The 243793-nt window shown below is 32.6% G+C and overlaps 4 protein-coding genes across 8 annotated transcripts; 3 read left to right on the forward strand and 1 right to left on the reverse strand.

The window, feature by feature from the left end:
• Nucleotides 1-777: 777 nt before the first annotated feature.
• Nucleotides 778-9247, forward strand: LOC106668667 (integral membrane protein GPR155). The gene is made up of 15 exons (XM_014397625.2): nt 778-889; nt 956-1171; nt 4891-5180; nt 5244-5509; nt 5570-5691; nt 5766-5937; nt 6007-6162; nt 6444-6527; nt 6583-6782; nt 6840-6976; nt 7041-7164; nt 7285-7399; nt 7461-7618; nt 7685-7825; nt 8836-9247. The coding sequence occupies exons 2-15, from the start codon at nt 1086-1088 to the stop codon at nt 9029-9031; spliced, it is 2247 nt and encodes a 748-aa protein (XP_014253111.1). The 5' UTR covers nt 778-889; nt 956-1085; the 3' UTR covers nt 9032-9247.
• Nucleotides 9248-9633: 386 nt separating this feature from the next.
• Nucleotides 9634-85139, reverse strand: LOC106668633 (transcription factor 15-like). Of its 2 annotated transcripts, none has more exons than XM_024226869.1 (4): nt 82946-85139; nt 11556-11686; nt 11393-11496; nt 9634-11316 (listed from the first exon to the last, which is right to left on the reverse strand). In XM_024226869.1, the coding sequence occupies exons 1-4, from the start codon at nt 82972-82974 to the stop codon at nt 11212-11214; spliced, it is 369 nt and encodes a 122-aa protein (XP_024082637.1). In that variant the 5' UTR covers nt 82975-85139; the 3' UTR covers nt 9634-11211. The 2 variants fall into 2 exon arrangements, with proteins under 2 accessions (XP_024082637.1, XP_014253051.1); XM_014397565.2 differs by lacking the exon at nt 82946-85139 and adding an exon at nt 14657-15861.
• On the forward strand, nt 39677-91019 carry LOC106668632 (growth/differentiation factor 8). Of its 2 annotated transcripts, none has more exons than XM_024226868.1 (5): nt 39677-39698; nt 52662-53014; nt 85163-85377; nt 85444-85626; nt 89305-91019. In XM_024226868.1, the coding sequence occupies exons 2-5, from the start codon at nt 52681-52683 to the stop codon at nt 89686-89688; spliced, it is 1116 nt and encodes a 371-aa protein (XP_024082636.1). In that variant the 5' UTR covers nt 39677-39698; nt 52662-52680; the 3' UTR covers nt 89689-91019. The 2 variants fall into 2 exon arrangements, with proteins under 2 accessions (XP_024082636.1, XP_014253049.1); XM_014397563.1 differs by lacking the exon at nt 39677-39698 and adding an exon at nt 50359-50548.
• A 17051-nt stretch (nt 91020-108070) lies between these two features.
• LOC106668571 (inhibin beta chain) lies at nt 108071-243422 on the forward strand. Of its 3 annotated transcripts, XM_014397465.2 has the most exons (5): nt 108071-108336; nt 142013-142090; nt 156906-157214; nt 236324-236514; nt 242142-243422. In XM_014397465.2, exons 1-5 carry the CDS (start codon nt 108237-108239, stop codon nt 242730-242732), a joined length of 1269 nt encoding a protein of 422 aa, XP_014252951.2. In that variant the 5' UTR covers nt 108071-108236; the 3' UTR covers nt 242733-243422. The 3 variants fall into 3 exon arrangements, with proteins under 3 accessions (XP_014252951.2, XP_024082625.1, XP_024082626.1); XM_024226857.1 differs by lacking the exon at nt 142013-142090; XM_024226858.1 differs by lacking the exons at nt 108071-108336; nt 142013-142090 and adding an exon at nt 141740-141799.
• The last annotated feature ends 371 nt before the right edge of the window (nt 243423-243793 follow it).

A 243793-nucleotide genomic window follows, 5' to 3' on the forward strand; every position in this document is an offset into this window, starting at 1 on the left:
TCTCAAGGAATAAACAAAAGAGGAAAAAATTATATTAGTGAAATAAAATAACAACGTATCTATGTATATTTACATACGCTGATGCACATATAAATAACCAGGGTGTCTCGTGTGTGTGTGTATATATAAGTANTCGGACCATGGACAATATGAACTTTTTTGTTCATTTTAGGGTGAAGAATCTACTGGAGAAGTTTGTAGCACGAGTAGCAATTCACCCTGTATATACATACATATACATACATATATAATCTCCTATTAATCCCTATGAACCCTATGAATAACAAATCTTGCAAACTACAGGAAAAATGAATTTTGCAGTTATTTTATTATCTTAGCTAAAAAAATACATATGGAATGAACCTTCAACGAAATCTATGCAAATTACTTAAAATATTTTTGTGTGCATAGGGAGAATATACATATTGATTTTTTGTCGACACAGAATTTTTTAATTTTCTTAAAACATATTAATAAAGTAGTTATTTATAAAGTAGTTTTATGTATTTTACGATTAATGACACATTACATATTTATAAAGAATGCGGACGACTGACTAGTTCATGCCATTACAAGTATAATTTTGTTATTTTGAAAAAAAAATCTAATATTTTGTTTTCTTTTCTAAATATACTTTTATAAATAAAAATAATATTATTTGAAAAGCTTTTCTGTATCTTCCCAAGTTCGAGCGTAAGTTCAAGCGTTTTCACTCCCCCTATCCGAGTTTGGACTTTCACCGCCGGGCGTTCAGCTGATTTTCAGCTGATAATGACGGTTGTCAGTGAAACCTCGCTCGTTGTCTCCCTCTCCGGCTAATCATGACATCCAAAGAAATGTAACTACAACTGACAAGAAGCCGAATAACTGATTATTCCAATAAAAAAAGGTACATTTTTCTGCTTTCACTACAATTTTATTTCTAATATTAATTTACAATGGTTTATGTTTACAGCCTATTATGAAATATGATACAAAGTTAATTAAAACAATCAGAAACCTGGAGATCTTAATGTGAACTGAGATAATTGACATGACATATTGTCTGTTTAATTAAAAATCGTAAAAATTCAATATTGGAAATCATGGTTTATGAGCTGGCAGACAACGGCGTACCCTTTGACAAACTGTACCCGGCCCTCATCGAATGCTTTGGGGTAATCATCTGCGGGTGAGTCCGTTTTCTTCCTACCCATTAATATCTGTAGTTTTTATAGATTTAACATAATACAATATTATTTGGAGATTGTGAGATGCTGACTGGTGTGAAGTAGGTTTAGAAAAACAGTTACTTTATCGTGCCAATGTTTCGATCTTTATTGAGATCTTCAGGGCTAAGTGTTTGTTTTCTATGTAGATGTTTCATTACTGTGTGTCGTATTGAGAGTGCCCCATATCTTTTTACGTAGTTTACTGGCCAAAATTTTTCATCTTCATGCCTAGCTAAAATAGGAAGTATGAATTTGATTATTGCCTGATCTACAAAATATAAATCTTACACTTGGGATACGGAGGGTGATCTAAATATCTGATTTTTTGGTCTATCAGTTTAGTTTTGGCTTCACTCCATCTTTAGAGTTTTTCATACAAACCCTGCCATGAAGGTAGTGAGAATCTGAACACATCTGACAGAGCACAATCATCAGAAAAGACCAAACTAGATAATATAAGACACTTAGGTGTTAAGATTCTTTTCTTTCTGTTCTTTTCTGCTTAGAAGGCATATTGGCCTGGTGTTTTCAAAAATTCAAACTATCCAGTATTAAAGTAGGCAAATTTTAAATGAAACATTGTTCAAACAAGCTAACTAATGTTGTCTGTAATCTGTCAGAAAGAGGAACACAACAATCAACAATAATTTAGAATTGATTTAAAATTATATGAACCTGACATACTTACAAATTTTTTTTTCCAAAAACACTCACCCCGAGGGTTCATAAAACCTCGTAGTTGAAATACCTTAAAAAAAGTTTATTTTGATTTACTTAGGTAATTATTAGAATTTGAATTGGGTTGTAAAATATGTCTGTAGCATTTTTCATTGGTTTGATTTTATCCTATTGCGGTTTGAAACAATGTTCTCTGATTCTCTGAAAATTGATTAATTAAAACTGATTTGCTAATTTAATATAGAGAAAAAATAGTGCATTTGTGTTATTTAGAGGATTTTTCAAAGAGAAAACCACAGCTCAGACTGCTAGGAAAATTTGTGAGGTGCATGGTGATGAGTAATGACACTTTAGGAGAAAGCACATCCATGTTTGTTCAGAACCAGGAATATTGATTTGGTGTATACAAAACACTTTTACCATCCTTCAACCACTGATGATTTATAAAAAAAATCAGGATTTAGGTGCAAATGGGAGTAACTAGGAAGGGAAGCAGCACTTAGTAAATGGTTGGAAAAATCATATTCAAAAGTGCCGTTTAGTCATGTCTTAAACTTAAACAAAATCATCATCAAAGAAAACTGGCAGGAAGAATGGAAAAATGAGCAGAAGGGAGACAAACTAAATCTTCTTTCCAATGATTAACAACAGGTTGTAACCAACTTTGATGAATAATTTTAAACGGACCCAGGTCATGGCTGAAATAGAGAATATTTGCACCGATTTGGCATTATAGACAGTCGAATATGTCTGCTACAACCAGGACAGTCAAACATGGAATTACTCTGTGAAAAACAAGACCAGGGCAGATCATTAATAAAAGACGTTCTACTCTGAGAGAATCGATGTCCCCAAATGAAGCAAAGTTAATAAATGATCACTTTGATACATTCTTTAAATTTATTATGAACATTGATTTGGAGAAATTATAAATATAATAAAATTTGTTTTTCTTAATCATGAGACAATAAAACTTAGTTATTTAATACTTAAACACATACAAAACAAAAAATAAACCAACTTAATATAATATAATTGTGTAGAACGTGTAATCATGTAAAGGAAGCATGTCAAATAAACACCTTATCTGGAGGGTTACTGTGGTAAAGGAAAAAACTGGTTGATGATGACCATATTCAAGTTTTTGTCATATATAACCCACAATCAAATATGATACATTGCAGAGACCCTTAACATATTTTATGTAAGCGTTTTAGCGCATCTTAGTGCAGATAGATTTGTTTTTTGGAGTGTCATATGGGTTGATCATATTATGTTCACGTAATAATTTATCTGTCTGACAAATGGGCACCTGTTTGTGGGTCAAAATCTTATCTAAGATTCAAAATCTGATTGAATAGTGCCTTGCCTTGGCCCCTTACAGGGAACAAGTAAACATGAGCCCTGATATAAAGATGGTACTTGGGCGGGCGTGGTCAGAGATGTTTTTTCACATATAGAAATGTATGCACTGTGTATATATTGGAATTTGTAAATAATTAAATTATGTGTATGTTTAATGAGGTGATGGCAAAATATTGAGTACCCCGTCGATTGTAACAGTGAATGGGAGGCTGAAATGACTTCACTATGCGTAGCCCCTGGTTCAAAAAATAAAATAAATAATTTACAGTATCACAATACCCTCCTAAAACACAACATAAACAGTAATTTTTAAAAAAGATTGATATCAGAATGAAAAGTAGGTTCTTTATAACAACGTTTAGAAAGGAAAATCTTGAAAACGCAGGAACCATTAACAACTCCAAAAAACTGGTCTGCATCCCAAAAAGTAATGTGCATTTGGTGGGATTGGAAGGGGTATTGTGTTATGAGCATCTTATTCTCAATCAAACAATTATGTTTTGTATATGCTGCACGCATTCAGAATTATTAAAATCAGCAATTGTCCAAAAATGATTGGCATTTGCTATCACAATGGGATTGCTTTCTACCAATGCTTTCCCCCGACTGTCTTTGCAAACACACCAAAAATTGTTGGAGGTTGGTTTAGATCCGCTATTCCACCTTTAGTGGCCTTTTTTTTAGGCCTTTAGTCAGAGCTCTAAAAAAATCTATTAATGGGAAAAAACATGGCTTCACCCAAAGAGTGCAGAAAACACATTGAGGAATTCATTACTCAAAAATTTCGGGGAGGATGAAATTACAAAATTCAAAAGATAATGTCAACAGGTTGGAACTAAATTGTTCATATATTGTTGATTAAATTTATTTACAAGTGCTTAAAATTTTCATTGATTTTACCATAAAAAACTGCACTGACTTATTTCACTATCCAATTGTGTCCTTGTGAGTTAGGATAGATTCAAACAAGAATTTCACCAAAGATAATATACCGAAGATAAAATTGAAACGACAGTTGGAATAGACCAAGTTTGACCAAATTTCATTTACACATAATCAGAGACTGGACTTAGCAGTGTTTTATCTGTATGGATGATTATGTATAGCTTTGAACTCCATTGTAATAAATAATTTGAAGTGAAATGCGAGTAGCTGTTAATTTCCTTTTACTTTACTATAAATACTACTGGTATGTGAAAAATATAATTAAGATTTTCAATATCATTTCTTCATTTAAGTTACCTGATTTATAGTCTTATAAAAAATAAATTATATTTTTTCATTCCTTCCCTTTAAATCAGATTTGATTAACACGCATAAAGAAAGATTATGGGAAAATATTTTATAAATAATATACATGTAAACAATCCAATCTTTCACAGTTTGCCCAATACTGATCATTCTTGTTCTATTTATGCTATTTTGTATGACAGGAAACAGTAAAAACGATAAAATGTAAAAATAGTTGCAATGGTCAAAATACTGAAACCATCTGATATAGGTGAGGCAACATTGATAACCAACATACTGATAAACAAATAAAGAAGCTGAAGTTATCTTAATAAGGACCAGAAATTATAGTTAAGAGTCTTTGTACAAAACTTTCTTTGCTAAACGAGTTTATTAATTTTTTCAGGTATGTTGCTGGCCGACTGGGAATTGTTTCTGAACAGCAAACAAGTGGCCTAGCCACTTTTGTAGGCACTTTCTCCCTTCCATCCCTTATTTTTCTCTCCTTGGCTACCCTTGATTTATCCTCAGTCTGTTGGTACTTCCTCTTATCTGTATTCATATCAAAAGCAATTGTTTTTGTTTCTGTCCTTCTAATAACATTGCTGGTCACCAGGCCCGTTGATCCAGGAAGATCAGGGCTTTATGCGATATTTTGCACTCAGAGTAATGACTTTGCAATTGGATATCCCATTGGTTCGACATTTCGTATTTCTTAGTTATTCAGTTGAATTGTTTTTAAAAATTATGCTTTTCCAGTGATGACTGTTTATGGAAAGAACCATCCATTTGTCAGCTACTTGTACCTTATCGCACCCGTGTCACTTGTCATGCTGAACCCTATTGGCTTCATTCTCATGGAGATTGGAAAAAGAAAAGGGATGACAACCTCTAAGCTTCAGCTTCTCCTTAGCACTGTGACAAGTATAATAACCAACCCAGTTGTACTTATGACAGCACTTGGAATTATTGGAAATTTCATCTTTTCGCATAAAGTCCCTGTTGCATTATCAAGCCTTCTTAGTGTAAGAATTATTTTTTTCACTATATTTATAACATTGTTTGATTATCTTTTCATGTTTTAGGCATTTGGATCAGCTTTTACAGCAACAGCTCTTTTTCTTCTTGGGCTCAGGATGGTAGGCAATGTGAGAAATTTCAGAGGAGAGGCTCTTCTTGTTCCTGCTTTTCTCATTGCTGTAAAAGAGTAGGTTGATTTTATAAAATCTTGATTTAAAATTTTAAATATAATCTGTATAACAACTTACATTTTAATTTAAGACTTGTCCTACCACTGGTTCTGAGGGAAATCACTAGCTTAGTCCTTCATACTACAACTATTAACTCTACAGCTATTACAGAAATGAGCACATATGGTTTCTTATATGGAACATTTCCCGCAGCACCAGGTGTGTTTGTTTATGCAACATCATATGCCCTTGATGTTGAGCTGGTAAATAAACCATCCAAAATATTTTAAAAGAATGTTTTGAAACGTCTTACAATTATTATTAAATTTTAGATTGCAAGCGCCATGGTAGCTTGCACTTTCATCTCTGCACCACTCATGTTCATATCTGCTAAAATGGTATCCGTGTCCCATCTGTCTCCAGAGGATTTTATTCCCACATTACATAAATTCGAAGTTGATCTAAGCATTGCTGCTGGGGTTGCTTGTGTAAGTGTTTTTAATGGCCAGAAGTAGAGAAAATTTTGGGTCCAAGTATTTAAGACATCTGACCCGTATTTGCCTACCTTGGTTCGAATCTAGGCAGAGTTCATGGCTTTTTAATTGATGATGGTATGAAAATGTGTTGTAAAGTGGTTTGCCCCCACATTCACGAACTCAATGGGCAGTTGGACATTAAGCCTCTCTCTATGCCAGGAATTACTTTATTTTTAGTTATAGAAAAATCTCTGATTAATTTATGCAATTATTTATTTATTTTTACTTTTTAGATTATTCTCTTGGTTGTGTATATTATCAAAAGAAATATGTGGAGTCTGCCTCAGAAAATAACAATGTGTTTGATTATCTCTCAGGTACAATTTACCAAAAATTTATTTGTTCTAGATTTTTAAAAATGAAAATTTTCAGCTTGTTAGCTGTGTTGGGGTTCTAATTGGGACTATCGGTGCTGGGTATACTGACTACATTCAGTTCTTTTTCGTCAACATGGGTGATTTCAGCTCAAGGATCTGGACAGCCTGCCTTGCAATTTGCCTGGCTTTAATAGAATCTCGCAATTTCGCTACTGTTTACCACCTCTTTTCTATATTTTGTATAGTGGCTTGGTGGTATGTTGAAATAATAATTTAAAAAAAATGTTTTTCATATGTGTATTTTCTTTAAAGCATGCCTCTACTCTTCATCGCTGCGATTTTGCTTACTGGCCAGGTACACCAGAGCTCATTGAATTCAAAATACAGCCTGACTTTTGGAAATGTGGAAGCAGGGATAAATATTTTTATTCTTCTTGCTTGCCTAATCGGTATGTTTTCTTATTAGGTTATCAAATTTTTCTTTCATATTGATTTTTTTTTTTTAATTTTTAGTCAGTGTAATTTATATGGTGCTTCAACAAAGATACAAAAAACGGTATGCAAGGTATTTAGTTTATTCACGAGAAGCTAATGCTAGTAATGAAGTTATGCAAAGCTCTGAAGATATTGCTAACAGGTGAGAATAAGAAAATGTTGTTTTCTTACAACATCAATAACAGTATCTCAGTATCATGTTCATCAACTGTTTTATATATGTTAATATGTTTAAATATATAATATTTATACTTTTGTTCAGAGATGATGAGCCTGTCCTACCTAAAACGGAACCAAGTGTGGGAAATAATAATGAAGACACTCAGCCAGTTCACCACCTAGCACTTGTCCTTCTGCTCGTCTGTTCAATATTTGTCGTAAGTACATATAAACACTCAAATTGATTAATTATTTAATAACAACTAACTCAATTTTCAGGACTTGTCATTGTTTATATGGTGCGTTGTCGAGGATATAACTGGCGTTTATGTTGAATTGGCATTTTTGGACGTCTCTTTGAAACGTGGGCAGAGTCTTATAGTTCTGTTCATATTCGGATTGGATATTATCTCATTGATGCAACCGCTGATTAAAGGGTAAGGCAATCAATCAAAATATCTAAACATGATTCAGGAGTTTAGTATTTATTTAATCATTTATAGAATTATTGAGACATTTTCTCAAGGTGAGCCTATTGTACTTCCAAGAGTAGAGGAGTTACCATCAGAAACACAACATCTATGTTATCAATTCAACACCTATCATATCCAACCATGCCAGGCCCAGATCGTTAGAAGGAGAAGGTAATTTATAAAATTTAATTATGCTATCATTCAAATCATCATTGTGTACAAATATTTCTTCATTTTCCCTTGTTCAATCCTTATGTATGCACCAACCTGTCATTTTCTTTTAATCTTGTTTTTATTGCATTATTAGCAGCGGTTTTCTGCCTTATCTACCTCTTTGTTACCCTCCAGACCTATGTGTTTGTGTACAACCACTATTTTTCTGAGATGCTACAGCTCAAGGTATTCTTCAACAAGAGCACACTATCAAACATTAGTCAATTAGAATAAAGTCACTTAATTTTAATACTTCCTAAAAATAAAATAAATACATTGAAAGTTTGGTTTAGTAATACAAAACCTCTTGCTTATTTACAATTATAGATTGCTCTAGATTCTTTTTCGTTCCTATTATAAACAAAGCATATTGCTTGTGCATTAGTTACATATTGGTTTCCATTCAAACAGTTTTATTTCCTTGATATTTGAGTCTTACAAGGGGACACAACCAGGTTGGTGGGTCAAGGATTTGGGCCGAATTTTTTTTGTTCATTCTACACTCCAAAATATCGGACACATATCTTCAACTTATGAATAGGCCCTGGTTCACAAAAAAAAAAAAAGATTTCCATTTCTTAATATTTTTATTTAACCTTTCTTATTGCTCAAATCAACTATGTGGATATATCATTTTACAGAGTTTTTTATGAAGATTGCAATAAAAATACAGTATGTACAATTTGGGATAATTTAAAAACCAACAAAATACTTTTTTTAACAATTAATTTAATTTTAACAAACATTCTATAAGCAACATAGATCAGAAAACGATCAAAACTTGAATTTGACCTCATTTGGGATTCTACCATTATAAAACCCTTAGATTCCGACTTTTGCAGAAATCGATTGACTATTGATAAACTTTGATACCTTTTACTCAATTTTTATTACAACATAAAAATGCTGTAAAATGATATTCACATAGTTGATTTGAGATTCTCTAATGATTATTATTTTTTTGAAAGGCTAAAACTATGGGAATTTGTTCCTTGTTTTACTGGTGAGGAGCTTGTCAGTTGGCTCCTTTCACAAGGACTCGTCAAAGACCGGGAAGAGGGCATCATATATGGCAGCCACCTCCTCTCCGGACGGACAATTCGGCATGTGAACAACACACAATTCTTCACTGATGACCCAGCATTGTTCACATTTAACAACTAGCACAATGTGTATTACATCAGGGGCCATGTCACGGTAAGCAAAAACATTAACTCTTCCCCCTGGGAACCACTAGCAACTCCTACTCTGTAGTTGGTGAATTGAAAAAAGTTTCTATAGTTTTCAGTTCCAAAGATAAACATAAATGTTTGAATAATTTTGCCTTTTTGCTCAATTTGAGTTTGACTTTTTTACCAATAAATTTTAAGCCTATAATGTTTTTAATTTTTAATGAGGTTAAAGTTTTTCCTATGTTATTTTAATTAAATTGATATTTTTTCTTCAGATTTTATAAAATAAAAAAAAGATAAAAGTATACATTTATCTTAATTGATTGACAAAATGAACTACTCTTGAAAAAATGAGGAATAAATCTTCAAAAATGGAAGTTAAAGTAACTTTTATTTAATTTTATCTATATTTTAAAATAAACAGTATCTTCAATTATTTATTATTATTATAATTATTAACAAAAGCCTATCTTAATTGAAAATGAATCATATTCATGGTAAAAAATTAAAATAAAATTGAAATCCAAGAGAAGAAGATTTTTTTAAACTAATGTTAATAGTTACTATCAATATTGTTATGTTTTTGGGGAATAATTTTGTGTCTTTTCTTCTATAAAATTTTCTGAGAACAGTAAATAGTACAAATTTAGTTAACTAAATGTAATAATTACATACCAAACCAAAGCATATCTTATATTCAGTCAAAATGTATTAGCTTGTTTAATTTAATTTACAAATTGCTACTATCTAGAATTCTTGTATTTAGTGCATAATAATGGCCTGAATTTTCTTTTCCAAAGATATCAAATGGCTTTTAATTGATTGGTACTTATTATATAACTGTACAAATAAGACAAGACGAGAGAGGATAAAGTTTAATGTGGGATACAAAATCAATTTGAACAAGCACAGCATGCATCTAATTGCATTATAATGAAACTGAGTTGTTGAAAATTTCATTATTGCTATAATCTGGTTGTGGAAGCTTATAATCACCATATTTATCCAATAGTAAATATGTTTTCAATTTTTCCTACTCCAGAATTGGAGGTATAATTGTATAATCTCATGCTTATAACGTTATGAGTACAACAAAGCTTATTTATTGTGTTCATCAGTATTTATTTGCCAAAAAAATAATATAATTAAACTGCTTGTTAATATTGAAACCAAAGGAACTTCTGGTATATAAGTAGTTAGGTATTTAATCAGTTACCTATTATACATAAAAGATACAAAATATAATTATAATTGTACATCTCTTGTGTGTATCTTATGAAACATTTTGCGCAAATGAAGTTTTGTTTTGTAACATTAACTCCATTATTTTCATAAAATTTTCCGAATAAATATATTTATATAAATATATACACCTATTAATAATTATATAGTATTTTGTCGTACAAAGAAGAAATGTTTATTGTGATGAATGTATTAATTGTTGAAATGTAATGTTTTGGCATATGTGTATGCACAAAGCCAGGGGAAGAGAGAATTAAAAAAAGAAAGCAAAAATTGTTTTTAGTCAAATTTGTCTTTGTTTTACATATAATTGGATTTTTAGAATAAATTATTTCTAATTAAAAAATAACATTTCTATTTTGGATTTTAACTATTTTTGTAGACAAATATGTTAATATTTTATTCTTGTAATATTTTCAATGGAAGTTATATTTTTTTAAACATGGATTTTTATCTTAAATTCTAAATCTTTTAAATTAATTTCTAAAAAATAAATCTCCATATGTGGAAAAGAATGGATTGCTAAATAGTGTTTAACATGAATAAATAGTTGTTGATGTTTTTCAAGTGTGTTTTAAAATAGTGTACATTAGTTGTGTAGGTTACTAGTAATACATTGATTTTATTTATTGTTAATTTTCAAATTAAATATAATTTTGAAAATGTTTTTTTAATAAGTAGAGTGTTAGTGCATAATAAAGCTGTGATTTTCGGTTTAGCTTTTGAAATTAACTGGTTGTGTATATTTGTCATAATTCCTTTTATCGTAGAGATAATGCGTTACACTTTAAATGTCTATAAATATATAATTCCTCTGCATTTCAATTTGACTTTTTATTGAATATAAAAAAATTGTTTGTTTGATTTCCATTTGATTGAATCATATCTTCATCTGAAATTTTAAAAAAGTTTTAAATTCATAAAAAATGTTTATTGGTGGGAATACATAAGGTAGTTTTGATCAATCAAATCCATAGGCTCTTCTAAAATGGGCTGAGTTTCATGTTGATAATCATTATTTGCAGTTTTAAGTTTCTGAAAATATTTGAATGTAATGGTTTATTTTTATAAGAAAAACAGAAAGATCATATAGAATACATGATAAAATTACCTGCTTTTTAATGTTAGTGAGACAGAAAGTGCACAGACTTGACCTTTTGTCTTTTTTTGTCCATTGCTTGCTCTGGAGTTTTGCACACGGGCTGTCCATTGGTTCTGAAATGTACACATTGATAATACTAGTACATTTGTAAATCTGTATTAAAAAAAAGTACCTGCAATAAGCTGATATGTCAAATGTTGAATGTAACTGCTTGCAAGTCGTAAAGTCTCAATTTTGGACAGCTTCCTATCAGGTGGTTCTGTCGGAATTAATGTACGTAATATTGTGAACGCTGTGTTAACACTGAAAAGTTTTAAATGTAGCACAATAACTTTAATATTTGTGAATTATAATGAAGTCTGTAGGAGATAAACCTAACTTTACTATCTCTGACCATCTTGGTTTGTCTATTTTTACAGATTTGTTTTGGTATTTTTTCATCTCAAACTGGTGAAATTCGCTCACAATGGCACCACAGCAGACCACCTGTGTAAATCCATTGAAGGAAAAGCCCCCAGGAAACAACTGGCCACCAAAGGAGCCAGAAAATCGGCCCCAATGGCCAAAGGAGTCAAGAAATGCTATTGGGTTGTCCGGAAAATAATGCAGGATTTTGGTATTAAACAAAAAAAAAGAAACTAGTTACTTTAAAGCAATGTTCTTTAATCAAAATAATTTNGAGTAATCCTGTAAACGTAAACAGAATATTTTATATAGATTTTTTTTAATGAAAACTTAAAATCCTGCATTATTTTCCGGACAACCCGATATAATGCTTTTTCTAATAATCTTATGAGATTGTTTATTAGCTAGAGTTCATTTCTTTGATTATTTCATCATATTTAGTTGGAAGGAAAAGTTGCGTGAAAAAAAAGGGCCATAGCTGTTTAACTTAAAAATGGCGTTTTCTCCCAAGTGGTTTATCTTTAAAAATAAAAAAGAAACTAAGGGGCATCGGTGGCTCCACGATTAAGGCATTGATACAATGGTCATCACTGTCTGGTAAAGACATTCTAAAAAAAGGGCTTTTTTCAAAAACACCAGCACCCTGAGGGTTCATATAACCTAGTAATTGAAAAACCCTCGTAAAAAAAGATATAAAAAAATACAAAACTTAAACCTTACAAAATAATTAACAAATAAGAATGATCATATAGTAGTTTAACTGGCTGATAAAGAAATTCTGTTGCATCAGAAAATATAAATATCGAGAATATAAAAAGGAATAGAGCAATAATTTTAAATGAACTAATTTAAAAATTATCATTTTAATTATTTATTGAAATTGTCACACCCTTGTGAATGGAGTATTAATATTTTCATTTTTTTATTATATTTCTTAATAGGGTCTGCAGTGTGATGCACAGGTTTGGTTTATCAGAAGCATTCAGACCCAGCGTTGAAGATGGTAAAGCTGACAGTCCGACTGACCAAACCTGTGAGGCTGGGCAGACCATCATGATCATAAATGTCCAAACTGCAGGTACATCACACTGCAGACATGAAGAAATCTGATAAGTATATATAAGTCATACTTGACTGTATTATTTAATTAAATTAATTATACTTTTAATCTAAGGCTTTGGTTGAGTTGAAAAAGCAAGTGTCATGAGCTGGATTCGAACCAACGACCTTTGGCTAATACGCCGTTTCTCTAACCACTTGAACTAACACGAATCTGATCCACCCGGACAGCAATTCCTCATCGCAACCTTTTGAATTTTCCCTCTTTTTGCCTTGTTTTCGATCCCGCTTGTGACACTTGCTTTTTCATCTAAAACAAGACCTTAGATTATAAGTATAATTAATTTAATTAATTACTACAGTCAATTAGGACTTTTATGTACATATAAAGATAAAAATTAATGTCGATAAAGCCCAGGCAATCTTATTTACAAAAAGATGACCAATGCTTCATTCACACCGTCACTCATTCTAAATGTATTCTTAAATATTTACATACCATTCACTCAGGGTGATGGAGTACTTGATATTCCTTCATTAGTATCTATTTATATAACTAATTTAATGGAGAAAACGATGAAGTACTCTATTTTCTGCTATTGGCCCTCTCACATTGCATATTCACGCTAATAAATACATTCATTCTCAACCACACAAAGAAACAAGACAACAAACACGATATGTATGAAGGATTATATACCGTAAAACAGCCCTTTTTCCTCTAAAGATTAGAACAGGGGACCTGCTATGCTCAAGCATACATCGGGTGGCATTCCTTCACGCTCTCTATATGGAGGAAAGGATCCCATCCTTCAATTAAATGGGTCACATCAAGCAATCTTTCTCCATAAGCGGGATGCATACGCTCGCTTCGGCTCGAAAGTAAGTGTTTGTAGGTCAACCTCGCATGACCTATTCTTAAGCAGATGATGACCCTTCTAAGATCCGCCGAGGGTCACCTATCGATTTGTTAAGATCTGAAAGGCGGAAGCCACTCTCCTTCTGAAGTACAGTCGAAAAGAATATTTTGTTCTTACAAGGTACCATTCCAAGAGTATCCAGTATTATGACAAACGCATAGTAAAATAGTTGCGAATTATTTTATTATTAATACTTTCTTTATTTTTTATTTGTTTATTTTAACGGGGATTCGCAACAGCAGAGGTCATATCAACCCCGGGGTTCCGGTTTTTGAAAAAAAACAAAAACTTTTTTAAGTATATCGGGTTCAAGTAAAGGGCCTCTGGATTCGAACCCAGGACTTACATTACAGAGATGAGCGCCGTGTAAACGCCTAAATGGTTGCGGCCACCGACACCCTATAGGCGCATTTGTGTCTTATGCTAATGTTTCAATATTTAGATTCTACTAAGTTCTTAAACGTGAAATGTAAAGATAGTTTTTGTGTTATCTATGAGTTAACAAACATAAATTCACAAACACGCGTGATGGTGTATGTGGTATAATAGTTGATTTATAATAACTTTTGGTTGGAATAATTTTTCATATTCCATATATTCGGATAATTCCATCAGAGACGAAATGGAAAATAACGTTAGCTGCACTTCACATTGTAGAAAGTCTGTAATGAAGAGTGTTGGTCTTTCAAGACCGCGCACTTATTTAATAGCGTTTTTACAACTTTAGTTTTGGTTGGAAGGAAGAATATTTATATCAGCATCATTGGATTCGCATATTTTGGCTTATTTCCGGCCAGATCAGAGGTTTGTTCTTAAGAATGATTGAAGATTCATGAATGATTATGTCGAAAACAAAATTTCTTTTTGTTTTACTCATGCTGTCACCTACCTTAGTGTCCTGTCCCTTTCGCGAGCATTAGCTTGCGACCTGTGCTTGACGGAGCCCAAGAACTCGCCAAAATCGACATTAAAATCCATTAAAAATACTTTCGATAACCCTTTTTTTATTTTACTATTTTAAGCTAGGATTTATGCACACGGTCACTCCCGACCGACTGGCCTTATCCTCTCTTAGCCGAACGAAATGAGCCGTGTCCCATGAGATGAGATGTGCCGCCCATTTCCCTGGACAAAGGCCCCTTCTTCTTCCCGGACATTTTTAACCGAATGTCAAGAGTAACAAAACAGAGCAAACCCAATTTTATGTTTCTTTAAAAGTTAAAATAAAACATAAATGAAGTATCATAAATTGAGTTTACACGAATCCCAGGATTCGTTGAAAGTAGGTCAATATTAAACAAAAAATCTATAATAACGCATTAGATAAGATGCAGTAGACGGTGATAAATCTGCAAATAAAAAGTAAAAGGCAGTAGATAATAAATTCTAACTGAAATAATCAAAGCCTTTACTTCCTGGAACAATACAGTCTCTCATTTTCGTATTAAATTATCATTTTTTAATTTTATAAATCATTTTGCATATCATAGACAAAAATATAACCAAATGAAAACCGACACCGTACAGCGGCTATCGAGGTATTGTTCACAATAAATATTCCGTTAAACGAAGATTTCCTTTCGGTCAAAAATATATAGATGGCACATTAGCAGGAATATGTGATAGAAATTAAAAGAGAGACCAAATATCTAGGCGCCACACTAGATAAAACACTGACATTTAAGGAACGTATCGGCTCCACCATCATAAAGATTATGATGGTGTGAAGAAGAATAGCGGGAAAAACTGGAAATGCAGACCGGAAAACTGGTTTGGATGTACACCATGATGGGAGGGATAGGGATAAAAGTCTTATCTTGCATACGGAGCTAAAGCCTGGGCCGATAATTTAGAAGAAATAATAAAACGAAGAGAATTCGAAAAAATTACATGCATTTGTATATGTGAACAATGAGAACATTCCCACTGTTGGTACGGAGAAGATATTGGGATTAATCCCCCTACACTACATGATAACGAGAACAACACAGAAAATAATTATTAGTATTATTAAAGAGAAACCTCCAACCCGAATAAAACTAAAATAGAGAGATAACAACAACATAATGAAAGAACATACTCATGGCTCCAAGAGACGACAGAAAAGGATGTTTGAATTTAATCAAAACTTTCATACAAACCTAGGTACCAAAAAAGAATGGAAAAAAAGAGAAAAACACCTACTTTAAAAATGGCACCATCTATTGGTACACAGATGGATCTAAAAAAACTTTTTAACAATATAGTACACAATACTTTATTAGAATTGATACAAACAAAAAATAGAAACATTGATACAAAGTATAATAAGCATGGCTAGTAGCCGTCTGCTGTCTAGAACACATGGAAGTATTCGGTAAGAAAGCAGGAGTCCTGGAACAAAATCGGAACCCATTGTAAAATACTCTAGTTTCTTCCAAGCTGAGTTTTACGCTATCGATAGATGTACCCAATTCAAAAGGATACAAAAATAAGAACATCGTCAGATAGCCAATCGAATCAATAAGTTCAAACATTATTAGTTCAAAGAAGGTGCTGAACTACAAAACCAAACTAAACATATTAAATATGCAGGACAAAGTCAACCTCTGCTGGGTCCCAGAACATGTGGGAGTAGAAGGGTATGAAAAATCGGATACTTTTTCAAGAAAAAAAGCTGCTGTATCGCTGATAGGACCCGAACCCTTCTGTGGCATAGGAACACACACTATCAATGAGTCCTCAGACAGAAGGATAAAAAGAAAATGAGAGAACAATAGATCTCTCTCATTGGACATAAACAAAAATCTCCTGACAAATTTTGGAAAGAAAGAAGTAACAGAATGTATTATGGGAAGCAGGAAAAAACTACGAATCCTAACATGATTCTTAACAGGACACTGTAAACTAATGGACATTTCAAGAATATTGGTATAACCCAACACGGCGAGTGTAGATTCCGCAAAACAGAGGAAACACCAACACACTTAATAACAAACACACTTGCCCGTCAAGAGAAAGTGCTTTGGGACGTATAATGTAACCGTAGAAGAAATTCATCCAATGAAACGGGCCTAAAAATCAAATTTCTTGATGAACTACGACTCACCGGTATGCTATAAGCACAGAACGGGGGATACAACAGCTCTTAAAGGACGCAGTATAAAATACACCATGTCTAATCATCTACATCTAGCAGGACTAAGTCTACTTGAAATGAAATGTGCCTATAAAATGATAAAAAAATTATCACGAATTATAAGAAACATCTAACACATTTCATTTTTCCAATTATAAACATGCCATTTTCCCTCTTTCAGCAAGCATTTGAAATTATAAATTAGTCGTTCTTGGCTTCTCGTCGTCTTTAGTACTGAGTCTCTGATGATTGGAGATGACAAAACCGCAGGTAAACAAGGAGCTAATATTGAAGATGGCTAGAAGCCGAAACCCTTCTGACAGACCAAAACAACTAGTACAGGAAGACCAAAATGATCCAAAACGCCCAAAGTGCTGGTGCATAAACCTGCAGACCCCATGGGGAACTCTCATAATTAAATTTTTTTTTCGATTTCAAGAGAGGTGTGAAAGAATTTATTGGAGAGGTGATGCACGGTTGAGGCTTGACACGGCGTACCGCGTTCTTATCTTGGCCTAGATTCAAATAAAAATTACTTACAAATGTACTGTTTAGCAAAAACATGGAAACCCCATAAGGGCGCATATGCTCTTGCGAAAACAATCAGGGGTAGAACAAGGGTGAATTTGATCACAAGTCACAAATCGCAGATTCCTTACATTTCTGGTTATTTCCTTCTTATCTCTTGCGTCTAACCGGAACGATGTGTAGAAGATGATGACAATGATAAAAGATCATATAAGGGTCACAGGTTGAACAAATTAAAGTTGTCGTCAAGTTATCATCATCTTCATCATGTTTGAACTGTGGGTCGATCATTCATTCCTCATGGTGTGAATAATGAATTCTGTCTTCTTGCAGAACAGGTCTCATCAGAATTGATCAAAGTAAACCTCCGGACTTAACCACCGCGATCCGGCCTTCATACGCTAAAAGTTCAATAAAAATAAGATCGAAAGAAATTCGCAGCGACAATAGGTCAATCAGCAGAGAAGCTGTATCATCAATCATCTGTTTCGAATCAAGAGCATGGTCAATGGGTGGCCCTAAGAGGGGATCTGAATCGTAGAAGAGGGATCATCCTCACCCAATCAGAACAGGTTATGCGAAGCTAACACTTTTAGGCCAAACTCCGATTATGTATCCAGGGAAGGGGAGTGTGTAGGAATGCCACCCGATATGCGAGTTGCTTGACAGGGAGTATTTGGATCACTTAATCCGCTTTTTGGAGGTAACAGGGCTGTTTTATTGTACATGGTATTGATATATATTTGTATTTGTTTTATATTGTTGTTTGTATTATATTATTGTTATATTAGCATGTAGTGAGAGAGGGCGATGGTGTAATATTGGGTACTCCATTGACCCTCATTTAAATTAGTTATATAACATGTGTATAGGATGTAGGAGTATCTAGTACTGCACCACCCCACTTGCGTGAATAGGATTTAAATACGAAAGAATGTATTTAGGAAAGAGAGTGTGAGCGTGTCAATTTTTAAAAACCACTGATATAACCAAGCTGTTGAAAGCTCTTATCCTATTGGATAGTGTAACTGGCTTAAAAAGAAATATCAAACTATGTATTTGAACATTACTGTGAACAGTGGAACCTCACAGTTAATTTAGAGAAGTCCAAAATTATGGTGTTTAGGAGAGGGGGTAGGATGAGTTCTCTGGATCACTTTTTTTTTTCAAGGGCAATCTCATCGAGATTGTAAATGGATATAAATATTTAGGAGTCATATTTACCCGGAGACTCTCTTGGACAAAGTACTTCTCTTGGAAAGAGTCAGTGGCTAAATTAGGTCTAAATAACACATGGTCAGCCTTCCTACTCAAAGAAACTATCCCTATTAAAGTCAAGTATAATATTTTTAAGGCGATAAGTCGTGCTATTCTGTGCTATGGCTGTCAAATGTGGGGATACCAGAGGTTTGAAGCAATAGAAAAAGTACAACTTTGTTTTGTAAGAAAGTTGTTCACATTGCCATCTGGTACACCAAACTATATATTGGGTTGTCCGGAAAATAATGCAGGATTTTGGTATTAAACAAAAAAAAAGAAACTAGTTACTTTAAAGCAATGTTCTTTAATCAAAATAATTTCCCATACTCTCAATACATTTCTCCCAACGTGTTGGTAACTTATTAATTCCGTCTGAGTAGAATTCAGAATTTTTAGAATTGATAAAGTCAATAAATGCATTTTCCAGTTCCGTTTGATTTTTGAATATTATGTGTTGTAAGTAGTGGTCCAGGTGTCTAAAAAAATGGTAGTCAGTAGGCGAGAGGTCCGGAGAGTAGGGTGGGTGAGGCAAAGTTTCATAGCCAAGCTCCAATAATTTTTGTGACGTAACACGTGACACATGTGGTCGAGCGTTGTCATGCAACAAAATGGGCCCTTTCCGATTGACCAAAGAGGGCTTCATTACTGCCAATTTCTGATGCATGGTATTAATTTGGTTACAGTATGATTCAGCATTGATGGTTTCGCCAGGATTTAAGAAGCTGTAGTGTATTAAACCAAATGAAGCCCACCATACCGTAACCATTACCTTTTTTTGATGAGTTGGGGGCTTTGGAAAATGTATTGGAGCTTCTCCTTTGTCGAGCCACTGTCCAGAACGTCTAGTGTTATCGTAGAGAATCCACTTTTCGTCACATGTAACAATTCTGGCCAGAAATGGGTCATTTTTGTTTCGACAAAGAAGTGATGCACAAACATCAAAGCGCTGATTTTTTTGGCGATCGTTTAATGAGTGTGGAACCCAATTTTCGAGTTTTTTCACTTTTCCAATCGCCTTGAGGTGGTCAGCGACGGTCGTTTTACTGACTTTGAGTTGCTCTGCAAGTTCTCGAACAGTTGTTTTGGGGTTTTCTTCCACCACTGATCGCAGAACATCATCATTAAGAAAGGAAGGCCTTCCACGACCTTCTTCATCTTCAAGGCTGAAATCTCCCTCCCGAAATTTTTTAAACCACCTTTGCACAGTGCACTCATTAACACAACCCTCGCCCCAGACTTGGTTAATGTTTCTAGCCGTTTGGGCTCCGCTTCGGCCGAGTTTAAACTCGTAAAAGAAAATCGTACGAAATTCTCGCTTTGACATTATAAGGATGACTGAATTATTTCCAAGTAGCGGAATGCTACAGAGGTAAACAAACAATATCATTTGGAAGAGGATTAATAAGTGTTGACATTCATACAAATGAGTAATCCTGTAAACGTAAACAGAATATTTTATATAGATTTTTTTTAATGAAAACTTAAAATCCTGCATTATTTTCCGGACAACCCAATATTATATTTAGAGACCACTTGGATTTAATTTTGGTGTATACACTTAAGCTTCACTACTCCTATATTGTGAAAGTTCTGATGTCTCCCGATACTAGATACACAAAAATAACATCGTTGGCGGTAATAAAGACTAATATTTCATGGTTCGCTCACTGGAAATATTTGAAAAGTACAACTTGCCCTTCCTCATATCCTTAGACAGCCTCTGTGACTGGCATAATCATTTTTCAATTCTTATTAATCAGATTAATAAACAACATCACGAAGAATGCCGGTCACGTGTCCAAGCATCTACGCATCTCCCAAAGGACAAAGACAAAAGGAGGTACAAATTTCTCCTGCATTGTTCGATCTACATGATGATAATTTTGGCTGTCTTTGTCTCAATGAGTTGCGATGGCTATTTAAGCTAAGAAGTGAGGTTTTGCACTTAAACTCGGCTGTTTGGATCAGAGGGGAATTGGGAATCTGTTCTTTGTGTAATTCGCGCTCTATTGAAACTGTATCCCACTTCTTGGCGGAGTGCTCATCCCTGGGTGAGATTCGGTTGTTGCATCTCGGATGTTTCACTCTCCCCAGGATTGACATGTTACCGTTTTTGAGTGGCTCAAATTCGCTGCCCTTAATTCGTTATGCTAGGCATGCATGGAACTACAGATATGAATTAATTAATGAGTTTAATTTTGGATTTCTATTATATAACCTGTTTTTCTGTTCTCTTTCGCATTTTGGCAGTTGTTGTTTCCTTTTTTTTTCTTTTTATTGCGTAGGCTATAACTTTTATTTTATTTTATTGTGTATTTTTTCGTTTCTGATTGTTTAATCAACGACCTCTGGCAGACGGATCCAAGATCCATGGCCTTAAATGCTTTGAAATCTAAATTGTCTTTTTTTCCTTTTTTAAGTTTAATAAAATTATTATTATTATGTTGAAAGCTCGTAGAGTCTAACTTCAATGCCAAAACCCGATGAAGGTGATTCTGTGTTTATGTCTATTTGTATTTTAGTAGTATTTGTTTGGGAAGATTTGAATATATACATGGCTTATACGAGAAAATACTGTATCAACTATCATGGATAAATTTGAAATTTCTTCAGCTGCCGCTTTTGCACGTAGTCCTTTAAACCGACAAGGACAGACTGTGAGAAGACAACAAATCTCGATTTTTTCCGGACATTTTATTTACAATCTATAATATGCATTGCAAAGCCGGTAGGTGAACATAATTAAATAAAAGAGTATTCAATGTAATCAATAGCATTAGTGATGCAAACAAAAGAGCCAATTAAGGATTATTAATCGAATATTAATTATTTATTATTATTTAAGCATTACTGTCATACTATGACTAATAAAATATTTTGTTTTTTTATTTTGTTTGATTGATAACTTCAAATGAAGATTATTACTCTTCCAATCCTTCTACAGCCTTTGACATTATTATTGTTAATGTAGTAGTACTGTGTTTTGTGTGTTAGCTAATGAAAACCTGAACCTAGTTCCTGAACCTGAACCTGAAAACCATTTGTTCTAGTACAGGTTTCCTTAACATCGATTTAATCACGATATACGTTTCGTGAGAAAACCAAATGTAGACATTATCTGATGAAATTTGGGTACTTGGTTTAAAAAAAATCCACTCTCAGTTTATGAAAACAAGGCATCAAACCGTTATTTCTGTTCGGCTGGTCTCCGCATTAACCAACTAAAATGGAGCTTTGGCACACTACTGCTAAGAAAAAAACTACTTTACTGTGTTTATTGACCTGTACGATCAGAAGTGGTACTATCTTCTTGTCTGCCTATTACATCCATCGAGGGAGTTGTAGCCCACTCAGGTGGGCTATAATGTGGTTAAGGCTCGGGGCCCTGAAAAGAGACACCTCGTGTCCTCATCCACGTCCCTCTCTCAATCCAGGTTCCTTCACTCTTTCCTGTGACCCCTCCCAACCCTTGGTTACAACGGGGGTGTCCGGGCACAAAATAATGGTGCAGCCCTGAGGCCTTATCAGAGGCACACGAAGGTTGGGGTACCAGATCCTGTCTGCATAGACAGGTACATAACCATCTGTACTACGGGGTAACAGAAATGTTCCAAAAACCAGCCCCTGTTACACTGGGAATGGATTCGTAGTGGTACGTGGTGACGCCCCTGGCGGGAAATTAGAGAAGAGGCTGTCTTCTATCTGGACCTTTGCACGAAACTTGCGTATGACCACCGTTATACACCCGGCCTCACGGGATACGGCGGATAATGGTTGTGCTGAAAGGTCCCTCGAATGCGTGATTAGTGGCGGATGGGAACGGGGGTAATGAATCGGTTGCTCCTACTCGAGTATGCTTTGCCCGTAGTTGTAGGCTGAGCTCGATTGGAGGCTTTTACCGTAGGCGGTACTCCTTCCTCTAGGGGGTGATTAGCAATTCCACTTTAAACAAAACCGCGCCCGGAGTGGATCCGGTAGTTTCTACGCTAGAGAAGCCCCAATACTCTGGGATATAGAGTGGCCTTCTCTATTTGGGAGTGCGCGGGAGACCAGGCTGATGTATTTCAGCTTAGGTAGCCATATGCGCGCGGCATACAGTCTGATGCTTAATGCAGACCCGACCACTCGGAATGGGCAAGCGGGGAGCGAGGTTGTCTTGGGCCTTCGGGGCTGAGCTGCCTCTACACCAATACTGCGAGAGTAACACCATTCTGTCGTATGTGTAGGTGCGTCAGCTCTCATCTTGAGAATCAAAACGTCCGATAAGGCCGAATAGGCTAGGTGCGGATGCTAAAGATCCTCATTGTCCTTTTTAGGACGACCGAATATACGGAAAAGCATGTCGGCCTATTATCGTCCTGGTGCCGGACGATAATAAAAGGCGCTTTTCTAGCCTTCGAGGATCAGGCATACTCAATGTTTTGCCGACAACTAGTTGACAAACTAATTTATTTTAATTTATCATTTGTATTTTGTATTGCTACAGGAATGTAGTCAATCGTTTGATCTTTTTAAAATAAAAATATTGCATTTCAAATTTTGACGTGAAATATCCTGTTGCATTCCAGGTTTTTTTCTGGTATTAAGAAGTTTTATTCTCTCATGAGAAAGTAATTTATACAAGGTTTTATTTACAAATTCACTTGTTTTATTTAGTTGTGAATTGACTTAACCACTGTGAAATGTGAAAAATGTTGTTTTCAATAGAATCTCTGAGAATAATCACTAAGTAACTGCGTTATTTGAATAACAAGCAAATTAAATTACACGGATCTAATTGAAAAAAAAGCATTGAATTTGTTTTAAACTCCTCATAAATTAATAGGGATATTGCCAATTTTATAGTATTTATTTTCCCTACCAGTTTTATTACAAATTGCATTAAAATTTATTAGAAATTATGTTTTTTTAAGGAAAATTTAATTCAGGGATTTTGAAAAATAACAAAATAAAAATAATATTTGGAGATCGTGAGATGCGGTCTTGTGTGATGTAGGTTTAGAAAAACATTTTCTTTATTGTGCCAACGTTTCGAGCTTTATTTAGATCATCTTCAAGGTTCAAAGTGTGTGTGTTCACAACCGTTCATAACGAAAAACACACTTTGAGCCCTGAAGATGGTCTAAATAAAGATCGAAACGTTGGCACAATAATTTCTTTTTAAACCTACATCACACCAGAACGCATCTCACCATCTCTTAATAATCATTAATTAAGTACTACACAAAATAAAAGGTTTTAATTCCATAATTTTGTTTATTGGAAACAATTTTTTTTAAAACAATTAATACCGTGTATAATATCCTCTGTTAGCTAAAACTCTGTTTGCTTGCTAGACATACTGTTAATAAGGTAGTCACTAACCTCAAAAGGAATCTGACCACATAGATGTTGCATCGCGCACTCAGTTGTTGCAGGTCAACGGGCTGCGGATGGTGATCGAAACGCTTTTCTGCAACGCATCCCATATGTGCGCAACGGTATTGACGTCTGATTACAACGGGGGAAGGGGCAGATGAAAAATTTCCAAGTTTTCAAAACATTGGCGAACAACTCTGTCTCTATGTAGTCGGGCATTGTCAACCAGGAATTGAAAATCCCTACCAAAGAGATCCCTGGTATGAGGAATGTTTTCCACGATAATTTCTTGGATATAGCGGGCTGCGGTGAGCCTGCCTTCAACTATATGAAGTGCAGTTCGTCCTCCAGTGTAAATCCCAGCCCAGATCATTATACCGCCTCCTCCAAACTGCACTGAAGGGCGCACGGACCGGGGCATTGTACGCACCCTCTGTTCTCGTTCGACTCTTCGCCTCCTGCTATAACTATACAGACAGAAACGCGACTTATCAGTAAACATAACAGCATTCCAATTAGTGTTCTCTTCTAGGCGCTCTCTGCACCATATTCTCCTGAGTTGTGGTGGCGAGATGTTGCTGCAGGTCGTTTGAAAGGGGCATACGATGTGAGGCCAACTGCCCACAAATGATTATGAATCGTTTGTGTTGATAAAGGCCTTGGCAAAACATCTCGTACTTCATTTAGGCGGGTACTATGGAAAGGATTCCGTCTTACAGCAATGGCAATATTTCTGTCCTTCCTTAGCGTCGTAATGCGCTGAGATCAACTACCACACCTCCTAGTGGCACTTCCAATCTCCCGGAATCGGGCTAAAGCACGGGAGACGACGCTCTGAGGAACGCCAACTGCCTCTGCGATATCCACTTGCGGGTGAACTCGATGACTCACTAACAATATTATTGTGAACTTCTTGTTCAAGATGATGTCTTATCATGGTTAAAGAGAATACAACTGGATTTACATGGAAAAAAGACGAGAAAAGGAAGAAAATTGTTTACAAAATGAATAATCTTCATGTTTACTAATGTTAAGTAAATCCGTTATTAAAAATGAGGATTAACATTTGTTTGTATTTTCTATTTTGTTTTATCCAACTAACAAGAATATATCGATTATTTTAATTAAAATAAATAGAAAATGAATAAAGTACAAATATTCTTATTCATTTTTGAGCAGTTTAGTTTGTAATGGTTGTAACTTTTGAAGCACTGGCTCTTTGTTTACATGAGGAATGAGTATATTCTGTTAATGTTTGTCTTTCTTACGAATACTGTTCACAACTTCCGAACATTCGCGTTGCTTATTTGAAACCCATAACCTTAGAAGGATCTAGAAAGCAGATTACAATCTTAAATCCATCTTAGAGGGAGTGTTCTTCTGCTGGCCTTCGAAGCGGTCGTTTTGTTTAAAAATAAATGAGGACATCAAAGTGAGTTACACACGACCAGGGTCATTTTTTACCCGGCCGCACTGAGGAGATTACCCATTCTGTGACTTTTATCCAATGTCGAATTGTGATTGACAATGAGTTTTTCTTGATTGAGCGGCCGACTTAAAAGAGAAACTGGATCCCCGATATTTTTCCTAATTTCCAAACAAGCCGGTTCTCTGCTATGAGAGGGACTGCATTGGCAATTTTAAATCAGCTCATAAGCGTTTTTTCCTGTTCGAAAATCATTACCGAAAAAAGCCAACAATCTCAAACTGCATACAAAATTCTAATAATGAAGTTTAAAGCAACAACAGTTATACATGTTTGAGTTCTTCAACGTTTGTTTTGAAAGGGAAAAAATCCCTTTTTAAATTCTACTCTTCGTATATCTTTTGCTATATTACAAATTGTTCGGATATGACATCTTTCACTTTTCCTGCTTTTGTGTTGAAAATTTTTCTCATGTTGCTTGTATTTTTGCTTTTGTCCGAAAGATTTTTTTTTGTATATTTACTATAGTACATTATTAGTAGTATAGTATATTAACCGGGTACCACGGCGGCTGAATGATTAGGGTGCCCGATTTGCCTCAGTTGCGGTCCCGATTTCGAATCCCAGCGAGTACCTTAAGCCCTCCTGTACGTCAGGATTTTTTTTTCTTACTTTATGTTTGCAGTATATTAGTACAGTAACGGATATCTGGTGGCGAATGACGAATAGATGAGCACGTTCCAACCGAAGAGCAAACAGAAAATATGAATCCTGCGTTGTCATGGAGGGACACGATTCCATTTTTATAAATTAAGCTCGCTTGTACATGATCGAAACAGGATTCGATGAAATTGACCTATTTGTTCACCTTTAATTTTGGTATTGATCGTTATGTCAGCAATTTCGTAACAGTACTAACATATAATTATTTACAATTTGATCTGCCCGGCCACACTCGGTTGGTCTGTGATACGCGTTTCGGAATTTTGCCATCTTCATTATGGTTGTGTGCTTCTTTTTATTATATTATATATATAATTTAAGTTTATGATATGGTCTTGGAGTGGGGTGGGTCTGTGTGTCAGTACCTTTGATGGATTACGTTTTATTTTTATTGTTCTGGTCGTTATTTGTCATCCATCCTTTGCGTTTTTAGTTGGTACAGTGCTTTAAATGATGTAAAAGAGGTATGTGAATTATAGGTCCCATTGGCAAAACCGCTTGAAAATGTGTCTAATATTTTTCGGCTCAGTATCACCAAAAAAAGGTCCAGTTGAAATATTTGATCCTACGTTTGATCCGTCTGTAGCTTCCCCTTATAAAATTTGAGAAAACTGGGAAATTCTTTACGAACAAATATCAAATGAATGGGGAAGTACAGATAAGCGGATTGGAATCAGTAAATATCTTAAGCATGCCTTTTTTAAATATTAAAGAAAAGTATCCTCACACACGAGAGAGAGAGAGAGAGAGAGAGAGAGAGAGAGAGAGAGAGAGAGAGAGAGAGTGGAACAATAGGAACAATACTCAGGATTATAGGAGAAGGGGAAAAAGTTTTCTCCACCGATGAAACGAGAGTGGGCCTTAATAGGGTAGATGGGCGTTAAAAAGTCTGGAGAAGTCCTGGAGAATGATACAATCACTGCTGCACATCGAAACATTAAATTTGCTTGGTACCAACCCTAGGGGGTCCTTGAATGTTTTAAGATATGTAAAGATCTAAGAAAGGTGTATTTTATGGCTTCGATAAGTTCTGAATCATTGCTTGTGCATGCTGATGCGTGGCCACATAAAGCAGCATGTGTTTTTATCACAGATATCCAAACCCCCGGATCTTAACCCAATCAAACACGTTTGCGGCAATAGACTAAACGTTCCTTCCTACATCCAACAAAAAGTTCCTCTAATGAGTTACGAAGATTATGTTAAATCTAGGAAGTGTTGACGTGAAAGAGGTTATCGCCCGATTTGGAAGTTCTTTCTTATTGCTAAGGCCTTTGATTGGCGGCTGACATTCTTATTCCATCCGTCAGACCAACCAATTTATTAAGGTCCGCTCCACAACTACTAACCTAGTGCAGTATAAGAACTACATTTTGGATACTTTGGAGAATTAATTTCAAGTTGACTCTTTTTATGCCGACATTCTAACACTTTTGACCAAGTCGATCGTGCAATTTCTCTGTGAAAAGTCGATGATTTTGTGGTGGGAAATCCTCTTTTCAGCTGGCTGACTTCTTATCTTAATGGTAGATCGTTCTTTGTATCTTCCAATGGGGCTATCTCAGCAAGAATTGCTTCTGATGTTCCGCAGAACTCCCACCTTGGCCCGATTTTATTTCTAATGTTTTTCTACGATGATGCTCATGCCTTTAGGTTTGCTAAGTTTTTGCTGATGGCTGGTGGCATCAACATTTTCTTCCTGACATCAATTCTTGGCATTGACGACCCACTGGCAGTTCAAGATGACATAGTTTTCTTTGCAGATTGGTGTTACGCTAATCATCTTTCCTTTCTTTTCATTTCAATTTCTTATTTCAATCCATAGTTCGATCGCATTTGGAATGTGCAAGGCACATCATGCGCCCGGAAAGGATTCAGAACCGAGCTATTACATTTATTTCCTCCAGAAGTATTGATCATGAATCAGCTGATGATTATTCTTCCATTCCATGATTATTCTTCAAATTTCAAGTTGGACTCACTCGAGATTCGAAGGAAAATTAGCTATATATCCTTCCGTTGGAAGGTGATCAATAACTCTCAATGCACCGGATATCCTCTCCATATTTCGGATAAGGAACACCCTGAGTAAAGGCTCACTTTTCCATAAGGATTTTCACCGGACCCACATGGTTGACAGCAGGATGCTGAATTACTCGCCTTATGAACGACAGTCCTCATTGACTGTTGTTTTCCATGATGACCTCAGCTCTTTATCAAAAAATGCAAATCGGTGTTATGCTCCTAGATCTACAGCTTACTTTAACTTTTTTATTTATATTTATTCTTTATTATATTTACAATAGTTTATGTTTTTGACTGCTCTGGCCTGGTCACCTAAGTACCATTTGGGCTGTAAGGAATGAAAATAAAATTAAAAAATAAAAGAAGTCTCACCCTACTTGTAATCCTGTCTGAAGGATGGTGTTGCGATCAAATGCTAGACAAGGGGTAAGGGTTTAGGGTATGAAATCTTAAGATAAACAAAGATAACACAACGTGAAAAAGTTCGCTAAGAACTTTTTTTAAGGGTTTATTGGGGGACTGATGCGTAATACAATCTTTTCTTCCATTGAGACCTAAACTCCTATAGCTTATAGTCATATCTTGGAAAGTGCTATTTCTTATTAAACCGAGCACTTTCCTTGGTGGCTCTTTCTTCATGGATCTCCTTGGGTGTTAGAAATATCCTACCGAAGTGGCTGTACCGTAAAACGGGCTAAGGCTTTACATTCACAAAGGATATGTGCCGATGACTGTGGCTCCTCTTGGCAGAGCCGGCAAGTTTCTGTCTCAGCCTTGCTTATCTTCTTAAGGTGATAGTTGGCAGGTGTAGAGGCCTTAATTCTTCTCAAATCCTGCCTGCTGAGAGAGAGAGGAGTTCCTTAGCCTTCCGTTTTGAGATGATTATAAATCTCTTACCTTGCCTCATATCTGGAGTATTTGTCCAGTGTGTGAGTTTTTCTTTCTCAATCCATTTTTCCAGTTCTAACTTAAGCACACACTCTGTAGTGGTTAGTTGTGTTTCTGGTCCCATGGGCGAGTGGGTATTTTGGCTAGTTGGTCAGCCTGTTCATTTCCTACTATGCATACATGTCAGGGAACTCACTGTAAGGTAATCTTGTTTTACTTTCCCATAGTCATTAGGCAGTTTAGGCACTCCCAGACAAGTTTGGAGTTGAAAGCATATGCATTCTTTATGGTCGTCTGGCTGAGAATATGAATATCTGTGCACCTTTCACATTTTTCTGTATTAACTAATGTACATGTAGTAGTATTGCATAGACTTCAGTTCGGGAAAATCTTTGGGGTTTGTCCAATGTTATTCAACTTTGTTTTTGTCCTGATAAAGTATTGATTATGAGTTTTAAAGGGTATTTTAGAAGTGGCGTTGAGTAAGGAACTTGAATCCTAACTAGATTTTTTAAAAATTCTTAGTGGTGTCAGGTTATTCGACAATATACAAGATTGGTTTATAAAAAAAATTGAAAACCGAAGTTGTACAAACGAAAAAAATTCAAATGTGAAATTTGTACGGACAAGGTTTTTAAGCGGAAACGATAAATTGTGCATTTATATCCGGGCAAGTAGTAACTCTTGCTTTGAATGAAATTCTAATGGAAATTCATCTCGGCGAGTGAATTGCACACGCAAAGCGGCTGTGGAAGGTCAGGCTGTAAACGGCCCGGGCGTAAAAGTAATGGTGCCCTCTTAAAGTGAAATACATCAACGGAACCGCTCTCGCAAAGTCAGAGGGCGAATTGCGCCGAACGTATTGAGCGCAATAAAAAGAAAATTGAAAAGGGGAAAATGTGACAGTGTCACACAAATCACTCCCGCTCAAGACAATTTGTCTTACTCCATTGAACATCATTCAAATCGAATTCGAGAATTTTTTAGGGGTCCGGATGGATAAAAACCCCAAGTGCTACGTAACATTTCCCATTTGGATTATATTACGCAAATGATGGAAGGACATGCTTGATCAAAATCTGTCTGAATTCGTTTTCTCTTCCCTTTCAACAACATTTCGACCCTTAGACAACAATGGTAATATTTTGAAAAATAATATTTTTGTGTCGTAATTAATTTTAAGAAAATAGTGGTTTCACTTTATTATTTTAAAAATATACAAAAGTATTTACTTTATTTTTCTAAAGGTCAACAGTTACTTAGTAACAATGTAGAACCTTTCTTTAGAAAAAAATGTTTTAACTATATAAAAAATAGAATACAAATTATTCATTGTGTTTGTTTGATGCCAAACCATCAAAAAGTGTACGTTGTTTCTGAAATAGTATTCAAAGTGAGAATTTTGGAAAGACACGGCACTTGATTTTTGCAACTGCTAGCGTGAATTTTACCAAAATAATTAGTAGGTTTTTAAAACTCGTTGTTCGACCTGCAGATAATCTATGTAGGGATCCAATCTTCGTACAGGTCATTAGACGGGTGAAAATTAGACTAAATGCTGGGTTCACCGAGCTTTATAGTGCCATCATCAGTCCCTATTTTATTACAAATTCAAATAAATAATATTTTATGTAATAAAATAGGCCCAGATGATGGCACTATAAAGTACCGAAAGCTCGGTGAACCTATCATTTAGTCTTTTTTTCACCTGTCTAATGACCTCTTCGAAGATTGGAACCCTACATAAAAGGTGCTATTTTTTTTTTCTTCATTCGAAACATTCCGTTATACATACAATTTATCGGTTTATTCTTAAGAAATGAGAAGGTCGAATTGATAATTTGGCTTGGAGCAAGTCAATATTTCGTAGCGTTCAAACTCATTGAAAATAAAATTATTATATAATAAATGCAAGAGGATAAGTTGGTTTTTATTTTAATTTTAGGTAATATTTGCGACATCTATGTCTAACATATAACAAAAGAAATTGTAGATGCCAATCCCTGTTTTTACGGTAATTAATAATCATAAAATAATAATCAGAATAACTGTAAAATAATATTTATTTTATATTGTAACATTGCTGACGAATCATAATCCAAGAAATAAAGATTTTCTTTGAAATTTATATTTAATAAACATTATTATTGTTAAAGCTTTTTCAAATTAGACAAAATCTTATAAACTGTAAATACTGGCCTTGTTGATATGACTTACGTGAAGAAATTGTGATATAGAAAAAAAAATTAGGGTCATACTACTCTTCGGGGACCGCGGTAGCAATTTGAACACACATATACGAATTTGTCACATGGCTAATATGCATAGTTCATNAAAAAAAAAAAAAAAAAAAAAAAAAAAAAAAAAAAAAAAAAAAAAAAAAAAAAAAAAAAAAACCCTTTAAATAACATAAGTTAAAAATATGTAAAATTCATTTTTCCTACATTAATAAATGCTCTTGCTTTGAAGCAATAAATTAACATTTTATAAAACTGTGGTTCGACTATTATTGTAGAGTATTCATCAGGAGCCAGAAACTTGATTCAGGATTTATGAAAAATTACTAGTGATGCAAAACTAATTCTTACAGATATATCTCACTTCATCATTTTAAAATTGGGGCCATCTCATAAGTGCCTATTTTTATTAGTGAAATTTATTGCATTTTCAACGATTGCACGAATATTGAACGGAAATATTTAATTTGTAGAATTATAATTTTATAAAAAAACCCGCTGATATTAATGTTTTTAATAGTTTTAATTGTATTCGATTGAAGGCGAAATTAGATTGAATGCCATGTTTCTATTAACCAGCTGTCCCCAAAAATTTTACTATTTTATCGGAGATTTCTTTTTTTTTTAATCTTTCTTCGTTTTCTTTCAACGAAGGACGTTCGAAATCGTTGCTTACTTCTTATTTTCCATGGTAAAATATTGCACTAGTCATTAGGAACGTTGTTTTTTCTTAAACTTTATTACTCATAATAGCAAGAAACATTTTGCTACCAAGCACAATGCTATTTTGATAGATATAGTTATGTTGGAGAGAGTATATATATCAGTAGTTATTATATATTCAATAGTTCAGTAGTATTATATATAGTTAGTAGTAGTATTATAAATAGTTGAAATGTAGATGAAGTTCTACTTATCAACTCTATTTTTACTACTTTACTATTTTAAGTTTAGAGACTGCGTAATATGGATTATAATAATTACATGCTCGTTACTAGATCATGAAATGCTGATGTAACTCGAGAAACGGTTAAATGTTTTCAATTAAAACAAAAAACGGATCTTGTAATTAAAAATAATAACGACAAAATAAAACAGTTCTTTTAAATTTTCTGTCGTTTAGAATTGCAGTAATTCTTAAGTTAAAAGCACATAGTTAAATTTTAATGTCTAACAATACAGATCATTACTATTGTATTGTTATAATTATTTTTTATGTGCTATGTAGTAAAATAAAAAATAGAGATTAGATCGTTTCAACTAAAGATTTATAATTTTTTGGGGATTTGGAAAAACAATCGTGCATAAACGATTTGTAATATTTATGTGACGGTAAATACTATAACGCCAAATGACCCAAATGACTGTGTCATTACAATTTCGAACAGATGTTCATGAATATCAGGCAGTCACAAAAATTTGCCCTTTCCTATGCCGAAGTAGAAAATGTAGTCTGTTTCTTGGTGTGATACACATAAACTGCTTTAGCAAATTAATCACGATTATCATGGTTTCAAAATTAATTAATCTGAAATATTGTATGAATATGAAAAGATTAGAAAGTTGTTCAAGGGGAAACCGAGATTTGAAAGATAAGAATAACAGTTAAGGGTGCTTGAATTATTCGAACAAGCGAAAAAAGAATTTAAAAAATTTACATTAGCTTACAACCAAGAAACAAAGCACAGTTGATAAAACACTTTACTATAAATAATACGGAAGCAATTGTCGATTAAAAAATCACGGAACGAGATCTACAATTCTATATCATAATACAATAAAAATCAATTCTGATATGTCATAGAATGGCCGGGTTGTACATTTTGGTCCACTATCAACCCGAAAAATCACTATTTTGGAAACCATAAGTTTCAGTATTATAAGTAGATATTTCAATTTGTTAACATTGTGAATTATTAATGATTGTTGCTAAGCCTTGATGAAGGGTATACTTTGCTCAAAAGCTTGACGAAGGAATTGAGTGATTTTTTTCTTTCAAATTGGCCATCCCTGATTTTTGATTAGAAAATTATAATACTAATGCTTGATATCTATTATATCAATAAAACTGAGATGTTGTTCAATTCAAAATGTTTACTTGAAAACGTCAGGAAATAGAATGGGAGGAATACTAAATTTAAAGAAAATGTTTGTTATTATATTTTATTCTAGTTAACAAGTTTTTGTTATTAAGAAAAAGCTGTTTTAAACACAATTAGAATTTTCTTTGGGCTATTTTAAGTATAATTTCCTACATAATATTATAGGTAGTTAAAAAAGATATATATTTATGAATATTTTCTCTATACAAAGGCTTCAATGAGGAAAATGAAAGAAATGCATTGTGTAGTCATAACCTTTGCAAGATCAATATTATTACCGAATTAATTTTCTATCAATTGTTTCTGGTAATGGAACGTTAAAATGTCGATCGGTTTATTTTATTTATTACACGGATCAATTACAGTCATAAAAAAGATATTACATACATTTTTAAATTATCCTATTCATACACAACGAAAAATATGTTTAAAAATAAGAAAACTAAAAAGCAACCAAACAGAATAATAATAAAAAATAAAAAAAAAACAATCGACAACATAAAGTAATATGATTGGATTGATTGTCTGTGACAATACTTGTTGAACTGATTGACTCGCATTGCTGGGTCCGACAATTCTTGCTGATTTACGTTTTACTTATACGCCTTTCGGCCTAATGAAATCTATATTGAGGAACTGAGTAAAATTTAAGCCAGCGGGATAATATGAGGATACGGGAAAGCAATTTTACTTTCGCAATGTCGATCAGTTCAAGATGTTTTCATATACTTGCCTGCTAACGAAGACCCCCAAATATAACATACACATGAATATTTGACTCTTGATTTTGACATGTAAAGTCCTTCGTTCCAATCCAGATTTTTAATTGTCTTTGAAATAAATACTTTGAAAAAGAGTATTATATAAACACACAAAATCAAACCGATTATCAGAGGAACCATGTAGCAGTCCAATTATCGCAAAAACAAATAAAAGACCAGCACATTCTCAGGGGCTTTTTATCTGGAGTTCTCGCTCACTTGGTCGCTTCTCCAAGTGATAAAGGAATTAGGCATCTCGACTTTACTTTCTCTCCCGCTCCTTTAATATTTTTTTATTGTTCCTGCAACCTATTTTCAAAATTCCATCTATCCAAAGTTGAATTTTCCAATTTTTGTTTCAACTCTCGACATTGTTGTTAGTAAATGTCACTTGTATACAATATAGTAAATGCAACCTTTTTTTTCAAAATTTCCAAAAGATTTCACCATTTTTTATGGTTCATTAAAAAAAATATAAAATAAAACGATTGTACTTAAGTTTTGATTTAGTTTATCTGTAGTGTCGTTACCACGCATAAATTACTAATCGTAATAACTTCAACTCGTAAATGTATTGAGGATCGATATGGTTCAAATGTTACCAAGGTGTGGTGACTTGTGTCTTCTTCTCGCCAAATCGTGCAATAAACAGGCACGTCCCAAATGGGTCCGCTCCGGTTTTCCATTGCCGTTTGCCTCCCGTTACATAAATCCGGGCCGTTAGATGCTGATTATGCTTGCAAATTGCACCCTGGTGTTTCTTTTAGGGTCGAATCAGTTCAATCTTTCAAACCTCGGCCCTCTCCGGTTGATTATTTTGTCTATTTGCATTTGCGTTTAGAACGATAGGCAACCGGTAAGACTCTGATGTAATGCATGATTGTCGGTCTTAGAAACTTCCTAGTTCAAAAAATAAAATACTTCATCTGACTACAGGATCTATAGAGCTAGATATTTTTTTTAGAAAATGTTTGTATCTAAATGATTTTATAAAACAAAACTAAAGGGTTATTGAAATAAGCACTTCCGATTTTTCACATTAAAAAACGTGATATTTGTAGGACGTTCAACTTAAATTCCAAAACATCAGAAAAAACCTTAGTAAAAACTTTCCACCGTGGCACAAAGTATGTGCGGTTTAGCAAGTAGATGTGTAAAGTGCGGGTTTCTATCGCCCAAGAGAGAAAAAAAAGTTGAAGGGTGGAATATTTTGAATGCAACCGAGTCGCTTTGAGTGCATGGGCACGTCCCCCCAAAAGTCCCTCTTTGTCTAGAAGATTGCCGATAAGCAAAAAAAGTCTTTATACCAGAGGGAATGGAATTAAATGTATCTTAATGTATTTCACTGCGTATTTATAGGGATCGTCAATGGTTATAAATTGTATCTGTTTGAGGTTCACTTGTCACATCGGAATCCGGGCATTGTCTATAAGATAGCAGGTGATCTTTTATAAGTGTACTTTAGCAACAGAGTCGCTGTACGTCTCTTATTCTTTTGCAACTATTCTTTCCCGCTGAAGTTCATTTTTTCCTTACACTGCCTTACAAAAATAAACTCGGCTGGGTAGTTTCTCATCTAGAAACAATTCAAATTTAATATCCGATCAGGAATGTTTATTATTACTGAGAAGAATCAATTTCATGTGAACATGTCAATTAAGGAAAACTCAGTACAACAACTATTTAATTTCAATTAAAAACTGATTCACGGTTTAATTAAAAATAAATACAATTCACCACTTAACAAAATATATTTCTAGGGCATTGTATTTGATGTTGGTGTGATAATTAGTTATTTTAAAAGCGATTTGAAAAAAATTGACTGCCCTTGACCTGTTTCGGATTTATGTACCTTCTTAAAAGAATGAGATTTAAAAAATTTCTCTATCTCTTTCTATCTACATTCTCTATCTCTCTTTTTTGTGAACGATTGACATTTTCAAATTGAATTTACTGTGTAATTGACAACGTCGTTATTTTATCTCTCCTCAGTCGCCATGATGAAACTTGAACTTAGTGTGCACTGTTTTACGGTTCCACACATTCAAAAGTTTGCATTTTTTTTTATATTTTAATTTTGAAAAACTCATTAATACATTTGAGTAACGTAAATAGTTCATATAAAAAGGTCTCCGGCACATAGCTAAATAAAATTTTAAATTTTTTTTACGAGGGTTCGCAACAGGAGAGCCTATATCAACCATCAGGGTGCCGGTGTTTTTGAAAAAAAGCACATTTGTAAGTATGTCGGGTTCGATTGCAGGGCCGCTGGATTCGAACCCTGGACCTTTACATTACAGTGATGAGCGCCGTGCCAACGCTTAAACCGTAGCGGCCACCGACGCCCCTTGTTCTATGCTTATTTGCGTAAAATATACATTTTTTTGTCTTATTTCCCATACAGTACTTTATCACATTTTTGTGTCTTAGACTTAGAACACGGAAGATTGTTTCAAGATGTCGTAATAATTTATTTGTAATAAAATAAATTATTTTAAGAAACTTTTGTTATTGCATATACTTCTGGTGTTCGTTTGTTTTAATCTTATGAACATATTTTTCCTCTGTGTAAATGTTGAGTAGTTGAACCAGTTTCTGGCTAGGAAAATGTTAAAAATAATATAATAAGGAATATTTCTTCAAATGTGAAGCTGTATTCTTGTTATAATGAGTCATTTTCTCTTAAACCAAACTCTTAAATAGGATAAATTCGAATAAATCAATCAATTTTAACTTTAGCGATTAGGTGTTATAATTGCGGACCAAACGAATTAATGAAATTCTGAAATCCAATTCGGATCCTGATTTGCATGGAAAGCCATCCGCGTGATCAAGGCCGGGGAGGTGAACGACTAGATGCACTGGCAAAGATCATCGAACCAAAAGCCCGTTTAAAATCTTTATTCAACTATGATAGAAGAAAACGCTGACCGTTACTATGTCATGATGTACTGTTTTTGTTCATTCCAAGGCAATTTCATTATGCCGTCCACTCGTGGAAAGCTTTCGATCTACAAATAACAAAGCGCCTTTTGTTTATTTCATATCGAAAGTTTTAATAGTCAAACTTTTTAATTTCTTTCGATGTGTGGATGGTGCAATAATTTTCAAACTGTCACCGGCGAAATATGAGGCCTTGCGTTATAAAACTAAACAAGCAACAGTTTTTTTACGAGCGAACGTCTGTTTCAAGTGTTTACGAGATAGATCTTGATGACTATTTAAATTTTTGTATTTTACACATAATAGAACGTTTTTCTCAAGAAAATCAAACTTTTGGGTAAAATCAATCTTTAGGTACTAGCAGATTTAGGATTTAATTTTATAGTTTAAATTCTTAAATTTAGCCGATTAACTATTTTGTTCTTCTGTGCTAAGAGTTGTCTGCACTAAGGAAAAGTTGGAATAATCTTTGAATAAAGAAAACATTAATTTTTCACAAAACAGGACAAGAAACGAAAATAACAAATATTTCTTAATAGTAATGGTAAAAATATTTAATCAACGTACCAATCATGTTTATCGAATAACAAATAGAAATACTGCTCTCACCATGAAAGAGACATGGTACAGAACAAACAAAACAAAATTCAAGAAATTTTCTTACCATATTTATTACATTTATGTCGTTGGATTATTTCACACTTGTTACATATATCAAAATTTAAATACGTAAATTACTTAAAAGGAAAGACTCGTAAAATTGGAAATTGCTTTATAAGCCACTCCAGGCTCGTTAAGAATTAATTATGCACCGTAAAAAAACCTTACATAAATTTATTTGAAACTTCGAAAATCTCCCCCAAGCGTTACACATAGACTATTGATATAAAATTATGTTTTGTTGTAACGATATATTATTTCATAACTTATAAAAGTGAATGAAGGTTTTATTGGCATTCCTTGCGCCAATTTTATCCACTAGGGATTAGAAGGGTTGTAAAACAGTCTGGGAATAAATACCAATGGGTTAAGTATCGATAAATCATAATGTTAAACATATTGAAAATTATTAACTCAAGTTAAATAATTTTAAGTTTTCAACAAAAACGAAAATGAACCATCTACGTTTAAAGTGATTATTGCCAACCATAATAACTAAGCGTTTTGCAATGGGGGAAAATGTAGTGAATATCTTATAAATACAAAGAAAATGAAAGGGGAAATAAGATATAGAGATATATAGATAGACTGGACTGATACAGAGAAAGAGTGAGAGAGAGAGAGAGAGAAATAGAGAAAGAGAGAGGAGAGAGAGAGTGAGAGAGAGAGAGAGAGATGAGATTTGAAGCAAGAAAAAGGAAGAGAAGGATATANGGTCTGGTGTGATGTAGGTTTCAGAAAAACATTTTCTTTATCGTGCCAACGTTTCGATCTTTATTGAGATCATCTTCAGGGCTGAAAGTGTTTGTCTTTTGTGTAATTGTGCCATTCTTGCGTGTCGTGTCGAGAGTGAAATGTTGGCACGATGAAGAAAATGTTTTTCTGAAACCTACATCACACCAGACCGCATCTCACGATTTCTAAATAAATATCGATTAACGGTCACCAATCACCACACATTAAATTAATACATAAGAAAAACTCCATGTAGGAAAAAGAAAAAAAAATTTGAATCCTTTTGAAACATTGTTTCCTCAATACAAAATTGTTTCATTGTCCATCATAAAAATTAAAATTGTCTAAATTGCTTCGCCGATATATTTTATTTACCTCGCATATTGAAAGTGGCCAAACAGGTTTATTTTCTCATATCGTTTCTAATTATTTAAAAAATCGCTTTGTCAACGGAGTTTTTCAAATTCTTTGTAATATTTTAATAGACACTTGTAACCATAAGTTCTGAAACCACTAAAAAACAGTTAATTATATCGAGAACTCCAGTTATATGGTCACATTATTGTCCTGAAACCTACATATTTACAATGATACAAACAGGAAACAAATATAAAAATGTTGGAAATTGGATTAAAGCCAAAGTGAATAAAATTTTAGGACAGAGGATCCATTCAGATCGCAACCATTAAAGAAATTTGATCATTTATTTACGTGTTATTTGTAATTGAAAGGAATAGAATATTATATTACTATTAAAAAGGTAGGGAAACTGTAAACTAAAATTGACTAACTATAAAACCACACAATAACTTTATATTAGCTAATAAAGCTTGTTTGATACCTAAAACCTGTGTTTATACTATATTATTCTTTACTTTTATAAATTAATGTTAAAATCCCTCCCGAGGGGTCTAGTAAATTGCTAGTAGGCGCAATTAGTATTCACGTTGGGAGTCGGTCGTCTCTCTTCACACATGGGACACTGCCTTCAAGCGTTCTTGGCTGCCGAATAACGGGTGGATAAAGAAAAAAAACGATATAAAAAACAATAATTAATGTTGACAAATGAAGGAGAGGGGTGAGCAGGTGTGGTAGGGGAAGGTAGTATATATTGCAGGTATATCTGATGGCACCTGCCTAGTCCCACCGTCCGCTACACAACATCAGGTAAATTTTTATCTCATCAGATCCCCCTTTTATATCCTAGGGTTGCGTCTTTTTTACCTTTTAATTTTAACCCGTCAGACATCAAAGGGATGATTCGGCTTTTTGTGTATTCATTGGAAATTTTTTCGGCAAGAACAATAAAAATAACACAACCACAAGTTGGACAAGATTTTTTTTAAATAACTTTTTTAAAATTTGTTTAATTTTATCAATGTCGAGGTTTTTCAGTAAGAAACGTCACAATACTTTATCGTCATTATATTTCAATAGTGGTCGTTAAATGGTTAAAAAATGACATTCCAAAAAATCAGTAAAGTCATAATAAAAAGGATACGTTAATCATAATTCACAAAATGGAAAAATGACCCTGACATTTCATAATACTACATTGCAATTTATGCAGCTGAACTTGCACGTGCTGTTTGAGAATAAAATTGACTTAATTATGGGTAACTGATACACTTTATTAAACAGTATTTTTTTTTTTTAATATTTGAGTTGACAATCCAAATAAAATTTTTGAATCGTTTTAGATTTTGTTGCTTGGCGGCTTTTAGCATTATTTTAAATTAATCATTTCGGTTTTTTAAACTACCCTGTTTCTCAATAAATCATAAATACCCAACTATATAAATTATAAAATAAAAATAATTAAATTCACTAATTTCGTGGTCCGCTTGATCAATTAATATATTACAATTAATTAAGGTTTTTAGTTGAGATAAGACAGTCAATGGCACGAGCGGGATTCGAACCCACGATCTTCGGCTAGATACGCNTGCCATTGACTGTCTTATCTCAACTAAAAACCTTAATTAATTGTAATAAAAATAATGCCAATTCTAACGGGCTTTCGCTTAACGATACCTAATCTTGTATTAAAATGTAGATCCAGTTAGTTAAGTTCATATCCAAGAAAAAGAAATAAAAGTATAATTACACAATTATTAATACTTAATGTAGATTGTATTTTACACTTTTACTAATATACAATATAATCTATACATACAATCTGATATATACATCTTAAAAAAAGGAACGAATTCTTGAAGATCTATAAACTGCACTTTTTTATATACACCAAAACGCAAGGAAATCGTACACTCGTATTTTGTGTTTATTTCAAACTATATGTATGTATTTTTCTCTTTACATTAATTACAACAATACACAACAATTTCCCACTAAACAAATATGACACCACAAGAATAAAACCACATGCCTTGAAGATGACCCGAATAAAGTTTGAAACGTCGTCCAAAAACAAACCACTTCAACAAATTATTAATTACAACATACTTATTTTAATGTTAACCAAATTAAACGAGGTAAGACATGCATGAGATTTAGAAAAATTATTTAATTATGTGGTTTAACGGAAACTTCACCAAAACACCGGAAAATCCGCATAAAATTTAACTAACAATTGATTCTATTTGCTGGTGTTTTGGTGAGTTTACTTCCAAACCATTATAATTACATATTTTCATAAAACCTCATGAATTCCCAATCTCGTTTAATTTAGTTTACATTAAAATAAAGAATGTTATAATTAATGTAACTGAAAAGTACGTATAGTTTGAAATAAACAACAAAATACGAGTGTCCGGTTTCTTGAGTTGATTTTCAATATTTTCAATCTAAATTTTCAAACTTTCTAAAAAATAACATTAAAGATAAGTTTTAACGGTTTTTCTATTGCTGAGTTTTAGTAGTAATGTTGTATTGTACTACAGGAAGATATTTCAAATATTTCTTGCACAACAAGAGTTATTTTTACATACATGTTAAAAATTTAAATAAATCATTATCGACCGTTGAAACAATCTAACCGAATCGGTAAACGTAACATTATTATATTGTAAAGTGAGACGACAAAAATATTTTATCATGTTAGGTTATAATTGCTCAATTTATTATACACGACATGATGATCGTTCATACACTTTAACTAATACTTTTATAATGCACGTATTTGTGCTACAAATAATAAACAAATAACATAGAAATTCTTATCAAACATCATTTTTGTCGTATATTGTATTGATATAAATTTGTCTAATTAAAGTTGTTATTAAATTCAAAGTTGTTTTGTAAAATGTAAAAATATTATGTAAAATATTATACTAGCTAAAATAGAGTTTAAAAACATCGTAAAATGATGACGATGTCGTAAATAAAAGTTGGTTTTATTTAAAAATTATCACAAGGAGGGTGGTGACGTTAATAAATTCAATTTTAAAGCATGAAATACATTGTTCTTTTTTTGATATGGGCGCGGTCTAAATCATTTAGTCACATATGACATTTATTTAATGTTGACGTGCAATTAATAACAGAGTTAACTTTACTGTTGTCAATGCTGTCTCTTACCTAACTGTATCAGTGCTGCTTTAGTTTAACATCACGTCCCACGTACAGTTACCGATACTAGTTTGATACTGGCTCTAGGCCGTCGCCGGCAAGCGCAAGGCACTTTTTCTTTTTCATCTCTTCCTGTTGCGAAAAACAATGGCATTTGCAACCGGGTCAAGATAATCGCTCGGATAAATTTGGGTTACCGGGATAGGGCGAGGGGAAGTCAGTAATTTCGCGAAATTACCCTTGAGAACGATGTAGGGGGGGGGGCAATTGCAGGTAATCCCGGAGAAAAGGATTGATTTATTACGTAGCCTGTTTCGTCTCGGGACGGATGACATATCGCTTCTATCGTGCCCTTGCTGCGCTTGATGCATTCACAAAGAATTTACCGATTAAAATAAACAAAAAGACTCGGAAACAGGATTTCGTCTTCGTACAATACTTAACCGGTTCTGGGTCTTATCACATTGAACAATAAACGAAAAAAATCTTCGTATAAAAAAGTCGCTTGTGTTTAATTCATAAGATACGGTAAAGACTCATGAATTTTTGTTTTCTAAGGCGGCGATTTATTTCAGTCCTATTGACAATCATTACCACAGAAAGGGGGAAGCCGATTAAACAGTCAATATCCGTCATGAAATCCAATTGATTTAAACTGGTGATAACATGTCAAAAAGAGGGAGACGCCGTAACTCACCCTCGAAGAAACACTTTTTAAATAACATATACAAAAAAAGTTAACGGATGAAAAAATCATTAATTAATTAATTAAGTCAACGGTTGTAAGTCAGACCTTATAATTTAAAAATCTGTGGAAAATGGATAAATCGAACAGGTTTTATAATTTTTTCTACAAAATTGGAATAAACCTACATGAATTTATACCACATTATTATAGGTTCAACAACGATCATAATAAAAATAATGATGATAATAATAAGATATTTTTCTTTATCCTTTAATAAAATATTTTATTTTACTCCTTACGTACCATTCTGGTTGATTAACCCAAAAAAAAGGCTTAGACACTAATAATATATATCATACCATTCATTTGAGAAAACGACTAAGCAACGAGAAAAAGAAGATAAAAATAAAGTAGCGAATCGTATCTGATTTTACAAATCGACGATCATTGATTAAAATCTATTAAAATGGGATAAATGTATTTTTTATAAATTTATATTAATTTAAGAAGGTTGGATGTGACTTACGAAAAATTCTTTTGTGTTTCTAAGTCTGCGGATGGATAAATAGATTGAAAACTGAGGGACACTGAGTTATCTCGTTACCCGGTCTATCTGTTCTCGCTAGTTTACGTTTCACTCACACGCTTTACAGCTTCACGACATCTTCAGTAAAATTCTTATTATTATTTTATATTCTTATTTTTTTACAATCAAATTTTTAAGTTAAGTGGTCACTTTCGATGAGTTAAACATAAAAAACTTTCTTTAGAGCGTCTCGCAACAAAACTGTCTTCAATATAAAGATAATTTGTACAGTTTCTGGTGGACAAATTTGAAATATGTAAGTGAGTCAGTTTCGTTTTACCTTCTTGCCAAACAATTTATTCTGTATTTTGAAAAAAGTTATTAATTAGCGTTCGTAGTACTAAAAATGGTTTACTATTCGACAGGTCTGACAATGTTTTATGTCCTATTTAAAATTTCTTTTTAAAATAGTATAATCACGTTATTAAGATATTATGAGAGTTATATAAAGATAAATGATAGAAAGAAATTTATTCTTTCTTGACAAATGTAATCGCCACATTTTCTCTCAGTGGATGAAAAATACCAGGAAACGGGCCGTCAAATTTAAAATAGGCCGAAGAATAGGTTGATATGTAGGAAGAAGGAGTTCGGTTGGAGGCACATCTGACGGAAAAGGGTCGGACATTGATTCAGGAGGAATTACACGTTGGCTCCAACATCTGGCAGAATCACAGCTGGCCCATAAAAGCCTCGCTTAATTAAACCATCGGCTGTTGGAGGAAGCAATCAAAATCAGTACAAATCAATCGGAAGCTCACAGTTTCAAACGTCCTATGATAATCTTATGGCACTTTTACGAGTTGGATTGAGAGGAAAAGAATGTTACTGACAAATGATAATGGGGATTTATATTAAAGTGATAATAAAATATACATAATACAAATTTAAGCGACCAATTTGTTGTGTAACAAGAAATTCATATACATTACATAATGTGAAAGAATTATGTTTATGTCGTAAAAATATTGATAAATTTGTATCCCTTAATGCGTTTAATGTAGCATTAATGAAGTATGATAGTTATTAATACTTAAATTGCTGTTATTAATAAATACTTAGGCAGTTTAGGTTTTGCAATCATAAGTAAAAACGAAGCTCTAATGGCTGTTTTTAATTCTTTCAATCCGGTTTGTTATAATGATGAACCTGTAGGTGATTTGTTGTCTATCAGTGAGGCTCTGCAGACTATAATGATCGGAAACTATGAAAATATTTTTTAATAATGTACTGTTACAGTATAATTATATGTGTAGTACAATTATGTTTGCTAGATCTTACGAGTTAAGTGCAGGATAAATAAATTTGCGCAATTAAAAATTATTCCAGGTTTTAGGACATACTTTGCCGACGCATTATAATGCATTATAACGCATTATAAATTCGTTGTTTCTGGTATTTAGTACTTTTCTTCTTGATATCTATTGGTATTTTCCAATTAGTAATTGTACGACTATTTGTGCTAGAAGACAAAAATTCACTATACCTAGGATACATATAATACTTACTTAACATAATTGTAACTAATAAGTTTTTATGCCTACTAACTTCCTTTACGATCTCAGACTATTTAATTGTATGTAAAAAGTCAGGGAAAGACGATTTGGAATGAAAGAAAAACACTCAGTTCCTTCGTCAAGCTTTCAAGGAATATATCCTTTCAATCGGACTTTGAAACTCTATTGATATAAAAGATTCACAAATTTAAAGATCTACCTGCAATGTTAAAAATTATGGCTATTAACTATAATAAATTGATGAATCTAGCTTAGAGCGCTCAGTGATTTATGAGTGATTAGTTGTGATTAGTGATCCTGAATTTTGGGAACGCCTCTTTTCGCTATGACTTGCCAAAGCATATTTTAAGCATTGTTGTCTCCATAAAAAAGAATCAATTTCTAACATGTTAAATTGTAAGTTAGAATATTTAAATAATAATAATTTTGTTTAAATAAAAATCTACAAAAGAGATTAAACCGGTGCACTAAAAACAAGATTCATTGATTGGTCTTACGGACATATATTATTTTCACAAGTCTTAAAAGCTGTTCTCGAATTTGGAGACGTGCTATGAAATCAAAATACTTTTCTTAGATAGTTTATAAAGAACGGTGGAAGGTGAAACCAATTTTGTCATGTCCCTAATAGCACTAAGCATCCAAAGTATAACCATATTTCACTTTTGATGGCTACTATTACAATATTTTTCGCAGTAAATAATTTCTACGTGGTCGTTAGCGCGGCCTGAATGGTAACGAAAAGGCGGACGAGGCGGCTAAGTCCCAACCTCGGACTTAACCACCGCGATCCGGTGGTTCTCTGACGTTAAAATGCAATAAAAACATGATTAAAGGAGGTAGCTGCATCGGTGGCAGAAAATGTTTCAAGAGCACTGCCGAGAGGTGGCCCTGAAAGATCAGAAAGGTCGAAGAAGGGTTATCCGCACCCGATTAAGGATAGGCCATGCGAGGTTGACACATGGATCCTTACTTTTGGGCCAAAGCTCGCGTATGCGTCTGGTGTTTAGAGAAAGGTTTTTGGTGTGCTCTAATTGAAAGTGCAACTACTTGGCTCTATATAGAGGGCGAGTAGGAGTGCGCTCGATATGAGAATCTTGCTTGAGCACGGCAGCGAGTATCTGAGTCCCCTGTTCCGATTTTTTAAGGAAACAGTGTTTTTTTTTAAATTGAATATAACACTGAGAGTTTTGTGTACCTAGCCTGTGTTGAAAGTGAACGTATTTATTGGCGTGAATGTGTAGTATAAGGGGGCCAATGAGGGACCTCATCGACCCTTAATTAGGTTAGTTATATAAATGTGTGAAGGGTGATGGAGGAATATTTTGTATTCACTAATGAGTGAATGGTATGTAAATAGGAAAGAATGTATTTAATATTGCGTGTGCGTGTAAACTGATTTGAATTTAGGAACTGCATACATTTGGTGTTGAATTGCCCTAGTTGTTGACCCCAAACTCGGTAGCTGGAAGGATAACCGAGGTCTAATCCCGGACTTGCCAAGCAACAGAGGTGGGTGATTCTGGAGGCCTACGGTAATTTATTGTAAATTACAAAAATTGGAAATTCCAACTCCAGGTGGACTGAGAGAAGTGATAAACTCAACTCTGTACATGTGCAGATTTGAGCTTATATAAATCCAACACAATTTCTACGTAGGTGCACTAATCTAAACGTTTATTCAGTATTAAAATACCTACAATTAATTAATAATATAACAATTTTTATATATTTGGCTATTGGGTATTTCAACTAAGAGGTTATATGAACCCTTGGATGCCGTTGTTTCGAAAAAACATTGGGCCGCTGAATACGAACCCTGGACCTTTACCTTACAGCGATGAGCTCCTTGTCAACGCCTTGCGGCGAAGGATGCTTCTGAATCATATTATATTAAACGCTCGATTAGTTAATGAGAATGTTGGAATTGAAATACACATAAAAATAAATAGGCCAGCAAATCTAATTTATATTTTGTGTTCGATATTCTTTTTCATCTCAAAATCATAAATTTTATTATGAAAATCTGTTTTTTTTATTTCATGCAAAAATGAAAAACTATACATTAAAAAAATGGTTCGTACTTCGGTAAAATGTAGAAAAGAAAAGTCATGTAGCCATTTTATGGTTTAGTCTCAATTAAATACATGTACGCGAAGAGTGTCAAACCGAAATTTAGGATAAATGTAATTTATTAATGAATTCTATTGTGTACCAGTTGCTTATGGGAAATTACTAAGGAGGACCGTTACGTGATCTACACTGACTGGAAGGGAATGATTACTGACGAAAAAGAAAAGAAGAGCTGCTTCGAAGTAGTGAGGGCTAACAAAAGCCAAGTATGAAAGATGATGTAGGTCAGGTAGAATGATGTAGGGGAACAATGGCAAGTTGCCCCGATTTAAACTAATTCGTTAATGAGTTTGAAATGGTTCTTCATTCCCCTCCACCGGCAATTGGAGATTTGCAACAAAAGGGTTTTTTGTTATTTGTAACGCTTGTCCCCCCCTGTACATGTTAACATAACCAAAGAGTATAAAGTACATTGTCACATTCTAGTACAAAGTGTTAATGTAGTAATGTAACAAATTATGTAAATAGCATAAATGCTATATCTTCAACTATAAAAGTATTTCTGAAAAAATGGTTTCAGTTCAGATAAACTAGTGCTTTGTTAGAGTTCTCTAAGTGATCTGCGGGTTGACGAACGTGGAATTAATCGTTCCCGATCACCCTGGTGCGCCTATCCTCGCTGTAGTGGCAGTCAGACGAGTTTAGGCAGGGAATATATCACGAAAATTCTATCTCCTCAATTAAGAAAAACCTGTTCATGTGGTTAGCTTAATAAAAAATATTTAGCATTTTCGTTTCGTTATAAATCAAGCAAATATAATAAATTCTCTATTTTACATCCCTAAGTATCTAACATATGAAATTATCTGTTTCCATCTTTTTATAGACTTAGTTTATAAATCTGAACTTCCTATTATATCAAGTATTCTTGGTAATGAATAGTGCTTAATGCGTATTTGCTGATGCGTACCAATTGTTGCTGCATTGTTGTTCTGAGAGAAGTAATGTTTTTCGACGTCAGCTCGTAAGAATTTTGCTCGAATTTCCCATGCTCAAACCGTTCTCCGGTGGCCAATTCGCATCACGTTCCTACTCAAATAGTTTCATAAAATTATCACTACAATCAAGATAATGGCAGAAATACACTTTAACTTACAATATGTTGGGTTGGTTGAATAATCTGGTACTTAGCACTTAAAAGTTAAAAGCAACAAAATTATCGACCTAATTTTGTAAGCACCATTACTTGTATTTGTAAAATTCTTGTTAATAATTAATCCTAACTAAATACTTCAAACTTGATTGTTTTGTAAATACTTACATACTGAATTTACCTCGCAAAATATAACTAATTATTTTAATTAATAATTAATTACTTTTACAATTTTTACCCGAGTATAATTTTCTCTCTCGTTCTTTCTCTCTTTGATCTCATGTATTGTGGATGCAATTTTCGCTATTTCTGCAGAACATACCATGATACTATATTACGTGATGTATATTATTCAGATCTCTTTCTTCAAAGAATAAGTTAATTACAAATCTTTTATTTGCTTCCGTACTTAGTTTTGAAGTGAATATAGTTAACACAAAATGGAAAACAAAAATTGTTACAATTTGATTTATACAGACTTCCAATTAATGTCACACGGTTAAATCATTGCGCTTTTCTGTTTAATATAATTAACACAACGCAAGAGTAATTTCGCGCTCGATAGAAAAATATTGATTTTATTCTTAAGTGTGATTTATTAGGACTTTACTTTTCAACTTTTTTTAAAAGAACCAACTAATTGTTGCCAAATTGTTGCATTTGTTTTGCAATTGTTTGTAACGCCGAACCAACAACAATTTTTCAATTTGAATAGAAATAAATTGTTATACCTACCGTCCCGAGTTTCGTGTGCATTATTTTAAGCTCATAATTTTTGTTGCATGCTTTTAAAAAAACTATGAAGGAAACTATGTTTAAATTAACCGTTCGTTTTATTTAGTTAGTATGGGGCTAAAAATGGATACATAATAACACAGCCCGAATATTTTTTTGCGCACGCTGGCAGCAAACGAATTTAAAATTATAAGCATGCTCATGAATTTTTGATGTTCCTTGGGAAAAAATTTCTTCGGATGGCATAGGGTACCAAATTTTTTATCTCGTTGGTTATGAGCTAAATGTCAGTTTTGTTTGAAATTGGATATGTATAGAATGGAAGTTTTTGGGGGTAATAGAATTTACTATATAGAAAGCAAACTTCTAGCGATGGTTAGGGCAAAACTTGTTCCATTTAAAAAAATGCCTATCTCAACCAATTGCTTTTTACTTAGAGAACAATAATAGTAATAAAACATTTGCTATTTTCCAAATATTCAGATTTAAAAATTTCATTATATATTTTTCTTTTTTCCATATCTTTCTTCTTTAACGAATTATCCATGGTATCTTTAAAAGTTAAATTATATTCATGATGGCCTTTGATAATAATTACATATAATTAATGGAACCAGTAATGTTTCATATTCAAATATGTTATATGTCTTAGAATTTTTCAATTTTAAATGTTCAATTATTGGTAATAATTCTTCAAAAAAATTTTCCTACTTCATTCATAGCGTTTATGTTGTACTTTTATAATTGTACATAATACAGTTTTACTTATTTGGATTTTAAATTTAACTAAATTGAATTTGAGTTGGTCGTAAAATAAACACACCTGCATTTATTATAACTAAGATTTGTTATTTTGAAGCAACCTTAGTTGCTCAACACAGATCGTGTTAGACAGACCTAATTCCGCAATTATTATTTTGATTTATTAGTCTTATTTCCTTTTAAATTTGACTATTGGGAAATGAATACTAATTTCGTGTATTCAATTAACTCATTCAGTTGAATGCAATTGTCACAAAGGAAAATAATTCGAACCAATCGGTGTGTATGTGTCTTATTTTACTGAACATGAATTTATCATCTTGTAACAAACAAATGGAAAGGAACGAGAAGGAGGCAATGGACTTTGGAACCTGTCGGAGGCAAAAGTGCAGGAAGGCTAAAAGGCGGAGTACAGAGGACATTCCACTGGAAGACATCGAAGAATCCACATCGTACGTAGCTGCTTCAACTGGGCTTGTAAAAAAAACATCTGATGAGAAGATTTCAAGAAAACGGCATTCATCTTGTGAGTTCTTTTCCTATTCCTCATTTCCTTAATTTTATTTCCTTGGGGATTGCGCATAGAGTAACAGGAATTCATTTATTTTAGTTTAAATACGTCTCAATTATATTTTAAGTTTTTTTTATATTATTTCAAGGTGAATTGATTTTATTTTTTTGTATTAATTTAAGTTTAAAAGATTTTTAAAAAAGTGTGAATTTAATTTTGAAAAAATAGAAACAATTAAGTTGAATTAAATTGGTTTTCCCTTACNCTGTACTCCGCCTTTTAGCCTTCCTGCACTTTTGCCTCCGACAGGTTCCAAAGTCCATTGCCTCCTTCTCGTTCCTTTCCATTTGTTTGTTACAATCTGCATTACTGAACTTGAAATGATTGGTTTTGATGTATTAATTATAAAATAAACGCGGTCCGTTGAATGTAATTAACGCAGCAACAAAAGGATTCGGATGGTATGATTAATTTGATTTACTGTTCAATGTTTTCGTATTGATTAATATAAATCCCTTTTGTTTACTCAATCATAAAATTGATTCGTTTTTGCTGTAGAATGTAATTGAGTATGAAATGGATTCTTTGTTGAGTGTTTGTATTTAAAATTATCGAATATGGTTCAAACACGGTTTTGACATGTTCGCCTTAATTTCAAATATTATCATTTTGTTATCTTTTGAAAATAATTTCGCTGCATATTTTACGAAACGTTAATATTTCGGTCTGAACGACCGTAATATTTATTTAAAATTATTATATTCTTAACCCAACTGCAAGCTTGAAAGCAAAATTAAAAAGAAAAAGTTGGTTAACATATTCAAGATTGAATTTATGTTATTTTTTAATTGAAAAACTAAAAATGTAGTATATCAGTTGTAAAATCAAACCGTTCAGCCAAATGTCAAAACAGGAAAGCATATTGTATTTGATAATCAATTTGATTTGAGGTTTTTTCTTGACCTTATTCGTTTTTATTAGGCAATTTTTTTTTCTTTAAATGACAGAGACAACTCTCTCTCTCTCTCTCTCTCTCTCTCTCTCTCTATATATATATNATGAGTAATCCTGTAAACGTAAACAGAATATTTTATATAGATTTTTTTTAATGAAAACTTAAAATCCTGCATTATTTTCCGGACAACCCGATATATACAATTTGTTTTTGAATAGTTTTTTCAAATAACTTTGATTACCACTAAAATTCCACACCTAAAATTTGGCTTAAGCTATGCTTTAAAATTTTCATTAATGTCGATCAAAGATGAGGCCAATTTAAAAGAAAATACCTAGTTCCTTCGTCGTGCTTTCAAAGAATTTAACTCTATCATCAGAACTGTGCAATTACAATTTAAAAGTATAGCAAGTATGGTTATCTATTTACAACTTAAAATGTATGGCTTCTATTAAAATAAAACTAAAAACTGATTTGTAGATATACCCATTTTCTCCCTTAAAGTTGTTCGTTTCAGTCGTCTCGTGACTCATATGACCCTTCTTCAACGATAACTTTCGCCAGTCTAGAAGGAAGTGCTAATTTGCTAAAGAACCACTAAAATAAGATCAATACGTTCTATATTGCGTATTTTAAGAATCTTGAAAAAATCAAAATTTCATATTGCTCGTATTGTTAATATTTTAAAGTAGAAATTAAATTTTCATAGTCCTAATAGAAAGGATATATTCTTCGAAAGGTAAACGAAGGAAATGAGCGTTTTTTTCCCTAGGGCTTTATCTTTATGGTCTTTTTTGGTATAATTGTCATTTTAATCTAGTTTATAATTATAATAAATAAACGTGTTTCATTCTTTTCTTGACTCAATTATTAAATTTATTCGTATTTTTTAAATCATATCCTTATTTACATTAAAAAATACATACGCTTTTGCAGTTAAATATACAATACTTTTTTTATAGTACTTATTTGTTTTATCACCAATTCAAAGATTAAGACCAAAGATTTTATTATATATATATATATATATAAAGAAATTAATTCGATCGTGTTTGATTTAAGAACTTGTCTGTTAAATTAAATATCTTAATCGGATTCTTTATTCTTTCGTATGCAGAACCAAATTATGTTTGGTTAGTGTAAATCAGTATAAAGTTTCTATTCTATTTATGTACTTTTCACTTAATATTTCGAATAGGTTACTTTGTTGGCCTTTATATTCAGCGCTAAACTGTGACTTATGTCGTGATTGTATATTAAATTAATTAAATTTTGATGGAAGGAAATTGGGATCATATTAATTAATTATAGTTATCATATGATGGTTATGCATTGGTTTAAAAACTTAGTATTCTCTTTATGCATTTAAATTGATTCGACTGTGATTCAGAACTGGAGTAGAATCTTGTTGAAATTGTGCAAATTATTAAGTTTCACTTATCGTGACACGTTTCTTTGCCATTAGATTGTTTCCGAACTCCCTCTGATGTCTTTTCTTTCTTCATAATTAATATTTAAAAATGTAAAAATGACTCTATTAATGTAGAAGTGGGGTGCGAGAAAGGGTGGGGTAGACAGTGGGAGAGTAGTGGGGCTAACTGTAGGTGTTGTAAGCGCAGGGCTGGCCGGCAGTGAGGAATGACACTACTTGGCTACTCCTTGTTGCTAGTGGGGTGCCTCGTGGGGGCTGTCGAGTCAGCGGGCACATGCTCCGCTTGCCTCCTCCGGACGGAACTCCGTTCCATCAGCCTGGCCAACATCAAGGAGCAGATCCTAGCCAAACTGGGCTTTTCCGCCGCCCCCAATATCACCGGAAGGCAGATTCCGAGGATACCGCCTCTAGAGTACATCATGGATGTGTATTCGATGCAGGGAGACCAGCCGCAGTCTTTTAAGCCGGGGCCAGCTCTTCTTGAAGAGCAGGACGATTATTCTGCCTCCATGGAAAAGGTCATCGCCTTCGCTCAACCACGTGAGTACTTAAACCATATTTTCAACATTAGGTTTAGAAAGAAAATATTGCTGTATCCTGGTTCTACAGATACCACAGTATGCAATATCAAGCCACTGCAATTTAAATAAAGAAGAGATGGATTCCACCTCTTCTTTACCACAGTGTGTTGCTATGTCATTTCTAAAACTCATGCCTTTAGGTAAAATAATATCAAAATCATACACCTTCTATTTCCATAGCATCTTATTCTAAGTCTACTTACTAGAAGTTTCATTTTGTCTACAATCATCTGCGAGTGGACGAGGTACATGCACCTATTATGTACAGGTAAGAAGAGTACTCGGTAACCATTCGGATATCATCCCCCATTGGAGATGACCATGAATTTTACCCTATTGAAATTTCTTTAATCTGATTCATTCTTTGTGAAATAAATTAAAAGATCGTATATACACCTATCTTCTTTGTGCGAATTCTGAATTCGATGACCACTGATACTAATTTGAAAGATTTTAACAGTACGAAAAGACGGATCGTAGTGACATAACAGCTGATATGTTTTTCCACATGCACATAACTCAACCGGTCAAATGATTTCTACGGGATAGTCACCAGTGCAAATTTTTATTAGCACGGTCACCAATGTACGTCAAGGCAAGGTTGAAAGGCTTTCCTCTGTAGTGAAATGACTGTGAGATTCATATGCTTTCACTCGCCCGGTGAATGAATACTTTATTCACTTTTGTATTTTAAAGACAACACAACCACAGTAACAACATTGTAATAGGCACATAACAACCTCTACTAAGATGCAGTTATTATTGTTTGAAAGATAGCGTATAGAATTATTTAAAACTAATCTCGACACACTATATTCACTTTTTCTGTAAGTATGGTTGATAGTTTCAAGACATTTTAAACTAAGAAGATTTAAAAATGTGCTACACATGGCTCTAATAGCAAGTTATTTATTGGTATAGTGTAACATGCAATAAAGAAAATAATTACTATTGGATCAATATAAAAATAATGCATATACACGCAGGGGCATATAGATGTCAATTTTTTAAATTTAAAATAAACTTACTTTCTTTTGCCTTTAATATAACAAAATTTAATAAAATAAAATAATTTTTTTTAGTGAAGTGATTGATAATATAAAACACGGTAATATTGAAAGAGGTAATCAAATTTTACTTAACTACTCGTTATCGTTCTTTAACTAAGATTTTTTTTGTCATAAAAGAAATTACTTTCTAAAATGAGCGTATAATTTAGATGAAAGTTGTAATATACATTGAACTCGATTATTTCAAATTACATTCGTGCGAGAGCATGTCCTGCCCGTTCTATAAAAAGGACGTTTAATATGGAAAACATCAAAGACATTTCTAAATTTGTACTTGGAAAACGGTTTTTCATTAAGTCCCCGCGTCACAGATCTTGTACATTTCTCGCTAATAAAGTTAATAGGAGAAATATGCATGGCGTGACGTACTGTAATCAAAAATAATTGCAATTTGAGATTACCATAAAATTCCACTGACGGAAATACGGTCTAGGAAAATTTATTATTATGCATTGTGTTTGACAATTAATTTTTGTGTGAACGTTTTGTTCTAATCGAAGGGCATTTTTTTAAGTATTACCCAGAATGGTGGAGGTTAAAATTTACTTAGTTTAAAAGGAAATAAAATTTCCTTCACGTTTGTATCGACCTCTTGTAACAAACCTTTAATAATCGTAGATATGCACATACGCATAAAAATAAGGAAAAAATTGTAGATTGAAAATTTTAAATAATACTTCGTGTATTAGTTAGTCCTTCAACCTAATGATGAACAATGCCTTTCTTAAGTTAAATTAAATATGTAATTAGAGTAAAAAATCTCACCGTATCTTTATGAAGCTACTTATCTATTTACCTATCTATCCGTCTTTCCATCCCTCTACTATATTAAGACAAACACTAAGCACACACCGCATTAATTCATGTTGCTTTGGGGCTAATGTTTAAAAAAGTGCATTGTACTCAGTTGATTGTTGTTGTATATCACAATATTGTAAGAGATTCTGTAAAAAATTTGGTTTGTGTGGTTGTTGTCAAAACTAGTGAAAAATGTTAACAAATTGAAAAAACGTGCTCAATTAATATAGATTTTGCTTAGCAAATTTTCTAGGGTAAGTGTATTCAATATTTATTTTAAGTGAACTAACTTCATTACTTCATGCTGATGTCATGAAAAGCTTCACATGTTTCTAAGTATAGACGTGTTACGTGCTTCACATGTTTCGACATAACTTAGGCACCCCTTTCGTGTCTAAATTTGAAAATGTTTATGAACAATAACCATTTCACAAGAGTGTCAATTATAAAAATCTATTTCAAACTTGATGCTAACAAGATTTACGGAAAAAGTTTTTAACCGATGCCGATGTTTGTTTAAGTCCAAATTCGAAAGCCGAATATGATTAACGGACTAGAGCTGAAATGGGTTTAAAGAAAAACAGCGAGATAACTTTTTTGAGAATGTCTTTTTTTCGCAGCTTCGTTTTACAATCAATGGCAGGCAGGAAACCATACAACTAACACTGAAATAGAAATATGCCGAAGAATGTGATTATCTTATTTGTAAAAATTATCTGATAAGGCCTTTATGAAGAAACTTTAGTTTGAACCTAATATCAGACTCATTACTCAGCCACGTAAGAAAGTACGTTACTCGGTTATTAACCCGGCAGTTCACACTTATTTTGGTGGTCATATCGCCCGATTTTATCTTGAGCTTCACCGCCAAATGTATAATTCACCTGTCGCTCTTCTGGCCCCAAATTACAATTCCGCTTTTCATTTCTATACGTTGGAAATCCAAGGAATACGAAAAGTACGAACGGTATTTAAGGTGTTATACTTTGATTAATTTTAGTTAATACTAGGTCCAGCTAGAGATACCTATTGCACTACGATCACCGTTTCTAATGATCGTATGAACAATAAAATTAAACAACTTAGTACAGAATACTTGAGAAGTTAAAAACCCATAAAACCTTTGTTACTGCAAGCAAGCTTGCTGCTACGTCAACAATGTCATTACGACAAATGACTGAAATACTTTTTTACATGAATTATAATATAAGTACTAAAACGATAAAGCGTTGAGTTTATTTTAGAACAATATACATCAATATATGTGTTAGTAGTTCAAAGGCGAGCGATAATTATTATAGTTACATAACGCTATTAGATAATTGATACAAGACAGGTGCATGAGAAGTATTATTACACACTTTTTTTTTTAATTTGAATTGATGCCTTGCTAATTCGTCCAGTTCTAAATATAGCCCGGCGGTCCATTAAAATAGCCTGGAGTGTTCTAAAATTAGAATTCCCAAGCTACAATTAAACGGGTCAAAAAAGGAGGTAATAAAATAAAAAAAGTCGTGCCCGATTTTCCCCATCCCGGCAATAAAATTTTATTTCTATAAAAGGACGACAAATGCATTCAGGTTAATTATCACATCTGAGAGCAACGAGCCCGTTTAACTAGCAATTCATATGCACTATATTCATAATTCATAAAGGCGCCACTGAGTGGACCGTCTTAATTGCAGGGTGGAAGCGCCTCCGAAGTAAGAATCTGTCTTAAGTCAATGTGTCCTTAAAAATACGATGTAGCGTTAAAATGTAAAAATATTTTGATAATTTATCTCACGGGAATCGTCATATAAAACTAAAAGTTGTTAATAAAACCAACATTCCTATTAAAACGTCCCTTCGGGCTGGTCTCCTAAACTAATGAATTCAAATGTGGATCCTGTGGTCGATCAGTGAAAAGACAGTTACTGTGAAATAAGTCTGAAATATTGACTGTTATTCAATTCTATTTGTTTAGTAATTGAGTATTGTCGTTTTAGTACAGAGTTACAAGTTGAATAACTTTCCAAATAAATGCCAGTACTGAAGAAATTACATGTACACATTATCAAAAGAGGTGATAATAAGTACGACCTGGCTGCTCTACCCAGTGATAAAATTGTATGGTATTTGCTACCAGATGATACAAAAGATTTAAGTTACATCAAGGAATTGATAGGCATTCAAACAATTGCCAATACTCTCAAATCCATTAGTAAAGTAGAAAGTGATAGAAAAATCATTATAACATGAAAAATGGCAAAAAGGAAAAAAAAATTCAAAAGGAGAGGTTGAGATGGGAATTTAATATCCGAGTGGATCGAGGTCACGACAGCTCAAGTGGTCGGTGTATCTAGCCGAAGATCGTGGGTTCGAATCCCACTCGTGACACTGATTTTTTTCCCCTCAACTAAAAACCTTAATTTGATAATTTTTGTTTTAAGAATCATTATTTGGAAGAATGGTATAAGGAGATGGTATGAATGAATTATTAGATGATATCGGCACTTCTAACAATAATTTTTTAACAAAACTTATTCAGGAATTGGACAAAAAAATTCTTCTACTAATGTATTAAAAATTGAGTGAAGTAGAAACAAATATTTGTAAATCAATTTAAGAGGCTGCAAACTGGTTGCAACTATATGAGAGAAAATGTGTTAAACATAAAATAGTGGACAGAACAGCAAAAGTAGAACTTTAAAATTATTTATATAAGGTAGTGTAAAAGATGGTACAGTAATTGTAATTTGCTTAAGCTCTCATTATCAGATTGGGACAGTTGGAAAAGATCATTTTTATTAACTTAAGAAAAAAAGCTGATCTCCTATTCGAGATGCACTTAATTATAAATATATATCAAGATCTTTAATTAATTTTGTGCTTAAAAAGAGAGTTTATTGCTTGAAGCAGATACATATATACCAGAAGTATTTAGAATTTACCAAATATTTTATTATCTTCCTCTGAAAGTGCGAGACAAGTTAGAAAGAGATAAAATCAAAATTGTTGAAAATTTAATACAAGAGTTAAAAAAAGCTAACGATTCGTTTGTTATAAAAAATGTAATATTTATTTAGCATCAAAATTATGAGGAAAAGAAGATCGTTAAAACACGTGAGAGAAAATCATGTCCAATATGTGAAAAACGGGGTTATAAAAATCGTTATCATTCACTACAAGTTTGTCGTAATAAAAAATACAGCCGATCTATAAAGTTAATTTAAATGAACAAAAAGAAGATGCTGAAGAGGATACATTAAAAATTTAGATGAAGCAACTTTAATCTAAAATCGTCAAAGATGAACTTAGAGCAATCCAAAAATTCAAACGACAAGAAAAATGGTTCGCCAATGGTTGGTGTCGATTAATTTTACCACAAATTTATTGACCACTGCAGAAAAGGTTAGCACCTTTGCACACTTTATTACCGAAAAACGTAACGTTCAATTAAAAAACGAAATTAAACAATACCTCATCCCCATTTTGGCTATTTATGACAAAGATAAGTTTACAGAAAGCAGTTCTTAAACAGACTCAGGAAGATGGAATTTTACACTCTGAAGGATATTTTTCAAAGAAATTAACTCCAGGTCAAATAAGAAAAGAAATAATATATTTAGAATGTCTTGCAATAAAAGAGGCACTATCCTATTGGCAACATTATTTAATAGTTAAATCCATTATATTTAGTGGTTTGATTGACCAAATTATTTCTTTCAATTAATTAATCTTTTTATGTAAGGTTTTGGTTGAAATGAAATTAATTATTTAACGGTAAAGAGTTTGTAACATCAGATCACAAACGGCTTCTAAACGTAAAATTTAAATCAAGAACTGATGAAACATTAGATGGTTTGATGTCATGTTTGTGTCAATATAATTTTAAAGTGATTTATAAAGAAAGGTAAAGATAATATGGAAGCTGATGCTGCATCTAGAAATGCACTATTAGAAAATTTTGAGAATGATGAAAGTATGAATATGATTGGCTTAAAAGAAATAATGAATGATCAAAATTCTAATAAAAATGAAACTGAAAATGCGAACGACATATTAAAAGATGGTGATATAATTTTTAAAACAATAAATAACCGAAAAAGAATTTATGTTTCTACAAAGTTTGGTTTACTTGGTAGATAAAATACACCAATTTTATGGTCATATTGGTAGTAGTCAGAGAGCTGAGAAAATAGGATCGTTTCAGTATTTCCGGAATATGGATAAACTAGTCAATTAATTCTGTAACAACTGCTTAATATGTATAAAAATAAATCTAGATCAACCCGAAAAATTGGTTTATTGTCAAAATTGTGTACTTCAAACTTTCCATTTGAAATTATATCCATGGACACAATTGGCGGCTTCGGTCTCGTCAGTATATCAGTAAAGAAATATACACATTTACTAGTGGATCATTCTATCGTTATGCATGGATTTTAACGTCGAGGACACAAGTTACAAATGATTTTATCAAATTAATCGATCCTATCGCAAGGGAGCAGGAAATAAAAATATTGTTAGTAGATCAATATATTGATAACTATTAAAATAAAAGCTATTTAAATTATTTTATTTTATTATATTGAAAAAGTTGCGTTTATGAATCAATATTGTTATTATATCAATGTGCTGTTACAAGTGGAAATTTTAAACCTAACCGGCAGTTGCGAACTATCGCAAGAAACTACAATTAATTTTCCTTTTTCTTTAAAATTAATTTTAATTATTTATTTAAATTTAAAAGTGTAAATATTTTTAGTTCCTCTATGAAGCATTTATTTTATATGTGATAAAAATCAGATGCATGTTTTCAATATTACAGGATTTTCGAAATACTTCTCAATTCCTTTTCAAATGCTGAATTTAGATGTTATATGTATTTATATTTCGAGTTTTCTATTTATCACCTCCCTCTCTGTGTCTTTCTTTTTCGTTAATTGCAAGAAAGATAGTTGGCGACCTAATTTGCATGATTTTTTTTTAATAACATGATATTCATTCTCTTTCACTCTCACTCTCTTTCTCTCTCTTTCTTTTTCTTTTTATTTCTTTCTTCCTCGCTTAGTCTGTATTGCACACACATGGCAAATGTTAGAAAGCACCACTCGAACATTTTCGGCATTATTCTGCATTGATGATAAACTATAGGCTTAAAACAAATTAAACAACGTAAATATTATTGGCTACCCCTTTTCAATTTAAACATGTTAAAACATGAAATTATCCCTTAAGCTTTATATCTCTCTTAAATGGAATGTTAGACAATTGTACAGTAGGGGATGTGAGATAATACCATATTGGCGATTTGTAACTGGGAGATCCGATGAGATTACGAGGTCAGTTCATGGGCAGATGTGCTTATTCTAACGGTCTTCTCTTCTTCGTCCCCTCGCTGTTTAAATATTGTCCAATTTATCCAAACAACGCTTGCTGAAACTAAAGCAATTTGGACCGCTAATTTCGAGGCGACCCTTCCAGTCACAAATTCAATCTTAATATTGATGAGTTAGAAATGCATTTACGTTTTTTCGTTTATTGTACGAGCTATTTTTTTTAAATTTTGCATTATTGTTTGTTTTTATTTATAGGGAATATAACACTATTTAAAGTGTAGGAATATTCAGAAACCCTCTAAGCCCACGCTCATAAACACATATTGAAACTGTTACAAAATAAGAAATAAGACAAAATCTCAAAGAGAAAGTAAAACTGTTCGACTGGTTGGCGAGTTAAAGAACTGGTTTTTAGTTTTTAGTTCGTTATAATCGTACCAGGGTTTTTTTAGTGTCTCTGTCTTTAATGAGCCATAGATGCACTTATAGCGGAACCTAAACAGCTAGAAATGGCAGACCAGTTGTTATTAACAGCTCTAATTAATAATTCTTCACTTATAGAGGTGATTTTTGATAGTATACAACATTTATCAATCACTCAATACAGCAAAATGCTGAAACGCATCTAACAAACGAAACCAGCGTGAATAGGCAGACCAATCACGATGAAGCTATTAATCTGGCACCTGGTATCGTTCTAACAAGGATTTTCTTATAACACTCATATCAATTTGTTAGCCAATCATTATAAATATAGTTTAATTACAACTTTCGGATGTTTGATTTCATATACGGAATCGGAAGTTTACCTACCCTTTCGACTCGTGGATCGCACCTGTTGTTGCACCTTTAATCTTGATGTCGATTTACCTGCACGAAAAGCAGCTGAAAACCCAGATAGAATCATGTGCTGCTTAGCCACGTAAAGAAACTTTTGCACCTTGACCCTAGCAGCCGACTCAGCCGGGGGCAGGTGCATCCTAATTGCCTGCCAAACGCTTCCGCAGCTTGACTTGAAAAACGCACGCATGTTGAGCCCTGAAAATGGTTAATATAATCAAATGACGTGCATTTGTTTTCTACGGGACCATGTTTTGACATTGATGTATAAGGATCTATCTGCGATAAGATTTTAAGAAAATTGACTTGTCTTTTTGTCCTATCATGCAAGATCTTATTAAATATCAATGGTTTAAACCAAAATCAAATTTTCTTGCTAAATAAACGATTCTTTAATATCAAGGATTGTATTATTTCATGTTAATGAATGCGACAATTTTTTTGTTCAGTTTCACTGCTTGATGGCAGTTTCTCTGAAGAAAGAGTGCCAGTCTAACATACAGCAAAACATGCAAGTTTAGGTGTAAGGACCGATATATTGAACATATTGCAAGAAAAACGCATTAGGGAGGTGAAGAAACGGATATAGGAATCTACACGCGAGATCAAGTGGATCGGGGTTATCAAGTATTGACAGACGTTACATGTTCCGAACTGAAACTAAATATGTGTGATACAGACCTACAACACAACATGTAAAAATACGACGAGAAAAAACTCATCGGGGTGACCAACGGCACGCTACAAACAGGCAGCAAAACAAGTCTCGTTAAATCTGAAAGTCTGAAAACGCAACGAGAACAAGCCAAGCAGGAATGGATAAACGGTGGATAAAGAATCAGCTCGAGAGAACCAGGGAATCGGGCTGATGTAGGAATATCAAACTGGTGACAAATATTCAACAATTCACTAGACAGATAATTCACTTGCCTATTTCTTTTCGTTAAAACTGTTTTTAAACGTAAATTGCTCAAAACCTGAGCATTGTCAGACCAAAGATCCAATGTCCGAGAGCGGCGAGAAAAGCAGGACAGAATCACCAAAGGCTCTCCAATTATGAAGAAATATTCAATTCACGAGATAGATACATTTTATGTCTATTTTCAGTCATATGCCTTTCCTTTATTTGAAAGAGTAAATTGATTGACAAAGGAAGCAAAACTTGTGCATTTAGATCAGACGTCCAACGTCCATATACTGTCAGAATAAGCAGGTCATAGCGATAAGGAACGGTCAAAATGCGAAATTCAATAATGAGATACATGAAATGCCTATATTTCTATTTGGTGCTGTTGTTTAAAAGGTCGAATTGCTAAAACAGAAACTAAACTTGCGTGTTGTCAGAAATACTTCAGTCAAACGTCAGATGACTTCCATGATTATTTTTTTCATTGTTCGATGCTTTTCTTTATGATTCAATTGCTAAGAAATAGGAAAACAAGCGTTTTATTGGATTCGAGGTATAGTGTAATAGTGCCAGAAAAATCAAGTAAAGGAGATCCAGGAACGTGGAACTGCAAACAAATATTCAAAAACTTACAATAACAATAATTTACACTGTTTGTAGCTATTTATTTTTTTCTGGAAGAGGAAAACTGGATAGTAAAACGTGTGCTATCAGACCAGTGCTCCAAGGATTGTAAACGCAGCAAGAACAAAATGATCAGTTCCAAGATAATAAACCTACGTAACACACACACACACAAAAAAACCTTTTTTTTAATGGTACATTCGTATCATTTTGCTTTTTGATAATTGATAATTGATTTTTAAATTGGCACATTAACCAAAATATATTATGTAGGAAATCAGTGTATGAAGCAACTTCATTATATTCAATCATAACTTATTTGGCATATTATTTATATTACTTAGAACGTCGTAAGAAAGTGCGAAGTTTATTGGCTGACAAGCAGCTTTGGTCTTGCCGGCCCGGTGCGTGTTTTAAACTGCAGTCATTTGAATGTCTCCATCTGGTTACTGATTCTCTGATTTCAAATGTAAAATACGTTGATATCCTAAAATGATAGCCTTCCGTTTGTACCTCAAGTTGTCAAATACAGAAATAGAAACAAAACATACAATAATATATATACATCACCACAAACATAGATGGATGGTCACATTAACTCCCCCAGAGTACACGATATTCCTCGGGGCGGGATTAAACAACCCTTTCCTTTCACACTAAAAAATTACTTTCATTCCAAAAAATTAACATAAACACAACATATGGTAGAGACAAAGAAGTCTGGTTACATTCATTCCCTCAGAGTACTCGATATTACTATTCAATATAAGATTAATGTTTGAATTGTTTAGACTATATAAAAAATTGATTGCATACAAATACGTAAAAATGTAAATTTAGATTATAAATAATAACTATGTTATTTATATATTCATTTTGACACGATCTGTTCAAAATTTTGTGCTTTATGTTGTTCTATGGGACTCAAAGCCTCAGAATAAAATTTATTTTCTTCTTCTTCTGTAATCATAAATCAAACCCGACGGCTGGGTTATTGAAAAACAAACAAATGCTTTTTTTGGTCAATGGTAAATGGATCATTTGTAAGGTAAACTTCCCTGTTGATGAAGAGGGCGCCCTCCAGGTGTGTTGACCCCCGGGGGTAATTAGGGTTACGCAACGTGAGTGCGGGTGCGGAAGGGTGCGAAGCCCTCGTCGAACCTGCCCCAAACACCGATCCTTTGACCCTCCGCCAAACAACGTAAAGTCAATAACGGATTCTATACGATATGAATTAATTTCCCTGTAATTAGCAAACAATCGGCTATGCCTATTAATATTGGGGCTGATAGTTAATTTGCCATTCTGCCACATCAACTATCAAATACTGACCTAGAGAAATTTAACTTAATACATGAACTTACAAGTTCTTCATTCGATAAGAAGTTTAGATAACTTTCTTTCAGCGATATAGCGTACATTGAAAACAGGGAATTAATAGTTCTTTCTTTTATTAAACAATAATTTTGAAAACTTATGTGACAGAGTTTTATTTCTGCAATTGAAACCTAACTTATATTGACTATCCAGAAAAATATTTCCCACAGACAATTATCTAAAAAAAAAAAATCCCAAATATATAAAAAAATTAAAAAGTAAGGATAGAATTAATTGTAATGATAAATCATTCTGCAAGTTTTATCATGAGTGAAACCTAAATTAAATTAAATAATAGTAAGAACACTTCTTAAATAAATATGTTGGCTAGTTGCTTATTCTGTCAAACATTTTCCTTGGGTTTTTAATGAAAAGAAAATTTTCTAAATCATTATTACATAAAATTGGTATTAAGCATTAAATCAGATTAAGTAATTTGAAACTACGTTATTATTCATATCGTGATGGATATTTAAGGACTTTCACTACAATTTGGGAACTCGTTTATTTTATTTGAATAATAATAAAAAAATTGACTGTCGTATGTTTCAACAAGTGATTTAATTTGATAATCAGTAATATTTTGAAAATTATATTAGTTTATTATAATCAATCAAGACAATAGCTATAAATACAATACATATACGAATAATTAAAATTGCGTGTGATATTGTACATCCCTATTTAACATTAATACCACACAACTTTAGTTTTTATAGACTTAAGAGTCAAATTTATTTCGTTAAAATTGCATTACACGTCAGGTTGACGAATTTTCTTAAAATTTGATCTGGAATTCTTCCTTTCGTTTTTTGCAATTTAGCTGCACCATTATTTTTCCGAGTGACGAACACTGGATCAAGGTACGATTTTGAAGGAAAAATCAAATTCAGTTGTTGGCAAGCTTTCGACCTATTTTAAGGTCATCCGGGCAAAACAATCTTAAGCATGTCTACAGATAATATATTTAAGTTTTTACAGAAGGAAGACCGACTCAGTCCTAATATTTCCTTCAAGACCTTGATCCAGAATGTTCGTGACGGAAAAGTGGTCGATACTTTTAACATAGAAAATTTCCAACAAGTCATCAACAAATGCATCCTTTTATGATCATTTTATACTACATTTATTTTTAAATGTTTATCCGTTGTTCATTTATTTTATTTGTTTAAAAATGTCTCAAATTATTTTTTATTCTGAATTTAGGTATCGTGTTACAATTTTCTAAAAAGATCTAAAAATCACCTTGATGTGGTTATTTATACACACAAAGACAAAAAGCCGGACACTCATATTTTTTTGTTTATTTCAAACTATATGTGTTTTTATTGTTACATTTGTTACAACATAGAATGAATTTAACTAACAATTTACTACCTGGTTTTGAACATAATAACGCTTTAAGAGCAAAACTAGATAAAAAGAATTGCTGGTTAAATTTTAATCCATCACTAAATGATTTTCCGGTGTTTTGGTGAATTTTCGTTTAACCCATCTTGACTAAACATTTTTTATTAAAACTCGTGAATTTTTGGTCTCGTTTAATTTGGCTTACATTAGCGAAAGCATGCTGTAATTAATATAACGAAAAAACAAACAATACATCTCGTGTCCGGTTTTTGTCTTTGAATATGTTTAAAAGCTAGAGTTTGGTTGAACGATTTACAAGTTCCTTACGATTGCTTACTTATTTATTTTATTTATTGCTATCTGTACAAAATAAATATATTGAGCAAATAGTATACTATAGATCTGCCATACCAACAGGCAGTTTTTATGAAACCAGCCAATGCTGTACCCACTCGCTTTTATTTAATTTGGAGGATTAAGATAAGAGGTCTCGAGGTGCCGTTTTAAACGGCATGGACGATTAAAGGACTAGGAAGTTAAGGAAAGAGTTTGAGCTAGTGGGTGAGGGTGGAAGTTGGAAGTTTAGAATGGAAATTGAGAGCGTACAAATAATATAATCCATGAATGGGATTTTAAGGTTTTATGGACCGTTTGATTGGTTACGTAGAAGAGGGCATTGAGGATACGGATATGGATAGAAAGGATTGAATTCGTTGGATGTTAGAGAATTTGGCTAAGCCTCACAGTTCGACTTCTTAAGTCTAAATAGGCCTGCCTGATGAGTGTTTTGTAAGCGGTTAGTTTATTGCTTAGTGAATATTTTGGACCTATTAAGTGGGAGTGGTCCATAATTTTTTCAAGTTCTTGTCGTTTTAATCTTGTATGTGGGTTCCATGTAAGTCTGACATTTAAGTAAACCAGCGGACTTGGTTAGATAGTGGTATTACCTGCTGTTTTTGTACTCTGGTGGGCAGGTTTGAGCATAACGTTGACGTCGTTCAGGTTTTTATCTCTCAAAATTCCTTTCTTTAAATTTACATGTGCTGTTACTATTTTTACAGCGATGAGATTATTTATACAAACTACAAAATTTCTAACGATTTACTTCCTTATTATTTTTTATTTAGATGTGCTGTCAGTAATTATTAAAGCACATTAAATCACCCCGACGTATCTAATTAAAAAGGTTGCATGTATTTTTGAAAATTTAGTTCCTTAAACTTATTGAGTATGTTTTAAAAATGTTTTAAGCAAAAGTTCTTTAAATCCTCATAAACAAAAATGTTACGGTTATTTAATTATACAATCTTTCGTTCTTTCTAAAGATTTATTTCCATGCGCTCATTTTGCTTGAGATTTTCTTAGTTCCTTTCATTTACTTATTAACGTAAAATCTCTGTAACAAAAATCGAAACATTTGAAAAAACTTAAAATTATTGTTAATTGTTGTTTTACGTATGCGCTATATATAATTTTTGTCGGTTCATCGTTGGTAATAATTCGATTTTCCGTATTGTTTATCGAATTCAGACGATTTGAAACTTATAATTAAATCATTTTACGGTATAATAATTTGACGGTAATAAACAATATCCTTGAAATATGTTTCAATCAAAATGAATTCAGTAATATTTTGGACTTTGTCATGACTCTCTTTTATATAATAAAATTCAGGATTCAGTTTCTTAAACTTTGAGCTTGTTTTAAAAAGTTTGAAGCAAAAGTTCTTTAAATCCTCAAAAACAAAAATGTATGATTATTTAATTATCCAAGCTTTCGTTCTTTCTAAAGATTTATTTCCATGCGCTCATTTTGCTTGAGATTTTCTTAGTTTGTTTCATTTACTTATTAACGTAAAATTTCTGTCACAATAATCGAAACATTTGAAAACACTTAAAATCATTTTTAATTGTTATTTTACGTATGCGCTATGTAATTTTCGTCAATTCGTCGTTGGAGATCATTAATTCGATTTTCCGTATTGTTTATGGAATTCGGAAGATTTGAAACTTATAATTAAATAATTTTACGGTATAATAATTTGACGGTAATAAACAATTTCCTTGAAATATGTTTCAAGCCAAACGAATTCAGTAATATTTTGGATTTTGTCATGTCTCTCTTTTATATAATAAAATTCAGGATTTGATCTTGTCTTTGAACTTGTAGGTCATGCATCAAGTTTTACTGAGAAAATATCGAACACTATATACTGCCATTCCTAAAACTGATAAACAAAACGTTTGGTAGAAAGGGCTTAGCTTGAGCATTGCTTTTTAAAGATTTGAATTGTTTATCGTTGGAGGTGACGCTGCTGCACGTGCCCAACAGCGTTAAGCATGGCGCCTCTGTCACACCATGACTAAAACATTCGCAATTTGAATTTTGCAACCGTGCACTTATTACATAGGGAACAGGTTTGGAACAGACGTCGTCGGCTGATCCCGCAGGGAAAGATAAAAATGCGAACAGATATGAAAAATAGTTCCTTACACAAGGACCCTTACACTTTAAATTCAGGTTTTTGTCCTTCACCCACCCCCTTCAATGCAGAAAAGCTTTAAATTATTAATAGGATTGCTCTCAAATTGCAAAACGTGTGGTTAACAGAATATCCGCTTATGCAAGCGGTTCATCCATTTATATTCCAAAAGTAGCCAACGTTTATCGTCCATTTATAGAAATGCTTACTGTTTAATATGGTAAATTATTCCATATTGAACTCAGTTGTAACAATATTTTGTTTAATGAAATCCAGCTTGCCCTTTTGTAAAACATTTTTTTACAATAGGAGCTGGGTTAGCGATGGTAGCGGACATGATCAGAGTTTTCAGTTGTAATATTTAACTATGAATAAATAATATATTAAAATGCATGAAGTGGAATAAAAATTTCAACTCGATTGCTCATTTCCTAAAATAAGCCATTATTTAGCTTTTCACATTTAAATAAGTATCGTTGAAAAAAGTATATATTTATAAATGTAATATGTAACGTTGTTTGCCATACATTGGTGAATTATCGCAAAAAGTTAGTAAAATTTTTAAACAAGAAGGTTTTAGAATAGCTTTTAGAAGTACGGGTTCACTTAAAAACATCCTATCAAAACCTAAAGACAAAGTAGACAACTTGGCAAAAAGTGGGGTTTACCAACTCAATTGTACAACAAAGAAAAAGAACTAGATTGGTTTGAGAAATTTGAAATTAAAAAATGTAAAATTGAACATGGTGATAAATGCATTAATAATATAACAGATTTTGATCTACCTCCCATTTTAAATATGTACATAAATAATATCAAACATCCAAATCTAATTATTTTAATTGTTATTATTTTTATAGTAATTTATAATAATATTAAGTATTTATTATTCTAATATTTATTTGTGTTATAATTTCCGCGTTTCGCACGTTCAAATTGAGCGTCATTAAAAAAATCAGCTGATAATTGGAACGTCGCGTTGGCGGAGGTATCAGCGGTTCACTTTGGCAATTCATGTCGAGAGACGTGGTTGTAGAAGTCCTTCAACCTGATGATGAGCTAAAAGGCTCGAAATCCGGATCGTTGCAAAAATACTTACTGTGAGTAGCAACTATCCTTTTAACAAGTATTGAACACCACACTCACTCCATCATTTATCATTTCTATGTAATGTTTGTAATATTATATATATAAATTTCCACACAGAAAAAATTGGTTGCATTTTGTGTACAAATGCATACCGATTTTGAAAAGTCTCAACTATGGTTTAATTTGACAGAAATGGTATAATCTATCACAAATAAATATTGCTTTCTTCAGTGTTAATAGCAATTAGATGTTATTTTCTTATTGACATAACCCCATTTTGACATGATGTTAAACATAAAAATAAGAAAAAATCGTGTTATCTACTTTTTTGAATATGAAGTTGTTCATTTAGTTTATTCATTACTCCTTGGTAGAGCTGGAAATTTTGTCTGGATATGCTTTGTTTTTGCATAATTTACTAGCAAAAGCTGGTTCATTTCTTTTAATCTTTCTGGGTAAAAACCAAATAGAATCATGTCAACCCGTTTATGTTGAAAAAATTATAAAACATTGATTTTACACAGTTGAGTTTAAATATTACTTACAATGCTCTTTATTTATTATAAAATAATCCATAAATGAATTCGTATTCATAACACTCATCAAAAAATTGAATTAAGTTTTTTAAATACTCGTAGTGGTTGGAAACAAATGGCTCTTTCAGTAATATATTTAGGTGATGATTGTTCGGAGAAATGTGCGAGGAAGTTTAATTTAAATTGGCCTCCGGCCAGATAGATGTAATTTATGTTTTTTTTTAAACAGAAATAATTCATAAAATCTTAAACATTAGCGGGATAAGATGTATAAAATGGTCTTCTGGTGCTATAAAGGGACGCTCAACTTTAGCGTAAATTTTAATTGTCCGTGAAGTCCCTGAGGTCCGAAATCGCTAAAACAACTAATTGACCAGAGATCTGCCAAATATCGTATCAGTCAAAATTACTGTTTATATAACTTTCACTTGTCGGATTATAAATTATCATTCTTAATAGATTTTTCTCCTGCTATTTTATTAGAATAGAATACACTTCATTTTTTCCCACGAAAGTAGCAAGCAGTAAGTTACAACATGATAAGACAAACTAAGTGTTCTATCGCATGAATTTTATTCCGTCTGCCGGAGTTGTTTTTACAAAGAAGTAAATAAATAAAATTTAAATAACAAATGAAATAATATTTAATGTGAAATAGGTAACGTTAGGTTGGCTAAAAAAGGTTACTTCGAAATATTCTTTTTTTAATAATTAAATTTCTTGAACAGTTCGTACCTATACTTCTAAGCATGTCGGGCATATCTTACAAGGGGCCTAACTTCCATTCACAGAAACTCAAGTAGTTGTACCCTTACTAACAGAAATGTTTTTTTTTTACATTGTTAATAGTCTTACAAAAACTCTGTCAAATAATGTTACAGTAATCAAAATGAATCATAAGATAAACTATTGGGTTGTCCGGAAAATAATGCAGGATTTTGGTATTAAACAAAAAAAAAGAAACTAGTTACTTTAAAGCAATGTTCTTTAATCAAAATAATTTCCCANAAAATCCTGCATTATTTTCCGGACAACCCAATACTTCCGGCACCTCCTCGCAGGTTAAGGCAATATAGTAAGTTTCTTGCAGCTGTCTTTGATCTAGGGTTATCTAAATTAATACTTTGTTCTATTTCCTAATAAAATGGGTGGACCCTCTTTTTTCTCTCTCTTCGGCTCGCTCGCGTTCTACTCGAAGAATGGAATTACGTGACGGTAATTATATGCCCTTTTCCTTCTTATTAACAATCCCCTTCGTTCCACCTTGTGGTTAAACACAGCAATTGAGATGGTACAACTAATTGGAAATTAATTTGGAGCAAAACCAATTGGTGTTAATATTTAACAAGATTTAATCGCCGAAATATTTTCATTTTTCTGAAAATATTACAATCATTGCTTTCAAATTGTGCCCAGGATAAGAGTTTGATCAAATAAAGTTTATTTTAAACTAATTAATTTTTTTCTCTACTAAACATTTTCCAGAGATTATGCCGCAAAACCTGGGGAATAAACCCCAGGTTGGCAAATTGGTTATACAGTATAACGCTCAGACCCGTGATCACGTATGGAGCTTAGTATGGTGGCCAAATACACTGAACGAGGAGCCACAAAACAAGCTACAAAGTCTATAAAGACTAGCACGTCTTAATGTAATAGGAGCAATGGAAACCAAACTCGACCTTCCATTTTACACATTTAAAGGTAAAGGTAGTTTTTGAGAGTGTCAACAGATTTAAGAAGGAGCCATCACAAAACTGTGGTCTGAATTAAAATGAACATATGGCTATAATGGTACCTGATTAAATGAGAGAAAACCTTAACTTTGACAATCCTTTCAAGTGGTCATAGATAACAGAGGCCTTTGGAAGAAGGGAAGCCCCAAGTTTCAGGAAGAGGCCCTAATATGGTGCACAAGTGGATCGAAGTTGGAACAAGCAGAGTGTAAGGGTAAACGGGTCGAACTATATATTGGCAAAGCCTCCTTAGATTAATCTCAACCATTAAAAAAAAAAATTCACAACCAATGTCAAAAGTCGTTCAAGTTGACCTAAAATGACAATAGCTTTAGAATAAAAATGTTAATCAAATTTTAAGACTAACACATTTATAAAAGTGAATCTCATTTATTAGCGTGAAAGGAAGTATTTGTGGTGATATTTATATTACATGTTTTATCTTGTAGTTGACAACCAGAGGTACAAATGAGAGGCTGTCATTTTAATATGTCGATTTAATTGTCAATTAAAGTATAGATCGATACATCGAGACGCTCAAATGGATGCAGGCTTAAACATACGCGTGAAAAACCAGAAAGAAAAATAAGAACATGCAGAGGGCCGTCGATGACCTTATCTGTTTGTCGGCCCCTAAACTTCCCATAATATATATAAAACAAACAAGACAAGTAGTTAGGTAACATGTATTATTAATATTATTATTATAAAAACAGACCAGTACAACAAGCTTAAACGATTTTACTGCAATAATTAGTGTGTACTACTTAAAACTATGCATAAGTTATAACATAGTTAACGGGTTTCCCCCCCATTTTTATGGATTTGTACAAGATTACTAATCCAGTTGTTTATGCCTACAATATCTACTTTGAAACTGTTATAGGATGCAGCATATTCTATTACATCTAAGTTCTTTTTAGTATTACAGACACCACACAAATGTAGTTTTAATCATTACATAACTATTGGGTTGTCCGGAAAATAATGCAGGATTTTGGTATTAAACAAAAAAAAAGAAACTAGTTACTTTAAAGCAATGTTCTTTAATCAAAATAATTTCCCATACTCTCAATACATTTCTCCCAACGTGTTGGTAACTTATTAATTCCGTCTGAGTAGAATTCAGAATTTTTAGAATTGATAAAGTCAATAAATGCATTTTCCAGTTCCGTTTGATTTTTGAATATTATGTGTTGTAAGTAGTGGTCCAGGTGTCTAAAAAAATGGTAGTCAGTAGGCGAGAGGTCCGGAGAGTAGGGTGGGTGAGGCAAAGTTTCATAGCCAAGCTCCAATAATTTTTGTGACGTTACACGTGACACATGTGGTCGAGCGTTGTCATGCAACAAAATGGGCCCTTTCCGATTGACCAAAGAGGGCTTCATTACTGCCAATTTCTGATGCATGGTATTAATTTGGTTACAGTATGATTCAGCATTGATGGTTTCGCCAGGATTTAAGAAGCTGTAGTGTATTAAACCAAATGAAGCCCACCATACCGTAACCATTACCTTTTTTTGATGAGTTGGGGGCTTTGGAAAATGTATTGGAGCTTCTCCTTTGTCGAGCCACTGTCCAGAACGTCTAGTGTTATCGTAGAGAATCCACTTTTCGTCACATGTAACAATTCTGGCCAGAAATGGGTCATTTTTGTTTCGACAAAGAAGTGATGCACAAACATCAAAGCGCTGATTTTTTTGGCGATCGTTTAATGAGTGTGGAACCCAATTTTCGAGTTTTTTCACTTTTCCAATCGCCTTGAGGTGGTCAGCGACGGTCGTTTTACTGACTTTGAGTTGCTCTGCAAGTTCTCGAACAGTTGTTTTGGGGTTTTCTTCCACCACTGATCGCAGAACATCATCATTAAGAGAGGAAGGCCTTCCACGACCTTCTTCATCTTCAAGGCTGAAATCTCCCTCCCGAAATTTTTTAAACCACCTTTGCACAGTGCACTCATTAACACAACCCTCGCCCCAGACTTGGTTAATGTTTCTAGCCGTTTGGGCTCCGCTTCGGCCGAGTTTAAACTCGTAAAAGAAAATCGTACGAAATTCTCGCTTTGACATTATAAGGATGACTGAATTATTTCCAAGTAGCGGAATGCTACAGAGATAAACAAACAATATCATTTGGAAGAGGATTAATAAGTGTTGACATTCATACAAATGAGTAATCCTGTAAACGTAAACAGAATATTTTATATAGATTTTTTTTAATGAAAACTTAAAATCCTGCATTATTTTCCGGACAACCCGATACCTGCAAACATTTTATAACTTAGAAAGTAATTTATGTTGTAAAATTCAATTAAACCTCATGTTTTAATGTCTCAAAAACAGTACTAGCAATAAATTCTATTTTTAAACTATGTTTACAAAAAGTAAATATTAATAAATTCTAAGCCCGACAGCCGACAATCGCTAACATAAAGGTCATCAAAACAAATCATGCCATACACTAAAGATAGATTGTTGTTTTCATGATTGCTATATTTTGTTTTTAAGAAAAAATGAATGTCTATATAATTTCTTTGTGCACGGATACAGAAAATTTTTCTTTATAGCTATATTTGTATTTTTTTTAAATTTAATTAAATGATTATTTCATTATCATGTCGTTCATGAAAGGACAAGTCCTTCTTACAACAACATTTTATTAATGTATGTACGTATTTTGTTTAAAGAAATTATCCGTATCAACCATTGATTCCTTGAAAACTAATAAAGGCACCAATGCAGGATTTATATATATANATTTATTTTTACATTTATAAATGCATTTCATTTGCAAGAAGAAATACATACAAAATATAAGATCTAAAAGAATCGTAAGTTTTCTTGACAGCTGTATTTTTTTCTTCGAGATCAAATAAAAATAATACCGTTATCAAGTCAGTCAAAAACGAAAACTATTGCAGGTTGCATTGTAAATTTGTGACAAATGTTATCCAGGTTTCTGAAAAATATGATAAACTACACTTGTCTGAGATATAAAAAATTCTTGTAGGATTTGTACTATCTTTGTCAACGAAAAATCCCCTTTAAATTTGCAATCTGTGCACTGATGTCTGACAGCACCATCGCCCAGCTCGCATAATTTAACGACTATTTTTCTTTATACAAAAAGAAAACAGCATTGTGCAACAAAAATAGATTATTTTGTTATATCTTGCCAACAATCAGGATGCAAATAAAACATAACATTGCAGCGAATGAGTTTATAAACGGTGAAAATTAATGAGACAATTTATAATTAACTTTAATTTCATTGGTCTTTGATGACGGTCAAGTTGTAGTAATGTTACAGTATTAAAACACACAAGTAAATGTATTTAAATGAATAAAACGCAATTATCGCTATGTATTTAAAATTTTATGATAAAAAGAAATTATAATTTTTCATTTGAGGCTATAAAATGTTTTGATAGCCGATGATTTTTTGTACATTTTGTCCAATATAATTAGTTATCAACTTTATATATTAATCTCCGATCATTTTCAAAATATAATTAGTTGTCGTTCTTCTAATACTTATGTATTGTTTTAATAGATATTCGATTGGAAATGTATTAATTGAGAATAAAAGTTGGATTGACATAAGAATAATTTGTACGTTTATAATAGATATTTTGACGTCTAGAGAGAATTCTAAGTTTTTAAAATTAAACCCTTGCATTTAATGGAAAAAATTGTTTCCTGGTCTGTTCTAAAATACTTGTTGCAGGGTCGACGGTCGCCTTTTGATCTAGTGTTCTCAGAAGTATTTTAAACATTACATTAAAAAAATAAAGCTGTCCCGAAAGAAAACTACCGTTGGCAGGGCTTTCTCTGAGTTTTGATTGATAGGACAACAATGTAGCTCGTCGCGACACTTACGCCTTGCAACAACTCGTCTTGAAGATATGGGTTCTTAGTGTGCCAAATTTAAAAATAAACCTAATACACAATTAAACCCTTAATGTTAAAAATAAAATTGTAAATTTTCGGTGTAAGGGCTTTTCTCCGCGAAATTATTAACAGAATGCAATTACTATTTGTTCTGGTGAATTAAGTAATTCTTTAGGTTACGATAATTATCTGCATTTGCCTTATTTGCTAACGCTCAGTTTAAACGTTTAAAACTCCCATTAACGTGCGCAGAGTGTAATGTGCCATCAGTCCCGAATATCACGCTACAGTTTCTAAATAGATTCCTGCTCCTTGCCGTTTATAAAACAACGGTAAATCGCAATGATCTTTTAAATCTTTTAAAAATTCGTCCGCCATCATAATTACAATTTGTTTCAGTAAAGTACCATTTCACTCCTCTTCATTTCGAATTAGGCTAAACCCGGAGAACCTAGGTGGAAGGAAGAACTCACAGTCGGAACACATTTGGCCATAAAACAACAATCACTGAACATAAGGAAACGTAAAAAGTAATATCCAGAAATGAATTTAGAAAAGCCTAATGTTTTAAATATCTTACTAAAATTACCTATGCCACTAATTACTATTGAAGTGATTGAAGACTTTGGGGAATGAAATTAGTGAGCTTTGGTTGAGCCCCACACTTCACAACCGTACGCCCAAAGAAGTTGTTCTCCTACTAATTAATAAATTATCAAAAAATGCGTGGTCTTCTATCGCACATTCAATGTGAAGATTGATTTTCAATTTTCAATCTTTTCAATATTTCATCTAACTTCTACGATTTTAAAAACGTGTAAAAACACTATTATTAATAAATAAACTGCGACAACGTTAACTAAAACGGACATAATACAAAAAAAATTCTGAAGTATTTCTAACAAATAATCAATATAAATAGTTAAACATGACTATTAAAGAGAAATTTAAAATATTTAGATATAGAAATAGAATATTTATAATCAATATTTAGAAAAATCTTTATAATTATTTTAATAAATACCAATGTAAAAATGTTTTGATAAATACGGACAATTTTTATTTATTTATCAGGAAGTATTTAAGTCTGACTACTATGAGAATCCTTTCGTGTAAAGCCTGTTGAAACTGAATTTAAAGCTTGGTCGAGCGGTGCATATTTTCAGATGGCTCGAAAGAACGGCATACAATTAATTCTCAAAATATTACAAATCCTACTAATTTTATTATTACATGTATTTGATATTTACAACTACAAATATTGTATAATTGTATGCACTAATTTCGTGGTCCGCTTGACCAATTAATACTTTACAATTAATTAAGGTTTTTAGTTGAGATGAAAAAAAGCTAATGGCACGAGAGGGATTCGAACCCACATCCTTCGGCTAGATACGCCGCTGCTCTACCACCTGAGCTATCGTGACCTCGATCCACTCGGACATCAACTCCCCATCTCAACCCCAGCTTTTTTTCATTTCAACTAAAAACCTTAATTAATTGTAATGTATATTGTATGTTCATATATGTTGAATTTGTCATTTGAATCTTTTGTAGGAAAAGTTTCCCAGTGGCAACACTCTTTCACACTGAAATTTTTTCAATCTTCATTTAATGAGAAGGTCTCGGGGTCACATAGCTTCAATCGTCTTGGAGGATTTTCATGTTGGGTTGGAAGTGATAAATGTCGTATTAATAGATTTTTGTGTGTGTGTTCAGTGATTGATGAAATTTTTTATAGCGGATTTTAATGAGTTCATATACAAACGGGATGTGTTGGTGGTTACGAATAGTGTAATTTGAAACTTAAAAATGAGCATTTGTAATTTGCCGGAGAGTTTTAGATTGGATTGATTGGAGACGTTGGGAATTGGAATCCTTGGGTAAGCCCCACACTGAACCGTACGTCCAGAGAGGTTGTTTTTCTATTAATTAATAAATCATAAGAAAATGCGTGGTATCGTATATTTAATGAGAAGATTGATTTTCGATTTTCAATCTATTTAATATTTAATAATATAAGCTTTAACATAATATATATAAAAAAATATTTTTTACCGTATGCAACAAAATGAAATAAAATTCCGTAACCATTATTTACAAGGCGGATAGACAAAATGTTGCGATTGTTCGGGGGGGGGGGATGTGCATAACATTTAAATTACCCTGGGGGACAGATATTTTTGAAAAGTAAAACAATTCAATTGCATTTTTCTATAATAAATTAAAAAGCGTTTTTTAAACCTCTCCTAATAAATATTTAAGTTTTAAATTTAAGATGTTTTCTATTAAGTCAATAAACATTTTTTTTTCTTATTGCTAATGATTGATATTTTTAATTTTGATACGCTTTATTTTTTGTTTAAATTATTTGAAAAGTGACAAACTGTTCTAAAAAAGTTTTGAATATTAAAACAATAAATAAAATTTGATTTAATTGAAAAAAAAGTATTATGCAAAAATTTGGCGAGAACAGCGGATCGCTACACAGGGCGAATTGCACGAAAAGAGCAAACGGTGTACTCACACGGCCCAGCTCCAAGGACGCGAAGTCAACGGCTCGCTGATGGCCAGACTGCTCGGCGCGAGTACGAAATCAATCCAGCAATTACAGCCCCTCGCACCTGTTCCGGCAGTCTAAAATTAAGGGAAACTAAAAATCCCGTACGGAAAAAGAGAGAAGGGCAATGGTTTTGCATGGTTTTAATGACTATTTGGCCCATCGTACCGCGACGTCCACGCATGTGTGCTGGTCTAAGGTATCGCTGCAAAATCTAAACTCTCTTTACGTCTACATCCTGATGATTTATAAGTGAATAAACTCATTATTACTGGTGGTGAAAAATGAATTTGTAAGACGAAATAAGAATTACATTTTTTTTTCTTCTTCCTAAAAGGAGTTTTAAATTAGGATTTATTCGAAAAATCACGCAGTTTTTGATTTTTTAAAATAGAAGGGTAGTTTATTTCAAAAACATTTTTAGAGTTTCTGATGATGGGGCAGAATATAATAGCCGGAAACGTAAAGAAAAATGAATGTTTTTGAAATTAACCTTTTATAAAATTAAAAAAAAAAACCATATGCTTCTTGGAATAAACCCTAATTTAAAAACTCCTTTTAGGTAGAAGAAAAAAGAAAAAAATATATATAATAATCCACGAGTTCAGTATACAATAATTTAAGAAAATAATAAGGCCAAAATAATTTTATAATACACAGTTCATATTATGCATATGAAACAAGTTGAAACTTTAATCTTTTCGTAAAATGTGAGATATAAGAGTAATGCAACAAAAATATTTTATTTATTTAAAATACATTAAATTACGTCAGTTTTTAAGTATTTAAGAACCTGCCCAAGTTGTAAAACGTTTAAGATCTGATATTGTTTTAGGTTTTATTTGTTGTTTTAAACTAAAACTCTACGTTTTAAGAAACTTTCATACAGACAATTTGTCTCGTTGGTGGTGGTTGAGAACCAGAATAATCTTTGCTGCTTTTTGTTTGGATTGAGGAAACTCGCGAAAATTGATGGACTCTAAAGAAGTGCCGATCAGTTCAAAAATCTATTTAGCAAACATAAAATTATGCCACATTATCTGTTTAAGTACGTTTAAAAGTTTTTTTTAAGATTTATATTTTATTTATTGCTATCTGTACATAATATACATTGAGCAAATAGTTAGTTATAAACTAATCTGACAGACCTGCCAGACCAGGAGGCAGTGGGGAGAGCAATCAACTTTTATTTAATTGGGGGGGGGATTAAAAGTTAAGAAAAAAAGATTTTGTGATTTTAAGCTCCAAATATATTAGCTTTATGTCATTCCTACAAAAGTTTGGGAGAAGGCAAGAAATCAATTATGAATCAACCAAATTTCACATTTTCAATCGGCTTTTGTGCAGTAAATGGTAAAATTTAGAAAATACGTCACAATTTTTGTTCTAACATTCCTTTATGTTTTATTAATAAGTAAAAATGTAGTTATCGACTAGTAGTTTTGAATTATGTGATCTGGCAGGTGGTCCAAATTTTATAGAACCACAACCATGATCTACATTTACACCTTGTGTAATTATTTTCAGAAGTTTTTATTTTAAATATTTTTTATTGTTTTACAATTTTTCCTACTATTTTCATCTATAACAATGTGATAAATTGTTGGTTCAACTAGTTCAACTTATAGAATTAATTTAAATTTAAGTTGAAAATGACCTCCAATTAAAGGCTGAGGGACTTATTTTTCTCACAAACAGAATTTTATGTCATATTCATTTTTTCAGTCGGTTAAATTATAAAACATTTAGTTCGGGCATTTTCGTTTATGAAAAATTAAAAATTCTTTAGCCAATTAAGTTACATAATCAAAACCGGGCGACGTGTGACAATTAAGAGTTCCTTCAACTTCAAAATTTATTCTAAAATTAAAGCTTGTAGTAAAAGGTACATAAGTTAAAGATATAACTTGAGTAGTTAAATTGGAAATTGTCTACCACTGATGATGTCACCATCCCGCCAGTTTTACCTCTGACGATTTCAAAAATTGTTGGTCCGTCTAAGAGACAGAAATGTGTTTTTTATCTTATCATTATCTTCATTTGTTACAAATTAACACTTTCAGCATGAACATGAAGTTTGTCCGTCCAGTAGTTATCCAAAATTTAGCAACTTCTGCTGAGAGAGATATATGTACTTGAAAATTCTCTACTTTCAGATGTAAGTAGGGTAAAGACCCAAAACGATAAATAACTACCATTAAAGCTCGTAATAAAAATGGATTTTTGTTAAAAGAAAAATTGTTATATTTCGGTTTGAAGTGGCAAGAGACTGTCAAGATGTCACTTTCGGAGAGGACACTTTTTAAATTCGTTTGTATGACAAATAATCAAAACCATTAATTATAAATAATTTTTTATTAAATAATATTTAACTATGTCATCTGCACAGTAATTCGAAATATGTATTCTAATAATCACTTTTTTAATAATTGAATTTTGCTTTTCCTTCTATAGAATATTACCATAATTGGTCAAGCGGACCACGAAATTAGTCTATTTACTTCTATAGAATCTTCATGTCAATCAGTTTAACAGATTTAAATATTTATCGTTAACGTTTAACAATAAATATACGTGTATATTTTCGTTGGTAGTTCCGCTCTTTGTTGGACATTCTTCCACAGTCTAATTGTCCATCATCATACTAGTCTTTCATAAACAAAAGGCTAATGCTCGAACAACCTCTGAGAAATAATTGAATTTAATATTAAACGTTACAGAAGGAAATAGTAACCTGATCAATTGCAACCAAAATATATACGAGGTGTTTAACAGGCCGTTTCAATAATTGTTATACCTTTCTATTGAAGTCAAAAAATTATAAATTTTATAATAAAATAAAAACTATGAGTTTTGTTCAGGTTCTTCCTTTGTATATAAAAATGTTTCACATTTAGATTTTAAATTAAAATGAATCGGAAATATTTTTGGATTAGCTAATTTCGTTTGTTGAAAAAGCTAGTGAACATGGAAAAGCTGTCACAGGCTGTCACTGCTCGCCTTGCAGTTTTGTTGGAAGCAGTGAATAATTTGTCCAGCTTGGTAAGCAGAGCTTTGCAAAATGTTATTGACCTTTGTGGTTACCCTGGGAAAAATCTTTTCTCTAATTTTAGACTGTATGAGATTTGTTTAGTAGCATTCTACGTGAAAATGTTAACAATAGTTATTTACGCTGATGATTAAACAATATGATCTTTATAATTTACGTAAGTCAGCAAACCTTGAACGACAATTGTATCTTGATGAAAATGCGGGAAACGCTATTGGGTATGAACGATGTTAGTTAACTCATTGAAAAGAAACCTCAAATAATACTTAAATCAATCAAATTTTATAAAAAATTTATAAAATTAACATTAAACTACTACACGTAATTTTAATATTTTAAGTGGCGATGTCAGAAAAAATTCCTATAAAAAAATATATATATGTTTTAGCAAGAGGAATTTCGATTTAAAAAAAATCCTTTTCGGAAAGTCGACACTTTTTTAATTTCTTTTCATTTGGAATCTGGTATTTTATTCGGATCACGAGCCAGCAAGTGAGGTGCATAACTACATCTCTAAATTCCAACAACCTTGAACCTAATTCGCGAGAGAACTTATTTCGTCTTGTCCATACAAACGAAGTTTTTTTAATTATTTGTAAGTCAATTTATTCTGCATTGAATCATCGATCGACCTTCGCGAAAAGTAACCGGGTGAAATAATTGCAAAAGAATGTTCAGTGGAGGCAAAAGTGTCGGAAACATTCAAAACTGTACCATGATCTTTGTCAATATTTGATCTGACATTGTTGAAGATATTCAATTACTGAAATTGAGATTAATTAGTATAGAAATCGTTGGCGATAAATTATTGTAAAGGTACGCAAGATAAAAAAAAATCTGTTTTTATGGTTAAATTGAAGCTATTATTACTTGATAGGAGAACGTGATGTATTCTATGTAAGTAAAAAATATTCCTTGTTTCGCATAATAAATGATGAACAGTTGGTAGATTTATATTTCCCAATTACAAAAAATTAAGTATTATTAGCTATATAGTAGCTTTAGTATTTGCAAAGTGTATATAAAATATAGAATATATATAGTTATATAAAATATAGAAGTGTATTTTAATAATGAGTGACATTTTCAAAACAGCAACATCATCTTCCTTAATATCAAAAATTCATCTAAAATTCACTGATGAAGTTCTATAGTTGAACAAAAAATGGTTCTACTCACAAACTGTAAACATTTATAACACAACATTGCAACCAGTTTTTGAAATCAGTTAAATGAACTTTTAAAACTATTATGAATTAAGACTTTCATGCTCGAAAATCAACAAATCAATCTGGTTCAATGTCCAATGTGGGAAATTAAATTTATCCAAAATTTGTCTACGCTATATGAAAAGAACTGTTCAATTCTCTTACAACGTAAAAGCCATAACACAATAAAAAATAATGAATTACACAAATTCGCCATCTGCAGTAGTTGGACTGTGTGTTATTTTTCGAATTGTCTTTTTCGGAATGTGGGGTGATCAATTGTGTATGGGTGATACCTAGTCAGTATATAAACCAAAACAGGCCCACCATTGAAGATGGTGAAAAGCCGAATCGCATCTGTCAGACCAAAACAGTGTGAAGAGACAGACCAAAGTGGTCGTAAATGACCAAACGAACAATTTGAATTAATTTTAAATGTTTTAGTCAGTAGAAGTAATCACGCACGAACTTACAGTTAAATTGAAGGATTGAAATCACAAGAGCCAGGCAGGGATTTGTTAGACAAAATTACGATCCTATTTTTTTAAAATATCGCACATTTAATATAATCATGTTTTATCAATAAAGATTCAATAGTTATTGGAATGCTTTACAACAATGTTCATTTGGAATTCATGTTACAATTTACAGATCGTAAATCTAATAGTTTTATGGATGCGGATTGAATAGCGTGGAGAACGAGATTATTCGGTCGTAAACTGTGAAAAAAGTGTTAAACATTTTTTTTCCACCAGTAACATTATCTCGTTTAATATATCGTGCATGCAATTACCATAACTATAAATTTAAAAAACCAATCTGTGAAATTGTCTGTACATTTTTGTATTGGTCATAAATTCATATCTAAGTCCATACATGTCAAGTCGGACAATTTATGCAGTCGTAATTAGGGAAAAGTGTGTTAAACTTTCTTTCTACAACTTAAAAGTTTTTTTTTTCCACGGTTCGTTAAACGCTCTTTCGTTAATACATACGGCACGTCAACGGGATCGGTTTGGAGGACACGCGATGCGATAGTAAAGTGTTGCTGACCTTAGCCAAGACACACTGGCCAACGTCATTCGACCTTGTAAACACCAGTGAGCAATCAAGCGTCATGGACTGCCCCAATCATCCGTACAGAGACACGATGCTGCATCTCACGATCATCACTGACGGCCATCGAGCACGAGCCTGGCACAGATCTTATTCAATTAAACGTCGAGCTACAAAAGATGCGCGCAGAAAAACAAACATGACCCCTATTCATTCCTGACCTATCTCTCACCCTGCCCTCGTATCTACGCCACTTGAATAGTGAGTAATGGTCTTAATAAAACAGCATGACATACACAAAGTGGGAAGTACACTGGTTACCAACAAAGTACAGGACTACGTGAACATGAGAACGACCAACGAACATATTTTATTAAGATTTTCCTTTCAGAATGTACTGTCAATATATAAAAATCTGAAAGATAAGATCGCAAAGAAACTGATAAGAATCATCCCAACTAATAAATAATTGATCATGATTGCACACCAATAAAGCCCATTTGATTTTATAATATTCAATGTTCACCATAAAAAGTCAATATCAAATAGAAACAAAATGTTTAAGATTTGTTATAGATAAAAAATAGTTTTCTGTGGCAGCAGTAAATTATCTCGAATGTTTTAATGTGCATATAAACCAGGGAGAGATTTATTTTTTTTAAAGTCTAGGGAGGAGCGAGGTTTAGCATCGCCAAAAGAAAAAACTAGTAGTTGTCGTAGTAGTTTTTTAGATAAAAAGAAGCAATTTAAAATGTATTTTACACTGAATGGCCCTAGGTTTTTTGGGATTTGTAAAGGACGTTGATAAAAAAGATCTCTTAAATCCGCACGTTGGCCATCGACCAGCAAGACCTCGGGGCATGGAACCTATTTATGGTACAAATACAATTTCAGGGTTATTACTTTGTTTTGAATTGGTTCAGATAGTCACAGTTAAAATGATGTATTTGCAAAAGAAAAGTAAAAACAAAAACACTTACCCCTATGTTCAGATAGGAATCAGCATTAGGGTTTATTTCAAATATCTACTATTTCCAAATAATTAAATTATACAAACTGATATTTCGTAGCAAGGGCTAGAAACAAAAGGCAAACAAACTGTATTTAACATATTTTAGTTTAATATAACAAAATAGAAAACATTAAGTACTTCAGTATTTATATGATGCTATTGTTTGAGAAAATCTTCGTGTACAAATTCCAAATGTTATATTATCCATTTTTATATTATTAAGCTTGTTAGATGTACAAGGTAATTAAAAAATTCTCAAGCTTTTAAATAAAACAAAAAATAAAATCATTTTTAAGTCAACCCTACTTAAAAATAATAGGTGAACATTCTTAGCTTGGAACGCGATGATTTGGTTGGACAATGTCTCAATTGAAATGAAAGAAGGCCTAAACAGCGAAAAGAAAATGGGAACAAGTGTTCAAATAACTTTCAAAATTATTAGGGCGAATGCCAATCTTTTTTGGCAGTTACACTGTCATCTAGGTTCAATTACCGTTGTATAGGTACCGCAGACGATTTTAGGCTTGTGGGTATTGAGACCAGAAAAAAACTTTTGCGAGGCGCTGAAAATTGCATTACATTACTTTAACAGTCAATTTGACAAAAATGGAAGTGATCGTGCGTGAAACATGTTATAGAATAAATATAATATATCATGTTAATAAATTCGTAGTTTTATTGAAACGATTATCGACCCCTATAATTTATAATATTATACTATACTTTCATTATAAACAAATAATGTCAGATTTTATCTTGAGGTGGTTTAGTGGTTTCTGATCGTTCTCGTCTGGCCTATCTTCGCTGTTTCGGTCTGTCAGACATGTTTCGGACACATCATTTATCTTAGTGGTCTTCGTTTAGTCGGGTCCTTTTTAATAATGGAGTGGGTCGCTCTTATCTTCGACTTTGACTGTTTAGAGTGGCTTTTTATAGTTTGTCCTGGTCGGTTCTGAAGTTGGTGAACTGTTTTGCATGGTATGATGTTTGTAATTTTGTGTTTTCTTGAGTTTAATCGTGCTGAATGTGTTGTGTTTATATATTGCTAGGCTTTCAACTAGGTTTTTGATTTTGATTCCCTAAATGTCCTTCTATGTTCCATGTATCTGTTTTTTATTTTCTTGCCCGTTTGCCCGATGCACTTTTTAAAAAATGTATAATTACTATTACACTACAATAATAATATTTCTGTTTTATTTCAGATCCTAAATTAAGGCACTGGAGAGGTCAAGAGATGCTCTTTTTCAAGTTTTCTGATAAGATGTTAGATAATAAAGTAGTTAGGGCAAAACTATGGCTATACTTAAGACCTGGGGAAACTGTCGAAAACTCCTCGGTCACTATAACCGTACTTAGGATGCTACGAACGTCGAGTAACTCGGATATGCCGACTCTGAACACACTGACTTCTACTAGGGTATTACAAAAAAGATAATATTAATTGTAATTTATAAGAAAAAATTAATATATATTTTTTAAACAGGAAGCACGGCCGATTCGTACAGGGAGATGGGTGTCGATTGACGTTAAGAAACTAGTTGTCGAATGGTTTAAAAACCCGAAGGAAAACATGGGGCTCGGAGTGCACGCAGCCATACCACTCAAGGATTCCTTGCATACACAACATCTAATAGCCCTGTCGTCGCAGTACGAAGGATCTTCATATGTAAGAAAATTTCAGATTTTACGATTGATATCTGTATTATATAAAGAATGCTGCTTATCTAAAATAAAGTTTTAACATTTTATAAATAAATCAGAAGAATAAGTTCGCGGTGGACATTAAAATCCCATGTGATAACATTTCAGCCCTGTTAATAATTTTCACTAAACTGATTTTCAACTTTTACTATATGTTCAATTGAACTGATCAATTCTCAATTTTTGCAGCGATCGACTAAATTGGACGCTTAATCCCAGCGTATTAATTTTTTTTTACTTTCGCATTTGATTGCAGTGCCCTAAACAAATGAGCGTTATACCGACATATCTATAATACATAAATAAGTAATAACTATAACAACCAAATAAATAAATAATTTAATTGACAAATTTAAATATTTATATTACATTTAAACTCAAAGTCCAAAATAGTTCTACAAGATTAATAAATAAATATTTATTATCAAGGCTAATAAATATTTATCATTTACTGGTTTATCCACGCAACGTAAAGTTTTTTGTTTTTTTAAACAGTTTATATCTTTCCTTTGGTCATGGTAAGAAGCACATGCCTTTTGAGTTCAAGATCTTTCCTTATACTGCAACAGTTACAAAATCAGAACAACGTTGATATATTTTGAACAGGACTGATCCACACAACCCATAGTTGCTACGGATTATGTTTATTATCGAATAAACCTTCTTTTATATTAAAATGATGAAAAATGGCAAAAAGGAGGGAAAGTTCAAAAGGTGGGGTTGAGATGGGAAGTTAGTGTCCGAGTGGATCGAAGTCACGATAGGTGACTAGCGGCATATCTAGCCGAATGTCGTGGGTTCGAATCCCGCTCGTGACATTGACTTTTTTATCTCAACTAAAAACCTTAATTAATCGAAAGATGTTAATTGGTCAAGCAGACCACGAAAACTAGGGAATTTTTTTATTAAGTCCATTTTAGCGAACCATGGCTTTTTTTTCCTACCATGGTTGATTGACTTAAAGAGCATTCTTTTTGGGGTGGATTGGCATCTTTGATACCATTTACATTCCACATCATTTTAAAACAAATTTCTCTAAGTTATGTCATTTCTTCAACCAATTTTCTGAAAGTTGGACTATGTGTATTCTATAACTTTTTTCCAGAAAGCTTTTTTTTCGGAATTATGGAACGGCAATTTCATTGAAGAATCTGTACGTTAGCCATTAGAATAATTATACTTTTATGTAGAACAAATATAATTAGATTTATTAAAATTTGTGTAAAATGTTTAAATGAATTTATTATGAGGGAAAATTTTGTTTTGATTGCATCAAGATAACGTATTTTATATCCAAAAAATATATTATTTGTATTCAGAGAACAGTTATCTTTAGGATTCGCATGCTTTTGAGGATTGGCGTTTTGGCCAAAGAGTGTTTTGTTCTTTTTCCTAATTGCGTCTTTAAATAAGTTTTCGAGCAGCGGGTTTGTTAATAATTTTGATTTTTGATTACTAACACTTTTAGGTAAGACTCGAAGGGCTGTCAGGTTTCTGCTTATGCATCAACGGGATCCGGTTCCGTGTTTTTAAATTATTATTGGTGTGGGTATCTTACACCTTAGCGAAATCGCTGATTGAGCCTAGAAGAATGAATTTCTTTGACATTACAGTAGAATATGTGCTTTTTTTGTGATAATTCGAATCACCTCTGCGTCCACTCTATCTGAAGCTTTGTGTTCACTACATTTACGTATTTGGGCTCATGTAGCTGTGGTTGAACCAACAGTCAAACAGCGAACTTTACTCTTACGATTGAATGTGATTTATCGATAACAGTTCAAACATTGCCTTACAGAAGAAACATAAGGGTAACAACACCTCATTCCACATCTGGAAATGTATTCAGTGAAAAAACGGACACTCGTGTTTTGTTGTTTATTTCAAATTATATGTATTTTTTATCGTTATGATAATTACAACATACTTATTTTAATGTAAAAAATTTAAAGAAGATCGGAAATTCATCAGTTTCAATAAAAATTATTTAATTAAGATGTTTTGAAAGAAAATTTGCCAAAACTAAATAAATTGTTAGTAAATTATAATGTCACTGAATTTTCTTTTAAACCATCATAAATATTTTTATTAAAACTCATGATCTCGTTTAATTTGGTTTACATTAAAATATGTTTGTTGTAATTAATACAAGGATGAAAATACATATAGTTGAAATGAACAACAAAATAGGAGAGTCCGTTTTTTTTATTTTTTTATTTAAGTGTACCTAACGGGATTTTGTGAATGAAATTTTATAACGCAACTCATTTTCATAAGCGATACCGTCCTCACTCTCGTAATATTTTTAATAGTTACTGGTGTCTTGACAATTTGAATTTCCTCTTCCCAAAGATCCGTATTATATTCCTAATTATACTCATTTTGTACGCAAAATAAGACGGATTATTCGAGACAAAATTAAATTGTGACAAAATTTGGTTCTGAACAAGTGCATTTGCTGAAGTCTCGAAGGTACATTGAATTTTTATTCACCACCTTCCCATATTTAAATCCGGCAGACATATTTACAATTTCGCCGGAATATTAACAATATTATTATAATCAGACGAAAAAATTATTTTGCCGAGTTTCCTTGGATGCATTTCCAACGTTTTTCTCCTGGCTTTCCACGAGTACAACGAATGGAGCAGCGTCTTCAAACTCATAACAATTAAGTAAATACGACAGCTGGACTTATCCAACTTGTGGAGGTCATGCTTCTATCTAGTTGTAGTTAAACAATTGAGCTAAATCAATTTTAAAAGGAGAGAGAAGGAGAGAGGAAAAGACGTTAAAACGTGATTAAGATTTGAAAGGAGTGGCGTGCCTTAAAGCGATTAGTGAGGCCAGTATGTTAACCTACATACAAAATTTGCATGAACCCACATGTTCTGATACATATCGTAACGACACAGGCCCCATACTTCTACTAGGTATTCAAATGAAACAGTTACTGATTTCAATATTACAGCCGTCCGTGATTTGCGATACAATATAGAAATAAGGGATTTATATGAAATTTTCAGTTAAAACTCTGAGCTTTATATTTAATTAAATTTGTTAGTAGCGACTAATGACTAACGTCTGATTTAAAAATGAGTTTAAAAAAGTTAAATTTCTGTTACACAGATTCTCTCTAACTTCATTTTAAAATAGGACACACATCACATTAATTATGAAAAAGAGCTCTGATTAATAATTTTTATGTATTTATTTTAAACACAGAAATCACAATTGGCATTGTCCTGCAAAAAAATATACTTATTGTTATAGTAACATATAATGTGAATAAAAGGTGGAAAATGTATATCTTGAAAAAATAAAAAATCAGCTTTTATGGAATAGCTTTTAAAAAGTACTGATAATTTAAAAATGTATAGATTTTGTGGACGGTTCTTGCATTTTTTTTAAGTTTAGCTAAAATTTGAAAAGAACTTTTTTTATGAAATTTGCTTTACTATAAAACTTTTTATAAAGAAGAATTTGCTCGATGGACCAATAGTTGGTCTTTGGTCACCAATTGTAATATAACTGGTCAATTATTGAAAATATTAACCTCTATCATGTTATAATAAGTCTTTTTATAAGTTAATGTTTCTTATAAAAATTCACATATAGAATGTTAATACAAATTTAATTTTAGGTACCATTCCTTGAAGTGCACATAACAGATACAAGAAAGCATAGAACAAAGAGAACAATAGGATTGAATTGTCCTGAAAATTCTGATGAGAAACGATGCTGTAGATACCCTTTGACTGTCGACTTTGAAGAATTTGGATGGGATTGGATAATAGCACCGAAGAAATACGAAGCCAACTACTGCTCTGGAGAATGTCCACTTGTTTTTCTGCCAAAATACCCTCACACGCATATAATTCACATTGCCAATCCTACAGGAACACCTGGGCCATGTTGTGCACCAAGAAAAATGTCTTCAATTTCAATGTTATACTTTGACCAAGAGTTTAATATAATTTATGGTCTTCTTCCTGGGATGGTTGTAGACCGCTGCGGTTGTGCCTAGTCTGACTAGTTGAACACATAAATACAACCACCTAAGCCAGCAATACCTCAGATGCTACTTAATTCTATGTCGATGTCCAATTTTCAGCGACACAAAACATACTTTTTAAATACCTCAACAGAATTATACTACATGTACCTCTTCACAAAGAAAATTGTTTTCTAAGCTTGAATTTCTTATTTTATTTTCTTATTTTGTTTTATTTATAATCAGTAGTTTCAATTTTTGATCAAACTCAAACATATTGTGACTTCAATAATAAAATAAGATGTCCATGAAAAAATGTGTCGCTCACAAAAGTCGAACAAACACCTTGACAGATGAAGTAGGAAATTTGAGTGCATTCGACCAGGAGGGCCTTTATGTAACAGCCAGTAGAGAAGAAGATTGGTAATATGCTAAATTATGTTGTTTATTGTGCGTTCTTGAGGGTATTATCTTCTGGGAACAAATTCTTAGAAAGCTAGACTATTAAAAGATCAGGTTTAAAGGTTATTTAAAAAATAATAGATTTAAAATTTAACATTTTGAAAGAATGTGATAATCATTTGTTAATATTTCATAGTAAATATAGTAATGAATTGATGAAGTGCAGAAGAAGAAACTGAAAAATAATTTGACCCATTTATTTCTGTTTGAAAAAAAGAATTATTATAGTTCCACAAAAAAAAGTTAAATCTCACTAACACTAAAACATCTTGTGATTTTTATACTAATTGATCAAAATAGTGATAAATATTTGTATTTTATTGAAATAAAAGTGATAATTTTTTTCATAAATTTTAATCTTAGTATTAAATCAATTGATAGTGTGATAAATATTATTATTAAAAAAATTGATTTTTTAATTTTGTTTTATTTTGAATAGTGACTTTTTTTAGATTAGTGATTGATTTATTGAGCAGTGTTTTTGTTGTTATTGTTCTCTTTAAAAAAGAAATTGTGTGAATGCAACAAATTTGCCTTTTAAGCTGCCTTATAACAAAGAAAGTGGTTATAATATTAGAAAAATGTGAAAGAACTGTCAAAATTATTTAATTAATATGTCAATTATAAATTATATGAATAAACCACAAAATTTTTAAAAAGTTTCATTTTTTTTAAATGTTTGGTGCATTACTTTAGGAAAGTCTAATATTTTGTTTTTCAATAACAAACTGTACAATTTAATGTGTGTTTTATGTGTAATTATGTACAAGTCAATAACATCCAGTATCGTTTTCTTCAAAAAGAAACATTATATCTCTTTGTCATTTTGATTAGTCTGGTTCTTTCAGTGCCTTGTGGAACTGCCTTTTCAGAAATTTTAACATGGTATACTGCTCCAAAAATAAAATAAAAACACTTATAATAATGAAAATGAAAATAAATTGGTATGATTTGAATGTGTATCCAAAATAAGAGGATATAAAATTGTTTGATTTAGATATTAGTTATAAAATAACTGAATAATGAAAAGACTGTGTGTAACCAGAAGATCTCTAATGGTGAAGGGAAACAAGGATAAGGAAAGGCTATAATAATAAGATCAAATATATTTGAAAGCAGTGTGGCTTGTGACTTTGGGGATTTGAATTTATTCCTTTAATAATTCGGTATTAAGAGAATCTAAATTAGTTATCTTGATTAATTATTCTATTCACTACAACAATGTGGTGCCAAACAAATAACTACAGCACAAAAGTTAACTTAACTATTGTAGCTTATGGATTATACATATATAACTGCAAGATGAGTTTAATTTTTTCTGATTTCCTTTGTACCATGTATATTGTGAGACAAGTAAACGTTATTTCACACAGTGGTCAATATATAAATATCTAGATTTTAACCAGAAGTACAAATACATATGGAAAATTGTACAATTTCATGTTATTAGCATTTTAATATTGTTCTTTTGTAAATTAGATGTAAAGAAAATGTAAATTGGAGATAAACAAAATATTTTCTAAATTGTAATTAAAATATTTAAAACATTTTTCTGTATGTCAATACTTTTGTATGAACTTGTTTTTAAAATCATCTATTTTTAAAAGTTAACTTACAATTTTTAGTTGAAAAATTTAGGCAGGGATTATTAATTAAAAAAATGTTTTTAAAAATAAATTGTCCTTCTTTTCCCCATAAATTATCATTGGTTTTCAAAGGAAAGGGCAAAGAGGAAAAGAAAACAATAGAAGAAATAAAGTAAGTAAAAATCAATCAAACTTATTGTTGTTGCCTTCAGTTGATGATCTACATAATTATGGAGTATATATGTAGGTATCAATGATAACAAACAAAAAATTTGGGAAGAGTGTCATGGAGTTCCAGTAGTAATGTGACATCATATTGTGATCATGATTTTTAAGAGCAATAACAATTTCTTACTACTTGATACTAATTGGTTCCTTTTGTGGACAAATAAAATTTTATTCTAATGCAATTTGGAGCCAGTTTTGTTGTAAATATTTGATTGCCAGCGTATGACAAAAATTCTTTTAGCAAGTACCTAATTTGGAAAAAAAAGTAACATCATAAGATAAGTAAAATACATACATACTTTCAAAATTATTTTGATTTCTTTACTTAACAGCTTTATAATCACATTCCTCACACTGTACAATCCAAAACCAATCAATTTTTCAAATGACTGTACAAAATTTTTCTACAATAAATAAAAATGAAATTACAGCATGGAACGTAATTTTCTGGAGTTGTTTTACTTTGAAATCATTTGAAATTTGAAATAAGAATATATGCATAATCAATCATTTTTCAAAAGTAAAAATTGATACTATTAAAAATAAAAAATCATGTTTTACATTTTTCTAGTATATATTGTAAGAGGTCTATCATATACTGTTTGTTAAAAAAAATTAGAATTTTGTATACTATTTGGAAATAAATTGGGCAATTTGAAAAAAAATCTTAGCAGCAATAAAAGACTGATTTGCCTGTTCACCTTTGGGTACAAGATATATTCACTTGACAGACTAAAAATCAGAGGTAACGGATTAAGGAACCCCTAAGCATCATGGAATACATTAAAACGAGGAAACAGAGTCAATAATATACATGACACAATAATGCTGTAACTTCTGTCTCAAGTTAACTGTAGTTCTACTAAAAATTGCCAAAAAGTAGTATATTAGAAAATAATAATACAATGACATATAATATGAAAGATTTCCTCCTGTGGTTTGGGGGGCAATAAACCTGTAATTTGATCCTTGCTTATCATTCTGGTCTGCCAGTCCTGATTTGTTCTGCCAGATATGTTTCAGTTACTCAGCAACTTCAGTGTGTCATTCTGCAGCATCCCAGCGAGGATAGGCAGACCAATAGAAAGCAGATTAGGTTAAAGAAGAAACCACAAAAAGGAATACTGTACAGATTTAAAAAGAGGTTGGTAATATGGACAAGTGCTGAATAGCATAAGGAGGGTGTGAGCATAGTAGTAGGCAGTTTAAAAATGATATGAACTTATGGAGTTTGCTAATTTTCAAGTAATTCAAGTTAAAGTATCCCTACCAAATATCAAACTTACAAATTAGGAATCATTTCTGACCTAACAAAAATGTAGATGTTCACTGTACAGAAACATCGTTAGTTGAGAATTTTTATTTTATTTTTAGAAAAGGCTAATCTAATGAGCTAATGCATATAAACAATTACATTTATTCAACCTGAGGATGGGAATTTATTTTTGGTTTAAAAGTTGTTTATGTGCATGATAAATTTAATCAAGTGTGTAAATATTAGTCTGTATTTTTAAAAATGTTGGTAATATGTAAAAATGTGTGACTGGCTGAAACACCTTACGAACCCACCTTAGTATTCACATGCTCATTTACCTGACCACCAACAAAGAGATTGATTATTTAAATAACAATCACCCTCTGAAGGGAAAAATTCTTCCCTTAAAATAGCAATGATGAACCAGATTAACTTTTACATGGTTTGAAACTCACAGAACAACTTTACACTTTAAACATTATTTAAAAAACACTTTAAGGAAACAGGAAGGATTGCCAGAAAATGCTAAAATTAAAAAACAATCATATTCATTCCGACAAATGTGGTTTCAAAGCCTGAAAGAAAACTGATTAATTATGGATTAAACGATAGTGCTTGTTTGTGTGTGTGTGTGGGGGGGGGGGAGGTTGTATAAGTAACAGGGGCAATTAAACGATAATTTAATGTGTTAAAATGTTAGAACTGAATATTTAAACAATCATGCATTAGTGCCTAGCATGCTCACTAACCTGACTGCCAACGGAGAGAGTTGACTTACACTTTGTAAATCCCCCCTGGAAAAAGCCAAAATTAAGTTAAATTTTGAGAATAGTAGGAAACATACATCTAAACAGTACATTTTATATTAATGAAATTTACCCTCTGAAAGCAAAAATCCTCGCGGTGAAACAGCACAGTTGAACCAACTGAATTTGCACACTATTTAACACTCGCGGAACAACTTTACGCACTATTTAAATATCACTTCACGAAAACGGAAAAAAACTGAAATTGGATGAAAACAACTTCTGTAAAATAAACCTGCAAGAAATGTCTGAAGAGTACAAGAAATATAAAATGTACTTTATGAAAAAATATTTATGAAAAACAAAAAAATTGTGAAATACCACTATAGCATATAAAACGTTTTAATATATTTTTTTGTACAAGTGCAAAGTAAATTTAAGTATTTTTAATAATTTCCAAAAATGGAGAGTAGACTTAATCTTTTCAATTATTAAATGGGAAAAATGCAAATATTAAATATTTAGTATTAAATGTAATAATATTTATTTATTTGCTTATAGTATGCCTACTTTTTTTATGATTGACCCACAAACACGTAATTTTGGGAGAAGCCTGTGCTTGTAGACAGGTAGAGGCATGATAATGTTAAGCAATAATTTAATGTGTTAAAATGTTGAATATTCCAACAATCATGCATTAATGCCTAGCATGCTCACTAACCTGATTACCAACAGAGATAGTTGACTTACACTTTGTAAATCACTCCTAAAAAAATTAAGTTAAAATTAGAGAATTATACAATCATGCATATAGACATTGCATGTTATATAAATAACATTTACCCTCTGAAGGTAACATTCCTCTCCTTAAAACAGCAATGATGAACCAGGTAAATCTTCACATGGTTAAGAACATTCAGAACAATGGTAGCAGAACAACTTTACAAAATTTTTAAATACGGCAAACAAACCACAAAATGGATGAAAATCCCTGGAACATAGAAATGCAAAAAGTTCATAAAGCATGCAGTAAATTAAACATACTTGACACTAAAATTATTTATTACAAACAACAACAAAAACATGACTACAACTATCACATATAAAACATTATTAATATAATTTATTGTATAAATACTAAATCAATTTAAGTGCTTTTTATGTATTTTCAAAACCATTTTTTCTAGCCTGCTTGAATAAACTTCATAATGAACTCCATTATTGTTCAGAAATCGTGAGATGCGGTCTGGTATGATGTAGGTTTCAGAAAAACATTTTCTTTATCATGTCGTTTTGATCTTTATTGAGATCATCTCCAGGGCCTGGGATTTACAAACATTGTTTAAATTTAATAAATACTTGTAGGATGTGGAAAAAAGTGAATTTATACAATGCAAAAAAATATGTTTTTTATATTCAATCAAAGTATTTCTACTCACTCAAAGTGTTTGTTTTCTGCATAATTGTGCCATTCTTGTGTGTGATATTGCCGTTTTATATTTTGCATTGTATAAATTCACTTTTCCACATCCAAAATGTAATTGTTATATGTAAACAATGTTTGTAAATACCAGGCCTTGAAGACGATCTCAATAAAGATCGAAACGTTGGCACGATACAGAAAATGTTTTTCTGAAACCTACATCACACCAGACCGCATCTCATGATTTCTGAATAATTATGGACTAACAGTCACTAATTACCACACACAGAACTCCATTGAATTTAATGTTCTAATGACCCAGGCTAAGAAATACAAGTACACGGGGTATGTAAAGCAATATTTTAACACAAAAGAAAATACATAAAGGATGGTTCTTACAGGTTGTTGTTTACAGCTATCTGGATTTCAAGCATTAAACTCTTATCATCAGTAAAAGCCAACTTTTATAAAACGTTTATATATATAAATATTATATAGAATATACAGATTTGTATATATTATAAATGTTATCACTGTAATTTTTTCTTATCACATGTTCACAAGCATATCTCACCCATGGGCCCAAAAAGCTGTTGGTTTCATTTGTCTCATAGACCGTATGTTTAAACTACCATTAACACTTGCTAATTATAAAAAAGAATGACAAACAAATAAAACATTAGCTAAAAACAATGGATAACAACCTATATAACCTATATTTATTGGTAGGTTGCTTGTATAAAAAATTAAAAAATAACTTTAAAATAAGCAACAATTGGACTCACCCACCCCATGAAAAATCGAATCATTAGGTTTTTCATTGCTTGCCATGCATTGGTGAAAAAGTAGATAAAATGATTGAACAAAAAGGTTTCAGAGTAGCTTTTAGAGTATGAATTCACTTAGGAATATTCTCCCAATACCTAAAGACAAGCTCGACAACTTGTCAAGAAGCAGGGATTACCAACCTAATTGTAATGATTGCTATGTTAAATAAATAGGACAAAGTGGCAGAGAAATCAAAACGAGAGTTAAAAAGAACTTGATTAAATCGAACAAATTTTCTGAATTTAAAGACCATAAATGAAACAACACACAATTTAATTTAAAATTAAATACAACATTGTTATACAGCTTCAACAAAGAAATTAGATTGGATTGAGAAATTTAAAATTAAAAAATGAAGTAGTAAATATGGAGGAGACAAATGCTTTAATAATGTAATAGATTTTGATTTACCTTCTCTTTTAAATATGTGCCTAAATAATATTTGATATATAAACTTATCCAACTAATTAATTTTTTAGTATTTAATTTGATCATTAACTTATTAATCTATTATTAATTTTATTTTAACGTATAAAATTTTAACTCAGTTTCAACAAAGGGGCGGGAAATTTGAAAAAATAAGTAAAAATAAACATGGAGATAAATGCATTAATATTATATTAGATTTTGATTTACCTCATATTTTAAATATGTACTTAAATAATATTTGACGTACAAATTAATTCAATTAATTAATTTATTTATTAATATATTATTTATTTAAACGTATACAATTTTAACTCAGTTTCAACAAAGGGAAGAAAGTAGATTGCTTTGAGAAATTTGAGATTAAGTAAAATTAAACATGTAGATAGTGTAACAATGTCATTATTAATATAATAGATTTTGATTTACCTCCTTTTTTAAATATGTACATAAATAATATTTGACAAACAAACTAATCCAATCAATTAATTTTTTTATTATTTAATTTGATCATTAATTTATCAATCATTATTAATTTACTTATTTTATTTTAAACTAGATCTTAACATTTAAAATTTTAACCCAGTTTCAACACAGGGAAGGAACTAGATTAGTTTGAAAAATATGAAATTAAAATAACTAAAAACTAAACATGGAGATAAATGCATTAATAATATAATAAATTTTGATTTACATTCTCTTTTAAATATGTACCAACATAATATTTGATGTACAAACTAATCCAATTAAATAATTTACTTTTTGTTATTTGATTTTAATTAATCTATTAACCATTTTTCAATTTTATTTTAATTTTTATTAATTTATAAATATAAATACTTACAAATTAATCACTAATTTAAAATACTTTTTTTTACTGTATTTATTAAGATAATATTTAATTGTGTTATAGTTCATGTTTTTCGTACGTTTAAAATTGAGTGGTAAAAAAACCAGTTTCTCATTGGAACGTCAGCGGCCCACCCTTACAATTCATGCCAAGCGACATATCGTAACTCCTTCAACCTGATTAGCTTTAAGCTTGAAATCCTGTTAGTTGAAAACAACAAATTGTGAATAAGAACTGTCTTTTTAAAAAAGATTGTACACAACTGGTTCACTCAAGTGGTTAATGTATTTGATAAAATTAATTTTAGTTATTTTTTCAAAGTTCAATGAAAAACTGATGTGAAACTATTTCAAAATATAATAAGGCCTGTTAATGCAATAGCCCAATTCTACAGTCAGCTTTATGAAATTATATGATTTATGAACAGATTGCAAATAGCAAGTCGATAGCAAGCAAACTATAACATAGTTGAGACTTTTATTTTCTCCTGCTGTTATGGGCTGTTTTCAAGTCCCACCCTGGCTCACCACAATAATATATCAGAGGGTACTATATGGGATCATGAGGGCTTAAAACTGAAATTAACTTTGGACTGTTTTGACGTCCACGATAGTGCACAACAATGTTTCTGACCGTTCTCCTTTTGAAAAATGTAAAACTCCTGCTATTTCTTCTCCTACAGATTTGTTAACACACACATCCATCGGTGCAATATCAACAAAGTACAAGTTCAACTTAAATCTTTCGTATTGCATTGCTCCAACTGCAGTCCTTAAAACATTAAGGTCCAAGTCCTGCAATTTCATTCCTTGTAGCAGAAAAAAAGCAAACTTTATACTGTTCCTAAAATTTGAACAATTAAGGAATAGTTCTTTAACACCAAACTGATTTGTGGTTCTGGGAGTGACATAAGGCATTGTGGCAGAAGGAGTTAAAATGGTAGCTGGTTTTCTCGGCCTCAAAGTGTTTAGCATTGCAGGCACACATGACATCCATTGAACCTAAGATGTGCTCGAGTTTGGAGTTTTCATTCAGCAAAGGGCACTGGAAATCGAATACGGAGTAAGACTACTTTTTTCGTTTGTTTTTCATGTTCCAAACGAAAAAACTTAAGTGATATTTAAATAGTGCGTAAAGTTGTTCCGCGAGTGTTAAACAGTGTGCAGATTCAGTTGGTTCATCTTTGCTGTTTCACCGCGAGGATTGTCGCTTTCAGAGGGTAAATTTCATTTACATAAAATGTACTGTTTAGGAGGTTTCCTACAATTCACAAATACTAACTTAATAGTTAGGGAGCATGCTATGGATTAATGCATGATAGTTTAAAATACAATGTTCTAACATTTTAACACACTAAATTATCGTTTAATCGCTCCTGTTACTTATACAACCCCCCACATACACACATAAACAACCACTATTGTTTACTCCTGAATTAATCAGTTTTCTGCTTTGAAACCACATTTGTCTGAATGAATACAATTGTTTTTTAATTTTAGCATCTTCAGGAAATCTTTCCTGTTTACTTAAAGTGTTATTTTATTAGTATAAGTGTAATTTTCTGAGAGTGTTAAACATATTTTTTAAACTGTCTATTCACTATTGTCCATTTTACCAACATTTTTCTAAACCATTTCCTGGTCTCTTTTTTTATTTTTTATGTTTTATTTATTTTTTTGCTGGCTAACTGCTTAGGTTATTGCCAGTCCTCACTTATTTTCCATCTTGCGTTTTTTATTTATTACTGATATGGGTGTTTTCGTTTATACTCTTCCTAACTTTTCCACACTTTCATATTTGGCTTATGGTCCTAATTCAATCTTACATACATGGCTACATTTACGCACTATATTATTTACAAAACTACAGTTGGGAAGCCGGCAAGGTGTTCATAACCTCAACATTTTCCTATCGCTCACCTTAATAAATACATTCATTCAGAGTAGAACCTTTCTAGACTTAAGTACAACTAAAAGTTGGGTAGTCGCCGTAGATTTAATATTACTTTGTGACTCACCCGCCTATCACCCCGCGTTCATTCATACATACTAACTAGCCTATCTAAATCGACAGGTCCATGTGGTGCTGTTCATTCCGCCACGAACCCGTCCATATTGGTCTCTTTTTTCGCACATTCTTTTGATGTTAGTCGTCATCGTATTGTCCGGCAAATTAACAATTTTCAACACTTTTTTGTCAATTTGAAATTTCACAAGACTTTTGAATTTGCTAGGGAGATTGGCATGCACCCCATCTTATAGAACATAGCGTTTCTACACATTCGAACGTTAAGAGTATCAGATCAGGATCAAAACTTAATTTGGTGTTGTTGAGGATCTTTTCTTTTTCGAAAAAGCAGAGGTTTTATGTGAAAACCATTGATGAAAGTTATGCGACAACTCGTTGAAGCTGCTCACGTTATCAAACAAAATAAGTTGGTATCTTTACTGAAATTTACAATATAGTCTGCGTCAATGAGGTTAGTGCATTTAGCTTTGTTTTTGACCGGGTCCGCCTGTTCTCGCTGTTTTCTTCATTCTCAGTATTCACATAGGAATAGAAATGTCAGGGCGATCAAACTGACGGCAAATATATTGCTTGCCTGATTTTTCGATAATTGTATTATTCAAATAGTAATAATTTTATTTGAAATTTTGTCTTTCTCAATCATTTTAGTATGTCTATCCTCGCTGGATCTGTGTGATTGTGTGGCAAGCGTTGATAGACCCAATCAGCGAAGATAGGGAGACCAAAATGATCGTTAACGACGAAATTTCAGGTTCATCGTCCCGTAGAAAACATGGAGAAGTATTACTATAAATGTAGTTTTATTTTTCACTGAATACAATGTATTCTAATATTCTTAATAATCCTTCTAATTAATTTTTAACGTATTTCAAAATTTTGCTTCTCTGTGAAGTTATAGAGTGCAGTCAAATAAATAGGATAAAATTCGAATGTGTTATACCTTCTTCCCAGTTGCTTTTGATGTTAAGAAATAAAATATGCGACGTGATAATGTCACAGGATCGCTGAAATGTCAACAATTCGTTATTTTATTATTAGAAAATGAGCAAATAAATAAAAACGCCCTTAAAAATAAGGAATAAAAAAAAGAAATATTCATTTTTATTTATCCTTAATCTACTTACTTTTATGTTCTACAATTTTAAATTTCACAAAAAGTTCATATTATGAGTTGTTAATAAATAGCGTCTTACGAACATTTCGTCCAATAAACAATATTTGTTATGTTATTTATGTGTGATCTTCAGAATAAAAAAAGCAATGTAGAAGTAACAAAAAGGACGTATATTTTTTCTTTAGACTTTGTTGAGGTATAAAGGGCGATGTGATTTGTGTCGATCTATGTATTGACAATACAATGCAGGGCCAGGGTTCCAAAACGCAAAATAGCAGCTTGCTCGATGTCTCAATATTATGTTTAATAATATGTCTAATGTATGTACAACGTGGAGGTGTACAGACTTGGCGCCTTAAGCCCACAGTTTTTACGTCATTTACACTTGTTCTAATTAAAATTGCAAATTTTAGTACGCCTTTGTGGTGCCGGGCTCCATTCGGCTACTCTATTTTGCAAAATACGATCGATTACTTATAATAACTCAACGTTAATAAATATTCATGATATTAGAAGAGCGATTTACTATTTAAGTAAAAGTTACCGACCTTAATAACATTAAATTAATTAATTTCTAAGTAATTTGTACGTCTAGCTTAATTCTCGTACAGAGAATATGGCTATCTCTGCCTTACGCTTTATTTTGTATAATGCAAGATTATTTAGACTAGCATATTGTTAGCACTAATAAATCATTAAAGTTTAAATTACAGTATTATATTAGGATCAGGGATAACGTGGATTTGAAGAGAAAAACATTCTTGACAAAGGAAGGTTTTTTTTTTTTTCAAATTAGCCGTATCCCTGACTTTTTAAATATTAAGACTGATTATAATATTAACGAACATCGACATTATATTTAAGTACAGAATTTTGATAGTAATTCTTAGGCATGTTATAATACACTGACAGGCAAAAAATTCTACTCACTTGTAATATAACTTTTTTGTATATATTTTTATATATTAATCAAAGTTTCACGTTTTTTAACGATTAATAATTCAGTCTCTGTATAAAAACGTAAAAACATGTAAATTATTAAGAAAAATGAAAATAAAAAAGGGGACAGATAAATTTTGTTTTAGATTTTTAATAAACATTTCAATGTCTTGTATTTCCTCCTCTTGCCTTAATTAGATCTCGAACACGCCTCGTACTTTCTACCAGTCCGGAAAGCCCTCTTTGCTGGAGGTTAGTTAGCCCATTCTTCACTACGAGGCTTTTCAAGATCGTGGAGTGTGACAGGAAGTGATGGCCGTGCTCTTATTCGTCTTTTGATGTTATTTCATACATGTTCGATGGGGTTTAAATCTGGAGAACGGGCTTGCCTGGCTAAGATCCTGTTCAAGGTACGTTTGTACTATGCGAGCGACTCGTGCACGGAATTATCGTGCATTAGAATAGGATTGTCGATATTTCATCGAGGGTAGACAACGCATGATGTTCCCAAATTTCCCTAAAAAACCCTCCAAGAACAACAACCAAATTTGTGCGACACTCCATTCAAATTCCCGCTAACACCACTACTGAGCTACGTTGAAAAGGTTGGCTCTGGGAAAAATTACAGCCTTCGTATCTTTTATTTTGCCTTCTGCACACTCTTTCACACCAATCTGGAGATCTTAGAGCAAATCCAAACTTATCTGTAAAAATTACAGCAGACCGACCGTCCAAAGACCAATGGATCGTGTTCTCGAGCAAACGGGAGCCGTACAACTCTGTGTGCTCTGGTCAATTCTGGTCCTTTTACGGGGTGAAAAGGCATCAGTCCATACTGATTTAATCTTCTTCTAGCAGTGCGTTCAGAAATTTGGCCACCTCATATTTCCTGGTGCTGATGAATCTCTTGAACAGCAATATGGCGTCGGTTCGCAAAGTTCTCAAAATCAAGAAACGGTCATCCTGTTACCCTAAGGCGTCAAGAACCGGGCCTTCTATAGTAGGACCCACTTTCTCGAAATCGTCTAACAGCGACTCAAGAGTTTCGTAGGGAAATCCGATGGCAATAGCCGAATGGCATGATGATGGAACGTCCATCATCACGCCACATCATGGGCAACATCCTCAGCACTAAGTGGCATTTTTAAGTTTAAAAATTGAAATTACAAGAAAACAAAGATGCAAACTAATCAGTTTATTGCTTTCCAATTCAAAGATATTTAATAAACATTCCGTAAAAAGTAAACATTGAAAAATCCTTTATCCTTGTTATAGATTAAGTGTGTTTACCTCTAATTGATAATCCCAATTTAAAACATAGCATTAACAAATATTTATTGTTAAAAACAATGTGACAAATTAAAGGCAGAATTTTCTTTTCTCGAGAAAATAAAAAAAATCAATTGGGTGGAATTTTTTGCTCTTTCTCTCGATCTCTCTCACTCACATAAACACTCTCTCTCACTCACATACACAGACACACACACAATCTCTCTCTCTCTCTCTCTTTCCTGTGTCTCCCTCTTTCCCTCCCTCCGTCCCTCCCGCCATCAAACCCTCTCTCTCAAACAACCTGTCTCCGTCTCCCTCTCACCTTCATCCATCTCTACCTCCCTGCCTACTCGATCTACCGAGTTGAAATCCTCAAACATCTCTAACGAATCCTAGTTTTTCAATCCAATACAAATGCCGCTTCCTCAACACATCCTTCTAGTTCAACAGTCCAAACTCCCAGACATCCCATTCTTGGAGGATTTAATCCTAACAGGTTTCCACAATTTGCAATCCAAGATATTTCGATTTTGTCGCCTTACAAGACCGAGCTATTTCCTCAATGTCCCACCCTTCTAATCCATGCCGTCTAAAACGAGCTCCGATCCTGACTCTATCCTGATTTTAACTAAATTAGAGTTCCAGCACTGGCTGGCTTCTTTCCACACCGACTCTTGGTCCGACAAATGGATATGTATATACGTACATGCACTAAATTGCTCAGTGTAGGATGATTTTTGTGCACTCAGCAATAAATAAATAGATATGTTATTTTGTAATACTGCTTTACAAGATTACTGGAAAAGGAATAGACTTAGGTTTTAGTCTTATTTCGTAAATTTTTATTTATGTATTACTTTTTTAACAGCAATCGAGAAATTCCTTTGAAATTCTATAAAGTAAGAAATGCACCTAGGAAGCTAGATATAAATGTAGATGTACGTAACATACTGGTTATCTAATAATAATTATCTAAGCACTAGATAATTCCAATAACTATATTATTTTAATTAACAAACATTTATTACCCACCATTATTTTAATTAAAGTTGTACTTTAATTTGTAATAATTTCCTTTCTCCCATATGCCGATTATAGCTTGACCTGTACGTGGTAGGTGGTAGGTAGGTAAATACCTAATATTATATTCACTAATTTCGTGGTCCGCTTGGCCAATTAATATATTACAATTAATTAAGGTTTTTAGTTGATATAAAAAACCGAACCCATGACCTTCGGCTAGATACGCCGCTGCTCTACCACTTGAGCTACCCCACCTTTTGAATTTTCCCTCCATTTTGCCATTTTTCAAATGTCGTGTAACCGGATTGGATTCTCGACGACAAATGTCGTTTAATAGGATTGTCGTCGAGAATCTAATCCGGTTACACAACATTTGAAAAATGGCAAAATGGTGGGGTTGAGATGGGAAGTTAGTGTCCGAGTAGATCGAGCTCACGGTAGCTCAAGTGGTAGAGCAGCGGCGTATCTAGCCGAAGATCGTAGGTTCGAATCCCGCTCGTGCCATTGATTTTTTTATCTCAACTAAAAACCTTAATTAATTGTAACCTAATATTATGTTGAAGTATATCTTTTGTGTTATGTAGGTGTATAAACCTACATAGCAATTTACCATAGAACCTGCTGATATATTTTCTAATCTGGTTTGGGATGTTATTGGGTATGTGGTCTTTCAATGAATCATATACTGTATTATACAGTTGCCAAGCTTTCGGCTCTATATTTGGCCTTCCTCAGGGCAATGTACGACGTCGTAAATAAAAATAATAATTTAATAACCATTTAAAAGTCAAGGATTTTCTGTTAAAAATGTGGAGAGAGGTGTACTTAAAAAATTGTTGACTTTTAAATGGTTATTACATTATTATTTTTATTTACGACGTCGTACATTGTGTGTACGAAGCCTGGCAACTGTATAATACAGTGTATGATTCATTGAAGGACCACATACCCAATAACATCCCAAACCAGATTATAATCAAAGTTGGTCGATAACTGAATAACCTCGATATATTTTCTGTAAAAAATTTTTATTGTAAGGACAAATTGCAATGCTTTTATACTTTTATCCTTAGATTGCGTTAAATTTACTTTCCCATGACTTTTAATAAATTGAGGTGGCATTATTAATTACTTTTTTTTATTAAAAAAAATCATAGGACGATAGCGAGGTGGAAAAAGAGAGCGGTAACAAAAAGCTCTAATTATCATGTCGATAGACGGTCGCATCTGTTTAATGTCGGCGACTACTACTTAAAGCCGTATTGAACTACTTCATTTTTTCTTACTAAACCCCGAGAGCGATATGGTAATAAATAATGAGCGAACCGGTTGGCTGTTCAACTATTCCACTTCTCAGAAATATCAAGTCCTCGCTGCAGGGCAGCGAAATAATACAATCTATCCTATCTTCTTATCAAACGGCCACCAGCAATCAGACGTTTTCTATTAGAAAATTAATTATGAATTTAAAACATTTTTAATCAGGGTAATATATCATTTAAAAGACGGTTAATCATATTCCTCATTTGTTCAAGATGATTTATTAAGAGTGTTAATTAAAGTTTTTAAATGAGGATATAGGTTAAAAAAATTTAAAGATGATCAAATTATGTAAAGTTGCAATGAAACAAAAAAGGTGATAATTTTACAACTTTTAGTTTAATATTACAGACATAATTCATCGTTTGTCAAATATGGTAATAGAGAAATAAAATCTGGAAGATCGCGCTACGAGATGAGTTTTATCTAATATGTAAGATATCTGATGGATGGTCTAGTAATACATAAATACTATAATTTTATTACAAATAAGCAATTTTCATGAAATTTTATTTTTCACTTCAACTGAAATGATATTTGAATTTTAAATAGAAGATCAGTACTTCAATTACCATTCTTTTCATTATTGAAAATATAAGCTGTTTAAGCAATCTTAAATATTTCGAGACTTATCACATACACTTACTTAGTTCTTTATCACTAAATGCATACACACTCTTATGGCTTATCAATTCTGTTAATAGATATATTTGCATTAATATAAACATCTTTTTTTTTGTCAAGTTATAGTTTTTGTTTATGGTATAATTACCTTTCTGGTAACATTGGTGTATTTAAATTTATCTACTTACAGTTGTACTACTACTTCTACTTTTTATTCTCTAATATTATAAACTGATAATGATATACCAAAGTAGAAAGAGTTACTACGCGGTTCAGGACCGTTTTGAGGGAATCTAGCAAATTTAAGTAATTAAACTCTCTTCTAAAAGTATTTACAAAATAAATATGAACTTTTTCAAAAATTACGAAACAAATCTAAGAAATCATTTAGCATATTGAATGTTAATTTTGTTGTCAATTTGCATCGCAAGTCTTACTTTTAGGTAGACATGGAATATTTTTAGAAAATGGTTCTCTATTAATTTTGATTGCCTACCAAATGTGTTGCAATCATGAAATTGAAAAATAGAGTATTTCTGTAAGATATATATACTTAAATTGTGATTTTGACAGTTTAGCATATGTATATATATCGCAAGTTCTCACCGACACATTAAACAGCAGAGATTTTCCTCAAACCCGGTTAAAATTTATTGACTATTCATAGTCAATATTTTATTACCGTACAAGTTACAAGAAAACCCATAGTAAATCATTTGCCTGAATAAAAGCCATTAAATTTATTAGACATTTCTGGTGCATAGGTTAGTGACTTTATTTTTCACGAATGTATTTCGTTTACACGTCAGCACTCTGTTCCTCAAACTTTGGTTTGCTATGCATAGGTGCTAATTAATGCATCAACGATCCATTGGCGCTAATTAATTTTTAGGAAATTTTAGTTATAGGCAGAAAGTTTTTTTATTTAGGGAGAGAGAGAGAGAGAGAGGGAGAGAGAGAGAGAGAGAGAGAGAGAGAGAGAGAGAGCGAGGGAGAGTGAGAGAGAGTGTGTGTGTGTGTGTGTTTGTGTGTGAGAGAGAGAGAGAGAGAGTGTGAGAGAGAGTGAGAGATTGAGGGAGAGAGAGAGAGAGTGAGGAGAGAGTGAGGAGAGAGAGAGGAGAGAGAGAGAGCGAGGGAGAGGGAGAGNCTCCAATATAACAATTCATACAAGATACGCATTGATGCAAGAAATAAAAAAACAAAAGCTATACTATGAATGTACAAAGAATTGATATACAAGATATAGAGAAAAAAAGTTGCAGAAGCGTGTACAAACTGAAAAAGATATATTGGTTGTCTAAAATAAGTTAAAATTAAAAGTTACTCCTTAACTATTCCGTAGCTGTATTTACTTACTTGTAGTAATTTAAATTTTTTGGAAATTGTAAAAAATCACAGTACAATAAAATTTCATCAAAAGTCTGCGAAAAAACGGAAAACTGACTTATTGTCCATAATACGGGCATTACTGAGAGGAAAATCACGCTTCATCTACAATGCGACATTCATACGCGAACACCTCTTTCTTAATAGCCAATGACGCCTTCTAAAGACATAATTACGAAAATATTGAAACTAGATATTCAGATATTGTTTTAAAGGCCTATGCGTAAACTTCTTTAGAAGACCGAATCGATCAAGACTAATAATTGTGAGAAGAAAACTGAGCTTCACACACGGAAATATAGTCTAGAAAGAAGTAATCCAAGAAATGATGCACTGAACAATTTACGTCATTCTAGACTGCCTCTAGAGTGTAGTAAGCACAGAAACAAGCGCTCTTACCACAAAGGCAAAATGTAATTTTAGGGTAAACAAAAAAAAGGAAGATTTCTGGAATGACATAGAAAAAGTAATTAGGTGTACTTACATGAAAAAAATAAGTTGGGTCCATAATAACTATATATTACAAGAATAGAAGAACGAATGTGTCGGAAGTAATCTTTAGGTCTACCTTTTCATCCTTTCTTCTTTATCAAGGAGGCATGAGGAATTGAATATAGAGTGCACACCAATGCGCACGGTGATAGTAAATGTTGAAGGCACTGCGATGAAAAGGCAGATTGCATTGAACAGTCCTTTTAAAAGGGGTTCGACGAGTTTCTCGACCCCCTGCTCGGAAGTGTGACTCGAAATTATTATATCTTTCGATGTCTGGGTGTTGGGAAAATCAAAGTAGGTTAAGACGTTCAACGTCCTCGGGCGAAATCAGACATCTCTGGCCGTGCATCCCCGCCGTCGGGGATAAACGGCGTCAGCCCCCAGTGGCGGCCGTCCATCCCCAGCAGGGGTGGTTGAGGAAACCTGAGCAAGGTTGAAGTTGTAGGAGGGACACGTGGTCAAGGGTGGGAGACGCATGCGCCTCATTTTCATTCCGGTTGAGACTCCTCTCAGCACCCGGCAGTTGACTCGTGGCACCGCTATGTGTCGCTCGCGGGCCCAGACTCCTAGGTAGCTATGTCAGTGTGGACCACCACATCATGGGTGGCTGTACTATTCGTACTGGCTGCCACCGCCAGGCACAGGCACCCTCATTATCCCACAACAACAATATCAGGTACAAAATATAAAAAAAAACAAAAAACGATTGACTCGTAAAAAATTGTAAAAAAAATTTAAAAAGACCAAAATTTCATCAAATCACCTGAGTTTACATCAAATTACCATTTTGTTTCACTATACCAAAATTTATGACAAACTCGACTGCATGTCAAATTGGATGAAACAATTAAAAATCAAGAATACTCATATGAATCAATGTAAACTGTAAAATTTTGGAAAAGTAATCGGATAAAAATCCTGAAAAATGAAGATTGATTCAGATATAAAAAAAATAATTGATATGCTCTAATACAAAATTTCCAAGAGAAAGTAACGTTTTGCCGGTTATCAAAAAAAAAAAAAAATTCAAAACTTTAATGATAATGCCTTTATATTCTTTATATAAAATAAAAGTAGCCATAACCAAAATTTTTATCTTCGTCCTAATATAAACTATTCAATAGAAAACCCATACATTTCGCATACCTCTAACAAGCAAATATAAAATATACTTGTTTACTTACTTGCAAAAAATTCAAATGCAACGAATTTTCTTGCCAAGTATTTTTACAAGTTTATTGGATTTTTACGAAGCGTGCCGGCGTCAGTTTGAAACTTGATGAATTGCAGCTGTTACTGCTGCCAAAGAGAATGTGGTTATGTAAAATTTAACAATTACTTTAACCATTTTCATTAATTTGTTTGGCCACGTCTGTTGGAATAATAAGTTTAAATTGATAAAAATCTGGTTTAAAGATATGTTCTATGTATAACATCCGCATGTTACAAAAAAGTTATTTGATTATTTCTACAATGGTAGTTTTTTTTTAAATATTAAATTCCCCACACTTAGTATATATATGTAGTAACTTCTTATCAGAAGCTATAGTTCTCTACATGCGTATCTGCCAAACTAAAAATTACGAACAAGAAAATTCCTTCTTAATTATATATCAAAGCTGATAATTTAATGATTATTCCAAATATGTATTTTTTATTTGGAAACAGTTTTTTTTTCAAATCGGCACCAAATTTAGTTTTGATTAATGTCATACATATTTTGAATATGACTATTTTTTAAATCAATGACAGCCAATCTGTTTTGCCATATTTTTGTCTTTAATAATTCTTAATGACAAGGCAAATAGGATAATATACTATCAAATATGCACTGATAATTGCTAATGTAACGAAAAAATAAATGTAGGAATTAATCTGAAATTGATTTTTTTTCACAACTAGTACTTTTTAATTAGCCAACGTGTAAAGCTGAAATTGTTTTAGTTATATTTTCATTAATTAATCTTGTAACACCCGGAATTATTACTGCTTATAAAATATATTACACTAGCATATAAATATTAAATACTAAATATTAATAAAAAGGACCAGTTTTGGTGTTTAGTTATTTCGATATTCCTGTTGTAAAAACTGTAAGACTAAAAAGATTTCCAAGCTGCTTAGTCAGATATCAAATTTTACACTCTTGTAACCACTTACTTGAGTAATAATAAAAAATATATTAAAAAACATTAGAAAGTAATATTAACTAAGGCTAGAACAATCTTGAACTAAGAATTTTTAACAATTTATTTGTTGGTAAAGTTAAACGAGGCTTTTGGACTTTAGTTTATTGACAGTTAAGTGCTGCAAAATTATGTCATCATATTTTAATAATGATTAAATTTAAACTTGCATTATTTTGGGTTATTATTTGAACTAGGCCTTTGTCATTTCGTACCTTGTCAGATGTTTCATGATTCGTTTGTTTAGAAAGCTTTTTTTGTAAAAATTATTGCTCTTTACAAATTCCATTTATTTTTTCCGATTCTAAATTGTAATATATCGACAATGAAATTTAGTTTTTTGTAGAATCGTGTAATTGATTTCACTATTTTACGAAGTGATTTTCTATTTTTTATTTTATCAAAGTAGTGTATGTGTTTGTTTGTTGAGTAACTGTTTTTTCACAATACTTCCAAACAACCAATCGGATATGTTTTTTCGTATGGTGTAATTAAAGTTAATTACTCTGTACTTATATTGTATACTTTTGTAATTGAGAAAACTTTAAATAAATAATTTGCAAACTTAATTAAATTTTCTGTTTAGTATTAATTAGTTTAAAAAAGTATGTTGTGTTTATAAATATGTGGTGCTTTTGTAATTTTCTACTAGTTTCAGCAGTATTCATGAAAATAAACTCCAACGTATTTTATATTAACTTTTACTTTTTCCGATTGTGTTATTTTTGAAGATTTTTGTTGCTTTTTATTGTCCTTTACTGACAAATTGACTATTTCGAACTTTCCAATATTGTGATACACCTGCGATACATTTAAAATGATTTAAAATATCTATTTTTCACATAACATATGGGTAGATTTAAGTGAAGTGTGAAGTGAAGCTATGAAAATATTTCATTTATATTTAGAAGTCAATTCAAATTTTACTTAGTTAGATAAAATTGAATTGACGTATGAAGCAATAGTTGTTAAATTTTCCAAAAAATAATCTTTCTTCTCTAACTTTTGATAGTTGGAAAAATTCATGTTAAGATTGATTTGAGGAAACGATTTTAAATTAAATAATAAAATCAAACCGATATATAATTACCATTATCATTTAAAAATCTAATGTTAGGTAATTTGATCACAACATTTTTTGAACGTAATAATTTATTAAATTTGTTATATACTTTCATGGATTGTTGAATTATGCATTATCTTTAAACTATTTTGGGATGTTTTGTCAATAGTTTTTTTATTAGGTAAAAACTTTTAATTACCACTTACCTAAACTTACCGTTGAGCTAATTGTTAAGCTATTTTCTTAACTACTTTCATTTGAGCACTTTTTACTTAATTATATCGTCTTACTTTCTTCGATCTAAGTGTCAAGTCCATATATTTTCGACTTAACTACTAATTGGTTTGAATAATACTTTCGTATAATTACTATTTTTTTTATCAACAACTAGATTTTTAATGAACGGATCTAAATATTTAATAAGCTTATATTCCGATGATATATTATTTTTATTATTATTTGCACGTGATAGACTTATTTTAATATATTAAAATACCGTTCTTTTAAAGGTTAGGCATAATGGTAATAATGACGAGATTTGTTATTAATAGGTATAAAACATACAAACAAAATTGGCAACATTAACAACAATTTCCACTCTTAGTTTTAAGACAGGAAGCATAGTTCGGAATTCAGAGTATTTATCTTTAAGATATGATTTGCGTTCGTAAACATGTTTAGTATTTTTGAAACAATTATATCTATTATTTTATATTTAATAATTTAACTTTATATAGCTTGGCAACTACTTAATTCAGTGTACGAATAATTTTGAACCATACCCAATAATACCTAAAACAGATTGAACTAGTTTAACATGAGAAAAATATATTTATGTTGTTTTTAATATACACCATGCAATTAATATAGTTTTTCTCGTGCGCTAATGGATTGAATCTTTTCACAAAGTTAGATTATTTGGCCTATCAAGTTTCAGATAGATAGGTTCTAAATGATGTCCAGAAATTTATATCTTTCGCCTGATCGAGTGTAATTTTTGTAAAAACTTAAATACATTTAATATATTATATGTCATATGTACTAATAAATTTTAATTTGTTTCAATTTACTAACAGATTTGAATTGTGAAAAGTACATGATTATCTATTTTGTTGGTTCTTAAGATGTTCAACGAATGTACTAATCGATTTAAAATACGTTTGTTCAATTACTTTCTTTTATCTATCAAGTAAATATTTTTTTTGAAATACTATTTAAAAATTTGTAATTTTGGTCTATCTACTGTTCAAGTGAATTTCTGTAAATAATTATTAGACATTTTAAATACACATCATTTAATGGATTGTCACAACTCTAATACATTAAATATATTATACCTTGTTTTAAGACTAATCGACCTAAATGCTTTCAAATTTTGTGCAGTAATTAGCACAGTATATTTTTGGTCGCTGATTTGTATAAGCTCAAATCTGCATACGCCGCGTGTACATGCATACACGCGTTTACAGAGTTGAACCTATCACGTTTCGCAGTTCCAGCTTTTGTAATTTACAAGACATAACTGGCAGGTGTCTACAATCACACGCCTCGGGTGTTGGCAGTCCTGGGCCAGTCCTCGATATTATCCGTCCAGCCACCGAGGTTGTGTCCGGGGGCGACCAACATCTAGGTCATTTCAGCCACCAACGCAATCAGTACCTGAAACCAAACGCATTCACTGGCTCACTCACTGTTAAATAAATAATTTTTTATTCACATACCATTAGTCACTCAGTTAGCAGGGTGGAGTTTTCGATATTCCTCCATTAAACTTTTTACCTGTTGTATATCTCACCTAATGGAGAATCGAGGAGTGATCAATATTCCGCCAACGGCCCTCCTTACATATTCACGCCTATAAATACATCCACTTTTAACACCCACTAAGGACACAAACTATCAATATTATCTACAACAGTGACAATCCTGTGTCTTCCAAAAATCGAAACAGGGAACCCGGATATTTGCTTCCTTTCATGTTTGTCATATTTGCTGGTTTCCTACACGCACTCTATCTAGAACCAAGGAATTGTACCCATGGACTAGGTGGGACACATCGAGCAATTTTTCCCAACAAATCGGACACATACGCGGGCTTTGGCGCAAAAGTAAGTAACAAATCTCACATGGTCTATTCTTAATCGGGTGATGTGAACCCTCTTCTACGAGTCAGATCCTTCGCGGGCCATCCATCGAGAGGTTCTCTGCCGATCCGAACAACCGACGCTGCCACTTTCTTTTAATCGTGTTTGTTAACGCAATTTTTAGCTTCAGAGGACCATATCCTGGTGGTCAAGCCCTGAGGTTGGAGGTCCTGGCTGTAGCCGCATCGCCCACTTTTCGTTACTCTCCAGACCTATGTTTCTATGTATCAGACAATCGTCACCCGATGCCTCGATCACGTTCCCGCTTTTCAAACTCAGTATCGGCACCGACCAGTTCTAATTCGGTCAGAGAAACCTCTGATCCTTCGTCAGGTCTACATAGTCGAAGAAGGAGAATTGATACCCTCCACCTCTCCACGTACTTCGCTAGAGATTCCCTTTTGGCTTAGGACCGTATTCGCCTCTCCCTGGCTCTTTATACATAATCAAATTATCTTCCGTCGGGTGCTTTCTGAAAGGACGACAAGCCTCTCTGGGCTCGACGATACGCAAGGTCTATTAGTAGACCGACCGTCCTGGGGTCGATAAACCTTCGATCCGGTTAATCTCCTTCTCAGTGAGTAGATCTCTATTGACATCTACTGTGAAGGAGGAAAACGTCACTAACGTGAAGAAAAGCGTCCTTTTCCGGCACAACTGCTTTTGACTGCAGAACTCCTCAGGACTATTGTTAAGTGGTCACTCAAATGGGGATTACCCAATATAGCTCACTCTACCATTGTTGGAATTTTATGTTCTTCGTCTCCAGAGATACCTGCCCAGAATGAGTGGAAAGAAGAGGAAAGAAAGAACTTGAGTGTAGAGAGGAAAGAAAGAGAGAAATAAACACACTTGATGGTTCGACGCTTGGTCTTGGCTTGATGGGGAGTGTTAATCCCTGCTGCCTAATTTGCCTGTGGTGCTGCCACCTGAGGGTGAGCTGGTACGTTTCACCCAATCGGGGATTTTGTCCAAGTTGCAACATTGTGAAAATAGGATAACCCTAGGGTGGGTACTGTTGACGTGCTTATGTCAGTGTGAGGGTATGGTATGTACGTTTAGGGACCTAGTGGTATGTATGTTTCCCCAGGTCTGCATGTTGCTATCCACGAGACACTGGCGCATCCATACTGATCACAATACAAACATTATTAACACCGAGGTCTTTGGAGAGGATGTGCTCGTCACAGGGACCACTACACCCCTCAGCTCGGGCTGACGTAGTAGCCACGAGGGACCGGGACTCGCCGAACCATCGAAGTCGTGTTCTAAGCTGCTGTTCCCTACAACATATGCCGGAGAGTAGGGTAACCCTAGATGTGCACAGGGTTAATGTACCGGGAGTATAATATACATTTTTGTGTTTTTACTATTTATTTGTTTACTTTTACTATAATTTAATAGAGTTTAATTAATACGAGTAGCTCTCCGTACTTGTTCACTAATCAACGTTTCTATTTTTGTTGTTCTTACCCCATTCGTCACAATTGGTACATTATTCATATATAAATTTCAACTCGTGTAAATGATTTATCAGCATTTAGAAAAATAAACTTACGTATTTATTTCCCTGCATTCGGGTTTTTAACAAATATTTATGTAGTTTAAGTTTCATTTAGCTTGGAATAAAATTCTAGTATCTAGTATTTTGTTTTGTTCTAATAATAATTTTTACTTAGTCGAGTTTATTTTTGTTCAATACTTTATCACAATAATTTTATATATTTTGTATTTTGTACCTTCAACCTAATACATCCAGTATTAAACCTTTTCTAGTTCGAGGAGGTCGATTTTACCCGGCTTTAGTTAATTATTCAAGAAGAAGGGTTCGTTCAATTGAATTAATTTTGATGTATATATCTTGTTTTTGCCACCAATTTATGAGGTAAAAGTGAAATTTACTATCGTGCGGTTTGGTTAATGGAAAATAGAACGGGGGTAGTTTTGTGGGGGCCGGCTGTAGAGGTTTTTCTCCTCGCTGATATCTTCCTATCTGGCCTGTGCCTCATAAATGATTTTCATCGGGTCAAAATGCGTGTTTCATGCCCCGGCTTCAGTACTTGCGGAACGGAAAGGGGTAGGTGAATCATATCTCATTTAGGCCTACTCTGTACAATCTGCATTGCGTCTTTTATATCACACACAAGGTTGACGGTACGTGACCTCGGCGATGCCGGAGCGTCAAACTGCAATAGTTCTAATTGGCCTGGAACCAAACTTCGTTTTGGTATCTATAGTTAAGTGCTTGGTGAGTTGATTGTTTACTCACGAAATCTATTTCGGAAAGACTTTTCGTCAAGACCTCCGTTAAGTCGTTTAGTACGAATATCTTTACGTTCCTTGGAGAATTATATTAATACAATATAAAATTATTAGATGCAACTACTTCATTTCGGACCACATCAAATTGCAAATCATACCTATGGTTCTATCAAGTTTTAATAGTTCATAAATGCATTTCTTACTTTGTAAAGAAAATTGATAAATCACGTACTTTTTGATATCTCATACTATCAGAATTTTCACATCATCGTTTATTTTAACTTTACTCTTGGGCCGCCAATTTTCTCTCTTTATCTTCGCTAAAACGCTTTTCATCGTTCGCCATCTTCATTTGTCTATTAAGAGTTTGGAATGTAGTGATCTAACTACTGACAATTGTTCATAAACTTTTAGACCGCCCTGCCCAACTTCAGGGTAAACTACAACTGAACTCCTAATCGACCAAGGGCGGTGAATGTCCTTTGTTGTGTGATATTAGACTGCTTCGTATAGTCAATTTTAAAATAAATTATGTATGATATTGTTATCTATTATTAACCTAGGGCATGTTTCGGTGAAATTAGCTGTTTATGTTGCATGATTTACTTTACTACATTAATTTAAACATTTTATGTACCATTGTCCAAATATTTTCATACACACATAACTTTGTAATAGTTATATATTAACTTATAACTATATTAATATTTATTTTGAAAAANTGTGTGTATTGTATGGATGTATTTATGTGTATGAATGTATTTATCTGTATGAATGTAGTGTTTGTAAATAGAAGTATAAATAGAATATTGACTTGACTTAGCTTGGGGCTGAAATGACCCAGATGTCGGAAGCCCCAGTAAAAAAAAAAAAAATAATAATAATAATAATAAAAAAATAACTGCACTGAAATATTCAGATGTCCTTTTAGATAGCCCAGCTGAATTTCTCTTGGACCAATGACAAAAGAAAAAAAAGTACATGTTTAATAGTTTTTAGTCTAGTTTTAAATGTCTTCATTTTTTGAGAAAAATTATACAGAGTACCTCAGGCCCAGTTCAACTTCAAAATTTTAAATTCGACCCAACAGATCTTGAAACATCATTTTAAAGCATGTTTTACGCTGAAAACAATTGTGCATTCAGATTTTAAATTGGTCAAAAAATGACAATGTTATGGCAAAAGGAAATCGGCAGCGTAATTTCGACGAGGAGCTGAATATTTTACTATTTGTTGTCTGCTGTCTACTGTCCGAAATGTTGAAAAGGTTTTAGGTTTTCGAAAAAATAAAATAAGCTATGTTCTTTGGACTTAAAATTTTAAGCCGGATTGCTCTCATCTTGTCCAGAGACTTTGGGATTCAATCTGTAATTTATCTCTGTTAATCTTAGAGTCAATGTATTTTATTTAGAATCGAACGGTTCAGTTACCGAACGTAAAATTTCCTGAAAAACGGTTTTTTACTTTTACGTAACAGATTTTTATTGAATTTTTTATTTATACCACCAATGGTGTAGTATGTAATAATGGTGTAGCAGCCTATTATCATTGGATAGATTTTTTCTGACTTAAGAATGAACCTGTGATGAACCGTTGTAACTATCTGGTTATTAAGTGCTTTTGATGTGGGTTTTCGACCTTCTGATGTTACATATTTTGTACGAGTATAGGGGAAGAAGCCAACAAAGAAAATATTAGAAAATGGGCTCGAGCTTGGTCATTGATTTAAATGAAACATTTTTTGGTGCTATCACCAAAAATTGAAATTAGTCGGATTGACAATATTAGTCACGTGACTTAGCGCTCTTGCCAGTGGGCCTAAAGACTAATCACTGAATATTTATTTAGAAATCGTGAGATGCGGTCTGGTGTGATGTAGGTTTCAGAAAAACATTTTCTTTATCGTGCCAACGTTTCGATCTTTATTGAGATCATCTTCAGGGCCTGGGATTTACAAACATTGTTTACATATTACAATTACATTTTGGATGTGGAAAAGTGAATTTATACAATGCAGAATATATTTTATACATTCAATCAGAGTATTTAAAATATAGTATATAGTATATAGTCGACTGTCGCTGCTGCAATTTGATTCCCTAAGTCCGTACGTTAGGTTAAACCTCCATTGAGCTGTTGCTTCGCATTCGAAGATCATATGAGTGGCTGTTTCCTCCTCCTTATTACATAATCTGCAGATGGGATCATCGTTGTATATGCCCATGGGTAGATGTTTTCTCAGATGCCAGTGACCTGAGTTTGGCCCTCTCAAATTGCAGCAGTGTTTTTGCCAGTCTCGGTGAGGTTTGTTTCATCAAAAGTTTACTATGTCTAGCACCGCTAGAGTTTATCCACTTCTACTTTTGTTTTCCTTGGATCCATTCTGCGATGGAGGATTCTATATTTGTTTTTGTTATCCCAAGAATAGGTTCGGGGCCTATGTATGGTCTTGCAGATCCTCCTGTGGCCAGTCTGTCTGCTTTCTCGTTACCCAAAATTACCCAACCGGACGAGAAGTCCAATCAGTTCACATTTCATTTTTCATACTAGAAACAATTAAAGCAACATAAGCTCTGCCCGGTTTCAAACGAAAAACCAGTACCGTTGGCAACTACGAATCAGACACCTTAACTACTAGGCCACCGAGGTCCCCTTACAACAATGAATGTATGAAAATTGTTGTTCTAATTATAAGACTGAGGGTGACCAGAGAAGAAGTTAAATATTTTTTAATAAAGTTTCTTATAGTCATCTCAATATCCCTAACGTAACACTTTCCCAGACCTGAGAATCATACCAACCAAACGTCTGGCTGATTATTTTGAAAAAAACATTTTGGAGGAGTAAAGAATAGGCTTATTGCCAAAAAACTGATTCCACTGGGCTTTCTTGGTTAGCTTTGTTAATTTTTATTTTGAAATACTTGCTGTACATCGAGATAGGGGAGATGGTCATATCGAAATATGAGCATTCATTTAATACATCTATTTTTACATATATTTTTTCAGCGATTCCAATAACATGATAACATGTGCATGGTTAAAACCCAGGTGAAGTTAATGCCTTATTCAAGCTATTTATGTTGTAAGCGAGCAAATGGATTGACTACTAACTATCTCTGAACAATGTTTTCTTCTGGGGTTGTGACGCCTTCTTGTTCTCGTACTGATCCAACAGAATATTGTTTTTTTTCTATTTTTAAATTTGTTGTCTTAAATCTCTTTGTTGAATTTTACAAGGTTAGGAGCAACCCGGAAGTGACGATATAGGGCGTTGTGTTGTTCTTAACAACTATTTGGACGTAATATATGGATATGTACCTCACTGCGAACTTTCTGCATTTGGGGTCGAAGCAGCAGTCTTGTTTCGATGACATCTTTCGTCAAAAGAAAATCGTGGGTGAAATTTACTTTTGAGCCTCTAAGTTTAGAAAGCTTTCGAAGAATATCCAATTTAGTATACGTGTTAAACCAAGCATCTCTTTAATTCAATCTTTTTGCAAAGTCAATATTAAAAATATTTAACTCCAGGTCCAACTTTTTATTAGTTTAATTATATAATCTTTCAGGCTTATATCCGTTTGGTGGTTTAGGAGCAAGCCGAAAATATTTTTTTCCATCTAGTTGCTTCACATGAGTGCCCATAAGTACACAGGCCCTTAACTTGTTTGACAGTACTGTTATCAGATATTTTCAGATCATTTATGAAATCAACTCGTAATTGCCTGATTTCTTTCAGATGTTCCCTATTCATTTTGCTCCGTTAAGTAATATATGTTTGTCAAAAGGATTAGGAATTATTCCTGCTCAGAGATAAACGGCCCAATAAAGTCCCTAAAATAAGCTGGATGACCATTCTAATATATATGTACTATTATAGTAGATGACGGGGAAATGCATGGCTTACTTTCACTTTCAGGTAATCTCCATCAGTTGTGTTCTCTGTAGGACACAAATACAGACTCCTTTTTCCTTTTATCTAGCCAAAACAATCCCCGATCGAGTCCAATGAATGAAATAATTACTGTGCAGAAATGTTTCCTTTGACTGGCTTCAGAAAGGCAGGATTCCCAATCGCACTTCAAACTTTGGCCGCAACAAGATTCTCGTGTTCACCAAAAGCGTGTCTACTGTTCGCCAGTTATAACCCGACACTGTTAATATTTATTAAACTTAACTATACATAAACTATAAATAAAACTGTCGAAGTAAATATTTGCATGGATGAGAATACAATGAACTGAGTCATTATAAGCATCTATTTTCTACTATTATTCACACTTTTACTAGAAAAGAGCGTAAGTAATCGTCCAAAAAATGTATGCCCTTCTGGTTCCATTACTCGTTATTAGCGTGATATCCTTGAAATTTCCACCAAAGAAGGCCCCTGAGACTGAACTTCAGACCACATTAGAAATTTCTTTGCACTTGAGATTCACATGTATGAATTCATTTTAATCCTCGTAGCTAAGAGATTTTCAGTCTTTTCTTGTCCATGGTAAAGTACTACTAAGGCTTTTTAAGTAAAGAGAAAGGGTTCGATCAACAAATTATCAGAGCATAAGTCAGTAGAGTTAGAAAGCACTAACTAAACGCATAAACCATTTCTGATTGCGTGTTTTATACTTAGTTATGATCAATAACAGGCATTAATAGAGTCTATAAGACTCATGAGTCTTTTCTTAGACTTCTGATTTAAATAGTAGAGAGTAGGCATAGGACGTGCAAAAAAAGGAAGCAACGATATTCCAATTTAAGCCGTTCGAAAGAAATATGCCGTTGGATCTCAATTTTAATGTATCTGAGCAATGCTCTACTATTCTGGGTCATGTCTGTCAGAAGAAAATTATTAACGTTATACATGTATTTTATTTTATAAATTTTCTTATTTTTCAATTACAGTGATACTGAAAACAGAAGCTAATAATTTTAATCAAGCTAGTTAAAACTACCTTACTTTAACAACTTTTACTATTTTACTTATTGAACATGTTTTGTTTTGCTATTGCAGAGATAAATTGTTTTTATCATTTGTTTCATTGTGGTCATCAGTCACGTTGTTTTTTCTTGTTTTACCAATAACTTCCTCTCTTATGATTGCAATTTATAAAAGAATTGAATTGCAGGATTGAAGATAAGAAGGATTAAAAGGGCGAGTATGAAAAATGGTCATGTGCCATACAATAAAAACAATTCGGGATTTGGGTTACAAAATTAATTTTTGTACAATATTTACAACTTAATTTTATTAAATTTAAAAAATTGTAAATCAAAAAAATTAATTATCTTAGAAACGTATTTTGCTGTGAATTCACGCCACGACTATACGGCGCCTCCAGTTAGTAAAGGAATTGTCGAAAAAAGGGACAATGTAGCATTAAATAAATATTTGAAAATCAGTAGGGATCGATAAAGCGACAGGTGTATTTATAGGTTGTCAGTCCGGTTGCAGTTTTCTCGAAGTGATGTTCGTGTGCAAAAGCGCGGTAGTAAGCCTTGTTAAATTTGTTAGTATAATGATCTCGTGACTGAATACTTTTCAATATTTATGCCGTGAGGAATGGGTTGTTTTTGTCAATGGGGACGGGTAGATTTGGATGAAGCCGAACTCGGCTATAGCATAAATCAGTATGACACAACGATTAGGACAATAGGTCAGATTTTCAACTAATTTACCCGTTATAAATCAATTAGAATAAATTAAATAAATGGTCTTGTCTATAATTTATGAACTGTTAGAGCCAATACATGATTCATTAAAAACACTATAACGAAGTAAAAAAAAAGTACTATCAGTTGAAGTACACTCGTTGTTCACGCCTTGCGCCTTCTAATAATTAAGTGCTTTTTTGTAGTAAATTACCAATGTTATATTATTTATACATTATTTAAAAGAAACAAATTATATGTATTATGCTTATGATATATTGAATTGTCCGCAATGTTTTCTCACTCATGTGATCAATTAGAAAAATATCTTAATAATGCATGATTTTCAACTCTGAATAAGAAACCAGAATAAAGTTTTGTACACAAAAACTGAAAAAGTTTAGAAAGTGATAAAAATATAAATAAGCATTTAAATGGAATATAGTTACATAGGCAAATTTATGTCGATATACACCTATGATGCCATTTCAGAACGATGGATTTTGAGGTACATATTTTCTTGTGAGTTTTTATAAAAGACATGGACTTTTATTTTTACGGTGCCTAATTTATTGTAAAACTAATCGTTCCAAATGCAACTTCCGGTTGTGGTGATATAAGAATTTTAATGATTTGGAGCATTAAGCCGCCCTGGTTTTAAACTATTTTTTGTTGATGTAATGCACTTATTTGTGTTTTTCAAGTGTCAGGTTGTTTAATAATTTGTTGGATTCGTCAAACCATTTGACTCCTCCTCACGAAACCAACAAATTAGTAATACCTTACAATTAATTAAGGTTTTTAGTTGAGATAAAAAAGTCAATGGCACGAGCGGGATTCGAACCCACCATCTTCGGCTTGATACGCCTCTGCTCTACCACTTGAGCTATCCTAACCTCGATCCACTCGGACACCAACTTCCCATCTCAACCTCTCAACCGCACCTTTTGAATTTTCCCTCCTTTTTGCCATTTTTCAACCTTTAAACCTTAATTAATTGTAATATATGGTCAAGTGGACCACGAATTTAGTGAATTTAATAATTAGTAATACCCTTATTTTTTTACACATTTTGAAAATTACATTAGAATAAACTAGAAACTCATAAGTTCTTCGATTTGTTCTGAAATTCAATAATTTTAATTTATCGTGTGACTTGTTGAAAAAGCAGAATTTTGAAAATTTAATTGAATAAGATATGAAAATTTAACTTGTACTGATTTTTTTTAAACCTAACTTTAAATAACAACAATCGATAAAATGAAATTATAGAGTTCTGAAGGAAAACTACAATATCTCCACAACGAATCGGTGATATTTTGTGTTTCTGGTATTTTTTTAGACTGAAAGGGGCTTCCAAAATGTGTGAAAAATCATCCACAAAAATTAAACCTCAAAAATTCTTTAATTTTGAATAAAATATGAACATTTAATTATTGCTATCATTTGTATTTTTCAATTGAGGATGAATCGTTTTACACATTTTAGAAGTCCTTTCCACTAGAAAAAAGGCAAATTTATTAAATAGTACCTAAAGATCCTACGGGATAAATTACAATTGGAAGAAACACATGTTATTTTGGAATAAAATAAGTAGCATAAAAATAATATATCTTTTACAATAATTTACACTATAGGAGAATGTTACAAAAATAAAAACTTTTGGTCGAGGTCTAATTCCGGGTTAGGCGTTTCCCATGATTTGCCTTTAGATCTAATTTCAAATATAACAAGGACGTTTTCATTTGGCCTTCCAAATTAAGAATTTTAAAAGGATAAATTATAGCTTTGGATGGCAATAGGATAAATTAGTTTATGAGTGAATGTTTGGAGTCAGAACTTTGTAACACTCAGAAGGGATATAGCTAAACTAAGATAGAAGGTTTGGATGTTAGGGCGTGAAATGTCCTTAGCCGTTAAAACGCCCTTAAAAATTAATAATAATAATAATAATAATAATAATAATAATACGGGGAATTTTTAAATTATGAAACAAAAATTCACAATTCTAATTAAAAAAAGAAACAGAAATAAATTTTATAATTTTATTAAATTTTATGCAATTTAGAATGAGAATTTTGTATACATTTGGCCTTCCGAATTAAGAATTTTAAAAAGAAAAATTAAAGCTTGGATGGCAATAGGATAAATAAGATTTCGAGTGAATGTTTGGAGTCAGAGCTTTATAGCACTCAGAAGAGATATAGCTAACCTAAGATAGAAGGTTTGGATGTTAGGGCGTGAAATGACCTTAGCCGTTAAAACGCCCTTAAAAATTAATAATAATAAGACGATTATTAGTTTGGTCTGCCTATCCACATTGTTTAGGCTTGTCATCGCAATTGGTCTTCTCGCCTTTTTCAGTAGTGGATCATTCAAAACAGACCCGACTATACAGGAATACAGACCCACTACTGAAGACAGTAGGCGAAACCAACCTGACAATCCATCACAATTAGGAAAAGGACTTTTATTTTTCACACATAAAAGACTATTCCTGAACTGTCTTCACACATAGAAAAAAAAGAATGATATGATTGTATATATCCAGTATTATGGATCTAGTTGTTTAAATCTTTCAGCTAAGTGAACAAAGTGTTTTTTAAAATTGAAGTGAACCGTTGGCAGGTTGTAGCACCCTTGAATAAGAATTAGAGAGTAAACACATTTACGGTTTAGCTCGATGAGAAAAGATTAAATATTTATTTATAGAAAGAAAAGATTGATAATGATGAAAACAGAAAGCAATTTCTTTACTATGCTTACTATTATATTGTAATAATCAACAATGTAAAGAAATAGTTTTCTGTTCAAAATCACATATTATTTTATATGCAAACCAAATTAAGAAATAGATTTTTAAGTAGAGACAGATCGCTTTAATCCTCCGCTCTACATAAAACTATTGCGTAACATGTTTTCAGGCGCCGTGCATCTGGGTGTTTCTTCTCTTGCCAAGTGTATCCACTTCGATCGAAGGATTCTCTGCAATTCTAACCCCGGCTGGTCGTCCGTTAATCCACACACAATCTTTCTCTCACATCGGGCATCTGTATAATGCACACACACACACACACACACACACACACACACACACACACACACACACACACACACACACACACACACACACAATATATGTATATATATATATATAAATTACTGCATATATTGATCTAGCTTTCTCGGCACAAATGAGGGGATAACAACATGCGTAAGTAACGCCCGGCTGGATGTCAAGCCAATGCGGATTTCATACCGGTCAGTTTTTACCTTACGTGCATTTTTCTTTGGATAAAGAAGGCATCCCAAACTCTCTGTCACTTCAGCTTATAGGGAATAAGTTGTTGTCGAAAAGATACGTTCTTTTAGAAATAGATACAACGTTTATTTGGAGATATTTCGTCATTTTCTTTTTGAATAGTTAATTCAATAATTAATATTAAATTGTTTATGTATTACTATACGGCTTATATATGAAGTACTAACATAGCCTGCCTATTCTCGCTGTAAATCGGTCCAAATGCCCTTTTTAACTGGTGTCAACCATGTATCGTCTACTCTGAGTTTTCTGAGATACACCGGCAGTGATTTTGATACGGAAGTGCTTTTTAAATCATAGTTTTTTCTTTCTTTTTTCTTTTCCGAGGGCTACCAACAATTAAGTAATTTCAGCCATATCCCGCCATGGGCGTCTCATAAATCAGCCACATCCACACTCATACAAAAATTTCAGTTATTTACAAACACATACATGTATAATTAATATATATTTACCCCAGTTTCCGGTAAGAAGTGGAACAGGGGGCCGAACAATTAATTGACCCGCCCGCCCGAATACTTCTTTGTGTCAAGGGTCATGCCTCCTCGCTTCTTGTAAGGCGTCACGTCTTGGTATCCTTCGATTACATGTGACACAAGTAACCTTTCCATGCAAATAGGATTTTCTGCATTGGAAGGACCGTGGCGTTTAGGCCTGGAGAATGAACTACTCGATATTGCAGAGACGTACCGAATTTTGAGTTGCCCTGTCAGCCCCTGCCATGTCGAAACGCCACAGTTTGTATCATCTTTCCAAAAAAAAAACAACCAAAAAAACAGGGGTTTGTGGGTCACAGAGCTCTTGCCGCGCTCACCGAGTCGGTACTTCTAAGTAACAGTGCTTTTCCTATTTTGCCTTGATCTGTCTATCAGAGATATTTATGAATCATCTATTTATTAATTTTTCTATGTTTTTATTTTTTTAATTTTTTTTGTTTGTTGTTCAGATAGAAAACAAAATTTTGCTTTTCTTGGTTTTTCAACTTGTCTCGCGCTCTCACTCCTTTTTTGCTTATATTTTCTCTCTCTCCCTCTCCCTCCCACCATTCCTATTTTTGTTACATACACATACACTTTCTCTCTCTATCTATCAATCCATCTATCTCTTTATATTTTTCTGCCTATTCTTTTTGCCCCTATCTTTTCTTTATTTCAATCGTTCTTAAATTCCAGAAATTAAATGATAATTACAATTAAAGCAATAGAGATGAACATTTCTATTGTCTTTTTGATAAATAAATATCTGTGACGATAAAAAACGACAAAAACGACAGTGTTGCTATTTCCTTATAAAGGATTAAGACTGACTAATTAATAGGTAAAATTTAATTATTGTTTGGTTTTGTGATTATAATTTAATTGAACCATCATTTGTCTCAAAAATTAATGGGATTGAAACATTTTTATTCTATTTGAAACAAATAGAAAATATGAAATTTACTTAATAAATGATGGTTTTTCATTTAAAATATTCATTCAGTTTGTAAAAATTTTTAATTGACATGTTATTTAAAATACTATTCAATTTCTACCTATAGGACTTTTATTAAACACTTGGTAAAGAGACGAGATGAATTACTTGGATTTCTTATGAATTAAGAAAAACCGTCGTTTCAAATTGTTGTACGAATATTCCAATTTTCCAGAACAAGATAACTATTAAGTAGTTATCCTTCTCTCAATGATTTTGAAATGATTAAATAATATATTCAATAAATTATTAAATAATTAATTTTACCGAAGGCAAGGAAATAACTTTTACAACTATATCTTTATCAAAAATTTAAATATCGTTTGATTTAATGGTGAAAGTAAAATTTTAAATCAATGAGTACGTATGAAGGTAAAGTACAAACAAACTATCGAGAAAAACGAGAAATGCAGTTAATTTAAATCAACTTTCAACCAAAGATGAGAGATGGGAAGTTGGTGTTCGAGTGGATCGAGGTCACGATAGCTCAAGTGGTAGAGCAGCGGCGTATCTAGCCGAAGATCATGGGTTCGAATCCCGCACTTGCCATTGACTTTTTATCTCATCTAAAAACCGTAATTAATTGTAATATATTAATTGGTCAAGCGGACCACGAAATTAGTGAATTTCAACCAAATGATCATTGTCTACCTGTACCTGTTATGTATATTGTTTCTGTTTGTCTGAAAGTCTTCCTGTTCTAAATTCCAACATTGCTCTACGTTATAAAATTTACTTAATTTTTATGTAATTTGTTTCGTCTTTTTCGCGAGCGCCACACACACACACACACACACACACACACACATATTGTTTTATGAAACTGCGATTTAAGTATTAAAACATTGTCCTTTTATTTGCCACATAGGTCGATCGTTTACAATTTTTTTATTTGGTGTATTTATTATTATTTGCATGTCAGAAATTTTTATGTGCACTTTATTTTCCATATTACTGATGTAATAAAAATGAGGATGTTAGTATTATTACCAATATGATTTCAACATAAAAAAAACCTGTCTACGAAATGGTTATTGAAATAAGCCGCTTGGGGGAAACAGATTTGACACTCTGGTGGTAAAAATTAATTTACGATTCCTTAGAAGTATAATATAAAGATGTTTTCTTATATTTCGACCTCAATAGTTTAACTTATGATTTTTCCTTCTTGAAGGTGGGATTATTTTAATCCTTCCTCAGGTGAGTTAACGCAATGGTTAAAACAGTGGTCGTCTATCATTAATATTTTATAACAGTTTATTTAAAAAAAAGAGCCAATGTGGTATATATTTAAGTCTTTCAGACTCCGAAATTTGCGTAAACTCACCTGAGGAAGGATTAAAATGAATCCGTACGTGTGGATAAAAACTGGTTGTGGTTTTTTTGAGATGACCTATTATCCCACCTTCGAGAAGGAAAAATCATAAGTCTAATATAACCATCGATTTCTGGGAATACAAGACGGTTCAAAAAATAATGACTAACAATACGATTCTTCCACAAAGTACAAAACCAAATCAAAATTTCCATTCAAGCAGATCTATGTTCAGATTCAAACCAAATGAAGTGCATTTGGTGAGTTGAGAGAAAAATAATTGCCAATAAACTTATTCTGACGTCGTAACTTAATCAATAAAGAAGAGGACAAAAATCGGGGCGGCGTTGTTTTACTGTCAGACAGCGAATTTTTTCTTGACATGTGTTGAACAGTCATGGATTAAAATTTATTGCCATCACTTTGAATGATTTTCATGATAAACGTTTTTGTCTTACACTGAACTAAACCTTATCTTTAATTAATTTTATTCAGAGAATTAATCAAGTTTGTTTGCACATTGGTGGCATATTGATTAACATATTAATCGTGTTCACTTCGGTAAAATAAAATCAGAACTGTATGCAATATTAAATTGATCCAATGTGCTATATAAATTTTCAAATTCATAAAGAATACCGCTTCTATAATCAATGTCCCCTAATTTTTCTCTCAAACTCTAAGGAAACCTACTACCGTGGTACGAGAAAAGTTGGATTAATAAATGCGATAGCCCTCTGAAGAAACAAAGAACGCGATAACCCGCTCACGGTCTCTGTATTGGAGCGAGAAGCTTAAAACTCTTCATAAAGCGGTAAATCAAGGGAAACATTCATGGGATTGTTTCGTAAATCAAGAAGCCGCGTGAAATATGGGTTGAGTCCATGTTTGTCTGCAACTCTCTCCCTCTCTTGTACTCTCCCTCTTTCCTTACCCTCCAGTTTTGTCCTACACGAAGTCATTCCTTCTTCGTATTTAATTATAATATTTTTTTATCTCCAGCCCCAACCAACTTACTGATTTAAGCGTAATGCACTATCTCTATAAATGTACATTAAATGCCAAAAGGATTTGTTACTATAAATCAAGCAATTCTTTATCACTAAAATATATAGCTAAAAAAAAGTACTGCCTCATTTCATATACATTTGTTTTCGTTTTATTTTATCGTACAAATCCTTCTTCTTACATTTAAACAAGCTTTAATTGAACATCATAAATCAACAGTAGATGTGAAATTTAAAATGTTTGAATATTTGTACGTATTGCATATTGTTTATTAACAACTATTCTAACAAAAAATGTACAATTGTGTTAAACGTGTTTTTTGGGATCAAAAGCACGTATGGAGTTTGGATATGAGCCAAACAACAGTGAGAATAGGTGGGCCGGAAAGAACCAATATCGTTGTATTGCATGGTATTCTTTTTTGGCAAAAGTCGGGAAAAATACTCTAAAAAGTATTTGTTTCAATTATCAGCACAGAAGCTTGATTCGAATTTTAAATTTACACTGAATGCTCTTTTCATATAAAGTACTGAAGAGCGTACGTTTCTATGAAATGAGCAGAAAAAACGAGATTAGTGCCAAAAGATATGATTTAAGAATAATTAAGAGCTCGTCAACTGGAATCGTTTATTTATTTGTTAGGAACAGCCCCTAATCATTTGTTAATTGATAGGATAAGTGTTTAAGTTCGTCCCTCTTAAAATATAGGGTTGGAGGAAGAGGGGCTAGTCAAGATGGAAAACCCTGTCGGCCCCCCGAAACCCACCCTCCTGTTACACATACGTGCTGGCAATTGAATTGCTGCTTTCCGGTTCATTCTAGAACCCTGGTTATTTTTGGAACGCGACCAAATTGTGTCTTACCAATAATTTTATTGTCGAAAGGCAAATCCGGGCCCACACAGTAAATAGAAAATAGAGGAAGGCCGATAAACCAATTTTAAACTCTACGGGCCAACAACAAAAAATACTTCGGACTTAAAAAAAAATACCCCATACTTTTCAGCATTATGATATGTTTGAATATCCATATGGTTATCCGTCTAAATTGTTTGCCTATGTGAAACACCAAACAATATATAGTGCACAGTTTCAACTCACATAATTTACTTTTTGTGAAAACCTTCGAATCTTTTAACCTTTTCATTGATATAAAGATTGATTGCACTATTTAACTTTCCACTAATTAATAATACCACTATCGTTCTGAAATTACCTAAATTAAGATATGTAGAAGTATTTTCACCAACAAAGAAAGCTGAGATCCTATTCATCGATTTTTCACACTAACCAAAAATCACGATAATTATATTTAATCAATATAATTGTAATGTATAAAAACATTACTTTTCCTAAATTAATGGTATAAGTACTGGTAGAACGTAACCAATACCATCTAGGTCTACATTTCTGACAAAATCATGCCAAAAGATTGCATGCAAAAGATGCATTGCAAAACAACGATTGCATTTACCTGACTTAGTAATAATAATTATTTTTGACATGACAATTCCAGTATCAAGATGGCTAGCATATCTAAGTTTTGTATAAATTCACATTCGTTGAACGTTTTGCAAGTTGGTGGTGGTTTTTGTTCTGTGAATCTGTGAACACATGTTGAACTGAAGGTGTTATCTTTTAATGCACTACAAACAACATTTTTATTTATAACAAGTAATCATAAATCAACCTGAATAGGAATCATGGCATGATTGTTGTAAAAGTAAAAATTGTATATTATGAAAATGGATTGTGGTAATGATATTAGTGTAATAAAAAACTTCTTGAATTAACTACGTCTAAAAATTATTAGAAACATGTTGGACGGATCGAGACTGATTACTTTTCTGGTTTCGTCTAATCTCGCTGCTTTACATCCAGATGCGTTACGGCCTCATAACCAGTTCAGTGAGAAAATAATTCGATTAATTCAATATTTTTCAAGTGGCTTAGTGTTTATTTTTGTGTTAGTAATTAATACTACTGGCGCATTTTCTTCCTAAGGTCAATCAAATTTCATTTATCCAACCTTACTCTTGTTCTGTTTCCTTCTATCAATCTGATATGTATTTTTTAAATGTTTTCATCATAAACATGACAAATTAAAAAAATAGGCAACGGTTTAGGCGTTGACACGGCGCTCATCACTGTAAGGTAAAGGTCCCGGGTTCGAATCAGCGGCCCTGCATTCTAACCCGACATACTTACAAATGGGTTCTTTTTCAAAAACATCGGCACCCCGAGGGTTCATATAACCTTGTAGAAAATAGTGAATCATTTCCGTTAAAACATTTTTGAATTCAAAATGGCATTTAAATCGCAGTAAGTTTTAATAAATGGCAGTAATTTTGTAAAATTATTACATTATAAAAGAAATTTAGCCTTAGACCAAGCTTGTTTACCAAAGGTTTGTAGAAAAATTTGTAGTTAGTTTTGCATGGGTTGCAAGGCTCTATTTTTTTAAGTGTTTATCTGTTGTTCACATTATGCACAAAAAAATAAAGAAGGTTTATGTTTTGGATTATTAAAACTCTTCTCATAGTTCTTTACTGCAATGAGATTAGCGTGATTAATGAATTCTGCAATTCAACCTCTGAAAAAAAATGTTTCCTTTCACTTATCATAAAATATGAATATGCTCATTTTTATGTTTTAGAAGTAATTTAAATTCAGTACGTGTAACGATTTCGCCGCCTAGATTTCTTTTTTAGTATGACATTGCGTACTAATTTTGATTCCGATACTGTTGCGTGATGTTTCTCTTAAACTACCAATGTCGAAGAAAAGTAATCGTGACTGAAAGAACAATCCCACGAATCTTTTAAAAAAACTCTTCTCTTGTTTGTCGGCAGATGAAAAAAATTCAAGATTAATTAGGTTTATGTGCGTGAACGGGGGAGGCGTGCGTATCCCGGTGGGACATCGCGTGTAGGGTTTTTTTTCGTGAGCCAGCTTAAAAGTTCGTGCATTTTCAGCAAGTGCAACACGGTGAACGTCTTTCAGTCATTTTGTTTTCATAATAAGTCAGAACATTAAGTTAAATGGATAAGAAACAATAAAATTTAATTAAAGGTTTTAAGATTTATCGCAATAATATACATTAAATAAATGTCCAATGATTTCTAACATTTACTAAATAAAAGTAGAGGCTAATGAAACGTTCATTAATGAACGAAAGTTAGAAACAGCGCTAATCAAGGATAACGAGACCGAAATCTAAAATTATGTTTATTTGTTCAATTAATTAATATTTTAGTAAATTAGTCCTCAAGATTAAAGAAAATAAAATCGTTTTATTATTTTCTTGTAAAACAGTACCAAAAACATACAACGTATGACATAAAAGAACAAAACAATATCAACGTAAATTATAACAACAAAGACCCACTTAAAAAAAGTCAAATTAAGTCAGTTTTAAATGTCCACAAACCAATAAACAACTTTTTCCTTTAAGTAAATATTAAGAAGTAGCCAGTTGAAAAAGTAAGGTTTGTTTCTTCTGAATATTTATAAGCATATGAATATTCCACTCGTTTGTATGTTTAACAACGTTTATGTGAAGTGAATGTTTACAGTGTTACAAATAAAGAATTAGTTTACTTTTGAACAATAATACAGGCTTTGTATTCCAACTGTTTGAATTATTTCACGTTCTAAGATTTGCGAAATCACACTTAAGAAAATAGTGATTCTAGTATCAATAGCTCGCTTAGAAAACCATTAAAAATCGTAACAATTGAAATCATTAAAAATTTAAATTGAATACTGAAAACTCTAATAAAATATATATGTAAAACATTATTGAAAAAAACAAAATTGTACCATGCTTCATTAGATAATTTCGTGGTAGGTTTCAGTAGAGTTAAGGAGAGAATGCTGCTGATTTGTTTACATTAAACAATAAATATTTTCCAAGTTATTTGAAGGTTCAAACATTACCTCCAATTTACAGAAATAAGGAATTACGTACAAAAAACATGATTTTCTCTATCTTTATTGTTAAATCCGTTATTAAGTTATATAATAAAAAAATGGTTTTTGGCTTTTTCTAACTTTTAAATGCAGCCAGGTGGAATTTTTTTTCACGTTCCATTTAATATCTCAAATCGATATTTTCCCATTTTTATGGAAAAATGTGTTTTAAATTCGTTCTTAATTAGTTCAGTACAGCTCAACAAGTGACTGCAAATGTCAGATATGTAATTTATATAACAATGTGATATCTATATAAATTTTAGATTGTTATATAAATATATTATTGTTTTATCGTTGTTAATAGATAATCAAAAAACAAATGGTGCCACATTGAAAAAATCATTTTCTACAAACAGCACTTTTATATCAGCTGAATTTGTCAGTAGAAAAGAAAGATTTCAGAATTTAAAGGATTTAAGAGGTGTAAGATTTCAGAATAAACATAAAAGCAACGTCGGCTTGTAGTATTCTAAAAAAAAATTCTTTCTACCCTAGGCAGTTGTCGAGGTTAGCCAAAAGGGGAAATTTATCAGCGAGGAGGGCGAGCGTATGGGCGACCATTTGCTGAAGAGAGGACTGGCCATTATAATAAATATATCGACGCGGTACCCCATCGTTCCCATTGTGTCACCACTTAGGAACTCCTAAAAGCTACATATACGTCCAAGGGGCTAATAATTCCCTCCTTGGAGGCCAAGGACCCCCGGAACAAGCTCTTAATACCCCGGTGCCTTTTCATAAACCCTTCTCTGTTTTTTCTGAGGTCAGATAATAAATTATTGTCCTTTGAAAACCACGCACATTTAAAGGAACGCATATAGAACTCAAAAATTCCAAAAAGTTGTGCCATATTTACACTAACGCGTTAGTTTCCATTTTGAATTTTTATTTAAATAAATAGATAGGGTTAGAGGAAAAGAGAAAGTGAGATAGAGAAAGAAAGAGTTAAATGGAGTGAGAGAGAGAGAGTGAGAGAGAGAAAAGCTTGTGAGAGAATGATCAAGACAGTGTAAAAGAATGGAAAGGACGACAAATAGATGTATAGAGATACATATAGATATATAGAAAGAGAGATTGAGGAGATTGAGAGAGATAAAAATAAAGAGAGAGAGAAGAGAGTGAGTGAGAGAGAGGAAGAGAGAGAGAGAGAAAGAAAGACAATGAAAGAAAACAATAGGAGATACAAATTAAGTGAAAGATAATGAGAAAGACAGATAAACAAAACCATAGATAATGTAAAAGTGTGAGTGTGTGTGTGAGAGAGAGAAAGAGAGAGAGAAGATATTACATATTTACAGAGAGAGAAAGAGTGAACTAGAGAAAGTGAGAGAGAGAGAGAGCATGCTTACGTACGTGCGTGAAAGGGTGAGAGAGAGAGAGACAGAGAGCGTGAGAAAGTGTTAAGCAATGTAATTAAACAAATTTCTTTTTAAGACATTTCATTTACATTCAATTTGTATTATGTACACTGAGAAGCAAAAAAGTGGCCACCTTTAATATTTTTAATTCTCCCTTGTCTAAATCCTCCATTGATTATCTTAAACCATATTTAGTCCGTTTTAAAATGTTAGAGGTAAATAAAACACAGATAAAATCTCCCACTTGCGTTTACAATTGTATTTTGTAATTAAATCTTTGGATAGACAATTTCTTTTTTTATGGCTTTTCTGTAAAGCTTTTTCCTAACGTTCCGGTGGTTTGATTTTTTTTAAGTTGTACCATTTTTATGTTTCAAATTTGTTTGACTGTTGGTTTTAAGTGATATAGTTTCGGCGAGATCATAGCATTATTGGAAGAGGAAGCAGGTACTTAACATTCCCACTGTCCAAAATGTTTTCCATCGCTACCAAGATACTGGAGGTTATTCAAGAGGTCAAAGATCATATTGTCATCGTGTTACATCTCAGGAAGTGATCGTTTTATTGTTTCGAACGTACTCAGTATCGACATTTTACCGCTGTTGAGAACAAGCAACGACTTCAACAAGTAAGAGAGGGAGAGAAGGCCTGCCACTGGTCCAGAACTTTTGACTAGTCACAGAAGAGATCGGTTAAGTTTCGCAAAAAATTAGTTGGTCTAGAGGATTGGAATAAAATCCTTTTTTTCGGATAAGTCTTGAGGTCTTCTGACGGCCGAGTGAGGTTTTGGAGATAAACAGGGGAGCGATATATGTCCACAACATTTTCAATCCGAAGAAACTATGGAGTGGTGGGATAATGGTTTGGGCAGGTATTTCTATAGCAGCACAAACTAGATTTCCATCCACTGGATTTTGGAATATGTGTCATCAGAAGAAGTTTTTATTTATATGCCGCTAATTGGCGCTGGTTTGTTTATGCATGACAATCCAAGGCACCACACAGCTATGATCGTTGGTGACTACTTGGATCCGGCTTCAATTCAACGTTTGTATTGGCTAGCATGTAGTCCCGACTTAAACCCTCTCGAACACCATTGGGACGAGTCGTCAAAGTGGGAAAAAGTCGCCAGTGATGCCAGTGAATTTGCAGGAATTAGGAATGGCGCTGTTAAAGGAGTACGAAAATATTCCACAGCACTACATTCAAAACCGCATAAAATCGATGCCACGTCGAATGCAAGCGAAGGAGATTTAATCAATCATTTAACACTTCAGATTGCAATTTCTCGAAATCTTCATTGTTTACTTTGCGAGGGTGTTTCGCATTTTCTCGATCGGTTCATTTTTTTTGTGTTCGAATAAAAAGTAAATAAACGTTGAAAAGAATTTAAATGAACTCAAATCTCCAAATGGACCTGCTTAAGACTTAGGAGCGCGGGAATAAATTCAAGTCACGTGGGAGTATTTATATTGTATTGTATTAACGAGCGTGTGTATTGATTTTTTTCCCTTTTGTAATCGTGTGTGTTCCAAATACCACCGGCAGCGCCTTAACGTCTCAATTAGAAATTTATAAAATTGTTTCTTCGGCGAGACTGGTTGCCGGACTATTAAACTTGTTGGTAAAGCGGAGGAGTGGGTTGATACGCTCTCACGATCAGAGGTTTTTTTTTCTTGGTGTCAGTGCGGTAAAACTTCTCATGAACATTATTTTATTCTGGATTAATACTGTCTATTTATAATGATTTTTTTCCTTTACCCCCTCATATCATTAGTGTATAGCAGTCAAAGTGAGACATTTGAAAACGTTATGCATGACGAGTTTGACAACACACAGTGTTTTGCTTGGCAAACTGGAACATACTGTGGTTAAATTACGATAAATATTCTAACAATATAATGAATCTAATAATGTGAAACATATATTATGTATTGATCGATATTCATTTCAGTTACGTCTAAAAAGAATTGCAGCTATTTTTGCCGCTTCACTGACAAAATATATAGATTTGCCTTAACGGAACGGAAACCACCCTATTACATTGAAAGATAGTTCTCACAGCTTGTGTTTTCAACGTTCCGGATTTCAAGGATTAAACGCTCATCATCAGCTTGAAGGAGTTACAAACAAGTCTCTCCACACGTATTGTAAGTGTCCCGCCGACGTTCCAATGAGAAACTAGTTTTTATTGCCGCTCAATTCTGAACGGGCGAAAAACGTGAATTACAACACAACTAAATATTATCCTCATAAATAGTGTAAGAAAATAATTTTAAATTAAATAAAAATTAAATAATATAATTAAACTTTACATTTTTTAATTTCAAATTTCTCACACCATTCTAGTCCCTTCCCTGTGTTGATACTATACTATCGTATTTAAATTGAAATTGTGTTTTGTTTCATGTAGGTGGTCCTTCAATTTAGAAAAAATATTCGAAGTGTTCTTTAACTCTCGTTTTAATTTCCCTGCCGCTTTGTCATACGTATTTAATATTATAGCAAACATTACAATTAAATTGGTGAACCCCGTGGTTTTCCATGTTGTCAACCTTGTCTTCAGGTTTTGAGAGGAGGTTTGTAAATAAACACATACCTCTAAAAGCTACACTGAAACCTTTTTCTTAAAACCTTTTACCTACTTTTTCTGATAGTTCACCAATGTATGGCCAGCAACGAAAACCTAGTGATTAATTTTTTGATGAAGTGGCTGAGACCGGTTGTAACAGCTTCTAAAGTTTATTTTTAATTCTTTTTACTAGCAACCTATCGATAAATATTTCTTGATTTCCATTGTTTTTAGCTAAGGTTTTATTTGTTTGGTATTCTTTGTTATAATTAAAAGGTGTTAATGGGAGTTTAAATATACGGTCTATGATCGAAATGAACCAGCAGCTTTTTGGTCTATGGGTGAGAAGAATCTGCTGATATCATATTGTCTGTAGTTGTGAATTTTCTATATATACATAGGTTATGTATTAAGAATAGGTTTAAGTCTAAAAAGTTTAAACACTAACTAACTTAACTAGCTTTATTTAGTTCCAATGTAAAATTTATGCTAGCGTGTAAAGTATTAATAAATTGGAGAAATTCTTTTAGAGTTCCAGACCATATACATAAAATATCATCTACATAGCGTTTCCAAAAAAAAGCAATGATTGAATTAATTTATTATTTGGTTTGAAAAAATTTATTCCAAACTATACATGAATATTTCAAAAATTGGGGACAATAGAGTCCCCATTGGTAACCCTTCCGTTTCATAAAATTTATTTTTAAATTTACAATGATTAGATAGTAGGCATATAAATAATAGGTCTACTATATCAGTTTTTATAAATTTGTTGATATTGTTCTCTATTTGTTGTTGTTTTATTTTTTCAATCGATTTTTTAACAGAGATATTTGTAAATAAATTCGTAGCATTAAATGTCTGTAAAACACAGTTTGGCCGTACTGTATAACCTTGGAGATTATGTATGTAGTTCATTGGTATATATTTATTAACCGCACATTGATCATTTAAGAATAGATAGTCAGTATTTTTTTTTATGGCTGTTTGAACTCTATTTGTTAATTTTAAGGAGGAGTCATTTATTATTTCTTTGCAATAGTTATTGTTTAGACATTCTAAAACTTTAGAAACGTATTTTTGTTGTTCAATGATAACTACACTATTTCCTTTATCGGCTTTTAAAATAACCTTGTGGATACTTTTTACTTTTTATCAATAGACCAAATGCACGTGTGATAATTAATTTTTTGACGTTTAGATTTATCAAGGTGGTTAATTACTTCAGCACATTTATATTTTATATTTACATTTCATTTAATACAATCGACCGATGAACCAAGGGAAAGTAGTTTCGTTGTATCTGCTTCTGTTTTTGGAACACATTTTAAGCCTTTATGTAATAAATTGTTTTCTTCTTTGCTTAGAACAAAGTTTGTTAAGTATATAACATTTATAAGTATATAACCGTAAGGGACATTTCTACGTGTACCGTACCTCATGTTTTTAATTTTTTATCCATGATATTTTGCTTTGTTTAGTATCACTGATTAATCTGACTTTTGACCGCATACAAATCGAATTTATCCCAATTTACTGGGGACAATAACGAGGCAAGCCTATTGTAAACAAGATAGTGTTAAAAGCGTTTCGTATCTCTTTGACTATATATTTTTTGTGTAATTCAATATTTAATAGGTTTTATGGCATTTACTTTGGAAGAGTAAAACCGGTACAGTTCGTTTTAGTAGATTGATTTTCGAGCAAGAAAGTCTTAATTTATAATAAATGTTTAAAACGATTGACGAGTTCACTTTTACAATTCAGGTCGAGAGACGTGCAACTCCTGCACCATGATGATAGCGTTTGATGCTTGAAACCCGGATGGTGAAAACAACGAACTGTGGGAACCATCTTTTAAAGTAGTTAACCAAAATGAACACCCAACTGTATCATTTATGTTAACCATCTTACTTATTATTATCAACCAATAATAGACATTTTTGACAATAATTTTAACATATATAACTGTCTAAAACAAAAATCAAAACTTTTCGAAGAGGAACACATTGACATTTATTAAGAACATATATGTTTATATATGTATATACGATATATATATATATATATATATATATATATATATATTGTTTATTAAAAAAACATATACATATATGTTTATTAAAAAGAAAAACAATGAAAAAACAAATATATTTTTTCTATTTACTGCCTAACGTAAAAGGTGCAATATTTACCCCTTAAAAGGAAAATGAAAATTAAAAAAAAAATATAAAAGGATATAAGATAACTAATCAAAATTTAGACGTCCAGCTGTTGCGAAGAACAGCAAAGGACAAGTGTGTTCTCTAGCCCTGAGATAAGTGACTTTATTTATCGTATTTATACAGTAATTCTTTTATTTTGAAGATCTTACAGATGCTAATATAGATGATAATAAATATTCGATTGGAAACTTTATTTGTGATGGAAAGAATCTCATTTACATTTTAACTTTTGAACGGTTTGCTGTTCTTCAAGAATTACATAGATCTTTGTAGTAAAGACCCCTTTAATATGCAATGATTCTTTTAAAATGTATCGTTCTCTACGAAAACAAATCAGAGAAGCAGTCTGTTAAGGCTTAACGCTGCTTAAAGCACTGATAAAAAAGGATCGAGATTAATATTTTAATAATAACTTACATGTAACTTGGTAAAACATAATTCAGAGCCAACTCAGCAGACTGGCTACTGCCCATGCTATTTGTGTTTTAAGTTATTGTACATTTAGCATTTAACTTGTTTTTGTAAGATCTTTTGGAATGTTATAATAATAAACACTTTTCTACTCTATTCTATTCTATACAATTACCGATTTTATAGCACATGTTTTGTTTTTGTGTTGATATAAAATTATGATTATAAATACATATGCACACATACCCTGAAAATGAGGAATAGCCACTAAATGGGCCGTTTGAAGGGTAGGGTGTTTAAAATTCCTGAGGATGGACCGCCGGCGCCTCCCAGCATTAGCATAAATTTGTAAATAAAGTCGCCCATTACATAAGTCACACCTACGCTCTCTACCCTCCCCAACCCCTTCTTAATTGGGAGTCAGATTTTAATTTAACTGTTGATTTCACGTGTTGAACGCCATATGGCCATGGTATGCCGCGTATAGTACGTCCACACAACAAAGTGTAAGATCTATTACTTTTCCTTCTCCTTTTTTTTTATCTCCTTTTTTTATGCGTCTGATCCGGCACAACATATGGTACCGGTTAATACACGGCATATTGAATTAAGTAGCAATTTTCTGATAAACAGCCGGGGAGAACAAGCCGTTTAAGAAGACCTTGCCTTGTTGGCTCGTACTATTAATTACATCCTCTGTCTTTGTAATTTCATTCAATTAGAAATCGTCCCTTTTCATAATTAAAGAGTACAGTGTCTTCCAAATATTCAATTAAGTCTTCATTTGAATTATCACCTTAAACTAACTAAAGGGAATAACAAAAAAGAACTTTGATCTCCTCATTACGTTAATCATTCTAACTACCAACGATCAAAGTATATCCTGTTACTTGTCAACCTAATTCCAACGATTTAAAACACGCATTTGTTTTAAAAAAATTACATAAGGAAATCCGTATTTTTTTACAAAAATCTAAAAATAGATAAATATATTATACCGAAATATAATGTATTTAGGTCATTAATAGCCATTCAAATTTTTATTGTAATTTTAGAAAGGGAGCGAGGATTATTTTAAAAAAAATACAGAAATATTACGAGCAGGACATCTAAATTAACAACAATACAAGCCTAAAAGACGTTTAATCATATCAAAGTAACAAGGATTCAACTTATCCTTGGGAAGGTCTGGAAGCATATGTGTGGTCCATCTTCCCACGCACCATTTTACACCTGCGAGACCCTTGAACCCATTCCTGAAATAATTTCGTTTACCGAAAAATCACACCGTTTTCTGCACGCATCGCTTCGAGTATTAGAACAGATTCTGAAGAACGAAAGACGAGGAAAATTGTCAAGGAACGACCAAAATTACATTACTACAGTGATAGGTGAAATGAGGAAAATTATATCTTTTGTGGCATAGTTACGAACTTTTACCTAAAGCCAGTCTTTGAGTTTATTTTGAAACCTATTTCCTTACAATGTTTTGAAAAAATCTTTTTAAATGTTTAACCAAGGTATTGTTTTGTAAAGAATGTAAAACATTTACATCTTAATACATCACGGTGTGCACCTTAATGGTACTGGCAACATAACCATAATTAATGGTATATAACATACCATAAACCAAATTGATATTATTGATATAATATACAAGGTTCCCGGGCTAATGTGATACAACCGGTTTAATCTGTAGACCCCAAATCTTTCATAATGCCTGCATGTTAGAGGGTAACAAAACATTAAAATATTTAACAGGGTTGCCCTACTTTTTTATTTTTATGCTAAACGTATTTTTTTTATGTCGTGTAATCGGATTGGATTCTCGTCGACAAATGAAATGGCCACGGAGAGCTTTAGTGAAGTATACTTCATTTTAAATCATTAAATTCACTAATTTCGTGGTCCGCTTGACCAATTAATATATTACAATTAATTAAGGTTTTTAGTTGAGATAAAAAAGCCAATGTAAAAACCTAAGAGAATCCAATCCGATTACAAGACATTTGAAAAATGGCAAAAAAGAGGGAAAATTCAAAAGGTTGGGTTGAGATAGGAAGTTGATGTCCGAATGGATCGAGGTCACGATAGCTCAAGTGGTAGAGCAGCGGCGTATTTAGCCGAAGATCGTGGGTTCGAATCCCGATCGTGCCATTGCCGTTTTTTATCTCAACTAAAAACCTTAAATAATTGTAAGCATTAGAATGTTTTTAATCATCTAAGAACATTGTACGCGAATAAGTAACTGTACTTTTCATGCACAAAAAAAATCGTTAAACATCCCAAAAAAATAACTTCATAACCAACTTGTGTAACCCAAAAGAGATCTTTGCATTCGATTAGTTAATGCACCATTTATCTTTATTTCAATTGATCAAAAATCCACAATACTACTATATTTTCAGATTTGTTTCCTGTGTTTGATTTGATGGCCTGTGTTCCACTTCGTTGTCACCGAAAGATTGGGTCTGCCTAGTCTCGCTTGTTGTTTGTGGCCTGACCCGTTTTGTCTTCATACCAACAACAGTGCCCTCTCCCCAATATACTCACGCTAAAGCTGGCAAGAAGCCGAAACGCTTCTGAACATTCTCACCAGTAAGCACCCGGATTCAAGACATGATCAATAATGATCAACCGGCTTGCAATGTTTGTCCCATTTTATTTTAGGAACTCGTATGCAATGTTAATGCGTGCATATTTGACAAGTTTATTCAATTTTAGTTTTAATTAATTTTTGTGGGATAATTAAAAGAAAATATTGCTACTAATGATAAATATAAATAATTTTAATATAAATTTACATATATAAAATTAATGATTAAACTATCAATTTAATAAACAAGTAAAGATAAAAGATTTTTTATGAGAAATATATCACTACACCTTAAAATGTGAAGATTAAAACGTTACAATCACCCTATAAATTTTTTAAGTAAAACTTACCACCAGATAATAATAATCGGGAACCAGTCAATCCTGTATTTAAAATTGTCACTTGTGGGTTTTTAAACTGTCTAATTTTAACGGAATATATGTATGAGATCTTAACAGCAGTATTCTTTCAGAAGAGTCCATTAGCCAAAAGCTTTCTGTAGTTTGTTTTGGCTTTTTCAACGTTTGGAGGGGGAGGCACTTGGAAATCGGTAGGTGCCAATGCGGAGTCTGCGCTTCTCAGGTATTATTGGCTTTCTAAGTTTTACAGTCAGTAGCAACAGATGGTCGGTACGGGAGGGTTCACAGCTATTTACGACGAAAAACACGTCAGCCAAACGGCTCCGGCTGAAATAATTTACATTTTCTCTCTCAATACCAAGATTATAGAGCTTTATTGCTATAGATTTATTAGATACATGTAATGGGCAATATATTTCTAAATTTCTGTTGACAGTTGCCAACTTTGGAGTCTGGGAGGATAAACGAAAATATCCAAATTTCTCGCATTGGCCTGAAGAAGAAGTTGACAAAGGTACCTTAAAATCAAAACTTATTAATTAAAAGTACATACAGAGAAGTTATAATATTGTAAAAAGTACTGTATTTTTTTTAGTAGTTAAAATAGCGTTTATACTAAATAGCACTTCATTTCGTTAAATCTCTATATTAGTACATTGTCATGCACTTCTTCAGGCCATACCATAATTCATCAATTACAAAAATTTTATATCATCATTTCTTTTATTAACAATCATTCAGAAAAAATATCCCTGGAGTCCTTTCATCCTGTCCTACCCTTTTTCAGAAAATATGATTTGAATTACTTTTGACTATCAGTGGAAAAGAACCCCAATCGCATAATGAATGAAAATTTGCAGAGGAAAGCTTAAAAAATCAAAATCATCAATTTATTACTAGAACATTTATAAATATTTATAATAAGTAGATTAGTGAGTCAATTGTATAAATATTTTCCAATCTTGTTTTAATATTTATAATAGAATCTCCATATAAAAAATAAAATTTGTTAGAAACAAACTTCTGTTAAAACAAAAGTACTCAACTTATACATTTACCAATAAAAACTAAGGAAGTACTAAATGATAGGAATTATTATACGAAAACGATGTGGATTTTTGAATCTGATGTCTCTTATGTACGCACGCATACATTGAAAATGAGGTATAAACTCAATCTGTTAATTATTAATAAGCAGTTCTGGTATTTGGTAATTGCTGGGATTGTGGTTGTGCGAAGGATACCGGGGAAGACGGCGGTTATTAACCACGTATTTCCTACCCTCCTCGTCCTCCTATCGGGTCGTCAACTGGCAATATTCATGTTACGACTCTCGGACCCTTCTAAGTTATAGTTCTGTTTTCTTTTCTTCGAGAGACACCATGAACTTTCTTTAATTGTTCAATATTTTTTTCTTGTGAATTACTTAATTTCCAGGCTTATGCGGATAAAATTTTCTTGCCCTTTGTTGAAAAATGTCAAAAATCTAAACTCTCAAATGAATGATCTATTTAAATAAAAGTAAACACTCATTTTCTTTCTAAGCGTAGTTTTATTAAAACATAAACGTTTGCTTTGCTTATAATGTCTTATGAATTTAATTGTATAAATCAAAGCTAGAAAAATTTCTAGCGGAAAGTTTTTCTTCTATCCTTCCATAAGCTTGGGTTTTGCGACCATTTCCACTTTGTATAACTTCCATATTCTTTAGAATTAACTTAATACTTGACTATATATAAAGCAAGTTATGAATACGGAGGATTAATGTTCGCTATTTATTCTTCTTTAATAGTACGAACAAACGAGTAAGAAATCTCTACGTACATATTGAAAAATAAATAATTACCCAATTAGTCAAAAACATAACTAAGTATTTGTTGTTTTTAATGACTTTCCTCGTTAAACAAAATTTTCCATGAAATAAAAGTATTTTTTAAATTAATCGTTTAATATTTAGCATTTCCATGATTCATAATTTTCAAGACAAAAACAGAATAGTACTATTTTTAAATCACAGACCGTTATATTTCATCCTATTATTTTTGTGGTTCGCAGGGTAAAATGTAAAAATTATATCTCACTTGATCTGCTTTAAGTTATAAATGTCATACCAGTAGTGCAGTTTGCAGCAGGTATGAAAACTACAGTCTTTTTGTAACTTTATAGCGTACCTAACTGATTATGATTATTACATGACAATTTTAAAGTTTTCTGCAGGGACACAATCATCTTGAAATTAAAATCCACAATACTTTCAGGTTCATTTTTTGTATTATAATAAACAAATCCGAATACCAAGGAATTATTTAGAATTTTTTCTTATATACTTAGCAAAGTAATGAACTACAAACAAGCTCAAAAAATCTTATTCAGGTATATAAAATTAAATATATTTATATTATTGAAACTGTTATAATTTGTCTTTATAATGGTAAAGAAGTATAACAAAATAGTCGGAAATGTTTTCTAATATTAAACAACAATAAAATAGTAGTATTAAATGTGGCCTATTTAATTATGAATGCAGATGATCCTAAAAAATAACAAATTCTTGCATAATTATAAAAATTCATCATAAAAGGTGTAAAAAAAAGGATAATTCTATAAAGGATTGAGTCCAACAATGTGAGTTTGGGAGCCGCCCTGGAAATAGTTTCATTTCTATCCGATTGAAGTGAGACAAGTATTGAACAATAAATAGCACCGTGGAAACATTAATCATGCCTGTTCAATGGACTGTATACAACGGCATGAGGATCATTAACATGAATTGAATTCATGAAAACGAAGAGAAATTTTCATAGATCCAATAAAATGGAGAAGTATTTAAATTATGGCTAATATCCTGTTAATCGAGATCAAAATGACTTCAAGACGATTGAAAGTTGCAGGGTACATAAATTAATTGTTGAATGTAAATTATGAAACTTCTTTTGGCTGAATAACTGTTTAAATAAGTTATTATCGTTATTTAAAAACCCTATTTGAATACGGCAAGAATAATTTTTACCAACTTGCCGTAATAAATTTAAATGAATAAATAACGGGAATTATAACTATTTGTTTGAATGATTTATGAATAATTTTGCTATAATATTACGTCATATTTCCTTAAACAATTCCATTATAAATTATAGTATATAAAATATTGTATATATAGTATAAAATATAATATAATATTGAATTATGAAATAGATATGATTTTTGATAATTTTACTTGAGTCATTCAGGTGATAAAGCTACAGGATATATGCTTAGGTCAAAAATCTCTTTGTGGTTTATTAAATTAAACAACAATAAAAGAAAAGTTAAATTCAAATTTTCGTTTTACGTGCTCTTTTGTTCAAGAAAACATAAACCGTTCATTTTGTACTTTGTTTTTGCTGTTTCATCGTTCTACATTATCTTTTAACAAATTTTTAACCATGTCGGTATACTTCGCACATCTTAGGATGGAATTAGCAGTTCCATGACCCAGATTTTTTTTTCACACTACAATAAACTAAAACATCTCGTCCGCTCAACTTTTCATTTCCATTGTTATGAAATTGAATCTTACCCTTACAAAACAAGATTTCATCCTTTCCATTCTTTACCCACTTGAGTTACTGTTTTGCGGATAAAAATTTGAAACAAGCATTGTTTTTATTTTTGAAAATTTTATCCTTTTCTGGCATGACATAATTGTTTAAGATTTCCACCTTGCTTAGAAAATGCATTAACGTCGTTTCATGACTATCTAGAAAAAACAAACTTCTTCCAATATACAATTACGTGAAACGTATTTAGTATTAATTTCGGAAAAGTAAGCCTGTTTGCAAACATCTGATGCTATTGCATATAAATAATGAAATCTGATTCATAATAATTTTAACAAAAGTATTGTTAATCGAGTTGAAACTTTTCCCAGCATCTAATTAATTGGCGTCGTCATTCATAATTATGTGGCCAAATAAATTGGATTGGTGGCATTCTTGTACGTGATGTGATGGTTATCGTCTATTTCTTCAGCAAGTTGACTTTTTATAGCTCAGTAATAAATTATAAATATGCATTTCTAGATAATAATTTGTTTACACTACTTAAATGGTTAACACTTATATTATTTTTTTATGATAAAAGAAAGACAATAGTGACAATAATTATCCATAAAGAATATCGTTCGACTTAAAAACATTTTAACAGCTCATCTACGTTCAAAGAAATTATTAAGCAATTAACACCCAATTTATTGAAAATTTGTGTTCTAATACATAACATATTGAAAAAAGAAGATACATCATCATTAAATCTTAATTTTTCATTGATGTTAGAAACTTATTTGAAATTTTAAACTGAAAGCTTGATAATTTCAGTTCTTCATTATCATCTTGTTTTCCGATATCAATAAAATAGATAAACCGGGATGAGTTGTGGCGTAATATATAGTACCCAACAGATCCACCAAAAACAAAGTTATGATTTTTCTGCGTTTCGTGCTCTTGAATGAACGAATTTATTAGCGTCCGTTTTGAGTATGTGAGGGTTGGTTGTGGCAGAATATCTTATATCCTACAGACCCACCAAACTAGGTTAGCATTAGGTTACGTTTATACAGTGAAAGGAGCGACGCACGGGCATAAATAATATTAATAATTCAGTGGCTCCCCAATTTAACGTTATTGCTTTATTAATTTTAATGCAGTACATATGGTATAAAAGGTTATAATCAGTATGACTGTATGTATTATCGTCAACCATCTATATCAGAATATTGAGTACGCTGAAACCCACCAAACTAACGTTAAACTAACTGAAAGTTGTAAGTTTGAATACGTTCATGGGCTAAATACGAGTAGGATTCCAGACGTTCCTTCAGAAAGATATATTAGATTAATGTTTGTTGTGCGATCAACCAGCTTTCATACGATGTTGATTGGGATTCGGGTTGTGGTCTTCAAACATACAATGTTATTATATCAACGCCCAAGCTTTCGACAAGTTTTATTGCCTTCTTCAGGGGGTCTACAGAGACATAGGGACATAATCATTTAGACAGTTATAAATTGTATAAATAGTTATAAAATATCAGTTTTTTGTTACTTACAGATACAAAGTCAAATCGTAAACACATTGCACAATCCACGATATGTATACAAACAAACTATATACATATATAATAAATAAATAAAAACCTCTTCTTAACAGCCTCTTACATATTTAGGCATTTTTTTAAAACCAGTAACAATTACTTAATAAATAATATTCTTTTGGTACATAAATATCACAGGCGTTTTGACAAGAAAATTGTGTTTACCACGTTATCTGGTGGGAGGTTTCCACACTATCACCTAATGATAACAATCATTTCCCACCATTTTTAAAAACAAGATCTTAATTTATAATACATTGGTAATTCTATGTTACCACAGCCTGTTATAATATATAAATAAATAAATAGATAAATAAATATATATGTACGCAAGTATTGTTACGATCTTTTGGGAGAGACCTTATCTTTTTCTAGGATCCCACTGTACATCACACTTAAATTATTCAGATCTGTTTTTAAATTACAGGCCACGTTGTCCTGATGAACAGATATCATTTCCCACAAAAGTCTACGACCTGTATTTTGTTCAGAAGCCACAATTTTGACTCAGGGTTTAAACCTGAAGAACGGGCTTGCCTGTCTAATATCCTGATGTTAATGCGAGCGACATGTGGACGAGCATTATGATGCATTAGAATAGGATTGTGGCTGATTTCCTCGAGGGTAGGCAACGCATGATGCTCCAAAATTTCATCTACATAGCGAGTGACCGTCAAAGACTCGCCACGAACAACAACCAACTCTGTGCGACTCTACTTTCAAATTTCCGCCCACACCATCACTATGGTACTTTAAGAAGGTCGGCTCTGGGAAAAATTACAGGTTTCGTACCTTTCATTTTGCCTTCCCCACACTCTTTCACATATGGAGATCGTAGAACAAATTTACACTCATCTTTAAAAAGTTTAGCAGACCAGTCGTCTAAAGACCAATGTCTGTGTTCTCGAGCAAATGGGAGCCGTGCAACTCTATGCGTCCTGGTGAACTCTGGTCCTCTTACGGGACGAAAAACCATCATTCCGTACTGAGTTAATCTTCTTAGAGCAGTACATTCATAAATTTGTACATCTCAAACTTCCTGGACCTGATGAATCGCTCGAACAACAGTAAGATGCCGGTTTCGCAAATTTATCAAAGTCAAAAAACGGTCATCCTGTGGTTCTGCAACCCTAGGGCGTCCAGAACCGGGCCTTCTATGGTAGGACCGAGTTTCTAATGGCGCTTCGCAGAATTTTGTTCTAACTGGCGAAACGCAGAGGAAACTCCGATGGCAATAGCCGACACATGATGGAACGTCCATCATCAATAATTTCCACACCGCTAACAGTATCTTCAGCATTAAATGTCATTTTAAATTTAAAAATTGCAATTAAGAAAAGAAAGGTGGAAACTAAATAGTTTATTGCTTCAGGATTCAAATGAGACTGAATAAACATTTTAAATTCCTTAAAAAGTACACATTGAAAAATCCTTTATCCTTGTTTTGGATTGAGGATTAAGTGTGTTTACCTCTAATTGATAATCCCAATTAAAACGTAGCATAAATAATTATTAATTGATAGAAACAATGGTACAAATTAAGGGTAGAATTTTCTTTTATAGAGAAATTGAAAATCAATTGGGTGGTATTTAAATCAGTGTATATAATTTTCTAAAAAAAAGTTGATCAAAACAACAAGATCATCTTATTTTAATAATTGGGAATGAAAAAACAAAACATAGCTAATATAAGTAAACAGTAAGATCATATTCTACAAAATTGTTTCTAAAGAAAAGGAGGACTGACATAACGTGATCTTTTTATAATAAATTTACACAAAAAAATTCACCGGTTCGTATTTCGACTAGATTCTTTTATGTTGTTGTATTTATGTTTGTTTTTATTTTCCATTAAAAGGATTTACATACATCCGTCTTCAGAAGACAGGGGTTCGAATCCCATCCGTCACATTGACTTTTTTTATCTCAAATTTCGTGTTCAAAAATTAGTAAATATAATAATATAAATAAATAAAATATTATAAAAACTATATGAACCACGGAGAAACTCTTTCAGATGAGTAGCATCCGGCAGATACCTGTATTCAACCAATGAGCGATTGATTATAGATTATCAAATGTAGAATAATAATTTTTTTAAATACTCAACTTTGTCAAAATTAAAAAAACTTGTACACTAAAAATCATTTAAAAATTTAATTAAAATGATTTAAACAATTTCTCCAAGTTCAATTTTCATGTCTCAATGGAAAGAAAGACTAACGAAGTATTTTAATTAATTCGTTAAAAATCTTACGTGCGGTCTCTTGTCGAAACAAATGCGGCTATTAAACTCCCGTTGAGGATAGGATTGAATAATCGTTTTCGGCGTAATCATTTATCTAACTCCATTAATTGGTTATGCTAAGAAATTTTTTTTTGTTTTTTTGCTGCACAAAAGAAACAAAATCCTCAAATGGAACACCTGTTAAAACTTTTTAACGTTAATTTTGAATCGCTTTTTCTGTCTTCATTTGCTTTCGTTAAAATTAAAAATTTCATTTGCATGTAGACGTGCTAATTAGAAAATCTGACTTAAAGCCAATTTTCATTCTAGCCGTATTATTTTATCTCGTGCATCCCACAAATCTTAAAGACAATCAAACTTTTGATATAATTTTATTATTTAACTGCATGTTTTCATAACAATCTAGGGTGTAAAAAAATGTCAACTTTTCAGAAATCACAATTTGTTTTCGAGGGACATATCATCTAATAAACAATTATTGTCCAAAATTCAATAGTTATTTTGCATTTTTATGTTATACTTGAATAAAAATTATAAAAAATTTAAATTTCAAAATATAAACACAAAAAAATGGAGCCGCGATTTTAATGGGTTCTTTTAAGCAATAAACAGATAGATAGAACAAATCTCTTTGAATGCAATGCAAAAAATAAGAAAGAAGAGAAGAAATTAAGACAACTCGTCTAAAAGCAGTAAAAATCTAAAAGGAGAAAATTATAGAAAAAAATTACAAGTGAAAAAAAGAAGTAATTGGACAAATAATAGTATAACACAGTATCTGAGAGATCGGTCGAATTCAGAAAGTAGTTCTAGTTTGGTCTGTCTTCCGGTTAATGTGCAAAGAAAAACTATAAAAGTAGTACTTCGGCTAACGCGGGCATAAGACAATGACTGTCATAGTGTAAAACAGATTTAGGAAATAAAGCGAAATCGCTTGGATATCGTATGACGCTCATACTTCATAAAAAAATCAAACTCGAAATTATCTCACCATACTTCAGAACTGAGTGGTGTTTAGTGACCGATAGTCAATGATTATTCGGAGATCTTGAGATGCGGTCTGGTGTGATGTAGGTTTTAGAAAGCATTTTTTGCCAACGTTTCGATCTTTAAGGAAATCATCTTCAGGGCCTGGAATTTATAAAAATTGTTTAAATTTTACAAATACATGTAGGATGTGAAAAAGTGAATTTATACAATGCTAGAAATTTTGAGTAAAAAAATGAATTTATACAATGCTAAAAAAATTTTTGATTAAAAAAAATGAATGTATACAATTCTAGAAAATTTTAGATTAAAAAAATGATTTATACAATTTTTAATTTAAAATTTTCTAGCATTGTATAAATTTATTTTTTTGAATCTAAAATTTTCTAGCATTGTATAAATTCATTTTTTAATCTAAAATTTTTTAGCATTGTATAAATTCATTTTTTTAATCTAAAATTTCTAGTATTGTATAAATTCATTTTTTCACATCCTACATATATTAGTAATATTTAAACAATGTTTATAAATCCCAGGCCCTGAAGATGATCTCAATAAAGATCGAAACGTAGGCGCGATAAAGAAAATGGTTTTCCAAAACCTTCGTCACACCAGACCGGCTATCACGATCTCCGAATAATCATACTTTAGAACTTTAGAAGGGAAAAAACTATACAAAGGTTCAGAATAAAGAAGGAAAAGTCAATAGAATGAAATTTTTCAAATAAAGAAGAAGAAACCTCTATATAGAAGATGATAGCATGTGCATATATTGTATTCAAAAATAATATAAAATTATACGTTATATTGAATACAAATTAATGATTGATGTGGCCGAATGGTTCCGACTTATTTACGTATTTGCTATGCTGAGTACCGGCAGTCCATGGAATCGCTGATAATATGTACAATGTATTACAAATTAATTTGACACCGCATCCTCGAAACCTAATGAGTAGTTGGATGTTAGGCCCTCTTGTATGAGTATGACAGTAACCAACAGTAATTACTTTGAACACAAACTATTTGATTGTAGGATGAAAACCTGAAAGAATTTTCAACTGTGCAATATAGAGCAGAAAAATTGAGCTCGATCGTGTCTTAAATTGCTCTTTATATGCGATGGCGATTTAAAAAAATCACACGAACTTAAATCGACAGTTCGACTTCCCCCTCGGTCATTAATAACAGAATCCGGACAACAGTTGAACAAACGATTTCGAACTATACCGGCTCAGGACATCCAGTCAATTAGTACCACATGATTCCATCTTCCGGTCGAGAATCCGATTCCTTCTTCAACAACATCATTAAGTTTAAGCGTTTAAACACCCATTAATATTCATACAAACAGTGGGAAATACGGATTTGTAAGAGAGATGTTAATAGTTCAATTAAGAAATATTTCATTTACAAACTATTTTTACTGTCAAATTTAGATGTTTGCCATGGTATCTCAGTGTCAAAAGTGTGTCACGCTACATTTGGAAATGCAGTCACGAGGTTATGCTGAACTGATGGTTGCCCAACAACAGTAAAACAGTTAGCTAGCACTAATGAAATTGCTGCAGTTGTTTAGACAGTTGTCCCTTTCTAAGACCTAATAGAACTGGCAGGGAGATGTGCAGTCGGTATTCTTGCTTAAATGTCAAAGCTAAAACATCGGAAAAACTTTATTCAACTGCCTTAATTAAAGCGTTCAGGGACAATGGGCGACACGAAACCAATTTCTTCCAAAATACCGCCGCAGTCACGAAGGTCGAACGCCCAAAATACGAAATTATATCGTAAAAAAAATAAATTATTGTTCATAAAAATCATAAGTCCTTTACGTCATGACTTTAAAAAACAACTTAATTATTAATTACTAAAAACAAATGGATCTTAACTTTAGTATGACATTTTGTCAATTGATCAGAAAACCGTCGAAATAAACATCTCCGACCGTCCGTTTTTAGGGATTCTCAATATTTTGGAGAACAAGCCAAAAATATATCCTATTTTTGCAATTAAATTTTATTAGAAGAATTTGTAAATAATTATTTATACATCCTAGTAAAGAAGCATTCAAGTTAAGGCAAAAATATCTAAACCTTACCAAGTTTACTAGTTTTTATCTTTTTTAGAAAAAATCCTTAAAACAATTAGACTAACAAATGTAGTTTTACGCACACCAGATTAATAGTTTTATCACGCTAATTTCATTCTAAAAAAAGTCAGAAGCCCCAATGTTAAAGACACTTGAGGGTGCCTTTGACAAAAGCAGCATAGCTGTGATTTTGTATGTTTGTACTTTTTATAAATAATAATCTTTTTAACGAATTTAAATATTTAATATTTAAGTACATGCATGATTTAATATTACTGATTTATACAAGCTGAAATCTGTACATATTCATACATACACGTGTGTACAGAGTTGAGGCTACTACTTCTTGCAGTCCACCGGTAATTCCAGCTTTTGTATCATTTACAATAAATAAATTACCGGTAGGTTTCGAGAAGCACCCACCACGGGGTCTTATTCGTCCAGCCGCCGTGGTTGGTCTCCAGGGGCTATCAACAGCTAGATCATTTCAGCCCCCAACACAATCACTTCTTAAATCATTTCCCCTAATTTCACTCACGCTTAAATACAGTCTGTTATTTACATATCATTCATTTAATGTGGGGGAGTACTAGATATTCCTCTTCCTCCCTTTATACCTTTTATGTAACTAACTTAATTGAGGGCCGATGGGAATGCTCAATCACGAATATACATGCAGCGTACTGGCCCTATCAGACTTCACATTCACGCTAATAAAGACTTTCACTCTCACCACCTGCTAAACACAAAACTATTAGTACTACAAAAACAAATAACCTGGTTTGCTCCAAGAATTGGCACAGGGAATCCATGATTACATTTCTTTTCTTTATGACCTTATTATAGCAAGTAACCTTCATGATAACATGACTGGATATATTTCGTACTTTTCGGACGATACAGATATTTGGATGAAAAATTGGATGAAATGGATAATCTAAATATAAAAATTAAATACGTGTAGTTGTATAAAATAGGAACGATAGAAAGCCCTTGAACTGTAATGGATTCCCAACATCTAGCTCAGTTATTGCGACATTTGTTTGTTTAAAAAGAATTTGAGCACCTGCCCTAAACAACTAGCAAATTGACAAAAAAAGACGAGCCGACGATCTCTGTACAAAATCTTGATACACAATAGATACCTAGATCTAGTTTGCTGTATGAGAAAATCAAATGCAACCGTGATTACTTAACTCTTTTTTGTAATCTTTACGTGCCACAGGTATACATGAAAAAATGTTATAGCACATGTAGCCAAAGCAGCCTAGGGTATTTTTCGCTACACAGTGAAGAGGTACCAATATGGAGCGCAAATTTTACTTGATACAATATAAACTCTGTGTTTGTACATTAGCAATAAATGACTTTGAACAAAACGAAGTTATAGTATGTCTTGGATTTTCTTTTTCGTATGTATAAAACGAATATTTTCGGAAGCAGCGCTGCCTCGTCTTCAGCATTCAAAACTTTTTACATAAAACGTAATTTAATAATTATTTTATTATTTTTATTAAAAATTTTAAGGTAGCCGAGTGGTTATCGTGTATCCCCGCGGTTGTTGGTTCGTTTCCTATCGACGCCTTTGGAATTTTCTTTCACGCTTGCTTCCCCCATATAAATCAATCAGTACAAGTGCCGTGCTTTGTCTAATAGGAAAAACATTGAATAACTAATAATACTACTAACCACTAATAAAACAAAATTATGCTATCGTTAATATTAAAATCTAATTTAAAAACCGTAATAATAAAAATTATGTTTATTTGATTAAAATAATTTAACTAAATTCTCAAAACTTATCCAGATCACCGATCTTTATACAAGATCTTCAGAAGAAGCAACTTTTTTAATAAAGGGCAATGTTAATTTAAAGTAAATTATGTTTATTATTCAATGATTTACGTTACGTCATGCTTTCGAACAATTTTGTTTATTTTAATTTATTACTTTTTTCAGTAAAATATACTCTATTGTATAAAAAAACATTCTTCATCTTACTATTTCCATTTCATAAAATTGCTCTTTGTATGATCACTTCAAAACATGTTTCAATGACGTGTTACCAAATGACCTTTTCAGATTTATTGGTTCATATTCAAATTTCCAGTTAAGTGGGCACATTCGAAACTTCTATTTTCCGTCTGGGTGGATAATTAAAATAACATTTATTGCCACACAGGCGGGAGAGTAGTGAATAAAAATTACGCCTGTTGGAACGTGAAATTATGTCGAAAAATTGCCTAGTGGAAGCTGAATTTTCCCGTGCCGGTTCTCTTGTTCCGGCTCAATGGATAGAAAATGTTTATATTCACAAAAACAAATAGTGTGTAGTGAAAGAGCCGAGGGATGTGTTCTAAATTTGGGGATTTTAAATTGTATTTAACTTAGACAAATTGTGTTTTTCCTCAAAGTTGCTACAATTTGGTGAGGTGGTACATATGAATCGTTAAAAAATGTGAAATGTAGAACAAATAAAAAATTTCAAGAAAGACTTTTTGAACTACACTGAGGGGTAAAAAAAGTGGCCACCTTCGTTTTTTTTTTTTTTTTTTTTTTTTTTTCAAAGTACATACTGTCAATTGTTATCATTTTTAGTTTACTGGATATTTTCAATGAAAATTATGAGATATAGCTAAAGTAAAAGTTTTTTCTAAAAATGTTACTATGGAATCAATGAAGAAAGCATTCAATTCAGAACGGAGTATTTCTTCCTCTTACGTTGATCACCGCTTGCTTTCAACGCGTCATCAATTTTATGAGGTTTTGAATGTAGGGCTGTGCAATATTTTCTGTTTTTGTTCTTAGTACCTTCGGTTCACTATTTTAATTAATTTACAGGTGTAAAATCTGATGTTATATTTTTTATATTCCGAGTGCAATAATTGTCTAATTAGGATACGTTTCGTAGGATTTCGTTATGAAAATACGCTTATTCATAGGATATTTTATTTTTTATTTTACGAAAATTCCGAACATTTGAAATAAAGAGAAAAAAGCAATTATACATGTCTAAAGTTTATCAACAATTTCCTTTGAATGCGGGTATTATTAAAATAGATATATCTTATTGAAATTTAACAGGACTTTTATTGTTGAAAAAGGTATATCGTACGTATAGTTTATAGAAATCCAAAATTATTTAAAGTATTATTAAAGGTTGAAATATTAGATGCTGTATTAGTAACGTTGGCTGTAAATGGGCGTCCTTTTTAAGACCAACATAAAAATTACGAATATCTAATTAAACTCGCTGGAACGATTATGTTGCCATTAGAAACACCAATAATCATTTTATTTACGTCTTATTATCAAAATTGGTCTACATCAAAACGAAACAGAAAGAAATCACTTTCTTAGTGGATGAAGGCCCACGCTGCCATAATAAATGCTGAAAAGATAGATTTATTAGGAAAAGAAGCAATTATCTTGGGTGTATGTTTGTGTGAAGTTGTGAAGGAGTATATATATATATATATATATATATATATATATATATATATATATATATATATATATATATATATATATATATATATATATATATATATATATATATATATATATATATAAAGTATCTGGTGATCTTGACACTGAAAACACACTGTTCAAATTCGCGATTGACGAATTATTCTTTCTATGTAAGGTCTTGGTTGAGACAAAAAATTCAGTGTCACGAGCGGGATTCGAACCCACGAGCTTACTCCCCATGGCCACTTCATAAGTCGCTGAGAATCCAATCCCGATTACACGACATTTGAAAATGGCAAAAAAGAGGGAAAATTCGATCGGTTGTAGGTTGAGATGGAGAGTTGGTGTCCGAGAGGATCGAAGTCACGATAGCTCGTGTTAGAGTAGCGGCTTATTTAGCCGTAGGTCGTCGGTTCGTACACTGACTTTTTTGTCTCAACCAAGACCTTACATAGAAAGAATAATTAATTGAAAAAAGTAACTTGATCAATTGACCACTAAAACGTAAATGGATTAATTTCAGTTTTATACTGAGGAGCCTTATGAGTGTTTGTTTTCGTTCCAAGTATTACAGTCATCCAGATTTCACTTTTTCTTACGTTTGTTATTTTATTATTTATCTCACACAATGAAACGTTTTTTAGTGTCTAGGTCCAAAAATATTAGACATATGTATTAGACATATTAGACACTAATGGACCTCGCGAATCAAGAAAACATTTTTTTAAAAATATTTTAGGCACATACATTAGCAGAAACCGTTCACAAAGCTACCGCTGCTCACAGCTCTCTCAATCAATTAGAATTAAACTGTAAGGGATGTTTATTACATCGAAAAATATTAGTAGTACTATGTATTACACGTGGATACAAACGTGAAATTAGTGCCAGGAAGCAAAACAAAGGGTAAATATTAAGGTGTATTCTGGCTCTGCGAAAGCTTAAAAGATAATTTCAAAATTGGTTAATTGAAAAAAATTACCAGATTTAGATATCTTAATTCATTGCTTCTTTACATTTTTTTCTCCTACTATTCATGTATTATCTTTATACTCACTAGACGAAAATTACGAACAATTTCGAATTACAAACATACTTACCCAGGGTATGGTCTTATTTTACTTACATTGCTTATTTATATATTTACATTGCAGCAATGAAGTAGAAAATCAATTTTTATTGTTTATGGTGGTACCAAATTTATACAATTTCAACGTTTCTTTTGTTGTCTATATTCAATATTATTTGCTTCACTTTAATAATTAACGGTGTAATTAAAAGATAATCTTAGTATTGCAATAAATATTTTTTTATATTGTAACTTATCACTTTTTCCTTTAAATGCCACTTGTTATACATGGGGGTCCAGAATGGAGTTAATTATGTAATTCCTCTTTTGACAGGTGGAACAATGTGCCCTAACTGTCTACTGCGTAACGAAGAAGAAGGAAAATACTACGACAGAAGCGAGGCGATTAGACTAGAAGCGATTAAGCACCAAATTCTAAGCAAACTCGGCCTCCGGGCAAGGCCGAACGTTAGTGGTGCCTCGATGCCGAGGGACCTCGTTCTTGAGACGCTGTACAGAGCCAACGACGGGCCTAACGTCTCGAACAACTCGCCAACTTCAAAAAAGTTCAACGACGACCACGATATGGGTCGCGACGATTTTTTCGCAACGACGTCCGAAATCATCACCTTCCCCGAACCAGGCAAGTACGAAAATTAGCATGATTTTATCTAAAATTGTAAAACTCGCGAGACTCGTTGCACCACGAATATCACAAGGGGAAAAACACCTGTTCATACAGTTTTTAAGCAATTGTGATTGCATAAGCGCATAAAGTAGCTCCAGACAGGCTTTCTCGGAAATAGAGTGCAAAGGGGCATTGGCATTCAAATTTAAAACGAACACGTGTTCGACTGTAACAAACGTTCAATTATTCTGCATCCTTGTGTTCTGATTTATAAAGCGATTTTTCATTATTGATTGTTAAAACAGGCGGTAAAACACAATGTTTCTGCCTAGTTCATGCTGCTATCTGAAGCCGTCATGTTTTCATCCTCTCACATCCGTAAGTCTTATCAGTATTTAATATGATGATGAGACAATTTCGGATTTGAAGAGATTTACATAGAAATTCAGGTGTTTACAATCCAAAAATTCTATCAGTTTGTAATTTGTAGACTATAAAATAATTTTTGCCGTAAAAACATACCTTGTTTAGCATATTTTCTGTTATATTTGTTGTTAGGGTTAACATATCAAAGTTATGGCTCTAAATTAAAACCCTCTAATTCCATGTTTCCTAAAGAGAAGCGTAAGCTGGGTGGGGGGATCTTACGTTTTACGGGGCCTAATTTGGAAAATAAATCATTTAAATTTTTGGTAAATGTGCCGATTCTTATTCGTCATTTAAATGAAAAATCATCGAATATAGTAGTACAGCTTCTATTCGCCATGAAATAGCTGAATTTACTTGTCGGTCCTCGGGTTATTCCGATCCTCAAGCATTACGTGCCAATTTTTAATATCCCGTAATAATTACTGTCAGTATCCTTTTTTCCCAGCGTTTCAAGTAAGTTATATCGCTACAGTAATTTAAATTATTGTTCTTTAAAATATTTGTAAAGCCTCACTTTTTCGTAATTCATTATATTTGTTTAAAGTCCCAAGTAGATGATATGTGTATTAAATTGTCAAATTAAATTAATTTAGTTTTTAAAGGTCCTAATTCTAGAAGAATGACAAACGAATTTTTGTTAATCTTTGAGTAAATTTAACAAAAATATTCAAATGCAGATAGATAAGAGTTATTAGTGTTTTTATGAAAAGGAAAAAACTTATAGCTAAAATTTCAATAAATATTAAATAACACCATAAATGTGATCTTATAGGCTTATATAATGTGTTACCAATACTGGCTTTTGCGTTTCAACACCTCTACAGTTTACTCTAAATCTATAAAGCAATGAATTGAAAATAAGATGGAGCGTTTCAATTTTTATATGCAAACAATACTGTGCAATTGATGATCCGTATCTTTTTGTATCATAATTTTAATGTAGAATGATTAATTATTAAATTTATGAGCTCAACCCCCATAATTTAAGAAATAAACCTACTTAATCGCCCAAAAATTGATAATCAAGCAAGTGATGATATTCGTACTGAACAAAACATCGCAATATTTCACATAAAATAACATTAATTAGAATTTTGCTATTGCGAACTAATATAACTGATTTATAAATGATGGAAAATAAATAAAATTAAACAAATTTCGAGAATCGTATTACTTTCTAAGTTTATAATTTACATGAGGAAAACTGCATTTTATCTGATATTTTGTTAAATTTCGAAATTTCAATCAAATATATAGGAATTTTTTCTCTTTTCTAGAAAATAAAGTTTTATTCACTGAAATATTCTTTTTTTGTAATTTAGGTGGATATTAATTAATGTCCGGCAAATATATTTCAACGATACACTTGTTCAAGTGCGAGAAGTCAACTATTTTGCAATGAAGTATAATTTGTATCATCCAGACCCTTTCTAAAAGTACTTTGGACTTGAATCTCAGATTGATGGGATGTTACCATGTTGGATCGCAGTCTCTTTATATTTATCATAATTATAAAATTTGCTTTAAAAATTTAAGAACATGACAAGATGATTTCAGTATCAAATAATTTATTAACTATCATATTCATTTTTTAAGATGATTTTCGGGGTTTTAAAATCATTTGCTTACTGTTTTTTTTATCAATTATTCTACAGTGATTTTCGCAATAATTGTTAACTTTATTCAGTGAGCATTTTAATATTATAGATTATGTACTTTGGGGTTGAGGGGTGGGTCAGAAGGGACTTGAAACAGTTCAAGTGGGGCATGGCACAACAAAAGTTGGGAAACACTGCTCTAGTTCAATTACTTGTTATCAGGTTTAGACGTACGGATTTAAATATTAAATTCTATAAAGTGTCTATTAGTTATAACAGCTATTAATTTCATCTGCTTAGTTTTTTTTCTGGTACATTTTATAGAAGGGTGGTAGGTATTTATCAGTGCATTATTTGCCTTTTTAGACGTTAAACGTTCCAAATTTTGCCAAATTACAATAACAATGATCGTGTGTAATTATTTATGGAAATACTCTTATCGAATGTAATATTATATTTAGATGTGTTTTAAATTATTATTTTGCAACAATCTAAACTTATCACAATTAGTAATAAATGAAGAAGTACACAAACATGAATCCGGAATCTATCGTGATGTTTCAATCTCTTACCTTAAGTGAGCTGAAGTTTCAAATTTCGAAAAAGAAAATTAAAAACATTGTTATTATTAAAGTGTGTGGTGATTAGTATTAAAAAATAGAGTATAGATATTTATGTAAGATGAAAAGAACAACAAAAAATTCTGCGGTTATAAAATATTGTAAAAAGTATGCACGAGGAAGGAGATAACAACTTATGACCAATCGAAACAAGCAAAAATCCAAAATTAGTCTTGGCTCTCCAAAATACATGGCCCAAGAGACTTTATTACCTTCATCATTAGATTGCGTTTCAACAACAATTGCTCCCCTACCATATGGTTAGACTAAACATTATTATTTTCCCCTATTGTTGCTGCAATATTAACGCAAATAGCCAATCCGGATGTATTTCTGGAATGTCTAAGGGAAGCCACCATAAAGGACGAATATTCCATGGGCTAGTCACCCAAGGATCAACTCTTCCCATCAACATTCAAACTACAGTATCTAATGCAAAAAACATAAAGGCATTAAAAGTATTAGATCGTTTAATGAAATTTGACGAAATTCGAATATAAATATTGATCTATTAGAAAAATAGAAGAAAACCGGAGGCAATGTGTTATGGCGCGAGGCCAAAAAATTATAGTTTGTTGGAAAATAATAAAGTTTTATTCAATATAATTTGCATTAAAGCCAGGCTAATTGTGATATTTAACCTCTTGAAAAACGTTTTATCTATTTCAATTTAACCTCACTAGTAGCTTGTTAAAAACTCCTTAGTTAAATCCTTCGTCTGTTAATAGTATTGACCAATCAATCATTAAATTCTATAGAGGAAACCTTTTTTCGTTCATAATAATTTTTCGTCAATAACATTCAATTAATTAAGGTTTTAAATTGAGATAAAAAAGTCAGTGTCACGAGCAGGATTCGAACTCACGACCTTCGACTTAATACGCCGCTACTCTACAAAATATGGCAAAAAGGAGGGAAAATTCAAAAGGTGGGGTTGAGATGGGAAGTTAGTGCCCGAGGGGATCGAAGTCACGATAGATCAAGTGGTAGAGTAGCAGCGTATCAACCCGAAGGTCATGGGTTCGAATCCCGCTCGTGACACTGACTTTTTTATCTCAACTTAAAACCTTTATTAATTGAATGTTATTAATTGGTCAAGCGGACCACAAAAAATAGTGAATTTTAATTTTAATTTATTTAATTCACTAGTTTCTTGGTCCGCTTGACCAATTAATATCTTACAATTAATTAATTTATCTCAACTGAAAACCTTAGTTAATTTTAATTTATTTGTTTTAAAGCAATAAAGTAAACTGTCAAACAGAAAACATTATATCGAACCGTAAAAATAAATATAGTTGGAAATAAATTTTGAAAACTTGTTGAAAGAGATTTAATGGATTTTAAAATAGACAAGGGAGAATGAAAATTTAATCCGTTTACAAGTCGTTTCACCAGCTGTAAGTTACCCCACCTTTACCTGTTCTCCTAACCGTGTTTGTAGGTAAGGGGGATGATCACCTGTTGCTTCGGGATCATTGTCCCGATTTTCAATGACCCTTTAACGTGTGTAATATTGACTTGGAACATATTAAAAACTCTTTTTTTTTACTCCATAATCCTTTTTGTGTATTTATACACACACGTATCAACATTTTTTTATGTTGTACGCGGCTTTTTCCTTTCGGACTTAATAAGTTAGAGAAGTAAAACAGTTCGTATCCTTTGTTGTTATTAAATCAATATACCATAGACAAACATTAATGAATTCCTCAATAAAATAAATAAAATATTAGATGATATTGCATGTTTTGAAAACTCATGAGGTTTGATAAAGTTTCTTTTGTTTGTGTGTAAAATACCGCGCTAAGGCTGGTTAAAAAAAAAAAAAAAAAAAAAAAGGAAGAGCAGTATTATTATGTTGGTGTCTGAAAATATCGTTAATTCAATTAGCAGATGACAACATTATTCATAACCCATTGCAAATTCATGGTATTGCTAATGAGAACATGCATTTGAAATTAACTAAAAAGGTTATTTGCCATTTATTGTTGAAATAAGGAACAATATAAGACTTTGATGTGATTATTGAGTTGGTTTAGTGAAAAAGCATCATAAAAGTGAACAATAAATAAATAGTGAATACAAATTTGCAACTAGCCACAGCCCTTAAAACCTAAGATACAGACCTTAAAACCCTGTGGGAATGAATTTCTCTTTGTTCTATGTACACAAATCCACATTACCATCAGCATTTAGTATTAAATAATGTGAAACTTCGCCACTAGCCAGGTTTATCTTAGATTTCTCCGGGGAGTATAAGCGAAAAATGCCCGTATGAATGTTTCAGATTAGAGTCCCCCCCCCCTGTTGAGCCGGTTGGAACAATTTTCTTAAGTGAGTTGGGTATTACCATTGAGGCGAGAAACGTGAATTGATTTTATTCTTATAGTGCAGTTCAAAACAAGAGAACGGGATTGTGGATAAAATTTTCATATGTATCGCCCTGAACCGGGGGTTATCGCGCCAGGCAAAATGGAGCTGGATAGCACAAATTGAAATGTTTGAGGATGTTTTCAAATTGTTTTATTTCCTAGTTCAAGGTTTCCTGCTTTTCAGCGAAATTAAAAATATGCAAATGGTTTCAGCTTATGAATTGCTTCTAGGCCATAATAAGCAAAGGAATAAAATTATTGATGGTGATATATAAAATACAAGTGCATATTAATATGTAGTTAAGAAACTAGTTAGGGATTAATGGAGCGTTCTAAATTTGTGAATTATCTACAAATAGAATGCTTTTGAAACAATCGAAAATTCGATATATTACCAACTCTTCGTATTTATTAAAAACTTACGTTTTGTATAAAAATAGTTTTTATTTTTACCCAAAATCATAATACGGTAACACCTCTCATAAGAAAAATGTATATTTACCCGAAATTTAGCTCTTAATTGGTTAAAAATAAAAACTGTAAAATACCTTTTATCATTGTCAAGCACAAAAATTTCAACGGCCTTTCAAAGTTATTGGAATTCAGAACGCCAAACGTAGGTGTGATTTTATTACCAAATATTATCCGTTTTTTAAACAAAAAATACATTTTTTTAAAAACTGGGAAATTTATATAATATTGAAAAAGGGTTTTGGATTTTTTTCCAAAGTTAAGGGTTTTGGATTTTTTTCAGACAAAAAACCAACAAATTAAAATGTCCTAATCATGTTACGCTCATAAAAAAGAAAATCTGCAAACAGTATATGTCATATACTGTAAATTTATTCTTATCTTCGTTCTTCTTGGTTGTTCGCTTGTTTTTAGATTTTTTTAGGTGTTTTTCAGGAATACTGTATATATTCAAACGATGATCTAACTCATAATGATATAGATCTTAATTGATTCAATATGAGATTTCGTTTGAGTGTTTTTAATTTAAATTTAAATGATATGTTTATTAATAATAAAAATAATATGAAGTTGAGTTCGTATTTTTTAACGTTACAGTTACTTTTCATAATGAACATGATGGATACACATTTTATTCCTTATAGTTTTTATTTTTACAAAGTTGTATTTTGTTTACAGTTAAACAATCAGAGGTAAACTCATCCGGTGCTGCTACATTTGTTCATTATTAATCTTTTTTAAATTTTATACAACAAACATTGAAATACAAAAACTACATCGAGCGAAAGGTCAATGCCTACGCAATTTTTTCACACAATTTTCATTCAATGTGATAAATAAAATTTAGTCCGATAGTAGTAAACATTTAATGATTTTGTTTTTAAAATTATTTGTTATTGTTTAGTAGAATTTCTTTTTAATTAAAAACAAAATTTGAAAATGTGTTTGATTGTTGAAAATCTTGAATATTTGAATAAGATAAAATCTGCAAAATATTTCTTCTATGTACAATACGAAGTATAAATTAAGCTGATTGTCCCATATACATTTTTCATTTACTTACTATTTCATTCAAAGCAAATATGAAAGTGAAGTATGAATTTTTTTTTGTCACCCTTGTCTTTCAGTAGTGATTATTGATTGTCACGAACTCTCTGAATCAACGTATAGCCTTGAAGAAAAAAGCTAATTCAGTTGTTACTACCAAGCTTCAACCCATGTTGCAGTCATCATCAGAGTAAAATCTTAAATATGTCTACAGAATTATATATTTAAGATTGTTTTGCCTTGATGAAGACGTTAAAATAGGTCCATAGCTTGGCTGTAACAACTGAATTCGCTTTTTCCTTCATGACCATTCCTAGATCCAGAGTGTTAAATATATAATTGAATCCATACCAATCATGGTCTGCTTATCATCGCTGTGTTGGTCTGACAGAAGCGCTTCAGCATTTTGGCATGTTCACTCATCCCACTGAACATGGTGAAATGCCGAAACACAACGTGGATAGGTAGGCTAAGGAGATAAGTACAAGTTTGGGTCAAAGATTCTAGCCACATAATTCTACCGTAGTATGTTGGGCAAAACCTTAGAAAAGAGACAAAATCAATTAAAGATTGGCATATGTTAACAATTAAACAACAATGCATGTTGATTGCTCTATTTCAGCTATTTGAAGTCGCACTGGCATTGCCACCTTTGCATACATGACGTAAGGTCTTAAGAAATTATCGTAAAAAAATTGAGATGAAACAAAAATGTCAGGCAAAATTGTTTATTTGTTAATTTAACAGATCCTTCCAAATAAAAATAACAAGAGATATTTGTAAGAACAAAAACTATGAAACTAATAGAGGGCCCTTAATGTTGATCCCTTGACTAATTTTACTATTCCCCACATTTTTCGACACTCTTTTAAATCTAACAAAACATTAACATCTCACGATTTCTGAATAATTAATTCACATTAATTATTTTTAAAAGTGTCGCATATCAAGAGCAGAGTCAATTGGAGGAACTAAATCGAAAAAGAGAAACCACGTTTATTTACTTACCCAACTAAGTATGAATAGGCCATACTAGGTTGACACTTTTGACCCAAAGCTGGCTTATATGTCTGGCATGAAGTGAAAAGTTGCTCGATGAGTCCCACTTAATTTTAGAATGCCACTCCTAGGTTCCGTGTAGTGAACAAGTAGGAATGCCACCTGATAATTTGGTATCTTGTTCCAATTTTTAGAAAAAACAGGGGTATTTTGAATAGAAATATTTTTTATAACATAGGTAATGTTATGTATTTATAAGCGTGAACGTATAATACAGGGTTCATGAGTGAAAAAGTGGTTGATACACTAACACCGAAAATTATTCAGTTCGTTCTGCCGTTTATCCCTTCCGAAATTATAAATGTTTAAACTTCAAACAAAAGTAAAATATTTGTCGGCTTACGTTCAAAAGGGCGAGCTAATAAAAGAAATTTAAGACGATCCCGATATTGATCAAGAGGATCTCGGAATAGTTGAGACGTCGGTCTTACTGTTCTTTTTCTATAACTCGATTTGACGTTATTTACTCAAACTTGAATTCGATAAATTTCAGCTTAGTTAGCCTGTGTAAATTACACCATTGAAACTCAATTGGCACCTCGCCAACATTTATTTCTTACTTAGAATGTTGTTTCCAAAGTTGAACTCGAGAATCCATTCCGGCTAAATATCGCTCATCATCAGGGAATGAATCAACAGTCAAAAAAATTGGTTTTTTCGTTTTATGAAATTCTACTTTTGTCTACTATTATAATTTAAAAAAATAAATAAAATTTGTTTGCCCCTTGTTTACGACTTTCTTATTATTGTTTGTTTTACTTCATTTCAATTTTACTATGAAATGTTTTGTGTCTATTCTGTAGTTGACTACCTGAAGTACAAATGAGACACTAGCATATATCGACTCGAAGCAGAGAGTCAGTAACTGATCAAGAGGCTCAAATGGCTGCAGGTTGAAAAATAGGCGTGAAACACCATAGAAAGAAAGCATTCAGGGCCGGCCTGACCTTCATTGTTTTTCAGCCCTTAAACATATGTATATCCAAGCTGTATCAACTTCTATAGTCCACCCATTTAATTCGGAAACAATTAACTTTAGCAAAAAATGATCTTATACAAGCCCCAAGTTAATTTTAGCTAGGACTCGCTGGTGTTAACAGATTTAACATAAATTCCTCATCTAGCTACAAAATGACAGTAACTTTGTTATTTTAAATGAGATACCATATTTTAGTTGTACAATTGGATTCTAGAGCTTATTTTATGCCACTTTTATAGATAGGAAAATTTTGATAGGATCGACCATTTCTGCGTTACGCTCGACTGAAGACGTGTGAGTGGGGTATGTTTTTGGAACAACAAGATGGCCCTCGCCGTTTATTTCGAAAACGATTAACTTCAGCAAAAATGGTCTTATACAAAACCCAAGTTAATTTTGGATAGTAATCACGTATTTTTAACAGACTTAACATAACTTTCTCGTCTAGCTGGGAATATACAGGGTTTTCGGCTATTCATGTTACAAACTTTGCCACTAGATTCTATAATTAACTATTCTTTCTATGTAAGGTCTTGGTTGAGATAAAAAAGTCAGTGTCACAAGCGGGATTCGAACCCACGATCTTCGGCCGCTGCTCTACCACTTGAGCTATCGTGACTTCGATCTTCTCGGACACCAATTCTCCATCGCAACCTACAACTGTTCGAACCGTTCCCTCTTTTTGCCATTTTCAAATGCCGTGTAATCAAAAAAACCTTACATAGAAAGAATAATTAATTGAAAGAAGTAACTTGGTCAATTGACCACTAAAAAACGCAAATGGATTAATATGTCCTAACTATGATCCGAAGCCGAAGTTTAGGAGTTATTTCCGTTTTTTTCTGATTGTTTTAGATTTTACGACTTCACTTCAGATAAACAATGATAACTCCAAAACTGAAAAGTTTTGAAGAAATCTGTTGATACCATTGATAACTACGTTAAATTTCGAATAAGATGTGATCTAACCATCCCTAACCATCCCTAAACTGGTCAACGTTGGTGAAATAATCGTTAATAGCCAGAACTTAGAAAAATACTTTTTTCAATTTTGAAAAACTTACAGTGGTGATTCTAAATTAGTTTTACTCTTTTAAAAGATGAAGAAATTGATAAAGGAAAGGTAAAAACCGTGGTTGACGGATTGGTAAAGTGGAAAGATTAAAAAAAAAAACTTGAAGAAATTTTGAATTAACCTTACCAATCCGTCAACCACGGTTTTTACCTTTCCTTCATCAAGTTCTTTATCTTTTAAAAAAGTCTTTAAAAAAGCAATTACACCTCTAAAAAGAATATCAAATGGAGTGCGTTTTCTGAAATTTGCTGGTCTCTAGGTTTAGAAATAGTAGATTAAAATCACCATAGTAAACTTTTCAACTAACTAAAAAAAATTATTATTCAAAGTTCTGGCTACTATAACGCTTATTTCACCAACATTTACAAGTTTAGTATTGATCACAATATCTTATTGTAAACTTAACGTAGTTTTCAATAGTAGCAACGGATTTGTCCAAAAACTTTTAGTAATGGAGTCATCGTTGTTTATTTGAAGCAAGGTCGTGAAATCTTCAAAAATCAGAAAAAAGGGAATAACTCGAAATTGTTGAGATTCGGACCATATTTAATTAGGACTTTTGAGTTCCATTTCGAATATAGAATCTACTGGAAGTTTGTAATACAAGTAGGTCGAACACCGTGTATATATATATATGATTGAAAAGAATGAATGAAATGAAAAAAGAAAAAGTACTTTATTAGATAAACAAAAGAGAGAAAAAATTGTACGTAACTAAAAAGCACATAACGGCAATGGTTATCAACCGTCTGCCGGAGTCAGACTATAAATTTTTAATAAACAAAGAACACATTTCTTCTCAAGGAATAAACCAAATAGAGAAAAAACTACAACTATGTACGCAAACTAAAATAACAACCTATCTTTGTATATTTATATACACTTATGCATAAATATACTATTAGTGAGATCACGAATCTGATTTCGTTCCTCTATCAACTCAAAATTTCACAAGAATAAAAACTATATTACAATACTAGTGTTGTAAGTAAATGGTTGTGTTTTGTAAACTTGTGAAATATTAATAATAGTTTCAAAGTCTTGATGAAAGAGATATATTCCTCGAAAGTTTGACGACGGAACTGAATGTTATTACTTTCTTTCAAATTTGCTTTATCCCTAATCTTTTATATACAATTATAATATTAAAGACTGATATCAATTTATCCATTCATTTGGTTATTGATGTGGTAAATTGAGTGACTAAACAAAACTTATATACTCGTAGGAGAATTATGTCAACGGACACTAATTCGTACGTCAGCATACATACTTAACAATTATAAAATATATTTTCGTATACTTCTTAATGTTATTTATAAGATCAATACAACGTTCAGCTGTGATACGTATTACGTAAAATTAAAAAAAAGATTTTGGTTTATTGAGAGATTTAATGTTCTCTTTCATTCATCCGTGTAGTTTATTTGTGGCATTAGATGTCCCTGGGCTCGAAGCCTAGTTATACCCCATTAGAAATGGAAATCCGTGTTTCCTTGACGTGAATGTAATCTAAACGGAGAAGGACTTGCTTATGACACCGAGTCAATAGTCAGTCATTCTGAGGCCTCCTGACCGACTTCAAAACATGAGAGAACTACTTGACGTCCACTCCCACCGGTTCTTTTGATCCCTTCTTGGAAAGTAAAAAATTAGTTTCATTTGAAAAATATTATTAATGTACAAATGTAATTACAATATTCTTATCTTTAGAGAATATAAAACTATATGAAATCAATTAGGATACGATCATGACTGACAGCATGGCTACAAAAGTGTTGATTTTGGTACTAGGTTGACAAATATTTCACACATGTCCGAGAGGTTTTGCCAATGAACCCTAGTAGCCGAGAAATAATTAATTAATAAGGAAATATTTATGAATTAATCTAAAAAATCATATTTCAAGATAAATAATGCGAATTTAGTAGGTTGTAATTATTTATAAAGATTATTTACATAGTATTGTTATATAGGGCTTTTTGGTCTATTTTACGTTTAGTATACATCATTCAAAAATATAGAAAATACTATAAATAATCGAATTAATTGAGATTGGATATGTAAAAATGTACACAAACGAAAAGACGCTTCTATTAATGAGCGCAAAATAAGAATGTTTTAAATAAATTAGTATACGTTTTAAAAACCCTTTAAATTTCTTAAATATGAATTTTAATAGCAATTAATCATTATTGGGCAGGATCAGCGGGGGTCATTTTTTGACACGATGTCCAGTGTTCTACATAAAAACTCATAACTCCTGTTATTTTGATCCGATATCCAGGGTATTACAATCGTTATTATACCCATGTTTTTTCCTTCAGCCTACATCAACAATACTAATTATTACTATATTAGATTTTACATCACTGTGAATTACTTAAAATTAAAATAGACAAAAATGTCCGGTTTTGGGTCACGTAATAAGACCTGGCAATTAGGTGCAGGTTATAAGTTTCTATTTCAATTGAACATTTCCCGTAGATGGGTGGAATCATTTCAAAGTTATCACCATTTCTGTGAATCTTGAAAAAATTAGAACCATTTGTGTTTGCTCTACAAAAAAAACATTTTTACCAAAAATTTGTATTCAGGATTTTTTCTGTGGTAAAATGACTATCATGTTTGTTTCTTGCTAGAAAAATTGTTTTAACTTATTTTCCTACGTCTCTCGTTCACAACATACGGTGTATTTCAACAGATACGAATTTCCAAGGAACAAAGATGTATGCTGTGTATGCTTGCACCGTAAAAAACTTCCTAATACACATTTTTGGGAACATAAAAAATCTCAACTTGTTCTCCTCGGATTTTTTCGCAAATCACTAAAATAATGGTAACTTTGGAGACACCCCACCGATAATTAAATAGGAATTTAAAGTTTTATAACACTTTAACTACAAGAAATGGCATAACGTTGGCTTCCGTACATAAATTGTGATTTGAGATGTAAATACAACCTTTACGCAGTTTTTGTAGATTTTCTCAATTTTCTCACTTATAATGACATAAAGATGTGGACGCTAACCTTCAGAAAAACTGTAAATAAAATCCAGAGGTGCTATGATTATTTAAATGGAAATATGTGCCCAAAATGTCATTTAATGCCATCCTGTATATTATTTTCGTATCCTAGTTACATAAAACTACTTAGGTAAAAAAATTAATCGGTTAATAAATAATAATCTTGAAATACATATACAGCAAAGATCGGAACCCCATAATAAAAAAAATTAAATAACTGTTTTTACTCTTCCGGTTCTAAGATCCATTGGTAAAATCGCTTGGACAATTATTTAATATATTTCGGCCTAGTATCACTAAAAAAATTCATTGAAATCCTGCATCCGTAGCCTCTTCTTGTAAGTTAGAAAATTATGATTGAGCATGTAAATAATAAGAGTTTGCAAACTTTTACAATATTTACGAATGTCGATTACCTTAGCTTACAAATCAATTGTTTATAAACTAATAAAAATCACTGGTGGACAAATTTAACGGTCAAATCAATTCATTTAGTTTAAAATTAAATTCAAATTCATGTTAGTTACAGATAATGAGGAGCTATCGTAGTCCAAATAACCAGTAAATAATGTTTTGTTTAATTTCGTACTGATTAATCCCATTTACACAAAAAGTAGCATTATGTCCTTCTTGCACCTAAAAATATCTCTCAGTTAATTTTGTTCCATCGTTGTTTTCATTTGATATTATTCGTATCCGTAAATCTTTTTCAAGGGCTGCAGTCAAGCATTTGACTGAGTATGACAGTCTCAGGGTCTTACCATTATTAGAACAAGGAATCATCCAGCACGAAGTCGCCAGAAAACTGAGTGTAAATCACCTTATAATATGGGTCTAAGACCAGGACAGGGTCGGCCTAGGTCTAGGTCCATGCTGGGTCATTCTGTTCTGGGTGACATTTCCTTTGATGTCCGCACCGAATTTGTTGTTGTGCGAAGAAGGTCTCTAACTTCACAGAGGTACTTACAACTCATAATCGAAGAACATGCAGTGCCATTTACCCTCCTACGTCGGTCAGAGATTCTTGCTAATGTTAATGATTATTTAGAGATCGTGAGATGTAATCTGGTGTGACGTAGGTTTAGAAAAACATTTCCTTTCATCATATTCAGGGCCTGGGATTTATATGTTTGAATTATACAAATATATATATATATATATATATATATATATATATNAGTTCCTCGTATGCACCGACTCTCTGAGCTCTGTTGGGCCCTGCGAGACGAGTTCTCTGTGGACCCTCTCGTCGTGCTCTTGATGGAAAAATTCGCCGAATTGAAGCGCCTCGGAAAAACGGTGGTTGTTGTCTGGATCCCCGGACACGTCGGGCTGGAGAGTAATGAACGTGCGGACGAGGGGGCAAAGGCTGGGACATCCCACCCTCCAGACCGGACCATCGCGACCAGGCCCTCTGACGCCAAGCTAGCAGTAAAGAACATGATAAAAGAAAGATGTCAGCGTCAGTGGCCGGGTTGTCCGAGAGGCTTTTGCGCGTCAAGAGCACGATTCGTAGATGGCACCCCGAGACTTAAGCCGGAAACAAGGAATCATCCTTACGCGATTAAGAATAGGCCATACACGCTTGACACACGGGCACCTGCTCTTGGGCCAAAGCCCGCGCAGAGAAAGGTTGCTCGATGTGTCCACGTACTGGAAATATGTCATGCCTTGGCTCCCTACAGGGAGCGTGTAGGCATGCCATCCAATCTGAAGATGGTACTCGAGCACTGCAGCGAGTTTCAGAGTCTCCTGTTCCGCTTTTAAGGGGAAATTGTTTTTTTTTTTTTATTGTTTAATACATACAATAACATATAATATGTCTTATGTGTTGTGTGTCTATATGTTTTGTCTGAGTGCATGTATTTATTAGCATGAATGGCGAGGGGTGAGGGTGAAACATAATGACATCATCGCCTCTCGAATGTTGAGAGCGTATGAGTGTGTGTTCGGGGTGAATGGCGGAATATTTATAAAAGTACTCCATCGACCCCAATCTAGATTAGTTTGAGTATAAGTCGGTGGAGGAATATCAAGTACTCCACCGACCAAACGGAATGAGTGTACTGTACGGATGTATTTATGTGTATGAATGTATTTATTTGTATCAATGTAGTGTTTGAAAGGGTAAGTAGAATATAGACTTAGTTGGGGGCTGAAATGACCTAGATGTCGGAAGCCCCAGGCAAAAAAATGTATATATATGTTTGATTTTGAAGGAGTGGGGATAGAAATTTATTTTTGTATAAGGAGTCGGCTTCTTTGAGGTGAAATGATCGGCAATGGAAAAAAGGGGTAATGGTTTGTCGTTCGGGCTGGTTTAGGCTTTCAGAGTTATTATAGATCAGATTATTAGGGTAAGGAGAGATAAATTGTTGAAGATTTAGACTATTTAGAATAGTTTGATGTGTGGAGTGTAATGATTGTTTTAAATATTGCATTATATGTTTTATGTGTTATATGTATTTTAATGATATTGAATTTACTTAGCCGCAGCTAAGCTAATATCACAAATCAAATTCAATAAAAGTACTTACGAATTCATCCAATCAACAACTAAAATTCATTTAACAAAATTATAAATCACCTGTATGGCTTGTTCTGTAAAAATAATCTACTGACAACGTTAAATTTTCATAGTAATTTGATCGAAATTGATCTCCAGTCTCGTCGAGAGTTACATAGAAGATTGATACTATTCTGAAGCAACAGATTTACAGCGAGGATAGGCAGATCAATTTCGCTCAAACTGCTGTACTCAGTTCATCACTCACAGTCCACATACCGCTTCTTTACGATCAATGTTGGCTTTTTGAGATTTTCGTTCCTTTTGATTTAATTGTTAAAGGAAAAAAAATTATTTTTGTGTTGTGTTCATTGTGTTGTGTAGGTGTTTTATTTTCCCTTTCCTATTGTTGCATAAATCGAAATGCCAATTCGTTTCTTTATTTACAGTTAAAAATACTTGATCCTAATGAGAGGAGGCTGGTGATGACGAGTTTTCGGCTAATGTAGTCAGTTTATACAAAATACGAAATGCTGCTTGTTCTGAATTTCTTAGTGAAGTTCCATATTAACTTTTTCCTTTCAAACATACTATCCTCCATGAACAGGAGAACAGATATAACAATCATAAAAAAATATTGGTACATTTCATGTTATAATTTTTACTATAATACCCACAAGATTGCCATGCATTTGGTTTTATAATAATAATATTTGTCAAATCTAAAAACTTGATTTTAGCGACACAAAAGGGCTATTACGATTGATTTTGAACTACAGCTACCAGTTAATACAGAATAGATAATTCGCAAATTTAGTTTTGGTTAGAAAATGTTGTTTTTCACTTATAGTGCATAATCAAGCATTGATCATTAATTCTTATTTTGCGTGATGCGTCAAAATGCTGTTATTGTTAAAGGTGATTTAACTTACGAATAAAAGATAATAAATATCTTATTGGAATTCGTGTATAAAAAATTACATAAACCCTTTGTCTCGCAAAGAAGTAAAGATTTTCTGCATAATTTGGAATAGCTAACTTTTTGACAAAGTAATCCATTTTTTCTTTAGTGTGAAAAAATTTCCAAATGTTCCAACACTACAGTCACAAGGTTGTCGCCAGATTGACCAAAAATACGATTTTAATCGGATTTTTCGTCTGTTAATCGGCAAACAGTTTGCAAATCATAGGAAAATAGCTGAAGGGAGTACGCTAAAAAATTAATCCAGCTTTTATTGAAGTGATACGAGAGGCGTAAAACAGGAATTCCGGCCACGACGGTGTTCCTTTATGTTCCATCAAAGCGTATAACGACACTGAGGCCCCGTACATAGCACTAATACTAAAAACATAAAATGTTTCATGTTCCGCAGGTAGATGGGCGAGACTTTCTGAGGATTAGCGAAATGAATTTTTAACAAGTTTTCAACAAAAATAAAGAAATGATTTTGAATGTTTCGTTTAGTTTCATTCTATTTATTTATAATAGGTTTAGGCGTTGGCACGGCACTCATCACTGTAAGGTAAAGGTCCCGGGTTCGAATGCAGGGCCGTTGGATTCGAACCCGACATACTTACAAATGAGCTTCTTTTTTTTTTTTCAAAAACACCGGCACCCCCAAGGGTTGATATAACCTCTGCTGTTGCGAACCCTCGTAAAAAATAAAATTATAATAAAAATAAAATAGGCAATGGTTTTCTCTGTTGAATATGGAAAATGTATTGATATTGTTGCAATTTAAAACAAATTTATATTTGATGTCTTATTAGAGTTTGCATTAAAAAAAGTACAAAAGTCCATACCGTTGTCAATTAGGGATAAAATAACCTTGTAATACACCCTCTTCACCAGGGTGGAGGCTTGTAGTGGCACATAGTGGCGAAGGTTGGACATTTTGTTGGGAATATTGGCTTTGGGTCTGCTCACTAAACACATCAAAAGAGGCCGACATGCGTAAACAAGGTGCGAAGTACATAGGTGTCGTCTCCCCGGGTCCAAGATGGTCAGCCAGTGTTTGCTGTTTCCAACCAACCATCGAAGGTTTCTGTCAAAACATATAAATAGCAATTATACACACTAACCAAACACAAAGACGCAGCAGCTATTTACTATACCTCGATAACCATCACGGCATAGGAAAATTAAGCAACTATAAGCCATTTGCCCAGTGTGGAGCCAAACCCATGACCAGCGTGGCATGGTGCGCTGCTTGGTGACCATGGCCCGTAGTGTAGATATTGCCAGTAGTAAAAAATTACAACTATCAATATTAGATGACGGTTAAACAAAACATTTCTGTCCGGAAGTAATCTGGATTACTGGAATAGGAAATTGGGTTTAAGGCAAATTATCTATTAATATACTAATATTATATTACTGTTATGAATTCTTGAATAGAAAAGATTCACTTTGTTGTAAATGTTGGTTCTAATCTCAGATTTGTTTTATACAGTGATCCGGATTTCGAATTTTAAGCATTGAAGGGGTTACGAACACGTTTCTCAATATGAATTGTAAGAGTGAACCCAACGTTATTTTACAAGCATTGTAAAGAAACAAAACAAGGCTTCATCTTCCAATCCAGAATTAGAGTTCAAACCACTACAAAATATACTGACATTCTATTGTCGAATGACCAACAAGTTACAACATGATAATGACCAACAAGGTTACAAGATATGTATATGGTTTTCTGTATATGGTCGGACCACTAGAGGATCTAAAAGAATTCCTCCAGTTAATTAATTCTTTATATCCTAGTATATATTTTTACATTCGAAATAAATAAAAATGGTGGTTTAAACTTTTTTATAAATAACCTAATTGAAATATAGAAAACCCACAACTATAGACACTATACCAGCAAATTCTCACCCGTGGATCTAAAGAGCTGCTAGATCATTTCGTTCATAGACCGTCTTCGGAGTTCGGTGGGTTACAATTCCTGTCGAGAGGCATTTTTGTAACTTCTTCTACCTTATAATGAGCATTAATCCATTTATGTTTAGAGAACTAATTGACCAAATTATTTATTTCAATTAATTATTCGTTTTATGTAAGGTCTTGGTCGAGATGAAAAAGCCGAAGGCCGTGGGTTCGAATCCTGCTCGTGACACTAATTTTTTCATCTCAACCAAGACCTTACATAAAAAGAATAATTAATTCTTACAATGAGCGTTTAATATTCGAAATCCGGATCATTGTGAACAACAAATTTGTAAGTAGAACCATCGTTTAAATAAAGTGAAATCTACATACTCACCCCACCTTCATCATTTCTAGAAAATACTCTTTTTTTTTATTTGAATTTTAACTTCCATGGACTTGTCTTTCCTGCTAAAATTAACAAGTTTGTTTTCGCTCATCTGAAATTTATCTTCCATTTGATGACGTTGTGTGTACAATTTGTGTACAGTTAATTGAAATCATAATCATCGTAATCATAATTTAATATAAAAGATAGGATTTTATATTATTCACACATAATGCTTAGTCATTTCACAAACAAATTAATTGTTTAGTGTATCTATAAAATAGTGAATAGAGTGATAATCACGAAACCTTACAAACTATGGATTACGTAGTTACGACATTAAGACATTAAAAATTAAGAAACAATTATTGTAAATTGTTGATTACTAAAATAATTAATATAGTTTGAAACTAAGATTGCAAGGTGTAAATATAATTATAAGAGATTGCTGATGTTCTATTCTTGTGAATAATCAAGTTGATTAAAAGAAAGTCCTTCAATAATCAAGTCGATTAACGGAAAGTCCTTCAATCTAACAGTTGGGTATGCATTTGGTACACCAGCGTAAATATCGTAGCAAACGTTTCTTAAAACTCAGTAACTTGTTTCAGGAGCGCGCGCGCACACACGCATATGTTGAAAGTATTCAAATTCACTGACGCGTTTGGCTAGACGATATTTTTTAGCATTTCAAAGTTATAAAGTCCGCTGTATTCTATTTACTTTTGTCAACAGTACATATAATAAAATACTATAAATGATTTATATATTTATGATTAACCTATCATTAGTTGAAGTTTGTAAAAATGGATTAGCTCAAGAATAATAAAGCAAAGGGATGGAAGTTGAAGTTGTCATATTAGTTTATTTCAAATTAGAAAGTGTAACATAGAGTGCCAGCCATGTCTGTGTGTTATTATTACCACCTTATGAAAAAGTGCAAGTGAAAAAACTACACTGAATTATTATGATAAAATTACTTATTATTATAAATAATACTAAATTTTGATTCGCTAAGATTTTTTTGTAAGTAATATTTATTCCGAATTATTATTATATTTATATTTATAATTATATTTATTAATGTTTATTATTATAAATTACAATAAACATTATATAAAAATGTCGAATTCTGTGCAATATGTTTTACCATTAATATTTTTATGAAAAAAAAGATGAGTACCGCGGATGCGTTTTTCACTTTCCCTCGAACACGAGAAAGTAAATAGCAAATCCAACCATCCAGCTATTGAATTATTTAAATAATCAATTGCCTGTGGGTCAATCGTATTCCTGTTACTATTATTCACGTCCCGATATCGATCGCTGGGCTAGAAGCATCATTTGTTAGAAACTAGTTATAACTGCATCGATCTACTACCACCGTCTTGGATACATATTGTTTACTGGCCTGTGAACAACTTCTTATTGTATCCTATTGACCACGTCTAGGAGCCGTTGCATGACGTCAGGCCGTAGAGATGGAAAACAACCCTTGCCCTTTTATAATGGAGCCATACGATTTGCCAAAAAAGCTTCTCCGGTCAGGGCGAAAGCGAACTGCACTCCTCTACACTCACACTTGATCCCCCTTTCACTTTTTTCACACTTTCCGACTTGAAATAAATTACTTCGACACCTTTTTACTTTCTACCCTTGGTGTTTTTATTTATGAGCTAAATACTACCTACGTGCTGACTTCCACATTTTGCAAGTAAATATATTTAAATAATTATCTTTTATTACGCAACGAGAGTGAGTACAAGTATTAAGCAAACAAAAAAATCGCAATGTATCTCAAAATCTATTTATATACATAACAACTTTTTTTTATAAAGAACATGTTTCGATTATTTAAATAATTAGGGTTTGTTTTAAATGTTTACAACTGGTTAAAATAAAAATTTAGACATTATTGCAATAACAACATTGCAATAAACGACATTGAAATCTATCATTAATTTTGAGATTTTTTGTGTGATCTGCGGGGTGATGGACTTCGTCGTTACCGATCATCCTGGTTAGTATATCCTAGCGGTGTTGGTGTCTCGGACTCGTTTCAAGTGTGTGCGAAATGTCAAAACGCATCTAACAGATCTATACAGCGAGGATAGGCGGACGTTGTTCGGTCAAAAGTAGCTATAATTAATATTAACCGTAATTCTTTTAACCTCGCTTCACAACCCTCAGAAAAATTTTAACCACTACTCGCAAACCTTCTTACAGGCATTAACCTCTTAAAACGTCTGATTTGTATTTGCCACCTTAGTGGTTTTCGGTTCTAATTCCCGAATCACGTAATTTCAATCGAGAATAATATTATCGAAAGTGCTGTAAAGTGGTTTCGCCCCTCGTTGGCCATTCCCAATTGGTAGTTATTAAGCCCTCCAGTATGGCAGGAATTTACGTACTACGTAAAAGTGTTATTCTTTTACAACTTAATGTTCAGTTACTTCAATATTTATCAACAAATTTTAACAAATCCGTTCAAAAGATGTTTGAGTGAAACAGCACTGTTCGTTTGGGTGAAAAAAACAACACTTTTTTTACAACTTAATTTTATAGTTTTTTGCCTATATGAGAAATTGTAAAATTTATCTGTTCAGTCTGCGGGAGATGAAACTGTAAATTTTGTCGTTACTTATCATTTTGAATAGTAAACGATAGTGATCAATTTATATAAAAAATATTTTAAATTTTTATATATATCTGTTCTTATTAAAACTTTATGTTAGATATATCATCGGAAATATGAATCATTGCATTTTATGACATGAGTCGATGCTTAAAACTGCTCAAAATTAAATTCGTTTTGAGAAATAGAGGGGTTAATATTCTTTCTCAAAAGCCGTTAAGTCGTATGAGTTATAAAAATTTACTATTTTTTAATTCCGGTGTCTGGGCCCGACCAACCAGACAGACAGGCGCTGTAGTTTAATTGCAGGTTTGTTGAGAATTGACCAACCAAGTTTTAATTATTTTTGTTTCCTTTTTTGCTTAAACTTCATTTTAAATTTTTTTTGGCATGGGCATATCGGCTACAACTTGGTATTTCTAAACACCAAGAATCCTCCTTCCACGCACTGCGCACTCTTCACTTAGCTAATGCGACTACATAATATATGGTGGGATGGAGGGCCTGCAAGACCTTAGGATTTATTTAGGGAATATGAATCAAGGAAACGGGAGCAACATAAATAATTATTATTATTTCTTTCTGTCTAGTTCTATTATTTAGCTGGCTTGCTTGGTTGGAAAGGGGGTACAGACCATTCCTCACTTTGAAACAGAATAAAATCACTCCAAAACAAAGGGTGTTTATTCCATACCCATACATGTATGAAACTTCATGAATGATGGGGCTAAATGAATAACAAAGACATCCAAAAACATTCACCCAACATACTAGTAAGAAATTAAAAAGCAAAAAATATAAAGCTTTTTCTAATGAACTTGTGTACATTAATTGGTAACTTATTTAAAAAAAAGTTAAGCTGTACTTTATACTTTGTTCTTTGCTTCAATTTTCTTTTCTAAACATCGTTGTTAATTTAATAAATTAAAATCTTTACCTCTGATTGCAGGTTAATTAACTTTATTTACGATGTATTATAATGGCTGCTTTTCTGTCAGATCTACGCCAATATTTTAAATTAAGAGATACATGGGTTATCCACCACCCCTCGAGCTTTTTTCCTTTTTAACTTTTCTAGCCGTGTAGGCGAGGCTGAATAGCTGCCAAGTCTGTTCAGGAAGGCTAGAAAAAAACGAAAAAAGTCCGCCCGAATCTATAGAATATCTGCATGTGCAAAAATGAACGCGGTCCGTTTTGTTCTTTCTTGGATAAAACTACAACACAAATGTTCAACACCAAAAAGATTAGGTGTCATTAATCAAATGTGAACTATTTAACAAAACTCACTGAAAAATATTAAATACTAAGTGACAATTAGATAGTTTTTAACAGATTTTATTCAACTAAATTTCTGAAATTAACTATTTTACATGAAACAACAATCATAAAATCTGCGACCACGCTGTTAAAAAATTATCAATGAAGAGAAATATTTTTAATTGACGATTTTACTACCATAAGAATTTTAAATTTTGTAAGTTATCAAAATGCTCACAAAAACAGGAATACATTTAAGTGTGCATTCTACAGCTCAAATTAGTTTGTTTAGATTTTTTAGTTTATGTAGGGCGTTCGGCTACTCGAGTTACAAGCTTTGCCAGTATATTCTACAATCAAAATGGAATAAAAAAGTTCTAATAAACTATAGTCCGAATCTCGGCAGTTTCGGGGATATTTATTTCACTCTTTCTGATTTTTTAAGATTTCATGACCTTGCTTCAAATAAACAATAATGACTCCAAAACTAAAAGGTTTTGGACCAAACCGTTGATACCATTGAATACGTTAAATTTCCAAGAAGATATTGTAATCAATACTAAACTTGATAACGTTGGTGAAAGAAGCGTAGCCGGAACTTTGAAAAATATTTTTTTAAGTTGGTTGAAAAACTTACTATCATGATTTTGAAGTACTATATCCAAACCTAGAGTTAGCGACAGTTTTTTACTTAACTACATCAATTTCTTCGTCTTTGAAAAATGTAATTGACAAAGAAAAACATTAAAAAGAATATTAAATGGAGTACGCTTTCTAAAATTTGCTGGTCTGTAGGCTTGAAAATAGTAGTTTAAAATCACCAAGTAAGTTTTTAAACTTTCAACGCGAAATTAAATATGCCCAAACTATATTTTCGTCAAATTTTATTTGTACGAATTTAAACTTGGGCGAAGTGCGACCCTAACCGCGCTTAACATCAATACAGTTTCGAAGTCCGGGTCAGACCAGGGTCGTAACCGTCTCACCGCCGAAGTTAGGCTCTGGGGCTATTAGACAACAGGGAGATTTCAGCCCCCAAAGCATGCATTTTTAAACCTGCTCACTCCCACTCTCTCACTCATTCTGAAATACTCAATATTCCTCCAGCCCACTTCACAACCCCCCTCATACTCTCCTTTAAGTGAGGGACGATTATTCGCAATATTGTAATGAATAAACAAAACAGAACAGACACATAACTCAGCCGCAGTTATATTAATATCATAAACAAATTTGATAGCAGTAACACACAAAACATAAAATACAAATATAAAACAATCATTACACTTCACACATCAAACAATTTCGACATTGTCTAAATCCCCAACAATTTATCCTTCCTTTCACTAATAAACCCGTCTACAATAATTCTGGAAATATGACTAAGTTCGAACGACAAACCATTACCCCTTTTTCCTTTGTCGGACCCTTTCACCTCAATGAAGCTGCTCGCAGAAAAATGAATTTCTATCTTTACTTCCTTCCCCACTCCTTCCAATTCAAACATACATTTAAAAAAAATTTATATCTCATCAATACTCACAACACGACACAAAACCGTGACCATCTTCACAGAAAACACACTCATTGAGTGAGACAAATGTTTGATTCAACCTAAAATTTCTATATTATATACATCATTGTATAAATTTTCATTTTAAAATTCATTTTCACATCATATATGTATTTGTATAATCTAAACAATGTTTGTAAATCACAGGCCCTGAAGATGATCTAAATAAAGATCGAAACGTTGACACAATAAAGAAAATGTTTTTCTAAACCTACATCACACACGTCCGTATCTCACGATCTCCAAATAATCAGTAATCAATAAAGTTTTACTGAGACATTATTTTTGTTTGTAAAAGTTTTTAATCACTTTTAGGTAAAAAAATTTATATAACATATAAAATATATTATTTTTATAATTATTCAGCTTTCATAAAACGAATATAATCTGAGCCTAAATAGTACAATCTTTGATAAAGTTTCTATCTTATTTGTAAGAGGAAGAATTATTCTGATTTAACGTGATAAGGCCGGGGGGTAAATGTAAGGGAGCCGATGCTTCAAATGCGTGAATGTGGGGAAGGCATTGTAGCTGTGAATAAAGGAAGATGGTTTAGCTTTTGTCTTGTGTGAAACTATAAACAGAATCCAAGCCCTCAATCAGGGAGTGGAAGGCGTAATGGCCCGAGTAAGCGACATACATCTCAATAAAAATGTCGTCCAGATTGAATTCCAGAGGAATGGGATTGTGGCCGATGGCGTGAAGGAACATAGGGAAGGGGAGACCGAAGCCAGGAGGAAGAAAATGGAAACGTATAAATGGGGTCCAGGTGAGGAGTTAACAAGCGTTACCCTCGAGATATATCAGATCGTGAACTAATAAATCAACCTCGTTAAGAATGGGCCCTAGGTCTCGCTCTGACTCCCTCTCAAACCCTTATTGTCTCACAAACCCGCTCTCTACCCCTTTCGCCTAATTTGAATCCTTTTACTCACGTCGGTACGTTCATGTCGCACTGAAACAAAAAGACAGACGCCTTCTTATACCTAGAGTTGTAAGTGATCTCTACATGCTTTTATCGCTGAGATGCTAATGTTGCTAGTTGAAATTAGTTTAGTTAAAGTTTTTAATCATAATTAGTAATAAAATTTCCATTACATATGTAATATTCACGGCCCATCAAGAAACCGACCACCCTCTTTCTGCACGAAAAAATAGCCAACTTGGAAATGCATATCCTCAGTGTTTCAAGTCACAGATCTGCGTTAGGTCTCATTGTTTGAAAATGTTCGCAGAACAAGATAACTTTTATAAATGTTTTCCTAACTTCAGCCATTCATCCGTAAATTCAAAAATTCGGGGGAACATGTCAATTTTTGCGATTTGTACGAAAAATTCAAATTGAGCTGTGGAGCCAAGAAATCGTCCTCTAGCAGCGCCCTTTAGCAATCAACATGAAATTGTAATAAGCTTTTAGTTGGTCAACTTTCACTTTGTCCGTTTTGTCAACTGTTTTCGAGTTATTCGCGATTTTTGGGCAAAAACGTGGCTTTTTACTTGTTCATGGAAAAAACGATCTCTCTCTCTTTCTCTCTCTCTCTCTCTCTCTCTCTCTCTCTCTCTCCATACATAAACGTTTAAATACGTTATTCAAAGCCAAACTGCCATAACACCTATGAGATAGGAAGGAAAAGTTGTATTTCCATGATGAGTTAAACAAATGGTTATCGACAGTAATCCGCATCCCAAAAGGTCAAAGAAAGAAAAAGTAAAAATTGTCGCTTCTCTGTTCACTTTTTTGAAAAAGTCCACAGAACAAAAGTTGCAGAGCGAATTTGCGAAAGCATGACAGCACAAAAGTTATGACCAAACCACTCTTGTTCAGCGTAAAATTGTCTCAAAAATGAGACCTAGCGCAGGTCTGTGACCTAAAAGGCTGGGAAAATATACATTTCCAAAGATGGCCATATTTTGCGTGCAAAAACCTTTTTTTTAATGAGCAGTGTATTATTTTGATAACTATGCAGCTTTCATAAAAATAAATAAATAACAGCCGTTGATAAAGTTGCTATCTTATTTATAAGAGGGAGAATGATTCCGAGTAAGTCCTTTTCCTTTTCTTTCCACCTTTTCCAAACAAGAAAGGTTAATATTAAATTTCAAGCGAACGACGTTTTCAGCTTACCGTCACATTTGTGTTGGTTTTTATGTGGTAGCACCCGGGTGGAAGTTTCACAACTGTAATGTAGAACAGACGGTCGGTAGACCTCGTCCACTCTACCAAGATAAACGGATAAGTTTATTATGGTCGAAGCAGTAATTTCAAAAATTGTAAGCAGACGATTATATTTTCTGAAGATTGGAAATAGTAACGAAGTCCTGATGAAGGTGACATATACCTCAAAAGTGTGCCTAAAAACGAGTTTTTTTTTATTTCGCCTAATACCTAATCTTTTATATGCAATTTAAATAATAATGCTGATATCAATCATATCAAGATAATTACAAGTATCTATAATGAGAGAACAAGTTACAAAAAATGGAACGGAATGGAAAAACTATCCATTAGCTATTATTCATTAATACCAATACGTTATCTCTAATTGACTCGAATTTCTACCAGTATTATTGGGCACAGGTCTTTCAGCCATACTCTTTATAGTCCGGGAGAATGTATGTATAAAAAAATTAATTAAATAATTAAACAAAACACTATGCTTACTCATCTTTATATTTTTGTCCACTTTTGATAACGTTTCAACAAGATAGTCTACTGAGAAACAGAACCAACCATCCTAGCACCTACGATAATTCTTATGTACTTCGCTCAGTATTTCCTGCATTTTTGTTCGGTCTAATGCCAGTCGCAACCCTGTAGAAAAATTTTACATGAATATCATTAGTCTCTATGTTTTTATTTTATTTATTTTTTAATTAATTTTTTGTAGTCAACTTGGGAACATTTTTTTTTTTTTTTTTTTTTTTGGGTCTACTTTAAAAAAGCACAAACTGGTAACCTACATTTTTTTTTTTTTTTTTTTTTTTTGGCGTTATGAACTATGCATATTAGCCATGTGACAAATTCGTATATGTGTGTTCAAATTTTGGGGGGTTATTGGGAAAAAAGGGCCAGGGGCAACGGTGGGAATCGAACCCACGACCGCGGCGTGAGTCTCTCATGCTAACCACTCGGCTACCGCGGTCCCCCAAGGAACATTTTTTTGAACTGCCAAGAGACATGGTTCCATGAAATAATTCTTGACAATTGCCAAGTTACTAATGGTAAAGGATCAGGACAAATTTTGCTTTTTATACAAGGAAGATATTCAAATTCTGCCATTCATTTTTCTGTGGGACAAAAATTACATTGTCAAAGCAGCATTTTCTGTAGTAAACCAAAAAACATATAAAAATGAAAGTACTCAGCTTGCTTATCTGAACGTATCGAGTTAAGAAATAACTCTAAAAAATAAATTCGTCTTCACCTGTGTTTTAGTGAGAAATTTAACATTCGTGTTCCAATGCGTTTGCTCTCTCTTTAAACGATCGTACAAGTTAATTCAAACGAAAAACTTAAAAGTGTTAAAAGTTAAAGTCAAAATTGTACGGTTGAACAGCGAGAATGAAAATTAAAGTACTATAAGTCGTTTTCACGCTTAAAAAGCCATTTTTTAACATAAGAATTAATCTTCACATCTCCATCTTTACTTAAAATTTGTATTAGTATAATAATAATAAAATGTGTAACGTTTAATTGTTACAAAAAAAGTCCTCAATCGATCGTACATGACGTTATTGGGCCTATTGGCCTACCCTGCCGGACACTTTTACAACCGTCTCGTTGGCCAGAGCTGAATCACCGGAGTTTTACAGCTGGAAAATTTTGTTGCTTTTTTATCGGCGCTCTGGAAATTCAGTTATACTGCAATTCAGACGTAACATTCCAAGGATTAGTTTTGATAGAATAAAATTTGATAGGAACGTTATCGTATTTTATTTATTCTCGTGTGCCTGTCCGTTTATCTTTGTTTTTGCAGTTGCTTTATCAGTGAGGCATGAATTAGCTCAAATATACTTCGTCTGAGCTTTGCACTCTTTCAGATAAGCAATTTTTGTTAATATCTTTTTTTCTAGTGAGCCAACCATATAAAGCCAAAATGCATACAAAACAAAAATAAGTTGTTCTAAAGAATAAAATTATTCTAATACATATTTGCTTAGTGGTCATATCATATTATCATTGGTGATGATAGTGCTCATCACCATATTAATTATTACAAATAAGTATTCTTTTTATTTAAGGTTTTTGGTTAAGACAAAAAATTAGTGTCACGAGCGGGATTCGATCCCACGACATTCGTCTCAATACGCTGCTCTAACTACTTAATCTGGGATTAGATTTACCGCGTCCTCCATCCTGTAACGATTATCTAAAAACAGCAGAATACAAATTGACGTTTCAAAACACTTTCACACCAAAACAATATGACACCGCAAAAATAGCACCACACTTTATGTGCGTATAAAATACTTCGTTCAAAATTTACATTTACATCTATATTGTATTTTTTCCAATCAACATATATTTTGCAATTTACCCCGGCTCTGATGATGACCCGAATAAAGGTCGAAACGTCGACAAAAAATGAAAAAGGTGTTTTTTCTAAACAACCTCATTCTTGAACGCTCCTCACGACTTCAACAAATTATGAAACAACAGGTCACTAAGAAACACAACATTTATATAGATAAACCAAAAAGTTGAGTTAGGAATGAGATAAATAGATAAATAAATAGATGGATAGATAAATAGATAGATAGAGAGAAAGTGGGAGAAGAGGGGGAGGGAAATAGAGAAAGAGTGAGTTGGGGAGAGCGAGAGAAACTGAGAGAGAGAGAGAGAGTGAGAGAAAGAGAGAGAGAGAGAGAGAAGATATTACATATTTACATATATTTCATAAATATATCTATAGTTGAATATATAGAAATATTAACAAAATATATAAAATAGCCACATTATGGACAATTTGGAAGAAACATCTAATAAATTGTCAGTGTTTAAAAACGTTAAAATGACAATCCTCTTTAAAAGAAGAACTAACCGATTTTTTTAAAAATCATGAAACAATGTGTTCTAAATTTGAAAAGGATATTGAGATTTGTAAAACTGCTATCTCTAATATTATAGACGAATACAAGTTCTAAAAAGAAAAACCCTGCAAAGAAGATTCTACCATTTCCCATGTCAATCCATAAATACTATTAAGATTGATAACATTTGATAACATTGCTACTTCAAAAAAAATCGACATTTTAAAATATATTTTTAATACAATTAACAATGAACCTGATGATCGTATGGGTGATCACATTTATCGTCAAAAATTTTTAAACGTTATCCACCTTTCATCATAGTTGAAATCACCACCACTTCTTTGAAAATGAGAGTCATTAAAAACTCCGATTTGAACTCGTCCAAGTTAATCAGCAAAAATACAAGTCAACCTGTTTACATAACTGGAGTACTGTATTCTTACAATTATCATTCATTCAAAGAGGCGAGAGAATATAAGAAGAGAATAATACTGCAATTTCTTTGGAGTAAGAATTGTAAACTATTGTTAAACCAAACCAAAATGCTTTACCAAAGATAATTACTTTGAAAGAAGATTTGTTAGGTTTTTCAACAACCTCCAAAAAATATCTCTACCGATTTCGACGAACATGATCACGAGTCTGATGTGCATACGAACACCAACCCGTCTGCTACGAAAATGCGAAAAACCGCGCTCTCTGTCTGGAAGTATCTCGTTTTTTATTCAAAAAGCGAATAAAAATGCAGCTGAATTCACCAGTGTTGCTTTTCTCAAGTTACAGCTGAAGATTGAGGTCAACTGGAACTCCAATTTTGGAACCTAAACGAGATTGAATTGATAAAACAAAAAAGAAATTTCTGCTATAACAAGTTTAGGTATTTTATGTTTGTGTGAAACATGGCTTTACCAGGATAACTTTGTATTACCTAATTATCTAAATGATTGTGATTTTTATTTTTAGAAGCTTCTAAATTTTTTCGCTTAGGGCCCGGCCTCAGAAGGTTTAATATGTTTTTTGCAGAAAAAATAATTTTTCCGATATTAATGTTAAATTATGTAATGAATAAATTTTATATTTTAAAATTGCATTAGTGTCTTTAAATTAAATGTCGGAACGGAAAGTCGTTATACACAATTGATTAAATGTAAATAATTCTCTAAATAACTTATTATTAGAAAAATTATTAATTTAGAACTTTTTAAGAACTGTGTAAACACATTTGATGTTTTTAACTGTAATTTTAAAAAAGTATTTGGTACTCATACATTTTTATTACTATTATGGCTACATGACAGGCTTTGGAGTGTTCGTAAACAAATCATTTAACATTTCGAACAACGTAAAAGAAATAGATTGGGTGGATTCAGATTCTTGTCTGGCAGTTAACTTTAAAGTTAACTTATAAAATGTGTTCTCTATGTACCTATCAGGTTTCTAATGACCTAATACACATTTTAATTACAGGCCCTATTTTGACATATTTTACATCAAAATATTTACAAAAATATTTCTTTCATTCAGACTTAGAAAAGTAATATTAATAATAAAATTAAATTTTGCTGACTTGAAAAACAAAATAAATGATATATTTCTGTTCTTTATAGAAAGTTTCAAATAAAAAAGTCTCCTCACAAGTTCAATTTTATTTAATTTATTATTGTATTTTTTTTCTTTTGCTACTTTATTGTGTACATATATACAATTATTATAACATCAATGTATGTTACTCTTATTTGTATATTTGTATGTCTTATTGTATGTTCGCTTTAAGCACATATTGTATTCTAATACAACCAACCTCCTCTGTATGCTTTGATTAGTTATAACAGTCTTACTATAAATTAAACAATTATTTTTAGATTGAGCGAATGTGATATAATTTTAAATTTAATTCTGTCATTATAATGTGACCTTGACGAAGAAAGTTTTAGCTACGCTAATCGTAAAGTTCCATAATAGGTTTATATTACTTTTCGCATAGAATTTGTTTGGCAATAAGCAATAAAAATAATTTTATTAATTAAGCGTATAACGTGTCAATAAAAGTAAAGCAAACAATTATACCTAATATTCAAAACTTTCTTTTATGAATGAATGAGCAACAATTTTATTTTAAAAAAGAGAATACATTTCATGTATTTAAGGAAGTGTAACAAAAACTAAAACAAAAACAGTTCTCATACAACATTGATTATTAAACCGTCTGCTAGAGGTGGTGGCTGGCTGAGATTAACTTGAATAGAATTTAATGTACATACAAAAATAATAATAAAAATTAAGCAAACAGAATTAAATTAAAACTGTTAACGCTTCTTAATATAAAATTAAAAATTAATTTGCTTCACAAACTTTCGGCGTACAACGTGCACTATTTGCAAGACCAACCAAATCTGAACAATCTGGGCTTACAATTAAGCTCCCAAAAAGAAAACTCGATACTCCGAAAGAATAGGACACAGCCAAAAAATGGAAGAGGCGCAGGCATTACATAGTGAGCCATTTCTGAGAGGGGAGTAATTAAGAAAAATAAATTCGCACCTATGTTCGTAGAACCAGCTTACATTGATAGAGACAACTTTAGTTTTTTATTAGACAAGTTGAAAAACGTCTTTGAATGATAAAGTTCTTTGTAGTGCAAAAATCTATTGAATCTAATTGCCAGTACGGTAATGTTCAAAATGGACAATTCCAAAGCCGACAAAGAAGAACACAATTCTTCGTGGTTGTTAAAGAAGAACGCAAAGATATTGAAACTCTCTTTAACTTTTTTATAAATTAAACAAAATTCACGCCTTATTTTTATTATATATAACTTAAAGTAATTCCACATAAAGTATACGTTGAGCTAAGCCATTTCCTATTATTTATATTACGTCGTATAGAGACTTTTTTATATGAACGAAAATAAAAACTAATCCGCGCTAAATGTCGTTGCAAATTCGGATTTTATGGCCGAGAAAAACCTATAAACAAGCAACTAAGCAAAACAAGCATTTTACATTTTATCACATTCGCCTTTTTCATTATAGTGGTGACAGATTTAAGAGCGTAATTTGTCTTAATAATAATAATTCAAATGTGTTACTTGTTTAATTGCCCCTGTTTATGCGGCTGCAATGCAATTACGGTGTAGGAAGGAGAGAGAGAGAAAAACAAAAAGCGAACGTATGGACGTACATAACTAATATACTTTCGTGCAAAAATGTGAGGGGCTAGGAACTTATACACTAACAATTAGTGTGTTTGACTACTTACATTTTCGGCTTTCATTCATTGTGAAATTTAGAAGTCTGTTAATTCCTACCATTACGTTATTTTCATAAGAAATGTAAAAAAAATGAAGTTTCTTATTCAATTTTGGTCATACACTTTCATGACCAAAATAATATGAAGACTGTCGATTATTGTGGGGAAAAAGGAGATCCCTACCTGTCAGATGTAAATAAATAATCTGATATAGAATGGGAAAGAGAAGGGTTCGACTAGACAATAGACGCTATATCCGTCTGATACACCCTGAACAGATTACATTGGTACGAAAATATTAATTTGAGCAAAACAATAATAATAATAAATAATCCTACATTCTTAATTAAAAAAAGTCATAGAATCGACGACCTCTATAATCAATAGCGGTTTAATAATAAGAAGTTGCAGATGCCACCTTAAGTAGGCAGACTATTATGGAGAGCAGGACATGTGGCAATCATGCAAATACTGTAGCATTAGCCAAGAAGAAAACAGCAGCAATGGCTCAGAAGGCATTACCCTCATTGATCTCTAAGTTTGCATTTCTTGCCCAAAAAGACAAGACTCCTCCCAGTCACCTCATAGCGTAGCGGGATTCGAGCATCTTTGCTTATGTACTTCGTGCTTATGACACGTTTTCCTTCGCGTCATACAAAATTTATCTCCTGCAATAAACTTGATAATAAGTACAATCGTAAAAATACGAACGTGGATGGTCAGAATTATATACATTATGTTATATCAGAAAAAATGTTATATTATGTAATTAAATAAACTATTAGTTTATTACTTTTACTTACTTATTAGAATTACGAGATCTCCTACGAGGCCTTGTAATTCTACCAATCCATATGTGCGGATCGGGGGGAGTCACTCATATTGGTGCCTGAGCGATTCCGAGGTTGGGTTCTGATCGGGCGCCATCGACTTCTTTGACAATTTCGGCGCCCTTACGTTCCCTAAAACTAATCATTCTCACACTCTCTCATACAATAAATACATACATACTTCTATATACAAACCCAATCACACATGCATATCCTCTATCTAGAATCCGGGTCGTAGGGTACTAGATATTCCGCCCCGACCTGGCTTGGCGGAGCAGCGGTGGAGCCTTGAAATGATATGCTGCACCGCCGCCCAGCATACTCCAATTCTAACATAAACTTAACCTAAACTTTAACCTATAAAATAAAAACCCCACTGTATACAACCCATTATCCCAATATTTCTCAAAAACATAAAATGTTTGTCTTTAAACTCGCTGCCATGCTCGAGCATTCTCCTATAGTCCGGCGGTATTCCATTTCGGTCCGTATACGGGGCTAATTTGTGATACCCCTCCAACACGTGCGACACCGTGAGTCTGTTATCTTGGCATGCTGGGCACCAAGGTCGACTTGCGCCAACCAACAGGTACCCATGAGTATGCACGTGTGTGACCGATCCGCAGGCGGGTCAGGACAACGCTTTCCCTTCGAGATACCCCCTCCGGGCTATTCAACACATTTTGAACCCACAACTAATTGTTTCAACAATTTATATACAATGATAAATGTGCGTTTTTTTAATGTAAATGGATTTGAATTTATATAGGCTCAAATCCGCACATACATGCATTCCAGCTTTTGCTAATTACAGAAAACTGCCGGCAGACGCGAGAATCACCCACCCTGAGTGTTGGTAGACCGGAGTCAGGCCTCATTCTTATCCGTCCAGCCTCCAGTGGGGGGGAGTGCTGTCAACAGCTAGGTCAATTTCTTTCACAACGCATACTGTTCCAAACCCATTCGTACTCACGTTCGTTCTTAAGTACATTCACTACAATTCCATTAGGGTGACGGAGTACTCGGTATACCTCCATCACCCTTTACACATATTATACAATTAACGGAATTGAAGGTTTGGATTTTCGAACTCGATTTTCAGCCATCGACCCTCTCACATACATTTACGCTAATTAAAGCATTCATGCTCAACACAAAATAGGTATACACAACTATTATTATTATATGCAATAGAACAACCCCTTTTCTTGGTGACAATACGAGCAGGTGGGAGTTAAGCCATCCTGTATGACGAATTATTTTACTTTATATATACACTCAAAAACAAACAACCGGACACTCGCTTTTTTTTATCTTTTTTTAAAACTATATGCACGTATTTTCATCGAAATATCAACTAATTAGAACACGCTTATTTTAATGTAAACCAAATTAAACGAAATCAGAAATTTGTGAGTTTTAATAACAAAAATTTAATTATGATGGCTTTAAAAAAAAAATGCACCAAAACACCGGAGTATCAATTAGTGATAGATTAAAATTTAGTTCCTTTTATTACCTGGTTCAATTCGTTATTAAAAGCAATCTCAGGAAATAAGTGGTTAGGTATATTGATTCTATCACTAAATGATTTTCCGGTGTTTTGGTGAATTTTTAAAAATATCATAATTAAATCATTTTTGTTAACAGTCATGAATGTATGATCTTGTTTAATTATAACTATTACTAATAACTATGCTGGTTTTATTGACATTAAAATACTCCAGAAAAAGAATTAATCCGAAACATTTTATATTCATATCTTTTTATAAATGAATAGCCAATGAGGCATTTTCAAAAAATAGGTCTTATAAAAACTTAATCGTCGTATATTTTTGTTATCCTTAATTGTAGAAGAACATGTATTATAAAAAGGAAATTAATGCTTTTTGATTTTAAAAAAATGCCACAATATAATTTACAAAATTATTTACGAGCTCAGGTACGACATAATCCAATTTCCGTGTATAAGATTACAAATTTGACACAACTTTTCTTTTACACTTAATTAATCATTTCGATTATATATAGAATTCTGTGGTATTTTATTGATCAAACTTGTAATTATAAATCTAAAATAATGGAAGATTAAATATAACAATAAATGTCTATGTGCATACATAATTTACTACATTTTATCCTGCGACCAAGAAAGTTGATATTTACACCATATTTAAACCAAAAGGTGAAATAGCCAAATGAAAATTTTCACAGTATATAAGCAGTGCAGAACGTACTCTTTTTGTCAGGTTTACTGAGAATATGGGTGCTTACTATAAATACAGATGAAAGATAAATAAATATGCTGGTAGATAAGTTAAATGAAAAGCATACATTTTCTATGTCATCTTAAATTAAATGCCACTTATAATGATCTTACATTCATTCGTATAAATGATGCATAAAAATAATTATAGCGTTTACTGATAAAAGAGTAAATTAATTTCGTTTTAAAACACCGACTTGAACATAAGATTTCAATGAGAAAATACTGCCTCAGTTAGTGCATCAGGCATTATAACGAGTTCAAATTTGGAAATGTAAAAACTTAACTTTTAAACTTTAACCAATCATAAAAAGAGATCATGTGAGGGATTCAAAACAGTTTATTCTCTTAGCTAAATATGTTGATTTTAGGGATGGTATAGCACTTTTGCAATTTTGAATACAATATAAAGATAATACAAAATAGTTTAATAAAATAGATAATTTGATATTTAACATTGTAATAAAAGTTAATATAAATTAACAAGTGCACCTATAAAAAAGCGGAAAAAAATATTAATATAATATAGGAAATTATGTTGAAAATTATTTTGTTAAATATTGCAATCATTATTTGGAGATCGTGAGATGCGGTCCGGTGTGACGTAGGTTTTACCGAAACATTTTTTTTCAACGTAGCAACGTTTGGATTTTTATTGACATCATCTTCAGGACCTGGGATTTATAAACATTGTTTAAATTTTACAAATACATGTTGGATGTGAAACAAATGAATTTATATAACGCTAGAAAATTTTAGATAAAAAAAAATGAATTTATTCAATGCTATAAAAATGTATGTTATCGATATTGTACATATACCGTCATCACATCAGATAAACCATAACGTATAACATATAAAACAATTATCACATTCCACACATCAAACATTTCTACATAGTCTAATTCTTCAACAATTTGGCTTTCCTTTCCCTAAATATCATCTTCAGGGCCTAGGATTAATAAAAATTGTTTAAATTTTACAAATACATGTAGGATGTGAAAAACATGAATTTATTCAATGCTAGAAAGTTTAGATTCAATCAAAGTATTTTTACTCACTCAAATTGTTTGTTTTCTGTGTAGATGTCATTGTTGTGTGTCGTGTTGAGAGTGCCAGTGAGATATTGATGTTTTATGTTTATATACGTTGGATTTTGTAGGGATGGGGAAGGAAGTCGGGATAGAAAGACATTTTTTATATGAGGAGTCGGCTTCTTTGAGGTGAAAGGAGTATAAATTCATTTTTTCACATCCTACATGTATTTGTAAAGTTTAAACAATAACTTCACTAATTTCGTGGTCCGCTTGACCAATTAATATATTACAATTAATTAAGGTTTTTAGTTGAGATAAAAAAGTCAATGGCACGAGCGGGATTCGAACCCACGATCTTCGGCTTGATACGCCTCTGCTCTATCACTTGAGCTATCGTGACCTCGATCCACTCGGACACCAACTTCCCATCTCAACCGCACCTTTTGAATTTTCCCTCCTTTATGCCATTTTTCATATTAATTGGTCAAGCGGACCACGAAATTAGTGAATTGAATTGTACGTTATATTGAATACAAAATAATGATTGCTGTGGCCGAATGGTTCCGATTTATGTATTTGCTATGCTGGTGGTTCTGTACCAACGTTTCGATCTTTATTGAGATCATCTTCAGGGGTCAAAGTGTTTGTTTTCCGTGTAGATGATCTCAATATAGATCGAAACGTTGGCACGATAAAGAAAATGTTTTTCTAAAACCTACATCACACCAGACCGCATCTCACGATCTCTCAAATAATCATTAACTTACTGACACTAAATACCTCACATTCCAATCACTCATGATTGTAAGGTTTATTTCATAATAATTCATAGAAAGAACATTCTCGCTCAACACGGTCTACAATAATAAATTGTAACAAGACATATCAATGAATCAACGCGTCATTATCCGTTTCAAATGTAACAGAGACATCGCTTCTTTATCGACAACGCAGGTAAAGAATAAACCTCCTTTCGAGGGGAGAGTTTGTGACCCAGAAGTCGAAAGAAAGTTTTCCTGTGACATGAGGACTTACTTCCTCAGAAACACACAAGTTGTAAGATAAGTTGAGACCACAACCTGACGTGTCGGGCAGCCGGTACAGGTATGTCAAAGTTTCCCCCTATTTGTGGGATAGGTCAAACACTTTTTTCAGACGTGTTCTTTCAACCCGGCTCTGGTGGATTCATTACGGTTTTTTTTAACAAAAATTTGTCCCTTTATTGTTTATTGCCCTAAGTCTGGACAATTTTTTGCCACACTGGCTAATGCTTAAATTTCCCGTAGATAATTAATAGATCACTGAAAGTAAGTTAATAATTTAAAACAGTCAAAGACAACCTTAAAAACACAGTAATCTTTGTTGTCTTTTGCATAGTGCTGGTATTTTATTAAGCGTATTAAAGTTTTTTTTTTTTTAAATCAACAAAACAAAAATTTCATTAAAAGGCGGGAACAACAATTTTATTTTACTTACACTACACCATGAACACAAAATATACATATCTTACAAATTCATCATTCACCTTAAAGCCCTGTTCGTAAGGCGTACTACTTACAGTTCATACGTGAATTCTTCCGGTGCCTATAAACTCACAAAAATACAGAGGCCTGCATGCATTTGTGTATCGGGAGCGATGAAAATATGTCCCAGAGCTGGTATGGAGAAAATACTCGGATTAATTCCCCTCCAACACATAATAATGAGGACAGCACAGAATACTCTCAAAGAGAAACCTCCAATAAGAATAAAACTAAAATGCAGATATTGCAACAGTTTTATGAAAGACCGTCCAATATTCATGGCACCTGAGAGATGACATGAAAAGGATGATGAGTTCAATCAAATTTCCAAATAAACTTATGTACCAAAAAAACATTGGGAAAGAGAAAAACATATTTAAGTCCGGAAGCAGGAGTATTCGATCCTGAAACCAAATATTCAAAACCCATGGGAAAATACCCCAGTTTTTTCAAGCTGAGGTCCACTCAATCGAGGGATATATCCAATTCAATCTTCATAAACGGTACAAACACAAGAATATAGCGATCAAGATAGAAAGCCAAGCAACCATCCAAACGATTAGTTCAAATAGCTCAAAGATCATTCTGAATTGCAAAACTAAGCAAAACCAATTAGGTATAAAAGACAAAGTCACCGTCTGCTGGGTCCCAGGACATGGAGTAGAAGGCAACGAGAAAGCAGTCGCCCTTGCAAGAAAAGTATGCTATACCGCTGATAGGAATTCACACTATCAATGTGCACCTCAGACAGAAAGATAAAAAGAAAATGAGGGTAGAATGGAACTCATTCATTGGCTCTAAACAATCCAAGAACTCCAAACCAACTTTGGAAGGAAATAGGTATCAGAATGCATTAAAGGAAGCATGATCTGATAGAAGCAGGGCCTACTAAGGTACAATAAGCCAGCATACTGCATTACCTAGGCAACACAAACACAGCTTCCTAATATCCTGATCACCTTCTAATCAAGTTCCTTGATAAACTAGGACTCACCGGTGTGCTATAAGCATAGAACGGGAGATACAATAGCTCTTAAAGGGCGTAGTATAATACGCACCCCGACTATTAATTACATATTTTTATGTAATGACAAAATAAACTTATACTTAACAAATTACTCACAAATATGATTTTTTATATATTGACACATTGGCCTAGAAAGTATTATGTAGTTTCATTTGCTCCTGGCAAAACATAATTAATGGATCTATAGTTGTTTCGCTCACCTAAAAGTAAAATAGATTTAATATCTACGAATAACCGTTTAAAGGAAATAGAAAACCAACTTGAATTTGTTGATTTGGATGATTAAAAACAAACTAATGTAAAAGTTAAGCAAACTATATACTATCTGAACCAATGATTTTTAGTCATAATTTCAATTATTCTTTAAATAAGTTCAATACGTTGCTAAAGGGTAAAGGACAATGATCTAACTTCATTCCCTACATTCCCATGGTATCGATGTATCCAAAATATCCTTGGTGGAGTTTATATGTCTTCGGAAGAACAGTTAAGATTACTAAGGTTTTAAGTTTAGAAATAGTGAATTTCATTCTGAGGAGATTTTTATCAAACTTAACTAGTAATTAACAAAATGTATTATTTTTGTTTCAGGTATGACGAAAACAATCTATTCATAAATATTTCCCATGTGGTGAGTACCCAATAATGTTATTAAAAAAAAGGATATTCGTATCTAGTTGTCATTTTAGACTTCAACGTAAACCCTATGAAATAAAGTTTGGTCTGCATACGTCAATAAAACTTTACGATATTCCTTAGAAGCTTATATCTGTTATGCATTCCATCTGAGTCGTATTAAAAACTTATATTAACTCACTTTTTTTGCATATACAACAAATAATTTATGATGCCAATATAAACCAGTTTTGAAAATCGATTCGCCCATATGTCAGACTTTTCAATTCGGCTTCTCAAACTTTTCCAATGATACGGATACTTTGCTCCGTTTTCTTTGTTTCCTCTGTGAAAGAATATAAATGGTAGTCAGTAGAGTGTTCTAACGTAACAGGAGTAAACGTTTTATTAACATCATAAAAAATAACTTATGACGGTAGCGTCTGAGTTTGCTATACTAAATGCCTTTACTTCAAAATAAACTTTTACAATGGTAAAATGCAAAGAATAAAACTTCAATAAAGAACTAGCTATCTGCCTCTGGAGTAAAAGAAAAACTATTTTATAAACCGCGAGCGATTCTGTAATTGTATTATACTTCAGGAGAATAGCAGTTAATATTATTATTACCTCCATTATTATACACCAAGCCGAATATTAAAAGTTTCAATATAAGAACAAAGGTAATAATTTTAATTGATAAATTAATGTACAAGTGGAATATACAAAACTATTGTACACTAAATACAGTGTATGTTACAACAGTTGTGAATCCCCGGACAAGTGTTAAACTCAGGGTACGACAAAGTTTGTCGTTTTGTCATAAGTTAATGTAATAATGCTCTTTTTGAACAATTTTTCTTAAAGATTAATAGGCGTCTTAAGAGTGGAATAAACGAATCTGCTGGAGTCATAAGAGACGTATTAATTATTCATAAAGAAAGTAGTTAAAGGAGAGGAGTGTGCATTAATTAGGTTACATTAAAACTAGATTTCAAACAAGCCCTTTAAAGAAGAAGGGGAAAAGTAAGTTTACAAGTAGGGGGACTTTCGCTGGTTTCCCCTTCATAAAGTAAGCTTCATGAGAACGATAATAACATACAAACCGGCATACCTCTGTATATATTATACAAAAATATAATAATTCGGCCCCGAGGTCCTAAAAGTCGTATAGTAATGGTCCACCTAGTTAAATACAACTTCGATTAACCTCGATCAAAGTTGATAAAAAGGAGTCGCCATGGGTTCGGCATCAGCAGCGGCTAAAGATCATGTAAAATTCATGTTATCTTGTAATTATTCAACACCCACAAACGGCGGCTTCTGACCTATTATTACCTGGACACACAAATTTATTTTCCTTTCCAAGATGGAAGTGGTGGCCGTCAATCAAATCACCTGCCCCCCCTCTCCACGCTGATACACGACTGCCACCTGTTACACCTTTACCGACTACCCCTCCATCCCATCAGCAGTTCTATTCGCATCGTAAACATTTCCTATCTCAGCCGATTGCCAATGATTTTGAACTACTTCACAATGATTACTATTTACCTAACATGATAATTATGTCACACATAAAAAGTTCTGAACACTGAAATCATTGGTCGTTAACGTACTCTACTATAAAACTTCTTTTGATATGTCATGTGTTTTTGTAAACAGAAATGAGCTCTATTATCTCGTTTTCTTGCAAAATTTTATTCAAAGAAAAATTCCATTGCATGCTATGTTTTTTTACTTACGGTCTGTCTATAATTTTACTTTTGCAGGTTGCACCGTGTATTGTCATTACTCATGTGATATCAATTGATCATATACTATCACATCAATTGATCTTAGATGTAGATGTATTCGCCGGGGAATATACAGCGCTCTTTAAGAGCATTGTACCCCCCCCCGTATTTACATATAGCACACCGGTAAGTACTATTTCATCAAAGAACTTGATTAGTAGACCCGGTTTCAGTGGTTGAATCTCTTCTACAGTCACATTGTACACCCCATTCCTCCTGCGGGGAAGTGTAGCACCATAGTTTGGTAATAGGTGTGTTGGTGTATCCTCTGCCTCTTTGCAGAATCTGCTTGTGCCGTATTGGATTATTCCACTCTTCTTTAAATGTCCATTTAACTTGAACTGTCCTGATACGAATCCTGTTAGTATTCGCAGTTTTATCCTGCTTCGTTTGATACAGTCTGTCATTTCTATCCTTCCGAAATTTGTTTGGAGATTCTTGGATTGTTTGCGTCCAATGAGTGAATTTCATTGTTCCTTCATTTTCTTTTTGTCCTTCTGTCAGAGGTACTCACTGATACTGTGTGGTCCTATGCTACAGAAGGGCTTGGGTCCTTTCAGCGGTATAGCAGCTACTTTCCTTATAAGGGTGTCCGCTTTCTCGTTTACTTATACTCCCATGTGTCCTGGTACCCAGCAGAGGTTATCAATTTCTTTGTCGTCAATCTTTTTTAGTTACCCGTTGTCTCGCCATTAGACGTGTCATAATTTCAGATTTCTCTTTGAAAAGGAAGACGAAATTGCGGACACAGTGATGTATGACGCCCTTACATTTTTTTAGTAGGATATTTCAACTACGAGATTATATGAACCTCGGGGTTCCGGGGTTTTTGAAAAAAAGACCATTTGTAAGTTCGAACTCGGGATCTTTACCTTACAGTGATGGGGGCCGTGTCCACTGTTGCGGCCACCGAAGTCACGGGTATGAGAATAATGATAAAAATCGAAAAGAAAACTAAGGAAGAAATTTCAGACTACTTAAGTTTTGACGGGCACAATCACACGATAAAAAAGCGGGAAAGAAAATGTCATGAATGCAATTTTCAATTTTTTTATGAGAATGCACATTATATTTTGAATTTTATCACAAATTTCGTTCAAAGCAAAATTAAAAGAAAAACTTATCTGATGTAAAGACTGTGCTCCACTGGTCGATTTTTCTTTTTCCGTACAAGTGATCCTTTTTCCCCCCGATTTTGAAAGTATTTTTTTAATTTTAAATTCAATAATTAAGCAACGGACTGTACGATCGAGCGTGAAATCTCGATCAACACATACAGATCATCCGTGAGAATTACTACTTCTTGTTTTTTGAAACCTGAAAGTAGAAATTGGCCCTTTCGAAAAAATAGCCTATTTTAGAATTGCACTTGACCACGGCAGCGAGTATTTGAGTTCCTTTTCACATTCTTGAAGGAAACAGGGCTGTTTTATTGCATATAGATAGGTATCTCGTTTTGTGTTCCAGACAGTTCCTGGAGCCTAGGGGACGGGAAGGATAAGACCGACTTCTGACCCCGGACGTCTAAAACCCGAAGTGATTCTCGCGGATTGCCGCGAAAATTGATTAGTTCAATCCTGTACAAATGTGCAATGTTATGGTTATGTAAATCAATCAATCGTAACTATTTAATGGGATTTATGATCAATTTTTGGATAAAAACATCGTAAATGTAAAAAACATGGGAATAACAATGAATTACGTTAAAACAAAATTGTACACAGAAACATACTTGCATGCTGAAGGACAAAAAGATCGACTAATTTAACATCAGCGATAAGGACAATTTAAAAAAAACACTCAGTTTCTTTTCATATATTTATTATCCCTGACCTTTATCTACATAAATAACCCCATAGCGTTCAATTTTTGAGCAATATGTTACAAATTCTCTCAGAGTTGAACAAAAGGATGGAAAAAAAAGAAAAATTCGCCTACTTAGATTAGGCAATATAAACATTTACATGCAAAAAATTTTCTTATTCTGAAATAATTTCCAATTAAGTTGTAAATGATTGAGTTTTTTGATCATTTTTAATCGTAAAACAAATCTACTGTTATTTACTAGTTTTGCATCAATTATGCATTCACAAAACATATTTATGCGTTCAACTTTCATTAAGAAAATATTAATTTTTTATTGCTCATTCGTGTGATTTTGTGCGTTATAATGATTGGGTTTGTACTCCTTTGTGCTTGCATAAAAATACTTATTTTTTAAGATCCCTACGTTCAGAATGCTACATATTTTTCAACGAACATGGGCAACATTACATTAAATTTCATATCATATGTTTAAAAAATGTTTAATCAAAATGTTAAATGTCTTTTAGACAATAAAAAATAAATTGTTTATGCAAATTTTTAAAACGTACTCTGATGTACTTAATATTCACCCTGCTTTTTCCTGTTCCATCTAAAATGTTGGTCCTTTGCCAATTCTAGTTTTTCTTTATTTTCGCATGCTCTTCATTGATAAGACGGATACAAGACAGAACAGTTATTAAAAATTCGAACGATTTATGTACTTTTAAATTCAGATCAGGTTTAAAGCACTCGTGTTCCATCAGGTCATTGTTGAGCCAAAACTTGAATCGTGGTACTATAAAGATTACTTTGTCCGTTGTTGTTTTTTAACTGAGGACGCAAAAATTCTGATTCAAGAATCTTCCGAGAAAAAAGATAGGGTGAAATTGCCGTTTCGAAAAGTCCCTCATACGAACGCAAATTGAGCTTGTTTCATCAGTAGGTCCGGAGGGAATAAACTTCGCCTGTGAAATGAAAACCTATCCCTAATTTCTTTACACTGGCTCTTGCTCGTAAAGCCCGGATGAAATAGAGCTGTATTTTTTTCTTGTTCTGCCCTAGTACGGCTGTGGTGGCTGGATGTTCGGCTCATAAGTCAAGCCAAGTAAAGTATAACTACAAAATGCAAATTTTTTTCCTTTTGCATTTCAGACATCTTGAATTGAGAGTTCGGCGTCATTCAATGCGCATGGTTTAAGTTGTGAAATATCCGTTATAATTTAACTTGATGACAATTTATTAGTAATAACAATGATTTTTGATCCCTTTAGTCTAAATCGCGTGCGTGCGTGCGTGCGTGCGTGTGTGTGTGTGTGTGTGTGTGTGTGTGTGTGTGTGTGTGTGTGTGTGTGTGTGTGTGTGTGTGTGTGTGGAACTATAGGAAATAGGAAAGTTGAAAAAAATGCAATCATTAACTTCTGTTCTCTTGCTCGCTAACACGAAGCCTTCGATTTTTTTCTTTTTCTTTGGTTATTCCAAAAGCACAAATTAAAATTATGAGTAAATGACAAATATAATGATGAAATTTGTTCGAATGTTAGTATAAATATTTCATTTTTGACCAAAAACTAGGTTTTCCCTGTACATTAAGAAGAAAGAATTCATTTTTAATCAAAATTGTGACGATCAATCAATTTTATTTTAATAGAACACATTTTTATTACATTTTTAACATCACATTTTTTTTATTCTACATGAAAATTATGTAAAACATTATCAATTAGGGTTAAATTAAGACAAATTTTAAAAAACTTGCATACATCTTTAAGAAAATACAATTCAATCTTCATTTTAAACGTTAAATCATCGATTTAATTTTACATATTCTTTTTTTTCCTCTCTCAATAAATTTAGCTCTTCTGAACAAATCTTATTCCTTTATTTTGACTAACATGAGAAACCATGTTTTCCATATTTTTTATATAGGTTCAATTATTATTTTAATGTTTTTCTAATTAGAGGACATAATTAATATATTTAGATCAAACATTTGTTCTTTTGGTCAATTTATGTTTTATTGTCTGCAATGAAATAAAAATACATTATAAATAGACCTAATTTAATATATCCGTCATATTTTTCGTTTGGCTCTCAGTTCGAGTGATATTTTAGTTCCTTTTACCTATAAATAAAATGTAATGCCTATTAAAAATGTTGTATGTATACATAAAATTTTCTTATGGAAAACCTATCACAAACTATGTCATATGCTATCTGTACTATATATGATATATTCATAAACTTGTCAAATCTCATACTTCCTTATTTTTCTTATTATTCTGATTTTTACATATTAAATATTTTCAAACACGAGTTTTTAAATGTAAGGAATGAAGATGTACGATGGAATAGCAGCAGAATCCATTTAGCCCTTACATAAAAGAAGTATTACAAGTATTCAAAAACAAAATGAGAGATCGTGGCCAATTGTTAAAGTCGTTGATTTATCTGTGCATAATATTTTTTACAGTTGTTTTATTTACATTTGCATATGATAAATGCAATTCCAACAAGACAACATATTGAAGAACGTCATATACAATAACGTTATGTTTGAAATACAATGCCACTTCAACTTAGTTCGCTTGTACTTCGTTGTAAAATAGGCTGTCGAATTTTACGTAAAAATAAAGCTTTACCTCCATACGAACTTCATTTTTATTTTATTTTTTTACGAACAAGGAAATGATAAAATTGCAAAAACGAACGAATACAGTTGTTTCTATTTTAATAAGGAGCTGATATTACCCGTTTACCTTTTTATTAGCTTTTGTGTGAGAGGTGGCAAGGTCCTAAAATAAATAGACTGCAACGTTAAATTTTCAATGGAAGAATTTAATTTTTTGAGAGATAATTAAAAAGTCAATAAAATGCAGTTTATTTCTTCTTCGCTCTTTTGTAAGAAAAAGTCTTTCTCAGAGAGTTTTAATTCCGTATGCACTAATTGGTTAAACAGAGAGACGTTGTAATATTAAAACTTGGTAAATTTTTTAGAATACTAAAGTGAATATTAAAATTTCCTTCATATCTTGTTAAATTTAATTAATAAAATTGAGGAAATTCATCTGAATTACTTTGAATAAGATAAACTAATACAATTCAGGAAAATAAAAAAATACAGACTGTTAAACTATTATTTGTGGAATTTTTAAAGATCCTAGTGTTAACTTTTATCGTTCCATTTGAATTAAAAGTCAAACAAAATGTCATTTTGTTGAAGATGGGTTATAAGTTCAGTAGTATACTAGAGATACGCGGTTCAAGATGATTGGTTACTAACAAATGTTCCATGGTTGGTCAATCAACCCGCAAACCACATGGGGAAATATCACGATATCAATTTATTTTCGAATGAATAATAATCATTCAGGTTGTATTTAAAAAAATAAAAAATAATATGTAGTCTGATCATTTCGGATCGGATTTTTGTTCATCTGACGTTTCTGTTTTGGTCTTACGAATCATGTAGAAATCAAGACGCGTCAGTGTGACGAAAACAACATGGTAAGGCAAATGAATTAATCAGAAACGACCAAATTACACGTTCATACCTTGACCGTTCCCGATATGATATATTCAATATAAAAAAAGTAAAATTGCTCGACAAAAGTAAACCCTTTTAGATAAGTGCTTTTCACATACCAAATTTAGAGATATACATCATTAAAGGTTTATATATTTTGATGTATTTCATAAAGATTGCATTAATCTGATCAGGTGTATAATCCATATAAAACTCTGAGAAAAAATGGTTTGCATCTTTTCGCTTATCCTTTCAATTTTTGTTTTGTCCACGTATTTATTGCTAACATAAGTTAAAACTTTTAGACGTATGTTTTTCCTTTTATTTTGTGATAATGATTGAAGAATAGGAGTGAAACGGCAAAGTGAAAACTTATAAATAGGAAAAAAATAGTTAATGTGCGTTTTAAAGAAACACGGCAATTTGAGGATATGTTATGGCATTTAGAAACATTTTCGATACTGGTGTCGGACAAAAAATATTCCTTTTATAACTGCAGACACTCTTAAGGCAGGGGTCCGGCAAAAGAAGAGATCAGACAGTTTAAACCTTGTCGGCTTAATAGTGAGCGGGAGTAGGGAGGGACTCCGGATGAATGGGGTGCGAGGGCGAAGAGACTAGAAGAGAGTATTAATTGACGGTTTTTCCCCCCTTCGACACAAAGTGTGTTGTATGCCATAAACATACACGCACACACACAAACTCACGAGACGAACACACACACGGACACCTCTCGGAGACTCGTCCCCTCTCCCGAGGGCGTCCACTCCCCCTCATCCAGTAGTTTTTGCCAGTGAGTGTGGAGCCAGGGGAATCGATCCCGTCTGAGGCCTCACTCGTCCCTCTCTCACTGTCCCACTATCCCTCTTAACTCGATTTCACATTTACTCCTTCGCTACTCTTCCTCAGTAAATCCTGAGTCACGGGGGCCATCGACTTCTACCAAATGGTTCGGACATGGGGTTTGCAATTTCAAGACGATGTCTCGCTACACATCCACTTAAACATTGCATTTTCTTATCTTACTTCAAAATTTAGAGACATCTCTAAGAACTTCCTTAAGGCAATAGCGTTTTTTTCTTGTTTTCTTGACCTTAGTGATCTCCGTTGAATCGATCTTTCAAACAAACCAAGCTTAAGATAAAACAATCTTTTCTGCAGTGAGCTGAATAGAACCACGTGGTCTATAACATCCGACTGGTGTTGATAATCAAACTTTTTTAAAATTTATTATGATTACATTTAAAACAATCAAATATTCAATCATAGAGCAATACAATATACAAACATAATTTAACAGAAGAATATCACTACAAACATACAAATATCTCATTTTCATAACAAACAAGTACGCAAATACCTTTACTCATTTTCATTTGTCCCATAATCGTTTTTTCAAAAAGTTTAGTTTGGACTACTATTATTTGTCCACTGATTGAATGCCTTTGTTCAACCATTGTCAAATAAAAAATTCACAGTATTATGTTATCGTTTAGAGCAAAAATACAGACCGAAAATATTAATAACAACCATGTAAGAGTCAACCGAATAAACTGTAGAAAAAATATTTACAAATAGCCTTGCCCAAAACTTATTTCGTGGTTGTTTATGCCAGAAAGTGTGAGATTTGTGCAGTCTTGCAGTTTACTTTAAACAAAAACCTTTTCGAAAAGAAGTAATCTTTCAGAATTACTATAATCTAACTATAATCTGAGTTTAGATAGTCTTTTCGAGGTTTTCTGAATTTTTTTAAAAGAATAAATAGTTTTGCTCTAGAAAATTTAGTATGGATAAAACATCTATGCAGTTTTTATAGACTGATTGTTCTCTTCATTCATTGTCTAAGTAATCCCGGTGTTATTTCAAACCAAGAAAACACATGCCGGAATTTCGATGATTTAAAAAAATTCAAATGCATTCAATTCTGATGTCATTTTTACACCACAAGAAAACATTTAAACGAGATAACAGCAAGTTCGTTGGCACACACAATATACCCTGAATTTCACACCGCCATCGACCCAACGACATTCTGACTTAACAAAACTATTTAAACTCAACAAAAGCAATGTTCTTCAGCTTGTCTGAGCAGGGTAAAGTTTGGTTGTTAAAAAAATACTGCAACCATATGTGGATAAAAGATAAGTTCCAGTTCAATAATGTTTGAATAATTTCACGAGTATTGAACAAACATAATACTAAGCATGTTAATCATAAGTCATTTTAAAAACTTAAATTACGCACGTTTAACAACTTACAATATTATCTTAAATTTAGTTCATTATGAAATAAAAAAGTTTTATTGTTAAAACAAATACATCAGATTTGTGTACCCACAATCAGGTTGGACTTGTAAAACAAAACATTATTTACACTTAAAAAATGATATGCACACATCGTCTCTTAGATAATCTATAAAAAAAATGTTATTAAACATTTCACACCGAAGGAAATAGCCAAATAAATAAAAGCCAAATAAATTCTAGGAAAGCTCTAGGATTCAACCAAATAACAGGAGAAATTTTGAGAAAACTTCCTAAAAGAGGAATTTTGCAATAACGAATTTATGTAATGCAGCAATACGACTTAATGTCTGGAAAAGTTGCCGAGATCACCATGTTACTAAATCCAGATAAACCACCTCTCGAAGTATCATCTTACCGCTCCATCTCGTTGTATCCATTTATCTTAAAATTATTCGAAAACCCGAACATTACCAAGCCACAAAAATCACAGTTGTTTGAAATCAAGGCTGGCGTACCACAAGGTAGCGTTCTAGGCCCCGAACAATGCTTGATGTACACAAGTAGCCTGCCACTGATGGATAACAACCGTCACACAGCTGAACAGAAAATGTTAGACAAACCAATCTTCTTCAATTGTAAATTAGTTCCTTCCCTGAATTTAGTACGTATTTAGACATGGCAATAGATAAAAAAAAGTAAATCAGAACAAACATATCAAAAAGAAAAAGTCAGAACCTGATTTCAAAATACCGTCAACTTTGCTAGGAAAGAATTACAATACAAAATAAAATATTTATATTAAGATTTATAATCAAATATTGAAACTTAAGTGGGTGTATGGTTTACAACTGTAGGGGTCTGCCGAAAGATGCAATAAAAACCTTTACATGGTTACACTCTTTACTTCTATACAAAATATGGTAGATGCTCCTTGGTATGTTCGCAATAGCGACGTACACAAAAACCTGAACATCCCTGACATCGAAAGGAGATCACGCGGAATGCTTATAAGACCAACCTAAATCTTGAAAGCCAACCCGAATACCAAGACTACGACATTTGATTTACTTCTGTAGAAGCTACCTGTAGAAGCTACCTGTAGAAGGTAAATTGGATAATCTCTGACACAATAGAACTGTAATAAACAATAAATAACTTTAGTTCACTCATTAGCTATTTATTATTTATTTACTGCTAAGTTATTCATTGATAAATTAATTAATTGTTAAATAATAGATGGTCTCATTTGACCAGTTCTAATGAATAAACTATTAATTATAATAACTAGAAATTATTAAGCTAGAACAACACTTTATATAGAAATGTATTTCTGAGGATATACTTCTACCTTACATACATTTACATTGCACATTAAGAAACAATTGAAAAAACGTTCGGTAATTTTTGTAGAGAAGAATGCAAAGTTTTATCCAAAAATAAATGCTTTACGTAATATTGATTAAAAAATTAGTCAATATTCAAAACAAAACATTGTACAATTTATTAAAGATAAATTTCGCGTAAGGAAAGTTATCTAATTGATTTTCTTAGAAAGGGTTAAAGCTAATATACAAAATAAAAATTTAATTAAAGAATTCCAATCTTATTTTAATGTTATTTTAATAACATCAAATATATATTACAATTGACAGGAACAATATTTTTAGCTGTAATGAACGAAAAAGCTTTAAATATTATTTTTGTAATAGTTTAAATAAATAAAATAATATGAAAAAAAATTTAGGCAGTCACTGCACTTAATCTAATACTTAAAAAGTTTGGTTTTAATATTTCTTAGGTTATTGTTTGCGAATACATTTATTCTTTCTCTCTCTCTACCTCTACCACTGTCTTTCTACCTCTCGCTCATTCTATTCTATCTCTCTCTCTCTCTCTCTCTCTCTCTCTCTCTCTCTTTCCCTCTCTCTATCTATCTACCTATCTATCTATCTATCTATCTATCTGTCTGTCTGTCTATCTATCTACTATCTATTTATCTAACTATCGATCTCTATCGGTCTCTGTATCATCTTTCTATATGTTTATCTATCTATATTTCGGGTCATAAATTTGCTATATTTGTTAAATAAAACAATATTCATTCATTCATTTTTCCTATTTCTTAATTACAATAATATGTATTAAGATTAGGATACTAGGAACAATCACACATATAACTGTCGTATCATTTCATCAAAATCGTAGATTAAAAATAAATAGACATGAGAAGCTAAGTTTTGCAAAATTGCAATTGCTTAAAGTACCAAAAAATTTCAATTCAAAAATTGAATCGTTTGTCATTTTAATTCTGAATGGCGTAGTCCTCGTTAATCTACATCGATAAGTAAACATCTAATTTATTATTAACGATCATTTTCACTTATTATTTATAGATGTGTAGGTATAGAGAAGGAGTACACGTTTTTATAACATGTGGCTTTTTAAGTAAAAACGAATTATGAAAAAAGTAATTTAAAGATTATAACGATGCTGTAAGTATATCAAAGGGATAATTTTAACTAAAAAATCGTAAAACTCGCAAAATCTAAGCAGATAAATCTTCGATAACGTTCAAAAATAACCATGACAATGAGGTTTGTTGGAGGAGCGAAAAAAAGTGTCACGCAAAAAAAAGGCATTTTTCTTCTGTGCCACGTAGATTTCCTTTGGCTTTAGTTCACTTACATAAATAGAAGGAAAAAGAGGTCGCAAAAGAATTATAGTTCGCTTCTCTCAGTAAATAACGATCTTTTGAACCAATGAATAAGTTGCTGAAAATAGTTCAGTACCGGTAATCCGGTATTAAAGTATTCCCTTTACGTCTCGACCGAGCCAAAAAAAAAAAAATCTTTTAATACATATCATGTTAGTTTAATAAATAGACTTCTCAACTTGTTTTAGTCGGTTTTATTGTTTCATAGTGTCCTATCCAAGGTTTCAGTTGGGGTTTCTTTTATCGTACAAATGGAATAGTCATATTGAATTTTGTGTATTATACAATTTTATTTTTCTACTTTTCTATTGTTAAATGAAAAGCATAACTTAGTGACCTTATTTCTTTCATAATCTAAACTCTGATCAGAACGACAATTTAAAAATAAATTCAAAGGATTTCGTCTAATATGAACTTCCTCTGAACGTTTTTATTTTTGTCTAGTATAAACTCAATAGAAAATATTTCTGATCGTTTTGTCTTGTTTGAACGATATTAGAACAAGTGTCTAAAAACTTTCCTTTTTTCTATGTTATGCTAGAATAAAAAAGGTGTCTAAATGTTTCCACTCTTGTCCAGTATAAACGGTAATACAAAAGTCTCTGAACACTTAATTTTTGATCAATTTATGTATTGAGTAAACATAATTGACCGTATTAATTATTTTAATTAATTTAACTTTCTGTCTGGTATGCACTGGTAAATTGGTTAATAAAGGATGATCAATCACCGTGTTAGTGACAAAACCCTTTGGATGTTTACTTACGTTTAACTTACTTATGAACTAGATTTTTATACAAATGTTACATTTAAGTATCATCTTTTGTTGTATCAATGCTTGTATATTATCTAATCATAGGTACGCAAAAAAATTATTATGTATGAAATTTTCAATCAATATGAATATAAATTCTCTTGGTTTTTAAAAATAAGAAAAAATAGATCTATCTTATAGATAGGAAACCCTATGATTAACAGACGTTCTGTTTAAATTACATGTGTGTCAACTTTAGCATTATTAAAGGGCCATTACCATATTTTTGGCAGTAGATCTGATTGTGGTACCCTGGCTGTTATCACATAATCACAAAGTTGACCTCAGAGGGCGAAAGGAGGACGCGGACCATTTATACCCCGGGTCGTGTGTAGTGTAGAAAATATATGATCCCGCCTGATTGAACTAAGGGGAAATGAGCCGAGATCACGCATTAAACGTTGGACACACGAGAGCATTGGATGGAGGCTTCAGCACCCTCACGTCACGCCACGCACCGACTCACACCAGACAAATGCTTTATCGATGACTTGGCACACATACAGCACGCTTAATGTCATGGAAATACTTTTGTTGAATTCCTGTCCAAAGTTGTTATAGAAAAAACAATAAATGTTCCAAATTTCAATACACTCCGGGAAGATAGCTCTGGAAACACTTTCTTACCTTTGTTCAGTTGTTCCTACCATATTTTAAGAAATATGCTTGATTACTTGAGGTTCTGAAACATGATTATATTCTTCTTTTAAAGCTATGCAACACCTACATACAGAGATCAACAACGATATAATTACACACTATCACGGGCATAGTCCAGCCTGGAGAGGAAATCTTTGCACTTTTGACACTGCTGAGACGACCGCGAGGGTTGTCACACCCTTCACCAACGTTGATTGGCCAAATAAACTGCTACCTGTACCACAAATAAAATGTATTATTAAAAGTGAACCGCTGTCGGGAATTTATTCACCCCAAAGTGGAGATCCCTGACAATACGGACAATATCTTAGTTTTGTCAGCGCGAGAAAAGAGACATTACAAGGAAAAGTTCGTTGAAAATACTTCAAAAACTTGAGTGTCGCCAAACAAGTAGAACATCTTTACAGTTAGCTCAAATGAATAATGCACATAAATTAAAATGATGCAAAGCTTAGAATAGATTTTTTTTAACCTTAGCTTTCGCTATTAGTCAACTATACTTTTGTATCCTCGTATACTCCATATACTTCCTTACCACAACCCCACCACACGAGTTCCGTCGTCACTGGTGGCAGAGAAGGATGTCATTGGAGATAGGGAAAAGGCGCTTAACTCAAGAATTCCTGTTGTTTAATTAGAATTTCTAACTTTTTTGTTTCATAATTTAAACATTTCCCATAGGCATGTAGGGCCAATAATAATAATAATAATAATGGAGGCAGACTAACAACAGTCTCAGCATGAGTATAGGCTCATCATTATCCTTTTATTCTTCTATTCAATTTTGATGAATAAACTAATGTTACTTAACAATAATAAGAAACACAATAATACAATAACATTTCTGAGGGGGTCGGTGGCCGCATCGGTTTAGGTGTTGACACGGCGCCCATCACTGTAAGGTAAAGGTCCCGGGTTCGAATCCAGCGGCCTTGCATTCGAACCCGACACACATGTTTTCCAAAAACACTGGCACCCCGAGGGTTGATATAACCTCTCCTGTTGCGAACCCTTGTAAAAAAAAATTTTTTCTTAAATAATAAATAAAAAATAATGTTTAAGATTGCTCTATAAATTTCATTATTTTGTGAGTATGATAACATTTTATAATTAAAAGGCTTTTCAATTGACTGCATTTGATGTAATGTATTAAATAAATTCTTTCGTTCTTTTCCGAAACTGGAACGGATCATTATGACGTGTTCCAGGTCATCAAACACATTACAAATTTCGCACAGGTCAGTCTGTCTTTGGGCGATTGTTTTAAGGGATAAACCGCATATGCCGCTATTAGTTCGGATCTGAATAATATTAGAGCAAACTCTTTTCGTAAAATTAACGTCTTTATACCATGGATTTTGTTTAAACGGGGGTTGATAAATTGGTAGAATTTGCCTGCCGGGATATCCTTCCAGTGTATATGCCATTCAAATAGGGTAGATTGTAACAGCTTTTATCAGTAAACAACGACCTGACAACAAAGAAAATAAAGTGGGTTATCTTCTACACATTTTAATTAGCTAATGGAAAGGTCAGTTTTTGAGTTCCAATGATTTACTTATTCTTTTTTTATACTCGAAGTTTAATTAATCACAAACGATTTGAAATAAAGTGATATTTTTGAAAGTATAAAGACATCTTCAATGTTGTCTTCTCTATTAAACACTTTTAAACCGTCAAAGTCGGAGCACCTTTTATCACCGCCGTAATTATGTCTTTTTTCATGTTTAAAAAAAAGTCTGTTTCAAATTGCACCCATACGTCTCTCTGATACGGACGGGAAGAGTTTTAACATAGCAAACAAACAGAATAAACTCCCATCCTAGATTCGTAATCAACTAAGTTGAGGTTTGTTTGTGCAGATTGGCAGCGTTAAATTCTTCGAAGGAAGCCAGTAACTCCACGCCTTAAAGTGCGATATACCGAACCTGTTCGAAGTTCCAGTTTATTACTCGTTTACTTTCAACAAACATCTCACGTGTAATCGCCCTAATTAATCCACAAATCTCAAATTGTAACGTGATTTTCTTAGCGTTATCAGCTTAATATATAATTTATGCAGTACACACATGTTGAGTCTATTGATCGACGCCAGTTTAAAAAGAACTAATTTGGATTAATAATAAAAAATATTTTCTTCCGTGGAGTGTAATATACATATTTATCATCATATTTATAATTAATTCAATAATAACTCCCCATTATTACGATTAGACCGTAAGGCCTTTTTAACTGGTTTAAAGGTAAAAGATTTCATCATACTGTCAATGGTTTACGTTTACGTATACCTAATACATTGATAATATAAATATAAATTACGATTAATTAAGGTTTTTAGTTGAGATAAAAAAGTCAATGGCACGAGCGGGATTCGAACCCACGATCTTCGGCTAGATACGCCGCTGCTCTACCACTTGAGCTATCGTGACCTCGATCCACTCGGACACCAACTTCCCATCTCAACCCCACCCCACAAAAATTAATTATAATTAAAAGTAACAATTATTTAAAATATAATATAAAATAAAGGACTCCTCTTTTAAGTTATGCTTTTTTTAAATTTAAAATTAGATCTTATACAAAAGATATTGTTTTATTAAATTCTAATTTCGTGGTCCGCTTGATCAATTAATATATTACAATTAATTAAGGTTTTTTAGTTTGAATTTTCCCTCATTTTTGCCAATTTTCAAAAGGTGGGGTTGAGATGGGAGGTTGGTGTACGAGTGGATCGAGGTCACGATAGCTCAAGTGGTAGAGCAGCGGCGTATCTAGCCGAAAATCGTGGGTTCGAATCCCGCTCGTGCCATTGAATTTTTTATCTCAACTAAAAACCTTAATTAATCGTAATATATTAATTGGTCAAGCGGACCACGAAATTAGTGAATTTAATAAATATAAATTATCCATCAGAAGAAAACCCACTACCTGGTTTTTTTATGAAAAATTGGCCAACTTCCGAAATGCATATTCTCTCTGAGCTACGTGTCCATTTTTAGAAAACTTTACGCTGGACAAGAAGTCTTTTTTTTAAATGTTGTCCTATCTTCAGTCATTCATCAGTATAATCAAAAATTCGGGAATATTTTACTTTTTGCACTTTTTACAAGAACTTCAAATTGAGCTGTGGTACCAGGAAATCGACTTGGAGCGACACCCTATAGCAATCGATAGAAAATTTTAATAAGCTTTTAATTGGTCGCTTTTCACTTTGATTTCTTAACCGCTTTCGAGGTATTTATTATTATTTTCGGGCAAAACATGAGGTGTTTTAAAAGCTTATGAAAAAAAACCGATCTTTCTCTCTTCCAATTTTCAATAAATGTTGAACCATCGAGTTTTCGCAAATTTTACGCATTACACTTTTGTTCCGAGGACTTTAACAAAAATAAACAGGGAAAATATATTTAATGAAAACAGGACTTGACAGATTACACTTTTACTTTGTCCTTAAGAGATACGGAACCCATCTGCTGTCGTTAACCACTTGTTTACCTCATCGAGGAAGTTCAAATTTCCTTTCCATTTTACAGTGTTGTGGAAGTTTGGATTCGAATAACGTACTGGAACAATAGGCCCACCATTGGGTGATTTCTCCTCACATGTTTTTTCATGTCAATTTTATTCTTATCGCATTTTACGGTTATAATTATTATACAGATATTTTAAAAAATTCTTCAAATATGATTTTTTCTTCATATCATTTTAAGATGAAACATAATGATGTTTACGAAACAATTATTTCCAAAATATGTTTTACAAAGGAAAAAAGTAGGTTTTAATACAGGCGAAAACTTTAATTCAAGAAAACTCATTTTACAGAGACAGGATGAAGTATGTAACCATGAAATTTTCGTTTCTGTTACTTCCTTATTTTCCCAGTAGGGACTCAAATGTAGGCATATTTTATAAAGCAGAAAGAACAATTTTAATTGATGACTATGAATTTACAGAAGAAGAAAATATGTTGTTTGTACCGCTCTGTCGTCTCTTGTTGCTAGAATTTTCAATATTATCATTTTTCAGTCATTTCAAATAATACGGTTCTATTTTGTGATGATGACCAGAAGGTATTATATGAGAAATCAGTTTCCTGTTGTCTTAAAGTGTCTAAAAAACCTTAGGTTGTGATTCTAAAAACTTCTAATTCAAGAAATAGAAGTCTAGACAATCAACCGATAAAACACTTTCTTGGGATGCACATTGTCAATTTGTAGCATCTAAACTTAGGAAATAATTATTTTTACTGAGACGTCTCAAATGTAACGTATCTCAAAGAGTTTTAACTAACGTTTATTGCTCTTGTTTCCAATATATTGTCTAGGCCTTATTGGTCTGGGGGTCACTCTAGTCATGCCAAACTATTCTTCAAAAAACAACGTAAAGCTATAACAATTTTAAGAAATTTAAAGTATAGGGAATGTGCATTTAACATTATGACATTTAAACATTATGTCTAAGCCCAGCTTAAATATGTTACAAATTGTAATGTGTTACTACAAACAAAGTGAGACTTTTAAACAATTTAATTCTGTACATAAACACTATACGAGAAACTGTAAGAAAATAGTTCCTGAAAGATGCGAAAACTCTTTTATTATTATATTTTTTTTAATAATCTACCAGATGATGTCAAACTGTTAATTGAAAAAAAAATTCAACTTAAAGTAATAAAATTCCTCACTGTTAATGCCGTTTATGACTTTGAGGAGTTTTTTCATGTATTAATAGCGGGATAAAAATTTAATTTGTACTCTTCTTGACGAATGTAATGACAAAACTTGTATTATGTTTACTTAACACAATAAAACTTTTGTATCTTAAACGTGAACCTTTAGGTTCATTATAAGCGGTTTCTCTCGGCGAAAATAAAGTACGATCAAGAGAAATACTTTTCAAAAAAAATTCTCATGAAAAACAAAGATTACGCTACGTTACACAACCTAGATTTCAAACAGCTAAGTCTATTCGTGCGAGAGGTTGTTCAAAGGATATTTCATTGTTGTTCTCACGGAGCGAACCGATGCACGACCAAATAAATTGCCTTTTAATATTTCACTGTGGAAAAAATAGCGGCGTGTGAGTGATTCAGTCTGAAAACACGGCGAGACGTAAACCAGACAAGGAATACAGCTGAGCGTTGCGTGAATGGTTTGCCTCTCAGCCTTCAAACGTTGACTTGTCTTTCCTTAACACGTGCCTTTCTATTCAGTCTCCTCCAGCTTTATTTTGTCTTAGGCACAATTTTTTTTTTATTTATATTCACCAATAAATGCGACTGAAGATTAAAAATATATGTACAAATTTATTATTTCGAGGGTGTCAATCACCTGTGCTATCTAAAAACTGCGATTGATCATTCATTATATGTTCTTCGATTTTATTAAGTCCTACTGTAGAAAGAAATAACCTATTTAAATTCAATAACACAAGCATAGATTGTCTTGTATAATTATTTAATTTAAAAATCAGGCTTAAAGCCAATTAGAATGAAAGTAAAATTATTAATTAAAACAGTTTCACAAATATTTGAACATGTAACATATATTTGAAATTTTACATCTATAGTTTGAAGTTTCTCAGAAAGTAAGGATGAACTTTGAACCAACGTTCTGAAACCGTTACGTATTAATCACGCAACGGAACTTAATATTAAATGTTTAGAATTTTACCTATCAAGTTTGCACATTTTACATTTAGCTTAAGTTCTCTCTATGGTGTATAATGATGGCAGTCCTCAACCCTGGACAAAGGAACGTCGGTGGCCGCAACAGTTTAGGCGTTGACACGGCGCTCATCACTGTAAGGTAAAGGTCCTGGGTTCGAATCCAGCGGCCCTGCATTCGAACCCGACATACTTACAAATGGGCTTTTTTTTCAAAAACAACGGCATCCCGAGGGTTGATATAACCTCTGCTGTTGCGAACCCTCGTCAAATAAAAAAAAATTAAAAAAAAAACCCTGGACAAAAATAAATATTTTCTTAGAGAAACCTTTTCCTCTGTTATTAAAGCATCAAAACAGACTATCACTTTTTTCGGGTCACTAAAAAAGAAATTACAGTCAAGGATACCATGTGATTTCATGTTTTTATGCCAAAGTCCAAAATTACCCTTGCTTCCACATTTATGTGGATTTTATGGTCGCCTGTACAGTGGTAAAGTTGAAATTCCTAACATATATTTGAAGTGGGTTTGGAGTTTGTAAAGATCTAACTTAATTCTTAATAAAATAAAATGATCTGGGGAGGGATAAAAAAGATAAAACATTTTACTTTCAAAATCCATTGAATCCTTTCCACTTCCAACAAATACTAAATCTCAAAACTTTTCGAGCGTAACAAACAATTGCTCCGGAGACAGATTGTCAGTTAAATACTATGAATTTGGCAGTTAAGAGACTAAAGGGTGTGTGATTGACACATGACAGATTATATATAAATATTTATATTCACTGAGGACTGACACTATTGTTTAGATATTTCCAGCATTTATCTCTACGAGGTCTATTTCTATTCCGAAATAACAGATTTTTAGATTTCAGTTAGCCTTCAACCACCAAAGCTGCCAGCATCTAACTCTGGTACCGTTAAAATTCTAATTTCAAATAAACGTAAAAAAATTAAATCTTAATTCATTTGTTGTATTACTAAAACTTATATGAATCATCTCTCTTTTAAAATTATTATTATCTCATTAAGACCTTTTTAGGCTAATTGTTTTCTTCTTAATACATATAGGACTTTTAGCATAACATTTCCTTGAATTCACATCGTCATTGTTTGGAGGACGGTTATTTTATCATATATTCTGAATGAAAGTAGTAAAGTATAATTTGTTAAGTTGGTTACGAAATAGAATACGTTATACCCATATATTTTTACGTATTCAATATACGTACTCTTGATTGTAGTTTGTTATTTTTCCGCCTCCGAATTGTTCAAAATATTTTAATGATATTTGAAAAAAGGAAGAATAAATAAAGAAAAAGTGTAGTAAAAGTGTTACCAGATTTCAAATTTTTACCCCATATTTAGTAGTTCGATAATACGGTTTATGAAGAGAATAACTATATGCATACATTTTTTACGTATACTTTGATTTTTAATAAAAAAACATTCATTATTTTCCTCGAGCTATATTAAAAGTAAAAGGAAGGAAAATCAAAAGTAGGCTTAGAAATGGGGTCATCAGTCGGCTAGTTTTGTTTGTTTATATTTTCCCAAGCTTCTCTACTCCGGGCAGTCATTAATCTAGTCTATTCTCACGTTTGATGCTTCATTCCTTTAGATGTTTATTTTTATTTATGTGTATATTCTGTACCTGGTTGTTCTGATTATATGTACCGACGCGTTAAAATGTGATGTTTAATAATCAATACTTTTTTTTGTCTTTATTGTTCTATATCTTCGAACTGTACAAAATAATTACCAGTTGAAGACCTCACTGACCTAGATTTTAAGAACATCTGATTTTTCAAATATGTCTTGTAGAGATATAGGGTTAGAAACGCTAGTCTCATAATGATATTCTTGACCAGTAAGCTTTGAAAAAATAAATAAAAAATTAGGAAATTATGTAAACCTTAATCTCTGTTCTATAACAGAGGGAAAATATTATGTCAATACCTCAATTTCTATTAAGAAAAAAATAATATGAAATTATAAGTCAACTGTTCAACAAATTTACTTAATACATAGATAATTAATGATGTTGCTATTGATTTTTTTTTTATTTTATTATATATTACTATTTGTAAAATAACAGACCAACTAACTACAAAATAAAAAACATTTACATATAAACGCACAGAAATTATGAGCCTAATTTTTGCATGTATTTTAAAATTTGAAGCAAATGTGAAAATTTTAATTTATTTAATATTTAATACGGAAGTTTTTAATACAATTATCCCGCAGTTTTCTTAGATGATTTTGTAGAATTGGTAATCGTATAAACTAGTTGTCTAGCGAGTGGTCAAAGGGTCTTGGTCCGAGCTTATTAAATTATTGTACCTACAATTCTAACAGATTGTATTCGTATGTGCAACTATGGGCGTGTTTAATTGAAATATCTGCAGAGTCACGATTGAATTACGGACTACACAGTTCCCTTCACCCGTTTGCCTTTATACCTGATAGAACTCGGATAATCGGCCCCGCTTATTTGCCGGATGAGGGCTTCCTTCGATATATTCAAAACAGCTGGAAAAATTATAGTCTCCGGTGGCAATGTGCAAACTGTACAAGGGTAAACCTGTAAATTATTACAGGTAGGTCAAATTAAAAACAAACCTGATATGTGTACTTACGCTTTAACACTATTCACAATAATTTATGCTCATATAATACATTTTTGATCTAATAATAACGAATTATGCATTCAAAAGTTTAACTACACCGGAACTCGCCGGTAACTACAAATAATTACAAAACTGCAATAATTAGTCAATAAATTTTACTTATGCCATTCACCCTTCATATTTTTCCATAATAGGTAATTTCATTTCATCGAAAGCCAAATTCCATTAATTGCTTTCATAGCTATAACTTAAAATTGCTTAGTAACGCTGGATTTAAATTAAATCTTCGTATAATATGTACAACGTGAGAAAATTGAGATTTTCGATTGGCTTGTTTTGACCTTATCTTTGGTATGACTTGGTTTTGAGCAGTCGTCATGTACTTAAAAAAATACAATCATTTAATTATATAATTTATATATGCACAATATTGCAATATGCCATATCCAATCTTACACAACACTCTCACTCCCGCCCTCTCCCTCCCTCTCTTTCACTCNCTCTCTCTCTCTCTCTCTCTCTCTCTCTCTCTCTCTCCACACACATCAAACATAAAAGTTGTAATCTAGTTGTTTATTTTTTTTTTAAAGAGATGATTCTTTCTGCTGTATTTTTGAAAACTCTCAGTGAATTCATTATATTCATTCTCATAATCCATTAAAATTCCATTCGCAAAACCAGAGCTCATAGCAACACGGGTCATATTGGAGAGCCGGTGTTTTGGAAAAAGCAAAACTAGGTACAGCAGATGAGGGGTTTTGTATAAATAAATAATATAATTATAAATAAATAATACTTTCTACTTTATATAATAGATAATTCATTTTATTTTATTTGCACTTTACCCTCATAAAAAATTTATTTATTTGGTAAATATTGTACTGTCTATGCTGCTTAACTTAATATTGTTTTCTGTTATTTTATGTTGTTGTATTATTTTATTTTACTTTGATACCTTATACCCGGCTTTATTGAATTTCGTAGTGCGTTTTTCGTGCACTTATTTAACTTTTTGTTGCAAAGGCCTTTTCAAGCTCTTCTGATCTCTTCCTCTCCAATTCGTCAGTTTTTTATCTTTTCTTTATATGTGACCGTAGTATGTATGAATATTTACAACATACTCTGCAGAATAACTATACATTTTGCTGAAGTCACAAGTTCACAAGCATGGAACGGTTTGTGTTCCCAACCATATTTTATTTTTATTGTATCAAAAGACTTTTCGGGACAAAATATTATAAGAGATATCAATTCGAACTTTTTAGTAACTACGTTTATGAGTGAGAGGTTTTTTTGTTTGTAAGAGGCAAAGTTAAACCGATTGGTAAACGGGATCCCTTTCACGTAATTGACCGGCAGTTTACCAGCCAATTTGACCCAAGCCAAGTTTGAAGGCCCTGGAGGTTAGAAATGGGTTTTCGCCTTTAACTATGTTTAAACTAAATGGACCTCCTCTTGAATTGTAATTAAAAACGGTGTGGTTTTGCAAAACGAATTTTCACCACAGAGCCTCAGGAACCCATAAACCTTGAAAGGGCATTTAAAGTCGGAACGATTCGGCGGCTCAGGCCAGTTTACAGTGAAGAAATGTGCATTAGCACGCGCGTGCACCTAATGCAAACAAGAAAACATAAAAAATGGAGCAGCTTTACAGGGAAAACGGGAAATTGATAGCGTGCAAAACCAATGCTTTATCTGGACAAATAAAACGAAAGAAATAAACCTAAGAAGGTTTCAGAAAATGGGATTGCTATTTTCAAAATTTACTAGCAAATAGATTTTCTAGAAAAATCAATACTACCTGAAATGGTCGATATTGCTTTAGTTTTAAACTAAGAAACTGTTGAAACTTATGAGCTATTACTGAAATACATGGCATATTTAATTACTGTATTGTTCTACCTTGAGCTATAACATAATATAACTTGATTAATGACGTTTATTGTATTAAACAAGATGTATGATTTTCTCGACATTTCATTTGTTTAGTTGTGTTTTATTTATTGGACAAAAAACGCCAGTTAGGAACTTTCTATTATTCATACATCTTCATTTGGCAGACAAATTGCCTCCTAATTTTATTGCAGATAAGCCAAATCTCGTCCCCACAGTTTCCATTTCTGAAATTTATGTCCCAATCATTTTACAAACACTCTATATATCGAGAAAAATTGACCTACTCTCTCGCCTTCGATGGTCACTCTGGATGTTTACCAGAACTGTTCAAAGAGGCTAAGGAAGCAATGTCTCATTTTTATCTACATTACTTTCTTATCAACGTTTTTGAATTGAGGGGTTAAAATATAAAATATACGTTACATTGTCTTGTCAATTTTATTGCAATTTATCGTATATATTTTATTTTTTGTTTTTTAAAGGATTATGCAAAGGCGGTCCCAGTTTTTCCCCCGAAGTTTTATATATGTTGAAAGGGAGGGGGTCTTAACAATGTGTGTCCTTGGCTGGCATTAAGGGCTGGGAAGTGTTGTAGTAATAGTAAAGTGGGTGGGATGCTGCTATCTGAGGGGATGATCTCGGGAGTTAGGGCGGCGCTCATTCACCCCTCGGGAATTTTATCCCTTTTGCCGCCACAATTATTGTTCATATCTAACTGCCGCTTTGGTCATTTCGAAAATCGCGTTTCAACACGTTCCCTCACACAATCGCGGTTTGTGAAAACAAATGTTTAACAGATTTTTATTCCAGATTAAATTTTATGTTCATAGATATGAAGACATGTGTGGTTAGTGATATGAAGAATTATAAAGCAATTTTTTTAAAACAATAATTTAAAATAATCAAATTTATATTTGGAGAAATTTTAATGAATAATGGACATTACATTATTTTGTGAGAGAGTGACACAGTTAATTTGGTTGTCACTAAATTTTGATTTGTCTAGCCTCGCTATTTGGAAAATACCAAATTATTTACGATACGTTGGGAACCCAGCAAAGATTAATTTAAATATTCGCCTTTAAAATCAAATTAATTATCCAAGATCTTTAAAGCAATAAAAATGTAACATTATTAAACTTACATTAACGTAGCATTTAAGACGTTTTATTTATGCAAAAAAGCGTTTTTCATGATAATTAAATGCAAAAAAACAAAAATAAAACGTACACTCTATATTTTGATAGTTATTTCAAATTATACGTATTTTTATCGTTTTATTAATTACAATGTACTTATTTTAATATAAACCAAATTAAACAAGACCCGGAATTCATGAATTTTAATAAAAATGCATTAATTTATGATGGTTTGAGAAAAAATCAGCGAAAAACTGTAAATCGTTTAGTGATAAAATAAGTTGGACTAACTTTTTATTCCATTACTAAATGATTTATCAGGTATCTACGAGGCGCACATTTTATTTAACTGATTTCTTTAGACGTTTAAGAAAATCAGGAGAATTAACCGCCAGAAAAAGCAATTAGCACAATCCGAAATTGACTTTCTAGGGCATAAAGTAAAATATCCGGAGATATCCATCAATTCAGAACTTATTCGCCCGGGACACCATGTGGGATAGCCCAATTTATTGGCGCGATCAATTTAGCAAGCGCCTTTTATTTCATTGAGCAAAAAGAAATCTCAACTGATTCGGACCTCGGAATTTCAATAGGCATGAGAAAATCTAAAGACATTTTAACTACCCCCGACTATTACCAAAATATTTTGACTTTTCACGGATGGATGACAACTCTGGGTTTCGGCAGCTCCGGCTTTGGAAGCCCACAGCGTTCGCCTCGAGAAAAGACATTTCAAAGAAACTATGGAGCTTATGACTTAGAAGCTGCCCTATCATATTTGCCCTTGAAAAGTTCCGCGTTTTTCTATAACACGATGAGCTTGATTTATACACGGGCTATTAAGTCGTAACCAGGGTTATTAACATGCAACACCATAGCGGCCGTCATGCAAGGTTTGCTATTCATTTAACATCGTTTCGATATAAAATTAGGCATATAAATGGAAAACAAAATACAATTGACGACTATTTATCCCGTAACCCGGTTGACGACATAGATATAGAAAATAAGGAAGAAATAAGTACTTTAAACACTATTCCGGAATGCTTTAAAGATTTCAACGCGGAGCTAAACCAAGACCCAGAACGTAAATCTATAAACGAGGACATTAAAGGGGGACAAATTTGTGAAAAATATGCTATAAAAAATGCTTGATTATATTGTGTTCTATGCAAAAATAAGTTTTACGAGGCGATGTTCCCAAAGCACTACGACAGGTAATATTTAAATATTATTACTCCTCATTAACTAGTTTCCATCTGTAAATTTCAAGAACTATCAACAAAATCAGAGACCTTTTCTTTTTCCCAAGATGAAGCTTTTATAGTTGATAAGAATAATGGATGTATGCAATATTCACGTTTCAAAATTGATCAAAAAATAACTAAGGGAAAGTCAAGAAATATATGAAAAAAGGGTTGTTAAGTTGTTTAGCCCCTCGACCGAGTCGCAAAGAATTAATCTTATCTCATTAAAGATATTAATTATAATTATTTTATTAAAAAATGTTAGGAATTAATCCGTAACATTTGATATTCATATCCTTTGATATACAGGGTGAATTGCTACTCGTGCTACAAACTTCTCCAGTAGATTCGTCACCCTAAAATGAACAAAAAAGTTCATATTGTCCATGGTCCGATTCTCAACCATTTCAGAGTAATTTCGCTTTTTATCGATTTTGAAAGATATCACGTCCTGGCGTCGGAAAATCGTGATATCTTTTAATCTAAACATTTCTCTTAAAATCTATAAGCACCGTTGAAATCCCCGTTAATTTTTAGAGAGAATCAAAATCATAATTCCATTGAAATTTTTTAATTTAATTTAATGCCCATTTAGTATGTAATGCTTAAGAAGTTTACAAACAGCTAGAAGGTCAAGGAAGAAAGACCCAAACGTTTTGCCACCTTCATCTTCTTATTGAAAAATTAACGGGGATTTCAACGGTGCTTATAGATTTTAAGAGAAATGTTTAGATTAAAAGATATCACGATTTTCCGACGCCAGGACGTGATATCTTTCAAAATCGATAAAAAGCGAAATTACTCTGAAATGGTTGAGAATCGGACCATGGTCAATATGAACTTTTTTGTTCATTTTAGGGTCAAGAATCTACTGGTGAAGTTTGTAGCACGAGTAGCAAGTCACTCTCAAACATTAGCAATCCTTGAACCACCATTTTTTCTCTTTTTGTCATCAACATCTTGGTCTCACAACCACTAAATAAGAAAATGACGAGTGCGTTGGAAGCGTTATTAAATCAGGTAGTTTTCCTCAAATTTGCTGCCTTCTGAGACTAAAATTAGAAACTCTGGATTACTTTATACACTTTCCGATTTACACAATTTTCCACTCTTTTTGTAGTTCTGGCTGAAATAAAACACAAAAAATTAGCCCAAACATTTTGCCACCGTCATCTTCTTATTGAAAAATTAACGGGAATTTCAACGGTGCTATTAGATTTTCAGAGAAATGTTTAGATTAAAAGATATCACGATTTTCCGACGCCAGGACGTGATATCTTTCAAAATCGATAAAAAGCGAAATTACTCTGAAATGGTTGAGAATCGGACCATGGACAATATGAACTTTTTTGTTCATTTTAGGGTGAAGAATCTACTGGAGAAGTTTGTAGCACGAGTAGCAATTCACCCTGTATTTCTTCTAAATATTCTTATTATATTATATTCTTAATAAGGTCTTTTTACGAAAAAGCATTCCGAAAAAATTACCAACATGTATTTTTTAAACCTTAATGGCTCGAGAGGATATATTATGAAAAAAGAAATTAATGCCTCTTGAATGAAACAAAGGTCAACGTATAATTTACAAAATTATTTACGAGCCCAGATACGACATAATCCAATTTTCGTGTATAAGATTACTTTACAATTTATACACAACATTTTTTTTATTTTACTTTATTCTTTAAATTATATATAGAATTCTGTGATATTCTGTTGATGAAATTTGTAATTATAAATTAGCGATTTTATGTTCAAAATAATGGAAGATTAAATAGAACAACAATAGTCTGTATAAAATATAAATTTACTGTATATTATCCTGCAACTAAGTAAGTTGATATTTACACTACACTTTTTTTTCTTTTTCTTTTTTTTTGTAGTGTCCATCCTGAAGTTGTGGAACTCCATAATAATTTGATGGTTAGGTAATAAATTTTTTCCACAATAGACCATTTGTACACTACATTTAATCAAACAGATGAAATAATCAAAATAAAACTTTTTACAAGAACTTTATTATCAAGCAGTGCAGAACTTAGCTTCCTGACTTGGTCAGGTTAACTGAGATTATCGGAGCATAATTATACATGAAGGATAAATAGACGTGTGGGTAGTTAGAAGTTAAATGAGTAATATAAATTTTCAATTTTTGACATTTTCTTTGAGCTCGTAAATTAATTAACCACCCAACATTCATTTCCAATTTACTTAATAGCCAGATTTATATCGTAATTTCAGTTTCTATGAACAAAGGCGATCAATAAAATATTCCCGGTTCCATCAGCCAGTGTTTGTCCATTGAGTAAGTGAAAATCCTCCACATACATCTCCGCCGAGAAAAATTATAGCTTGTAAAAAATCTAAAATTCTATCAGTGTCTTGAAGCCTAGATGGGATTCTAAATGCCGCCGGTTTGAACGAAAGACAACATCAAATGGAATAAATCTTTACGATCCTCGTAAAAGCGTGCACTCGACCTCGGCGCCAGTCGTCTATCTTGAATTTTTTTAATTACGATCCCGCGATCTGAAGAGCCTCCCTGTTGCAAATTAACGTGTATCATGAATAAACCTGTATAAGTAAAAATCCTTTAACAAAGTTTACGTACTTTTCTTACAGTTTAATCTTACTGATCGATATTTACTAACAGAAAGTAATCAGAACATAGATCCTTATCCAATATTTTCCGTCACAGTTTGTTCAAGTTAGATTATCCTAACGGTTGTAAACACTGTGTTCAGCATTACTAACTACTTTTCAAATAATTAATCTTTAATTAAGGTTTTGGTTGAGATAAAAAAGTCAGTGTTACAAGCGGGATTCGAACCCACGACCTTCGGCTGAATACGCTGCTGCTCTATTTATTTGGTCAAGCGGACCACGAAACCTAATAAATATAATAAGCAAAATGAATTATACGTCACTAAAGCTCTCCGTGGCCATTTCATTTGTCAACTAGATTACCCGACATTTGAAAAATGGCAAAAAGAAGGGAAAATTCAAAAGGTGGGGTTGAGATGGGAAGTTAGCGTCAGAGTGGATAGAAGTCAAGTGGTAGAGCAGCGGCGTATTTATCCGAAGGTGGTGGGTTCGAATCCCGCTTGTAACACTGACTTTTTTATCTCAACCAAAGCCTTAATTAAAGATTAATTAATTGAAAATAATTTATTTGGTCAAGCGGACCAGGAAACCTAATAAATATAAATTACTAATTACCTATCAGTGCCCATAATTAGTGTTAAGACAGTTGAAATTAGCATTGAATTAAAACTACTTGATTTATTATTTATAAATTATTTTCTTTATTTTCTTAAGTTGAAGATAAATAAAACTTTTTTAAATGTAAACTAATTAATGATTTATATAATCTTAGCTCCGAACTTATATGAGCATATAGACACATATGTAGAGAATTGAACTTAAGCGAACGTATTATACAAACTTTGCTTTGGGTTTTGGCATTCTGGGGGTTAGACCTCGATCTTACCCGTCCCACCACGGTATCCTGTCGACAACTAGGTCATTTCAACCCCCAACGCATAAACGTGTAAACTTAGACACGCTCATATTTATTTTTAAATACGTGATTTCGTATTTACATACTATTCGGACAATATTGGGGGTGGAGTATTATTCTTTCCATCGTCACCGAGCCGGATCGCGATGATTCTGTCTGGGGGGCAAGCGACATAGTCTGCCTTCTAACTCGACGTGTCCGGGAACTCAGAAGACTGCCGCAGTTTTTCGGAGGTGCTCTAACTCAGCATATCTGCCTAATAAGAGCAGGACGAGAGGGTCCATCGAGGATCTATCAAGAAACCGGGCTCAGGGAGTCGGTACAGACATTCATGATTTATTAAAATAAAATTGCTGAAGGTAAAATGAGAACTATAAAAAGTTACAAAAAGAATTTAATACCTATTGCCGAAAAAATTATTCAAAAATCAAATTTTTAGGTCGGTACTTTACATGCGGGACTTAATTAAGTAGTAGAAAGTGATTATTTATTTAACATACAGTAATTCTTGTTTTTCGGGGCCGCTGACGACGAATTACCTTTTTTCAAAAACCTTGGGCTAGTAAGTACAATAATAATTTATTTATATTTTAAAATAATTTAACTCATAAGGCATCAACACAATACGACACTGAAACGTATTTTTCTATAGCCTACTTTAAAAAATTATTTTCAAACTTGTACAAGGTAGTATTAAAGCGGTTGCAATATAATTTCTATATGCAATGAGTCTGAAATCTAATTTTAAATTGAAGTTTTGTTGTATGCATGTCTGTAGTATCATACAGTTTATTAACAAGAAAACTTTAATTGTAATACTACAGATAGAAAGAATTATCTTGAAATAACTGAGAAATTAAATCACTTTTATAAATGTAAGGACGGATTAATACAGTATGAATCAAATCGCACCAAACATTAATAGTAAATGCAGTTTTGTGTTGGGTTTCATATTTTATTGTATGATTTTTGTCTGCCCTTAGTAGGGAAGTCCCATTGGAGAGAATCATCTGATTTTTAAAAATAGTATCATAAGTCCACAGTATTTGTTGCAGTAATCTGAATTTTTCTACTACAGTAATTCCATATTTGTCAGAAAAGTAATAATTTCGTCATTGGTTTGGCAACACATGGACTAGACAATACCTTGATACAATAAACTTGATGCGTGTTCTGTGTATAGCGAGGGAGTGGCCACCTTCTGTTCGTTACCCCTCATTGCAGCGTATACACGGCAGAGCTGGCACGCTCTCGAGGCGGTGCGGACCGGGGAGGGCTCAGCCTTCCCCGTATGTACCGACTCTCTGAGCGCCGTCTGGGCTGTACGCGACAGGTTCTCTGTGGACCCTCTCGTCGTGCTGTTGTTAGAGAAATACGCGGAGCTGGAGCCTCTCGGAAAAAGGCGGTTGTTGTCTGGATTCCCGGACACGTCGGCCTGGACGGCAACGAACGCGCGGACGAGGCGGCGAAAGCCGGTACGTCCCACCCTCCGGATCGGACCATCGCGATCAGGCCCACGGACGCTAAACACGCAGTAAAAAATATGATAAAAGAAATATGGCAGCGTCAGTGGGCGGGCCCTCAGAGAACCTGAGCAAGAGACGAGGGATCGTCCTCGCCCGACTGAGGATTGGCCATACGCGGTTGACACATGTGCACCTGCTTTTGGGCCAAAGCCCGCGCAGGTGCCCCTTATGCAGAGAAAAGTTGCTCGATGTGTCCCACATAATAGAGGCGTGTCTTGCCTTGGCTCCATACAAAGAGCGTGTAGGCATGCCGCCGGACTTAAGAAGAGTTCTCGAATACGGTAGCGAGTTTCAGAGTCCCCTGTTCCGTTTTTTAGGGGAAATTGTTTTTTTTTATTGTATATAAAAATATGTCTTATGTGTTGTGTGTCTAAATGTTTTGTCTGAGTGCATGTATTTACTAGCCTGAATGGCGAGGTGTGACGGTGAAATATAACGTCATCATCGCCCCTCGAACGTTGAGAGCGTAAGAGTGTGTGTTCGGGGTCGATGGCGGAATATTTATAAAAGTACTCCATCGACCCCAATCTAGATTAGTTGGAGTATAGGTACTTGGAGTACTTGATATTCCTCCACCGACCAAACGGAATGAGTGTACTGTATGGATGTATTTATGTGTATTAATGTATTTATTTGTATCAATGTAGTGTTTGAAAGGGTAAATAGACTATAAACTTAGTTGGGGGCTGAAATGACCTAGATGTCGGAAGCCCCAGTCAAGAAATAAAAATAAATAAATAAAAATAAAAAAATAAATTAAAAAAACTTGATTTCGTGAGTTCTTAAGGATCTCTACTACCTTTCTTACAGCCCAATTCACAATCTTTATAAACAGTACAAAAAGTTTTTTATTTGTTTTTAAAGCTTCAATAAAAGTTCTTTAACGCATGAAAAATTTTAAATAGACACAACTTTATTAATTTCAACAAATTTGAAAAATCTTTTGTCATTTTCATAGAAACAAATAGACTTTCATAAACTAAAGAGAAATATGGAATGTTTTTTAAATTAAACAGTCAGGTTGATTAAAAATTACAAATTTTATAGCATATTATACACACAATGTCAAATTTGTATCTGGCAATTCGTGATTTTAAGAAAAAAAAATGGCTTGACTTCATCTTATAAAGTAAAACTAAATAAAATGATAAATAATATTAACTACTAACTGATCGATGAAACATTCCATAGAGGAGAAACCAATAAAGTTCCTACAGTTTGCGAATTATTAATTCAGCAAATGATTAAGCGTATTCAACAAAATTCTGACTATCCTGAATATAGATGGTTTGAACAAAGCGAAATATCATTCTTAACAATGACATAATTAATTAGTTTTATAAGAGACCTTTAATATCTGTTTTATTCTTGCAATTTAAAAGCTTCGTTAAAATTCATTTTCAAATAGGAACCGACCTGTAAAATTGCCGGTTTAGACCTGAATCTTAGATTAGTATTGAAACTAATCTCCTTGAAATAAACAGTAATGGTTTTCAGTTTAAATCTAGCAGTTAGATGGAATATTACGCTCTTACGTAAGTTAAACTTAAATCTGAAAATAACTATTTCTTTCTGAAATTAGTGTGCTGTCTTTTTAAGGTATAAAATAAATAAGTAATATATGCAAATAACACTTTTTAACGCAGATATGTATTTAGAGTTGTAGATGTAAATTGATGAACTAAATTTTTTGTTCTACTTTTATATACTGATAGACAAATTTAACGCGCCATTCGATTTGCTTAGTTTAAAATTAAATGCTTATCTTTCTACATTCCGGTTTTCTACATGCAGGAAAATTGTAGGTTGTTTAACTTAACCTTATAACAATTTATATTTTTTGAAATAGTTTTTTGATGCCTTGGTGAAATAATAAACTAGTAGTTTGAGCGTCGTATAATTAGGTTTGATTTATCAGACGCATTTCAACATGTAATTTAATTTTCTACAGCATCCTCTCTGAAGAATATTAAAATTAAATGGATATCGTTTCAATACCCCCTAGAAATGCTATAGTCCCTTGAGATCATCAAAATTGTTTGTGTCTGACTTGGCAGAGCAGAGAGAATTGAACTACAAATTTATTTCTTGTTTAAAAGCAAAAATAATTCCAAATAAACTAATGAAACGCTAAGGCATTTTTAAAATGAAGGAATTTGTTCAAGAATAAAACGCATTCATAAGTAAATTCAAAATAAAAAAAGAACTTTTTGCTCCAAAGGAAACAGAGATTGGTCTAATAGGCCTTGTTTAGCGTTGTCCCGCTCACTGAATTTGTCATAAAAAAGTGTGTCGGAAAAGTTTAGAGCCTTCTGAATTATGTGCTCTCTAAAAAAGTTGTAGAATAATGTTGTAGCTTATGAAGGTCTATTGATCTAGGAGGAATTAATAAGTTGCTCGTTTCTCAGTCGGCTATTCCTATATATCACCTCTATCGTCAAAAGGATGCTTGGCCCGGCATAAAAATAATAATTTTCTGTTTCCATGCCTGACCATCGGCCGAGAACGAAATATTACGGACCGCGACCTCTTTTGTTTTCTGCCACCATTTCTTCTGCAATATATTTTTTTTCTTGTCCACGGCATCAATGCTCAAGATTTATACAAACCTTCCGCTGTATTGTCTCAGGGCTTAGCTACGACTTCCTGAAATAACCTATTAGAGGAAGTCTCCGATCTAAGCACGGCCCTTTTTTTTTGACTGCCCCTCACACGAAGCTTTTTATTGAAGTACATGAAAAGTTATTTATCCTCACATTCTATCTCCATGTTCTTTTATTAGTTTTAACACTAACTTTACCACCTACTTTCCCCCTTCGTCATTTTTCATGACGAATTATTTTTCCTTCTGATTTATCTTTCTTACTTACAGCTAAAATTATCTTACAATTTATTATCTCTAGTAAATATCAATACTAACATCACTACAACCAGAGAGAGAGAGAGAGAAAAAAAAGAGAGAGTGAGGGAGAGAGTCTCGCTATTGCGTTATGAAATAAATGACCATGCCAATTTTTTTTTTTAGAAATTTGATTTTTTTGTTCTCATTATCAAAGAGTTCTGTTTGATCTGGTCCTGTCCTTTAACAGCCATCAGTCATTAGAAGCATACCCCATTCCCAGGAGGTTTGCTTTGTTAGGATGATTCCTGAACCTCGCTAACCTATTCATCCCCCAAATAAATAAGCCTACTTCCCACCCTTGGAAAAATCTTAAAAAAGCTTCTTTTAATCAGATACTAAAATGAAAAAAGAAAAACATCTTCAGTGTTTTGATGGTATTTGTGAAAAAAAATCCACTTATATAATGAATAAGTAGAATAAGTAGTGCAATATGAAACAGTATTGCCCAGGTGTAATCCTGAATATAGCTCAAGCTTTTTACTAAAGGCTGCTATGTAACTTGAAGGGCATCTTATCCGCTACCTTAGTTTAAAATCTTATCTATCCAATAGATATTTCAATGTCACCTAAAAATCCTGTCCGAGCAGGAATCCCAAAGGTGAAACACTTACTCTACTCTATACACAATGTATAATTCAATTTCGATGAAGCAATGATATCTCCTTTATCCTGAATCCAGTCTAGTAATTAATCTACAAAATCACCTAGACCTTGATCCCTGGCTCCAGCGGTGAAGAATCAAGGCAAAAGAACAAAAATCCAATCACATAGTCTTCACCCCAAACCAAAAAATCCTCCCACCCATTTACTCTAACAATATTGCTATACCAAATACGAACCAAGTAAGTATATACATTGACTAACGTCGGAAAACCCACCCTCGATTAAAGTTTACAGGATGTAACCACAGGTATAAAATGTTGAAGGACTACTGGACAAACCCTTCAAACTGACACTACTGAACGAACAAAATACACAGTCATTCTTGCCTTTACTTGGACGTACGGCATTAAATTTAGGACACAGCGAAACGTTGCTTATGCGAGTCCAACTGTCTAAAGTCCTGAGAATAGTAACGTTTCCAATCTTACAATCCGCTGCGAGCTTAATATTCCGTGTGTCAAAGTCCTCGCCGGGTGACACTATACTATAGGAAATTCCACTTCAGATTAGACTATCAACAAAATTTTATAATTCATAATTTCTCCTCAAGAATCCTTCTCGATAATCCTCGCTTCGATTGAGGTAGCGTTGCCCTCTTGACGGAATGACGTGAACTTCCTAACCATCCTTATAACATCCAAGGTACAACAAATCAAAGATACAACCTAAGGATAATTACATACTAGCTAAGCTAAAACTACTACTAAAAACATAATGAACACGTCCAAATAGCCACAACTTTAAAAAGATTTTTTGAATCATCCTTAACTTAAAACTTTAAATGAATATTAGTATTCATTATTTGTGAAAATTGTATGAATTAAAAAATTTATGTTAAATGGTAATTATTTATGTTAAGATTTGTAAGGCACGTAGTTTTAATTTAGATTTTTTTAAGTACTGTCTTTTTTATGTACTATATAAATAATCTCAATTAATTATTCTTTTTATCTAAGGTTTTGGTTGAGATGAAAAGTCAGTGTCACGAGCAGGATTCGAACCCAACTCAACATCTCAACCTACTCGTGGGTTCGAATCCCGCTCGCGATACTGATTTTTTCCTCTCAATAAAGACCTTAGATAAAAAGAATAATTAATTAAAATAATTAATATGGTCAATTATGACTGCTAACTATATATGGATTAATGCATAAATAACTCTCTTAACTTACAGACTTTGACATGTGATAATTGGATATTTATATACATCTCAACCAAAACAGATGTAACTTCAACTACAAACGGACTTTAAATTTAATAGTACATTCAAGAATAACGGAACGCTTACTGGCTCTCATAACTTGAAAACCGTTCTCCATCCGTGGGTTTAATAGGGCATGTTTCAACCTCGGGCCGCCCCCTCGATTAATTAATTGTTATTAAGTCATTTACTCCATAAAACGTAGGAGCTTATTAGGATTGTTAGCATAAACCGCGACTTGACCCGCCTTTAAAATTAAAAGGCCCCATTGTTTTAACATTACGACGAACCGGGTCTAAACAACGTGTGAATCCGATAAAATTTAGAGGCCCGTTAAACGGAATTGATCGCCATCCCGAGCTCGTTTTCACTTCCTAGCCTCTAAAATGGTTAGACCCATTTCCTAACTTTATTATGTTCAAATGTGTACAAAGTTTATTTTGTGTTATTAAATTACTTTGTGAGTGGGTTTGTGTATGCGATAGTTTAGAATGATAGATAGCTTCACTTTAACGATATATTTCAACGGGTTAGTAAAAAAGACCTTAACAGCATAAGCAGGATTACTTCTGCTCGTTTAAATCTTACCAGCAGACGGAATGGGGAGAAAAAATTGACCTTTAAATAGATTGATAGTATGGTTAAGCGACCCGAACATTCAGCATTCAATGAGAATTCATTGATCGTCTCTAAGATCAAACTCTTATTACTCTAACATTTGACTGTATATCCTGTCTATAATGGTATAAACACATCAATTCGTTTACATGGTTTAAAAATTAGACTAAATAAACATGTCAAATCATTAATTTTATATCGATTATCAAATTTTCTTTATTTCAAATTAACCCTTCCTTTATCTTCTTTTATTAAAACCTTAGGAAATGGTATGAAAGATAAGCATATAAAGTAAAATTCCTGTGTATCCAATATTATTTTAAATATAAAATAATGCTCTATATCTATATCTAGACTATATGAAAATTAATTATAATTAAAAGTAACAATTATTTAAAATTTAATATAAAATAAAAAATTGAATTGAATTTTCCCTCCTTTTTGCCAATTTTCAAAAGGTGGGGTTGAGATGGGAAGTTGAGATGGTTAGTGTCCGAGTGGATCGAGGTCACGATAGCTCAAGTGGTAGAGCAGCGGGGTATCTAGCCGAACATCGTGGGATCGAATCCCGCTCGTGCCATTGACTTTTTTCTCAACTAAAAAACTGTAATTAATTGAATTAATTAATCTTTAAGGAATGTATTGGTTGAGATAAAAAGTCAGTGTCACGAGCGGGATTCGAACCCACGATCTTCGGCTAAATACGCCGCTGCTCTACCACTTGAGCTATCGTGACTTAAAAGATAAAGTAGAACGATGAAACCGCAAGAACAAAGTACGAAATGAACGGTTTATGTGTTTCTTGAGCGTGAAAAAAGGAAAATTTGAATTTAACTTTTCTTTTATTCCAATGTTTCAAAGTCACGATAGCTCAAGTGGAAGAGCAGCGGCGTATCTAGCCGAAGATCGTGGGTTCGAATCCCGCTCGTGCCATTGGCTTTTTTATCTCAACTAAAAAACCTTAATTAATTAATTGTAATAGGGTTTTATCTTAATCTGTTGATCTTACTTGTTCTTAAACGCTCTATTCTTTTTGTAAGTGGCGTAAATTGAGTGGTCAGTAGCTTGAAAAAGAGATTATAGTTAGGAAAATACAACCGGAAAAGCATTTTATTGGTTCTTTTTATACTTTTGAACTCGTCGTTTGGTTCGAAAACTTTCCGTCAGCCTGCCTTATAAATAAATATAAAATTAAATATTGTCTGATAAATTGTTGAAATAACATTCGTTCATCGCGACTTTAAAAAAATTTCACAGATACACTGAAGATGACGAAATGCCGAAATATGTCCTTTAGAATAACCCAGAGAGGTTAGGCAGACCAAAATTATCTCCCATCCCAAATTTCACGAAGTACTTTATTGAAAAAATTATTCTTCATATAAAAAATATTGTTACCCTACTTATCACTATGGTCAATTGTTGTATTTTTAATTAACATATTCTAATATATTAAATAGCAAAAGAAAGTGGGTTAATATATATTGTAAATCGTAAGAAAGTTAATATATTATTTTCTTCAATTAGAGTAATTTGTTTTTACATTCCAGTCACAGATTCTGTACTAAATCTATAAGAGGTACTTTTTTTAATACGATCAAGCTAAAAAGGCCTCAGTAAGATTTCCATCAAAAGAAATATATTAGGGATTGTGTATTTTTTGCTTGGGGGGAAAGCTATTTAATAATAACAAAATTAATATTTGAAAAGTACCTAAGTATGGTATGTTATTATGTTGTCGCTTTTCTTTCATTCAACAAGTATTAATTGATTGTCAAAAAGAAGAATACACCAGGACGTAACACTGGAAAAAAATAAATGTCTCACTTAATGGATTTAATAATAATACAATTTATTACATCAATAAGGGCTTTTTGAATAAAAGAATTCGAAATGGAAACTTTACCTGAATTACAGTTTCTCTTACATATTGGTTTGTAAAATCGAATGTTATAGTTTATTGCGTGCCATATTTTAAGTCGGTGTAATGCGAGATATCTTTTTCCCATCCCACAAATAGCCAAAGCACCTGTACTTATTTCAAAATCGACATAACTTCTCACCTTTTAATCCAATAAACGAGAAATTCTTCACGAATTCTCAATTGTACTAGCAGCGCTAAAAATGTTTTCTTGTTTTATGATTTAGACTGAAAGCAATGTAGAGTTTAAATAAAAGTTTATAGGTGTATATTCCTTTATATCATTTATGCCAATACTCAGAGGCTTGGACTAATATTGAATTGTGCTGATAAAAACGAAACATGTTTTCAACCGCCTTGTAAGAGGTTTTTATAAAATCCTTCTTCTTATCAGAGAAAAGTAAATTTCAGCTATGTTTTACTTTAATTCAGCCCTAGTTCATTCAACCCTTTCCCTATGTCTGGAAAGAACCGCTGCTCCTATTGAAGCAAAAAATAGATTAGACACGCTTGGCGGACTTACGCGTTTAAGTTTTTAAAAAAGCATCATCCAAAGAAATGTGAGTATCATTTTGTTGTCTTGTGTCTTGATGATGAAACATAAAACCTTTCTTTGATTATTTTATATCGAAGTGGCAATCATGACAAGCTTAAATACATTTCTTCAAACTCTCTTTCTCTCTTTTCTGTCTTTCTCTTTCTCTCTCTCACTCTCTCTCACTCTCTCCCTCACTCTTTCTCTCCCTCTATCTCTTTCTCCCTCACACACTCGCTCTTCCTCGCTCACCCATTCCCTCTTACTCCCTCACTCCCTCACCCTCTCTCATTTCCTTTCTCTTTCACTCACATTCTCTTTCTCTCTCACTCACTCACTCTCTTATTCCTTCACTCGTTCTTACTCCCTCATTCACTCTTCCTCTCTCACTTTCTCGTTTTCTCTCTCTCTCTCTCACTCTCTCTCTTTCTTCCTCTCTATCTATCTCAAGTCTCTTTTTGTATTTATTTATCTACCTACCTCTCTCCTTCTCTTTATCTCTATTTCTTGTAAAGATTAAATTGCAACCATATTAATATTTTGAATTTTCTGGAAACACTTCTATAGAGCAATATCTATTGTAATTTGTTGTTATTTTTTGTTGACAGGGCCCCGATTGAATGGACAGCGACTGATAGAGTTCCTCCCTCCAGGGGAAGGTCCAGACCTAAGGGTCAAATCGGCCGTCCTCTGGGTGCGGCTGGAACAAAGGAGCTACAGTCCCCCGAGGAACGTCACCCTCTGGGTCATCAGGCTCACAGCACATCACCTTCCTAACACCACACAGCTAAGTGGTAAGGTATGTTTAACGCAAAAATTTACGTAACAAGTCAAAATAGTTATAAGCAATATTTTTCCTTATTCTATATATATTACTAACACCTTAATTTTAGTATGTAAGGTTGAGTGTGTTATATAGATATCAAGTTTTGAAGAAAATGCTGTATCTTTTTAAATTGGTGACGTTTAAAATGTAACAGGATAATGATACCTCCTTTTTATAAAAGTGTACAATTTTACAAAAGTATAACTTTAACATTATTCTGTCACAGATTAAAGAATCTACCTGTAAGAATCATTTTTATCTACAATCTTAAATGAATTACTATACTTTATTAATTTGTAGCAAGGATGAATTTTCACATAATCGTCATAACTAAAACTAACTGCTTACTAATATTCTCAACAGAAAAATATGGAAAACTTCTCGCCATAAATAGCACAAATCCATCAATTATGTTTCCTGTTTCATACTGGAGTAGTCACTGCAGACTAAGGCGTTAGACGTTTCTTCCACAGCCGCCTAAAAAAACCTATTTGTATTGACATTTCTTTATTTCCAGACCCTAGAAAATATTGTTCGCTTATTTCTCTAAGCGTTAACGTCGTCTTTCCGAAATATATCGTTTTCAGGTCACATATGACTATTGCGATGTCTTTATTGTTTCAGGGCAGTCGTCAAGTTTGGCAGACGATGGACAGTAAAAAGTTCTATTATTTTCCTTTATTCCTTGCTGCTTAGAGAGTTATAGATTTTTTTTCTGGTCGAGATGTTGAGAAACTTCTTTGATTATTTTCCACTTGATGAATTCATTCATTATATGGCCATTTGCGGCTCTGGTCTAAAGAACGTGATGACTGCTCAAGTTTTGCTAACTTGTCAGCCGGTTGGATGCCTTAAAGCCCGCACGCATCCTGGTTTCTTTTCCCAGAATTTGGAGATATTCATCTATTTAAATAATATAGTAAAGCAAATATTTGGCTGACAAAGCACAGGGCAAAAATTAATGCAGATAAACCTGGACAAAATGGACTTTGATATTCCAGACAAAAGAAACTATTAAGCAAATCATTGCAGCAAGGAAACAAACAAAAGGTAATAAAAAAATATAAAAAGTATCCTAGTATGTACCAATTAAATAAAACGAAAATTGAAGAATAGTGGATTCGAATTCCGCGGTTTAAGTAGTTTCTGGAAAAGTTGGATGAAATGCACGTACGATGTAAACAGACGAAAAGTATTCATTTGTTAATTTAGTCTAATTTAAAGAAAGACAAAACTTGAATTTTACATCTCAAAAGTAATTTTAATTTTTTTTGTTCTCATGTTATCTAAGAAAGCATTAACATAAGTTAACATAGAGTTCTGGCAAAATTACTTCCTTAAGATTGAACAAATGAAAGAATAATCCAATTAAGCCGAACTAAAGCTGTCAAAAATTTAAGAATGGAATAATTTTATTTACAATGTTTATTTTAAGTACACATTGATGCAAACTGGCAATGTGATAATAAATTTCAGATCTTTTAGCTTACAGCTTGATCGCTATAATTTATTGTAAAAGTTACATACAATAGATTTTAGTACAATACTTACATAGAATAACAATCTAATTTCAAGACATTAGGGAAAGTATACATCTTCGCATTAGGGATGTAAATTTCCGTGTTATAGTAAAATAGTACTTAATAGTTTATTTTTGGATTACATTGAACTCAGAATACCAGAAAAACTACGTTCAATTATTATATTAAAAACTTTAATTTAGTTGTTTGATGTTTTATTGCACGAGTGAATTTACTGATAAAATTTTGTTTGGTTCACGAAACAATTTCACACATGTAAGTCAGATCAGACAGCAGATGTACGAATTAGTCCAAGCTGATTGATAAAGGGTTAGGTATATTCGATGTTCAAAGATTAAGACAACAAATTAACCAATTTGACAAGCGGCTAGTATGGTCGTTCCAGATCATCCTGGTTTGCATATCTTCATTGATTTGCTCTGTCAGACACGTTGTCAATTGGCGTGGGAGTTTCATGCTCCATTAACAATTTTACTGGCGATTAGTGAATAAAATTTCCTTTGTAATTATAATAAATACTCAATGCTCTATTTTTAGAACTTTGCACGATGAACATCCATTTGGAGTCGTAGGAAATGTTATTTTTTGAAAAACTTTTCCTGAAGTAGTGACCAAACGGTCAATTCTATCAAATGCTATTTTTACATCCACAATTTTCTAACTATTTCAGCGATTGTTATTAGCTACAACAAACTAAACTAACAAGTTGAACGAATAAAAGCACGCAAAAACAATAAAATATGCATTGATAACATATTACATAGTTTAGGGACAATGGCAGTAAAATTTACCTATTGAATGCATCTCATATGAAACAAATACGAATACAGCAATACAAACAGTTTCATACTTGCTATATGTCTTATAAAAAATACAAAAAATTGATGTATTGGAATACTTAGAGATATACAAGCATAAACATCTGTGGTACATCATTTACTCAGTTTGAAAAACTACAAAAATGTATACACAACTGATTACTTGAAACAATCATAAAGAAGGACGAAAAGACGCTGACAGAATATAAATAACCCTGATAAAAATCTAACACTTTTAATAAACGCGTAAAAAGCTAAAATCCGCCCGACAAGACAAAAGCAAAGCAGAAAGGAAAGTACACCATGGTGTTCGGAAACGACCAAATTAAAGTCCGACATCCTACAGAATTCATAAAGAAAGCCAAAAAAAATTTTCAACTAAAATATTTCCTGAAGCGTTATTATGTGGAATAATTAGACAAGAACAAAACTGAACGGTTATTTAACTATTGTAACAAGTGGGTAACGTGTTGGTCTGGCTGATCTTTAAAGAACAAACTATTAAGAAAGTTCAAAAATTAAAGCAAAGAATGGCCAGTTTTACCTCAACGACCACACTCTTCAAACTAATGGAGTAAACATTAATACGAAGACATATTTAGCAGATGGCTCTGTTTCAAGCTATCCTCCACGAAGGGGATTACGTCTAGCCTTTTAGCTTACTTGTTATATTGAAACCCAATTATTTCTTTTGCCAGGGGTTCCGAGGACGATGATAACCCTGCCTCATTTACCCCGGTTTAAGTTGTGAATTTATGCGGACGGTTATGTGAAGGCCTTTTATCAGGGTTCCAACCACGCGAGGGTTCAAGGTCGATCTAATGACCTTACTTCTCATTCTAGTCTTCCCCATTTTACTGCTAAAATATATTGAATATTAAGACAATTTCTAATTAAACTTGTACCATTCAATTTAGAAATTTATGAAAAATAATATGTATGTCTTTTCCAAGGTCAGCTTGTTTGATTCATCTTTCATGAATTAAGTCCATTTCATGTTCGGTCTCTGAGTTCATATATATACAGTTTATACGTAAAGAAAGAAATATTACCGACAAAACCCATACCGTACAACTAAATAAATTCTTTTATTTTATTTTTATTTAAAATAAATAAAAAATAGGACTGCACAAGCGAAAAACATTCTCTGGGCCTTGAAAGACCCACGACGCCGATGCGAGTGTAAGTTTAATTAATCATTCGTGCGTGAGGTATTTGTCTCGGCATTCAATGCGGAATACTACCCTCTATATCGTCCCAGGGCCTACCATTAGTTTTGCGTTGAATGCTGATATTGCCAGGCACAGGTGTAGAAGAAAAAATTGGCCTCGTTGTTGTCGTCTGACAGTGAAAGGAATAAAAGGAATAATATCATTGTGTAAACTCAAAAGGGCTCAATGTAAGCAAAGTAGTCTGTCGTTCCAGTTCGAAAAAAATCGTCTTGGTTCCACTGGAGATTGTTCAGGGGAATAATGTCGCCCCGGACAAAAATTTCATTTCAGCATTAAAGGCTGAAACTGAATGTTTTCCTCAGTTTCATCGTAGGGCATAAAAAGATCATTGCTAATACTTTATTTTTAAAACAATGCTACTGAAAAAAAACCTATCATTATCGAGTTTTTGAAGCAGAATAAGTTTTTAAATCAAATTGTAGTCTTATCAATCTTCTTGGATTGACTTAACTGACTGTTAACAATTAATTAATCATTATGTAAAGTATTGGTTGAAATAGAAAAGTCAGTGTCAAGAGCGGGATTCGAACCCACAACCTTCGGCTAATTACGCCGCTGCTTTACCACTTGAGCTATCGTGACTTTGAAACATTGGAATAAAAGAAAAGTTAAATTCAAGTTTTCCTTTTTTCACGCTCAAGAAACACATAAACGTTCATTTCGTACTTTGTTCTTGCGGTTTCATCGTTCTACTTTATCTTTTAAGTCACGATAGCTCAAGTGGTAGAGCAGCGGCGTATTTAGCCGAAGGTCATGGGTTCGAATCCCGCTCGTGACACTGACTTTTTATCTCAACCAATACATTCCTTAAAGATTAATTAATTGAAAAGAATTTATTGGTCAATCGGACCACGAAACCTAATGGATTTAACTGTTAGCAACTTATACAAAAAAGTGAGAATCGTTGGCAAATTTTGCCAAATACAGAGGCGCTTTTTTCGATATAATCAAATCGAAATCATGTTTATTGTAATATATATAGTAATATAAAAGTTGATAAATATCAACATTTTATAACTGTGTTTGAATTACTAGAGTAATCAGTAAAAATAGTCTCTCCCACATTAGCCAAGCCTCCCCTAATCCTAAGCTCTAATAATTATTCCCATGGGATAATCCCCTCTTAATGGATCAATAATGATTTTTATGAAGTTTGTCGAGTTACCAATTAGTTTGAAAACGATGTTTTCTGTTGAACACTGTTGACCGATTCTTACCTATGCTTAAAAAAGGCTGGTTTTAATTTATGAGTATATTTTTGTACTAAATGCGCACATTTATATTTTTCCCCAATAATATACTGTTGCAACCAAAGAAAAAATCAACCATTATTTATAGTTTGAATAAAGGATTATAGGAAAACTGTAAAACAGATTATTGTTACAATTTTATGATAATTACAAGTATTTTTTTTACGTTTTTTACGAGGGTTCGCAACAGAAGAGGTTATATCAACCCTCGGGGGGGGGGGGGGGGTGTTTTTGAAAACAAGCCCATTTGTAAGTATGTCGGGTTGAATGCAGGGCCGCTGGATTCGAACCCGGGACCTTTACCTTACAGTGATGAGTGCCGTGTCAATGTCTAACGTACCTAATTACTGTTGCGCCACCGATGCACCTTATTGGTTTAGTTTGCGTATGACAAATAAAAAATCAGTAGTTCAAACTGATTATGTACAATTTGTTCAACCCTATTATCAATTAATCCATATATGTATTTAGTAGTCGTAATTGACAGTATTATTGAAATTAATTATAATTTTTATCTCAGGTCTTAATAAAGCTGAAAAAGCTAGTGTCATCCCGCTGGTGACACTAGTTTTTTCAGCTTAACCAAGACCTTAGGTAAAAAGTATAACTGTTATCAATTATGACAAATAATATACGGATTATAACACTAAATGTTTTATATATGTTATATAATATTATGTTGTATTATTGGGTTGACATTATTAAAAACAAAAATGCATAAATCAAAATTGATTTTTCCCTTTGTTTGGTCTGTTTCAGGACTTCAACGCCTACACGGAGGTAGTTAGTTCCGCGAGGGTCTCGACGATCGGCTGGCACAAGCTGGACTTGCAAACGGCGGTGACGGAGTGGTACTCGAGGAAAGGCAGCAGGAAGCTGTCCCTGCTGATAGACTGCTCAGGGTGCGGAAGCGCGGTTGCGCCGGCGCTTTTCCAATCCGGTCGTTCGAATAAGCCCTATCTCGTTGTAAGGACTGAACCAGCGCAAACGAGAAGGGTCCGAAGGACGGCGCTCGAGTGTTCGGGGGCCCCGCGAGGCCATTGCTGCAAGCAGCAGTTTTACGTTAACTTCAAGGAAATCGGCTGGGACGACTGGGTCATCGCCCCGGGCGGCTACTTCGCCAATTACTGCAGAGGGGACTGCAACAGGCACAGGACTCCCGACACCTATCTCAATTACCATACGCATATAATGGAGGAATTTAGGAAAAAGGATCTCGTCGTCGGCCTCCAACCTTGCTGTTCCCCCATCAGGTTTTCACCGGCCACTCTCATCTACTACACCCCAGAGAAGAACATTGTTAAAACTGACCTTCCCAAAATGGTTATAGAAGAGTGCGGTTGCCCTTAAATGACTTGAGTGTACAAAGCATCAAATTCACTAACTATATGTGCCTCCCCATTTTATTGTAAATACCAAGTATTCCCCTCCCAGTTTGTCTTAAATCATTTTTTTTTAAATATGTTTTATTATGAACTATATAGTGATTGACCTCGTGGTTCTGAAGTTGGTGTTCCGTCATTCCATCGCACTTTATTCTTCTATGTGATGTATTAAAATTACGACCATTTCATCGAATATATTTTCCTAAAACTCTTATAAATATTAGGTGAAATAAATACCTTAAGAAAAATAAGTAAATGATTAAGAGAAATTTTCGTCTTAAAAACAATTGTCTAGGTAATTGTATTGTGTTATATGGTTTTTGAAATCGAGTGTCTTCATTTCGAATCGCTTCTAGACGAATTATGTATACAAATTAGAGAAAATATTTTGCCCCCCTCTCATTTATAGAAAATATTAAACTTTTTGAATTTTCAATGAATTCAAAGCAAGCTAAAAATACGGCTGCCAATTGATACTGTTTCCTTTGAAGCATACAAAAGTTAAAGTGAAAAACATTGAAAACGTTCATTGTGCGCTTCAACGAATAAGCTTTTTCCAATATAACTATTTAATTGTAGAAAAACAGCCCGGAACAATTGTTTCAACTATAATAATAGTAATACTGTGTTCTAAGATATTTAAAAATAGAAAATAAAATCCGAATTCAATTTTACAAATTTATTACAAAAAGTACCCTTAATCTAAATGAATGTTATTTTTTTAATTTTATCAATTTAAATTAATAATTTCTTGACATTGAATCATGTGGAAATAAAAATATACATTTTGATCAAATGTTCCATTACGTCTATTATAATAATATAAATATCCTGAAACATTCTCCGTCACTTTTCTAAATTTGAATGTACAGTTTTAATTGTAATTGCTACAAATCAGAATTGCAATTATCTGATCGATCGCGTCAAAGTGTCAAAACAATTCTCTATAATCACATTATTAAAATTATGTTACAGCAGTTGAAATTAAACCCAAATCTGTGTCGAATACACACATCTGACAAATTG

This window comes from Cimex lectularius, unplaced genomic scaffold (assembly GCF_000648675.2).
Source record: "Cimex lectularius strain Harlan isolate CLEC.00 unplaced genomic scaffold, Clec_2.1 scaffold7, whole genome shotgun sequence".
In the NCBI taxonomy this organism is placed as follows: Eukaryota; Metazoa; Arthropoda; class Insecta; order Hemiptera; family Cimicidae; genus Cimex; species Cimex lectularius.

Coding starts and splice junctions, on each gene's coding strand:
- LOC106668632 (XM_024226868.1), top strand. CDS start 52,681: ATGACACTACTTGGCTACTCCTTGTTGCTAGTGGGGTGCCTCGTGGGG. Junction 53,015..85,162: donor CATCGCCTTCGCTCAACCAC/GTGAGTACTTAA, acceptor GTTTTATTTCAG/ATCCTAAATTAAGGCACTGG. Junction 85,378..85,443: donor ACACACTGACTTCTACTAGG/GTATTACAAAAA, acceptor TTTTTTAAACAG/GAAGCACGGCCGATTCGTAC.
- LOC106668571 (XM_014397465.2), top strand. CDS start 108,237: ATGTCAGTGTGGACCACCACATCATGGGTGGCTGTACTATTCGTACTG. Junction 142,091..156,905: donor TGAAGAAGAAGTTGACAAAG/GTACCTTAAAAT, acceptor CTCTTTTGACAG/GTGGAACAATGTGCCCTAAC. Junction 236,515..242,141: donor CCACACAGCTAAGTGGTAAG/GTATGTTTAACG, acceptor GGTCTGTTTCAG/GACTTCAACGCCTACACGGA.
- LOC106668633 (XM_014397565.2), bottom strand. CDS start 14,745: ATGGATTTTAATGTCGATTTTGGCGAGTTCTTGGGCTCCGTCAAGCAC. Junction 11,687..14,656: donor GAAAGGGACAGGACACTAAG/GTAGGTGACAGC, acceptor AAAACTTTTCAG/TGTTAACACAGCGTTCACAA. Junction 11,317..11,392: donor TCACTAACATTAAAAAGCAG/GTAATTTTATCA, acceptor AAATATTTTCAG/AAACTTAAAACTGCAAATAA.
- LOC106668667 (XM_014397625.2), top strand. CDS start 1,086: ATGGTTTATGAGCTGGCAGACAACGGCGTACCCTTTGACAAACTGTAC. Junction 5,692..5,765: donor TTTCTCATTGCTGTAAAAGA/GTAGGTTGATTT, acceptor TTTTAATTTAAG/ACTTGTCCTACCACTGGTTC. Junction 6,977..7,040: donor TCTTCTTGCTTGCCTAATCG/GTATGTTTTCTT, acceptor TTTAATTTTTAG/TCAGTGTAATTTATATGGTG.